Source organism: Pleurodeles waltl, chromosome 2_1 (assembly GCF_031143425.1).
Source record: "Pleurodeles waltl isolate 20211129_DDA chromosome 2_1, aPleWal1.hap1.20221129, whole genome shotgun sequence".
Classification (NCBI taxonomy): domain Eukaryota; kingdom Metazoa; phylum Chordata; class Amphibia; order Caudata; family Salamandridae; genus Pleurodeles; species Pleurodeles waltl.
In genome coordinates this window covers 114,317,922-114,606,279 of record NC_090438.1, presented here as the reverse complement: position 1 = coordinate 114,606,279, position 288,358 = coordinate 114,317,922, and positions in this window count along the sequence as shown.

Here is a 288,358-nt window from a genome sequence, read left to right as displayed (position 1 = left end):
GGGTCAGAGAGTCAGAGAGATTAATACCCTCCACTGACCCATCACCTTCCTTGGCAGAGAAGAGGTTGGGAAGAAGCTTGCTCTCCTCTTCTATGCCCTCATCTGTCACCAGAAGCATGCTGACTTCAGACCTCTCAAAGTGAGGCTTCAGTCTGTTCTGATGGAGCACCCTGAGAGGATTTCTAGGGGTCTTGAGGTCCACTAAGTAAGTGGCCTCCCCCTTATGCTCTTTGACTTCAAATGGGCCAGTCCAGCGGTCCTGGAGCGCTCTAGGCTCTACTGCCTCCATTACCCAAACTTTGTCTCCAGGTGAGAATTCTACCAGGGTGGCCTTCTGGTCATACCATTGCTTCTTCACCTCTTGACTGGCCTCTAGGTTACTCTTGGCCTGTTTCCAGAAGGGTTGCATCTGGTTGCGGATGGCCAGCACGTCACTGACCACATCCTGGGGGTGTTTCCTGGGCGCTTTCTCCCACACCTCTTTCACAATGCTTAGGGGTCTGCTGGCACAGTACCCACAGAGACGTTCAAAGGGGCTGAACCCTACCCCCTTCTGGGGCACCCCTTTATAAGCAAAGAGAAGGAATGGCAAGAGGACGTCCCACTTATGCCTCATGGTCTCAGATAGGCCTGTGATCATGCCTTTTAGGGTCTTGTTGAACCTTTCCACAAGCCAATTAGTTTGAGGATGGTATGGGGTGCTGAACCGGTAGGTCACCCCACACGCATCCAACATAGACTTCATGTATGCAGACATGAAGTTTGTGCCTCTGTCAGACACAATCTCTTTTGGGAATCCCACACGGGTAAATATTCCCATAAGAGCTCAGGTCACCACCAGTGTAGTCACTGTACCTAGAGGGATCCCCTCTGGATAGCAGGTGGCATGGTCCACCAAAACCAGGATAAACCTGTTGCCTAGGGCAGTTTTGAGGTCCAAGGCACCAATGACGTTGATGCCCACCCTTTCAAATGGGGTGCCAACGACGGGAAGTAGGTTCAGGGGTCCTTGAGCCTTTTTCCCTGTCTTCCCACTAGCATGACAGATGGTACAGGACGTACAGAAAGCATTTGAGGCTACCCGCATTCGGGGCCAATAAAAGTGGGTGACAAGCCTGACAAAGGTCTTGTCTTGCTCCAAATGTCCCGCCAGAGGGATGTCATGAGCCAGACCCAGTAGGAAGGCCCGGTAGCACTGGAGGACCACCAGCACACATGCTGCCCCAGCTTCCGGCACCTTAGGCTCACTGTGAAGGAGATCATTCTCCGAATGGATATGGTGATCGCCAGAGGCTTTACCTGCTGCCTGGTCTGCAGCCTGTCCCCTCAAACCCTCAAGAGTAGGGCACTCTTTCTGCGCTTTACAGAACTCCTCCCTGGTCGGCCCACCATCAACTTGCCAGCCAGCAAGCTCAGATAGGTTACCCATGGCAGCGATGTCCTCCCCAGTTGGCTCAGGGGCTTCCTCCTCTGGGACCCCGTCAACCACCGCGGGAACATCTGGGACCGGTTTCCTGCGCCCCTTTCCCTTCCTCTTTGCAGCTGTCTGGGCCATTGCTCTAGGCTCCAGACACCCGTGACTCCCTTTCTAGGCACCCATGGACCTTGTGGTCACGCAGACCCATTTAGGCAAACCTAACATCTCCAGGTGAGACCGGAGCTCTACCTGTTTCCAGGCAGTATGCTTAAGGTCATTGCCTAGCAGACAATCTGCAGGCATGGCAGGACTCACAGCTACTTTTAGAGTCCCAGAGACCCTGTTTTGCTTTCACTAATGACCGAGCTGTCAAAAACCTCTGGAATGCACTTCTCAGTTCAAAGAAGACATTTATTATTACTTCACCACGAGGTTCCTAAAAAGAGATTAGTAGGTTGAAAGCACACATTTAAAAATAGTCACAGCAATGAAAGGAAAATATATCAAAATGATTCTCAACTGCAAGGTAAACAGCAAATATATGTGATTATATTATAGCATAATTGCAAAGCAAAGAATAAAGTAAAAATTCATAACCGTAGGGCCTGCTAAGCTCTTCATCTTTCTCATACCAGCAAGAAGATGACCCCGTTCAACTGCGAAAAAGAGATATCCATCCTCCCGGGGCAAGTGTCAGGCATTTGACGTCTAATCCTGACCGAGGTCTTGGAAATTCCCTCGCTACTGAGCAGGGCCACCTTTTTACACCTTAAAGGTGGCCCTGCTCAGTAGCGAGGGAATTCCCATGAAAGAGAAATATTCAAACATGCTGGCTACTGTAGGTCAGAGTTGGAAGAAAAAACATTTAAAACTGGCCAACATTTCAAGGCTCTCCTCCCAAGGCCAAACCGTTCCCTGCACTGAAAAAACATGTACTTTCTTTTCATGCTGACTGACTAAATGTTTGTGTTCAGTGAGAAAGAATATGAAAAACAAGCACAGTTTACCATGTGGAAAAACACAACTCAACTGCAATGTCTCAACTGCAATGTCTAATGCCACACTAAAGTCAATAGGCAGCTAAACTGAATACAAAATGTAATCTGCAGCTGGTGAACACTGAACAACTAATATGCAAAGTGGTGCAACACAAAGTCAGTGGTCAAACATATATATATTTCCTTCACAGACCCCCCCCCCACTCCAAGGGAACAAGAGCCACCAGTAGGCGACTCTCAGACCTGTCAGCGACTATGACCTGGTGGAATGTATTGGGGATGACCTGCTCTGCTGACACCAGCTGACCCCTAACAGTAGTCATGCTGGCTCCTGTGTCACGCAGAGCCTCCACCCTTTGCCCATTAACTTGGAAGTATTGGCAGGCATGTGGACTTTTGACACCATTTCCTCATCTTCCAGGGACACCAGGGTTACCTCTGTTTGTTCCCCAAAACTAGCTGGGACTCCCTCCTCCCCGGGCGCTACACTAGCCAACCCAGGTGTCTGCCCTCCAGTGGGGGACTATGCCCTCATGGGACACTTGGAGTCGCCCTTGTAGTGACCAAGCTTGTCGCACTCTAAGCATTTGGGTACAAATTTCCCATTCTTCTTATCAAAGAACCCTGGCCTCATTTCAGACTCAGGCTGGGACTGGTTACCAACATACCCATGGGAATTGTTTTGGGGGCCTTTTGAGGACTCCTTATTCTTAGGTTTTGCTCCCCTCTCTTTCTTCTGGTGGGAACCCTGACCACCTTTGTAGGTCTCCCCTCCAAGATACCTTTTTGGACACTCGGGTGCTAGCTCAGAGGTCTGCCTCCTCAGCAAGCTTTCTAGGATCAGTCAGCTTACTGTCAACTAGTTGCTGCCGCAACTCTGTAAAGTGAACACTGAGCATATGCTCCCTTAGGATCAGATTATACAACCCTATGTAATCATTTACTTTGCTGCCCAGCACCCATCCATTTAGTGCCTTACTGGAAAAATCAAAGGGTCTACCCAAGTTTGTGTGGAGAGTTTGGTGCTGTCCATGAACCTCTGACGGTATTTCTCAGGGGTCAGCCCAAACTTGGCAAGTAAGGTGGTTTTCATGGGCGCAAATGTGTTTGATCTCTTGGATCCAATGTAAGGAGTGTGTCCCTCCCCTCAACTGGTACATACCCCCACAAGCCTGTCCCCCATTGCTCTTCAGGTACCCCATGAGCCGTTAGTGCATCTTCATAGGCAGCCAACCACTTATCAATGTCATTTCCCACCACATAATTTGGCACCACATGTTTGGGTATATGAACTTTCTTGTCTCCAGCAGGTCATGTATGTATGCTGCCACCTTCACTGATGGACTCAGACTGTCTAGACTTGAGGTCCAGCTCTTTGAGACTCAGTTCATGAGCCAAAAGAAGTTTCTTTTCAGCCAAGGCTCTCGGCTGCAGCCTCAGCTCTCCTCTCTTCTGGCTCTCTCTGAGCTTTCCTTTCTTCTGCCTCCATGTTTAACTTTGCCATTTCCAATTGAAATTTTCTCTCCTTCCTCCTTTCCTCTGTAGTCAGGCCATGGCTAGAGACACTGCTCCCTGGTTTACCAAGGGGCACAATTCCAGGGGTAACATCCCCCCACGGCTGGTGGCAAATCCTCTGAGGGGCCACTCTCTGGCTCCTCCACATCAACATTCTCTTGTGAATGGGCTTCTGCCCAGGCCCTCAGCACCTTTTGGTACTCCTCCTTCCTGGAGGCACCCCGGGTAGGTATACCCATCCCCTTGCAGAATCCTTTCAGCTGGCTGACAGTGTATGTCTTCAGCTTGGCTAGGTCAAACTCTCCTGCTACTACTTGAGACCCAGGCAGAGATATATTGTATGAGGATTAAGTTGAAATGTCAAGCAGAAAAACAATATTTGCAGAAAAAAGAGAAACATCAAGTTGACCTTTAAATGGTGGGTAGGTAGTGTACACGTAGCTATTGTATGCCACTGCACAAATACAAGTCTTATCCTGACCGCTAATCACCAATGTTAGAAATGGGGTCTTTGGCTGGCAGTCAGGTTACCCCCTGTCCAAGCAAGGACCCTCACTCTAGTCAGGGTAAGTCACACACAATCCAAATTATCCTGTGTCCACCCTCTGGTAGCTTGGCACTGAGCAGTCAGGCTTAACTTAGAAGGCTACGTGTAAAGTATTTGTGCAATAAATCATCCAATACCACAATATCACACCACAAAAATACACCACACAGTGTTTAGAAAAATATATAATATTTATCTGAATAAATGCAGGTCAAAACGATTAAAGATGAAATAAGCAAAGGTAGGGATATCACTGAAAGTGATATCAAGTGTCTTTAGAGTTAAAAGATTACTGTAAAAGCAATAAAAAGTGTCTTAAGATCTCCTAGAAACAAGTGTCTCTTGCAGGGCAAAGTACCTGGTTTGCATTGAAAAATCCTCGCAAGGGACCGCAGAGGAGGAGATGCGTTGAAAACAGTGAGTGTGCGTCGGTTTCGCCCCTTCGCACACGGACTTGCGTTGTTATTTTTCACGCGGGGAAGATGCTGCGTCGATTTTCGGGTGCGAGGACTTTAATCCTCTTCGGGTTTCGGGGTTTTCAGACACCCCAGGGACGATGCGTGGAATCCTGGGCTTGTGGAGCGAAGTCACAGCGACTGCATCGATTCCTCTCAGGAAGTCGGGCGGCATCATTCTGAGTTGGTTTGTGTCGATCCAGTAGGGCTGTGCGTTGAAGTTCCGGTCGTGTCACTGCTGCTGCGTCGATCTTCTGTTTGCGAAGTCGGGCTGCGTCATTCCGGACTCGGCGTGCGGTGAAATTTTCACCGCAAGCAGGCTGTGCGTCGTTCTTTGCAGGCGGTGTGTCGAATTTTCGCCGCACAGGGATTTCAGCTGCAGGAGAGAAGTCTTTTTGGTCCTGAGACTTCAGAGAACAGGAGGCAAGCTCTATCCAAGTCCTTGGAGAGCACTTCTGCAGCAAGGCAAGAGAGCAGCAAGACAGCAGGGCAACAGCAAGGCAGCAGTCCTTTTCAGAAAGCAGTCAGGTGAGTCCTTTAGGCAGCCAGCAGTTCTTCTTGTCAGGGTGCAGGTTCTGGTTCAGGTTTCTTCCCTAGGAAGTGCCTGAGGTGCTAGGGCAGAGGCCCTGTTTTTATACCCAAATGTGCCTTTGAAGTGGGGGAGACTTTAAAGAGTGACTTAGAAGTGCACCAGGTCCCCTTTCAGTTCAATCCTGTCTGCCAGGGTCCCAGTAGGGGGTGTGGCAGTCTTTTGTGTGAGAGCAGGCCCTCCACCCTCCCAGCCCAGGAAGACCCATTCAAAATGGAGATGTATGCAAGTGAGGCTGAGTATCCTGTGTTTGGGGTGTGTCTGAGTGAATGCACAAGGAGCTGTCAACTATACCCAGCCAGACGTGGATTATAAGGCACAGAAAGATTTAAGTGTTGAGAAATGCTCACTTTCTAAAAGTGGCTTTTTAAAATAGCAATATTAAATCCAACTTCACCAGTCAGCAGGATTTTGTATTACCATTCTGATCATACTAAATATGACCTTCCTACTCCTTTCAGATCAGCAGCTACCACTCAAACAATGTATGAGAGCAGCCCCGATGTTAGCCTATGAAGAGAGCAGGCCTCACAGTAGTTTGAGTAATTTAGGAGTTTTGCACTACCAGGACATGAAAACTACACAGGTCATTGTCCTGCCTTTTACCCACACAGTACCCTGCTCTAGAGGTTACCTAGGGCACACTTTAGGGGTGACTTATATGTAGAAAAAGGGGAGCTTTAGGCTTGGCAAGTACTTTTAAATGCCAAGTCGAATTGGCAGTGAACTGCACACACAGGTCTTCCAATGGCAGGCCTGAGACAAGGTTAAGGGGCTAATGAAGTGGGTGGCACAATCAGTGCTGCAGGCCCACTAGTAACTTTTAATCTACAGGCCCTGGGCACATATAGTGCACTCTACTAGGGACTTATAAGTAAATTAAATAGCCCAATTGGGTGTGATCCAATGTTACCATGTTTAAAGGGAGAAAGCAAAGGCACGTTAGCACTGGTTAGCAGTGGTAAAGTGCGCAGAGTCTAAAAACCAGCAAAAACAGTATCTCAAATATGGAGGGAGGCAGGCAAAAAGTTAGGGGTGACCATCCTAAGGTCTAACATGGGGTGTAGCAAAAAAATGCATCCCTATCTCTTAACTCACGTCGAGGGACATAGCACTTGATTAATTAAACAGAGTGCAGCAAGCTCATAAAGAGACGCATCAATCCCTAATAGTTTCCAAGTAATCACAATAAACACAAATAATATTAAAAAGTAGAATGTAGTGTGCACCTCCACAAAAATTCCTGCTGCACTAAGGAACCACAGGGGTGAAAAAAACACCCCAATTGTTAAAGAAGAAAAGATTGGGTGGTGCACCACTTTAAGTTGTAGACATATTCTTTATATACTAATTGTAGAAGAGTCCCAGATAATTAAACAGGTGATGATACACGGTTTCTGTTCTTTTTCTTCCAAAAATTCTTTTTATTTGATCAAGAATACTTTTTATAACAGTAAGTTGATGAAAGCAAGCAGCCAACGCGTTTCGCCCTATACACTTGGGCTTCTTCAGGGCTGCAAGAGTAACATATAACCATAAAAAAGTTGAATGATAGTGGTATTCCTGATATCATTTAATATGTAAGAACAAACAAGAAAAGTTTTTTACATAAATTTTATAGTGCAAGGCACAAAACAATATTTATATACAGTTGTGATTTATGTCCCAATGGAAAGAAACGATTTTTTATATTTGCCATAATTCCGTGTAAAAGTCAAACTCGAGTTATAAGTCTAGAAAAGAACCGGCAAGGACCATAAGAACTGTGGTAAGTAGAATAATTTAGTGAACCCTAAACGAAAAAGTGCCAGCATTACCATACCAGTGTGTTTAGAGAATATCATTGTGCATGCAATAATGAAAAGCCCTAAAAGAGAGCTGAAAAGTAAGATATTTTAAGTGAAACTAAAGTGAGACAGAAGTAGGATAAATGAAAAAATATATAAATTGGTATAACCAACAAACCACCTACCAAATGGTAAGTTCCAAACTGTATTGAAAAGTTGTTTGCAAAATATGACTGAGCACAACCAAGTTTCAGAGTGCTAAAAATAAATAAGAGAAGACAAAAAGAAAAACGATTCATATATCCAAGAAGATGTCACCGATATTGGATAAAAGCGGACTGGGGGGCTTTTGTAAAGGCTCAAGGCGGCATGAAGCCATAACAAAATACATTTAATAAGATAAGGTAAATGATATCCAATTTTAATTAAATACATGGGCCAAGTCGTAATTGCGAGTTAAAGTGCTGTATATCAGCCTTACCTGAAAAGGTATGAATATATGCCGTTTGTCGATAGATAGGTGTAGCAGGCCGGTCATAGCATAGCACTTGGTTTTCGAGTATAGTACCCCTGGACATTCCCTGTAGAATCCTCTGTGCACAATGCACCTAGCCTTAAAATGGATGAAAAGAGGAGCCTTCAGCAGGCCTCCAGATAGCAGCGCTGCTTGCTGATGGACACTCGGAGGTGTGTTTAGATGGAACTCTGGGTGGAGATCTAGCAGGAGGCAGGCACTGCAGCCTGCGTCAGGAACTGGTGAAGGAAGGCGGAGCTCCCACATGCTTCCGGAGCGTAAAACTCCCAAATATGGTAAGAAGGCAGGCAGGGAATGCAAGTTAATACCGCACTTTTAAAATGTGGTCTTTGTACCATTTCGGAAATACTGCGTATGTCAGGCTTTTTCACGTTCATTTCGTAGATGGTTTCTGTTTTTAAAATGGGAAGTTTTCATATGCAAGTCACTTTTTAAATTAAAAAAAAAGGAAAATATCTACCAAATAAATCTGAAAATTGATAGGGATGACAGTCCACAGTAATCTCGATAGATGCTGTCTTGACGGTGTTACTTTTCAGTCTACATACATGTCTGGTTAAAAGATGGCAGAGCAGGCTTCCGGAGTGCCTGGGTACACACAGCCTACAAACAACCCTAAATTGGTTTGGGATTTTTCTTGTTTTGTTTTTTTTACTTCATCCAAGTCTCCAGCATGTCTCCATGAAAAGAAAGAGAGCTGCAGAGTAAGCAGCTGTGGCATATAGGCGTGCGCGTGCTCCTGTAAGGTAACATTTAGGACTGATGGCTTCTCTGGTCATACTTAGTGGGGGGCATTTTACAGCAGCCTTAAAGAGCACAGATGCATCCTGATTTCCTTCGCATTGAAGGGCGCTGCAAGAACAACAAGCAGGCACTGTTGGCAAACTATGTCCGTGTCTTCTCACGAGGTGGAACCCAATGTTGCACAGTCTAAATATAATGAACCATTGGGAATCTTAGGTATGTGGTTACTAAGTGACTCCATCTCACCAAGGACACAGTGCTCCAGGATCTTGGGTCTATGGTCACTAAGTGACTCCATCTCACCAAGGACACAGTGCTCCAGGATCTTGGGTCCGTGGTCATTAAGTGACTCCATCTCACCAAGGACACAGTGCTCCAGGATCTTGGGTCTGTGGTCACCAAGTGACTCCATCTCACCAAGGACACAGTGCTCCAGGATCTCGGGTCTGTGGTCACCAAGGACACACTGTACTAGTGCTGTGGCGCACATTTAAAAAAATCAAAATGTTCAGGTATGTTACTTCAATTGGCACAACTAAAGTAAACCAGGACAAACACTCCCACAATGTAATAGTTTCCAAAAGTAAGCAACCTGGACTGGGGTACTGTGTCACTGGTAACATCTCCATACATGGGATGGCTGCTATGACACCTGAGAATGTCTTTTGCTGCTTCCTTCACTATAATATCGAGTGCCTCGACTAGGGAAATGTGCATAAATGACTCTTTTGGATTCCACACTTATTTCCCCATGAGGCACACACTGGTCACATCCAGAGATGCTGGTTGTTTTTCTGTTGTGTTTAGTGTTCTATGCTTGGGTATGAATCCCTCCTGTAAGATTGTGCTCTCCTGGATGTACTCCGTTCCACTGGACGTTAATCAGATATTTTCCTGTGATCAGGAGTTAAATTTGGAAGGTACCAACTGCCACCATCTATTTACCCTTCTTTCATCTCAGAGGTAAGTTTCAGGAATTGGGAACTGAATTTCACAAAAGTATATACTCTGTATTGTGTTGCTCCAGTTTAAAAAAATGTGCGAGGGATTAAGCCCAGCATGTAATATACTATATCACGTTCAGCTAGCAGGGCATCTTTTTTTTTATTAGCCATAAACTCTGTGAGTGATGCCATGGCTTGTGTTTTTTAACTTGCCACATTATTATGTAATTATAAATAATGGGATAAACAGGTCAGTATGAAGAACACGCACAATGTAGTGGTAAGAACAGCATGTTCCTGGACCTAGTCAGATCAGCGTTTCCCAGCATGCCTGAAGTAGAAAACCTATTCATAGTGACCACGTACATATGTGCAATGTCTATAAATGATGAACCTGACTTTTTGGGGGTCGCCAATCACGAGGCTACCTTTTCACTTTTCTGCAGATTTAGTACAATGTGAGTCCCTTTTTGAGGCGTGTCTACGAAGGTACACGATCGGTGTAAATGCATGCATGCCTTCTAACGTCAGGAAACATTCAGTGTCATTTGGTGAGGTCTTTCCTCCTGGTGCCTTCAGAGTGTGAGGTTTGTGTATGGACTCACATGCAAGCACTCGTCTTCTGAAGCTCATTGCTCTTAGTCTAAGCTTGCCTGCAGGTGCCCCACCTCCCCTCACAGCGGAGGCCTTTGTTATGCCCCTGGTCTCTAGGTTGCATTTCATTGTACTGAGGTTTATTTTTTATCCATTTCTGGGGAAATAAAGTTGTTAAATGTATTTTTTTAAACCGGTTTATATTTTACACATTTGAATTAATTTGGTTATTAGCTTTGGGGATGGTTTCTGTCATATACGTTATGGCACACATTGTGCAGTTATATTCCTAGCTGGCTTTTTTCAAGCATCATTTACGTGTGCTTTATCTTAATGCTAATCATCGCAGAGTGAAATGTGCCTCTGCAGCTCGTGGTGTAATTTTCTGTAATATCATCAAGGCAGAAGGACATACGTTCCTGTGAAGTCATTGATGTCAAAGGTCATGTGAGATCACTTCCTGTGATGTAATTAAGGGCTGTGTGACCTGTGACGTCTCTTCTGCTACTCCTAGCGTTTTGGTGAATTGGTGTTATCAGCGTGGCAGACGTGCAATGGCGTTCTAACCATGTCAGCCCTACTGGTCTGAGAAGCATTATGTAAAGGCCAATGTAAAATGAGCTGAAGTAGCAAGTGCAATAGCGCTTAGAAGAGCTGTGGTGGAGCACAGTTGCCCAGAGGTACTTAGATCAATCTCGCACACCGTGAAGTCAAAGTAATTCTGAATAGCAAAGTCGAGTTCTACAATTAAAAACAGAAAGCGACAACAGTGAGCAGAACCTCGAGGAGAACTTTAGTATGTAGGCCACTAACAACGAATGACACATGGGCTACGGTGATTATTCGCGTACAGTGTTACATGGTTTTCCACTAATCTACTTAGCTAACATTTTCATTTCAAATTCATGTTTCAAATTATTTTGTGGTATTTCTGAAGATAATTCCTTTTGACATCTTTTGTATTTATGCATTCGTTGAAAACTTGTAGCGCCATACAAGCAGACAGATCAGGGTGCAGCGCCTGAGCGTGCCTCTGGGTAACAGCAAAATTCAGCACCGAGGCAGAAAGTTAATTTTTTTCAAAATCAAAGCTGCTCTTAAGTCTTAACTGTATACATAGTACTGAAAATTCACTCCCAAAGTTGTATAAATAGTGTAGCAATATCACTTCTAAATATTGCATTAGTTTTATAACCTATGACCGATGACCTTGAGAGAACCAAAGCGATTATACACTTTGCATGTTCAAATTGTGCTGAAAAGTTGATTCAATTATGTAGTAAAGAAAGGCAATTTGTGTAACATATTATGCAAATAAATACATATTATGTGGCACTTTGTAAGGCATTATGTTGTAATACAGTGTTATTGATAAACATGGACCACAGAGATTTAAAATACCGAGGTGTCTTGAATGAATTAATGAGCGTAAACAGATTTTTAAAGTACAAATTGTGACTCCAAGGGGAAAGCGGGAACTAGTAGCTAAAACAGGTTGATTAAGGATAATGTTGAAGATTTGATCAATCAGGTCTTCGGCTGTTTTAAGAAAAGGTTAAACCGTGGAGACTTCTAGGAGTGTGAGGCAGGCTATTCCACTATTTCGGTGCCAGATAGAACAAGCATTGGCAAAGCCAATATGTTACGCCTCCACGAAATCTCTTGGTTTTGTCAATGTTTTTAGACATGCCAGTGCATGGAGGAGGAAGAGTGATGGAGAGAGGGTAAAACAGCGGGAGGAGGGGAAGGAAAAACTGCATTAATGGGAAGACAGATAACCGGTGGGTAAGTGGGAGGGCATTCACAAAGGGAGAGAAGGAGGATGGAAGGTGAGAAAGGAGGGGAGAGGAAGCGAGGAGATGTAGGAATACATATGTGGGTGCGTGCGATGGAGGGGTGGTGGGCACTAGGCATGTAAGTTCGAGAGGGGAGAGAGAGTGAGGCACTGCAAGAAGGTAGAGATGCAGAGTGAGGAAGAGAGTGAGACTGACAGAAGAGGGTTAGGTGGAAGTGGAAGAGAGATCTACGAAGGAGGGGAGAAGAGGCAGAGGACGGAGTGTGCACGGTGAGAGATCCACTGAGTGAGTGGATTAGTGGGAGTGAAACAGAGAGAGGAGTGAAAAGGAGCTTGGGAGAGAAAACAGAAGAATGAGATGGAGAGGGGACGGATGGGTTGTGGGTGCACGAAAGGTGGATGCATGCAGAGCTCAGTGAGATAGAGAGGGAGGGACAGGGAGAAATGATGAAAGGGAGCGGGGTAAAAGAGCGTGATAGAGAGAGTGGAAGGGGAGATGGGCCAGTGAGTGATAGAGAGCAGAGCTGAGAGAGAGCTGTGGGAGGTGAGTGTCTCAGACACAAAGCGGGTGAGTGAGCAATGCTTCGGCTTAGAGGCCCTGCAGATAGTGAACCGATGACGAGGGCGCGTGTGAAATGGAGGTAAGGATGTGTGGGCTAAAATGGAGGCCCTGCAGTGCAGAAGGCCCAGTTTGGTGGGGCCTTAGCGCTTTGAGAGGGGGACACAGTAACAGGTTCCAGTAGTGAAGGCGGTGCTAAACTCTGGAAAGATGGCCGCAGCATTCTCGTCTTCTTGCATTGGACGTCACCCACTGATCTCAAAATCAGGGTTGTGTAAAATTCGAATTCCAAACACCAGGTTCCACATGAACAGCAAAAAGTCGGTGCTTCAAGAAGGTATGAAGATTTTACTGTTGCAAAAGCTTTGCTTCTATACAAATTTTACGGGGATAAACATTCCAACTGAAATTTTTCCTACAGCTTCTACATACACAAAAATAGTTCCACAAAAGCGGATGGAAACAGTACTTGGTTGACAGGAAACTGATAAGAGCAAACACACGAGGAATAAGCATTGGTAAATGCAGGAAATATGCTACAGTCAATAGGAACTGAGGAAAAGTAAGTGGCAAGCACAGGAACCAATGAAAAGCAAGGAAAGCAACGAGGCGGGATGTAAGCTCCATTTAAGATTTACAGTACATACACTAGATTTCACAAACACAGCGCAAGCACTGTGCAGGTGAAACCTAAAAAGGCTCTACCACCGTGCTTGAACCTAGGAAGGGTCAAGGGGTTGGCTGATACATACCAATGGAAAACAATAGGCTAATGCCTTGAAAAACAGGTCTAGTGGAGGTAGAATTACTACATAGACATCACAGCAACATGGGCAAACACTTTTGAAGATGATTCACTTCAATACTGGGAGCTAATAAATATTTCAAAGAGTTGCTATGAGACACACTGTCGAATGAGGTGGAAATCCATGAGAAATATTCTGAAATAGCAACCTTCGTCCGTGTGTTCGGAAAGCCTAGAGAAGTCATCCAACGAATAAATAGAAATATTCCCACACCATGGAAAGAAGAGCTGTATAACCATTGTGATTACTTCCTTGGAGTGCGAAGACAAGAATGGTGATCTGCTGTTCCTTTCAGGTCACCCTCCGGCTGTTCATAGCCAATCATAGGGATCCTCAAACAGCAATCGGCCTAATTTAAACAAAAATTAGGTGGGTAACTCTGTGACTCCTCTGAAACTGGACATTAAGTGGCATATTTACGAGAGGCTTGTGCCACCCGAGGGTCACTTAATTTGACGCTCTGGTGTTGCAAGCGTCTCAAATATATCTATGAGGCCACGCAAAGCCGCTTTGTGTAGCTTTGAATGGCCTCATAGACACTGAGTAGGACAAAGCAGAGCGAGTCGCTGCATTGCCTTACTCTGACCCAGGGAGGCGGTAGGTTTATCCACACAACACCCATGGATTTCGATGCTGACCCAGATTTTCTTAATCACATAAACCTGGGGCATCGCCAAAACTTTACTCCTCCCCAGAGCAGACGTAACAAGGAGAAATATTTTAATTTCTCCTCGTTTTTTCCTCTTTGTATATGTGCTGCAAGAGGAAAACGCCTCTGTGGAAGGTTTTCCAGTTGAGAGGGAGGTGCCTCACTTGACAAAGAACATTTACGTTTATTCAGAGAGAAGAGCGCATTTTACGTTTTAGCCAATGAATAGAGCATTGCGAGTCTGTCTTCCCGCTGCCCAATTTTACCCACCATCATTCTTTGCTAGGGAATAAGGGTTTCCCACTAAGTTCTGTAAGTTGTGTATCATAGTAGAGGTATTTGCACACGACCTGTGATTTGAGGATAGAGCAACGTTAGGGAACCCCTGATGTGTGATTATAAATACCCAGGAAATGGGCTTTGGGGGATAAAAGATTAAGAAAAATAATACAGTTTTATTGATTAAGAGAGCTGTTAATATTAGGCAAGTAGTATGACAGACATACATTGTCTACATAGCAGTAAGAAAATATATTATCAGCTTTTTACTAATAAGTTTTTCTGTCTTCACTCGCAGGCTATGGAATTCTCTGCTCTTTGAACTTAGCGCTCAATCAGATCTGCTACACTTCAGGAAATTATTAAAGAACTGACTTTTTGCACTGTCTCTCTCATATTTGATCCCGTTATCAAGTCGGTTGCTCACACTAGCACCAAGAAACCTTTGGGCATTTGTGTGCTATATGAGTTCGTCACTCACTAGGGGTGTGCAAAAGTTGCTATTTGCTTTTGCATAATTACACAAAACTTTGGGAAAATTTGGTGAAATTACACTTAGTTCCATAAAATGCAAATCCATCATTTAGTGGTATATTTTTGCGTGAAATGTGACCTTTTATCCGTTTTTAATGCAGATTTCATGCTACAAAATACAAGAAAAACAAAAAACTCAATTGCTGTGAGCAACAGCCACTCATCTTCTGTTGTTCGCATTGTTCTCCGCTATAATTTTGCTTTGACCGGCATAATTATGTAACATGGTGTAATTTTGTAATTTGCAGAATTTAACTTAACAAGCATGAATTTTCAATTTCTTGAATCATACCTTTGAAATAGAGCCACAAACATTGCTGTGTCCAAGAGTGAGATGAAATTAAATAATTTTGTGACCACTGAGTTAGAATAATTATGGATTTCCTGCAGATGTAACACCATTTTCTCTAGATTTTGTAGCTGAAATGGATCACAAATTAGATCCAAAGCAAATGGAATACAATTCAGCTGCTGCAGAGATGAATTGATTATTCTTCACATGTGGAATGGTGTACTCGGGCACTTAAGTCGTAAGAAATTTACTAAATAACAATACAATTCATAAAAAATGGATTGATTAAAGCGTTTGGCTTTGGCAAGAAACAAACGATCTGATATACTCTGTAAGAACATGCATGCAAAACGTCACAGGTGAATGCAGCAACAGATTGAGACATTGAAAAAAACACATCTGGAACTGGTAGGTGCTAACTATGGAGATTAATTGGATTTTGTGGAAGTTCAGCCACCCCAGTTTACATGGCTGCTAGGACGCGAGGCATCATTCTGTATACTGGGTACTGGAATAGAACTGGAAATAGAGTGTGGGAAGCTGGGGAATGCTGGAGGGTGTAGCTCCTTCTCCCACCAAAACCAATGGCTTGTGGCCTCTCTCAGCATTCCTCCCATCTCATTAGCAAGTTAGATCCCCCCTTTTTCAAGTCTGGCTGTTGACAGCATTCGTTTTTGAAAGAACTCATGTTATCCATCCTTCAAAAACATATATTAGGAAGGTCGGAGAGAGTGAACTTCGGCCAATTCCCTCCAGTCATTGGTTTTTGTGTACTTTTTGTGGTTTACCGTTGCGTGGATGGGCTGTACTTCAAGGCCATGACATTTTGTGGATGTTTACATTGCTTCCTTTGTATTTCCATTACATTCTGTTATGGGGCTTCTTGAGTCCTTTTGATGGACTGGAAGCAGCGTGTGTTCTTTGATGTATTTCATTTGCTGGCACAACAACATTTTATTTGCAGGCGCTGCTTGAAAGATTCAGGATGTATCAAAAGTTTTTGCATTGGCAAACGGTGCGAATCGCAAAATTTGGCCGTTTGCGAATGCAAAAACGTGGTCTGCGATGCATGAAAGGCATTCGCAGACCAAAAATAAGAAATCGCAAAAATTACGATTTTTTGCGTTGTAACCTGGTTTTGCGAGTCGCATTTAGCGATTCGGTATTTCCAGTAGGAAATTGCAGGCGCACAATGCGTTCTGCAAAATCCAAGTATCAAATCGATGCATCAGAAAATTGCAAATTGCAATTTTCGCAGAATGGCATTTTGCACAAGCAAAATACCACTAAGTGAAACCAGGTTGTAACCAGGTGCAACCTATATAAAGAGGCCCAGAATGCCTGAGACTCTTTTCCACAATGGCTGCACTCTACGTCATGGCGAGGAGGATGATGATCTTGGCAAGTTTGAGGAGAGGGAGGAAGAGACAGGAGCGCATTTTCAGAGTGCGCATTACACTTTTTAACCAGACAGAGGACGAAATATTTGAGAGGTATAGGTTGAACTCAGCCATGATACTTGATCTGATAGCTGAGCTACAACCCATACTGCAGCGCAGAACACAAAGGACTCACAGCATACCCACCCATGTGCAGGTATTATGCTCCCTCCACCTACTCGCCTCAGGGAGCTATCAACTGGTCATAGCAGCAGCTGGAGGGGTCTCACAGAGTACCCTCTCTAGATTTTTCAATGCATTTATAAACGTCATGCTGAGCAGGATACACCAGTACATCAGATTTCCCCACACCCCACAGGATATACAGCAGACAAAAATTGATTTTTACCAGATAGCACAGTTCCCCCACGTCATAGGTGCCATTGATGGGCACATGTTGTAATCTGTCCACCATCAGCCACAGAGTATGTGTACTGCAACCGTAAATACCAACATTCAATGAATTTACAGGTGATTTGCAATGCCTCATACATCATTACTGATCTCGTGGCCAGACACCCAGGGAGCACACATGATTTGTACATCTTTCGCCATAGCGGCATTCACACAAGACTGCTAGCTGGGGAGTTTGGAGAAGGATATCTACTAGGTACTGTCCCTCTGTACAATGGTGCATTGATGGCGTGCTGATTTCAGATGGCTCACTTACTCAATATACACTCTTTCCCTTCCAGGAGACAGTGCCTACGCAGTGCGCACCTACATGATGACACCCTACCTCAATCCTGCAACACCTGCTGAACGGAGATACAATGCAGCACACAGCACACCCGCAACGTGGTGGAGCGCACCTTTGGACTGCTGAAGAGTCGCTTCCGGTGCCTCCACAAAAGTGGAGGGGCACTACAGTACAGCCCAGAGACCATATGTAGAATAGTGGCTACTTGTGCAATCTTGCACAATATAGCTACCACCAGGGGCATACCTGTAGAAATATGTGATACTGAATCTGATGAGGATGATGATCCCATACCACACCTACAGCCAGCAGACAGGACCAGTGCAGCAGAGGGAAGGCAAAGGCGTGCTGACATCACACACAACCATTTCAGATGTAAGTATGAATAAGACAAATGCACTGACAAATGTACCTGTAGTGAAGTAAATTTATTACCTTAATGTCAGGTAATGTTAGTCCAACGAATAGCAACAAAGGTGTGTTAAAAAATAGAAACAATAGAAGTTCAGAGTAATGCACTATTACTTCATAGTATACTCATTTCCCCTCTGGCCGCTACAGTTACTTCTTGCGGCCACGCACTCCACTCGGGTGCCCAGTTGCCTCACTGGCACCTCGATTGTCTGCCTCAGTGGCAGTGCTGTGCATGCCACTGTGCCATCTGGTGTCCATTGCGGGTACAGCTAGGCTGCTGAGGCTTGAAGTGTCCTCAGTGTCCCACAGTCCAAGCTCACTAGGTGTGGCTGACCTCTGTCCCATGATGTTGTCTATCACTTTTGTGATTTGGACAAGTCCATGAGCCACATCCCTGCTGCTGTGTGCTGCCTCCACCTGTGCAACATAGCTGCTTCCACCCCACCAAAGAAGGAGGTTCCCTTACCTGCCTCATACGCCTGTGCACCGGCATTTGTCGCCATCCTGCGGGGTGCTGTGGTCTGCTGAAAACTAGCCTCCTGCATCTGGGTGCGTCTGCCAGTTGGGGATGGTGCATGTGGCCCTTCCTGCTGCTCATCCGAGTCCTGACTGAGCTCTGGCAGTGGCAGTGCCCTAGGCCTGCATCGGAGTGGTGCAATGGTGAGAGAACCACTCGTGTTTGAGCCTCAGGCTGGATGGGTGTCAGTCTCCCCTAAGCTGGCACATGCTGTGGCTGCTAGGCCTGGCCCACCTGCAGCGACAATATGCAGCATGTCATTTATGTTTGTAACAATTAAGGTCACACAATGGTAGTAAAGGTACAGGTACTTCTCTTCACTGTGTTGTGGGTGTTGTGTTCCTCTGGGTGTCGCTCTACTTAAATACATTGTATGTGCTGCTTTCAGCTATGGGTTGTGGACTGCCACTCCCATAATGCATTGCTGTGCTGCTTCTAAGATGTGGAATGGACTACTTCTCACAATGTTTTACATTACTTGTTAATTCCTAAGGGGCTTTTGTGCATACACATATGGGGTTACAATTCAATATTGCACTTACCTTTGCTGGTACTTGGTGTGCCGGAGGAGTCTATCTCTGTGACCCCACTCACTGCTTCAGGGAGGAGTGTGGACTCCACTAGGTCCTCTAACGGGGTGAATGGTGACTGTGCGGGTGGGCCGCCTCCTGTGCTCCTGGCCTCCTACAGTCTTCTTGCCACCCTCTCCTTCGCACCGGACCGCAGGTCATACCACCTCTTCTTAATTTCGTCGACCGAGTGCTGTGCAACTTCAATAGCGCAGATATTAGTTTGTATGTCTGCCCAGAGTCTCCTTTACTCACTCTCCGGCACATGGAGTGAGCTTTTACCAAAAAGGCGGTCATGGCTCCTGACCACCTCCTCTGTCACCACCTCCAGCTCTTGCTTGCTAAATTTGAGCTTCTGCTTCTTTCTCCCTTCTCCTTTCCTTGGGCTGAAGTGTCCATGGTTGCTCAGGTATGCTGCCTCCTCCAGAGTGTTGCTCATTGTGGCTGGGCTGCTCTCTCTGGATGGTGGTTTGGGTGTGGCACCTGAAACTGCCTGGGATGACTCACTTCCTGCTTGTGATGTCATCAGGCTCCTCCAGGTGTGCTTTCTCGAAATTTCTCGCAATTTGCGATTTTCAATTACCGAATCCCAATTTGCGAAAATGCTAATTGCGATTCGGTAATTGGGCCTCGCAAACCACAAATAGCGCTTTTTAAGAAATCGCTAATTCCGAATAGCAATTATGGTACATGGCCTATTGCGACTCGGAAATAGCGATTTCTTAAAAATCTGGCCCTCAGTCTCTTTTAATGATAGAGTGATATTTACTAATTTACCCTTGAAAATAAATGTAATTTAGTTTCTGTCATGAGAAACATGCTGCATATGCGTTTTTTTTTATTCAAAAAGGCCTATTCACACTGACAACTTTACACAGGTGTAAATCCGCAAATGTATATTTACTCCTACAATTTGCAGCAAATGTACTACTATTGTCTGTTCACCATTTATGTATATCCATTTATTACAAAATATAGACTTACATTTTTCCGCCCCTTGAAAAAAGGAGTGGGACCACATTTACAAGTGTGAACTGAGTACAGCTAAATAAAAGACCTGGAGTAAGTCTGGCACCACACATAGCCATTCACTGCTACTGCAACACCCTCCCATAGAGTATATTGAAGGCAGGGACCTAAAGTACAACCACATAGCAAACAATGATTTATTGTTAAAACAAACAGAAACATAATTTATGCTAAAATATTTTGATATAATTTTTGTTAGAAATTAGGTCTCTAGTTGGGGAAGGTATGTTCCCTGTCCAAGTAGGGACCACAATCCTAGTCAGGGTAAGTCAGATACACAAAAAAAATTAACCTGTGCTCACCCTCTGGTGGCTTGGCACAGAGCAGTCAGGCTTAACTTAAGAGGCAATGTGTAAAGTATTTGTGCAACACTTAAATTATAGTAACACAGTGAACATACCACAAAAAGACTTCATGCTAGTTTAGAAAACTAGAGAATATGTATCTGGTTAAAACAAGACCAACACAACAAAAATCCAATTAAGACCAGTCAAGTTATTAGCTTTTTTCACTGCAGGTAAAACACATTAACTTCTACTAGGTTCCTGGCTCTTACGATAGTGTAGCAAAAACAAAGATGAAGTCTTTGATGACAATGAGACTTTGAGAACAGGGGGCAAGCCACCAAGCCCTTGGATTTACTTGGAATTAAAGGTTGTAGAGAGGAGTTTCAGTCCTTCTCACTTCAAGAGGGAGTGGGCCAACATACCAGAACAAGTTGCAAATTGGCAGTCCCTTATGGCAGCACAGCAATCAGCAGGCAGCAGGCCAACTCAGCAGAGCAGTTACCAAAGTGGTAGTCCATCCCAGCAGCACAGCTCCTTTTCTTGGCAGAATCTCCTTGTGACCTCACATGTTTGTGATCTTTCCTGCCCTGGCTCAACGCACACTCCATGAGGGGGAGGGGGAGCAGGCTATGCAACTCTTTGTGTAGGGACAGGCACATCCATCTTCAGAGGTAAGTGTGATCTTCTCCCTCCTAATCTGCCTCAGGAAGGCCCATCAGCCTGGTGATGGGCCATCAGGATGCAAATGTCACTCCCCTTCTCCCTTTGTGTGACTTTCTAGAGAGAATGCACAAAGCCCAGCTGTCCCCCAACCCAGATGTGTATTCATAGACAGACAGAGGCACAGAATGGTTAAAGTAAGAAACTGTGAACTTTCTAAAAATAGCATTTTCAGACTTACAATTTAAAATCCGACTTTACGATAAATTGTGATTTCGAATTGTGACTCCAGGGGCACAAAACTCCAAAGTTCTTTCTTTTCCCAATTGGAAGTTACCCTTAAAGGCTGCTTCAAGGTAACCCCAGTGTTAACCTATGGGAGACATAGGCCCTCATTACAAACTCGGTGGGAAATCCCGCCGAGTTCGGTGCTGGCGGTCGAAACAACGACCGCCAGCACGTTGAAGACCCCGCCGGCCCAATAAACAACATTCCGCTGGGCCGGCTGGCGGAAACAGTGCTTCCGCTAGCCGGCCCAGCAGAATGCAGGGCCTGTACATTGCCAACGGCTCCACATGGAACCGTCGGCAATGTAGCAGTGTGGTGGGTGCAGCAGCACCCGTCGCGGATATCACTGCCCATAATTCGGGCAGTGACATGCGCGACGGGGCTGTGAACGGGGGCCCCTGCACTGCCCATGCCAAGTGCATGGGCATTGCAGGGGCCCCCGGGGGGGCCCCGGGGCACCCATTCCGCCAGCCTTTCCCAGGCAGCCTAAACCACCAGGGAAATGCTAGGGCAAAACAGATTCATTATCTGGCAGGCAGCGCTGCTTACAGCGCTGCCCTGTTGGATAATGAATTCCGCCATCGCTAGGCTGCCTGGTGGCAGTAGACTGGCAGTTGCAGAGTTCGGCCTGTGGCGGTCTCGCCATGTCCATTATATGGTGGTCTGGACCCCCATCCCGGTGGCGGTAATTTCCATGTTCATAATGAGGGCCATAGTCCTTTCAATAGTGAAAAACAAATTTAATAGTTGTTCACTACCAGGGCATATTGAGCTTAAAAGTACATGTACAACTTTTTAAATACACTGCGCCCTGCCTTTGGGGTTAACCAGGACCTACCTTAAGGATGGCTTACATGTCATAAAAAGGAAGGTTTGGACTTGGCAAGTGTGTGCACTTGCAAAGGCAAAATGGCCGTTTAAAACTGCACACACAAGCTCTGCAAAGGCAGGCCTGAGACATGTTTAAAGGGCTACTGTAGTGGGTGGCACAAACAGTGCTGCAGGCCCACTAGTGGGATTTAATTTAAGGCCCTAGGCACATATAGTGTACTTTACTATGGACCTACAAGTACATTACATATGCCAACTGTGGCTAAACCAGTGTTACCATTTTCTAAGTAGAGAACACATGCGCTTTAGCACTGGTTAGCAGAGGTAATGTGCCCAGAGTCCTAGAGCCAACAAGAATGAGGTCAGAAGGCAAAAAGTCAGGGGAAGTCACACCAAGGATGCCAGGTATAACAATTTATATTTATAAAATAAATGTAAACATAAATTTAATTACAAATTATTTAATCAATTTAAATTAATTGTACAACTAACCTTTTCAAAAATGTAAAACATTAAAAGTAAATGCAAACCTTTTACTTTAGGTGGAATGTTAAATTAATCTTTAAAAATTAATTCAATTTGATATACTTAAATTAATCAAATATAGATTTAATATTATTTCCTATGAGGATCTATTTTAAGTCTGTGCCTCCATTATTTTCTGTGATGCTGTGGTAGGGCCAGTGGTTGGCCAAGGATGGTGCTGGACGTACTCCAGGTCAGAACTGGAGAACTTTACTACTTTTTCAGATTCTTTTAGGTTGTAGTAACTTTAGAAGTGCAGTTTGTGAATAGTAATGGGCTTATTAGTTTGTGGGTCGTTGTCTCTCCCTCCCTAAACCCCTCAATAGCCTTCCCTAAATCCCTTCTTACTCCTCCCTAAATCCTTACCATTTAGTAGTGTATACTCCATTCTACAGCCACTCCTCCTGTTCCCCCACATTTTCTACTAAGTAGTAAACTTAGATGTGTGAGGATCTCTTCATAGAGAAGATAGAAGAGGTGAAGATTTACACTGATAGGTTTGTGAATTGGATTGTGTAGTAACAAAGCAGTATTATTGTTGTGCTACCTTATGTACTGTAAAATAGAGTTTGTGAATTTGGCCCAAGGTCTTTCTTAAAAAGGCAACACAAATACTGTCCTTTTGTCAAAGCACTTCCTTGAAGATATGGCTAGTAATTACAGTGTGTTAAAAAAAAGTGCCCTCATTTGAACTTCCATATTTTTGTGGCCAAAGAAGATCCGTCTTTCTTTCTAGGGCAGCAAATACAAAGTCACCCAACTATTTCCAAACACTTTCACTAACACAAAGCAAAGCTATTCACTTTGCTAGTGCTTGGTAACCATTACATTTTAAAACAACCTAGAAAGTTGAGTTGTAATGTTTAAAATAGGGCTATAAAATTAGGAATGCTGAAGAGATATTCTGTCAAGATGATTCTTTTGGTCTTTTTGTCTTTTAATCTTATGTGGTACAGGATATTATTCCATAGTCTAGGGGCCTTTATAGGAGAGGAATTGTTCACTCTTTATGCAGCTCCTTGGAACAGTGATGGATTAGAATTAAGCTTGTGGGTAGTTTTAGGGCCTGTCTGCCTTGAGGTGTATGTGATGGGTTTGTTTTAGATGTTGAGGAGTGTGGGCCCTGTTGTCATATGTAAATCAGCCATAAGGTATTAATATCTGTGCCTCTCCTGATTGGCTGGTAACAGATGGCACAGACTCAAAGTGTAAGGTGGGCAGTCTTCCTAAGTCTCACAGTAAGTCTAGCTAGAGTTTCTAGAGTTCTTTTATTTTGTATTCAGGGATACAGGTGCACAAATATTGGTGTTGGCCAACAACTACTGCATGTGGCTCTGGTTTGATAAGCAGAATGAACTTCACCAATTGTCCTAGTTGGAGGAGGCCTCTCTTGCATTGTTAAATGAACCTGCAGGTGTGTGAAGTGTTGCCCAAGCTTAAACTGTTGATCTCGACAATAGCAGACAAACCTGGCCACATTCAGTGTTATCCCGTAGAAGATATGGCAAGTTGAATTATTTTGAGCACGTTTTATAGGGGATAGTGTTAAAAGTTTCAAAAAGGTTAAGTAGGACCAGTATCTTTAATGTGTTAGTGGTAGCTTGGCTCGATATATCATCAGTTTTCCCTGCAATGGTAGGAAGCTTGATTGCCTTGAATCTAGTAAATAATGGTTTGCCAGTTTTCATCTGGATCATTACCATTTTCTCAATTATTTTGGAGCGACAACCAAGGCAATGTATAAGGAAGCACTTGCAGTATATGGTGGAGTGAATGAAGGGCTTTCCCAAGAAGGTGGGATGAAGTGTCAGAATAGTAAAGGGCCTTGTTTAGGCAAGAGGATCTAGCTGATATCAGTAATGTCGGTGTCAGATGAGAGCACACAAAAGATGAAAGAAACATATAAAATACAGGAATCTCCTCTGTTACTACAGGAAATCACCCTATAAAAACAAAATAATAAATATGGTCTAGACTCCGCCACAAACGTAGAGTATTCACAATCTCTGGTGTCCTGAGCTGCACCATGTGCCCTCAAGGCCCCACCTCCAGAGTCCTTATCCTACCCCCTTCTTTGCTGAACCTCCCAAAATGGAACACCCCAGAGCATCCAAGAAGCATGGTTCAAATCCTCAGAAATTAGTTTGGGTATAATGCACTGGTGGATCTGTTGGTCATGGTGTTAGGGACTGTTGCATCTCCCTTACAGTGGAATATAGGTAGCCATGTGGCAGAAGCCTCCGCATCTTTGTGTTTGTCTCTTATCCCAGACTGGGTTTGGCAGTCTTCCTTCCTTAGTGATCATTCCCCATCTCTTGCAAGACTAACAGAAGAAGGGGGAATTTGTAGTAGAGTGGCGACTATCTTTGGTTATCTTTGGCAGCCTTTGTTCATTGTTTGACTTCAGAGAATTTCTTGGGAGCAGTTCTTTATAGCCCACACTTTTATCCGATTACCTGATTTTGAGACTGTCGGTCCACAATGTTCCTCTGGTCTTGATTGTGCTTCCTCTTGCTTGCTATCCTGTGTCTCTTTTGTACTCTAGGACTGCTGAAACCTAAATAAGTAAATTAAAATAAGAAAACAATGATTAGTTGCACCCTATGCATGTTTCTTAACCAACATGCATGCTGTAGAGATAGCAACTAGACCAATACAAACCAAGAGCCTGCAACAATTTTCAGGGAATTCTAAAATGAAGAACATAAAAATGTGGACTATGAACAGACATATAAAAGAGCTTTTTCTGTAAAGAAACAAATTAAATGTTACTCAGAAAGGCACGAACAGCTCACTTTTCACAATGAGACAACAGTAAGAAGTTGTAAACATGTTTGGAACATACTGAAGACAAGTTTTTCATCTGTGAATAAAACATCTTAACGGGGTGACAGTTAAGTTTTGAATCAACAACATTCTAAGTTTTATAAAAAATACACAATTTAATATTTTGTGCCATCCTTTATGGTGATAGAACTGTATGCCAATGACAATTGTTAAGGTTAGTTATGCAGTTCTCATCACTGGTTTTTCTACTGTTTATATTCTGTACATATTAACATCCCCAAGACACTAGTGGGCCACGTGCTGAGAGCATCGAAACACGTCAACCAAACTTCCCTGAACGAAAGACATCTTTTCACCCCCCCACATATATGTCCCCCTTTCAGCTGCACTGGCTGACTGCTAATTATTGAAGGAGGAGGTGAGGGGTGGATGTATCTAGAGAGTGCTAAGGCTGGATCCAAGTCACTACTGGAATGTCCGCCCAAACCACAGGTGAATAGTTTTTGGATTATCGGCTCTGACAAAAAGCCAAGCCCAAGACATTAATATTACCTGAGTGCTGCGTTCAAACATTATAAACACCGACTTGGCCAAGGATCTAGTGGCAGGGCAGCGGGGGTTAGTTGGACCTCATCAAGAGAACCAGGCATTTTATCCATAATTTTATAAAACCAGAGCTCAAGGGATCCTTGGGCTTCTGCTCCCAACCATGAATATCACAGCTGTCACTTGTCTAGATGCATCACGTGAGTCTACCCTCCTGAGCAAGATGCAAGATGTTAATCTCAGACATGGACTTTTTTTTATCAAACTGTTTTGTCTTCTCAACCAGTCTCTTTGATCACTCTCCCTGTTGTTTCATTGCCCCCCCCCAGAACATTTAATTGAGATAGCAATAACTTTCTTTTCCTAAATGAGAGTCAGTTGAACTTTCTGTGATATCCTACTTTTTTGCAAATAAAGTCCTCCAGAGTAGGAATTATATTCCCCTATCTAGGTGAAAATGCAAACAACTTCTTAGACCTTTTAGTGGAAAAAATAATTTTGGACTGTGTACTTTAGTAGGGGACAATTAAGACATTATTTGCTAAATGTGAAACAAGGATATCAGAAATTAGCAACTTATTTCATATCTTTTAACCATCTTGTGACAGAGACAAGAAGAAAGAGGCCATGAGGAAAAAGGGCATCTATGTTTAGCACATTCTTTGAAATGAGTTTAAAAACACCCTGGCAGAGACAGTGGGTCCTCCCAGAACATGTATGGAGTAAATTGACCTTGTGGTTAAATTAGATCACCGTCTCAGTGAATATTAAGGTGAACGTGGTATGCCTGATGCTAAGGTCACAACAGTACAAAATGAAAAGAAGAGTGATGTTATACCCTGAAAGGGTAAGAGAATAGAACTAATGAAGATAGAGTGCATATTTGTTCCTCCACTAAAAGATAAAAATAGAAAAGAAAATTACTTAATCAGTAGCTTTAATTCGGAAAAGAAGACGATTTTTATAGGAGTGTCAGCTAAGCCTAAAACTTTAAAGGTTGCACTTGTCTGTTAGTCTATGTTCAGAAGTTCAAGAAAACTTCTATGCTCAGCCATAACGGAGACCAATCAGTGGAGCACAAAACAACCTACAGACGCCTCTAGATTAGCCAAGGTTAACAGTCTTTAATAGTCACATTTTGTCACGCCTGCAGCAATGCATGCATGCCTACTCAATAACTGATATAACTTTTTATATTAATGGATTTAAGCGTAATGCCAAAGTCCTAGATATAACTTTTGCTAAATCTCTTTCTTTCCTCATTAAAATGAAAATGTGTCTTGAAGTGCTGCAGGCTGGAGTTTGTTGAGAGCTCACGCCGGGCATTATAATGTGGTAAATAGGGCCTCTAACTATGGTTTTCCATAATAGTAATAAAGAAACCGTTGTCTTTTATATAATTATTTGATCGGTGTTCTGCAGCTTTGCGCCATTCTGAGCATTCGGGAGTTATTTTCATAATCCCAAATTCGACTTGAGATGTTAAAACCATCACTCTAGCTTCACCTCATCACTTATTACCCTGATTATGTGGAAATCCGAGACCCATGCATCCCTTGTTTGTGAACGATTAAATTAAGAATCAGACATTTAGAGTCTCTGGTCTCCTCTCCTCTCCCTTTTTGTTCCTTTCATAGGAGAGTTGAGAACTTGTATCAACTACCTGGCTACTAACAAAGTGACAGTAAAAAGCATTAGCCTGTGCCTCTGATTTCTGTTTTGTTAGATGATGCAAAAAAACGTGCAAAATTGGATTTGCATAGGGTGTAGCATCTAGTCGGAGTCCCAGAGGGAGATAAACTGAAGACCACACTTCATACACAGTTTGGTGTCTACACGTACTGTTATTCCTTTCTGACTCCAGCTACTTTCCAGTTTTTGTAAAAAAAAAATTATAAACGAGCTCCTGTGGAATTTTCTGAGCATCTTTGTTGCTGTCCATATTGACTACTTATTGTTTTTTTTCCAAGTAAAAAAAGAAGCATATGCCCCATAGGTGAGCTCTGTTGCAATTTCTACGAAAAAATAGTTTTTGTCAACTTTGAAAAATGTTTTTTGCAAACAATCTTGATGAAATTCTTAGGCTTCATCCTCAGCCCATCTTGAAGGCATATGGACTCATGTTCAGTCAATGCAGTTATTATGTGTGGCAATCGCCCTCATGCATTAAGGACTTTCAAAGCTTTTTTGATTTTGCAGATGTTTACTTGTGGTCATTGCCAACTTTTCTCATATTGTACCTTCAATTACACATCTGTTCTATAACAAAAATGTATATTTTCAGTGGACATCAGAGGCCCAATCAGTCTTTCAAAGGCTGGACGATCGATGTATTTCTACCCCTATATTACATCCCCAGAGCCTGATCAACCATTCACTATGGAGGCGCATAATAACAGTTCACCAAGGGAGGTGTTCTGTCTCAATGAACTTCGTAGTCAGTGGAATGCCCTCTCTACAAAACTGGCTCCAGCTGTAATAAATTAAGCTATAGCAAATCAAGGAATACTCTCTATCAAGACTGCCTTTCAGGAATCGATTAAGGAAAAGCAATAACTATGCTTACAAATCACTGGAATATGCATTCCCTATGCTCCCTATGCAGAACCCAAAGAGTCTGCCTCCCCCCGTACATATCCAAAGCCTTCAACATCATCTGCGGCATACCCCAGGGCTCATCCCTCAGCCCGATGCTGTTCAATATCTACATGACCCACTCGCACAAGTGGCCCGTCAGCACAACCTCAACATCATCTCCTATGCTGATGACACCCAACTCATCCTCTCCCTCACCAAGGACCCGCACACCGCCAAAACCAACCTCCACGAGGGACTAAAAGCCATCGCCGACTGGATGAGAGACAGCCGGCTAAAACTGAACTTGGACAAAACAGAGGTCCTCATCCTTGGGTGCACCCCCTTCGCCTGGGACAACTCATGGTGGCCGACCACGCTGGGTCCCCCACCGACACCCACGACAGCGCACGAAACCTCGGCTTCACCCTCGACACCTCACTCTCCATGTCAAAGCAGGTCAGCGCCATCTCCTCCTCCTGTTACAACACCCTCTGCATGCTTTGCAGAGTTTACAGATGGATCCCAACTGAAACAAGAAAAACAGTAACCCAGGCCCTCGTCAGCAGCAGACTCGACTACGGCAACGCCCTCTACACCGGTATCCCATCCAAACTCCTACAACGCCTCCAAAGAATCCAAAACGCCTCCGCCCGACTCATCCTCAACATCCCTCGCCACTGCCACATCACCCCCACCTAAGAGACCTTCACTGGCTCCCCGTCAACAAGAGGACCACCTTCAAGCTACTCACCCACGCACACAAGGCACTCCACAACACCGGACCAACATACCTGAACAACAGACTCAGCTTCTACACCCCCACCCGGGATCTCCGCTCCGCAAACCTCGCCCTCACCTCCATCCCCCGCATCCGGCGCAAATCTTCCGGCGGCAGATCATTCTCGTACCTCGCCGCCAAGACCTGGAACACCCTCCAGTCGGATCTACGACAGACCCAGGACCCTCTTTCCTTCAGAAAACTCCTCAAGACATGGCTCTTCGAGCAGTAGCAGCACCCCCCCAGTGCCTTGAAACCCTCACGGGTATGTAGCGTGCTTTACAAATTGATTGATTGATCTACCAAAGCCATAATGGAAAGACAACTTAATTGGGGATTGTCATTTAATGAGTATGATTTATTATCACATTTAGGCCTGGATCTAGGAAGACCAAACCAGATACATTGTCCCAACTAAGCAATTATGAAATCTCAAAAAGAAAAAACTCAAAAACCCCAAATATTCTCCAAAGGCTGGGTGATAGCTTTTGAGGGTTTGGCTGCTTTTATGTCTAAAATACATTTGGAAACAACCTTATTTATTATTACCACCAGGTAACTAAACCTACAAGGCATCATCAAGGATGTCCTTTTCTAGAAAAGAGGACCTTGTTTGTTCCCATTGCAGACCTTTAGGAATAGGTGATTTGACGTCACCTTGTGTCCTCTTTAACTGGTCCTCCCAAGGAAGGTACTACACTTGAAATGGCAAAATGTGATTTTTTTATATAGGATTCAATGCTTAAGGAGATACATACGTTTGTCCAGACATGTGATATATGTGCCCAATGTAACAGCATGCATACTAGCTCTTTGTATCCTGTCCCTGGCATTCTGTTGCTCTGAATTCCCTTGTGGAGATACCACCCTATCATGGATTTGCTATTGCATTATGTATTACTGATAGGACCATATGGCAAGTATTGCTTATTTCAATCCACTACAAAAGGTGCCAATGTCCTTTGAATTAGCAAACAGTTTTATCCAAACTTTAGTCCATCTTCATGGATTAATTTCTGTGTTTTTGACAAACAGAGGTCCACCATGTATGCCAGCCTTCTGGGGAGAACTGTTTACATCCTTAGGCAATGAGGTTCTTCTCATTCTGCCTGCCACTGAGTAAATCAGTCAATGGAGCAATATCGACATTTTCTGATGCCTACTTTTACTGAAGTTTGGGTACAGGCTTTGTACTTAGCAGAATTTGCGTATAACCATGTAGCAGAAGTTCCTCATAACAATGTTCCTCATTCCACCACAGGAGATTCTCCATTCTTTTGCTTTAATGCACAACAACCCCTTATGTCACATCTATCCAGTGTTCCCTATCATCTGTTGAAATGCTGATTTAAGACATAATCCTATTAAAAAAAGAATGATACAAAAAAGGAGTGGACACTCCTCACGGAACAGAATCTCTCCTACAGGTTGTAAGTTTGCCAACAAAAACATTTAAAAAATAAAGTGACCAGAAAAATATCATCCTCTGACCTGGAATTTACTGGGTGATGCACATATGGAATCTAGTGGGTGCTAGACCAGAACTGTCAACATCTTTTCTATCAATCCATATTTCATTGTTGAACAATGTCTCAAGACTACAAAACTGAACAGTCAACCTCCACTAGCACAGATTGACGGACAAAGGGAATGTGAAGTGAAGGCACTGTTACATTAAAAGAGATTCTAGTGTATTCCGTGCTGTTTGATATATTGGAAGGAGTATGCCCCTCAGGAGGATCGATTGTGGGAACCAGCAGGTAATGCCACACTTCTTGACTAATTTGTTAATACTATATTCTGAAGTCAATTGAGCCTTGCCCAGTGGGACTGCCTTTGAGAGACTCGGCTTTTGTGACCTGCACTATGCGCCCCCAAGCCACTACTTCATGGGCCCCGCCATGCTGTCTGGTGCGCTGCACGCATTAAAGTGGGTGGACCTTTCAAAGGTGGAGTGCATAGCCTTTAAGGCTACACGCTGCACCATGACAACTGCTCATTGTCAGTTTTCCCATCCCCTCCTGTGGTTTGACGTCCATGTGGGGGTCCTTCTCAAGCTCCCTCCGTAATCTCCGAGAGGAGCTCCGTGTCCTTGTGTGGTGGGTCCTTGCTGCCGGGTCGTTGGATCTCCTGCTGCTGCACTCCGTATCTGCTGACAACCTGCAAAAGACAAACGAAAGACATTTTCCAAGCAACAATCTATACATTCTGGTAACATTTAAGAATTGTAGACAAGTCAAAGAAAGAAATACTTATCTAATGGAATCTTGTTGAAAGGACCCGGTGAAGTCGACTATTTTATGTTTGTTTCTATAGAGAGCAACGAAACGCATATATTAATTTCCAGCACTTTTTTTGCTAAATTGTACAAAGACTCATATTAAGGTTCTTATATTATTACATGCACATGACATTGATTATTGAAGAGACATTCTTGGCTAGAGCAGTGAATTAATTATGTGCATTTATGATTTCAGGAGATGAAAGCTAATTTAAGTTTAGGAGCCATTATATGACTATTGATTCACCGTCAAAAGGGACTGATGCTTAGTTATCAATGTAGATTTGTGGAACCTATACACTTAGGTAGGTGTTAGAGCTTAATGTTTGAATATTACCTGTTGGATTAATGGTCTTGAGTTCTGTCTTCTAGATATATAGAATAGCGAATGTCAGTCTACCAGGAACCATCACCTAAAAGGGAGAAGGGACATTAGGTAATCAGAAGTGGGTTACATAAACTGGGAAGGAATCACAATGTACATGTTATAAGTTCCAAAGGTTGTTCTTTATGTTTTTAGAAGCTGAAAAAATTATCGACATGGCATGGTGGAAATCTGTTGTTATTCTTGGTCAAGGTTTGTGCCTTCATACCGGTGGGTCAGGTGTGACTATTCAGGAGTCTGTTTCATTTGCAGGGAAGTTGGGAATTATGTTGTGTTCATTTCACACCTGCGAAAAGGTAACAGGCCTGACGCATGCTTCCTTGTTTGCTCAAACTCTAAAAAGGAGCACCCCAAGGCATCCATAAAGCAGAGCTTAGATATAAGGAAAACCAGCCGGGGCCAGTGTTGTCAAACATATTTTGGGGCCCCAACTTTGAATTTTACCACCCATGTTTGTGCTAGTTATACCAAAAAAGAGTTGAAATATGTATTTTCCAGGATTCCACATATCCTTAAAATGATGCTGGACAAAGAGAGGCAAGGTAGATGTAGGCAGAGAGAAGAGAGGTTCAGATATAGAAATAGAGAGAGATGCGCTAGAAAGAGATAAAATTCACGTTCGCAGGGGGGCCCTTGGAAGTGGAGGCACTGGGCAATTGCCCACTTTGTCTGGTCCCGTTATTATTCAAGACCCAAAACTTGTGGATCTGTTGACCTCTGTTTCAGGGATCCATGCAACATGATGAATTTTTCATTATACTTCTTTATTGTTTGTCCTTACATCTAAATGCCATGCATGAGCTACCAAAACATTGCCCGCTGGATGACTGCAGACACAAACACCACACCAAATGGCATCTTGGTAAACAGAAAAACACCATCCAGTGTTGTAAGTACAGAAGGTCTATGTGACAGGGGATGCTATTCAATGTACAAATAGATTGAGGCTAGGGACAATGTTTAAAGGTAACCCCTTTTTTCTAAATTGCTAACCATTTCTCCCACCTGTGGAAGCTGAAATCCACCAAATGACACAATGCTAGCCAATACTCTAGCACAGAAACAAATCTCAAGTCCATTTCCATGCAAACACTATCGGATGACCCAACGGGTAAATAATTTTCATTGTCTGATGTCCAGGGCATATTATTTGCGATCAAGGACAACTGCCTGTTCTGTAAATGTACAGCAGTCTGATTAGCCCTTTTTCCACTAGCTTTGCTGGGAAAGGTAGAAGAGAGATCGAGTGTTAATTGGACAGCAGGTTGGGGTTCAACGTAAAGCCTTTTCAAAAGGGGGAAAACGCTAGCATGCTTCCACAATCCAGGTACGTCTCCCATGCAATTGACAAACTGCACAGGACAATGAGAGAGAGAACCAGTGCTTCAGATGTTAGTGCAAAACAATCACAAGTAGGGCAGGGATAAAACGTTGAGCCTCAGTTAGTGGTGAGAATGCTTAAGATTTCTTTCTCAGTCAGCAGGGCAAGGACTGTCAGTGAGGCACTATTTGGAGCTTGAGAGTTCTGCTCCCAACATTTTAGAGAGTGTACAGGCTCCTGCTTGTCAAGGTTCTTACAGTTTTTGACAATTTTATTGTAAAAGTACCTCAAAAGATTATTGCAGCATTCTTGTGTAGTTTGAACACTATGTGCAGAGATATAGGGTATGCGGGAGGCATAAGGGAACGACTAATTTCTGACTATCTTAAAATGTACACAGTGTGAAATGCCAAATTCTGCTATTTTTGAGGTAAAATCTAATAGACATTCTCTTTGAATCATTTTTTGATAATCGGTTAGAGCTAGCCTGTAAGTGATCATCTCTTCAGAGAGGTAATCCACTCTCCATTTCTCTCTAAAGATTTGCAGTGAGTTTAAGCCATAAGTAGTTCTTCACAATACTAAGGACTGGAAGGGCAAGCTGACCCATCGAACATTTCCTTAATGGAGCAACTTTATCCGGAGACTTGCTCAACCAGTTGTTAAATGCCAAAGGAGCTGAAGATGTATCCGCATCCAGCTCCAAAGTTATATTAGCGAAAGTTTCACAGATGGACTTCTGAGAGATTTCACGCGAGGAGCAGGAAAAGAGAGTCCAACCTGGCACCTCATATTTTTTGTGTGACCCAAGTCCATGACTGTCCTAAAAGGTTTGTTGAAATGAGCAGGATTGGGTCTGCAAACTTACAGGTGCTAAAATTAATAAAGACGGGGTCAAGCAAGTTCTCCACTTTGTGAGTGGACCGAGATGAAATAAGGCTAAGACACAGAACCCAAGGAGCCAAAGTACTGCAGTTGTTGGTTAGCATATGCCTCTAAGGGGTTTTCTAGGTGATGATTCAAGTCACCAAGAAGTTAAAAATGAGTTAGGTTTCACTGCATAAGGGCTAATAACTCAATCAGTTTGATGCCAAAAGAGACACGGAAGGCAGGAGGATTATATACAAGTGCTTCTGGTCAACATGGTGGCAGAAACATGAAGATGGAAAACAAAGCAGTCTGCCTTTCAAATGCCTCAGTAGCAGGGCACCTGCAACAGAAGTGGTATGCAATTCCCAGCCTGCTCCCATTTGTAGCTGCATGATCATGGTGCACAAATGAATAGATACATACCAGGATTTTAAACATGTTTCCGAGAGCAAGACCACAGCTGGACTGTTGTCATATGTCGAGGGCGTGTTTGGGCAGCATGTGTATGTTAACAGAATACCAGCTTAAGTAACTGAAACCCTAAGGTGCCTCATTAAATATCTTGTCTTCTGCTGCTTGGTATGTAATACCAATTCCTCCTCAGAAGCCCTGTAGATCTGAAAATGGATTTGTGTCACAAACTTTGCAGTGCGTCCTCAATTAGTGTCCTCTAAATGGAAAGTGATTTTCCAAACACCAGCCAATAGAGCCAGAGTTCCAGGCACTGGGCACAGTCCCGATATGGACCGGAGGCTTGTGTTTTGCCGTGCTGCTGCAGTGCCTGCTGCACTGAAGTGCTGCCAGCTTACTTAAATAGCACTGGTGCTACCTAAGGATGTCTGCTCCTCCGGAAACTAGAGCAGGAAAACAACTGATCCCTTCAAAATGGCGGGCACGGCGTTCTAAATGAAAGAACACAGGTGGAAAAACTATTCTAATTCAGGAACAGAGGCTCTAATTATGCTTCTCTTTCTTCACTGTTTATTTTTCAGCAGCCAATGAAACAAAACTTTATTAACACTACATTCCCCATGTGTACCCTATGATCTACATGTCCAACCATAGAGCCCCAGCTCTATAATCCTCCTATTGCAATAACAGCTCCTCTTTCTTTGCTGCTTCGCAGCCAGTTAAGTGCAATCCTTTTATTTCATGGAATAATAATGGTATAATGATATCATATGTGTTAAGTGATGTAGATATGACTTATATGATTATATTGTCATTGCTATGCGCAGGTTTGCCTTCTGCACTGATTTAGCGTCCCATTGTGTCAACCGGGCCTGCTCGAGCCGAGATTCCTATCTTCGACTGGAGTGTGACCAGTATTCCCTGCAGCTAACACAGGTCACTAGGACCTGTGTGTTAATTATTGAGCGACCACTTATTAGGCTGATTTATTGAGTTGCTCCAACTGCGGGCCAAACCCATTTTCAGGGATTTGGACCTGTGGCGGGAGGCAGCGCTGCGTTTGACAGGCACGGTCAGAACATTTGATACGCGGGATCTAGGGAGCGTTCTTTCCTCCCTGCGAGGCAGTGTGCCGCCTTCGCATATCACTTTTTGGAGCAGGAGAAGGGTGCGGGGGCTATGCGGCATTAGTCGTGATGTCCCCTTTTAATTTCACATAAGAGGAATAAGTGCGCATGCGCACACCGCCATTTTGGTCTGCCCGACACTGACACGGGCGATTTCAATGCAGTAGGAGTACATATTTCTCTCTCTTTTAAAGTCCTCATATGGAGCTAGCTCCCAATGACGCCCTGTCTGAATGGAGTTTCTACAGGGGTGTAAGAATTGTGCAGAGGCTTTGCCCAGAATAATTTTCTGGTCAATCTCCCTCTACACTTGAATTGCAAACAACCTGTTGACTTTGTGACCTGCATTGGGGTCCTATTGACAGTTACACCCCCTGTGTACCTCTTTGAGGCCAATATCCCATTATAAGGGTTACCTCTCCATTCTAAGGCAGGGATATCTTGTATTTCATGATGTATGGCAATTATGATGCAAACAAAAGCCCAGGACATGCCACGGTGATTCTCGCAACCAGAGGTTCTGACTTTTGAGACAGGGGATATTATACACCCGAGATCCACTACATGGGTCCTTCCCCAAGAAGTGGCAGACTATGTTCAGACACACATTCACCAAGGTTTCAACAGAGAGGTAAGAGCCCACCTCTGATCTGAATGCCCCACACCTGAGTTGGCTGACAAAGTCACAGACACCCCAGAGGTGGGTCCTACCACTGTGACTTACCTAAAGAAATACTCCAAGGACCCTAAAAAAGGTCTAGGCCACACCTGGCGATCATGCCAGGATAAACTCTTGAATATTTCTGGGCCCTTAACAAAGATCTTGGAGATGGGATATCACTCCAATGAATCAAATATCCCCATTGATGCAGATGTTTTGGTAGGCTGTGCCCAACTAGCATTATGCCAACTGGGCAACACGAATTGCGCTATTTCAAGCGAGCATCGCAGGTCTATTTTGCTCAAGCTTGACCCAAAGCTCACTGACCTAGCCACCTCAGAAGCGAGGCCAGTTGCCCAAGGCCTCCACCCCCTTGTTAAAAGAACTGTCAACATTTGGGGTAACCTATACCAACCTGGACAAAGCCCAAGGTTCTAGAAAAACATTTTTAGACCACTTTTTAACAGGGCCGAACGCTGCAGGGGATGCGCGTGTGCCCATGGATTTCATCAAAGCTCGCAGAGGGAGTGCTATCATAAGGGCAGAGGAGGCTACCAGGAATCCGGCTCCACCTTCTATCCCTCACGTTCCCAGAACGTTTCCGTAGAGGAAGATTTAAGGAGTCACATGGATCCCTCCAAGTCTCTGGCTCCGCAGGTGAGAATTATTCCTATCTCTGAGGTTTGTCTGGGGGGAAGAACAAGCATGTCCTTACACAACCGGCAAAAGGTAACACAGGATCGGTGGGTTGTAGAATCAGTACAAGGTTAGAAACTCGAGTTTTACAACACCCGATCCAAGCATCCCCCACACAAACAATGTATTTTTCCCATCTCAAGCAGTCTTTCACTTCCTCAGAGATACAAGCACTATTGGAGAAGGGGGTAATAGAGATGACCACCGGAGGGATACCTCAGTTGCGTTTTTTTCTGGTGGAAAAATAGGAGGAGGTGCTAGATTGGTGCTAAATCTACGAGAGTTCAATGGTTGGATTCTACACCATCATTTCAAGATGGAAGGAATCCACCTTTTGAGGCATATCCTTCAAAAAGGAGACTGGATGGTACGTTTGGATCTAAAGGATGCCTATCTGACCATTCCTATTTTTCCTCAACATCGGTGCTTCCTCCAGTTCAAAGTCCTGCCCTTCAGACTTGCCTCAGCCCTGTGGTGCTTCACACAAATTATGAAGCCAGTGGTGGAGTTTCTGAGGGTTCGTGGAGTTCGACTAATCATTTACCTGGATGACATTAACATTATGCCCCAGTGTCCCCAAAGAACCAGGTTAAGCCTGGAATGGACAACTGCCCTCCTCCAGGATCTGGGATTCATAATCAACATTCAAAAATCAATTCTGAGCCCACCTCAATCTCTGGAGTTTCTGGGTTTTCAGGTGGACTCTTAAGAGGCCCTTCTGATCCTCCTGCCTCACTAAGTGAAGAACATCAAGAAAGAGTTGAACGCAGAATTGACCAGACAAGTTACACCATTACGATCCATAGCTCGCCTAGTAGGTCTCCTGGCCTCTTCCATTCCGGGACCCCTTCACTATTGAGCCCTTTAACGCCTGAAGATCCAGCATCTCAACAAGGGCCTTTCATACTTGGAACAAGTCCCTCTTTCGGAGGAAGCAAAGACAGAAATATCTTGGTGGTTAGAGCATTTGGAGGCCTGGAATGGCAGAGCCATTTTTTAATCAACCCTGGAGATGACAATAGAATCTGACGCCAGCCGCTGGGGTTGGGGAGCCTGCTGCGGCCAAATATCCATGGGGGGGCGGTGGTCTCCAGCAGAATTGAACCTCCATATCAACTTTTGTGATCCACAGTTTTTGCTCAGGGAAAGCCTGGACAACGTCTCAGCAGTCCGTTATGTGAACAAGCTGGGAGGAACCAAGGGCCATATGTATGAACACATTTTCCCATAGACACAAAATGGGTAAAACCCTTTGATACATGTGGCCCTAAATCTTAACTCCTAATAGAGATAGCCAAGGGTTTTTGTCACCTTTGCCTCCAGAATCAGTTCTCAGTGACTGCAGAGTATCTCCCAGGCCATCGCAATATAATTGTGGATTGGCACCCCTGTCACTTGCGGGATTTCAGCAGCTGAAGATTACACCCGAAGGTCTTCCAGATTGGGTCCGTGCGAGAAAGATTTATTTGCATCTTGCCTAAACCGACAACTTCCAGTTTTCTTCAGCTGGCGTCCGGTCATGTGATAGATGCCTTTCTACAGGATTGGCAACCTTTCAAGAATTACGCCTTAGCTCCATTAATGATGATCCCCAGGGTGCTGGCCCAACTGAGACAGAGGGCAGAGATGATCTTGGTAACTCCTCTATGGAGAGCACAGGCATGGTTCCCAGTATTGCAGGAATTAGCTTGTGCTCTACCAGTCCTACTCCCATGGCCTCAAAACCTGTTAATGGATCCGGTGGGTCTCCCTCATCCATTTATCCAGTCAAGACAAACTTCTTTGATGGCCTGGAAGGTTTCAGGGATAAATGGAACCTTCCAGACCTTTCGTGAGATGCTTAAGACTACATTAGCCAAGCTTGGGCAGCAGGTACACACAAACGATATGCTTGGAACACACCGCATGGAAACTCTGGTGTGCTTGGTGTCGTGCAAGGGGTGCCGATCCCTCTAGAGCCGATTGTAATTTGATCATAATTTTTTGTCTTCATTGGTGGTGTAAAATATTGACAAGCATAATCAGAGCCTCCGGTCCTGACATAGAATTAAAAAATTTCTAGCATTTGCGTCAAGAATTGTCAATTCTAATAAGGACACGCAGGCCAGGATTATCCCACCCAAAGATGTATACGAATGTATATGTATATATATTTGATATGCAAATGTATTTGACATGAAATGTGTTGTGCATATGGAATTATACCCACCCAGAAATGTTTGGTATTATACCTTTAGCAGACGGGTTCAGTATTTATGGCTTTGTTTATCGTCTTTCCAGGAAATGACGACAAATGAAATGAGTGCATAATAGTTGGCTCCAGCATTGTTCACGGAGACCATCTCTAAGATCCTGAGCATAAAGGTTATGCTGATCCCCAAAGGAAGCCCTTTTTTTCATTGCATCTGTTCTTCCAGGGATCAGTTCTGTTGTATTTGTGTTGTTTTTTTAGCAAGAAGGATGGGCCTGTCGTTGAGGCTTGTATCTGTTTTATCTGGAGCAAAGAAAGACGAGCTGTTATCGCAATAGGAGGATTATATAGGGCCTAGGCTCTCTGGTTGGACATGCGACTATGGGGTATTCATTGGAAATGTAATGTTAATAAAGTTTTGTTTCATTGGCTGCTGAAAAATAAACAGTGAAGAAAGAGAAGCATAATCTTCGCCTCCATGTCCTTAATAGAATTGACAATTCTTGACGCAAATGCTAGAATATTTTTTTACTTTGCTCTACTACATATGTTACCCCGCACAACAAATTTCCAGAGTGAAACAGTCAGCAATAGGTAATGAGAGAAAAAACAAAATGTCACTTAGTATCAAATGCAAAGTGCAGCACAGAAAAATCAGTAAAATCACAGTTCATTTAAAATTCAGTTCATGCCATTAGGTTATAACATACACGTTCCCCTCCTTAGATCACGCTACGTGCTCCACCATGCTGCACTGCTGCCCCCTGACCTTCCCAGCCCTCTGTTGGGGCCTGCCAGGGTCTGTGTCTGCTGCTTGGCACCTGCTGCCACTTCCAGTGATTCGCTCCAACATCGGAAGGGGGTGCAGAGCAGCTGTTCACAGAGCTCACGGAGCTGCAAGGCACCAGGGGCCGAAAATCGCCGTTTGCGAGGCGCAAATGCCTCTTTGCTATGCAGAAATGCATATTGCGAGTCGGGACCGACTCGCAATATGCATTTCAGAATCGCAAATAGGAAGGGGTGTTCCCTTCCTATTTGCGATTCGGAGTGGCATGCAATACCATTTGCGACCGCATATGCGGTCGCAAATGGTATCGCAGTTACCATCCACTTCAAGTGGATGGTAACCCACTCGCAAATTGGAAGGGGTCCCCATGGGACCCCTTCCTCTTTGCGAATTGACCCAAAAAATTTTTTCGGGGCAGGTAGTGGTCCAAGGGACCACTACCTGCCCTGAAAAAATACCGAAACTAAAGGTTTCGGTTTTTTTTTTAAGTGCAGCTCGTTTTCCTTTAAGGAAAACGGGCTACACTTAAAAAAAAAAACTGCTTTATTGATAAAGCAGTCACGAACATGGAGGTCTGCTGACGACAGCAGGCCTCCATGTTTGCGAGTGCCTAGACTCGCTATGGGGCCGCAATTTGCGACCCACCTCATGAATATTAATGAGGTGGGTCATTGCGAGTCGCAGACGGTGTCTGAGACACCGTTCTGCATTGGAAATTGTGACTTGCAATTTCCAACTTTGCTACATCTGGCCCCAGGTGCTGCTGCAAGACGTGTACGGCCTTCTGCCTGCCCCTAGCATCTTTAGTTGACTTTCTCCTTCTGCGCTGCTCACCCCGGACAGTGAGAGTGGGGTGAGCAGCTGTCGTAGTTTCCCTGCACCTTCTCTCTGCAAACCTCTCCCCACCAGCTTTGTATACCAGGAGGGGCTGAGCACCACGCTGGGAGCAGTACTTGTGACATGTGCTGCGTGACTAGCCAAACCTTCCATCATAGCCCTTGGGGAGCGGCCTGCGGTGAACAGCAGAGCAGTAGAGGGAGCTGAGGGAGCGGAGGAGGATCAGCCTAAAGGCAAAAGAAGGCAAGAAAGGCAAGAAAAGGCACATCAGTGTAATTGGGCTGCACAGGAGGGGAGCTGCTTCAGTTAACCCATATATCTATATTGCATCACTGCTCACTGCACCACGCTACTACCCCACTGTCCAATGATCCCGGCCTCGTTTGGATTGCCAAGAGGGCAAGAGGAGCCTAAGATTCAACCAAGGGGTCCAGAACCAGGAGCTTTGCCTCGCATTAACCCATGATTGCTCATACTATTATGAAGCACAGCATTAGGCACCTCTGGTCTGAGTTACACTACCTCTCCAGTAGCATTGAGGGTGGAAGGACAAAGAATCGCAGCATTCAGAATCCTGAGCCGGGTTGGAAATCAACTCAATCATAATCAAAAAGTCAGACAGAGTGAGGGGGCAAAGCACCATAAAAATTAGTACAAAATGGGGAGGGGGCAGAACACCAATGCCAAGAGGCCACAGAAGGGTGACGATCCCTTCGTGGTCATCACAAAGGAACAAGATCTGCAACCAATGGTGCAAATAAGAGCAAGCCCATCTGGCTCAGAGAGAAGCATGCACCGGGCTAGCCCGCTGAACACTCAACCAAAGATATACATAAAGTTTCAGTTTTTAAAGGATGCCGGCTCAGCTTCATTTCCCAGCAATGCAGAAATCACAGGACTTTCTTCCCCTCTGTGGCCAGTAGTGACTGGCTTCCCAAACGAGGCCAGTAACCTGCTAGATCCTCCAGGTGGCAATAACCTTCCAGCAGCAGTAGCAGCAGATAGTATAGAAGACAGTGGAATAACAAAGCTCACTACAGCCTCCACTGTGCCTCTCCATGAAACATTTAATGATGAAAACAAGGAGACAGAAGTAGAAGTGTAGGATCGTGAGGACATCAAGGACCCCCCACTCCAAAGCATCACTTTTACAATGTGGTGCATGAGCTGTACTGAAGGAATGAAGGCACCTATCATAGTCTATACTCCGACTCATAAAAACTGAAAAAAGGAAGGACATTTTGGGACTGGAGTGTTTAAAAGGATCCCTGACGACTACATCAACATAGTCACCCACCCCCTAGTCACAAGTAAGCTCGACTACGGCAACACACTCTACGCCGGCACCATGACAAGGAACATCAGGAAACTACAACTCATCCAAAACGCCACTGCCAGACTCGTCCTGAACCTCCCCCGCCAGGAACACATCTCCCAACACCTGAGACTCCTCCATTGGCTCCTTGTGGAGAAGCGAATCAACTTCAGAGTACTCACCCACACCCACAACGGCCTTCACAAGATCGGACCAGCCTACCTGAATCATCGCATCTCTTTCCATAACCCACAAGACCCCTCAGATACTCCCAGAAGGCACTAGCCACCATTCCACGCATCTGGAAAACTACTTTCACCTCCCTCGCAGCCAAGAGCTGGAACAACCTACCCACGCACCTCAGACAAAGCCCTTCACTCGCAATCTTCAGGAAGAACCTCAAGGCATGGCTCTTCAAATGAGGCCCAGACCCACCACCAGCACCTTGAGACCATCACAGGTAAGTAGGTGCGCTTTATAAAAACTGATTGATTGATTGAGTTTCACTGCAGAACAACAAGGCCCCCTCGCCACAACAGCCAGCAACATTACAGAGCGAGCAAGAAACGTTTCTGGCAGTTCTGCTGGCATCCTCTGACCACAGCTTCCTCTGGACATTCTTGCAGGACAGCCCTAAACATCAAGCTATTGTCCGGACTGCCTCTCATTCTGGAGAAACTGTGAATCCACGATTGGCAGATTCTTCCATCCTTTCATTAAGCAACAGTAACTGTATTATTAGCCAATCCAGCTCTTCTGAGCCCAGCCCAGCCTTCCTGAATCGAAACCACCAACAAGCAGAAGAATCTCCAGCTCACACCTTTGACATCCCATGCCTAGCAACCCATGAATGGGAGGAACTAACAGCATCTTATATTCAGAGCATGCCTCGGACACTAGGATTGATTTAGGTCTAGAGAAGGAACAACAAACAGACACTATTTGGTCATCACTCCTAAATACTATGCAGCTGTCAGTGAACGCTCTACAGTACCAGTCCAACAAAATGGACATCCAGTTAACACTTGTGAATTCCTTAGCTGTATTTGTAACAGTATAGATGAAAAACTGGCCAAATTGAACAGCCTGATCAAACGAGCACAAGTCAATACTCAGCTGATACAAGTTGGGTGCGCCTGTGGGCCGGTCGTGGAAAAACTTACCACTTTGCTCACAATGCTGGGTGACTTATTAACAGGCCTCAAGCAATCTACAGGACACGCCCACAGTGTCAACCTACTCGAGCCATGCTCCAATCCAGATCTCTCGCACAAAGCCAGTGAACCGTGCCAGTTAGTAACCAAACAGACAGGGGAAAAGTCTTATTATGCTAAAGATGACCTTGAGCCAACCAGCCGACCGTCACCGTGCAACAACCTGCCCCTGAAGACTTGCAGGCCTCCCCGATGGAACCAGGAAACACAGCTCGAGCACACCATAAGCAAAGGAGAAAAGGTAGAAATACAAAGAATGAGATAATGACGAGTAGATACATCTTCTCATATCCACAAGGGAATATCGAGAGGACATTACAGTGGCATCAGGCGGGGTTACAGCAGAAGCAAAGTCTGCATAACTGCCAGTGGAGATCCAGAGGGGGCAAGGAGACCCTCACAAACTACAAACACTCTAATGGGCATGCAGACTCCCATGGATACTGGTGGAGCACACAGACAACAGGGCGATGCCATCTTGCCAGCCACCACGTCAGTCGATGCTCACTCAAAGGCCACCCAGCTTGAAGATACATACTTCGAAATGCCACCTGGAGATGCATCCACAACTTCAGGGGCTCACCCAAACATGAGGGTACAGAAAACTTTGGAAGACAGATGCGTATATGTAGATATTTAGGCATTAGGTAGGGCCAAAACAGAAACTACCCAGCCGGGCACAGCGATCCATCTTGGGACCCCAGTGGCTGCAGGGATCCTGGGAACTGACAAATGGTGGGTAGGCCAGAAAACGCAACCCACGGGTATACGAATTATGCCTCTTATTTAACACCAGCTCAAAGAGGGACGTAACAGCCACCAAACACTATGCAGAAAGGCTAAATACCCCTATGATATAGACTCAAACGCCCCAAAGTACTTCCTTCTACCGTAAAATTAATGTCAATTTTAGAACAAGTTAGTTGCCAACAATTATATTTAAAAAAGGGTCTAAAATGTCCATAGGTTAACTTGTTTATTTGATGTCTTCAGAGTGGATCTAGACACATACCCATATTATTCCCTTGAGCTTCATACAAGTCATACAGGCAGTTTTCTTGAATTCCACAAGATCACGTAGCCATCACTTGTTTCGTCCTAAAGGCATTAAGCCGTCGACTTTGTCAGGGCTACAATAAATACGTCATATAAAGTTAATTGAAACCAAGTATAAAGTATATGTCCTAATCAAAAAAGCAAAAAGAGTGCCCAATCTCCTATTCAAGCATTGCCAAGGAGATAGTAAAACAAAAGATTCGAGAATAGCAAATAGTCATGCAGGTGAAGACCACACCTAGTCTCATGTGATTAAGGAAGTAGGAGTATATTTTAAAGGAAAATTCATTAACCCTAGTGTAAATAATCCTCATGTTTCATGCATACCAGTGTGACATGCCCCAAGTGACTAAATTAGATCAAGCCAAAACCACAAACTCTTACCAAACCGTATAACTCAGTGATGTATAATCCACGCATCTCACTCCAAAACCATAGGTTCGTAAAAGCCTGAGAGATTTTGACTAAAAGAGAAGTGCACACCTTTTTAATACCACCATGAGATCAACCATGACCTATTTATTGAACAGATAATAAATTAATCGTACCTAAAACACCGTTCCAAATCCAAATTCGGTATGGCATTTCAAGCTCTGGTCAGGACTGTATATATCAAAGTGTACATACAGAACAATATAAGATTGAAAAGATCAGAAACATGTTGCTGCTATATACCAAAATCACAAAACCCCTACGTTAACACCTAAAGAACCCCTCAAAAGGTAATCTCATCAAAATGTCCATGAAATATGAAAAATCAATACTGTAAATATACATACATTCAGTAAAGATCGCACAAGGAGAGTACTCCTTTCTCAAAGCAGTTTGGCGGTGTGTTTAACCTGCACCATATTAAAAACTCTAGATATACCCTACATGTCACAATCACAGGGTCAGACGCACACCAACATAATCAATAAAATGGAAAACAAACTAAAACTATATCAGGTATACCAATGCCGTAAATATGGCGGCCATATTTGTATAACCTCATCGTTTCCACCAAAAACCTCATCCGTGTAAATCATGTACGGTTCAATGACCATTTCATATCATTTATTTTTACAAAACTATGCTGCATCCCGGTTATGTCCTATTAAATTAATATACATATTAGAACAATTCCAGCTCATCCTGAGAACTGCCCAGCCCAGAGGTTAGAATTATAGACACACAAACAAGATTGCTAAAAGCGAAATCTGTGACCAGGATACTCACATCTTCAACCCGAGTCGTCAGGGGGCGCACTATGTAGCTCCTCATCCTCAACCCCCAACAGAAGGGCTGGATACAAACATCTTAAAATTTTCCCCAGAAAATGAATCGCAAGGGCGGCATGACATATTGAATAGAGGGAACATTCTGCGCATCCTTGCAGTTATCAGTGGTCTGGAGTCCCTTAAATCAGCTGATTTGCTCACTATCGAATGTATTCACAATGGGAGGCAATCAGGAAAGGAGGCCACCAAGGCTTCGGGGGCAACAGTAGAGTCGGCGAGGAAGATTTGGAGTAAAAAGGCACTCCATAAGAAACGAGGCATCACACTGACATCATACCACACTCCTGGTTACCCTCTACCCCTGCTAGCCTCAAATCACCACAAGCCTGGACAACAAAATCCTAACAAGCATTTGCAATGCAACGGGTCTCGCGTTTGCTCATGTTAGAGCTGATAGAGTTGTAAACTCCTAACCCGACTTTTCACCTATCGGCAAAAGTGCATTTATGTATGTAACCCGAAAAAGTGCAATTAACTGTGTAAAGCGCTCAACTTCTGCCAAGCGAAATCGCTCTAGTAAATTAGAGAAAAAGTAGTCCACTAGCCGGACAGAAAACAGTGAGCCTCGCATGTTTTCTGTACTTGGTCGATGCGCTCGAGGAGGGCTAGCCACCGGAAAAGGCATGACATATGCAAGCAAGCAGATTTTATTAGGCAAGCCCAGGAACCAATGAAAAACACTGACGTTACGTTGACAGGGCTCCGAGCCCTTTTCTAAACACTAAAGCGTCTCGCTGTGATACGCATGCGCGAGCGCATGCAACGCAGACTCGACCCTAAAAAACCTTCTCAATACTCAAAGGGACAAGAAGTACCTCCCCTGCAACCCAGAACAGGCAAAACCTAAAAAATAAAATGAAATACAAACAAAAGAAGCACAGACCAAGAACTGGGTCTGGATTATAAATACAATACATGGTGCAGCACTCTGAGAAATTGCTAAGGACCCGCGAGCTAACTCAACCACATTACATCTATGCTCGTGGAATATTAATGGCTTAGGGAATAAATTAATTGATGTGCATGTGCTACAGTTTTTACAAATGTTTGACATTATCAAACTTCAGGAAATGTGGCTTGAAGACCCAGTTGACATACAGAGTTTAGCGGGCTAACACGTCCCGGTACGCTAAGGAGCTAGATTTGCCCACCCCCAAGGAGGTATTTCAATTTACATCTCAACAGTAAGCATCGGCATGGTCAAGGAACTGCAGGTGAAATACACGGTTGAAATAGAGGCTAAAGCAGTGAGAATAATGATTCATTGTGAGAGAAAGGATCTGAAAATCATGATAATAAACGTGTATCTGCACCCAAAGGGCAGGAAAAAGGGCTCTGAGACACTGACTATGGAAATTAAAAGACCCCGGGGAGAACAATCCCCCAATTTTATTTTGTCTGGAGATTTGAATCTGCATCTACTTGGCTCACCTGCAGGGGGTGATTTAATAACTGCCCAATCCTAGCACTGAGATATCCCCTTTCAGGGGGGGAATTCAACAGGTAGACAAACTAAAATTGCCAAACACCTGCTAAGACATTGAGAGCACCTTAGTTTCAGAGCTCTAAATTGCCGCTTTGCAGAAGACAGTCTGCCTGCAGCAACGTTCCATGCCTTGACAGCAGCCTCAACACTGGATTACACCTTTGTTCCTCTTTCACACAGTTTTAGCGTACAAATTGACTGACAAAGAATCTAGTAACCACGTCTCACAAGTAATCACGCTGAAAGTAAGCACATCGGTTCCCTGTGTTCTGGCAGCAGCTCTTTGCAAGGCGTATACTATGAATAACAAAAGGATTCAATGTAATGATGCTACTACAGAATTACTTCTTTCAACTGCTAAGGACTTGTTGCAAGAGACACAAGATATCATTATAAATCCTTTAGTTGTATGGGAAGTTTTCACAAAAGAGGTAAGAGATACATGTGAACAGTAACAACGCAGGAAAATTGGACAAGGCAAGGTAGACGACAGCGTCAATTGACAAAGGTACGACTGATGCAAAAAAAAGGAGTACAAGAGGAACATCAACTCTTGCTTAGGATCTCCATTTGAGATCAGGTGATGCCACCCTGCAAAGAGAACTGAGGTTAAATAAAGCAGCACTTGAAAAGCTGAATTGGTTAATAAACAAGGAAGCGGACGATACATTCTGGGCCAAGCTCCTTTGTGATATAAAGAGCACCAATCATGCACAATTCTGGCGCACATTCAGTACAATACAGCGGCCCACTCATTCTGGAATCAGCTCCCACCTCACCAAAGAAATCTGGGCAAAGTTTCTTCACAAGCACTTCAATTGTCTGGAAGGGAGCCAAACTCAATCAGGAGAATCTGTAATATTTTTACTGGATGAGTGCAGCAAAAAAAAACATAAAAGTAGCTGCAATGGGAGGCGGTGCCCATCCCGTGTTCCCGAAGCAGACCTTGGATCCCTTTGCAGGTACCAGTCATGCAATACAGAGACAGGTCTCAAAAGGGAGAAGGGAGGTGGCTCCGGGTCCCGATGGGATTCTGCCTGCATTGGACGCAAGTTACTAGTCAGAGAAACTGAAGCCTTTATTTTGGCAGATTTCAGTAGAAACAACAATTCCAGATTCGTGGAGAGGGTCTATAATATCACAAAATCCCAAGAATGGTGATAAAAGCAGCGCAAGTAACTACAGGTTGGTGGCTCTCATTGACAATCAGGCTAAATATTTTGCTGGAACTATCTTAGAAGAATTAGCACAACAGACTTCAGCCAATCGCATAATCCTCCTAAATCAGACTGGATTCTACAAACATAGGGGGACCACATCAAACATCATGTCACTCTCTCTATTAATAGACGGGGCAGCAGGAGCCAAGACATCTTTATTCTTTTGCTTCATTGAATTTAGGGCTGATTTTGACCACGTTGATCGAGGGAAATTGTTGTCAAAACTTGCTCAAATGAACACCCCGACTGACCTCCTGAAGCTATTGATCCTGCTACATACAGACACTTAGGTCCAAGCGACACTAAGGTTCGAGTCGCATCTTTCAAGAAGAATTCAACCAGCGGCCGACGTAATAAAATGTTAGCCATAGGAAATTTCAAGGGCCTTCGTAAAGGCCTTATGCACTGGAGAATCTAGTAACTGTAAAGACATGAGCACTGTGAACCCAGCAATCCCAGGGGCTACAGCCAGGGGATTGCTGACACAGGACCCCAGCCTCAAAATGAGTGTGGCGTTGGCCTGTTCCCACCAATCCTGGAGCTGCTCTCATGCTGAAAACAGCATGAGAGCAGCACCAGGATTGGTTGGATTTGCGTTCCATTGAGCAAGAAAGAAGTCCTTCCATTCCTGCTCGTGTACACCGGGGGAGCCGCATATATGGTGAGTTCAGCGCCATGGCACCCCCATAATTTAGTCCTGATAGACGCCACTGGGAATGGGGCCTTCCAAGGCCTAGTTAACCTTGGAATCTTGTGAACACCCACAAACTTTGCTGTTTTGAAGCATTCACAAACACCTCACCTTCCCCATTCCCATTGTGAAATGGATCGGCGATTTACTCCAGTCAAGGACTGGTGTAATGCCTATTCCAGTGGGTGAAGGGGAACTGATCACCAGCAGAATTGCTGGGTATGTAGAAGAAGGAGTGTCTCCATGGGGAAACCAAGAACAAATGATTTTTGCGCAGGTGATCCTAATCCTCCTGTACAGCATTCTACGGTACGGAATAGGATCCTATTTTGAATGTCACATGAACTTCCTATGAATACACATGTAAGCTTGCACCTTATGCAGCTTTCCATGGATATTCCTAGAAATGTTTCTGCATCCCAGAAATTTATAAACCTACACTTGGAAGTAGGTATACATTGTGATAGTACATTTATAACTTTATTTGTGGTCTCGGCCCTGGGTGGGTGAGATGTGATCATTTGATAATGCAAAGTGTCACACTTTAAGCACCGAGTCACAATGTAGTGCTTTTTTGACAATGCATTGCTGAGATTCACTTTCTTGAGTTTCCATAAAGATGGCGTTCTTGCTGCAGGTTCTGCTGCATTATTGACTAAAAGCGAGAAATAAATGCCACTGTAACAAACAGATATATTCCTGAAGATATTACATAATTTTAACAGCAGGAAAGAGTTAATTTGAAAGGCTCTTCTCCATAACCAACTAGGGAAAACTAAAATGTGATGGGTGAATTGCTTGAATTAATATTGGCCATTATTTATCAGTTGAGGCCGCAATCCAGTCCATCATTTCTTTGCACACCATGCCTCCTCAGAAAGGAACCAGCCATATGCAAATCAATCTTGGTCATGCACCAGTAGGAACAGTCCAGTCTGACCAGTGGGGTCCCTTCTGAATGGTAACACAAGTAGCCCTTGGCCTATTAGAACTCTCTAGAAGGGTGCAGCTTAAGTTCTATTGCACTTTGAGTACGGGGTCCAGATTTGGGCATACCGTCACACACCGGATAACGATGCATATATGTTGTGTGACAAAAGATTGCAGCTTTTATCCTTTTTGTAACTTCAGTCTAAAGGAAGAAGCTTGACAGACTGAATTGCAGTAATGACTGATAACCCCTTTGACAGAGTTAACTGGTGATAGAGCGGAACGAGGTAACAATTTACCCGTGTTCGGACGCTCTTTAGGCCGATGAATCTTTTGACTTAGTGGGAACTCTCTGTACTCTTAATCGATCAATCACATCAAATCGATAATCAATAACGAACATAGGCAACCCCTTGAACAACATAACACTTAACAATTAATCCAGAATACATTTCGGCGAACCCTGACCTTTCAGTCAGGAATAACCACACCAGTTTATTGCAAAGTTAGTGAATTTATTTCCCTATATTAACAAAGCTAGCACAATATAAATGTGTCTTAACACTAAATGATAAACATAAATGAACATTAATAGCTGTCCATATCGTCGAAACAAGTGCAATCTATGTAGCATTTGAATCACAAGGCATTCGATAATGGCAATGCAAAGCACTAATACGATAATCTGTAATGAACTAATTGCGTACATTTAGTCAGCATAACAAGACCTCAAATTGCATCGTGCGACATATGGAATCCTCATCTAACCTCAAATTAGCATCAGCATGTGGGACTTCATGCAAAAACAATTTAGCAACATCAATTTAGAAAACTCCTAGCTGGGGCTCTTATCAAAATCAGCAGTTGGTTACCTAAAAGAAACACAATGCAATTGTACAATTTCCTTTCATATTTACCAATTACGATCAGCATACAAGGAAGTCTTCGTCTCACAGGTACCGTTTCTCGATCAGCATTGGTACCGTTTCGATCAGCATGGGACGGGACAAAAGGGCAAGGATGAACGGGGCAATTGCCTCACGGCGGCAAGGTAAAACTACTACTTCATGCAAAGGGATCAAAGTTAAAGTCTCTAGGGCAAGAATCATTAAAGTCTCTTTCTCTCGACTAGAGAAAGCACCAAAGCCTCTCAAAATGGCGTCGCAGCAAAGTGGGCCATAATAGCTACGAAGTCTGCAAAATGGCGGGATGTCCGATGATAGAGCGAGATTCCTCTCGTGCACCCGGGTTTTATAGACAACAGTTCGAATCCAGTAGGGTCTCCATTGGAGGGTTCATAGGTTAGCTTCAAATTGTCCAATCAAAAACGACAGTTCTCAAGCTTTTACTTAAGCATACATTATCCTTGGAGATGGGTACGCAAATCGCAACATTGTCTCCCAATTAGCTTACTCTCAGAGCCTCCATTGTCCGCACCTGCAAGTCGACCTTGAATTAAAGAGAAAATATGCCATGCTGGCACGAAACTTTAAGATAAGCATGTGAACAGTTTCTGTGGAAAAGTACAGCTTCAAGCAGAAATACACGTTTAATAGCACATTGGAAAAATACGAACATCTAAACCGTGAGACCAGGCCACTAGGCCAAAGCCTCCGCTAAAGTAATGCTAAGCTAAAGCATTTCAAACAAGCAAATCATAGCATACGTTTATGATTATGTCGGATTAGTGCAATTCTAATACACCACGTTATATAAAGCACGCGTATAAATGTTGGCAAACTACTCTGAGGGCACATTTTGTCCCCGTACAATCTTTATTAGTTCGGTTAATGTCACACATGATTATTTCACACTACGTTTATGCGTTAATAAATCAAAACCTTCATTTTCTGCTTCATCAATCCCTCCTCTGATGACTACTTGTCATCACACAATTTTAGCCCACAAATTTTATTCCATTAAAATTCTGTCAGTTCCCTTTTCCTTTTAGTTCCCCTAGTTTGTGCTTTGTATTCTTCTGCCATTCTTTTCATAATTTTCTCTTCTTTTCTCCTTTTAATTCTTTCCATAATCATTATTATTCCCCTTTTTATTCCCCAAATTCCAAATACACAAATTATCACAATTAATATTCCTTCTATTATTTTCAATAATATTCCATTCCAAATTCCCCCAATCCAATGTCCCACTGAAGCAAGTCCCTTTCCAACCTTCTCCCACACTCCTGGTTCTTTCAGTTCTTTCAAATCTGCACTTTCTTTGGTTAGATTAGCAAGCATAGTTTTAATTTTCACACTATTATCCGGTATATAGGTACAACAGTGACGTGCACCAATCATTTTGCAAACGCCTCCATCCTTTGCTAAAAGAATGTCTAAAGCAAGCCTATTTTGAAGAGTCATAGCTCTTTCCGCTGCAAGCTCAGCATCTATCAGGATTATGGCACCTGAAAACTTCGTCAACATGTTATCCACTATAGTAGACAACTTTCTTATTTTGATGGAATTCAGCACAACTCCCAATGAAGGAATCATGGCTCCAAATATATCACCTACCACAGCAGCTGCGGTCTCTCTTTTCTGGATACGATGGGATCCAGATGTCTTTTGAATCATCGATACGTCATCCAGCTGATAAACCTTTGGGAACACTATACCCAAATAACATCTCCCCCACCATCCCTTTGGAAGACGATAATAGGCATTAAGGCCACAAATGTAATATACACCTGGAATGACAGGGTCAAGTCCGTTCATCATGAATGTCCATTTGGCCTTAAAGATAAACGTATGTTTGCATTCACTCGCTCCTACAAAAATATTGTCATAATAAGATTCTCCTCGATATATACAAAACTTCCCTACATGCCAAGCATCTAAAGCAATTTTCCCTTGCGTCTTTATAGCAGCAAAATCATAATTATCTACTGAAGTCCTCTTATGTAGCTCCTTTTCTAATTTCGCTTTCATTTGAGCCCTTCTATCATCTGTGCGATCTAAAAAGCTTATTTCTACAGCAGAGACGGAGCAAGTAAGGTTCTCCCTATGAGCATGAGCCGTCTCAAAAGGTAGCATTGGCTCGAAAAATTCCCTCATAATTTTAAAATCCCAATCTTTTGCAGTCTGGCTTAGCTGTGCTATTATAGGAACATAAGCAAAGGTAACATCATAATTGGAGTAAAAATACTGTATGTTAGTTTGACCATAAAACCTAGACATTACTATACTACATGTAATCCCATATGTAAGAGGCATGTGGTGATAAGTTACCCCTTCCTTTACTGATGCGGTATCTGGGTACACACATAACAATCTTTCGCATCCATAGTCTCAACATACTCTGTTAATAAGCGATAGAAAACGTTATACGAAAGCTCTTTCTCATCATGTAAGAGCCTCTCATCCAGTGCTAGTCTTTTCAATGGTGTTAGTTCAGTGACAGTAACAGGAGCAATAGTAGAAGCAGCAATAGTCTCATTCTCACCCTTTCCATGCATTCCAAACACCATTGTTATTAGTACACATGTAACTACCAAGCCTATACACACATATTTACAATATTTCTTTCTATTATTTTGCGTCATGATCTGTATAGAATCAGAGAGCTAGAAGCACTTATAAATGAAACTAATCAGCAATTCAGTTACAAAGCTGAACGAGCACAATGTTCACACCGTCTTCTTCAAAAGGCCAGTCACTTATCGGTTAGCAGCATTTGTCTCAATTCGGCAATAACTCAGAACTCCTTTTTTTTTTTTTTTTTTTTTTTTTTTTTTTCAAGGTTGTCTCAAATCGGCAATAACTCAGTCTTTATCAGTTTAGCAAATGTCTCAGCTGGTTGTTTCTTTCACTTTAGATCGTAGCAAGCAATATCATTTATTACCCTTTCAATCAACAGAGTCTATGAAACTTTTCTTTTCTATTGGTATCTCTTCTTCTTCTTCGTTCTCGATGCTTAGAGATACAAACTCATCAGTCCAATCATCATTGACTGCATATGCCCATTCAGGACCGGAATACCTTCTGTTTGGTATCCTTTTCCTTTTCAATTTTGCTTCTCTTTTCGATTCTGCTTCGCTGGTACTCTCCTCTTTTGTCAAGTCTTTTTCTTCACTTGACGATTGTTCCACAGCAGTCACTTCCTTTCTTTTCTCTTTCACTTTTGGTCTTCCTCCCTCGTTCAAACCTTCTTTACCCTTTTCTTTTATCGGTGAGATACTTAGTCTTCTTTTTGCACCGTGTCCGTTTGATGGACCTGCGATCTTTTCTGTAGAGGTTTGAACTCTTTCGTTCTGCTCTTCCTTGTCCCCACCTTCAGGGGAATCGGTCACGTTTTCTTTTTCTTTTTCTGTATCGTCTGTTTCTGGGAAAGCTCCTTTCTGATCAGGCTCTCCTGCTTTTTCACCTTTTTCGAGCCCTTCGTCACCGTTACTTTCTTCTGGCTCTGTATCACTTTCAGCTGCTTCAGGTTCTTTGTCACCTTCAGCTGCTTCAGGCTTTTTGCTACCCTCAGCTGCTTCAGGTTCTTTGTCACCTGCAGCTTCTTCGTCGCTATCTGAACTTTCTCCTTGGCCTTCCCCAAGTGAGTCAGACTCTTCGCCCTCCAATAATATTTCCTTCTCTCCTGCTTCTGCTTGTTCGCTTTCAGTTCGCTTCTGTTCTTTCTCAGCACTCGGCACTGTTTTGTCAGGCACTGGTAGTTTCAGCGCTTCAACTTCCTCATCTGTGGGACACAACACCTTCTTTGTGTGACTGGCGTGAATCCAGTTGGGAACCCCCGCGCACTTCACAGCGGTAGTTGTCGTCAGGATCACTTGAAAAGGGCCTTTCCAACGGGGTTCCAGACACGATTTTCTCACGTGCTTCTTTACCACGACCCAGTCACCTGCTTTCAGTGCGTGTCCTGGACCTTGGATCGGTGGCAAGGTGGTCGCTTCCACCTGGTGAGAGAAAGAGCGAACCACGTCAGCCAGTCCTTTGCAGTAGTCTAACACCATATCATCTGTAATATTCAAAAGCATGTTTGCGGGAACTGCAGGAAGTCTCATAGCCCTGCCCATGAGAATTTCGTGCGGAGACAATCCAGTTTTTCTATCAGGAGTGTTTCTCATTGACATTAGCACTAAGGGCAATGCGTCAGGCCATTTCAAATTTGTCGATGCACATATTTTTGCCATTCTCGATTTCAGCGTACCATTCATCTGCTCCACCAGTCCTGATGCTTCAGGGCGATAGCTACAGTGCAGCTTTTGCTCAATGTTCAGTGCTTCGCAAAGTAACTTCATCACCTCGTTATTGAAGTGACTTCCCCTATCTGATTCTAAAGAGATCGGGAATCCGAAACGTGGTATTAACTCCCTCAATAATAGCTTGGCAACTGTAAGGCTGTCATTTCTACGTGTGGGGTATGCCTCAATCCAGTGACTAAAAATGCACACAATCACCAACACATATTTCAGACCCCCATGCACAGGCATCTCAATGAAATCCATCTGCATTCGACTAAAAGGTCCGCTTGCCCTACCAATGTGACTCGCGTTCACAACTGTTCCCTTTCCTGGGTTCATCTGCTGGCAAGTGACACATCGATGGCAAACTGCTTCTGCAGCTTGACGAAATCTGGGGTTAAACCAATCAATTTTGAACAATCTTATCATGGCATCTCTCCCTAGGTGAGCCTGCCCATGATAGAACCGCGCAAGCAGCGATAAGAGACCATTTGGCAAAACAAATTTTCCCTCATGTGAAACCCATAACTCGTCTTGTCTCTTTATACATTGTGATTTAATCCAGGAATCTCTTTCATCCTCCCTGACATTATTCTGTAGTGCTTTTAGTTCCTCTATTGTATCTACGACCTTCAAGGCAAATGCTTCAGCTGGTTCGAGTTCTGGCTCACTTATTGAGTTCCATTCATCTCTCAGTAATATACAGTTCAAGGCACAAAATCTTGCGACTTGATCCGCATATGCATTTCCCGGAGAAACATAGTCCTGTCCTTTCGTGTGAGCACTGCACTTTACCACTGCAACTTCAGCTGGCACTTGAATGGCATGTAACAATTCCCTTATTCTTTCCCCGTTCTTCACTGGGGATCCTGAAGAAGTCAGGAAACCTCTCTGCGACCATAGTTGTCCAAAGTCATGCACAATCCCAAACCCATATTGGCTATCAGTGTAAATGGTGACTTTCATCAATGCAGACAGTTGACATGCTCTGGTAAGGGCTACAAGTTCTGCTACTTGTGCAGAATAGACTCCTTGAAGCCAACCCGCTTCCAAGACCCCTGTTACAGTACATACAGCATATCCTGCTTTCAAAATTCCCATCCCATCTCTTAGACATGAACTATCAACAAAAAGAATTTGGTCATTTTCATCAAGTTTAGTATCCTTGATGTCCGGTCGGGGTTTTGTGCAAAATTCAGTCACCTGAAGGCAGTCATGCTCGACGTCTTCAGCGTTCTCAATTTCAGCATTTTCTCCAGGAAGCAAGGTTGCTGGATTCAACGTAGTGCACCTTTTCAGCTGCACATTCGGTGAGCCCAGAATAATCGTTTCATACCTTGTGAGTCTTGCTCCAGTCATGTGCTGCGTTCGGGAGCGGGTCAAAAGTATCTCAACTGAGTGAGGGACCATGACTGTTACTGGGTGTCCCATCACTATTCCTTCACTCTGAGTGAGGCTGATACCAACTGCTGCTACGGCGCGCAAACACCCTGGGAGTGCTGCTGCAACCGGATCCAAAGTAGCTGAAAAATACGCTACTGGTCTGTTTACGCCACCATGGGCTTGAGTCAAGACAGACAAAGAACATGCATCACGTTCATGACAAAACAATGTGAAAGGCTTTGTGTAATCAGGCATACCTAAAGCTGGAGCCCTGCACATGCATTCTTTCAATTCAACAAAAGCATCCATCTCATCTTCTTTCAGTTCAATTTGATCCAAGGCGTCCTTCTGGGTCAGTTTCAGTAAAGGCTTCGCTAGAGTGGAGAAGTTGGGAATCCACTGGCGACAATATCCCACCATTCCCAAAAACTTCCTCACCTCCTTCCTTGTCTTAGGTGGACTCATTTGAAGTACACTTGTAACCCTTTCCTTCATTATTCTCCGTGATCCTTTCTCTATCTGGTGACCCAAGTATTTCACTTTCTTCTGACAGAACTGCAATTTGGAAGGAGACACCTTGTGTCCGTTTCTTCCCAAATGGTTCAACAGGGCAATGGTATCGGCTGTGCAGCCACTTTCTGTCTTTGATGCAACCAGTAAGTCGTCAATGTACTGTACTAGGGTTGACTCGAATGGCAACTCTAACTCTTCCAAGTCTTTCTTTAGAACCTGATTGAATATCGACGGTGACTCAGAAAACCCCTGAGGAATTCGACACCAACTGTATACTCTGTCTAGGAATTTGAAACAAAAGAGAAATTGGCTTTCCTCATGAAGAGGCACAGAAAAGAATGCTTATGACAAATCGATAACTGAGAACCATTCGGCATCGCAAGGGATCTGAAACATTATCACAGCTGGATTCGGTACAACAGGGCAGCATTTGACTATGATGTCATTTATTTTCCTCAAGTCCTGCACAAGTTGGACTTTTCCACTTGGCTTTATTAGTCCCATTATTGGTGAATTACATGGACTACTTAACACTTCTTTCAGTACTCCCTGCTTTACAAATTCGTCAATGAGTTGGGCAACTTTCATGAGGGTATCTTGTGGCATGTGGTATTGTGGGGTCTGGGGAAAGATCGCATTGGGCTTTACCATCACTTTTACTGGTTCCACTTCTTTCATCAATCCCACCTCTTTCCCTGTCATGTCCCACACTTCCTTTCCGACTGTTCCCCGTAATTCTGCTGGGATATCTTCTTCAGTTATCATCGGGAAAAGACAAATCAGAGGATACTCTTCATCGACCATTTCCATTTCATCCCCCTCTACACTCTCCTCTTCTTCCCCATCACTGCTCGTCTGTATTGTTATTCCCTCGTTCGAACACATTATCGAACAACCCAATTTGCACAATAACAGCGCTAACGGGCTTGAGTCACATACCACAAACTGATGTACCCCTTGATAATTACCAATGCTGACTGGTACCGGATCTGTTATTGGGTTCGTCAGATGTCTGTTTGCTACTCCCACCACTTGAACTGTCCTCCCTGAGAGTGGCAAATTTGGTACTTCACTGCTCTTAACAGTTGAACGTGTGGCTCCCGTGTCAACCAAGAATGAGACACGATGACCCATTACTCTTCCTTCCACGTACGGACCCCTTTGATCAACTTCTAGGGATGCCGCAAGCACACAATCTCCTTCTCTTCTGAGCTTTCACTCTCCCATACATTGTTTATTCCACTCTCACTGTGTAATGGGAACTGTTGTACTGTGCCATTTGTACTCATTACCTGACCCGTTACCTGTGGAGGAACTATCACTTGCTGCTGACTCATTGGTGCCAAAGGTATTTGCATTTGCTGATTAGGTACCATAGGTAACTGCTGTTGCATCGGCTGCATTTGCGTCATCTGCATACGGGGCATCTGCATCTGCTGCGGCTGCATAGGTTGTAATCCCTGCAATTGATTTATGGTCTGAAAATTTGGATTTGGACCTCTCATTTTCGGTCCTCTCATTGTCTGAAATGCATTGACATCATTGTTTTGCTGACCAACACCTACACCTGCACCTTCCTGCACCACCATCGGGCACTCGCGTTTCCAATGACCTACAATTCCGCACACGTGACACGGCATCACCTTCTTCATTGCCTGCACACCCGTCACAACAGTGTTTAAATCCGGACCATTATTCACAAAACCTCCTCTGCCTCTGCCTCTGGCCTGTGGCTGAAACGCCATGTTTCCCTGCAACTGCAGCTGCTGTTGCGGCACCTGCTGTTGGAACCCTTGCATCCCTTGCAAACCTTGCAGACCTTGCAAACCTGTCTGAGCTGCTTTAAGTTGCATCATCATCACCTTCTCTTTCAGCTTTTTCTGTTTCACCTCAATTTCGTCGCTACAGTATTTCGCATAAGTCAAGACCTCGTCAATCGGTTTAGACTGCCAACAAATCAAATGCGACTTTATCATCTGACTTATCTCTGGTCTCAACCCTTCCACAAATCTAAACACAAAATGAAGCATATCCTTCGCCTCAATTGTTTCCGTGCCACTGTAATTCTTGAACGCCTTCAACAACCTCTCATAGTAACTATGAATCGATTCTTTAGCCTCTTGGGCAGTTCGATCAATCTTCTGCCAATCCACATTTTTCGCGGCAACCTTCGTCTTCAAATGCTCAATCACCATATAGTACAAGCTCATCACCATAGGTGATGGTGCACCCGTCTCTCTGTCTCTCTCTGGTTCACTTGTCGGCCAACCTACAGCTCTTTTGCAATCCTCCCACAAATCTGCCGGAACCACGATCTCGAATAGAGTGTTCAGGTCTTCCCAGAGACACTTTGCAAGCTTCACAAACCTGTCAGTCTGCTGATACCATTCAATCGGCTTCTCTCTCAGTTTGGGAAAATCATTCGTAAAAGACTGAATGTCGCTTCTGTGCCATGGTACATGTACTAATTTTCCCCCTGCTGTCTCCCTCATTGGTAACATGGTTACTGTCTCGCTGCTCTGCGGTCTTTTCTCATTGTGCTCTGTAGCACTGTCCCTCCTCTTATCCTTCCTCTTTACCCATCTGCTTTCCCACTTGTCTAAGCACCTCCACACTTGGGCACTCTGCAACAATTCTCTAAGGTGTGCCTTCATGCCTGCTGATCTCATGTGTTCAAAATCTGTGGTCCCAAAATCTAACCTATAGCTCCTGCTCAAGTGTTTCGTTTTGCCTATGTCAATCCCGTTTCTGTCCGCTACTTCCTGCAAACTTTTATGTACCTTGTTTACTTCTTTCGTGATCTTTGGACATAGATATCTCAGCTCCTCTTCCGTGTAGGACTCTAACCTGTTCACACCCATATTCCCTTCCACCAATTCTTGTGCTTCCATGTTCAGCCTCATCCTATTCAGGTACTCTTCTCCTTTCCCACTGCCTGAACTTTGTGTGGAATTTAGACTGTTGAACCACTGGGTTAGCTGTTGCGCATTTACCCCCATCAGTGTAGCATTCACATCGACTGCCATCGATGGTTGCGGCAACTTTTCAGTGTTCGATGTTAATGGTATTATCAGTGGGGGGCTCGACCTCACCAGTGTTGACTGAGCACATATGGGACTAAACTCCATCAGGGACCCAGACCCAGTTGGCTGAGCCGCTATCGGAGTTATCCCTGGAGTGTTTTCTATGCACCTTCTTTCTGTCCCATTCTGCAGCATTGATCCCTGACTGCTCAGACCCGAATTAGGCTGACTATACAGAGGTACCGCTGGACCTACGGTAATGGGTAAGGATATCGCGTCTGGGTTCTGTCCATTCCCCATGTTCTGTGGCATGTTCATTCCCACACCATGGGTCATCATTGCCGGCATGCCCATCTGGCTCCCCGTCATTTGAGCATATGCGTTTCCTCCCTGCATCTGCTTTTGAGGCATCATAAACTGAGTTGATTCAGCTTGTGCTATTGTTGGGTTGTAACCATTCTGTACGCCCCTTACGGTTGGGTCTATAATCATCCCTCCACTGTTGTCACTGCTGTAGTACCCTGGCATCTGCGGCTGATAATTTTCTGCTGGTTTCATTATGGGCACATCTGGATATATTCTCCTAACCTGCGGTATCTGCGGGGTGAACTGCAGACTCGGGTCCTTAGATCCCGTTGGTGCTCCTGAACTCTGGGTTTCACTGTTCTGTACTAGTGCCGGAGGGGCAGAACTGGTACTTGGACCTTGTCCATTCTCTGCATAAGGTGGTGGACGGTCGTTCAGCAATTGCATTATTAACTCCTCATCCTCTAACTCCTCTTCTCTTCTCAATTTTTCCTCGTCCTCTCTATCCTTGGAACACTTCCTGTCTGTCTTACAGGTAGCTTTCTTACCTGTCTCCTCTTCCTCTTTAGTAATTGCGGGAAACAATTTTATTCCCTGCAATATATCTGACCTCCACACCTTCTGCGCATTATCCCACCTAGCATCCGCTAGTGTCTTTTCTACCTTCCTCATCCTTGTTTCAAACTTGTTCTTCTGTTGCTGTCTAGCCATTAATTCCCAGATTGCTAGAGCCTCAAACTGTGCTGGCCTCTGGGGTACCTTCATGTCGTACATCGTGAATCTCAAATTCTCTAGGATCCTTATATTGAATGTCCCATGTATCGGGAATGCTACGCTCCCATGTTTCTCTGTCAGTTTGTGCCATTGCTTTAGCCAAAGACACGGAGCTACCCCTTTTTCCTCCATTACAATGTAAGCTGGAGTACCTTCGGGCGGCGTCTCCTCTCCTACGCTCGCTTTAATGTAAGTCTCCCCCTTCATCGCACTCCTAAATGCTTTAAGGAATTTCATTTTCACGTCCTTTAATTCACAACGTTTATAGTCAATAGGTCACTTTTATTCCACAAAAGTTTTTAATCAATAGGTGACTTTAATTCCCGGAATACTCTTCACCTGCCTTTCCCCTTCCAATCGAGTCCCACGGACTGCGTCCAATCCGTGCGCGACCCTTCTCTCCAACCAACCTATCCCAGCGCGGCTCCTAGTGACGTCACACTCACACACACTGCGGCTGACAAAGCCTCGCGGCTAGTCCTCCTTCACTCAGTTCCTCCCGTAACAACTTTTTGCATGTATCGCGAGCTACCAAAAACTAAAACAGATCTGTCGGTTTACTACAGGAAGGGTAACACAATCGCTTCAGGACCTTAGGGACCTTTCACTAGCCTCGGGACTTTTCACTAGCCTCTGGCCGCTATTCCGTCTTTCTCAGTCCCCACATTCGCAAGCAAATCTGACCCGCAGACCTACTCTCAACTTGTCAATGATCTGTTCTAGTGCACTTAGAATCTTGTCAGAGCCCGAAGTCGAAGTTTCTTTCACTCCCTAACACACGTACCCGACTCGTTGACCACGCCCGATCAACCTACTAAACCGCCCAGACCACAACATGGATCAACATACTCCGGAGTCTCTTGACCTCGCAGGGCCTGTCTCAACAACAACAACCACGTGGACCTTTTTATGCACAAAGCGCCAGACGCACATGAAGTTCGACGACTTCCCTACTCTCACACCCGGAGCCGCACCTCCGCTATTTCTATGAAGTTCGACGACTTCTCTACTTCTACACTCGGAGTCGCACCTCCGCTATCCTTTAAAAGAAAAAAAATCCTCGCAACCTTTTCACACACCCTGCGGCAATAAGCTGTGCAAGCGCAAAACTCTAACTTCACTCATACCATCACTAGTACCGCCAACGCTGTTTCCACACCTCCGTTCTCTCCATTCGCAAGCTCCGAGATCCCGGGAAAGTCGCGGTGGACCTAGCCCATCATCATTCTGTCAATCAGTTTTATCCAAAAAAATCTAATTCAACTTCTCGAATGGGGTCTCAAAATGCGTAACCGTTAATTCAACACCATGTACTCTAATAGTACAGGGTCCCAAAAGACGTAACCGTCCTCTGCTACCATCTACTGATAGAGCGGAACGAGGTAACAATTTACCCGTGTTCGGACGCTCTTTCGGCCGATGAATCTTTTGACTTAGTGGGAACTCTCTGTACTCTTAATCGATCAATCACATCAAATCGATAATCAATAACGAACATAGGCAACCCCTTGAACAACATAACACTTAACAATTAATCCAGAATACATTTCGGCGAACCCTGACCTTTCAGTCAGGAATAACCACACCAGTTTATTGCAAAGTTAGTGAATTTATTTCCCTATATTAACAAAGCTAGCACAATATAAATGTGTCTTAACACTAAATGATAAACATAAATGAACATTAATAGCTGTCCATATCGTCGAAACAAGTGCAATCTATGTAGCATTTGAATCACAAGGCATTCGATAATGGCAATGCAAAGCACTAATACGATAATCTGTAATGAACTAATTGCGTACATTTAGTCAGCATAACAAGACCTCAAATTGCATCGTGCGACATATGGAATCCTCATCTAACCTCAAATTAGCATCAGCATGTGGGACTTCATGCAAAAACAATTTAGCAACATCAATTTAGAAAACTCCTAGCTGGGTCTCTTATCAAAATCAGCAGTTGGTTACCTAAAAGAAACACAATGCAATTGTACAATTTCCTTTCATATTTACCAATTACGATCAGCATACAAGGAAGTCTTCGTCTCACAGGTACCATTTCTCGATCAGCATTGGTACCGTTTCGATCAGCATGGGACGGGACAAAAGGGCAAGGATGAACGGGGCAATTGCCTCACGGCGGCAAGGTAAAACTACTACTTCATGCAAAGGGATCAAAGTTAAAGTCTCTAGGGCAAGAATCATTAAAGTCTCTTTCTCTCGACTAGAGAAAGCACCAAAGCCTCTCAAAATGGCGTCGCAGCAAAGTGGGCCATAATAGCTACGAAGTCTGCAAAATGGCGGGATGTCCGATGATAGAGCGAGATTCCTCTCGTGCACCCGGGTTTTATAGACAACAGTTCGAATCCAGTAGGGTCTCCATTGGAGGGTTCATAGGTTAGCTTCAAATTGTCCAATCAAAAACGACAGTTCTCAAGCTTTTACTTAAGCATACATTATCCTTGGAGATGGGTACGCAAATCGCAACATTGTCTCCCAATTAGCTTACTCTCAGAGCCTCCATTGTCCGCACCTGCAAGTCGACCTTGAATTAAAGAGAAAATATGCCATGCTGGCACGAAACTTTAAGATAAGCATGTGAACAGTTTCTGTGGAAAAGTACAGCTTCAAGCAGAAATACACGTTTAATAGCACATTGGAAAAATACGAACATCTAAACCGTGAGACCAGGCCACTAGGCCAAAGCCTCCGCTAAAGTAATGCTAAGCTAAAGCATTTCAAACAAGCAAATCATAGCATACGTTTATGATTATGTCGGATTAGTGCAATTCTAATACACCACGTTATATAAAGCACGCGTATAAATGTTGGCAAACTACTCTGAGGGCACATTTTGTCCCCGTACAATCTTTATTAGTTCGGTTAATGTCACACATGATTATTTCACACTACGTTTATGCGTTAATAAATCAAAACCTTCATTTTCTGCTTCATCACTGGTCCTCCTAAAGCATGTTCTCAGATAGTGTTGGCGTGGGACAAGCTTATTATGCTAATACACAATCTATAAACTAACCTTCAAGCTAGGACACAAGCTAAAATGTTTACAAACTGACAATTTTGATATGCTGTTTGGGATAATGAACACAGAGCCTGCACTCCCCGGCTCTCTGTGATCCTTATTCCGAACCACTGGCACAGCATATTATGCACAATAAAGACAACTTTTCTTTCTGCTATAATGGCCCAGTATGATTGTTCTATATGCTGATATTATTATAGAATAGACTTCAAGTCTGGCATAGTGATTTGGGTAACTTAGTGAAACAATTGATCAGTTTGCCCATCTTGCAGGTTATTTTGTAAATGAAGATACATTTGAAACAACTACCCTACCCCTATCAAGCCTACACTCAAATATGTTGATGTATTTTGAGGTGCAAAATAGCTGAGCAGAACCTTCAGCATTTTCCGAATGATATTAAATCAAAATTGGAAAGTTAGATCTCGGTGCCTTTAACCATAAAACGAATAACAACCTTGTTACAGCGTCCATTCCCCTAAAAGTAACTTTCCTTTTCAGAACAATCTCCCTATATTTTGAAAGAGAAAGCTTAAGAAGTTATTTGTTGCTGATGAGGTTTATTTGGGTGCACAAGGGACTAATGGCATGGGAAAAGCTCAGAATATCAGCATTGAAGGAGGGGAGGCTGAGCCTTCCCCTGAGCTACTCGTTTATTGTTGGACTTTCACAATTAAAAAAGTTTGTTACTCTGTTAGGACCCCAAATGGCTGGCAAATGATATCTTTTTTTAGGCAATGATTCTCCCTGGTGAAATATCAGGGTACGTTTGCAAGTATGCTAGCACATCATTCTTAAAAAGATCAAGTTCCATAGACTGGGGACTCATTGAGTCCCCAATTTCCCTGAAGGATTCACCAGACAGGGCCTTGCAGGAAACAGGAAATTAATGTCATTAGGACTTCTTTGGTGGTTGCTTCTGTGGGCTTTGGGAACAGGATGACGTAACAATTGCCACAAAAATTGGTTGTCTTGGTTCATGAAACATATTAGGATAAAAAGTCTTTATTCTTTTGTGTTGATGAGTTGTGTTGTTACTGTTACTTGCCTTAATGTCAGGTGTGTCGTTTTTCGCTTGATTGCAACTATAAACTGTGCCCTTTCTGGGATATTTGCCTGATTATTCCTTGCTTTCAAACTGAGCAATATCTATGTCAGATTGCTATTTGATTGGACCGTTCTTTGCCTTTCATACCAAGCAGTCTCTAAGTCTCTGACTATGTAATTACACAATCCCTGCCTTTCAAAACGAGAAGTCCCTATGTTGGACAGTGATCTCATTTATATTTAGACTCTCCCTTTATGTACGAAGTGAGTAGATTTATGCAATTTCCTTTTTGAGCTATATATCAGTTCAAGCAAATTCTCTTATGTAATTACTTTTCGGATTTGGCTTTCTTATGGTGCATTATGGATGCTGATTTGAATCTGACTGACTGCGTTTTGCCTTCTGTAATGATTGTTACATTTTGAACAAACCTTCATGGTTTTGACTTTGAATTTTGTCCTGTGAATGTTTTCACTTTTGGTCTCACGCGGCCCGATCCTATGCATCGGCCCTTTATATTTATTGGTGAAAAGCACCCATAGTCTCATTACTGCTTTGTGGTGTGTATCAGGGCAAAACAAGAATTATGATTACTAATAATTGTTGTTTTGGACATTGCATTATAGTTTTATGAGCTAACATCCACGGCTGAAGATGAAAAGAAGATCACTTTGGGCCAATAGCCTCAAAGTTACGTAATGTCAAGACCGAATGATTATGGAAACATGCCAAAAGATGTCGAAAGTGCAGGTGGGCCAAAGGACAGTAAAATCATGTTCCCCTAAACCTGTAACCACAAGCGGAAAACAGCACATCTAGATCGATCCCAAAGTGAGCCTCAGTGAAGATGCTGTCTTGGAAAGGGACTGACGTGTGGACATGTTGAGAAGAAAGTCATGTGGCATCAGACAGTACTCTATAGCATCCAACCCTGCACATAGGGCATGAAGAAAGCAATAGTCCAAATAAGGGAACAGAGGCTTACTGTGGAGATGAAGAACTGCCACAATAGGTGGTGCCACATTTGTGAATGAGCATATTAGAGTCCAAGGGGCAAGCATAATGCATGTCTGATGACCGAGTTACTGAGACATGAAAATAGGCACCAAGGAGACCTTGTGAAGCTCTCACCATAAGTGTGGCTGTAAGACTTTCTCACGATGTGAAGTAATTCATTGTGGGGCCTCAGTCTTGAAGAGGATCTACTGAATGTAGATATTGATTCACTGCGAGTCATAAATCACCCAAACATTCTCAGTTTGTTCACCAGGAACACAATAAATATACCCCATTACCATGGAGAGGCGCCACCACCTGCTTTTCCAGCAACAAGATTTTTGAACCATAGGAAACTTCTGGAATGGAAAATGGAAAAAGAGCCATGGAATGGGACTAAATCCAGAGAATGACAGAAGAAATACAATTCATGGTGATAACCCTTCTTCATTCCCTGATGGATACAAGTGTCTGAAGTGCACTGTTCCTATGCAGTGCAACACTGTTATACTTGACCACCAACCAGCCTGTCTGGACCACTTCCAGCATATTCTGGATTACTGAGATTTCCCTTGAGAAAAGAGTTTATCCGTCTGCTAAAATGATCCTGAAATATCTTCCCCTCTCTGCTGCTTGGCTGGCAGTATTGTGGTCTGCTTAAGAACTGATGAAAGGATGTGGCAATTGAAGTATTCGAGGAAGAAAATTGATGGTTGCAAAAAGATGAAGAATGTTTGTATTCTTTAAATAAACCATGTAGGCTATCATCAAGCTCAGGGTCAGATCGTTTTGTGCCCTCAAATGGGAGCTGAGGAGCAGATGATGTCTGGGAAGCAACAGTATTCCAGTCTTTCAAATGCAAATTGTAGCTAGCTGTCATAGACCTACCCTCAGCCAGAGCAACAGCACAGACATCTAAAGAAAAGTCCTACAAAAAGTCAGCTTGCCATTCCACTACTTCCAACAGCCATGAATCTATGCCTCCAACAAGCTTACCACTAGCGAGTCCAGAGGCACCGTATCAGGAAACGATTTTTCCATATCTTTATTAGGATGAAAATGAGATATGAATCTGGGTAAATTGATTCGTTCACGATCGTTCAATTCACAGAGGATAACAATTGAGGATATTTTTGAAACTGGTGAAGACTAGGGTTGAGAACCAGGAGCATCAGTCACAGGAATGCCTTTATTTTCATAAATCTTAAACAGCTCATCTGGTAGCATCTCCTTGGTGATCTACTTCCCCTCAAATCAACCGTGCAGCTTCATCACCCTCTGCCTCAGTGGCTTAGTCCTGTTCAGGTGACAAAGGTCTGTGTGAAGAAGAATCCCTAGAATCCTATGGAGTTTAAGCATGCCACTGCCTCAGCCACTATTGCTTGAATCCTGAAACATAACTCATTATTACTTCTCTCCACAGATTGACTGCCATGTTTAAGACTGGCAAAGAGTGGCAGAGACAACCAAGAAGGAATCCTCAACCCAAGAAGAAATCATCAAAATGTCTTCTCCTGGGGGTGGGGAGAATGTTCCCCATCCTTGTGTTGAAAGTCAGTATCAAAAGGTTAAAAAGAATAAAACAAGTGTTTCTACTGAATACCAGCATTTATCTGTCATGTTGTGTTGCTTTCAATTCGTTTTATGTGAATCTTCTTGCTGGGAAACAATGACAAAAGGCCAAGCCCAATCAGCTCCGGGTTCATAAATAGTCAGTGCAGCAAGCAAAACAGTCTCTGAATGCCACTGTTAATGAAATGATATGCTTTGGGTGCTTTCAGCCATCCAGTGCAACCGCCCTGTTCAAGAATCAGCAAGCAAAGGCCAGGGTATCATGAAAAGTATGGGTGCAGGAAGATTCCTGGCAATGAATGTCAGACAAGTCTTCCTTCATGCTAACGGACAAGAGATCAAGCCAAGCACCTTCAAGATGATTCCTGCAATACACAATGCCACTGCCCTGAGCCAGGTAGGAGGGATCCAGAGTATTGCAACATCAAGAGCCTCAGACCAGAAGGGATCCCAACATTCACTCCCTAATAGCTTTCTCAATCTGAGACAGGAAAGAATCAGGCGGATGTATAATGTCCAGCAAGATGTGGCTTGAATCTCTTTCCTGTCTTGAGATAAACCCAACTCATGGAGTCATGAATGGTATGTAGACAAGGAACACAGGGGTGATAAAAAGTATCTGCCAAATAGCTTTACTGATGTCAACTTTATTATGCACGCTGATACTTACCATGGTAACTGTCTATGTCAGTGGTTCCCAACATGTTGTCCGGGTACCCCTGACCATAAGCGAAGCCTCCTGAAAGGGTCTGTGACTGCTTAGAAAATTTAATAATATTAACAGATTAGGTCCCAAGCTTTCAGTATTGACCCGGGGGGGGGGTTCCCAGATTACATTAATGATTCAGTGGGGGTCCCCGGGTTCCAGTACTGATAAAGTGGGGGTCCACAGGAGTCAAAAGGTTGGGAACCACTGGTCTATGTGAAATAAGTGGTTAAAAAGTGCTGAGTTAACATCTTTATGATGCCACCAAGACAAGTACTTGTCTGAGGCACAACGGTTTACCTCCCACTGGCTGACTGGAGCAGAGACTAACTTGAAAGGGGGACCTGCGCACTTCAGTAGCATTCTTTGTTGGGCCTCCCCCACATCAAAGGCACTTTTCTGTATAAGTAGACAGGACTTGACAGGGGACCCCCCCCCATCGTGGCTTCACTCCTGCTGATGAGGTTACCGGAGTAGCTTCCGAAGAGATCACCCTCAGCCTGGAGGGTACAAGAATACTGCGGCGTTGCATGTTGGCTACCAAGAGACTGCGAGGAACCATCAATGGCCCTACAGCGGCTACCGAAGTAGCCGCTGTGCATCTTCAAGCGCCACGAGACGCAACCACTCCTTCCAATGGGAGTGCCCTTATGGCTCACACTCCTGCTCTATAACGTGGTGTACCTGAACCCGCCTACACCGGGGGAAGCCACTCCTGTCCTCCCCTGTAAGCAGACCCCGCCACAGTGACCCCCTCCCACATTGCCTGTCACTCACCTGGACCGGCGTATCTGGGGAGGAGAACAGGTTTGGCCAAAGGAACCTTTGTCACCGCCTGTCCTCCTCCACCTTCCTCGCAACAGCATTTCTTCTCACTGCCTTGGTGAGGGAGCCGGACTCTGCCACAAGACACTTTTTCTCTGCTGCTCAGGGAAGGAGAGCGCAACCGAGGAATTACCGCATGAACTGGAGGTAAAGCGCCTCAACAGTTATTCTTCTTTTCACAACCCTGAGAGGGTGCCTGGCACTCGACTCAGTAAAGTCTCATTGCGATGCATACCCGAAGCGCTGCTAGTTAAGTCAGTATCACGTTGAATTTTTTGAAGTACTGCCAAATTGAATTATCATTGAATCATATATGCTGAAATCCTAATAAATGGATTATTATTGTTTTTGAATATACTGAAGAATATAAATATTCTGATTATTGTTTTATATAACACCGTGTAGAGTCTGTTTTGTGGTGCTTACATTTGGTCACTGTGGGGGTGAATTGTACAAATACCTTACACATTGCCTTTTTAGTTAAGCCTGCCTGCTCTGTGCCAAGCTACCACAGGGTGACCACAGGTTAATTTAGTTTGTGTTTCTGAATTGCCCTGACTAGGATGGGTGAATTGTTTGGCTGCGGTACCTACTCTAGCCAACCAGAAACACCATTTCTAACACAGACTGTGGGCCTGATTATGAGTTTGGCGGTCCTGTGACCCCCATGTTGGCGTTGGCAGTCCAACCGCCAACAGTATTGCGGAGCGAACCGCCGTATTACGTGTTTGGCGGTCATACAAACAGATGGCTGCCAGCTACAAAGACAACAAAGTGGTTGTTAATGCTAAATGTTCGCACATCTGAATTCAAATAATTATCTGAAGTGCAAGCGAATTCCAGGGGTGCCACACTGGTTCGACACCCAACCACCACGGGTGTCAGGTCACTGATCGAATAAAAAATCAGAGCTGAAACAAAGTCAAGATATACCAGGGCACACCAAAACAGTCCAAAAAGTATATCCAAATTGGAGAAGAAAGTTCAGAGTCCAGACACTGAGAAAGTCCATGTGACGAAACATATGTCGGCTGTTCACGGATGTACCATTGTCTACAAGGAATAAACCTCTATCAACCACTACACAGTGTCTAGACTCTGAACTTTCTTCTCTAGTTTGGATATACTTTTTGAACTGTTTTGGTGTGCTCTGGTATATCTTGACTTTGAGATGGCTGCCAGCTGTTCACCGGCACCGTCAGGCAGCACAGACTGCCACGGTGCAGAGGAAGCATAAACAGGCCGGCGGGGACAGTGTTTCGGCCTGACCCTTTACGAGGTTACACACCACCAATATGACCGTGGCGGTCCAATCACCATGTACAAGCTGGCGGATATGGACAGTATAAAGAGAGAAGCTCACCTGCAGGTAGCTTTACACTTCCAGGGCCGCCATTGAGCCATTCACAAACATCATGTAGCTGCTGCTCGTCAAGAGACCTCGAAATCAGCATCAACATGGACGCGCTCTACCATAAGTACACACACCTACCTGTACCATCAACCTTTAAAATCAACTTGTAGCACCGGCAAACACATCATGGGGGGGTACACCATGGGCAGCAGGCACATGTATCGTACAACACGCACTCACTGACATACATCTTCACGGACAAGTATACACACACTTTGGCCAGCACACTCACACTGCACTGCAACACTACACAAATACACATGGCCACACTGCCCAGGAACAGGGAAAATGAAGACTACACAACATTGTCACACACAGCAGCAACAACAACACACCTACAGCACATATACAATTACAGCTTACACAACCACATTCCACACTGGCCAGGGACTGCCCACACATACAACACAAATACCTATTGACGTGGCATGCAACCCAAACAACACCAACAGTAAACAGCCCTGCAATGGACACACACATTACAGCACAATGGAAACCCAATGGCATGCATAAAACACAAAGACACAAATAAACCAAGAACAACATAACAACTATATCTACACAATTGGGATGGGGCTATCTGGGACACACAGGGAAGGAGACTGCACTGGGACATATAACACTTTGAACAGGACCCTCAAACAACATCTCCACAGGAAATGGCCCTACATGGATCTCAGGGACAAACAATACCAAAACCATTTGCCAGGCACATCCAAAGTGAAAGTCAAAAAGCACACACAACTCCCACTGCATGGGACATACCTCTACAGGAACCATTTGCAAGGGACACACACCTAAATGGACACATGCACCGGCAAATTCAAACAGAGCTAGAACAATTCAGCACACTTGGTGTCTGCGCATACAAAACTCAAGATGACACACATTTCATGACTACATAAGTCTCACGCCACACATGCTCACATTGGACATCAAAATAAGAAATACTTACCATACCAAACAGTGCACAATGCCACTACACCACAATTGCATTCATATACATATACACACAACATATACCCTTCTCCTGGAGGACAAAGCACTGCACACAAACTCATACTACCAACAATAGCAACTAGAGCAGCAAGCAGGCTCAAACACACACAGCTACCGGCACATGACCAAAGTCACTCAGGGACAACAGAAAGCTAGAAAAGGAATTGCCGGACAAAGGTGTACCCAACACAAAACAACTATTGGGTTTATTGATAAGAAATAGTAATATTGTCCAAAGGCCATTGGCCAGTCCATTAATTTTTGCCAATAATCACACACTGTTGTGCCCCAAATTGACCCCTGCCATGTAAACTCCACAGGAAGGAGCATCAAGAGGGCAGGCACCTCAGGGATTATCAGGGGGTGGGGGGATCGAATTTGGGAGGGGGGTTGTGGGTTCGAGGGTATAGTCATCATGGGAGGGGTGGGCTTCTTAGTGTGGAGGGGTGAGCTTTTTTGAGGGGAAATGGCTACTTGTGGGCAGGGGAGGCCTTGGAGGTGGAAGGGATGGGCCAGGAGCTGGGTTGGTTCCTTCTTGTGTGGTTCGGGGGAGTAGAGAACACGGGTAAGGCAGAGGTTACACAGGAACAGTTATTTGGCAGCACGGGGACGGTCATCAGAAGGGTATGGGATTTGGAGGTTGAGAGAATGGTTGTAGGCTGTGTAGGTGTCTTGGGTGCCTGCTTATGTAAGGTATGCTTGTGTGTGGTAGTTGTCTGTTGGGTGGGTGAGTGAAAGCGTTTATGTGTCTTGGGTTTAGGGGGGCAGAGGTGCTGGGGATGCTTTGTGGGTAGGTGGGTGTCTATTGGGGAGGTGACTGCAGGTATGGTGAATGTGGTGGATGTAGGTGTGTCAGTAGTGGTGTCTGTGGGTTGTAGTGCTTGTGGTGGATGTCTGAGGATCTGCTAGGGTGCTGTCTGCGGGTAGGGTGGGTGTGATGGCTGTGTCAGTGAATGTTGCGGTGGTGTCTGTAGGTAGGCTTGATGTTGTGTGTGTGATGCTTGAGGTGGTGGGGGTTATGAGTGTTGCTGTGTCTGTGGGTGGATGTTTGTGTACATGCCTGTTTGTCTTGTGGTGCTTGTGTTTGTGTGCGCTACATTTGTCTTTTGAGGTGGATGCATGAGGATCTGTTTGTATGCTTTGGGTAGGTAGAAATTTGAATTGGGAAAATGAAGGTGGTGGGGGACGGAAGCTGGGGGGTTATTGGCTGCCATCAGTGTGGAGGCCATAGCCCGAAAAGATCTCTGTAGGCCAGACATTGCACCATTAATGCCTTCCAGGAATGTATTAGTCTGTTGTAGCTGACTTGCCAATCCCTGGATGGCATTCACAATAACAGTCTGACTCTCACAGATCGTTCTCAGGACGTCTATAGCCTCCTCACTGAGGGGAGCTGGGGTAACAGGGACTGGGGTGGAGGTGCCTGTGGCAAAGGAAGCGCACCTCTTTGGTGAGCAGGCACGGGCAACTGGGTGGGGAGCAACAAGGAGGGCAGTGATAAAACGGGTGGTGGACAAGGATGGTACTGGGGGGTGGTCCCCGATGAGTCCACCACCACTAGAGAGTGGCCACCAGAGGAGGAATTCGATGATGATGTCAGTCCTGTCTCCCCTGCAGCACTTCCTGCACTCTCCAGGCCACTGGGTCCCTATGTGTCAGTGGTATCTTGACCCAAGGTCCCGTGGCCAGGTGCTTCCCCACTCAGCTGTACCCCATCTCCTTTGCCTGCCTGTGCTGATGCTGCAAAAAGAATGGGAAATAGGGTCATAACATAAACATGATAACACCTCAATCACATTGATTCACAAACAATACCATCATGTCAAGTAGGCTCCATAAAATTATTTAATCAAAGTGGCACTTTCATGTGCCATACATGTGCATGCATCTGGACTTACTAACGTTACCTCCAGGCTAATCAGGCTCCCAGACAACTACAAGTGCATGGTTGAAGTCTTGCAACCACAATGACCATACAACAATTAGGTGACCTCTCCATCCTCACAGCTGTGCCACATGCAGCAGACCTCAGTTCACTTGTAGCGAACAATACAATCCCTTGGTTAAGTAACTTTCCATATTTCACACACAAGTTTATGCACACATCTATTTTGCACATACATGAGGTACCAACAATTTGAGATGATGCCGATTGAATCCAGCTATCGCAGATACAAAAGTGAAACATCTTGGAGTAGTTGACATGGAAATACCCATGTCACAATGGACACATTTCAACAAATAACAGATCAAAAAGCAACACCTTTCCCTATAGAATCAAGGAGGTAGAATCAATGTCACTCTGATAGGCCTCACATGTGTCATTGAAAGGAACAGCATTGTTGTCATGTCCAATATGTCTGTGAGAGATGTCTCCAGAACATACACAGCAATGAGTCATTCAGCCCCAGGGTAGTCACTAATGTTGGACACCCATTACAATTAAATCATCCGATTGTGTCTGTGGTACAATCTGTACCTTATATGTTGGAGAGAGACCAAACTTGCAAAGGAAAAATAGAAGGACTCCAATCTATTGTCCAAAGAGAAGCAACATCACTATCCACATTTAAGACATGCCAACCCTGGTATCTGTCTGTGGATGAATGTCTGAACCCAAACATGTGATGTCAACATCACTGCAAGTCACTCCATGATGCATCATAACAGTCAGGCAACAATCCGCAATCATTAAACATGTGCAGTGCACTTTTCCACAAGATGCCACATCAAAGGCATAGATGAACAAAGAGTGGTTCCGCAATCTTGGCCTAAATTTCATGTCCCTTGTTGCTATTGCAGTCCTACATGACAAATTACATACTGTGATGCACAAAGATATCTGTCAGACAATAAACAAGGCTGACACATTCCTGTCTGTGGCACAAGATGAAAAGGATCAGTATTGTAAATGTGCTATTCCACTAACAATTTTCTATGCACATATATGTAAGGGAATGCAGACATCATCCCATCAACGTGAGTAGAACATGCATGAAATTTCAGAATAAGGATGTTTACTAAAGAGAAAAGGACACATGCTGACATGTAGGCAAAGGAATGTTGGCTACAGTCATGGAACATAATTCCACTCAATAGACGTTCCCCACTTACCAAGGGAAAGTAGTTTGCTACATCTACAAACCATTAACCATGTAGGCCATGTCACATCTATGCTGGGTACTCACACATATCAGACAGCAGTAAGGCACCAGCACACATCATACACTCTAGAAAACCTGCTTTTGGGTGGCAGATGTCTACATACACATATTCCCAAACACATAGCAGAGGACAGTGATCCATAACCCACTTACCTTTTGTCTGTGACTTTCAGGGTAATTGATCTGTGGGTCAGAAATTACACCCACTACAACCCCAAAAAGTACATGAATGATCACTGTACACAGCTATTTGTGGTCACTGCAGAGAAAGTTGTTTGAGGATTCCCCCCCCAGGTTTGTACCAGATCCCAGGTTCAGAAGTCAAGGTAGACCAGTTTGATTCACATGACATGTCAACACAATCTCCCATCTACTGTCTGACACATGGCCCATCCCTAATTGTCAGGGGGAGCAGCCAATACCTCACTCAGGCCCTCATTACAACATTGGCGGTAAAAGCCGCTTACCGCCGTGCAGAAGACCGCCAACACACAGCCGCGGCCGCGGAATTCCACCACAGCTATTACGACCCACATTTCTGAATCTGCCAAAATACAGACAACCACACAAGTCCGCCACACCAAAGGTCAGTGATAAACTGGCGAAAACAAAACCTCCACCGTCACGCCAACAGAAATACACCCACACTATCACGACACACAAATCCACGCGGCGGTCTTTCAACCGCAGTATTCCATTGGCGGTACACACCGCTGCGCTCAAAATACACACACTCTTACAAAACACAGCCACATTGGACGATTCGAAATACACACACCTGATACACATACACACACCACTCCCACACACCCATTACAATATAAAACACACACCCACATCACTCACAAACCCCTACTACCAAAAATTCCGAAAGAAGGCCAGAGAGAGACACAACCAGCAAGAACAACAGCATCCACAGGCACACAACACCATCACCCACAGAACTTCCACGCACCTCACACAACACACCACTACATATCAGCACACTTATCACGACACACTCCACCCCACACATCACCTACACCACCCCATGGCACGGCAAAGACACTCCAGGTTCTCGGAGGAGGAGCTCAGGGTCACAGTGGAGGAAATCGTCCGGGTAGAGCCACAGCTATTCGGATCACAGGTGCAGCACACCTCCATTGCAAGGAAGATGGAGCTATGACGAAGAATAGTGGACAGGGTCAACGCAGTGGGACAGCACCAAAGAAATCGGGAGGCCATCAGGAAGAGGTGGAACGACCTACGGGGGAAGGTGCGTTCCGTTGTCTCAAGACACCACCTGGCGGTTCAGCGGACTGGCGGCGGACCCCCACTTCCTCCCCCACAATTAACAACATGGGAGGAGCAGGTCTTGGCGATTCTGCATCCTGAGGGTCTCACAGGAGTAGCTGGAGGAATGGACTCTGGTAAGATAAATCTTAACTATTACATCCCCGACCCTACCTGCATGCCAGCACATACCCCCACCCTTACCCTCACCCCCAGCACTCCAGCTCCTCACATATGTCCCAACATCACAAACCACCCATCCCAACACCAAGCCCTGCATGCAACAACAAAGCATGGACACCCATCACTAAAGCATGCCCACTGCACATACCCATACAACGCCCTAAACCATCATCACACAAGGTCCCACACAGGAATGCAAGCACTGGGATACACAGTCACCCACCCATTGCACACCATGACACACACAGATGTAATAACCATCCTTTTATACCCCTGTGGGACCCCTACCCAACGTCACCGGACATGAGGGTCCACACATGTCCACACCACCAACAGAAGAGGCCCACAGTGATGACAGCACCTCTGTCCAACTGGATCTAGATGACCAGCCCGGCCCATCGGGGACCTCTAGACAGTCGGTTCCCCTCACCCATTCACAGGCCACCACAGACCTTCCCCCTCTGGAAACACCAGCACAGCACCCACCCAGCGGGCCCAAAACTCCGTCCCCAGGACACGTCAATCAGCAGTGTGTCCACCACTACAGGGAACCCAGGATAACCCACCACCCCAACAACAACAGAGACCTGGGGGCAGTGGTAGTGGGCACACGGTCCAGGGGACGGAGGCCCAGGAACACAGGGGAACTGGGAGGGCTGCTGTGCGACAGGGGTCGGACAGGCCAAGGGAACCCACTCTCCACGAGGCGCTCTCCTCCATCATGGGAGCCTACCACCACTTAAACAACAGTAATATACACACGGTTCCAAAACATCGAAACGGTTCTCTTGTAAAGATGGTATACCAGAAAAAGCAATTTGTTTTAGAGCAAGAGCCCTCACTCACCAGCTGGTGACATGCTTCATCATTGGGCCATGCTCCTCGTCAGGCCGGCACTGCAATGCCTGACGGGCCCCTCAAGGGGGCTCTTTGCCGGAGTTCTTTTAAAGGATGGTATTAGCCGGTCAAAACATGCAAAAAAGGAGGAAGGATTGGTATAAAGAGATGTATAAAAATGTCTAGAGGAAAAAACTGATAATTTATTCAGATGTTAATGCCTTTGACATGGTTAAAAACACTGTATAGGGATATGGCAAAATAATGTTTACAATCCCTCAACAAAGAAGCATATAGTTCGTGAATCTTGTTGAAAAAGTGGTACGAAGTCGGGTAACACAAAGTTCTTGTGTCACTCAATCAAAACTGGAGGTCAACATGTTTCTCGCTATTCATAGTCAAAAATGATCTTGTGCGATTCTTCAGGACCTAATACGTACCTAATCCTTATAAAAATATGCTCTAGGATAAGAGCAATTTGTATTCCCCATTTGGGAAAACAAAGGCCTGGAATACAGAAAGAGAACCATAATCGAAAAAGTATTTATTGTTAAACATAAACAATGAGGCATCATATAATGTATTATCCTCAAGTGATTGCACATTCCCATTATCGTGAGTCCCAACAAAGTGTCAAGTGAAAAGTAAACCATAGTGAGGAATCTGAAACAAAAGCTGCTGTTGGACAATGGATGCTTACCCTCCAAAGTCTAATAATAGGGCCTTATCGGGGTAACATCTGGCTTCTCAAACCACTACAGCCTATAATACATAGAGAGCGGAAGCTTAAGTTACAGATTATCATGTAGTCAGGTAAGGGGTCAGTTGACCAAATCCTAAACAGGTAGATAAAACAGGTAAGTAAAACATAAATTCTCCAAAGAAGGGAATTGTAGTGAAACCGTAGCCAGATGACACGAATCTGAATCATATTCTATATGGTATGAAAAATAAATAGATATAAGGTATGCACAGGTATTTAGGGGGTCATTCTGAGTCTGGCGGGCGGCGGAAAGACCGCTGAGGGTATTTTGGCTTTTGCACTGGGCTGGCGGGCGACCGCCAAAAGGCCGCCCGCCAGCCCAGCGGAGTGGGAAGGTGCGACGGGTGCAGTTGCACCAGCCGGTGACATGCTTCATCATTGGGCCATGTCAAAGGCATTAACATCTGAATAAATTATCAGTTTTTTCCTCTAGACATTTTTATACATCTCTTTCTACCAATCCTTCCTCCTTTTTTGCATGTTTTGACCGGCTAATACCATCCTTTAAAAGATCTCCGGCAAAGAGCCCCCTTGAGGGGCCCGTCAGGCATTGCAGTGCCGGCCTGACGAGGAGCATGGCCCAATGATGAAGCATGTCACCGGCTGGTGAGTGAGGGCTCTTGCTCTAAAACAAATTGCTTTTTCTGGTATACCATCTTTACAAGAGAACCGTTTCGATGTTTTGGAACCGTGTGTATATTACTGTTGTTTGATTGATACTTGGGAGACCTACACACGGGACCAGGAGTGTCTCTCTCTTTCCTCCAAACCTCCCTTATTGGCCCCCCACTGTGATTATTTGAAGCCTACCACCACTCCCAGGAGACGATGGCAACGGTACTGGCCAAGTTTCAGGAGACCCAGCGCCTGCAAGAGGAACAGTATATGGGCTTCAGGGAGGAACTCAGAACCATCAGCTCCACCCTGGGTACCATTTTAGGGGTGCTGAAGGAAGTACTCAACACCAGGAAGAACACTGTGGCACTACAAGGGGCCCCTGACACTAGCATGGACTATGAACTGCCCACCACCTCCACCGGCGCTGGTGGACAGAACGCCCCGCCACAGGACCACCACACCAGCACCCCACTCCTGCAGAGGGAGAACCACCCCGCAAACGGTCCCTGAGATCCAGGAACAAGACAGAGCTTGATGCCAAGACCTCCGCCAAGAAATGAGACCACCCTGATTGTCATCCTACTGTCCCACTTTGTCACCCTGTCCATACTTAAACTTCCCCAGCTCCACTTACTATGCCCATATGGGCAATGCACCTGTGAGACTAATAGACTGGACTCTGCCATGGACATTCCTCCGCAATCACCCCTCACAATTTTACTAACCCCTCCAATATTGAGCACTTAAATAAACACACTTAAAGCACAAAACAATCTGGAGTCCGTCTGTGCTTTCGAAATAGTGTATTAGCAATTACAGTGACAAAATGCTCAATTGTAATGTCAACATACCTATGTCACACAGCTCTAGTCCATGAGGAATCTAAGCATATGTCACACAGTGGGACCCACATCTGTGAAATCGTAAGGGAAAGTGACAACTCAGTGACCATACACTGGGTGAAAATGACAGACAGTAGAGAGGTAGTAGTGTGAAAGTACATGTAGTAGGCAGGTCTGTACTCTTACCTGTGTCTCACTGGAAATATTGCTGGATCACTGACTCCCTGTTGTTCATGTCTTCTTCCTCTGCTTCCTTGTCTTCACTGTCCACAGGCTCCACAGCTGCCACAACACCGCCATCTGGACCATCCTCCTGCAGAAAAGGCACCTGTCGTCGCAAAGCCAAGTTGTGAAGCATACAGCAGGCCACGATGATCTGGCACACTTTCTTTGGTGAGTAGAATAGGGATCCACCTGTCATATGGAGGCACCGGAACCTGGCCTTCAGGAGGCTGAAGGTCCGCTCGATCACTCTCCTAGTTCGCCCATGGGCCTCATTGTAGCGTTCCTCTGCCCTTGTCCTGGGATTCCTCACTGGGGTCAGTAGCCATGACAGGTTGGGGTAACCAGAGTCACCTGCAAATGGCGAGGGACAACTGTTAGACACGCACTATTCTGGAGGGATATCCCCAGACCCAGACAACCATTCCCACTGTCTTGCTTCCAGGTGCTCACCTAATAGCCACACACGGTGCCTCTGGATTTGACCCATCACATAAGGGATGCTGCGATCCTGCAGGATGTAGGCGTCATGCACTGAGCCAGGGAACATGGCATTCACATGGGAGATGTACTGGTCTGCCAAACATACCATCTGTGCATTCATATAATGATAACTCTTCCGGTTTCTGTACACCGGTTCACTCCTGTGGGGGGGTACCAAAGGCACATGGGTCCCATCAATGGCACCTATGATGTTGGGGATATGTCCCAGGGCATAGAAATCACCTTTCACTGTAGGCAAATCCTCCACCTGAGGAAAAACGATGTAGCTCCGCATGTGTTTCAGAAGGGAAGACAACACTCTGGACAATAAGTTGGAAAACATAGGCTGGGACATCCCTGATGCTATGGCCACTGTTGTTTGAAAAGACCCACTTGCAAGGAAATGGAGCACTGACAGCACCTGCACTTGAGGGGGGATTCCTGTGGGATGGCGGATTGCTGACATCAGGTCTGGCTCCAACTGGGTACACAGTTCCTGGATTGTGGCACGGTCAAGCCTGTATGTGATAATCACATGTCGCTCCTCCATTGTCGACAGGGCCACCAACGGTCGGTACACCGGAGGATGCCGCCATCTCCTCACATGTCCCAGCGGACGGTGCCTATGAAGGACAACAGCGAGCACCGAGTTAAACAACTCAGAGGTACGTACCCACAGTTTACACAGAACACCACTCATACACAAAAGGTGGCCTGTATGTGTGTTGAGTCTAGGCCTAGGTATATGTGAAGCAGTTGAAAATGAAGCCATGTGGGCCCCTGAAATGACGGCTGCCTGACCTCTAAAGTGGGACAATGGGATGTGAGGTAACTGCGCTGGCGTTGTACACCGTCGCGATAGGCGGTTGAAGACCGCGGCACAATTCTGCATTGGTTAACATAGGACCCTATGGGTCCCAGGAGCCAATGACGATGTATGCCGACGGTGACGGTACGTACCGCCGCGGACGTGACCGCCATTTTCCATCTGTTCAATCACTCGATACCTGATCTTCGACAGGAGAGGACCTACACTGCAAGTGCTGCTGTGACCTCGGTCTGGAAGAGACAATGGCTCGAGTGTCTGGGGAAAGGGCCCCTCCCTTCACATCGGAGGAGTTGGAGAAACTTGTGGATGGGGTCCTCCCCCAGTACATGCTACTCTACGGTCTTCCAGACTAACAGGTAAGTACACAGGGAGCATGTTGTATGGGCTATGCCTGTGTGGAGAGGGCTGGATGTAAGAAGGAAGGGGGGAGAGTGCTACGTGCATGAAAGACGGTGAATGCATGTGCCACATGGCAAGGGTAGGGATGGGGGCCAATCAGTTTGACGGTGCAGTTGGTAATAACTTCTCTTTTTCCCTTGTACATTTCATGTAGGTCAGCGCCCACCAGAAAAAAGATATTTGGCGTGCCATCGCCAAGGACGTCCGGACCCTGGGGGTCTACCAGAGACGGAGCACCCACTGCCGGAAAAGATGGGAGGACATTCGCCGCTGGAGCAAGAAGACGGCGGAGGCTCAGCTGGGGATGGCCTCCCAACTTGGGAGGGGTGCCTGTCGCACCATGACCCCCCTGATGTTCAGGATCCTGGCGGTGGCCTACCCGGAGTTGGATGGGTGCTTGAGGGCATCACAGCAGGCACAAGGGGGTGAGTGCACTCTCAATCTGCTGACTTTGCGCGCAGTGGAGGTGTCTGGGTGGGGGAGGTGGGCTGTGGGTTTCCCTAGAACAGGGCGAGTTCCGTAGGCAAGGCCCCTCCATAAGGAAGGCCATGTGGCACCCCACCCCACCTCTGTAGAGTGACAACTACACCTAGTTATGCCCCTGTGTCATCTATGTGTGCAGATGTCGTCCATAGCCTTGTAGGCCATTTCCCAGGAATTGAACAGTGGAGGCCAAGAACGCGCTGTAGTGCAGGGGGCTTCTGTGTCTGTCATGTCCGCCAACGGTAGCGATAATGCATGCACTCAACATGTCTTTCTTCTGTCGTCCCCCCCCTTTTTGTGGTCTCCCTGTTCTTGTGTGCATTAGCATCATCAGGCGGAGGAGCAGTTGCACCGGAGCACCAGGGGGCTGCATCCCACATGGCCATGGAGGGCCACACTACTGAATCGGACTTCACCAGTGGGACGGAGGGCGAGGGGAGCTCCACGGCGAGGACAGGAGCTGAGACCAGTGACACGGACTCGTCCTCTGATGGGAGCTCCCTCGTGGTGGCGGCAACATCTGTGCCACCCCCATCTACAGGTACAGCCGCCACCACCCCCTTCCAGCACTGCCCTCCCAGCAGCCCCTCAGCCTTCGCCCTGTGCCCGCTCACCTGGGAGGGTGGGCATCACCTTCGCCCCAGGTACCTCAGGCCCTGCCCCAGTCACCTCTGCTGCCCTCAGTGTGGAGGCCATTGACCTCCTCAGGTCCCTCACTGTTGGGCAGTCCACCATTTTGAATGCCATCCAGGGTGTAGAAAGGCAGTTGCAACAAACAAATGCATTCCTGGAGGGCATTTATTCTGGTCAGGCGGCCCTTCAGCGAGCTTTTCAGACTCTGGCCTCAGCACTGATGGCAGCCATTGTCCCTGTGTCTAGCCTCCCCTCTCCAACTTCCTCCACCCCGACCCAATCCCCTGTACCTCAGCCTATCCCAAGCACACCTACAGACCGGCATGCACACACGTCAACACACCAGGGAAGCTCAGGCAAACATAAGCACCACACATCCCACAGGCACTCACGCAAGCATCACACACATGCAGACACACCAACATCCACTGCGTCCACTGTGTCCCCCTCCTCCTCGTCTCCCTCCTCCCTCCCAGGCTCATCTACACTCACACCTGACTGCACTACCTCTACAGCCACTACATCCCTCTCCAGAACACCCACCACCACACCCCGCTCACGTGCAGTCACCACCCCCACTACCATTCACACGTCCCCTGTGTCCTCTCCCAGTGTGTCTGTGATGCCCCCTCCCAAGATACACAAACGTAGGCACACACCCACCCAACAGCCATCCACCTCACGCCAGCCTCCAGCACATGCACCTTCACCCAAAGTCACCAAACGTACACCTCCTACAACCACCACCTCTTCCTCCACTCCCAAACCCCCTCCAGCTACCCATCCCATTGTGTCCCAAAAACTTTTCCTGTCCAACGATGACCTCTTTCCCACACCTCCCCCCCCCATCCGGGAACAGTGGTGTCTGTGGTCATCCGGAATATGGAGTGCACCAGCCACCAGGGCAGCCAGTGTGGCACGGAGCCGCAGCACAGACAGTCCCCTACCTGTGAAGCATCAGAAGTTGGCCTGTGCCCGGCAGGAGAGGGGGAAGACTCCAGCCACCAAAGCCGCTCCCAGGGGTCCCGGTGGGAGTGTGGAGTCAGCTGTGACACCTTCCAAGGTGGGGAAGGGCCACAAGAAAGCCGGCAAGTCTGGGAAGAGCAGCACGGCGGAGAAGACCGCCATCATCCCCGCTGCCCAGGAGGCCACCTCCAGCACAAGCCCAGCTGCCCAGGACAGGCCTACCAGCACAAACCCAGCTGCCCAGGACAGTACCGCCAGCACAAGCCCAGCTGCCCAGGACAGGCCCACAAGCACAAGCCCAGCTGCCCAGGACAGGCCCGCCAGCACAAGCCCAGCTGCCCAGGACAGGCCCGCCAGCACAAGCCCAGCTGCCCAGGACAGGACCGCCAGCACAAGCCCAGCTGCCCAGGACAGGCCCGCCAGCACAAGCCCAGCTGCCCAGGACAGGACCGCCAGCACAAGCCCAGCTGCCCAGGACAGGCCCGCCAGCACAAGCCCAGCTGCCCAGGACAGGACCGCCAGCACAAGCCCAGCTGCCCAGGACAGGCCTGCCAGCACAAGCCCAGCTGCCAGGACAGGACCACCAGCACAAGCCCAGCTGCCCAGGACAGGACCGCCAGCACAAGCCCAGCTGCCCAGGAGGCCACCGCCAGCACAAGCCCAGCTGCCCAGGACAGGACCGCCAGCACAAGCCCAGCTACCCAGGAGGCCAACGCCAGCCAAAGCCCCGCTGGGCCATGAAGGACCGCCAGCAGCTGAGTCCCTGCAATGGAGACCGCCGTCTCAAGCACCGCTGAACAGGGCACCGCCATCTCAAGCACCGCTGCACAGGGCACCGCCATCTCAAGCACCGCTGAACAGGGCACCGCCATCTCAAGCACTGCTGAACAGGGCACCGCCATCTCAAGCACCGCTGAACAGGGCACCGCCGTCTCAAGCACCGCTGAACAGGGCACCGCCATCTCAAGCACCACTGCACAGGGCACCGCCGTCTCAAGCACCGTTGATCAGGGCACCGCTATCTCAAACACCGCTGAACAGTGCACCGCTGTCTTAAGCAACGCTGGCCCATGAGCGCCAAGGGCACTGACGCTACTGAGTCCGTCACGGGCAGAATGAAGCACTCTGGGCACCATGCCCCCTCCAGAACCAGTGGAGACTGTCATCCACTACCTCTGTCCTTAGTAGGATGAAGCACTCTGGGCACCTTGCCCCCTCCAGAACCAGTGGAGACTGTTATCCACTTGAGAGACTGTGGCTGTGCACTCCCCAGGATATGGCATTGGGCAAACCACCCACTGTAGAGACTTGAGAGACTGTGGCTTTGCACTCCCCAGGATATGGCATTGGGCAACCCACTCACTGTAGAGACTTGAGAGACTGTAGCTTTGCACTCCCCAGGATGGAACAGTGGGCACACCACCCATTATAGAGACTTGTGAGACTGTGGCTTTGCACTCCCCAGGATATGGCAGTGGGCAACCCACCCACTGTAGAGACTTGAGAGACTGTGGCTTTGCACTCCCCAGGATTGAACAGTGGGCATGTGGCCCCCTCGTGGATTTGGCGTTGTGCAATCAAGCGGCTGAGGTGCCCCCCCTTTCCCTCCCCCTGAGGTGCCTGTTTAGTTGCTGTCTGATGCCCCTGCAGTTTTCTCTCCGCCATGGTCGGGGATCTTGTGTGGGCCTCGCCCATACCGTGTGGTCCCAGTGTTCCACGGACTTTCTTAGAGCACTACCTGGACTACTATGCTTGGTCTATATTTTGTACATGGTGTATATAAATATTTCTGCCTACTTGCTTTTAATATATTACAATGGTTACACTCATTTTCTATTGTCTTTGCATTCTTCCGGGGGTTTGGGGGTTGTAACTGTGATGTATTGATTTGCATTAGTGTGTGTGTTGTAGTGGGTGAGGGTGGGGGTGTTGCGTGTGTATGTCCCTGTTTTTTCCCTCCCCCTCCCCTGTGTCGTAGGTGCAGTACTCACCATAGTCTTCGCCGCCGGCATTCGTGCTCCTGGTAGAGGAGCAGGAAGACTATTGCAGGGAGAATTTGGAGTTCCGGATCCATGGGGTCCTCGTTCCTCGTGGGGTGTGTAGAGGTGAGCGTTTTCACTTCGAAATCCTGTTTCCGCCGTGTTTTTATCCGCGGTGAATCCGCCCTGGAAAAGTTGGCGGATTGGCCTGTCATAATAGTGTGGGCGGTACATTGTCTCCTGCCTGTCTGTTGGCGGTGACCACCGCGCTGTTTGTTTGTACCGCCGTGGCAGTTGGAGTGTTAAAGTGGCTTTCTTTGTTGGCAGTTTCCGCCACGGTCGTAATTCCAATTTGTTTACCGCCGGCCTGTTGGCGGTCTTACTGCCGCTTTAATACCGACCGCCAGTGTTGTAATGACCACCTCAATCACCTGACAAAGGGACAGGCAGACATTTGCTGTCTGTTCACTCCCTTGTGGTTGCTGTGCTGCCCTCCAACAATTATCCGGCTCTGGGTGGCCACTGCCAAAATGCAGGCCATGGGGGGGGGGGTCATTGTCTGATGGACACCCCTTCCACTTTGGGAGGACAGTCCCAGCTGGACCTCTGCGATCTTCTAGGCCCAGCGCCCCAGGTCCTCCCACCTCTTTCTGCAGTGGGTGCTCTGCCCACTGTGAACCCCCAGGGTCCACACTTTCTTGGCGCAATGACTCTCCAAATGCGTTACCCTGCATGGATGCAAAAGAAAAGACAAGAAAATAAGTCCCATCCAAAATGGCTGAGTCACATACATGTCAGCACACAAAGCTATTAACATTCTTTTTTGACCAAACTGCCCAAGTGTGTCACATATCAGCCACTGAGTACAGACACATGACTACAAACACTTCCCAATCTGCAGACTTATCTATCACCCTGCTCAGACCCTCCACTGACTAAGTAGGCCAACTGACATATTGTGGTACATGCTCTAATAATCTGACTAAGGGGTGACAAACCTTGGGACACATCACACCCCTGTGGCTTCTCAATGGTACACTCCTTTGGCATGAAGGCATTGATACACTCACACTCTGGGAGAATGATTCCCTGCATACAGTTCCTACACGCTACTGCTAGACTACAAACTCAAACATTATACATGAATAATGATGAAGGGACTGGCATGGTGTGTATAGAAAATGTCCAACCTGTCTGTGTGTGGACATGTGGACTGACAAATGCATACTCATGCCACCTCAGGGGGTGGGGTTCTCTATCATGTACATGTGCCACCAAACATGATTCTGTACATATGTGTCCCTCCTACAGAGATGGCATCCAACAAACAAAGGCATGCCTTGTCCATTATCTGCTATGTGACCAAGCCAATGAGTCACATATCATGGGTTCCCAGGAGTCATCACACTGTCTGCACTGTGGGACTATCATTTATGCAATAAGCTTACACAGGGCAAATATGTCTAGTGTGATGCTGTCAACAGGGCTGTGGGAGTAAGGGACCTGTCAGGGGTCAGTAACACACATTGGCAGTGGTGCCAAGTGCACACTAAAACCATGTACATACCCATCAGGGAAAGAACCTCAATAAGCTGCATTTATTAACAGAGCCTAGACTGGTTCACATGACACCCCATACTTGGATACAGGGAGTGGGCACAGTGTACCAATTGCATAGTCAAAAAGACTCAACACCAGCCTAGACTTGGACCCATACTGGGAGATACATTTGACAGGCCCTGGTCTCTGCATACTGAACAGACAGAACCTACATGGTGCTCCATTCCCTTCACCACCATGCATGACAGTACATCATGTAGTCAACAACATATTGGCATGTGGTGACCTGAAGGGCAGAGTGAGTTAGGATATTGTTAGAAATGGGGTCTCTGGTTGACAGACAGGTTACCCCCTGTTCAAGCAAGGACCCTCACTCTAGTTAGGATAAAAGAGAATCACCCTCAGCTAACCCCTGCTTACCCCCTTGGTAGCTTGGCAGAGCAGTAGGCTTAACCTCAGAGTGCTGGGCGTAAAGTATTTGTACCAACACACACAGTAACTTAATGAAAACACTACAAAATGACACAACACCAGTTTAGAAAAATAGGAAATATTTATCTAGACAAAACAAGACCAAAACGACAAAAATCCAACATACACAAGTCAAGTTATGATTTTTTTAAAGGTTTAAAATAAAAAGAGTCTTTAGGTAGTTGTAACACCACACTAGCGCTGCTAGCGTGACAATGTACCTGGTTTGCGTCAAAAATAACCCCGCACGGGCGGTGTGCGTCGAAAGTAACCCTGCACGGCTGTGTGCGTCGAAAACAACTCGGCACGGCGGTGCGCGTTGAAAAAGCCAGCCACACGACGATCCGAAAGTCCCGCGGCGCAGGGTGCGATCTCTCAGCCTCCGTCAGCGATGCTGCGCGTCGTTTCTCCTGCTCCGGGCGTCGGTTTTTCGGTCGCGTTTCCTGCGGCGTCGTTTCTCAGCTGCGGAACCGGCGTCGCGTCGTTTTCTCAGCCGCGATCGGATTCGCGTCGATCTTTTCTCCGCACGGTGCTCGGTGCGTGTATTTTTGTCCTTAGGCTGCCAGCCTCTCCTTTCAGGGTCCCAGGAACTGGAAGGGCACCACAGAGCAGAGTAGGGGTCTCTCCAGAGACTCCAGGCGCTGGCAGGAAGAAGTCTTTGCTATCCCTGAGACTTCAACAACAGGAGGCAAGCTCTACATCAAGCCCTTGGAGATTTCTTCTTCAAGATGGAAGGCACACAAAGTCCAGTCTTTGCCCTCTTACTCTGGCAGAAGCAGCACTGCAGGAAAGCTCCACAAAGCACAGTCACAGGCAGGGCAGCACTTGTTCCTCAGCGATCAGCTCTTCTCCAGGCAGAGGTTCCTCTTGATTCCAGAAGTGTTTCTGAAGTTTGTAAGTTTGGGTGCCCTTCTTATACCCATTTTAGTCTTTGAAGTCACCTTTCTTCAAAGGGGACTCACACCTTCTTGTGAAATCCTGCCTTGCCCAGGCAAGGCCTCAGACACACACCAGGGGGCTGGAGACAGCATTGTCAGAGGCAGGCACAGTCCTTTCAGATGAGAGTGACCACTCCACCCCTCCCTCCTAGCAGAGATGGCTAATCAGGAAATGCAGATCACACCCCAGCTCCCTTTGTGTCACTGTCTGGTGGGAGGTGAAAAACAACCCAACTGTCAAACTGACCCAGACAGGGAATCCACAAACCAGGTAGAGTCACAGAATGGTTTAAGCAAGAAAATGCTCACTTTCTAAAAGTGGCATTTCCAAACGCACAATCTTAAAATCAACTTTACTAAAAGATGTATTTTTAAATTGTGAGTTCAGGGATCCCAAACTCCACATGTCCATCTACTCTCTAGGGGAATCTACACTTTAATCATATTTAAAGGTAGCCCCCATATTATCCTATGAGAGAGAGACAGACCTTGCAACAGTGAAAACGAAATTGGCAGTATTTCACTGTCAGGACATATAAACCACATTACTATATGTCCTACCTTATCCATACACTGCACCCTGCCCTTGGGGCTACCTAGGGCCTACCTTAGGGGTGCCTTACATGTAAGGAAAGGGAAGGTTTAGGCCTGGCAAGTGGGTACACTTGCCAAGTCGAATTTACAGTGTAAAAATACACATACAGACACTGCAGGGGCAGGTCTTGAGACATGATTACAGAGCTACTTGTGTGGGTGGCACAACCAGTGCTGCAGGCCCACTAGTAGCATTTGATTTACAGGCCCTGGCACCTCTAGTGCACATTACTAGGGACTTACTAGTAATTCAAATATGCCAATCATGGATGAACCACTTACATACAATTTAAACAGGAGCACTTGCACTTTAGCACTGGTTAGCAGTGGTAAAGTGCCCAGAGTAACAAAAACAGCAAAATCAGAGTCCAGCACTCATCAACAACCTGGGGAACAGAGGCAAAAAGTTAAGGGAGACCACGCCAAGGATGAAAAGTCTAACACGTGTCCCCCCCAGCTAAAAGTGGGGAGCAACTACCCAACCTCATGGGAGTTCTCATCACTAAGGCGGAAGAACCTGGACAGACCATCAGCATTGGCGTGCTCTGTACCGGGTCGATGTTCCACCGTAAAGTCCATCCCCTGTAGGGAAATGGACCACCTCAACAGTTTTGGGTTCTCACCCCTCATCTGCATTAACCATCTGAGGGGTCTGTGGTCGGTCTGAACTCGGAAGTGAGTCCCAAACAAGTAGGGTCGTAGCTTCTTCAGTGCCCAGACCACAGCAAACGCTTCACGTTCTATGGCACTCCACCTACGTTCCCTGGGTAGTAACCTCCTGCTAATGAAGGCTACGGGTTGATCTAGGCCCTCTTCATTCAGCTGTGAGAGTACTGCTCCAATACCATGCTCTCAGGCGTCTGTCTGTACAACAAACTCCGTGGAGTAGTCAGGTGCCTTCAGCACAGGTGCTGTGCACATGGCAGCCTTCAGGGCATCAAAAGCGTTCTGGCAAGCCTCTGTCCAGATCACTTTCTTGGGTTGCTTCTTAGAAGTCAACTCAGTTAAGGGGGTAACAATGGTACCATATCCCTTAACGAACCTCCGATAGTATCCTGTGAGACCTAAAAAGGCTCTCACTTCAGTCTGGGTCTTGGGAGGCTCCCAAGCCAGAATCGTGTCAATCTTAGGCTGTAGGGGTGCCACCTGGCCACTCCCCACTTGGTGTCCTAAGTACACAACAGAACCCTGCCCTATTTGGCACTTGCTCGCCTTAATAGTGAGGCCTGCCTTCTGCAGGGCCTCTAACACTCTCCAGAGGTGTTGCAGGTGTTCCTCCCATGTGGAACTAAACACAGCAATGTCATCCAGGTAGGCGGCACTGAACTCATCCAGTCCTGCCAACACCTGGTTGACCAACCTCTGAAAGGTGGCAGGGGCATTCTTCATCCCAAAGGGCATCACATTGAAGTGGAAGTGCCCATCGGGGGTAGAGAATGCTGACCTCTCCTTTGCCCCTTCAGTTAAGGCAATCTGCCAGTACCCAGATGTTAAATCAAACGTACTGAGGTACTTGGCAGCTCCTAACCGATCAATGAGCTCATCAGCTCGGGGGATGGGGTGTGCGTCAGTCTTGCTGACCGCATTGAGACCCCGGTAGTCCACACAGAACCTAAGTTCTGGAGTGGCACCAGGAGCAGTAGCCTTTGGGACCAAGACCACTGGGCTGGCCCAAGGACTGCTGGAGTGCTCAATAACCCTTAGGGCTAACATTTTGGAGACTTCCTCCTTAATGCAAGCCCTCACCCTGTCAGTCACCCTGTAAACCTTATGTTTAACAGGTGTACTGTCCCCAGTGTCCACATCATGTGTGCACAGGTGTGTGACTCCTGGGAGCAGGGAAAACAGTGAGGCGAACTGTCCCAGCACGTGGCGACAGTCCCTCTGCTGTTCCTCAGTCAGGGAGGGGGAGAGGATCACTCCCTCCACAGACCCATCTTTCTCTCCTGCAGACAGGAGGTCAGGAAGAGGCTCACTCTCTTCCTCCACCCCGTCATCTGTCGCTAGGAGCAGGGATAGCTCAGTTCGCTCAAAGTGTGGTTTGAGGCGGTTGACATGTAGGACCCTCAAGGGGTTCCTGGGGGATTGCAAGTCTACCAGATAGGTGACCTCGCTCTTTCTTTCCACCACCTCAAAAGGCCCAGTCCACTTATCTTGGAGAGCCCTAGGCTCCACTGGTGCCATGACCCACACTTTTTGTCCAGGCTGAAACTCAACCAGAGTGGCATTCTGGTCGTACCACCGTTTCATGTCCTCCTGGCTTGCTTCCAGGTTCTCCTGAGCGAGACTCCTGAAGCGGGCAGTCTGGTTTCTTAGTGCCAGCATGTAGCTAAATACATCCTGGGGTGGTTTACTAGGAGCTTTCTCCAAAGCCTCCTTCACCAGACTGAGCGGTCCCCTCACAGGGTGGCCATAGATGAGCTCAAAGGGGCTAAAGCCAAGTCCCTTTTGAGGCACCTCCCTGTAAGCGAACAGAAGGCATGGCAAGAGGACGTCCCACTTACGCCTCAAGGGCTCTGACAGGCCCTGAATCATGCCTTTCAAGGTGCGGTTGAATCTCTCAACCAGACCATTACTTTGGGGGTGGTAAGGGGTGGTGAACTTGTAGGTTACCCCACACACCTTCCACAGAGACTTCATATAAGTGGATATGAAGTTTGTACCCCTATCAGATACTACCTCCTTGGGGAACCCCATGCGGGTAAAAACCCCCATCAAGGCACGTCCCACCACGGGGGCGGTGACCGTCCTTAGAGGAATAGCTTCTGGGTACCGTGTGGCATGGTCCACCAAGACCAGGATGAACCTGTTGCCCATGGCTGTCTTGGGATCCAGAGGCCCCACAATGTCAATTCCTACCCTTTCAAAGGGAGTACTGACTACCGGTAAAGGTTGGAGGGGAGCTTTGCATTTCCCCCCACTCTTGCCACTTGCCTGACAAGTCTGACAAGATCTACAATAAGCAGCTGACTGCTTGTTCATCAAGGGCCAGTAAAAGTGGGAGACAAGCCTCTTATAGGTCTTGTCCTGCCCTAGATGTCCTGCCAAAGGCACATCATGAGCCAAACCCAGTAGGAAGGTCCTGAAGCCCTGGGGTACCACCAGCATACGAGCTGACCCCGGCTCAGGAACCTTAGGCTCACTATACAGGAGGCCATCCTCCCAATAAATCAGGTGAGTACCTGGCGCCCCGCCAGCCGCCTGGGCTGCAGCCTGCTGCCGCAGTCCCTCAAGAGTAGGGCACTCCTTCTGCGCTGTGCAGAATACTTCCCTGGTGGGTCCCCCTTCCTGCTGCCACTGCGACAGCTCAGGGACCTCCCCCAGTTCAGCCACCTGTTCCCCTGTAGGTTCCGGGGCATCACCCTCAGGCTCTGCCTCCTCCCGGACCGTGGGAACTTCTGGGGCGGGTTTCCCGCGCCTCCTGCCTTTCCTCTTCTTGGCGGTCCCCTGGGCCACTGTTTCAGGCTCCAGGGGCTCTTGACTACCCTGATTGGCTGCCATAGACCGGGTGGATACGCATACCCACCCAGGCAGACCCAACATCTCCAAGTGAGACCTGTGTTCCACCTCCTTCCAAGGGGAATCTTCCAGGTCGTTGCCTAGCAAACAATCAACAGGCATGGTTGGACTCACAGCTACTTTCCAGGAACCTGAGACCCCCCCCCCATTCAAAGGGAACCTGCGCCACTCTGCAGAGGCGCTCAGAGTTATCTACTGCAACTACTTGGTGAAGTACCCGGGGATCAATCTGCTCTTCAGACACCAGGTGACTCCTCACTGTAGTCACACTGGCTCCTGTGTCTCTTAGAGCCTCCACCCTCTGTCCATTGATGGTCACCCATTGCCTGTACTTCTTAGTGTTATCAGGCACTAGGTTTCTCTGGACCATCTCACTGTCCCCTAGTGAGACAAGGGTCATTTCTGCTGGTTCCCACCCACCTGAAACCAACTCCTCCCCAAGCGCTACACTGGCCAAACCCTGGGACGGTGCACCAGTGGGTGCCGGTGTACTTTTGGGGCATTTGGGGTCCCCCCTCACATGACCCACCTGGTCACATGAATAGCACTTACGTAGGGGACCACCTGCCATTGGCTTCCCTTTGGAGAACCATGGCTTCTTTTCACTGGGGGGTTGGGAATCCTTACCCTGGGAATCAGTTTGGGGCCCTTTAGAGAACTCATCCTGTTTGCCCTTACCCCCCCTTTCTTCTGAGAGGGACCCTGCCCACCCTTGGCGTGGTCACCCCCATACCTCTTTTGGACCCTGGTGCTCTCCCAGCGGTCCGCTTCCTGTGCAAGCTTCCTGGGGTCAGTCAGCTTGCTGTCAATGAGGTGCTGGCGCAGCTCTGGAAAACATAAACTGTACAAGTGCTCCCAAGCAATTAAATTGTAAAGCCCCTCATACGTGTTTACCTTACTGCCCTTCACCCAACCATCCAGTGACCTGCAACAAGAATCAACACATTCCAACCATGTTTGGGATTCCTTTCTCTTGTAGGATCTAAACTTCTCCTTGTACTGCTCAGGGGTGAGACCATACCTGGTAAGTAAGGCCTCCTTCATGGCAGGGTAGGTGAGACTCTGAGCATCCCCTAAGGCCGTCAGTGTGTCCCTCCCCTCTGCCTCAAAATGCTTCCACAGGGCTGCCCCCCAATGAGCTTCAGGGACCAGGTTCATGTGGAGAGCTGACTCATAACCCTTGAACCACAAGTAGATATCATCCTCCCTCTTATAATCCCTCACAAGGTCTTTTGGGATGTGTACCCTTCTCTCAGGCTGCACTGTAGAATTGCTGCCACCATCCCTACTGGACTGACTCCTCTGATCAATCTCTTTTAAACTGAGCTCATGAGCCATGTTTATCTTCCTTTCCTCAAGGGCCAGCTTCCTCTGTTCCATCTCTAGACTGAGCTTTTTCAGCTCCAACTGGTACTCCCTCTCTGCCTGTCTGTCCTGTAACTCTCCAGGTGTCAGACTCTTGGAGGACACACTGCTACCTGCCCTGGAGATTCTCCCCTGAGACATAGCAGGCCCACCCACTACATCAGTGTGAGTGACTTGCAACTCCTCTTCCCCCTCTGGCTCCTCATCTGTGTGCCCCTCAGCTGCTTTGGCTGTCACCCAGGCCCTCAGCGCCTTTTGCAGCTCATCCTTCTTGGATGAGCTCTTAATGGGACAGCCAACATTACTACAAAACTGCTTCAACTGAGCCACTTTGTAGCTCTCCAATTTCTCCAAGTCAAAAGCAGCTTCAGCTAGGGCATCTCCAGACTGAGACATGATGAGAGGTTAAAAAAATATGCACAGTTCCAAAAACAGAAAAGCAAGTTCTCAAATGAAGTTCCAGAAAAGTCAATCACGGGATCAGCGAAAAAAAAAGAAACTGAATGCAGAGAAAAACAGTCCAAGTAAAAAAACAAAAATCACAAGACTAGTAGTATGTGGTCACGTAGTGGTCTGAGATCAAAACAGTAGTGTACAGTTAATTACTGTATGTCAAGTACAAATACAAGTCCAAATCCCGACCGCTGGTCACCAATGTTAGAAATGGGGTCTCTGGTTGACAGACAGGTTACCCCCTGTTCAAGCAAGGACCCTCACTCTAGTTAGGATAAAAGAGAATCACCCTCAGCTAACCCCTGCTTACCCCCTTGGTAGCTTGGCAGAGCAGTAGGCTTAACCTCAGAGTGCTGGGCGTAAAGTATTTGTACCAACACACACAGTAACTTAATGAAAACACTACAAAATGACACAACACCAGTTTAGAAAAATAGGAAATATTTATCTAGACAAAACAAGACCAAAACGACAAAAATCCAACATACACAAGTCAAGTTATGATTTTTTTAAAGGTTTAAAATAAAAAGAGTCTTTAGGTAGTTGTAACACCACACTAGCGCTGCTAGCGTGAAAATGTACCTGGTTTGCGTCAAAAATAACCCCGCACGGGCGGTGTGCGTCGAAAGTAACCCTGCACGGCTGTGTGCGTCGAAAACAACTCGGCACGGCGGTGCGCGTTGAAAAAGCCAGCCACACGACGATCCGAAAGTCCCGCGGCGCAGGGTGCGATCTCTCAGCCTCCGTCAGCGATGCTGCGCGTCGTTTCTCCTGCTCCGGGCGTCGGTTTTTCGGTCGCGTTTCCTGCGGCGTCGTTTCTCAGCTGCGGAACCGGCGTCGCGTCGTTTTCTCAGCCGCGATCGGATTCGCGTCGATCTTTTCTCCGCACGGTGCTCGGTGCGTGTATTTTTGTCCTTAGGCTGCCAGCCTCTCCTTTCAGGGTCCCAGGAACTGGAAGGGCACCACAGAGCAGAGTAGGGGTCTCTCCAGAGACTCCAGGTGCTGGCAGGAAGAAGTCTTTGCTATCCCTGAGACTTCAACAACAGGAGGCAAGCTCTACATCAAGCCCTTGGAGATTTCTTCTTCAAGATGGAAGGCACACAAAGTCCAGTCTTTGCCCTCTTACTCTGGCAGAAGCAGCACTGCAGGAAAGCTCCACAAAGCACAGTCACAGGCAGGGCAGCACTTGTTCCTCAGCGATCAGCTCTTCTCCAGGCAGAGGTTCCTCTTGATTCCAGAAGTGTTTCTGAAGTTTGTAAGTTTGGGTGCCCTTCTTATACCCATTTTAGTCTTTGAAGTCACCTTTCTTCAAAGGGGACTCACACCTTCTTGTGAAATCCTGCCTTGCCCAGGCAAGGCCTCAGACACACACCAGGGGGCTGGAGACAGCATTGTCAGAGGCAGGCACAGTCCTTTCAGATGAGAGTGACCACTCCACCCCTCCCTCCTAGCAGAGATGGCTAATCAGGAAATGCAGATCACACCCCAGCTCCCTTTGTGTCACTGTCTGGTGGGAGGTGAAAAACAACCCAACTGTCAAACTGACCCAGACAGGGAATCCACAAACCAGGCAGAGTCACAGAATGGTTTAAGCAAGAAAATGCTCACTTTCTAAAAGTGGCATTTCCAAACGCACAATCTTAAAATCAACTTTACTAAAAGATGTATTTTTAAATTGTGAGTTCAGGGATCCCAAACTCCACATGTCCATCTACTCTCTAGGGGAATCTACACTTTAATCATATTTAAAGGTAGCCCCCATATTATCCTATGAGAGAGAGACAGACCTTGCAACAGTGAAAACGAAATTGGCAGTATTTCACTGTCAGGACATATAAACCACATTACTATATGTCCTACCTTATCCATACACTGCACCCTGCCCTTGGGGCTACCTAGGGCCTACCTTAGGGGTGCCTTACATGTAAGGAAAGGGAAGGTTTAGGCCTGGCAAGTGGGTACACTTGCCAAGTCGAATTTACAGTGTAAAAATACACATACAGACACTGCAGGGGCAGGTCTTGAGACATGATTACAGAGCTACTTGTGTGGGTGGCACAACCAGTGCTGCAGGCCCACTAGTAGCATTTGATTTACAGGCCCTGGCACCTCTAGTGCACATTACTAGGGACTTACTAGTAATTCAAATATGCCAATCATGGATGAACCACTTACATACAATTTAAACAGGAGCACTTGCACTTTAGCACTGGTTAGCAGTGGTAAAGTGCCCAGAGTAACAAAAACAGCAAAATCAGAGTCCAGCACTCATCAACAACCTGGGGAACAGAGGCAAAAAGTTAAGGGAGACCACGCCAAGGATGAAAAGTCTAACAGATATGCTTTCAGAATAACAGTTTAGTAAGACCAGATGTGGTTTGAAATCTCACAGGCAACATATACATAGCTCACTTGACATACACCTGACACATACACCATGCATACACAGCTCGTGCTGTCATGCAAATACACGTGGTCTCACATTGACAGTATATATGTGTCAAGTGATGTATGGGTATGGCTGTGATGTCACCTTACCAAGTTTTGTGCATCCAACATAAGGTATAACCAGGTATACTCAAAACAGACACACACAGCAAAGTCTAAGGACTCAACATCTGGTACTGAACACAGTTACATGAACATTGACTTTCCCATTGGTGCCACACGTACTCAACCTCCATGGCCTTGACTTTCCATCCTGGGCATTAACTAGCCTGTGAGAAGGGAAAATATGGTGAAGTACAGTGAAAACAAGTGTACATGAGGTACTTACCTGCTCTTCTGGTGCACCATAGAGCTGTCCATACAGAGTTCGGACCTCCTCCACTAGCTTCTCCAGCTCCTCTGAGGAGAAGGCAGGGGCCCTATCACTTGTTGGACGTGGCATGATTGCTCCCAGAGGCCGTACACAACACCTCAGATTGTGGGGGTCTTGCTAGCAGCTGTGTCAAGAGTCAAATGAGGGATATTTCAGAACATGGCGGTCAAGTCCTCGACATACGCAGCCATCAACACTGGCTGACACTGTGGTAGCAACTGCCTACCGGCATGACAACTTCTGCCAGTGGTCACGGGCGGTGCATAATGTCCAATGGACTAGGTCAGGCACCAATTTATAGGCATAAATGAGTTATATGGTTAATGAAAATGCGTCACAACTCTGAAAATGTTATTAATGCCAATGATAAGTCCTTGTTTTGTCCTGTCCTGTAATGGGGGTCCTCAAGTTGGACACCATTTTTGTACATTGCTTGACACATGTGGCAACTTGCTTTGTGGCACAGCACCCCTGACCCAGTAATTACGTTTTGGGACATCAAGTGACTGTCCGAGTGGCATGTATTATGCACAAATTCTTGCCGTCCAGATAGATGATGTGCACAGATTTGTGGCAAAGCAAGGGAAAAACATGTTGATTCTGTGTCATTGACAGTGAATATGTGTACTGTGTATTATGTCCTCACCTTATGACATGCCTTGTCACAGTTTGTCATTGACATGCCTCATGTATGTTGCAAGGGACAAATAGAGTGATGGCTAAACTCATTACTTGTCCTACATAGGTACCCGGGAAGGGCAAGGATCAGACATCCTCCTGTCTACCGTCCACTGCCAGACCTTCAGGCCATGAAAGAAAGACACATTATCCAGATATACCACTTGAATCGGCAAACAATTGTGGATCTCTGCTGTCAGTTGGAGCCAGATGTGATGCCTACTATTAGTCATCGAAATAGCATACCACCCATTACATAAGTCATGGCAGTGTGGCACGTCCTGGCCACAGGGTTCTTCAAAAATACAGTGGCCCTATCTGCCAGGATGTCCCAGCCTATGTTCAGTCTTTAACTGAAGGATGTACTCTCAGCAATGTTAAAACATCTAGACAGCTACATCCGGTTTCCTCAGTGTGAGGATTTCATCCATGTGAAGGCTGAGTTCTATGGTTTGGCACACAACCCACATGTTGTGGGTGACATTGATGGTATACATGTTGCCTTGGTTCCACTGCATGGTACTGAACAAGTGTATCGTAACAAGAAGAACTTCCTTTCCATCAATGTCTAAGATGTGTGTCTGGCGGACCTCTACATATCACAGGCCTGTGTTATCCAGGTTCAGTCCATGATGCCTTAATCATGTGGAACAGCGCAATTCCACAGCTGATGTCGCAACTGTACCCAGAGAGGGCCTGGCTGGTTGGTAAGTCACATATGTCATGTTTGTTTGTATCCAATGTCTGCAGCAAACATTTGAATGAGAGAAACTCATAGTTGCACATATGTCCTATTCCATTACAGGGGACTTTGCGTACCCAAACTGTCCATGGTTGTTGACACAGGTGAGGAACTCAATTACGCCAAGGGAAGTCAGCTTCAACAATGCCCTTGGAAGAACACAGCATGTCGTGGAGTGCGTTTTTGGGCTCCTGAAAGCCAGATTTAGGTCTATGGACAAGACAGGTTGAGCCCTCCTCTACTCACCCAAAAAAGTATGTAAGATCATTGTGGCCTGCTGCTTCTCCACAACATTGCCCTGAGGAGAGATATCTCATATATCCCAGATGAGGGGGAGCTAGCAGTACCACCGGATGAGAATTCATTTATGTCAAGTGAGGATGACTGTGATGAAAAGGAAGGTTAAGACTTGTTCACAGATCTCATCAATCACTGCTTCACTTGAGTGTAAGTATATAATCTTGTGGGATTACTGTGACTATATGGGGAACTGTTTGGGTCAGAATGTGTTGAGTAGGGTATTTGTTTTCTATCGACAGGGGATATGAAGCTATGCAGTATACAGCCAAGGCTTGCTTGCTAAGTCAGGCTTGGAAATGTTGCTACCTTGATGATCTGCTTTCTTTGTGTCAGTCTCATTACCATGTGAATAGATCTACTAAAGCTTAATATGAGGGTAATGTGTATGATTTTTCATGCCTAAACTCCTTGGTTTGTGTTTTATCTGGGTCTCTTCACCATGTCATCCTTATGTGGGCATTTCAGAGTTGTGACATTGGCAGGTAGCTGTTGCTTTTGTGACATATGAAGTGGACATAGATTGATCCAGGTAATGTTGGCCACAGATATGGGGTTGATGAGTCCTGTGCCAAAGCAGCTTGGACAGTGGAAGGATGGAATTCTGAAGAGCACAAAACACGTATTTGATGTGGTGAGTTGGTCCAGTTGTCTCGTGTGTGATCATATGTCTTTGAAACATGTCATCCAGTGCAATCCATGCATTCTCCCTTCACATTGTGTTGACAATGATCCTGTATTAACTTTGTGGAGCTGTTGATGTGCTTCCTCATTGCAGACGACTGTGCCTGTGCCACTCACATAGGTTTGTGTCATGCCATGAGATGCTTGCTCATTGTGATGGGATGGACCTATGATCAGGGACTGTTGTACTGCCCTCTGTCTGTGACCAGGTGTATGTTACATTGGCAGACATGGTTTTGGTTTGTGTCAAAGCTCTAGCTAGTGACAAGATACACTAATTTCTTAGCCTATTCTATGGGACAAGGTCTGACAAAGCCCTTTCTTCTGTGGTCTGGGGGGACGGTACCTTTGTGATATCTAGTTTGACTCAAGATGGTTCTGTCATTCCTGGCTATGACAGTCCAGACATTTTAACGGCTGATGTTCTGTACTGTGCAATAAAATGTTTGATCTTACTAGACACTTGTGTCATTGTGCTGCTAATTCTCCTCAGCATGACATTACCTGAGACATGCCACTCCTTCCAAAACCATCTTATGTCTTCCTCATGTGCATCACATGGGTCTACAATTAAACCTTTCAAAATATTGAAATAAAGGGTAGTAGGCAGTGTTTTTGTGATAGGTGTGTTTATTTACATATGTACAGGACACAATTGTGAGACCCAACAAAAAAGTAAAGTGAAGGGATCGGTCGTGATGGATGAAATCATATTAGTAGATGCCACAACATTTGAAGCCCAAAAACCAGTGTCCTACTTCCATTGAAAATGGAAAGTTGTTAAAGAACAGCCAACAGAGTGAATCTGTGACACACAAAGGAGTTCCTTCAAGAAGAGGTCACATGCTAGCAGTGGTTGATGTCTTGCCATCCGTACCTCCTGGAATCTTTGGTGTCCGTCCCCGTTTGCAGGAGGATCTGCTGCTACAGAGGCAGGGTTGTCTGAGGCGGGACCTTCAGCTGAAAAGGCCTTCCTTCCAGTGGCTGCCACAGATGTTGAGGGGCTGGTTTGCTTGGCCAAAGGAAGGGGTATGGTATTGCTCATGGTCCCTGATCAGGGTACTACCGATCTCTCTGAACACCCCTGTTAGGGAGGCCAGGATGGTGTTGGTGGCCTCCCACTTTTCCATAGACTCACAATGGAATTCCCGCTGAAGCTGCTTCATTTCCCAGAGTTCGACAATTACCTGACCCATCATGCCTTGGAATTGGTGGTAGGCTCCCAAGACTTGGCTGATGGTATCCTGGCCAGGACCATCACCAGCAGCCTCGTGCCACAGTCTCACACCATCCCTCTTACGCAGCTTACCCCCATGTGCCTGCACCCTTGGCACACCTTGTCCCCTACCACTGGTTCCAGGACCATCATTGTCAGAGGTGTTTTGCTGTGACTCAGGATCCTGGACTGGGGGCACAAGATGGTTCTCACAACCTTTGGGACACATGTTTGGGGGTGACTGGCTGCCTGAGATATTGATACAATGGGGCTGGGAGGAGTCGATGTGGTGTAGTGATATTTGTGTCTTGACCACTGACTCCATGTCGTGCTACTTAGCACTTGGCTTAGCTGTCCACCGTCACATTAGCAGTCACAAGTTACAGACTCCATTTTGTATTCAGCTTAGCCTTAGCTTCACCGCCACGCTAAAGGTGCAAGTATTTTTCCGTACAAAACATGTTATGCAACGTGTTTTCTATTCTACATGTCTGCGTGTTCTTTCTCACCAAAGAGCTAGGACATAATGTGGAGGAGTCAGTCAGCAAGATAAGGATGTACTAGAATGATGTTTATGGTACAGCAGGGAACGGTTTAGTTTTGGGAGAGACACCCATGTGCCTGCGCCCTTGGCACACCTTGCCCCCTGCCACTGGTTCCAGGACCATAATTGTCAGAGGTGTTTTGCTGTGACTCAGGACCCTCGACTGGGGGCACAAGATAGTTGTTACAACCCTCGGGACACATGTTTGGGGGTGACTGGCTGCCTGAGATATTGATGCAATGGGGCTGGGAGGAGTCGATGTGGTGTAGTTATATTTGTGTCTTGACCACTGACTCCATGTCGTGCCACTTTGCACTTGGCTTAGCTGTCCACTGTCACATTAGAAGTCACAAGTTACAGACTCCATTTTGTATTCAGCTTAGCCTTAGCTTCACCGCCACGTTAAAGGTGCGAGTATTTTGCTGTACAAAACATGTTGTGCAAAGTGTTTTCTATTCTACATGTCTGCATGTTCTTTCTCACCAAAGGGCTAGGACATAATGTGGAGGAGTCAGTCAGCAAGATAAGGATATACTAGAATGATGTTTATGGTACAGCAGGGAATGGTTTCGTTTTGGGAGAGACACCTTGGGAAACTGGCCAGTTCCAACCTGTTTCTTTCAAAACTGACCTAAAGTAGCCAGCATTTTTGAATACTTCTTGTGGAGTGGGAGGGGTTTCCAGAAATCTCCTTCCTCCCTTGTTTAAGGTATATAAGAGACCCAGGTCGACAGTGGGAGATTCAGAGACCTCAATCAGGATTGAGACGTTGAATGCCTGATATATTTCCCATGAGGGTAGATCTCTCTCTTTCTCGTTGCAGTCGCACCAGGGTCAACGACTTGCTGGCAGGGGAAAGATGAAGCACCCGATAGGCCCCACGGTGATGAATTTGTACTAATTATTTGCTTTGCATTGTGTATGAATGTATATGTCAATATTGGTATTTGTATCTTTGCATGTATATATTTGCTGTTTATAGATTGAAGATTCTTTGTACATGCTCTCACTTTATCGTTGCACATTTTGAAGGTACACTTGCAGTTATACTGACCTTCCTTCACAAGCCTTGCAAAGTGATATGTCTTCTTTAGACTAAGAACTGCATTCCAGAGATTCTTTTTGACTCCTTTCAGTGTGTGTATTTTGGCTCGGTCCATAGTAAAGCAAAACATGTGGTCATGGTGAGGGTCACTGGTGTCATCTGACCAGGTTGCCCAGATGGGCCAGAACCATTCTCAAAATCCAGATGTCCAGGAGTGGTGTCCACACAGAGGGCTTCATCCATGGGGGTAGCAGCAGTCTCTTCAGTGAGCCCAGTATTCACAGTGGCAGTTAGACCTGTTGATGTGAGAGATACAATGTTAAAGGTTGTATTGTGGCATGTACCTCCAATAGTAAACAATGACATTTGGCTAAGGCCATGTGCACATTATATTTGCACATTTCCCCTATGTGACAGGTACACATGTTATCAGCTCTACTGACCTGGTATTTGGGTAACATACCAATTCCATTTCAGTCCACCAGCTTCGGAATGAGTTTATTAGCACTTGGAAGGATGCCCGTAGACTCATGTCTTGCCAGCAGTGCAGGCTAAACTGTGGTTGGGCAGGCTGTGCTGTAGGTCATTTTAATATCTAGTTGACTGTTATAGAGGTAGACCCAGAACATTGTTGTATATGTGATAGTTGTCATCATGTGAATGTGAATGTGTCTGCTGCCAATACAATCCATATGATGCATCTTGGGGCCTTTGATGTGTCTCAATATTTTTTGGGCACACAGGTTGAACTGTCCCTCCTGTCCACAATATTTTTGCCTTGGCAGAGCTGTTCAAGATGGATCTAGGTGTTGAGCCACATCAGAGTGTACCTTGATCTGTATCTTGGTCCCCCCAGGTGGTTACACTTCATTTGTGAGCTCACAGACAGATGCACAATGTCACATGGACACTGGCCTGCTTATTGGAGTTACATGGACTGGCCCTCCTGGGATCTACAGTCATGTTACTCCAAGTACTACACATAGTATACAGATGTCATCCTCTCAGGTGAGTACAGTTGAAAGGCTGAGTAGAGGAAGAAGGGTCATTAGAACAGAGAACACTATGGTTGCTCAGTGGAGTGAGAGTAGCAGTGCCTCCTGGCCATCAGCATTCCTGTCAGTGCCTGTCCTACCCACACAGTATACAGCTGGCATTCTCTGAGGTGTGTACATTCCAGTGTGGAGGTGACAATCAAGGTTGTTTCAAGTAGGATACACTGTTCAGGTTTTTGTAATTGTGAGACAGTGCCTTCTGGGAATTTTAGTGCTGTCAATCCTTGTACTAAACATACTATACAGAGTTGTTGTTGCCCTAGGTGAGTCTAGTTCACATGTTGGAGGCCGGACAGGGGTCTATGGACAGATCTGGCGGTGCTGAATTCCACATTTGAATTCCGCTCTGCCTGACTAGTGATCGGAGCCTAGTTGGAGTCTCCATATTTTTTCATCTAAAAAAGTTGTTATTGTAGCTTTCTCTGTCTTTAAACCTTCTAGACTCTGATGCAAGTTAATGGGAGGGTGAAATTCCTCCATTTTATGTTTTACATTTTTCTTTTTGCTGTTCTTCAATGACAATAGATATTTTTATGACAGAATATCGTGTACAAAACTATTAAGAGACACAGATAATGTATAAACAATACTGATTACCACAATATTGTGTCCTTCTACTTGTTGTAAAGGGAAGTATAATGCTTCAAAAACATCATGGAATAATATATCACCCAAAGCAAGGTACAAAACTCACTATTTTAAAATAAAAACGGTGTAGTAATATATATACATATATATATATGTATATATATATGTATATATATATATATATATAAAAGAATTCTATTTTATTTGTTTCTATTCTTGGCACTTCTAGAGTGGATGTCTACCCAACGGGTTTCCCGGTCATACCCGGTTTTGGAGATCGGTGTCACTAAAGGAGGGCCAACGCAGTTCAGTCCAACATGAGGGGTTATTACCAACTATAAGCACTTCAGTTTTATCCCGTTTAATTTCTGTCTGCTGGAGGACATCCATTCTGTTACTTAAGCAAGCATTTAGTTGATTGGAAACTGCAGCCAAGTCAGGAGTTAATGAGATCATTATGTGCAGGTTATCTGTATATGACACCATTGAAAAACCATGACTGCATGTAATCTCTACAATGAACCTTGCAGGACCCCATGCTTAAAGCAATGTGAATCTGAGCAGAAAGACTCCTCACAGACTTGAACGCTTCTATTATGGAAGAAGGCAAACCATTTGAGAGCTACTCTGGTACTACCAGCCTTTTCCAATATCTGGATTAAGATTGGGTGGGATACAATGTCAAAAGTGGCTCTCAGATCCAATAGTATAACCGCAGCTGATCCGCCTTGATCAAGGATTCTTTTTCAGTTCTTCAGTACCAGCTAACAGGGCTGTTTCCATATTACTAGAACGGAAGCTTGTTTGAGTTGGATGTAAAATTCATAATTCCCCAGATATAGGGAGAGATGTTTATTAACAAATTTATCTAAAATTTAGCTGACACCGAGGAGTAAGAAGATTGGCCTGTAGTTTTCCACTCGTGTAGGATCTAAGGATGATTTCTTTAGCAGAAGTCTCAATATAGTGAAATGTATTACAATGTAAAATAAATTATTTTAATCAATTAATTCTCTATATATACATACATTTGTTCTAACAAACACATTTTCAAATGTATTTAATTTAAAATATTGAAAATAAAGTAAACTTAAAATAAAAATATATGCAACCAATAAAAATACAACTTATTTAAATATAAACATACACATATAAAAATTGTTTTACTTAACACTAAATTAAATATACAAAATAAACATAGATATGTAATAGAATATTATCAAAATATTAACAATAAAAAAAATACAAAATATTAACTGTAAACAAACTACAAAAATATATCATTAAAGGAATAAAGTAAATATAAAATAAATGAAATCAAGGACTAATTTTGCTAAAAAATAATATAAATAATCCAAAATACAAATTATTAAAGATACAAACAATACATATTAAAAAAATACAAAACAATAATTAATGTAAATGCAGTTTACCCACTATTAGGGAAAGTATTGGACTTGCATGGGGTTAATTTCCCATTCCCGCTGTAGTCCATAGACCAGTAGGGAGAATGTTGGACTTCGAAGGGGTTATATTTACTATTTCCACTCCAGTCTTTGCAACAGTAGAGAAAGTGTTGGACTTTGGAGGGGATAGATTTGCTATTCCAGCCTAAGCACTAATACAGTAAGTGCTGGACTTCGGAAGGGTTAGCTATGCTATTCCCACTCCAGTCTATGCAACAGTAGGGAAAGTGTTGGACTGCGGAGGGGTTACATTTACTATTCGAACTCCAGTCTATGCAACATTAGGGACATGTTGGACTTCAGAGGGATGGAATTAATTATTCCCTCTCCAGTCTACTTAGGAGCAGAAACAGTGGTGGCGTTTGCAGGTATTAGATTTACTAATCCCACTCCAGTCTAAGCAATGATAGGTAAAGTGTTGTATTCCAGAGGGATTAGATTTACTTTTCCCAATCTAGTCTAACCAACAGTAGGAAAAAGTGTTTTACTCCAGACAGTTAGATTTACTCTGTCCATTGAAGTCTGATCAACGGAACCTAAAGTGTTGTACTTCTTAGGTAATATATTTACTATTCCACTCCAGTTGACACAATACTAGGAAATATATTGTACTTAGAAGGGATTAGATTGATTAATTTCACTTCACTCTAAGCAACAGTAGGGGAAGTATTGTGCTCTGGAGGGGTTAGTTTTACTATTCCTACTCCAGGCTAATCAACAGAGGGAAAGCGATGGACTCTGAAAGGGTTAGATTTACCATTTGCACTTCAGTTTAGGCAACAGTAAGGAAAGTGCTGGACTTAAGAAGGGTTCTCCAGTCCAGTTTAAGCAATAGGAGGAAAAGTGTCAGACTATGGATGGATTACATAAAACATTAAAAATCCTAATCATTTAAAAAAAAAATGCATATTAACATGGAATTATGAATTCACATATTGCACATAAAATACATATGATATACATTTTATAAAAAACAAAAAATATAAGTTAAATAAAATAAATATGCCTCGCTTACCTACCTACAAGTGAAAAAAGACCCCGACCCATATGGAATGCAGCAATATCTTTTATTTACACAAAACCAATAGAACTTTTAAAAAAAAGAAATACAAAATACATTTTATAAACATTAATAATAAAAACACTAAGCAATAATATAGATTTCACATAAAACAAATAATTTACATAAGTGAACCATTTAAAAGATATATAATTATCAATCAATTAAAAGCAATAAAATATGTAATTACAGAATATTAAAACTTAAATAACTTCCCAAACTATTCACCTAGAAAACCAAAAATCCCTAAAATATAAATTACTATTACAAATATAGAAATTAAAACATATATTACAATTTGAACAATTATAAGAAACTAAACAGTAATTAAAACATTTTACCTAAATAGTCAACTAAATAATACATTTAAAATTAAAAATTAACATCAATGTACAATTAACTGTAATTTAATTTCCCACCATTTTTCCCTAGAATCTTAATTACCCACTACTAAAATAAAAATAATTAACAAAAATTTGAAAATGTCAATACAGACTAAAAGTAACAACTTAACATTAATTACACCAAATAGCAAATAAACAAATAATTTATGTACAAAATTATATGAATAATGCATTGTTAAATTACAATAAATAACTTATAATAAAATAAATGCATTTAAATAACTGCTCACCCTTTTCCCCTACAAAACTAACAGCCCACTACTAAAATATAATTTACTAACAAAAATTAAAATTAAAATATGCATGAAATTAACAAATAACACTTAGGGCCTCATTATGAGTTTGGCGGTCCCACTGTGGGACCGCCAAACTCATGGGCTGGATGCCTCTGCATGGCGGTGACATTTCCCGTGCATATTACAATGTTCCTGACTGGTGGGAACAATGCTACAATATTGTCCTTGGCTCCTTTAAGGGCGTCGGGCCAATATCATAGCATAGCATATCATAGCAGACAGTGCGCATTCCGAGGGTGCCGGTAAATGGGGCCCCCAGCACACCTTTACTGCCAGCCTTTCCATGGTGGGGTGACCGCCTTGAAAAGGCTGGCAGCAATTTGAGTTGTAATCATTCAGGCAGCGTTGACTTCAGCGCTGCCCTGGCTGAGTACAACTCAGACCACCGTCAACCGGTGGGAACATTGGTCTCCTGATGGGTCCACCCGCCAGGGTTGTAATGTGGCCATTACATTAGATACTGTAGCTAAAAACCAAATAATTAAATAATTTACATACTTAATAATCATTATAGTATTTAATTTATAATAAAAAAGGATCAAATTAAATTAATTTTCCATCCTGTCTCCCTACAAACCCAACAACCCACTACTATATTTTAGATTGAACTATTGTGCAGTTAGTTTTACTGGAGATTACATAATTGAAACAATCATTCAATATGTACCATACATTTTACCCTTACAAGAGAAACAGGACTTAACTTAATCACAAAAATAATTATGAGATAATCATCAAGCCCGCAGACGATGGAGGAAGAATTGTAATTATAGATCAGACTGACTATGACTCTGAAATAATTCACCAACTATCCTTCGCGGACCATTATCGTCCCCTTCCTGGTAACCCATTAACACAAATCCAGGAGCAGATTGAAAAGACCACCAAAACAGCTTTCGACTTTGGTATTATTTGTAAAAAGGAATACCTATTCCTCAAGAACAATCCACACACACCTGTGCTTTACACATTCCCTAAATTTCACAAAAATAGCAGTGACCCTATGGGGCATCCTATTGTGTCTGGCTGTGGGTCAATTCTGGAATCCCTGCACCAATACATCAATGCCTTCATTAAGGATTTTGTAACTTTAACAAATACTTACATTGGAGACAGTATGGATCTTGTAGACGTGGTCTTTCATACTAAACTTGACTTTTTGGCAGGTGTAGATATGGAAACTCTATATACTAATATACCACAACAAGAAGGCATAACTATCATTGAGAATTTGCTGAATACCGGGCCTTTAGCTACCAAGGATCCCAATGACTTTCTAATCGAACGTCCTGAAATAGCACTCAAACAAAACTATTTTTTGTACAAAGACACCTGTTACCTACAAAAGAAGGGAGTCTAAATGGGAGTATGCTTCGCCGCAAATTTTGCCATCCTTTACGTGGATCATTTTGAAAATTCAGTGGTGCTTACATCCAACAACCTTTTTTTGCCAACATCCCTTTGTGGAGTTGGTATATTCATAATATTTTGGTAATTTTGGAGAGGTAAAAAATCTTTCTACCGTTATGAATTTGCTAAGCAATGAACACCCACATCTCACATTTACTTTGAGTTCTAAAATTAATTACTTACCTTTTCTTGATCTTTCTACCGTTATGAATTGGCTAAGCAATGAACACCCACACCTCACATTTACTTTGAGTTCTAAAATTAATTACTTACCTTTTCTTGATCTTACCATTCATGCAGAAGAAGGTAAATAGATACATCATTATACCATAAGTCCACCGAGAGGAATGCACTGCTACAATATTCAAGCAACCACCCCAGGGGCCTACGTCATGGGTTGCCCTTTGGACAATTCCTACAGATTCGTAGGGATTGTAAGTGGTACAATGATGATTTTCAAGAAGGGGAGTTCCGTGCCAAAAAACATCTTGATGGGCGTACATTAAGGGCATCATTACAACCCTGGCGGTCTTGAGACTGCCAGGGTCGTGGTTACAGTCGGACCGCCGCCAATGTAGCAGTCTGGCAGTCACATTACGACCGTGGCAGTTGCTCCATGGTCTGACCGCTGCACCACCAGATCACGACTTTTCGTCGGTCTGGTGGTGTTGGCTGTCCTAATCTGCCAGGGCATCACTGCAAGCGATTCCCTTCTCTGCTGACAATTACATGGCAGTAGTCCGGCTATGTAAAGGCTGGCGGAGACGGGGTGCAGGGTGCCCCAGGAGGGAACCCTGCACTGCCCATGCACTTGGCATGAACAGTGTAGAGGCCCTCCTGGCCTGCTTTGCAGACAGTGAAAATCACAACGGGTGCTGGTGCACCCTACGCACTACAGCATTTCCGCCAGCTCAATTATGAGCCGGTGTCAATGTTGTAGGCCGTTTCCCACTGGGCCAACAGGCGGAAACTCTGTTTCCACCCACTGACTCAGCAGGAAACTCTTAAGGGGGCCCGCGGGAAGGGAACTGCACTGGCAGTAACCTGACCACAGGAGTTTGGCAGACGGCCTTTTCCATCCGCCAAACTCTTAATGATCCCCTAAGTGCCATATATAGCAGTCCTTAAAGGCCTTTCATTGCCCCAGAGATGTTTTATTGACCCCCAAGCATAGAGGCCAACAACCACATTTTTGTTTCAACTTTTTGTCCATCCAGTAACAAAATTAGCAAGGGTATAAAAAATATAAAAAAATGGACGTTGCTTTGTTTTCAGCAACTATTTTTTTGATCTCCCCACCATTTTCTATCAAAAGGGGAGGTCACCTGAAAAATCATTTAGTCAATGCATGGTCTCCCACTGAAAAATCCAACAGCCACACCATTACTTCCAGTTGGGGTTTACCGCAGATCATCGGACATTACAAATGCCAGAACTGTTCAGTATGTGCTCATACATTCAACACAAATGAATGAGCATGGCAATATTTCCTATCATTTACAACAATTCACTAATTGGAGATGTATCAATGTGATTTACTCTATTTGGTGCCCTTATAGCCTCCTATATGCAAAATAGACAGTACCCCCCATTGCTCATTTTATTTCACATAATCACACAGAAAATTACCTTATGTGGCAAAAGTGGCGGGGATATCTAGATGTGTCTCTGTCAACACAGGTTTAAATTCCTTGGATGAATGGAATAATTTGATCTCAACTTTACATCACTCTGGTATGTAACATACCCAAAGGAAATTTGACATGTGTTTACAATTCTTCATTTGCAGATTTGTTTTTGCTTTTGATTGACTAACTCCTTTAAATTCAAAGCCCATTATGTCCTAACAACCATGGGGATAGATTTAAGTTATTTGTAAATTATTGTGAAATTGTTTTTTTTGTTTCTTGTATTTGGTTTATTATGGTCATTTTCCAATGTTACTTTATATATTTTTATAAATGGCCCTCTATAGTTTGTACTGTTTCCTCTTAAATAACATGCTTTGCCATAGGTGACACCCTGCACTGATTCAATTTATTTTTTTCTTAATTCTTAATTTTCATAAATATTTTTTTCCCAGTTAATTAGAATGAGGCTAATTCTCCAGGGATGTATGTTTAACACACCAATGTAATTGGGTGTGTAGAGCTTTTGCCCCCTTTTTTCTGTTCTGAACTGTACATTTTTACTCCCTCTCTGCGTTCTGGCACCTTTGCGTGCTCTAGTCTTTTTTAGGCCCACATGCAGGACACATGTTCATGCCTGAGGGTTAACTCTCCATTCTCCTCAAGCATTTATACCTTTACATGTCTTCTTCAACACGGGCCTTCCTTCCACCTCACTAGTGCACTTGGCATCTACATGTCTCGGTGCGATCTAATCCTTTGGAGCCCCCGACGTCAGACACATGCTTATTTGTGCCTCCTTCTGTGCCATTATGCCTGGCGTGTCTATGACCTCAGACGTTCTAGTCTTGACAAAAACAATTTACTTCAATGACCGTCCCCGTCCCCTTTTTAGTGTCAGAGCAAATTCTTAATTGTGTTTGAGAGACTAAGGCCTTCTTCTTGATCATTGCCATTTAATTATTTTTTTAATGACCTAATGTTTGCTATTGATTTATTTTTCAGTTTTTATTACATTGAGCCACTTCTGGGCCTCTTTCAATCAGCAGATTTGTAGAGCGCAACTAGTCACCCACTAGGGTCTCAAGGCGCTGGAGGGGGGGAGGAAGGGAACAGTCGTCAAGAATCATTTGGGGATCAGTCAAAGAGCCATGTTTTGAGGTCTTTCCTGAATTGCGATAGGGTGGGAGATCTTCTGAGGTGGATGAGGAGGGAGTTCCAGGTCTTGGCAGCGAGGTGTGGAAATGATCTTCCTCCGGCTGTGGTCTTCTGGATGCATGGGATGGCGGCAAGGGTGGTGGGGCGGAGCTGTCTGGTGGGCGTGTAGAAGTGGAGTCTCCGGTTGAGGTATTCTGGTCTGACGTCGTGAAGGGCTTTGTAGGCGTGCGTGAGAAGCTTAAATGTTATTCTCTGTCTATTGGGAGCCAGTGTAGGTCTCTCAGTAGGGCAGAGGTGTGGCTGTGTCTCGGGCATTCTTGATGAGATGGGCGGAGGCGTTCTGAATGCATTCCAGTCTTTCCCGTACCTTGGCGGTGGTTCCGACGTAGACTGCGTTGCCGTAGTCAATGCGGCTGCTGATGAGGGCCTGGGTGACTGTTCTTTTGGATTCTGTTGGGGTAAATTTGAAGATTTTCCGAAGCATGCGCATGGTGTGGAAGCAGGCGGAGGAGACTGCGCTGACTTAACAGTTCATTGAGAGTGCTGAGTCCAGGATGAAGCCGAGGTTGAGGGTGTGGTTGGTAGGGGCCAGAGTGTTTACGAGGTCAGTGGGCCACCATGAGTCATCCCAGGCGGGGGGGGGTTATTGCCAATGACGAGGACTTCTGTTCTGTAGGGATTTAGCTTGAGACAGCTATCCTTCATCCAAACGGCGACTGCCTTCATTCCTTTGTGGAGGTTGGCTTTGCGGGTCATTGGTGAGGGAGAGGATTAACTGTGTGTCATCAGTGTATGAGAGGATGTTGACCATGTGGTGTCTGGCGATGGCTGCTAGTGGGGCTATGTAGAGGTTGAAGAGAGTGGGTCTCAGAGAGGAGCCTTGCGGTACGCCGCAGTTGATCTTGGTGGCCTCTGAGTAGAAGGAGGGGCATCGGTCCTTTTGGGTCCTGTTGATGAGGAAGGAGGTGATCAATTCTAGTGCCCTGTTGCGGATGCCGGCGTCATGGAGATGAGTCCGTAGAGTGTGGTGGGAGATGGTGTTGAAGGAGGTGGACAGGTCGAGGAGGATGAGAGCCACGGTTTCACCCCTGTCTAGGAGGATGTGAATGTCATCTTTGACGGCGAGGAAGACGGTCACTGTGCTGTGGTTAATCCGTAAGCCTGACTGTGAAAGGTCCAGGGTGTTGTTGTCTTCGATGTGTTTGGTGAGTTGTCTCTTGACAGCTTTTTAGATGACTTTCGCTGGGAAGGGGAGCAGAGAGATGGGCCTGAAGTTCTTGACATCATCTGGGTCTGCGGTGGGCTTCTTCAGTAAGTGATTGATTTCCGGTGTGTTTCCAGATTTCTGGGAAGGTGGCGGTTTCAAAGGAGCGGCTGATGATGTGCCGGAGTTTGGGAGCGATGGTTGAAGATGTGGTGGGGGCAGGGGTCAGAGGGTAAGCCGGAGTGGATGGAGTTCATGATGTTGAGGGTTTCTTGGTCTGAGATGTTGGACCAACAGAGTAGATGGCGGGGGTTCGGAGAGGCTTTGGCGGTGGGTATGATGGTGGCGGGCGTAGGGTGGTCCTGAGCCGGGAAGCTGTCATAGATGTCTGAGATCTTGCAGTGGAAGTAGGTGAAGAGGTTGTTGCAGAGTTCTTGGGAGGGGGATGCCCGTGGAGTTCGCTATGGGGTTGGTCAGTTCGCTGATGGTCGCAAAGAGCTTTTTGCTGTTGTGTGCATTGTTGTTGATGCGTTCCTGGAAGGCGTTCCTCTTGGTGGTCCTGATGAGTTGGTGGTGGGTGTTTATGGCTTTTTTGAAGGCTTCGTGGCTGGTGGTGGTCCTGTCGGTGCACCATTTTCTTTTGATGTATCTGCAGTTTTGTTTGGATTCCTTGAGGGTGGGGGGGGAACCAATTGGCTTTCATTGCTGTGCGTCTGTTGGAGGGTTTGTTGATGGGCTCTAAGGTGTTGGCGCACTCAGAGATCCAGTTGTTGAGGTCTAGGGCAGCTGTGTTTGCATCAAGGTCGTCTGGGGGGTAAGTTCTTGAGGCTGGAGGCTAGCTGGTCCTTCGTGATCTTGCTCCAGCTCCTGCGGGGTGGGGGATCGGTGAACGAGGTGTCAATCGGGTGGTTTGCTGAAGGTGAAGTGGATGCAACGGTTGTCGGTCCATTGGGGTTCGGTGGTGTGGCTGACGGAAATGTGGTTGCTGGTGGTGAAGATGGGGCCGAGTGTGTGTCCAGCGGAGTGGGTGGGTGAAGTGATGAGTTGCTTGAGTCCAAGGTTGGCGAGGTTTTCGAGCAGCGTCGTGGAGTTGTTGCCGTTGGGGTTCTCCAGGTGGAAGTTGAGGTCCCCGAGGAGGATGTAGTCCTTGGAAGCGAGCACGTGGGTGGTGGCGAGGTCGGTGATGGTGTCGCAGAATGGGGAGCGGGACAAGGCGGCCTATAGATAAGGGTGCCTCGCAGTGTGGTGTTTGGGTTAGTTCCAATATCGAAGTGGAGGAAATCCATGTTGGTTGTGGTGTCTTCGGTGTTGGTGGAGAGGCGCAGGGACTCTTTGTGGACGATGGCGATGCCTCCGCCAGGTCGGTTCGTGTGGTCTTTGCGGATTATCTTGTAGCCGTCATAGATGGCGATGGTGATGTCCGGTGTCAAGGAGGGGTTTAGCCAGGTTTCCGTGAGGAAGGTGACGCCTGGGGATGTTGTATTGATGATGTTTCAGAGCTCAATGGCGTGTCTGTGGATGGAGCGCATGTTGATCAGGATGCAGCTGAGGTTGTGTTCTGCTTCGTGGGTCCTCTTTGGTGGATTAGAGTTGCGGAGGCTGGTGAATCTGCAGTGGCGACGGGTCCCTTGGTATCTCTTGGTGATGCATGGTGGCAGGCGGGGATCGTCCGATGATGAGTGCGTGGAGGGTGTTGGGGTTGTAGCGGTAGATGGTGCGGGGGCCAGGGTTCCTGGTGCTGGGAGCAGTCCAGGCACGGATGGGCACAGACAGGCATGCCTTTGCCGTGGCCATGCAGCGTGCTCTATTTAAGGACTGGGAAGGGGGCGGGGCAGAGGGCAGCGGCAGGCGAAATGGCGGGAAGGGCCTCGCTGGCTGGCAAGGTCCTGAGTGGCTTCTGTGCAGCGCTGGTGCTGCTCTGGCTGGTCCTGGTGCTGCTGTGAGATGCTGTTACTAGCAGCAGGTAGCAGGGAACTTCTACTATAGATAGTACTCTGTGCTACCATTTCAATCAGTAAGTCCTCTTTATTTTATTCTTATCACAGGCACGGGCTTTTTCGAGTAGCATCTCTTCTCCCAGCTTGTACCATACTGATTAGTGGTCACCTTTGTTTTTTCTTTATAGATGTCCAAGTACCTACTTTGCAGGTACTTCTCATTTGACCTTCATTTGTGGTTTTTAAATTACTCTTGATAATGTTTTGTGAAATATCTCACTTATGGTTCTTATTGTTATAATTCTTCCAATGCAGCAATCCCTCTTCTTTTGGGGTGTTCCCTTATCCCTTTGTCCTGATGATGACCTGTTGGATCATAAAAGGTTGAAACGCCATCAACTCTCTACAGTGTGAAAAAGACTTGGACTATTACTATTACACTTATATAAAAAATGGAACATTGTTGAAATTTTAATTGCTTGTTCCCGTTTCGTCCTCTGTTTTCTTGTGAAACATTTTGCACAGCCTGCACAATTGTGAGCACGTTTTTGCACATTACACTTAGGACACTTATTCGGTGCTGCTTGAAGCTTAAAAGCAATTAAATATTAATATCTTTTCCTACATCTCTGGGTCCTCCTTCTCTGTCTTTTCATTATATAAATAATTTCTCCAATAGAGTATTGAGTATATTATTGTTTGGTCGAATGACACCGATAGAACATTGTTTTGTGTTACATAGAAAGCTGCCATTTTTTTGTCGTAACTATTTGTGCCTTCAGCCAGTATCATGGGTCCCATGACTGTAAATGGCTCTGCTGTTGGAGTTTGTGTATTCCTTCTAGACAGTGACACAAAGGGAGCTTTTTGTGTGGACCGAATGGGCTATCCTGGAAAGGTACTGGGATGGGGGCTCAATCAGCCCTACTTACACTTCAAAGGGCTTTGCCTCATGCACATATAAAGGAACCTGACACCAGGTCTGACGAGCCTTTTGTCACCTCTAAACATTTTGGAGCCATGACAGAAGATGAGAACGAACTTTCCAGAACCAGGTGTGGGGTTAGGACAGGGAATCCCACCCACACAAAGACTGGTACCAGGGGTAAATATTGTACTCCAGCGTATTCTTCATCAAAACACTCCTTGCCTTTGTAAGTTACAGAAGAAGGACTTCCCTGCTGCCAGAGGACTTCTCTGCTTCTTGAAGGACTGCCTTGCTGTCTGAGAAAGAAGACTGCATCTGCTTCCCTTCATCCCAGGCAATCAGAGTGACTCCAAGGGTCAATCGGCTGACCTGATGTGTGAGCTGCAGGGACCCAACAAATTTCAGAGGCCCCCCTGCAACTGCCTAGCTAACTTGCTGCAACTGGACCAGCCTGGGCCTGCCTGAGGCCTGCCGGCCTCTGCTGGAGTGAGTCCATGATCCAATAGAAATGCCTACCCAAGCCCTGGACCCTTGGAAGGCATCAGAGTGTACTTCTTCTGGATTTAAAGTGAAAATCCTGAAGCTTGGGCTCTTCCAAACAGGTCCATTCGTACAAAGACTCCTGTGACAACATCCAGCGTGAAGCTGTGGCGAAACCTGCTGTTCACATTGACAGCAACCACTAGCGACTACCGGCAATGCAAGACCCACTCTTCGCTGTACAGCAAAGACACCCTGCGACGGCTGCCAATGTGAAGCTACAGCCACACTTTATCTGCTCTTCACACTACAGCAACGGCTGTCGGGCATTCCAGACCTGCTCTTCGCTCCACAGCGACAACCATCCTCGAAGCTCGGCCTCCTCTAATGGTAATGGAAATCTTCAGACTTTTAAGGTAACTTTTCAACAGGACTAACCAGCTTCCTTCATCTGGCCTGCGCTCCATCATGGTCGCCCTGAACTTCAGACTATGCCATAGTGTAGCACAGCCAGATAACTGCGAGTGGCGCTTTGGGCTTTTAGGCACTTTTTTCACAAAAACCTTTAAAAATGAATAACTCCAGTTCCACTGAACTGATTTTTGTCTTTCTAGTATCATACTATTTATTAAAATTTCTTAAATGGCTTGGGAGTATTTTGTGTTGTTTTCACTTTATTACTGTTTGTGTGCTGCATAAATATTTTATGCTTTTCTTCTAAGTGAAGCCTGACTGCTTTTATTCCAAGCTACCAGAGAGTTAAACACAGGCTAATTTAGTGACTTTTGTGGTTAACCCTGAGAAGAATTGTGGTTATTGCCTGAATGGGGCTTTGACCCCCCCCCCAACCAATAACCCAATTTCTTACAACATGTTTCATCTTCATAACCAGAAATAACACATTATGAATGCAAGCTGTAGTGTTATAAAGAGTAATGACTAGCTGAAAAATATTTAGGGCCTCTTTACGAGGCTGGTGTTGATGGACGGGCTGCCACAAGTGTGGCGGTCTGACCACCACATTGCAACCCTGGCGGTCGGCCCGCCATCCCTGCTGGGAACATGGTTCCCGACGGTCCGACGGAGGTCTAAGTTGTACTCAGCCAGGGCGGTGCTGAGTTGAGCACCACCTGACTGATTACAACTCTCCTTACAGCCAGCCTTTCTATGTCGGGCCGCCGGTCAGCGCAGTGGAAACCTTGTAATTGGGCTGGTGTGGAGACCGCCAACTCTGCAGCGGTTTCCTCATCGCGAGTCTGGCGGTTGGCTTGTCTGACCAGCAGACTCGTAATGAGGCCCTTAGTAATGAAAGAAAATAGTATTTGAATTTTTGTTGGTTTGCCAGGGTCCGTGTTGCCACGGGTCATAACATGTTTTCTGCTTTATAGAACCCAATAAATGGCATCAAATTCCAATAAATGGCTGAAAAAAGAAGTTTCCATTCTGAGTGGGGAGCTGTCCAGCAGCAAGACATTGTTTTGCCTTTAGCATCAAACATCTTTGCACTGCTCCTGGTAAGATAAACTGACCTGCAGTTCATAATATGATATCTCTTATTCAAGACATTCCTGACTCAAAATATGATACCTCACCATTTCAATTTGGGATGCTTCTTTGCCCGTTCACAACTGTCCCTGTGTTCTTGCAGCCAAAATAACCAGGTGTGGCAACACTGTGCCTGATTTTACTGGCTGAAAAACCCAGCTGGTAAAATAGCAGGAGGTTTAGGCATGGACTGCAAGCACATGTGCAGCCCAGCACCCACCCAAACTGTTACTACAGCATAGGGGAGCATGGATTTCTCCCCTGTGCCTCCTACTGGCCTCTGCTGACCATTTACATATTTCTCCACTTGCACTGTCACCTCCGTCCCCTTCCTCACCGCTCACCTCAATGAGTAACAATAAGGAAGAGTATGTGTGAGAATTAATGTGAGTGAGTGAAGAAGAATGATAGTGAGTGGTACTGAGTATTACTGTGCGTGAGTCACACTAAGGGCCTCATTATGAGTTTGGCGAATGGGAAAGCCTCGGTTTCTGCCCGCAGACCTAGTGGGAGACAGGCTACAGAATTGTCTCCGGCTCGTAATCAAGCCAGCGGCAATGCTGTAGCCCGCAGGATGCACCAGCACCCTTGCAATGTTCACTGTCCGCACGGCAGACAGTGAACATTGCGATGGTGCTGGGCAGGGGGACCCCTGCACTGCCCATGCCAAGTGCATGGGCCCCCCTGTGGCCTCCTGCACCTGTTCTCCACCAGCCTTTTCATGGCGGTGAAATGAGGCGGAGAACAAGGTCATAATTGGCAGGGCAGAGCTGCATGCAGCGCTGCCCTAGTGGATTATGATCTCCGCCACTGCCACACCATTGAGATCATGGATCCTGGCGGTGCTGGCGGAACCCTGGTGGTCTGACCACCAGTGCCTTTAATCGGTGGCCGGACAGCCACAGCAGTGGCGGTGCTGACCGACACTGTGAGGCTGCTCGTTATGAGGCCCTAAGTGGGTAATTCAGAATGAGTGAGAATGAGTTGAATTGAGTGAGACAGAGCGGGTTAGCGTAGAATGAGTGAGCATGCGTGAATTAGTGAGACTGAGTGAGTCAAAGTGAGACAATAAACTTAGTACAAGAAAGTGTAAGAGAACCCTTCAAGAAAAAGATCTTTGGAATTCGAGCCAAAGATTACACCCCACCACTTTTAAAGGTGTTAGCGCGTCAGAGCCTTAATAAGTAAACTTACAAGGAGATGCGTTCAGGTCGACAAACCTTTGGACCGCGTTTGGAGACTTCCCATTACGAAGTATTTACTTTGGTAATCATCAATCAACAAATCAATAGACAATTCAATAATAACAATCACTAATCAATAAACAATCATTAAGAATCAATAATTGAACACACCATGACCTTTCAGTCATGAATAATCACACCAGTTTAATTAAGTATTAGGATATTTATTTCCCTATTAGTAACAATCTAATATCATTTATGATAATCTCAATAGCAATAACACATTAAAACACTATTAGTTTACAATCAGAACGGAACTTAATCAATGCATGGATTATACTCATTCCATAATTTGACACATCATTAATATGAATCAATTTAGCAGAGTCTCATTAGTACATGATTCAACAAAGCAAGAACTCAGTCATTTGTCTATTTGCATCACATATTAGTGAACACCTTAACTAACCTCAAATTAGCATTAGCATGTTGGGCTTCATGCAAAACATTTTAGTGAACACAAATTTAGAAAACATCTAAATTAGGCCTCTATCAAAATAGCAGTTGGTACCTAGAAAGAAAAGGCAAACAGACAATCACAAGTTGCATCTGATAGTTACCAATCCAACAGATCAGCAAACAGCGTCAGTCTTTGTCCTCAGGACATCAGTTCATCAGTATCAGGCAAAGTAGGACAGGGCAAAGTCTCAAGATAGCATAGCTAAGGAACATTACTTCCCTCAGATGGAGGAGAAGATAATATCAAGCAATGGTGGGTAGAGGATGGTTTTCAGGCGACAGGATAACTAAACTAAAGTATGGCAACTGGCAAAGTCTCTGAAGAATGACAAAATGGCAAATGCCTGATATGGCGAGAATGTCTCAGAACAAAAGGAATGGCAAAATGGACTGGTTTCTTCTTGGGTCATGCGGTTAAGTCAAAACTGTCTAACTATTCCCTAATTCCTCATTGGATAAAGTTTGGTGCATCCGTATCTCTGTCCAATAATTTGCAAACACCTTACTGGAATTTTCCACAGTTCACAGTTCCCATGTCACGGATTGGTCCATGTTATTGACGTCTACAACGGTTGGAATGTCAGGTAGAAAATGTTACACTTCGCACTCCAGTCAGTGTCTTCATTGTCTTCTCCTAGTACGGTTAACCTTGCACCTGTTACAAATTACACTGTTGCACCTAGCAAGAACATCGCCTTGAGCAAGCCAGTTCTCATGAGAAAGAATTTACTACAGCTACACACATATAACTCCTGGAAAAGTACAGCTTCGTGTCCTTCAGGAAAACAGCACACCACATGTTAGAAAATGCAATTCAAATATGAGGCCAGGCAGCTAGGCCCAAGCCCTCACTAAATTAAAGCCCTTGTACCTAATAAAGCAAAACTTTTAGCACACACCTCTAATTATGATATACTAATACAAATTCAAAACATTATTGCATTATAATTCCGAATTAATAAGCCTTTTCATTAGTCTTCGTATACATTGGTAGCCACTCCCATGGGCACATTTCAAACGCGTGCATTAGTTCCTACGTTAACATATTTTCTATGCGGCTTTATCACACATTACATTTCAAGCTTTTCATATTAATATTGCTTTTAAAAGACACACTCCAACAAGGTCACCAGCTGCCACTGCTAAAGAAAGAAGACAAATAGTAATGTGAGCGCTCACATTTTTTGTAAACTGTTCCCAGGGTGATTTGTGATAGGTAGTTGCTTGACTCTGTTCATCTGCATCGTTATCATCATAAAGCAACAAACAAGGTGCATGAACATCAAAATGTTTGACTGTCAAGACCAAAAACACTACCAAAACGTCAGTGCTATTTTCATACGTATGTTATCCCTCCAGCCTGTTCTGTTCTGGTGCCAACAGCAGGTGCGTATCTAATGTGTTTTAGGGAACAATAGGTCGTAAAATCTGTGCCAATTATTTTGAGATTTAAAAATCATGGAATGCACTAACAAAGCTCCATTTGCCTTTCAAAACTCATTTGAATAGCTTTGGTCTTCAGAAGAAGCTTAAGATGTCGCAGTGGCTGATTTAATTATGGAGTATTTAAATTATTGCATTCCAGTGGGAAAATAAATCAACTTTTATTTAGGACTTTTCAAAAAGGCACAGAATTGACGCTTGCGTGATGCGAGGCATGTTTGCTCTTGCAACATCTATCTATTTAGGCCAATATTTATGAAGCCTTTGCGCTGTCCTTGCGAGGGCCGTACAAGGGCTTCAGTCATGTTTACAAAGCCACGCAAATCCTGATTTGCGTGGTCTTGCGTGGCTTTGTAAAGAATTTAAAGCAAAGCAGCTGCTTGCGCTGCGAGATTTCAACTTGGGCGACGTTCCGTGGGTGGAGCATGGGTATTCCCGTGCATCCACCCATGGATTATGGCACATTCTTAGATTACAAAGAATTGTAATCCTTGGAATATGTCAAAATGCTACTTTCCTAAGGCAGCATTCTAAGGAGAAATACCTTTAATTTTCCTTGACTGTGATATTTGACTGGCACCTGCGAATTGAATAAAAATGTTGCAGCCGCCATTTTAGGACTTCCTGAAATATTTTTCAAAAGCATATGGAAGGAGGCAGGGTAGGGATACCCCAACACCCTCGCCTTTGTGTGGGGTCCCATGTGTAGCCCTCCTCCTGGGGACAACATTTAAAAATAAAACTATGCACAAAAGTACATGTCCTACATTTTAAATACACTCAAATAATGGAAACACTACCAAGACAAAGCAGCATTCTTTATCCGACTAATACCACTGACAAATTAAACTCTGCTGTCACAAATTTGTTTTTATGATACAACCTCTGACCTGTTATTAGAAGCAATACATATGATTTGCTTTTATAAACCCTTACATACCACACATCCTTCTCTACAAGCACTGTAAATAAGAGATGTTACCATTTCCCAATTTATTTTATTCAATTTGTCCACCTCAATAGGATGGAAGTATCAGGTAGTCTTGCCATAATTCAGACTCCGGACCCCAAGAACACATTCAGCTCACTGAGCCATCCATTTGGCTTCAAATAGATTTCTTTAAAATATCACCAAGTAAAATCCTTATATATTTATGGTAGCTCGCGATAAATCCTGATAGAAATTCTGCAATCTGTTCTGTACTTCCTTTCCTCCCAACTTTACAGATTCTAGCTAAAAACAAAATGAAGGCCACATTTCTCTCTGAAAAGATGTCCCATATTGACATTCAAGCCACCATTGCTCCTGCGTATTCTAAAGGACTACTACTAGCTGTGGAAGCGGTTCCAATAGAACTCCACGCAAGCTAATACAGTGGGCAGGGCATTCCAAACCCCTATACACCCAAACCATCAACATTTTAGGACTTGACCTCAGTATCACTAAAATCGAATAATATTACAAGCACTTATACAACGTTAATAAATTTGCAAACTTTCAGTTGAAGATGATCCTTCAGAAGTCTTTCGGAAGGCCTATAAATCATTAATTCTGATCTCTGGTTTTATATTTACCTGATTTTTGTTAAGATACCTCACAAAGATAGCAATAGACTCAAAGTCACAGAGTTTAAACAATGCTGTGAGCACAAGCCCAGTTAGTAAAATATTCCAAGCTGGTAGTATTTTGGAAGGAAGTCTTCACAGCTTTGCAAGATGTTGACCAGGATATGTATTTCTGTGTGTCTCTCGCATAGGACACAAGAAGTAGTATCTTTCATTGAGATCGTTCCATTGATAATGTGGCTCAAAACAAAAGAGTTGGATATGATTATGGCCTGATTATAAGTTCAGAGGACGGTTTTACCCATCCGCCGAACTTCCGATGGGGAGGTTGCTGCCATAGTGGCTACCTCACCGCCGGGCCCATTACGAGTTTCCCACTGGGTCGGTGGGCGGAAGCCTGAGTTTCCACCTGCCGGCCTAGTGGGAAACACCCTACAGCATTACCTCCGGCTCGTAATCGAGCCAGCGACAATGCTGTAGGATGCAGGGTGAACCAGGAGGTATGATCCTTTAAGATCCGTGTATCTTGAGGGGTGTTGTAATTTTTTCAATCATCAAATCCAAAAACCTGATTTTGTAAACAAATTGCTCAGTGTCTGTGCATGGGTGGAAGATGGTCTTCTGAAAGGCTCAAGTAAGTGACTGGTGAGGTGCTCCTTGAAATTAATGTTTTTTTTCTCCTAGACAATGAATTGCCAAGAGGCCACATGGATGAACACAAGTTAATGGCGCTATGTAATTTCTACCACTTATCATGCCTGAATATTAAATAGGGGCCCCAAAATTTGCTAGCACTCGCAGCCCCCCAAATTCCAAATACTGACACAGATTGCCATTGAGTTTACCTGAGGCGGTTGCTTCTCATCAGGGGCTTCAGGGCGCAGCCATACCTCCTGTGAAATACCATTTATTGCCCCTTGCCACAACTGCTAAATATGGACTGTACATTGTTTATGAAAATACAACTTTTTTTTTATGAACACTGGTCCACCTTCTCGGCCTCATCTCCAGGCTTTTGATGACAGGCTGAGGGGGCTGAGGCATGATCCAGCTACTGAGTTTAAAAAAGCACTCCCTTGTATGTAGGTGTCTGGATTGTGCCTGACTAAGTAGCATAGTTGAACAATGAACCCCTCACACAGGCACAATACATTTTGTTTAGCAGACATATTATGGTATGTAAGGCAGCACAGTGTAGCTAAAATATGTCTGTCAGGGCACACATCAGTGCACCCCTGTTACCAATAAGAAGCCACACAGAGCAGCAGGGGCACAATTCACAGCACTGGCCCAGCTTCTCATAGGGATGTGCTTCCAGTCCTATCAAGAAAGTAGAAAAAGTACTGAAGTGGATCTTCCCGCTTTCAAACCCGGCCTTGCTGCCTCTCTGTCCCAGTGCTGGGAATCATTTTTAGTACTAATATCCAGTGCCAGATTCCTGCTCTGCCATAGAACCTCAGTGTTGCCAGTAAAGGAAGCAAGGTAGGTGATTATTTTTTTGTTTCTGTGTGTATGTTTGTCAATGTGAATAACTGAGAGTGACTGATATTGAGTCGGATGTGTTTGGTGGGAGTGGTTTTGAGAGTGTGAATGTGAGTGAGAGTTTTAGTTTGAGAGAGCGAGTAGGATGGAGTGAGTGAAGGAATGTGAGTGCATTAGAAGAAGAGAGTGACTGGAGATTGTGAGAGGGGGTGGAAGTGAGACCCATTAATGGTGAACATGTGCAGTTGCGCGAGGGTCCAAAGTCTGTGAGTGTGAAACAATGACAGTGTGTAAATTTATTTGTAAAATAGAGTGAAAATCAGTGAGCATGAGAATATTTCTAAGTGAGTAACCCAGAGCAAGAGTGAGTGACAATGAGCAAGTGAAAGAGTGTGAGTAAGAGTGAGTGAGGTGGAACAAAGTGAACGCGAGAGGAAGTGAGAATAAGTGAAAGTGAGAGTGCGTGTGAGTAGGAGTGTGTTTCGTACAATGTTTTATGATAGTGAGTCTGCCGCTGGACATGGTATACTCAAAGTTATTCTGGGTTTATGGCACCACCTAAGGTAGCATGCTGCCTCTGCAGTTTTGGAGATAATTCTTAGCATAAGCAAGAAAAAAAATACCGGACTTACCAGAAATCATTTTTGGCATGTAGGCACCTGTGGAAAAAGATTCTTGGCATGGGGAAACATGGCAAAAATTCTACCAGGGACACTGGAAGGTAATTCTTGACATTAAGGAGGGCACAAAGGGCTCAAAGGAGACCCTGAAATACTGGACGTAATATTTGACATAAGGGGACACCTATGGCAAAACACTGGTGCTGGCATGCTGGAGGTAATTCTTTGCCCCAGAGAGGGCAGCCATGGGTTTACTGGGAATTAGAGGGCAGGTTATACGAAGCAAACCATGATAAAAAGCTGGCTCTGAATTTGACATGGGGGCCACTCATGATATCTTGGAAGTATCAATGGCAAAATTCTGCTCCTATAAAACTGTATGTAATATTGTATGTAATTCTTGGCATAAGGAGGTGGCATAAGGAGGTGCTCATAATAAGATGCTGTTATTAGCAGAATGAAGGTAATTCTTAACATAGTGAGAACCTTCAAGGCATTTAAAAAAAAAAAAATAGGCGAACTCCTGCGAGCATTACACACCACCACTTTCAAAGATCACCAGCCACCGCTTGAGATTACATATATGAGAATAATATATTGATTTGGATGAGTACATGGCTCACTGATGTCTGTCTTGTTTATTCATTTTCCACTTCCCAGCTTTGTTTTTAGTAACAAAACTAAAATGCTTCCATTTTATGAACATCTTCTAAGGGATTATGGTAAATCCATAAACATATGAAAATCTAAGATAATCATAGCTGCAACTGTGTGATGCCTAGATGTGTTTTTTTCATATATATTACTTTATTATTACTGTGCTATAAAAAATAAACATTTTGAGAAAAAAATATTTATACGTTCGCACAAGGTTTTGCAGAAGCATGCTTCCTAAATCATTTTGATACTTCATGTCTGAATTTGTACTTTTGTGAAATTAAGTAGTGTTGTATCCTTCCCAATAACCTATGCTCAATTGGATAGGATTGGTAGACAGAGCTGTCAGAAAGCTCTCATTTGAATAGGATTTTGCAGAACTTGGCCGTAACACAAAATTATTACGCCAAAAGCACAGGCATTTTACATGAAACATTATTTAGTATATAGTTTTCTTCAAATCTTTTAGAAGAATATAAAATTTTACATGAGTGAAAACAATGATCATTAAATTGAATACCAAGCAAATTTCATGAGATTTTTCCAGCCAGTTTTTCCAGCCTGAAAAATCTTGTTTGTTTTTTATACCCAGTGAATCTTAGTGCTAAAAACACCTAATTACTAATAAACTGGCAGGGAGGAAGGAACATTCTGCCTGACTTGTATTAAGACTTTTAGGGGCTCATTCCGAGTGTGGTGGTCTATAGACCTCCCCACTGGTGATGGCGGTCGGACTGCCATTTTACAACCCTGGAGGTGGGCCCGCCAGGGAACCGCAAGCTCTGCCAGCATCTTGGATTCCGGCGGTCTGGCAGTGGCAGAGGTCCTCATCCACAAGGGCAGCACTGGAAGCAGTGCTGTCCTGGGGATTACGACCTCGTTCTCCGCCAGCAGTTTCATGGCGGTAGGACCGCCATGAAAAAGCTGGCAGAGATCAGGTGCAGAGGCCACAGGGGGGCCGTGCACTGCCCATGCACTTGCTGGTGCACCCTGTTGGCTTCAGCATTGCCGCCGGCTCGATTATGAGCCGGAGATAATGCTGTACCTGTTTCCCGCTAAGCCAGTAGGCGGAAACTTTAGCAGGAAACACATATTAGCTCTGGCAGGGAGGTCCCCATGTAGGCGGTGGCCACCCTGTCGAGAGTTTGGCAGACTGAGTTTTCCATCCGCCAAATTCGGGACCAATCCCTTAGTGTTGAGGCGGCACATCACCATTTGTATACACAAGGACGCCTCTATGATTATATCAATAGTTAAGGTTTTCCCTCCAGTTGCTTGTTCAGAGTAGGGTACACCGATGATGAAAAGCCCTTTAGCGTCTCCTAGACCCTTGTTCTGTTAGTCTTGTGAGGTGTCTCTTGTTTTCTACCATTGTTTTGAGGGTTAAACAGGTCTTGCCCCACACACGCAAATGCATCTATTCATAATATGTATGCACTGTAGTGAGACAACCATTATGGAACTCATGGTAATTTATTTTCCTGGTGGTTTATACATATGGGTATGAGGCTAACATCAGTGTAATCACTGGATCCTTTTTATAGTGTGATTCCCCAGGGTTTTTCTTTTGTTGTTTGGTGTATGTGGGGAAATCCTGGGTTGTCTCCCTTTCTCTTTTCTGTATATGAAGGACTTGTGGTACTTCAGCTTTGTGAGAGACTTTACAGGCAGTTGCTTCTCATTCACAAGGGACATCTAGTAATGTCTTGCAGTACTGCAACTTTGTGAAAGGCTTTTCAAGCGGTTTATTCTGACTGGAGAGGGACATCTAGTAGCAGTTTGTGTACTTAAGTTTTGAGGTGGACTTTTCAATATAGGGTGGGTGGAATTTTGACTATTCTGTGTTACTCTTGTAACCCGGAGCTCCAGCAACATTCTGCTAATTGCTGTGTGGTGCAATTGTTTCTCTTGTGCTGCTCCAGAAGGGTAAGTTGGCAAGATTTGACATCGCCTAGCACAATGTCTGGCCACTAGAAGGACATCTGGTGATATTTTCTTAATGAGCAGTTGTGGGTTGTCGTGACTATTCGTGGTCAGAACGCTGCCCCTCGAGTAGAAAATCTACTTAAGCAACAGCAAAATCAGCTCAAGTAGCTGCACCCTCTGCCACACGGCATGGTCCCATTTGTGTTGATTTTTCAGCACAGATCACGCTAATAGCGCTAAATCACAGCATGAGCAGCGCAACAAACCTATTTATGACCATTGGCAAAATACGCATGCGGATGGAACTTTTCACGTGTGGAAAACAGCTCCTTCAGATTTTCTATAGTGCCAATGACTGGTTCAAAAAGCCATTTACATATGTAAGTTCAACAACTGGATTATTACATACAATATCCTAAGAACAGAATTTTGCCATTGGTACTACCCAGATATCATAGGTGGCCAGCATGTAAAAAATCTCCAGTATATCGGAGCCAGCATTCCTCAACAACTGGTCGTGGTTATTAGTGTAAATCCAGGTTTGTGACTGACAGGATGTGGTTTCCCCCCTTGAAAATAATCCTCAAGAAGGCCCTGCAAATTTAACTTTCCAGGTCAGAAAGCCCCACAAACATGCTTTTTTTGGGCATTCACAAACTTTTCCATGGTCCATTCCCATACTGAAAACGACCACAGACAGTGAATGCTAGAAGTAAATTTATTTCTAAGGTAGGAATGAGAAGAGAACCACTCAAAACAGAAGGTTTTAAAACAGGGAAAATACTTTCTCCATGGAGGAAAGTAAGGTTATAAAGTGTAACCACATCCATGTCCGACATTTTGCATGTGTAAATATAGACTGTGTATTTCGAAATGCGGAAATGACCTGGTATTGTGTAAATGGGAAGAATTTAGATACCAAAGCGTTTCCTATTTACCTCAGCTACCAGGGAGGGTTACATTCCAGGTAATTGTACTCCATTCCTTATTACACAAGTAGTAAGAAATAAAATATTATTTGCTCTTGGTGTAAAAGAATTGACAGAAAACAAGGAAACTAGAGTCCCAAACAAGGGTGAGCTGCCCCTTTGTTCCTGACACTGATTTGCCACGTCTGAGGTCAAGGGTCGCAAAGGCAGTGCCAGGGGTTGCAAGATGTAAGCCAGGGATCGCATCTGGGACGACTGGTGACCCCTAAAGGACGTCCATGAATCTCCAGGAGTATGTTTCCCATTTTTTGTTAATCAGTCTCTATGTTTAGAGACAGTGGTGCGAACATAAGGATGGACAAGAAGCTGATTATTAGAACACTTGAAGTAATTCACAAAACAATAGCACATTCACATTCAGTCCCAATGGCTTTTACTCTAAATTACACACAAAAGCCTCCTCCAAAAAAGACTGAAGTAATTGTGTACATTGGGGACATTGTTATCCTTTTCTTTTCAAGCACTATGGCCCAGATTTAAGAAAAGTGGTGCTTCATTACATGAAGCGCCAATTTTCTTGCACCCTATTGCGCCCCCTTAATGCCACCATTTGAGCACCGTATTAATGAAACGCCGCACCATGGCGCACGTTATGATCAGTAGCGTCACAGCTTTTGATGCTATTGTGGTGCTTTGCATGATTAGCGCCAAAACTGTTGAAGCTAATCCTGCAAAGTGCATAGAGGCCCATTATAAACAATGATGTGCCTCAATTTAACGCCTGCACTGAGCAGACATTAAAAATGATGAGAAAAATGGAGCAGTGGAATCGCATCAATTCCACTGCACCATTTTTCTGGGCCTCCTAACAGAGGAACGCCCCCACTTGCATGCATTATGCCTCGCGCAGGCATATTGTGGCGCAAGGTTTTCAAAGTGGCACAATGCGTGCATTGCACCACTTTGTAAATTAGTCGCAGCGTTTTTGCCAACCTAACGCCACATCAGTGCCAAACAAATTGTGCTAATGTGGCGCTAGGCCCTTCTTAAATTTGGGCCTATATAGGAAAGGCTTCATTACATGAAAAATGTTTCCCCATGAAGGAAAAAGGTTTTCTTGTGCAGTGCGGGTTTCTGCAGCGCATGCAAATGTTCAGTACTGCATTAATTAATGCAAACAGAGCTCAGCTAATCGTTGCTTCCCTGTCTAGTGAGCTTTCTGACTTGGGAATCGGAAAAAGCCTTAGGATTATTGTATTGATTAAATCCAAGCTGCTTTCATAACAAGCTATAAATAGATGATTAATGTGATCCAAAAGGGCTGAATAATGAGCCACTCAAGAAAGAGACTGTGCATCGAAGAACAGCCTTTGGGGTCTGGTTTTCACACCAACAAATGGAATTTGCAGTCCCTTTGGCAGAACAAAGGAAAGAAAATCTGCCTGCTGTGGAATGTGTATGTGCGCTGAGAAATACAAAGATGACTTAGTACATGAGAACACATAGCCACCGAGTGGCCGCCTGTCAAGGTCAACACCAGCAGCAGTCCTTGCTCTTTACCTAACAGCGCTGTGCGTTCTGGGGCTTTTAGCTTTCCACTATGAGTGTTTATAATAACAGCATGCAAAGTGTAATTGTCTTAAATGAACACAACGTGTCTCAAAGGCCAGGGGAGGCTAGTGTTGAATACCACATGAGCTGAGCTGCTTTGAAGTTACCAGTTGATATACAATCTCTGGCTAGAGGAGGGTAAAAATAAAAGTGCAGCAATCAACTGAGTACCATCTTTGCCAAGGAAAAAAAAACTTTCTACTGGCTATCAATCAATGTGGCTTCTGACTCAAAGGCAGCATTGCAAGACCCACCATGGATTACATATTGAATGAATAAGACTCCTCCTTACTGCTTCCTCTGGGCGTGTTGATAGCCTCAGACACATTTGATCATGACGGGCATATTTGTAGTCTAAAGCAGTCTATGGGCTTTCATGCAATGCCTTGCAGTGATTCAGCTGGTATCTCTCCAACTGACATCAAGTAATAAAGGTGCATATTTACTAAAGCTTTGCACTGGTGCAAAGTGTCACAAAGTGATGCAAAACCTTGCAAGGGTATTTCCTTTCTAGCACAAAAGCTGCTTTGCTTTGGGAAGGTGCCCTGTTCACAGTGCAGAAACACCTTGGCACTGCTTTGCATTGCTTTGAATCAAGGTTTTTTACTGATGCAGTAATGGGGCAGATCATTGCAAATACCCATAATACGCAAAGCCCAGTGTTTTAAAATAGCTAGACCGGGCTTTGCACCAAACATCAACGCCTCCTTGAAGCAGGCCTTAACAAGGGGAAATATGTTTATTTTTCAATTAAAAAAACATGCATTGTATGTATCCTGCAGTGCACATCACACATCCATGGTGCTAAAATTCTGACTTTGTGTAGGCACAGGACGTTGTTCTGAAAGGGTTGGCAGCGTACACTTACCTTTCCACCGTATTGGGAAACTATGAGTTGTGCTAGGTGACAGTTGTGTGCCAGAGGAGAGGTTGAAACCAGAAACAGGCCAATCATACTGGGTACCGCCGACACTGCTTTTTCCCCTTTGTGCAATGCAACCCATCACATTTGGATGTTTCACAGCATTGCATGGAGCATTTGTAAATCTGGGCCAAAGAGTTGCATCTAGGGAAATCTGCAAAGGCCTGTGGTGTTCCTCATGTTTATATGCTAGCCTCTGCACTGTTGAACTTGTACGTAGTACCAGTGACCTGAACTGCTAAAGAATCCGAGGAGTAGATATAAGAACTCATGCACTGCAGCACAGTAACCGAAGTGCTGCACTGCAGTGCAAGGGGGAGTGAGCAGGACAGCTCCATATCTACTTTGATATGGCACTTTCCTGATCTCTCCAGCACTCTATCAGGTTTCTCCAGCACTCAAACAGGTTGTCTAATGCCACACAGTCACCTTTGCAACATACCTTAAGCATGTCTGTCTCATCTCTGGCATAGGTTTTGGTCTAAAGCATTACCCTTGCAGTACAAAATACTATGCCTAGAAAAACCTTAAACTTTTCCCACTTTGGATGTGTCCTGTTCAGTATAGCACACATGGAAAGTCAGAAATGTTTGGAGGAATATAAACATTTCTCCTGTTTTAATGTCTGCCTCAAAGATGCAATACGTTTTCAGCATAAAACCCTGTCTACTATTATTAGTAGATAGGGCTTTGCATAAAAATACAACTGTGGTTGCATGAGAACACCTATGTACCTCATATGGATCAACACCCGGACGCAAATAATGCAATGCAGCGGAAAGCACTGCTTTGTGTTGCTCTCAGGCAACTTTCCAGCACAATACAAATTTTGAGCTAAAAAGTAAATAAAAATTTTAAGCAAGTTTGCATCACTTTTGTAGGGCAGTCCTGGCACAAAATGTTAGTAAATATGCCCCAAATTGTCTCCATTCAGCAATAAATGGATGGCATGGTTGCACAGAACAACATCTGCACCTGGGGGAATGTACTTGTTCTTCCAGAAGGACATTTGAAAGTGGTGGGCCGTAAAAGTTGGGTATGACTGTTATGTAGCAATTAAAGAAAGCTTTAAGAACGTCGCAAGGGAAGAAAAGCACTGATTGCCTCTTCGATCAATTTCACAGGGAAGCTAATACACCAGCTTCTCTTCTAAAGGGACCAGTGACCTGAAAACAGGGCCTGGGGTGTCACAGTGGACGAGGTTAGCATGACCATTGGTCTCAGCACAATATACATAACACAAGATTAACATCTTAACACTTACCATTTCCAAGAACAATGCACCAAATCACACATGCTTGCATCCAGTCCCAGAGTGTAATGAATGGGAAAGGGTATGACCTATGCCTATGAATGCTGGACATCTTGCCTCACTTCGGGATGAAGATTCTGATGCCTGCAACCATAAGGCTGACAGCATCACTGGCTTGCAGTGGATACCATCGTAGGCTACAAATTGTCAGTGAAGGGCTTTCGAGAGGTAAGCCCTGTGTTGTGCATCACATTGCAGAAAGTTGATTTGGTGCCTGGCTTCCGTCTCCTGCTTAAGAGCGAGGCAAAGCCGGCAGCCTGGGGGAGACTGCCCAGACTTAAATACAATTTAGAGATACAATTGTATCTATTTAATATGTTTTAAGGTAAATGTGCAGGAATGTCAGAGGAGTACAGACCCAGAGTCCTAATAGAGAACCACCCCCACATTCATCATTTCTTCTTCCCTTGAAAAGTTGCCCTCAATGATGCCTGAAAACCTCTTGAGGCTCAATTCATGAAAAAACAAACTCCTGCATCCCTTCCAAAATTAGTCATGGACATCAATTCAGCAAAATGCTAGGGGTAGTGGAAGTGACATCACATGACCTTTGACCCTAAGGACATCACTGGTAGGGATATCCTATGACCTTTGACACTAAAGTTTCCCCAGAGGTCCCATGACCTCAACCTTGATGACATTACAGTGACAGCGCTGAAGTACCATGTTTAATATAACACATCAACACAAACGTCTATTTCAGCTACCACCTATATTAGGGTGCTGATGTGATCTTTGAAAGTTCTGTGGCATAGTACTAGCACTGGATTGTAGCACGTGAGTAAAGCAAGTGACCTAGACTTCTTCTTAGAGCGTTTGGGATTCGTGCCCTGAGAAAATGTAGAAAAAATAGGTTGACATGCATTTTAAAGCACAAATTTCATCCACATGTGTTTGAAAAGTCATAATCTCTGAAAGGCCACTCCTTAAATAATCAAGTCATGTCATGGTGTGCCAAGCCAACAACATCAGCGACTCCTCAGGAGTTGGCCTAATTGTGCTGTGATGCCCCCATGTGCCAAAAATGACCTCCATTTTGCCAGGACATGTATTTTGTCATGAGAGTCCTCTTAGGCCAAAAGTTATATAGTGTACTGCAATCCGAAGTTTGCCAAATATGCCATCCATATAGTCTTTTACCATTATCCAAAGTTCTACCTCCAGTACTAATTAACTCTCGATTACCAATACCAGTATTGTACCGTTATGCCAAGAATTACCTCTAGATTGCTAGTATTTTGCCTATTATGCTAAAGATTGCCAGCATCAGTATTTTGCCATGGTGCCTCCGTAAGCCAAGAATTACTTTCACTATGCCAGGGCAAATGACAGACTCACAAGCATAACACCACATTCTTACTCACGTTCACTTAAATTCAGTCACTCGTAATCATTCTCACTTACTCACTCTCACTGATTCATTGTTACTACTTTGCACTCATTTATTCATTGTCACTCGCTCTTTTATACGTACTCTTACTTCACTCACTGTCACATATAATCACTCACGGACTCACATATGCTCAAACTCACTCCAATTCACTCTTGCTCTGACTCATCATTTCTCACTCACTGTCATTCTCACTCATTCTCACTCAGTGATTCCCATACTCCGTAACACTCCCTTACACTTATTCATACTCACCATTTGCAGATGCTCTTAGCAGCCTCACTCACCCTGTCTCACTCATACTCACTTACTGGTGTTCAGTATCACACATTATCATTTACTATTTGTCACTAACTCTCACTTACTTTCACTCACATACACATGCTTACACATACACATTCATACCAACATATGTCCTCTTTCACTTAAATACACTCTTACCAGAAAGCACACACACAACATACATTTAAAATCATTCTTGTCAACTTCAGTCCTTCTTCAGGATCAGCACAAAGATCTTTATGGCCACCTCCTGACACCTTCAGCTCTGAATGGTATTATAGCACATACTATTGTAAGAGTCAGGTAAGGAAATATTTGTTTGGGTACGAATAGCAGGGAGGGAGATCTGAAAGGAAAAAGCATATTCAAACATATACAGGTTGCTGCTGTGCTTGTAGGAGTTGGCTTCACTCCTATAAAGTAGAGAGAACAGGATTTATATATGTAATCATGGATCATGAGGAAAGCTGAGTAGGCACGTTTGTTCTCGAATCATTAGTTTGCAAATACTCTGGAATATTACAGATGCTCTTTTTGTTATGTAGAATAATGTACATTTATGTTCACATTAGTTTCTGCCCAGGATGGAACACGGTTAAATCAAGGTTCTGTGTTTCATCACCCTGAATAATAAATGAAACAATATGAGCCAAACTAGTACCTAAATCACAGAACAATCCTATTTCAACATAGGAAGAAAATGTGGGAACCAAAATAAATTAATAATGCACTTAAGAATGTGATTATTGTTGGAAATAGCCTTTTCTGTATGGTTATCCCCAAACATTTTGCCCTTTTCCTCCTAATTGTCTGCCCCTCTATTTGTTGGTTGTAGAACTCTGAGCACCTTTCCACTACCAATCAATGATAAAGTGAATGTACACCTGTTTGGCTATTTAATTTACCTGTAAATCCCTTGTAAAGTGGTATCCCACATACCCAGGGCCTGTAAGTTAAATGCTACTAGTGGGCCAGCAGCGCTGATTGCACCATCCACTGAAGTAGCTTTTCAAACCTGTCTCAGGCCTGCCACTGCAGGGCTTGCATGCACATTAACTTGGCAAGCCAAACTACTTGCCAAGGTCTAAACTCCCTTTTTACTACACTTAAGTTACCCCTAAGGTAGGCCCGAGATAGCCCTATGGGCAGGGTGCTGTGTATGTAAAAGGTAGGACATTTACTTATGTTTTACACATCCTAGTAGTGACAACCTATTTAGTTTCTCATTACTATGAGGGCTAGCATTGGGAATTCCCTTATATATGTCTAAGTGGTAATTTCTAATCTGTGAGGAGTAGCGTGGGCATGTTTGGTATGTTTGGAATGGTAGTGAGAAATTCTCTTACTGGTGTAGTTCGATTTTTCATTACTATTTTAGAAATGCCACTTTCAGAAAGTGGGCATTTCTCTGTGCTTATAACTCTGAGTGTTTTGCAGCCTGACTCCAATCCACGTCGGGGGCAGAGTGACAGCTTCATAAGGTGCATACTTTACAGACAGCCACAACACAGGAGGGGCTGGGTGTGACAGAAGAGGCTTCTTCATACTGATAGTCATCCAGGGCTGGGGAGAGGGAGAGTCATTCACATCTTACATGTCAATAGGCTATGTCCTGCCCTCACACAATTTGCTGATTACCCCCTACAGATGTTTCACTTGAAAGGGTTCCTATGAAGTCACCCTCTCTTTAAAGACTTTTTTTGAGTATAAGTACAGAGGCTCTGACCCATGATTTTAGAGTACTTTTGGAACTGGGACTGAACCTCTGTCAGGAGGACTGCTGCGCTGCTCCCAAAGACTCAACTAGACTTTTCTTCTGCTGTTACCCTGCTGCCTGTTGGGTGGGATAAAGGACTCACTTGATTGCTTTTCTGCACATTGCCCTGCTGCCAACTGCTACCTGACTCTGGACTGCCCAGGTACTGCTGGACTATCAGAAGGAACTGCCATTCTTGACCTTGATGTGTGTTCTCCCATGGGCCCAGCGCGTGGTGAGGGTTGTTTGCTGCCCCTGACATTATAGCCCATGGTGAGCACTTCCTATTGGTGCTTTACCGGTGCTTTACCAGTGCAGTTGTAGTTTGAGCTTTTCATTCTCAATCAGGAACTGCAGCCAGCTAGCGTGCGCTGAGTGCTGCACACTCCCCTGCACTTCAGTGGGTGGGGAGCGCTCTGTCCCCTCAAGTGCATGTGGAGCACTCTACTAGGATACCCTGTGGCATAGACAAATAAGAAAAGAAAGATTCCACCCCTCAAAGCACGTGGATGGTGCGTCTGACTTGGTGTCTGTTCTCCTCGACTCACTCTGAGCCGCATCCTGACTCCTGACACAGCACCCAAATGGAATTAGAGGGAAGATTCTACCACTGAGAATGCATGGAGAGCATGTCTGACTTGGTGTCTGTTCTCCTTGACTCGTACTGTGCATGCCGATCTGCATCCTGACTTCTGACAACAGCAGCAGCACATGTTCACGGGCAGTAGCATCCTGGTACTTTCTTCTCCCATGATGGTGGGGATCGAGCAAGACCCCTAGACTGCAGTTGACTCCTCAGTGCTCACCCCCAGTGGCAGTCCGAGCAGGCCTGGTGGGCTCAGGCATGCTGCTCCGACAACACTGTGGCAGAAAACAGCATTTGTCAGCAGCGGCTCCACATGCTTGTGGGTCACTGCTCCCTCAAGGATCCTACACATAGGGAGGGACACCCTTTTTCTCTTTATCGGTGGACTTGATCCGTAAGGGTATAACTTGTGGGAAAAGCAACTCCGTGGCGGGCATGAAGTGAGAGGCAGAGGGGAAGTCGCTTCCACAGAGCTCATAACAGTGCCGGAATATCTGTAGTGGGCATGCAGGAGCACCTGCAGCCTCCGTGTCTTGTTTAGTAGATGTATAAGGGTTACTAGGAGCCTTGGTACTCCAGGCCCTATGTTTTCATGGTAGTGCTGGTGTTATGCCCTAAATGCCATTACAACAGTAATCCCCAGGTGATAATGTATATGCTTGCTGTTATAGGTCCATGCCTTGCATTTCCAGAATACTGGTTTAGATTATAAGATAGACAATCTATGTGCAACACTTATGCCCTATGATGCTTCTGGACTGAGCTGTATATATTCACAATAGAAGCCATATTTTTGTATAATTCTGTGTGGAGTCTCTTTTGTGGTGTATTTATTGTACTTATTGTATGCGCTTTACACAGGACCTCTGAGGATAAGCCTGACTGCTCTGTGCCACGCTACCAGGAGAAGAGCACAGAGTATCTTTGGCGTATAACTTACTTGTCCTGACTAGAGTGGTGGGTTGTGCCTGGCTTAGATGCATACCCTAGCCAACCAGAACCCCATTTCTAACAATCATACTGCAATAGAGGGGAGAATTTCAATATCCACGAGCAAGGACAAAGAATGAACACAATTTTTCCAACATGGTCCTTACCAGAAAGACCTGACTGGTCTTACAACTGAGTTCTTAAAGCATCCTCTTTGATGCAGGGATCCAGCAGAACTCAGTCGATAACCACTCGGGCCCCCAAGGAGTCCTCAACAAGAGCAGAATGACCACAAGGAACCACTTCTGAGCTGATCCCGAGAAAAGTATGCATGTATCCTAAGATGGGCTAGATTTATACCCAAACCTCATGCAAGATGGCTATCCGCTGGGGCTCTTGGGATATGTAGTCCTGGCAACACGATGCCAATGGAGAAAGAAAAGAGAGACAGTTTAGTGAATATTACAGCCTGTAGTGCTGCCACCAGCACGAGGACCACCTAGGGAGCCAAAGAGCCTTCCCATAACGGACTACACCATACCATACAAGATGCACAGGATGGCTGAAAATGGCACACTTAAGGATGTTGGGGTGGGTCCTAGAGCACGCACTGCTGCAATGTTAACTATTTTTTAGTTTACCTCAGCTCCCAGTAAAGGTACTATTCTAGCTATTTGTACTAATAGTCAATAAAATATTATATATTATTTACTATTAGTGTAAGACAAAATTGGCAGAAAACAAAGAGAGTAAAGCCCCAACCAACACCCTAGCTGTCCCTGTATTCCTGCCACTCATTTTGGCACCTCTTACACCAAGGGTCACACAGGCAGTGCCACGGTCGCATGAGGCAGGAAAAGGGTCGCAGCTGCAACCCATGGCGACCCCAATATGACATCCATGAAATCAATATATAACTTGATGTCTCTTTCTCCTAAATGTTTTGATAACAGAACATTTCTCATCATCATCGCAGCCGCTCTCTGTAAAATCTTTGGATTTATCTTCGGGTCTGCTTTCGCCCTCATCCTCATATCCCTCATCAATCAAGTTGCCAAATCTGCAAACAACTACCATTACTCACTAAAAAAGAAGTCAAGCACCGTTTCTACTGGGACTCGTGCAAACTGCTGATCAGGGTTTAGTTATCTCAAGGCTGGACTTTAGAAATGCTATTTCAGTAGCTGCCACAAAAGTCTTGCTCTCTTCCCACTGAAGTGGCAGACTGCAGTGTAACTGAAAGAAAAGAAATTGACCACCATGCCAATTCTATGAGACCTACCGTGGCTTCCAATTCAAGCAAATGTGTTCCCATCACACTGATTATGAGATCTAAGGAGCTGAAAGTGCAGCTGGAAATTGCTCACTCCAGAACACTCCTTTACTGGTGCAGCAAGTTCTTCTTGGGACCCTCTAACCTTTGATATTAAACCAACCTTTCAAGCCTCACACTCATGAAACTTCTAAATACTCACCTTTTCCAACGCTACCTAAAGCAGGACCATTCTCTTGTAACCCTCTTTCCCTACAATCCTCACGCATTGGTTACCCGTTTACAACACTGAGGTCAATATATTCGAATTACAGCATCCGAATGCACCACATAGTGCAGGTTCAATATATATAATGGTTTTATTGCCTGGTTTCTGGTATGGCATTTGTGACACTCTGATAACATGGTCTCTATTCTACCTTTCATGGATGTGAGCCTTAAACAAGTAAGTCATCCTCAGAGCAGGGCCAGAGGAAAATGGCTAATATGTCTGAAGGGTCCTTAGCCAGAATCAGAACCTTTGTTAATGTATGCAAATAAATCCAATATCAAATATATATCAACAACTTTCAAATATTACCATACATTTTAAAATACAAACATTCATTCAATCTTTCGTGAAATTTAAAAAAAAAGCATGTATTATGTGCCCATGAAAGGAACACACATATCTCATGTACAGTGTAGTTCATCTTTAGGCTTTTCTTCTCAGAATATTTTGTTTTGCACTTTTAAAGCCAGCACAGATAATGTCGAACATAGGATCATTTTTCATCCTGTAGCAAGTATATGAATCTCGCAAACCCTAACGATGTGAATTACTAAGGTTCTCGTGCACCACAATGTACAAACAAATGCATGCACGTTGTTTGTGATTTGCTACGCCCGAAGTTCTAAGACACCTTTTCCAAAATGGTCACAATTTGTACCCTGGCTCTTTGCAAATGGGCTGTGATTTTGAAAAGAAACCTATGCACTAATATATTGTGCAGTACAGCACACTAGCATCCCTGTGCTTGCATTCCCAAATGGAAAGCCTTTGTTTTCAAGCACCACATATTTCTTAAAGGAACCAGTGCTGATTTAAAAAACATATACGTTTTCCGCTTGAGAAAACATTAGGGGCACTGCCTTCTCATTACAAGCTTACCTGCCCCTTCAAAGTGCCCAAATGGACACCTTCGCAATTGGGAGTCACTTACCAGCTCCTTTGAAGGACTGGTAACAGCTCAATAGCTTTCAACCCGAACCGCAGGTCCAAACCATTGATCAATTTTAAACTGAATCACTGTTCTGACTTAAAACAAGTGGTTTACACTTGCAAACCCAGTATTTATGTGACTCACAGGGATTGCAATAGTAAAACCTTTCTTAACTCTGGCCCTAATATCAACGTCGTTATTTTACATAATCAGGGCAGGGTGTATTTTAAAAGTACAGGGCTGGATGGTTTTTGCAAATTCCTATTATCAATGTACAAAAGTGATATCTTGCCCATTAGTGATTTGTAGTGGGTCAATAATAGACCTCTCTCATGAATATTAATGAGACAGATCGCTATTTGTGACCCACTAGGGTTCTCTGTCATCACAGGGATGGTGGCCTGCTGGGGTCAGTAGACCACCATGTCTGTGACTGCTTTTAAATAAAGCAATCATTTTCTTTTTAATGCAGCCCATTCTACTTAAAGGAAAATGGGATGCATTTGAAAATAAAAAATGAAAAGTTTAATTTTTACTTTTAATATTAGGCAGTGGTCTCTGAGACGACTGTGGGACCACTGCCTGCCCTTACAAAATATTTATTCAACCATTCTCAAAGGGAAAGGGGTCTTCCCGTTTGTGAATGGGTTGCAACCAACTTTGAGTTAGCAATAAAGTGTGATTGCTTTGCGACCACATTTCGGTCGCATAACATTCATACATACCAATGCGAATCAGTATTTGGAAGGGACGCCCCAAACACGCCCCTTCCGAAAACCAATTGTTAGAAATGGGGTCTTTTGTTGGCAGTCAGGTTACCCCCTGTCCAAGCAAGGACCCTCACTCTAGTCAGGGTTAAAGAGAATCACCCTCAGCTAACCCCTGCTCACCCCCCTTGGTAGCTTGGCACGAGCAGTAGGCTTAACTTCAGAGTACTAAGTGTAAAGTATTTGTACCAACACACACAGTAACTTAATGAAAACACTACAAAATGACACAACACAGGTTTAGAAAAATAGAAAATATTTATCTAAGCAAAACAAGACCAAAACAACAAAAATCCACAATACACAAGTCAAGTTATCACTAACAATGCGAAAAGAGTCTTCATGTAATTTTAAACACAACGCTAACGCTGGTAGCATGAAAATGTACCTTGGCTACATCAAAAATAACACTGCACGGGCTTTCACGAGTGAGACCTTGCGTCAGCGTGCTTAATTTCTTCTCTCCGCAGGAGAGCGATGCGTCGATCTGGTCAGCACTTTCGGGTCCGGACAGGCCTTGCGTCGTTTTTACACGCCCAGCGGTGTTTGCATCAGAAATTCAGCAGCACGATGGTCCAAAAACCACACAGCACGGGTTGCGATCTCACCAGCCTCCGTCAGCAATGCTGCTCATCGTTTCTTCAGCCACGGGTGTTGATTTTCCGGTCGCGTTGCAGGCGAGCGTCGATTTACAGCCGCGAAGCCGGCGGCGCATCAATTTTTCAGCCGCAGATCGGAGTCGCATCTATCTTGTCCCTGCGTGGATTTCTCACTCTTGGGCTGCCAGCTTCTCTTCTCAGGGCCCCAGGAACTGGATGGGCACCACTTGGCAGAGTAGGAGACTCTCCTGAGGCTCCAGGTGTTAGCAGAGAGAAGTCTTTGCTGTCCCTGAGACTTCAAACAACAAGAGGCAAGCTCTAAATCAAGCCCTTGGAGATCTTCACAAGAAGGAAGGCAACACAAAGTCCAGTCTTTGTCCTCTAGCACAGGCAGAAGCAGCAACTGCAGGATAGCTCCACAAAGCACAGTCACAGGCAGGGCAGCTCTTCTTCCTCAGCTCTTCTCCAGGCAGAGGTTCCTCTTGGTTTCCATAAGTGTTCTAAAGTCTGTGGTTTTGGGTGCCCTTCTTATACCCATTTTGCCCTTTGAAGTAGGCTTACTTCAAAGAAAAGTCTCTCTTGTTTGTGAAATCCTGCCTTGCCCAGGCCAGGCCCCAGACACACACCAGGGGGTTGGAGACTGCATTGTGGGGGGCAGGCAAAGCCCTTTCAGGTGTGAGTGACCACTCCTCCCCTCCCTCCTAGCACAGATGGCTCATCAGGATATGCAGGCTACACCCCAGCTCCCTTTGTGTCACTGTCTAGAGAGAGGTGCAACTAGCCCAACTGTCAAAATGACCCAGACAGAGAATCAACAAACAGGCAGAGTCACAGAAATGGGTTAAGCAAGAAAATGCCCACTTTCTAAAAGTGGCATTTTCAAACACACAATCTTAAAATGAACTTTACTAAAAGATGTATTCTGAAATTGTGAGCTCAGAGACCCCATTCTCCACATGTCTATCTGCTCCCAAAGGGAATCTACACTTTAATCATATTTAAAGGTAGCCCCCATGTTAACCTATGAGAGGGATAGGCCGTGTGACAGTAAAAAATGAATTTAGCAATATTTCACTGTCAGGACATGTAAAACACATTACTATATGTCCTAGCTTAACCATACAGTGCACCCTGCCATTGGGGCTACCTAGGGCCTCCATCAGGGGTGCCTTACATGTAAGTAAAGGGAAGGTTTAGGCCTGGCAAGTGGGTACACTTGCCAAGTCGAATTTACAGTTAAAAATTGCCCACACAGACACTGCAGTGGCAGGTCTGAGACATGATTACAGAGCTACTTAGATGGGTGGTACAACCAGTGCTGCAGGCCCACTAGTAGCATTTGGTTTACAGGCCCTGGGCACCTCTAGTGCACTTTACTAGGGACTTACTAGTAAATCAAATATGCCAATCATGGATAAACCAATTACATACACATTTTGTATAGGAGCACTTGCACTTTAGCACTGGTTAGCAGTGGTAAATTGCCCAGAGTAGCAAAAAAAGCAAACACAGAGTCCAACACACATCAAAAACCTGGGAAACAGAGGCAAAAAGTTAAGGGAGCCCACGCCAAGGATGAAAAGTCTAACACATTTCTCCCCACCCAGCTGAAAGTGGGGAGCAACTGCCCAACCTCATGGGAGTTCTCATCACTAAGGCGGAAGAACCTGGACAGACCATTAGCATTGGCGTGTTCTGTACCAGGACGATGTTCCACCGTAAAGTCCATTCCCTGTAGGGAAATGGACACCTCAACAGTTTTGGATTCTCACCCCTCATCTCCATTAACCATCTGATGGGCCTGTGGTCGGTCTGAACCTGGAAGTGGGTCCCAAACAAGTAGGGTCTTAGCTTCTTCAGTGCCCAGACCACAGCTAATGCTTCTCAATAGCACTCCACCTCTGTTCCTGTGGTAATACCCTTCTGGTAATAAAGGCTACTGGTTGGTCTGAGCCCTCTTCATTTAGCTGTGCTAGAACAGCCCCTATGCCATGCTCTGTAGCGTCTGTCTGCACAATAAATTCCTGGGAGTAGTCAGGGGCCTTGAGCACGGGGGCCGTGCACATGGCTTCCTTTAGAGAATCAAAGGCTTTCTGACAAGCCTCGGTCCAATTCACAAACCTAAGTTGTTTCTTGGAAGTGAGTTCTGTCAAGGGTGACACAATGGTACCATAGCCCTTGACGAATCTGCGGTAGTATCCAGTGAGGCCTAAAAAGGTTCTCACTTCAATCTGTGTTCTAGGTGGTTGCCAGGCCTTGATAGTTTCAATCTTGGCCTGTAGTGGCTGCACTTTGCCACCACCTACTAGGTGTCCCAAGTACACCACGGAACCCTGCCCAATCTGGCACTTGCTAGCCTTGATGGTCAGGCCTGCCTGTTGCAGAGCCTGAAGCACCTCCTTGAGGTGGAGCAGGTGTTCCTCCCAGCTGGAACTGTAGACAGCTATGTCGTCCAGGTAGGCTGCACAGTAGGCATCCTTGCCAGCTAGGGCCCCGTTAACCAACTGTTGGAAGGTAGCGGGGACATTTTTCTACCCAAATGGCATCACCCGGAACTGATAATGGCCATCAGGTGTGGAAAATGCTGATCTCTCTTTAGCCCCCTCAGTCAGGGCGATCTGCCAGTACCTGAAGTAAGATCAAACGTACTCAGGAACTTGGTAGCGCCTAGTCTGTCAACGAGCTCATCAGCTCGGGAGATGGGGTGAGCATCAGTCCGTGTGACTGAGTTGAGACCCCGGTAGTCCACACAGAACCTGAGTTCTGGCTTCGCACCGGAGGCAGCAGCTTTAGGGACCAGCACCACAAGGCTGGCCCAGGGACTTCTGAATTTCTCAATAACCCCTAAAGTCAACATCTTGGAGACCTCCTCCTTGATGCTGGCCTTCACCTTATCCGATAACCTGTATATTTTGTTCTTTACAGGGGGACTGTCACCTGTGTCAATGTCATGAACACATAAGTGGGTCAGTCCAGGAGTAAGGGAGAACAGAGAAGAGAACTGCTCTTACAGCTCATAGCAGTCTCCTCTCTGATTCATAGTCAGGGAGTCAGAGAGAATGACACCCTCCACTGACCCATCACCTTCTTTGGCAGAGAAGAGGTCGGGGAGAGGTTCACTCTCCTCTTCCATGCCCTCATCTGTGACCCGGAGCATACTGATCTCAGACCTCTCAAAGTGACGTTTGAGCCGGTTGTGATGGAGGACCCTTAGGGGGTGCCTAGGGGTCTTGAGGTCCACTAGGTAAGTGGCCTCCCCTTTACGCTCCTTGATCTCAAAGGGGCCAGTCCAGCGGTCCTGGAGAGCCCTGGGCTCTACTGGCTCCATCACCCAAACCTTGTCTCCAGGTGAGAACTCAACCAGAGTGGTCTTCCGGTGATACCACTCCTTTATCACCTCTTGACTGGCCTCGAGGTTACTCTTGGCCTGCTTCCAGAAGCGTTGGGTTTGGTTGCGGAGGGCCAGCATGTAGCTGACCACATCCTGGGGAGGTGTCTTGGGAGCTCTCTCCCAGCCCTCCTTAACAATGCTTAGAGGTCCCCTGACAGGGTGACCATAGAGAATTTCAAAGGGGCTGAACCCCAGCCCTTTCTGGGGCACCTCCCTGTAAGCAAACAACAGGCATGGTAAGAGGACGTCCCACTTACGCCTCATGGCTTCAGTCAGGCCATTAATTTGAGGATGATAAGGGGTGGTAAACCAGTAGGTCACCTCACACTCATCCCACATGGACTTCATGTACGCAGACATGAAGTTTGTGCCCCTGTCAGACACAACTTCCTTAGGGAATCCCACACGGGAAAGTATTCCCAACAGGGCTCTGGTCACCACCGGTGCAGTCACTGTTCTCAGAGGGATTCCCTCTGGATAGCGGGTGGCATGGTCCACCAAAACCAGGATAAACCTGCTGCCTAAGGCAGTTTTGGGGTCCAAGGGGCCAACAATGTTGATGCCCACCCTTTCAAAGGGGGTGCCAATGACGGGGAGTGGAAGCAGGGGAGCCTTAAACTTTTTCCCTGTCTTCCCACTAGCCTGGCAGGTGGGGCAAGCTCTGCAGAAATTATCTGAGGCTAACCTCATTCTGGGCCAATGAAAGTGGGTAACAAGCCTGTCAAAGGTCTTGTCTTGGCCCAGATGTCCTGCCAGGGGAATGTCGTGAGCCAGACCCAGTAGGAAGGCCCGGTAACAATGGGGGACCACCAGCACACGTGCTGCCCCAGGACCTGGAACCTTAGGCTCACTGTAAAGGAGATCATTCTCCCAGTAAATATGGTGAGTGCCAGAGGTGTCACCTGCTGCTTGGGCTGTGGCCTGTCGCCTCAGACCCTCAAGGGTTGGGTATTCCTTCTGCGCCTTGCAGAATTCTGCCCTGGTTGGCCCACCCTCTACTTGCCAGCCAGCAAGTTCAGGTAGGTTACCCAGGTCAGCTATGTCCTCCCCAGTTGGCTCAGGGGCCTCCTCCTCCTCAGGGGCCCCGTCCACCACTGTGGGAACATTTGAGGTGGGTTTCCCGCGCCTCTTGCCCTTCCTCTTTGCAGCTGTCTGGGCCATTGTTCCAGGCTCCAGACGCCCTTGACTCCCTTCCCGGGCAGCCATGGACCGTGTGGTCATGCGGACCCACTCAGGCAAACCTAACATCTCCAGGTGAGATCTGAGATCTACCTCTTTCCAGGCAGTATGCTCAAGATCATTGCCTAACAGACAATCTACAGGCAGGGCAGGACTCACAGCTACTTTCAGAGTACCAGAGACCCCCCCCCCACTCAAAGGGAACCAGAGCCACCGGTAGGTGACTCTAGCGATTGTCAGCGACTATGACCTGGTGGAATGTATTTGGGACTATCTGCTCTGATGACACCAGCTGACTCTTGATAGTAGTCATACTGGCTCCTGTGTCACGCAGAGCCTCCACCCTTTGCCCATCAATGGTAACCCACTGCCTGTACTTTGAAGTATTTTCTGGCATGTAGGCTTTAGGCACCATCTCTCTTTCTCCCAGGGACACTAGGGAAACCTCAGCCTGCCCCCCAGAGCTAACTGGGACTGTCTCCCCCCGAGCGCTACACTAGCCAACCCAGGTGTCTGTCCAGTGGTGGACTGTGCCCTCTTGAGGCACTGGGAGTCGCCCTTATAGTGTCCATGCTGGTAGCACTCCAAGCATTTGGGGATGAATTTCCCTAATGTTTTATCAAAATACCCTGGCTTCTTTGCAATCCTAGAAGAGGAATGGTATCCACCCCCTCTCTGGGAATTCTTTTGGCGGCCTTTTGAGAACTCCTTTTCTTTAAGTTTTTCTCCCCCCTCTTTCTTCTGTTGGGAACCCTTATCACCTTTGTGGGAGTCCCCCCCAGATGCCTTTTTGGACACTCTGGTGCTAACCCAGAGGTCCGCCTCCTCAGCAAGCTTCCTGGGGTCAGTCAGCTTACTATCTACAAAGTGCTGGCGCAACTCTGTAAAATAAATATTGAGTATATGCTCTCTCAGAATCAAGTCATATAACCCTTTATAATCATCTACTTTGCTGCCCGCACCCATCCATTCAGTGCCTTACTGGAAAAGTCAAAGAAATCTACCCATGCTTGTGTGGACTGTTTGGTGCTGTCCCTAAACCTCTGACGGTATTTCTCTGGGGTCAGCCCAAACTTGGCAAGTAAAATGGTTTTCTGAAGTGTGTGTGTTTTGGTCCTTTGGATCCAGTGTGAGAAGTGTGTCCCTCCCCAGTGCAGGCACATAATTCCACATAGCTGTACCCCATTGCCCTTCAGGAACTTCATGAGCCCTTAATGCAACTTCATAAGCAGCTAGCCATTTATCTATGTCATCTCCCACCACAAAACTGGGCACCACATTTTTGGGTATGCAAACCTTCTTTTCTCCAGCAGGTCCTGCCTGTATGCTGCCACCATTACTGCTGGACTCAGACTGTCTCGCCTTGATCTCCAGCTCCTTGAGACTCAGTTCATGAGCCAACAATAGTTTCTTCTCAGCCAAGGCTCTCTCAGCCGCAGCTTCAGCTCTCTCAGCTTCAATCTGTTTGGCTGCTCTTTCAGCCTCAGCTTGCTTGGCTTCTCTCTCTGCCCTCCTTTCCTCCTGTTGAGCCTCAATTTTTAGCCTTGCCATTTGCAACTGAAATTCTCTCTCCTCTCTCCTTTCCTCTGTGGGGGAGACTTCAAAGAGTGGCTTAGAAGTGCACCAGGTCCCCTTTCAGTTCAATCCTGTCTGACAGGGTCCCAGTAGGGGGTGTGGCAGTCCTTTGTGTGAGAGCAGGCCCTCCACCCTCCCAGCCCAGGAAGACCCATTCAAAATGCAGATGTATGCAAGTGAGGCTGAATATCCTGTGTTTGGGGGGTGTCTGAGTGAATGCACAAGGAGCTGTTAACTAAACCTAGCCAGACGTGGATTGTAAGGCACAGAAAGATTTAAGTGCAGAGAAATGCTCACTTTTTAAAAGTGGCATTTCTAAAATAGTAATATTAAATCCAACTTCACCAGTCAGCAGGATTTTGTATTACCATTCTGGCCATGCTAAATATGACCTTCCTACTCCTTTCAGATCAGCAGCTACCACTCCAACAATGTATGAGGGCAGCCCCAATGTTAGCCTATGAAGGGAGCAGGCCTCACAGTAGTGTAAAAACGAATTTAGGAGTTTTACATTACCAGGACATGTAAACTACACAGGTACATGTCCTGCCTTTTACCCACACAGCACCCTGCCCTAGGGGTTACCTAGGGCACACCTTAGGGGTGACTTATATGTAGAAAAAGGGGAGTTTTAGGCTTGGCAAGTACTTTTAAATGCCAAGTCGAATTGGCATTCAAACTGCACACACAGGCCTTGCAATGATAGGCCTGAGACGAGGTTAAGGGGCTACTTAAGTGGGTGGCACAATCAGTGCTGCAGGCCCACTAGTAGTATTTAATCTACAAGCCCTGGGCACATATAGTACATTCTACTAGGGACTTATAAGTAAATTAAATAGTCCAATTGGGTATGATCCAATGTTACCATGTTTAAAGGGAGAGAGCATATGCACTTTAGCAGTGGTTAGCAGTGGTAAAGTGTGCAGGGTCTAAAAAACAGCAAAAACAGTGTCCAAAAAGTGGAGGGAGGCAGGCAAAAAGTTAGGGGTGACCACCCTGAGGTTGTCAGGTCTAACACAAAGGTTTAGCACAGGCTTTACCAGCTGATCAGGATGCTCCATCTTTATTAGATTTAACTAGGGCCCTGGCGGGATTACAGAAGGAAGTTATTTCCTTAAAGCAAGAGAACCTGGAGTTGCACACTGAACTACAGCGGTATAAACCAGAAGACACCCCCTGGGGAGGAGTCAAACTAAAACAAAGATCTCCAGTACTACCAACCCCTGTGCCCTTAGCTCCTCCAGAAAGTTTTTTGGGGAGATAGTGCCAAGTTCAAAAAATTTCTTAACCAGTGCCAGCTTCAGTTTTTGTGTTGGGCAGCTGCATTCCCCAATGATGCTGCAAAGGTAGCTTTTATTATCTCTTATTTGGGAGGCAATGCAGCTAATTGGTCTATTCCGCTGCTGAAGCGCAATGACCCTGTACTGTATGATTTCAACCGGTTCAAGGAAACCTTGCGGAAATTGTTCGCCAAACACCTCTTCATGCAAGCCAGTGACAATGAGTTTCTGAATTTGCACCAGGGAAACAAGGATCTACCGTCCTATATCACCTCTTTCAATCGGTTGGTGGCAGAGACTGAGTGGCCCGAGGAGAAGAGGACCTCCCTCTTCTATCGTGACCTTCGGGACGATCTCAAGGATGTTCTAGCCCAAATTGTGGAACCTCCTACGGAGTGTTCCGAGTTCAATGACCAGGTGGTACGATTGGATCAATGCTTGAGTGAACGTAAAGGAGAAAAATTCCGGGGTGACACACGCTTAGTGGTGCTCAAAACTGAGAAAAAGGAGTCCACCATTCCCACTCATGATACACCTGAGCCCATGCAAATTGGCAGGGTACGGGCCCACTATCTACGGAAGAGAAAGAACGTAGGAAAAAGTTGAAACTGTGTTTATACTGCGGTAAGGCAGGGCATTTTGCTCGGGAATGTCCTAACAAGCCCACTGCTCAAAGAAAGCCATCGGAGCGGTAACAGGGCCTGAATTCTCTCTTCCTGACCAGGCGAAAACTAACTGGCTCGATAACTTCTGAGACCATTTTATTGAGCGCTTCTTTCAATATGGTCTCACATCTTCTGGCTAATACCACCAGTCCAGTACCTCAACATCTAACTCTTATTGTGACGTTAGTGTTGTCCCCTCAGGTTTGTAAGGTAATTCCCATATTGCTTGACTCTGGGGCTACCGGAAACCTTTTAGACCTGGGTTTGGCTATAACCCTAAATATTACAACTGTCAGAAAAGACATTCCTGAACCAGTCAGAGCCGTGGATGGCTCAGAATTGTCCTCCGGGCTAATCGTTTATCAAACAACACCCTTGTCCATGCTTTGTGCAAACAACGATACAGAACAAATTCAGTATGACCTCAGAGATACCCCAGTATTTGGAGCCATTTTGGGGATACCCTGGCTTCAGTTACATAATCCCAAAATTGACCTGGCATCAAGGACAGTGACATTAGACTCTAAACAGTGCTGGCACTCCTTTTACCAAGACAAACCATTACTAGTGACACCCTTGCATTGTGGGTCCACACATAGTACGGCTATCAAGCCGGACGACACACTGGCCATTCCTGCACCGTATAAAGACTTCCATGATGTCTTTAGTGAACAGAAGGCCACCCAGCTGCCGCCACATAGGTCATACGATTGTCGTATAGACTTGATTCCAGGGGTAACGATACTATGTAGTATGGTGTATGCTCTTTCTGAGCCTGAGAATCGATACCTGAGAGACTACATGGATGATCTATTGGCTAAGGGTTTAATTCATCATTCAACGTCACCAGTATCGTCGTCTTTGTCCTTCGTGCCCAAGAAGAATCACGAGCTGCGTGCCTGTATAGATTATCGCGCAGTGAACAAAGTGGCCATAAAAAAATCGGTGTCCTCTTCCGTTGATCCCGGTACTTTTAAATCAGGTACGTCAGTCGACCATTTATACTAAACTCGACCTCCGGGGCGCCTACCAGTTGATCCTTGTGATGAAGGGGGATGAGTGGAAGACAGCGTTCCGAACTAAATTCGAACTCTTCGAGTAGACAGTGATGCCCTTCTGGTTGTGTAACGCTCCTGCAGCATTTCAATTTTTCATCAATGAAGTGCTGCAGGAGTTTCTGGATATCTGTGTAGTTGTATCCATAGACAAAATTTTGATCTATTTGTCTTCCAGTGAGGAACATATAGGGCATGTAAGAGCGGTTTTACAACGGCTTCATGAGCATCATCTCTTCGCCAAGCTGGAAAAATGTGTTTTTGACGCTACAACTGTAGATTTCCTGGGATATGTGATCACTCCCAATAGAATTTCCATGGATAGGTCCAAGGTACATGCCATCCTGGATTGGGTAGCCCCAAGATCCATCAAGGAAGTGCAACAGTTTTTGGGCTTCGCAAATTTGTATCGGATATTTATACCCCACTTTTCTACCGTGGTATTTCCCATAACTCGTCTCCTACGAAAGGGGGTTAAGTTCCTCTGGGATGCAGAAGCTGAGAAAGCCTTCCAACATCTTAAAAACACATTCACTGAAGCACCAATTTCTCCATCATCCCGACCCGGCTCAGCCATTTTTCGTGGAAGTAGACGCTTCCCAAATGGCAGTCGGTGGTGTCTGGTCCCAACGAGATCCTGAGTCTGGGCATTTCCATCCAGTAGATTACTTCTCAAAGAAATTGAAACCCGCAGAGCAAAATTACACAGTGGCGGAGCGGGAACTTCTGGCCATCAAGCTTGCCTTCCAGGAATGGCGTCACCACCTACTAGCAGCTAGATACACCGTAACCATTTACACAGATCACCGTAAAGAACAGTTTTTTCAAGCGACCAAGGCCCTGACATCTCGTCAATTACGCTGGCTTCTATTCTTTAACGAGTTTGACTTCGTAATCACCTAGAGGCCCGGTACTACACAACAAAAGGCAGACACGTTGTCTAGGATGGGTTTCTCCTCTGATGTTGTGCTAGAACAGGTCAGAAGCATTATATCCCCAGAAAAAATCATGGCTGTGTGCACTTCCCAAGAGTTCCTTGAGAAAATACGGGTAGCCCAACACAAGGTTCCCTGTTCAACTGATGTGTATGAAAAAGAGGGTTTACTGTACCATGCTGATCAGTTGTACGTCCCTACCAAAGAATTACGGTATACAGTGTTAAATTGGGAACATGATTCTGTCCTCGCAGGTCACCCGGGTGAGAAAAAGATGTTAGATCTCTGTCAAAGATGGCTTTGGTGGCCCACACTTGTGCAGGATGTCAGAAGCTACATCCAGACTTGTTCTATCTGTGTTCGGGCTAAAACCCCACATACTCCAGCCCAGGATTGTTACTTCCCATGCCAATTCCGGTGGCCCCATGGCATACCATAAGTATGGATTTTATTTCTGATCTCCCAGCTTCCAATGGACACACTGTCATATGGGTGGTTGTAGATTACCTAACTAAAATGGCTCATTTTGTTCCATTAAAATGCCTCCCTACGGCTTCCAAGCTCTCTGATTTGTTTGTCCAACACATTGTACTGCTTCATGGGTTGCCCACCACAATTGTTTCCGATCGTGGCCCCCAATTTATATCACGGTTTGGGCGTAGCTTCTGTTCCTCTGTCGGTATGAACGTCCGCTTATCCTCTGCATATCATCCACAAACGGATGGGCAGACGGAACGTGCCAACCAATCGCTGGAGCAAATCCTGAGATGTTACATTGACACATGGTCTACTGAGTGGGATAAGGCTTCACCTCTTGTTGAATTGTTGAATTTGTATATAACAACAGTGTCCACATGGCTACAGGAGTATCCCCATTTTACTGTTTGTTTGGTCTGCACCCAAGAATGCTACCTATAACTGGGTCCCAAACATGCACAAGAGTCCCATCAGTACAGACACACCATAAAGAGTTACAGGAGATTCAAAAACAAGTACAACACCATTTAAAACTCTACCAAGCTCAAGTAAAAAAACAAGCAGACAAAAGAAGGAGACCTGCTCCCTCTTATCAGATAGGAGATCAGGTGTGGCTCTCATCAAAAAATCTCCATCTTGCAGGATACAGAAAATTAAACCCCCGATTTCTAGGCCCCTTTCCTATTGCCAAAATCATCAATCCTGTGGTAGTAGAACTGACATTGCCAGATGATTTCAATGTACACCCCGTGCTTCATGTGTCGTTACTCCGTCCCTATTCCCCTGATACCCGCGATGCCCCACCACCTCCACCGGTAAAAGTACACGGGCAATGAGAATTTGAAGTGGCCAAAATTCTTGACTCCAGGCGTGTCTGTGGTGTTCTACACTATTTATTGGCTTGGAAAGGCTATGAGCCTGAGGACAATTCCTAGGACCCCGCGTCCACAGTTCATGCTCCACGTCTTATTAAAAAATTCCATCTCCTGCGCCCTTCCAAGCTCCGCCCTTTGAGAGGGTCCTGGTGGGGAGGACTGTCAGGCATCCCCAAGGTGCCTCCTGTGTTATCTGTCAGCATCTCCAGAGATTAGGATTAAATCATATCTCTGTTCTTGGTTCAACCTTCATGTTTCTAAGTAAACATAATGTGCTGTGTTACACAATTGGTTTTAGCAATGCTTGGTTTACCAATGCTTGTTTGCTAATGTGAGCAGGTGTAGACATGTGCTTCTAATTGGGTGTGGTATAGACTTGTGCTTCTAATTGGGTGTGGTGACTCATCCACATGTGGAAACTCAACTGCTTTCCTGATGGCTATAAATAGCAGAGTGAAGCATGCCTCCCTGCTTGGCTTTGTTTTGCTTCCTGATCTCAGCATCTGATTTGGCAGTCCAGTCCCTGCTGTCATCCTCGTATTCAGGACTTTTGAGGCAATTTCTTTCATCAGCTGACACCAGGCATTCCTCCAGCACTCTGGAAAAGACTGCAGCTAAGTGACTAGTATTCTCCAGGGAGATTGTTCTTTGAATGCCGCGCTTTTCTAGAACAGCTGGTTTATTTCAGACCTCGTATTTTGGCAGAGTGCTTATCTTGAAGAGACAAATGCATTTCTGAACATTCTATATTATTATTGTAGTTACTTGCCTAAATGTGCTTCAGGAAATCTGTTTGAGCTCAAGTACTACAAAAAGTGACAGTGCAATTTTAAAAGAGAATTTACGTGACTTTTCTTTCTCTAATAGCATAACTCTTGGATTTCAATTGTGTCATTCATGCCTGTGTTTCAGGTTTGAGGAATTTGCTTTTTGAAGGGTTTTTCACACACAGAGTGAAACCAAACCAAACTGTGCCACCCTAACTGTTTGAACCCAGAGTGGACATTTGTATTTCTTGGATTGTTTTTGTTCCTTTTAATTTAACTCTATGCATGCAGGAAAGGTATATGTAATATAATTAATGCCCTTGTTTGTCTTTCTTGTGCATGATAAGTACAACCACAGTTCTAATTGTAGTGTGCAACAGTGAATCGCTGTAAAGCCAGCACTAGTGTTGCAGTACTTATTGTTATGATGCTCAGTTTGGATTTTTGGTAATGCATTGTTAGTTATTGTGCCAACAGATATTATTATCCAAGAAAAGTTCTGGAGCATCCTGGTGTTCTCCTACCGCTCCCATGCCCATATCAGAAAGAGATTCAGTTTCAACGAAGTTGAGTGCACTAACTCCACTCTCACTCTGTCAACAACTACCTGCCCCCGAAGATACAGGGTGCCTGGCTGGACTGGCAGTGTTTTGTCTCTTTCTCCTCCACTCCCCCTTTCCTTTTGGGACACCTGCCAGGGTTTCTGTGTCCACCAGGAAGTTCTGAGAGGTGTTCCAGGAGGTCGGGGCATACCATCGCCCGTGCAGACATCCTGCTTTTCAGGTGAGTGGCTCTGTCTCAGCAGGGGGTGGCAAGGGGTGGTGAACTTATACATTACCCCACACTCCTTCCACAGAGACTTCATATACGTGGATATGAAGTTGGTACCCCTATCAGATACCACTTCCTTGGGGAACCCCATGCGGGTAAAAACCCCCATCAAAGCACAACCCACCATAGGGGAAGTGGTTGACCTCAGAGGAATGGCTTCTGGGTACCAGGTGGCATGGTCCACCAAGACAAGGATGAACCTGTTGCCCATGGCTGTCTTGGGATCCAGAGGCCCCACAATGTCAATACCTACCCTCTCAAAGGGAGTACTAACAACTGGTAAAGGCTGGAGGGGAGCCTCACATTTCCCCCCACTCCTGCCACTTGTCTGACAAGTTTGGCAAGACCTGCAATGTGCATCTGAGTGCCTGCGCATTAGGGGCAAGTAAAAGTGGGTGACAAGCCTCTCAAAGGTCTTGTCCTGCCCCAAATGTCAAGCTAAAGGCACATCATGAGCCAACCCCAGTAGGAAGGTCCTGAAGCACTGGGGTACCACCAGCACACGGGCTGACCCAGGCTCAGGAACCTTAGGCTCACTATACAGGAGGTCATCCTCCCAATAGATCAGGTGTGATCCTGGCTCCTTGCCAGCCGCCTGGTCTGCAGCCTGCTGCCGCAAACCCTCCAGAGTAGGGCATGTCCTCTGTGCTGCACAGAATACATCCCTGGTGGGCCCCCATTCCTGCTGCCACTGCGACAGCTCAGGGACCTCACCCAGTTCAGCCACCTTTTCCCCTGTAGGCTCCGGGGCATCACCCTCAGGCGCCGCCTCCTCCCAGACCTTGGAAACTTCTGGGATCAGTTTCCCGCGCCCCCTGCCCTTCCTCTTCTTGGCGGTCCTCTGGGCCACTGTTTCAGGCTCCAGGGACTCTTGACTACCCAGACGGGCTGCCATTGACCGGGGTGAATACGCATACCCACCCAGCCAGACCCAACATCTCCAATTGAGACCTGTGTTCCACCTCCTTCCAAGGGGAATCCTCCAAGTCATTGCCTAGCAAACAATCAACAGGCATGGTTGGACTCTCAGCTACCTTTCAGGAACCTGAGACCTCCCCCCATTCAAAGGGAACCTGCGCCACTCTGCACAGGCGCTCTGAGTTGTCCACTGCAACTACTTGGTGAAGTACCCGGGGATCAATCTGCTCTTCAGACACCAGTTGACTCCTCACGGTAGTCACACTGGCTCCTGTGTCTCTCAGAGCCTCCACCCCCTGTCCATTGATGGTCACCCACTGCCTGTACTTCTTAGTGTTCTCAGGCACGAGGGTTCTCTGGTCCATCTCACTGTCCCCTAGTGAGGCAAGGGTCATCTCAGCTGGCTCCCACCCACCTGGAACCAACTCCTCCCCAAGCGCTACACTAGCCAAACCCTGGGATGGCGCACTAGTGGGTGCTGGTGTACTCTTGGGACATTTGGGGTCCCCCCCTCACATGACCTACCTGGTCACATACATAGCACTTACCTGGGGGACCACCTGCCACTGGCTTCCCTTTGGAGAACCATGGGTTCTTCTCACTGGGGCTTGGGAATCCTTACCCTGGGAATCAGTTTGAGGCCCTTTACAGAACTCCCCCTGTTTACCCTTACCCCCCCTTTCTTCTGAGAGGGACCCTGCCCACCCATGCCGTGGTCTCCTCCATATATCCTTTTGGACCGTGGTGCTCTCCCAGCTGTCCGCTTCCTGCACAAGCTTCCTGGGATCAGTCAGCTTGCTGTCAATCAGGTGCTGGCGGAGCTCTGGAAAACATAAACTGTACAAGTGCTCCCAAGCAATCAGATTGTAAAGCCCCTCCTACGTAGTTACCTTACTGCCCTTCACCCAACAATCCAGTGACCTGCAATAAGAATCAACACATTCCAACCATGTTTGGGATTCATTCTTCTTATAGGACCTAAACTTATCCTTATACTGCTCAGGGGTGAGACCATACCTTGTGAGTAGGGCATCCTTCATGCTAGAGTAGGTGAGATTCTGAACATCCCCTAAGGCTGACAGTGTATCCCACCACTCTACCTCAAATTTCTTCCACAGACCCGCCCCCAATGAGCTTGAGGGACCAGATTCATGTGGAGACCAGACTCATACCCCTTAAACCACAAGTATATGTCGTCCTCCCTTTTGTAATCCTTCACAAAATCTTTAGGAATGTACACCCTCCTCTCAGGCTGCACTGTGATGTGGCTGCCACTATCCCTACTAGACTGGCTCCTCTGATCCAGCTCCCTCAACCTGAACTCATGAGCCAACAACATTTGTTTTCTCCTCTATGGCCATCCTCATTTTCTCCAACTCCCTCTGGTGCTCCCTCTCTGCCTGTCTGTCCTTCAACTCTTCAGTGGTCAGACCTTTAGATGAGACACTGCTACCTGCCCTGGAGACCCTTTCCTTGGACATAACAGGCCCACCCACAATACCATTGTGTATGGAATGCTCTTCCTCCTCCTCATCCTCCTCATCCTCTGTGTACCCTTCAGTGCTCTTGGCCGTCACCCAGGCCCTCAGTGCCTTTTGCAGCTCCTCCTTCTTGGATGAGCTCTTAATGGGACAGTCAAAACGTTTACAACTGAGCCTTTGTATAGCTCTCTAATTTCTCTAGATCAAAAACAGCTCCGACTGATGCATCTCCAGATTGGGACAGGATGAAAAGTCAACAAAAGTGCAAAGTTCCAAAAGGCAGAAAACAAGTTCCCAATGAAGTTCAGAAGTCAATCAAATATTACCACAAAAATGGATGCAGGGAAAATTCCAAGAAAAAGAGAAAAAGCAAAAATCACAAGACGAGCAGTATGTGGTCACTTAGTGGTCTGCACTCAAAACAATAATGTACACCTAATCACTGTATGTCAAGTACAAATACAAGTCCAATCCCAACCGCTGATCACCAATGATAGAAATTGGGTCTTTGATTGGCAATCAGGTTACCCCCTGTCCAAGGAAGGATCCTCACTGTAGTCAGAGTAAAAGAGAATCACCCTCAGCTAACCCCTGCTTACCCTCTTGGTAGCTTGGCAGAGCAGTAGGCTTAACTTCAGAGTGTTAGATGTAAAGTATTTTTACCAACACACACAGTAACTTAATGAAAACACTACAAAATGACACAACACAGGTTTAGAAAAATAGAAAATATTTATCTAAACAAAACAAGACCAAAACGACAAAGATCCACAATACACAAGTCAAGTTATCAAAAAAAATGCAAAAAGAGTCTTCATGTAATTTTAAACACAACGCTAACGCTGTTAGTGTGAAAATGCACATTGGGTGTGTTAAAAATAACCTGTGTGTGGATTTCTCTCTCTTGGGCTGCCAGCTTCTCTTCTCAGGGCCCTAGGAACTGGATGGGCACCACTTGGCAGAGTAGGAGTCTCTCCAGAGGCTCCAGGTGTTGGCAGAGAGAAGTCTTTGCTGTCCCTGAGACTTCAAACAACAGTTGGCAAGCTCTAAATCAAGCCCTTGGAGATCTTCACAAGGCAACACAAAGTCCAGTCTTTGTCCTCTAGCACAGGCAGAAGCAGCAACTGCAGGATAGCTCCACAAAGCACAGTCACAGGCAGGGCAGCTCTTCCTCCTTAGCTCTTCAGCTCTTCTCCAGGCAGAGGTTCCTCTTGGTTCCCAGAAGTGTTCTAAAGTCTGTGGTTTTTGGTGCCCTTCTTATACCCATTTTGCCCTTTGAAGTAGGCTTACTTCAAAGAAAAGTCTGTCTTGTTTGTGAAATAGTGCCTTGCCCAGGCCCCAGACACACACCAGGGGGTTGGAGAATGCATTGTGTGAGGGCAGGCAAAGCCCTTTCAGGTGTGAGTGACCACTCCTCCCCTCCCTCCTAGCACAGATGGCTCATCAGGATATGCAGGCTACACCCCAGCTCCCTTTGTGTCACTGTCTAGAGAGAGGTGCAACTAGCCCAACTGTCAAACTGACCCAGACAGGGAATCCACAAACAGGCAGAGTCACAGAAATGGCTTAAGCAAGAAAATGCCCACTTTCTGAAAGTGGCATTTTCAAACACACAATCTTAAAATCAACTTTACTAATAGATATATTTTTAAATTGTGAGCTCAGAGAACCCAAACTCCACATGTCTATCTGCTCCCAAAGGGAATCTACACTTTAATCATATTTAAAGGTAGCCTCCATGTTAGAGGGACAGGCCTTGCAATAGTGAAAAACAAATTTAGCAATATTTCACTGTTAGGGCATATAAAACACATTACTATGGCCCTCATTACAACCCGCCGCCCGCCAAGGTTGGGCCGCCTATGCGGCCGCAATCCCGCCGGCCGCATTACAACATCCCCTTTGGGCCGGTGGGCGGAAACAAGAGTTTCCGCCAGCGGGGATGTCGGCCGTAACATTGGAGCCGGCTCCTAATGGATCTGGCGGTGTTGCGGCCGTGCGACGGGTGCAGCTGCACCCGTCGCGCTTTTCACTGTCTGCTGTGCAGACAGTGAAAAGCAGGGTGGGGCTGTGTCTGGGGGCCCCTGCACTTCCCATGCCAGTGCATTGTCAGTGCAGGGGCCCCCAGGGGCCTGCGACTCCCCTTCCCGCCAGCCTTTCCATGGCGGTCTCTACCGCCATGGACAGGCTGGCGGGAAGGGGAGTCATAATCCCCAGGGCAGCTCTGCCCTGGCGGATTATAACCACTGGGACAACAATGGGCGTAAACCGCCGGTCCCGGCGGTGCGACCGCGGTGCTACCGCCGCGGTCATAATATGGCAAATTGTACCACCAACCTATTGGCGGTACAATCGCCAAAACAACCCTGCCGGTCTTTGACCGCCAGGGTTGTAATGAGGGCCAATATGTCCTACCTTAACCATACACTGCACCCTGCCCTTGGGGCTACCAAGGGCCTACCTTAGGGGTGCCTTAAATGTAAGAACAGGGAAGGTTTAGGCCTGGCAAGTGGGTACACTTGCCAAGTCGAATTTACAGTTAAAAACTGCCCACACAGACACTGCAATGGCAGCTCTGAGACATGATTACAGAGCTACTTAGGTGGGTGGCACAACCAGTGCTGCAGGCCCACTAGTAGCATTTGGCTTACAGGCCCTAGGCACCTCTAGTGCACTTTACTAGGGACTTACTAGTAAATCAAAAATGGAAATCATGGATAAACCAATTGCATACACATTTTGTATAGGATCACTTGCACTTTAGCACTGGTTAGCAGTGGTAAAGTGCCCAGAGTAGCAAAAACAGCAAGAACAGAGTCCAGCACACATCAACAACCTGTGAAACAGAGGCAAAACGTTAAGGAAGACCACGCCAAGGGTGAAAAGTCTAACACCAATTTGCAAACCCAAATTGTGATTCAGTAACAGGTTATCGAATCACTATTTGTGCTCAGTAGATAAGAAAAGGCATTTTTGCAAATCAGGACATTTGCAAACGCAAAAATGTTTTGTACATCTATCCCAGGGTTCTGCAAAGTCGGTCCTGGAGAAAAAAAATTAGATTTCTGAAACATCTTTTTTCTAAATGTATATGCTAAAAACCTGGCATGGACCCGGCTCTCCAGGACCGACTTTGCAGAACCCTGATCTAGCCCATTGAGTGCTCTTAAGCTTGTGAAAATGCTCCCACTAAATCTGGCTTAAGGTTGAGAGTCCGAAAAGGAAAATGTCAGTTAAGGGGTCTTGAAAAAATGCATTGAACACACAGAAGCTCAAATGCTGGTGGTATTCACAAACATTTTGCCCTGGTTCACGCCCACAACCCGGATGTAAAGTCATTGCTAAAATGCTTAAAATAATATTCACTGGTGGGAAGAGAAGGGGAACATAACCAGATGGTACCCAGGTATAGAGCATGAAATATCTCCAGAGGGCAACGAATTTTCCTGTGAACAAAATGTAAATACATAATGCTAACACGAAAATGGTCCATTTCTGCCTGACTTGCAGATACAGAGATCCAGCCTTGAGAAAAATCTATTAGGGTAAATGTTGAACATTAAGGGCCTCCGTCTAAAACATAAGTACATTCTTGACGAAATGCACTTGGGTGTAATAAAGGAATATAGCAAGCATCGACAAAGCCAATAGCTCTCGCCTATGCAAACTATTGGCTTTGTCAATGCCTTTAGCCACATTGCAAAGCAGCAGGACTGCTTTTGTGCAGCATTGCTGAATGCTCTTTAAAAAGCTCATGCCGCGTCATAGCATTTTTATTACTTGTCGGAGTGAGGGTGTTCAACATGGAGGGTGTAGAAACTTACACCCACTCTACCGCCAGCAATAAAAAAATCCAGCAAATCCATAATTGTACAGAAAATGCAGCGGCTGCAAAATCGCATAATTCTAGTGGCCCTGATCTTATTACAGACTCATCTTTTGCTGTATTGTCCCACATCACATGTTTTCTGTACTTGGTCGCTGCGCTCGAGGAGGGCTAGCCACCGGAAAAGGCATGACGTGTGCGTGCCTTCGACTAATGAAAGCAAGCAGATTTTATTAGGCAAGCCCACGAACCAATAAAAAACACTGACGTGAAGTTGACAGGGCTCCGAGCCCTTTTCTATATACTAAAGCGTCTCGCTGCGATACGCATGCGCGAGCGCATGCAACGCAGGCTCGACCCTAAAAAAGATGCTTTAACGCAATGTAAAGGAAGCATGTGTGCAGCACAAATAAACTAAATGAAAACATACCTTCTGCCTGAAGAGGTGAAACTGCAAGTGTAAGAATGCAACGTCCCATTGCCTAAAGCAGCAGTACTGGGTGAAAGGGACACAAGACAATGAGCAATTAGCCGCTAGGACTTTACCATCTGAGGAGGCGCTGTACAAGATATGGACGCCCGTCAGTCAAATACAAGTGCCAGAACCTAAAGTTAAAAGAAAAAAAAAACAAGACTAGATGAATCACTCTTGGACTAGACAACCAAGCTTCATATCTATCATCATGGCTGTCCCACTCAGGCACCCCAACAATGACACTGCTGGCCCCACAGTGGGTGTCCAGATCACGCTCACAGACAGCAGAACAATGACTGAAAATTCATTACTCTAATTAAATCAGAGAAAAACTACAACTCCTGGAATGATTTGGTAAATGACCGGACTGGAACCATGGTGTCTGACAGTCATTGATTTATGTAGAAGTCCTACGTTTGTAAATGTCCGAGCACATTCAGGTTGGTTCAGAAAATTTGATGGTTACATTAAAAAATATATTTTCCACAGCAGCAGGAGGCGCAGCAGTTTATGTGCCAATAAAAGCAGCAGCCGGCTCGGATACAGCTACAAAAAAGCATGAAAAAAAAGTGTATTTTTTAGGTTCAGTTTTTCTTTTCCACATTAACCAGTTACCCTGTGGCTCTTAGTGTTAATTTTCTGCACCCGCCTGTTCTCACGAGACTCAAATAAACATTTGTTTAGAGAGATTAAAATCTTTTCAGTGACAGTTCATGCATATAATCCCTTTGCTTGTTACTGACCAAGCAGTAGTCTGAGTGAGCGTAGAGGCCAACAGAACATATAACAAGAAAAAAGTGGAAGCGCTGTGGAGGTAGCAGAAGGAGTGGGAGTGGGGATGAAATAGTGCCTCAATCACTTTGGGAACAGCAGACGGGCACAGATTATCTTGAAGCAGTCTGTGCTTGGTCCCTGCTCCACAACAATGATCGTAAATCATGTTTTGCCTGCACTAGCCATTTAAGGAGGCTCTAAAGAAGAATGACGTGAAACCAACAAACGGAAAAGCAATAGTAGGGCTCCAAGCCCTTTTTGTACACAACAGTGTCTCACAAGTAAGATGCATGCCCTACCACATGCACTTGCAGGCTCAGCCCTAAAAATGATAAGCAAGGAATCTGCAATTGGTGTTTTCCCACAGGTTTAAGTTTACCCATTGCAGGAATTCACCAGCACTACTCCAGATTACACCTGAGTGAACAATGTTCAGGCACAGGCCAAGAAATGTTGCAAGTTCATTTTTTGTACCTAAAGCTATACATCTTGTTTTCCTAACCTCCCTACCTGTAACAAGGTGGAAGATTGATCTTTTTCCCTGAGAAGTGATTTACTCCTAATAATAATAATAATAATACTCTCTCTCCAAATATTTCCAAGGTTAGACATATTGATAAATGCTTTGTGAATAACCAAAATTCACATTTTCTGTACTGTATTTGAAAAGTGGTTTGGCACTTGTAAATTTGTAAATGTCCGGCTGGAGTACAAGCCTAAACAGCTTTCAGATTGGGTCCTTTTCTTCAAGAACCGCTGTGGGAAACATCCAGAACAATGAATCCCAAACAACACTTATGTTTCCAATGCAAGCGGAACTACGCTTGCCGGAACAACGCATGTTTTTTTCTCTGCCTTAACCACACATGTGCTGAACACACATATGTGTGGTTAAGGCAGAGAAAAAGGGAGAGTGCATTAGGAGAGGATGTGGTCAGGTAAGTGGGGCTGGGGTAGGGTTGGGGGTGCATTAAGGTTTGGGGTGTGGGTGTTGGTATTTTTTTTTTTTAGGGGCGGTGGTTCGGGGTAATTTTGTCATTAGGGCGGGTGGGGGCTCATGGTAGTTATGTTTTTAGGGGTGGAGTGGGGGGTCAAGGTAGTTGTGTTTTTAGGGGAGGGGGTCGGGGTAGTTGTGTTTTTAGGGCGAGTGGGGGTGGGGGGTGTTTGGGATTTTTTTTTTTTAGGGTAGGATTTAGAGTGGGGGTGTATTAAGGGTTGGGGTGGGGGGGTTTAAACTTTTTTTTTAGGGGTGGGGTCTGGGTTCGGGGTCATTTTGTTTTTAGTGTGGGTGGGGGGTCGGTATAGTTCTCTTTTTATGGGTGGGGGTCAGGTAAGTGGGGCTGGGGATTTGGGATAGTTTTGTTTTTAGGGTGAGTGGGGGGTCATGGTAGTTTTGTTTTAATGGGTGGGGGGTCAGTGTAGTTTTGTTTTTAGGGCGGGTGGAGGGGTCGGGGTAGTTTTGTTTTTAGGGGCAGAGGTGGGGGGGTCGCAGTAGTTTTATTTTTAAAGGCGGGGTGGTGGGTCGGGGTACTTTTGTTTTTAGCGTGGAGGGTAGAGGTAGTTGTTTTTTAGAGTGGGTTAGGGGTTGGGGTAGTTGTGTTTTTAGGGCAGGTGGGGTGGGTTAGGGTAGTTGTGTTTTTATTGCAGGTGGTGGGGGGTTGGGGTAGTTGTGTTTTTATGGCGGATGGAGGGTGGCATACTAGAACCACGCATGCCGTTCCCACACATGCCTTTACTAGGCATGCTTTTACAATGAAAAATCATTGTAAAGGTATGCGTGGAAACAACGCAGTCGTTGTTCCGACAGCGTTGTTCAGGCATGCGTGGTTCTCACATCTGATGTTCCATCATACAACCACTGCTGGAAATATGCAATGTTAAAAAACGCCCAGGAATATTTCTGGGGTTGGCCGAAAATCTCAAAAAGTCAGTCATATACTTGTAACAAAGGAGGAAAGGTACAAGAACTCATTTTCCCTTTTTTGTAGCAAAGACTTGTCCAATGTCTTTAAAAGTAAGTTCAGTTTTATGTTACACAATTTATCAGAGACATTGCAAAATAATTTGAAGTGTTACTTTGTTTTCATAGCTGCGGTATCACAAGCACAGATGCTATCAACTATATCTGTCTCACAAAATGTAGAGTTATTAGATTAAAAAGGCAACTGCAATGACCAATAAATATGCTTAATTTCCAATGAAAGTTGCTACGGGGAAAATCTGATCTTTTCAAAGGTTTTCTCAGTTTGTTAGTTTCCCTCAAAGCCATGCTAAATTCATGAAGTTCTTACAGAGCCATGTATCTGCTGCATTTTACAGTACCAATATACAACATCCCCACGTGCCCAGTGCTTCATTAAGGAAAGTGCCTTATGGTGCCACTACAAATAGCACAAAATGATACCAGGTTTCAACAAACACTTTTAAACAATGAAGTACTTAAAAGGCAAATGCAATTCACTTTAAACCCTTCTATACGTTTTATTATATGAATTTCCCTCATAGAGAACCTCTATCATTCATTCAGTTTCTGAATCTCATAACCCACTGCTATGACAGAGCAACAGTTGATAACAAAACTGGGTACCCACTGTTGTGATGTCCAGGCCAGGCTGATAGTCCTCCCTGAGAGCCTGGCAGTGCAGCTCTGCTTGCCTGCTTTGACTGAAAGCAGGAAAGCACAACTGCAGGAGGTGGGAGGAAGGCAGGAAAGGTGGTAGGGTTTTCATCAAGGTTGGCAGGTAAGGTTTTTTTTTTTTATCCTTTGGGACATGGATAGATAACAAAGGCTAAGTTATGGATGGCTCTCCCATTACCCCTCTGCTATTGTGTACCTGTTGAAAGCAGGAACACATGACTTTGGGGGCCATAGATAACATAAAATTGCAGATGGGTAAAAAGTGAATTAAGCAAATGTTTATCACCTTGGTTTTTTAAGTACCATAGATAACTCGATCCTTGCTCTTTATGTCAATTTCATGTCACTCAGAATCCCAGGTGAAAAACATCCCCATAATTCACTGTTACTCAACTATAATACTATACATTTACAAGATATTCGAGTGTTAATTGAGACTGAATGTGGGAGGCTTTTTGATATTGTTTTCTTTGTGGTAGAGGACTTTTATTCCCATGGCTGTTATTTAATGACTTGATTTGGGTTATTCTGCCATCTATTTTGATAGGCATTAACCACTTAGATTTCTATTAACACTATGGCACTATGAGGATGAGCCTGTAAGATTGCAGTAACATGTCTGCTATCTGAAATCGAAGCATACAACTGCTGTATGAGCCTGAAGCACCTGCACAGGACTTGATATTGAGACATCTTTGTAACTTTAGATTTACCATGCTGCCCTTTGTATGTAGATTTTCAGTCATGAAATATCTACATGAAATATGCAGGATGAAAACATTAAAATAAATGTAATGTAGAGTTCAAGACAAATTCTGCATACAATGAATCAAATACTTTATTCGGTTTAAAAATGTCAACCATAAAAACAGATAAATATATATCACATAACAATCACAACAGATTAAAAATCACAAAAGTTTAAGAACTTTAAAATACATTCAAGATTTCATTTCCCAGACAAAATTTCAATAGAAATAAAAACTTATAAATAAAATGTAAAGGGATTTACACTATTCAACCAGGTTATGGCTCCCTTTAAAAAGGACCCTATCCCTGACACACCAACACATCAGAGACCATGCGCAGCCACAAAAAGGCTGGGCGATACTGCACAAAGCCCGTTTCCCTCAACAAGGAGAGTTAAAAACGACACCTAAAAGGTGCATGAAAATCACAAAACAAAGTAAAAGAATCAAGGTCTGTAGAGACACACCATCACACGGACAGATTTGTATGGAATTTGGGTCAAACTGTTCCAGCGGGAAGCACGAATTGCTTCTAATTACTCCTAGCCGAAAATGCGAAATGAGAGTCCTTTCCCATACGTTCCTGATCTCCAAAAGGTACGCCTTTGGTCCCACCACCATTTTTAACATTATAAAATCCCTCACCAATTTCTTCTTTAATTCCTCCTCCTCCCTCTTTGCTCCTAAGATTTTGAGAAGATTCTCCTTTGCCCAGCATTTATCAGAACTTGTTGAGCCCTCTGGTGCATTAAACATATCTGGACGACCAAGGGAAATGGCTACTTCTCTTATGTATGCCAGCCAGGGAATATCCCTCGCGTGAGCACATAACATACAGTCACGCAGGATTTCCCTATTTAGGGATGCAGGCTCATTTGTCCAGATGGAGATCCATAACAAAAAAGGAGCAATCTTAGTAGCATCCTCTAGAACATCCAAAATCCAATTCAACATGCAAGCAAAAGCCAAAGGTGTTTTGTCCTACTCCTAACAGCCTTCTACAGTAACAATGTTCCTCTATCATAGGGGCCCTACTTTCTGAGTAACCCCAGAGTGCTGTCCTATACATTAAAACTGGAAGACATTTACGCCTGCATATTTGAGGCAGGGGCTTAATAGGTTTATTTCCCACCCTTGTGGAAAACTCAAAGGTACCACCTACTGTGGCATTAAAACGCACCCCTCTCCTGGAGATACAGGATTTCCAGGTTCCCTTTTCATCAAAGTTTACCCCTAAATAGGGGAATTCCTGTACCTGGCTAATTACTTGATCGTAGATCTTCAGCCCCCCCACCATACACCATAAAGTGTGATTTACTACTATTGATCTCTAGGTCTAAAGCAGACGTAAAGTTACCATATGCTTTAACCACCTCATGGAGGCCATTCATAGTGCAGGCCTTGAGAACCGCATCATCTGCTTAGATCAATACCAAGCCACTCATACCATTAATTATGGGAACATCCTTACATCTTCCCACTACAAAATCATACAGCCCATTTTATATAAAAGAAAGAGAGTAGGAGCCAAAACACACCCCTGTCTTACATCACTATTAAGCCCAAATGATTCTGTGCATTCCCCATTCGACCCACACCTCACACTTGCATTTGTTTCTAGGTGGAGATAACGAAGCAGCTCCACAATTTGGGGATCCAAACCCATCAGGGTTAGCTTTTCCCATAGCTTGCTTTGATTCACCTTATGAAAGGCACAGCTGAGATCCATAAAAGCAAGATACAGTGCACCCTTCTTTGCTTGCATATATTTGCCAATCAGCATGAGCAGATTTAGACATTGCTCTTGAGTTCCAAGCCCTTCCCTAAAACCATACTGCAGACATCCAATCCTCAATACGCCTTAACACAATTAGTCCCAAAATTGTCACTGAGGAATGAAGGAGTGAGATTGGGCAATAAGATTTTGGGTCACTACGATTTCCCTTTTTATAAATTTGAACAATGCATGCCAATTTCCAAGAGGTGGAAATCCCTGCACTTATTGCCCAGAGCTGAGGGCAGTATTTATATAAATCCATAAGAATGGTGTCAGGGCCCGGGGCTTTATGGCTAGCACTACCATGCAAAGCCTCTATCACCTCTTCAAGTGTAAACCTAATAGCTAAATTAGGGGGAAGATCATAGGGTTCGCCCATTACCTCCCCACGAGGGCCCCCCAAAAAGATCCTACAGAAATGGCTCACAAAAACCTCTGGGGCAATATTGCAGCCCAACCCTTCCGATGTTTCTGTCTCGAAGGTGCCCCTATATACAATCTTCCAGAACAGGCCTGGGTTCTTGTTGCGTGACGCATGTTCCAAGTCCTCCCAGGCCAGCTCCTTAAGCTGCTGCTTCCTAACCCTCAAAACAGATTTATAGTGAGCCCGCGCTCCACTCACATGGGCCCTATCTCTTGGCTGTGCCTTTAATGCCTTCTTCAGGGATTTCATCGTCTCATAACATGGCTCACTGAACCACCCCCGATAATTAGAAAAAGGCTTAACAGCTGTAGTCATACAGTCTTTAATAGCTCCTATTACATTAAACATGGCATTCATAACTGCCTCCAGTGTGGGGGATTCGTCCAAGAGGGTCCCTACTATCAAGTTTAAATTTTGGCCCACCATCCTCTCTACTACTTGCTGGATGTTCACCTGTCTCCATCCAAGTCTCCTTCCCTGATCTTTAATTCTCAAAGAAACCTCCCCTCCAAATCCTCACTAGATTGCTGCTCTACCACTTCACTATACATAACCAGGTTTTTTCAGAGATGGGGACACAAAGATGTAATCAATTGTCGTCCCAGCCCCTCTACTGACAGAATTTGGGACCTGATGTTTGCCTGCCACTTCCAAATCACATATATTCAGGAGACTCAGGCTCCCTAAGCCCTTAATCAGGGTGATACCTCTCGCATCCTGTATTCCCTCAGCTGTAAGTATCTTGTGGTCCTGCTCAAAGGGGTTCCCCACAGTACTGTGTCCCCCTATCTTTGCATTAAAATCCCCTGATACAACAGGACAGAATTCCAAATAAAACACCTCCAATCTACACTTTAATGTCTGCAAAACTGAAAAGAGGACCCCAATTTGGCATCCAGAGTCCCATACAGCGTTGTAAAGATTTACCAGCAAGACATTGAACTTATTTGGAAAGACTACCCATATAATTAGGAGACCCCGATGATTACAGTTTATTTAGTATGCTCTAGCTATTTTGGAAGGCCAAATCAGGGTAACTAAACCTCCTTTAGGGTGACCTCCATGAGGCCGCTCAGCAATACTGCAAACCTTTGATAACATCCCACACTGCAAGCCCATCAGACCAGGTTTCCTGGAGTAAAAGAAAATCCAAATATACCATAAACTTTACCCATTGACCATCTAAAAGCTTAGTATCATACCCTGCCACATTCCAAGAAATTGTCACGACTCACGTGCTGCTTGCGCCTGGAATCTGCAGATCTAGTGGTGTGGATCTTGAGCGTTCGGCTTTGGCCCAAAAAGGGGCGACTCTTTCTGGTAGCCACGGTGCTGTAGGCAATGACAACGCCAAGAACAGACCGTGACCTTCAGAAAATAGTGCCAGAGGGAAAAAACCCCTACCAAAGGGGAAAAAACCTCCAACAGGAAGATTCCTGAAAACAAGAACAGAAGAACAGGAATCAAAAAGAACTGAAGTCGAATAACACAGAATTGGCGAATTCCAGAACCAAAAGGCTAGGAAATCAGGAGCGAGGACACCATCTGAACAGAGAGTGTTGCAGCGCAAGGAAAGGAAGAAAACCCCACCCTTATATACCAAAAAACAGGAAGTGCCCCAAAGGAAGAAAAAGGACGCCATCTTAGGTAGGGAAAGGTAGATAGAATAGAATGGAGTAGAAACCATAGAGAATAGGGAATGAGGAATGCTGGGAAGAGAAAGGTAACCTGGGAAGGGGAAAAAGACATAAAGGAAAGTGCAATAACAGATCCAAGAAAAAAGAAAGAAGAAAGAAGAAGAGCAAGGACAGGTAAGAGGGGTCAGGAGACCCCATCAAATGCAGAGAGGAAGAGCAGAGCGAGGCCCCATGTAAGATCTGGGGCCTCGTAGGGTGCAGGAAAGGCTCGGGGCGCGCCGCGTCTTAAGGACGCGAAGCGCGGCCCGAGCCGAACGCTCGGCTCGCGCCTCGCGGTGCGGCGCGACAGTAGGTCCCCCTCCCGAAGGCCCCGGTTTGAAAGGAAATAAACGGTGAAAGCGCTGAATCAGAAGAGGTGCGTGAACAGAAGATGCATCCTCCCAAGAACATTCACTGAGAGGATAACCCTTCCAATGAATCAGGTACTGCAGACGTTTGTGAAAAAGACGAGAGTCACAAATTTCCTGAACCTCATATTCAGGAACATCATCCACTAAGACAGGAGGAGGACACGAAAACTGACGAGAGTAATGGTCCGGCACATAAGGTTTGAGCTGAGAGACATGAAAGACAGGATGAATCTTCCACGTGTGAGGCAAGTGAAGACGGACAGTGACAGGATTAATCAACTGGAGAATACGGAAAGGCCCGTAGTAGCGAGGTGTGAACTTGTTCTGAGAAAGACGTGAGGGTAAGAATGTAGAAGAAAGCCAAACTTTATCTTGTAGATGGTAGTCCGGAGCGGTCCTACGTTTCTTGTCTGCTACTTTCTTCATATATCTCTTGGTGCGTAATAGATTGGATCGAATTAGTCTATGGATTTGTAAAAGGCGTTTGGAGAAACAAGTGATAGCGGGCAGGGGAGAGGAAGATCGAGAAGAAGTAGGGAAAGAGGTTGGATGAAAGCCATAGGAACAGAAAAAAGGAGTAACCTTGGAGGCACTATGGACAGAATTATTGTATGAGAATTCCGCAAGAGAGAGATAAGTGTTCCAGTTGCTTTGGGTGGAATTGCAAAAACAGCGAAGGTATTGCTCTAATCCTTGATTCAGACGTTCGGTCTGTCCATTGGTCTGAGGATGGAAACCCGATGACAGGGCTCTATCGATATTAAGTGTTTTACAAAAATATCTCCAAAACCTGGAAATGTACTGGGGTCCTCTATCAGATATGATGGTATGTGGAAGTCCATGAAGACGGAAGATATGGTCGATGAATATCTGACTTAGTTCTTGGGATGTAGGTAGTTTCTTCAGGGCAGTGAAGTGAGCCATCTTAGAAAAGGAATCCACAGTGACCATGATTACCCGGTTTCCTGCTGAAGGTGGTAGCGAACACATAAAATCAGTAGAAATGGTGTGCCATGGAGTTGGCGGAACTGGCAAGGGCTGGAGTAATCCTGCAGGTCTGGTACGGGGAATTTTGACTTGAGCGCATGTGGGACAAGCCTGAACGTATCTTTCAATATCCAGTTTCCAGGTAGGCCACCAGAAAAATCGTGAAAGAAGTTCTTGTGTGGCCTTGATGCCTCTATGACCAGCAACCGGTGAATCATGACACATTTGTAATGCCTTTTCTCTAACTCTGTTAGTAGGGAGGAATAACAGGTCTTGATAATAATAGTATCCTTGTCTCTTATGTAATAGGGGCCTTAATTTCTCTACTTCGTCATCAGATAGATTGGAGTATTCCAGTTGTACCTCCTCCAGAAAAGACTGAGCTACCCCAATGATCTTGTTAGGTTCCAGTAGATGTTGAGATGGGGCAGGAGTACAATCTGGATAACGACGAGACAGAGCATCAGCCAGAATGCTTTGGGAGCCAGGAATATAAGTAATGTAGAAATCATACTGACTGAGGAAGAAGGCCCAACGAGCTTGACGACTATTCAGGCATACGAAATTCCGTAAACATTGTAAGTTACGGTGGTCTGTTCTCACTTCAAAAGGCTCCTTGGAACCCATCAGAAACTGTCTCCATTCTATGCAAGCTGTCTTCAGAGCCAATAATTCTCTTTCCAGTACTGAGTAATGTTGTTCTGCAGTAGAGAGCATATGAGACAAATAGAAAACAGGATGTTCTAGACCATCATCCCCTTGTTGTTGAAGTAGGACGTCTCCAATGGCTTTTTCTGAAGCATCGGTACCGACAATAAATTGTTTGTTGGTATCTGGATGTCTTAAGATAGGAGCTTGAGTGAATGCCTTCTTTAATTCTTGAAAGGCTGTTTCAGCCGCTTTAGTCCAGACAAACCCTTTAGTTAAATTCTCCTTCTTTAAAGTGTGAGTTATATGGCTAGTTTGTTTTGCAAAGTCTAAGATGAATTGCCGATAGAAGTTCGCTAGTCCTAGAAAACATTGTGTTTCCTTAATAGAGGATGGAGAAGGCCAATCTAGAATAGCTTGTACCTTTTCTTGATCCATAGCTACGCCGGTGGGACTTAAATGATAACCCAAATATTTGACTTCCGTCTTGTCAAACTCACACTTTTCTGGTTTGCAAAATAGTTGATGAGCCCGGAGTCTTTGAAGGACTTGTTTCACATGGGAAGAATGGAGTTCGGGATTTCTAGAATAAATAAGAATATCATCTAGGTAGATTACAACTGTCTGGTTCAGAAGATCAGAAAACACTGAGTCCATAAATCTCTGGAAGATTGCGGGGGCATTAGTGAGACCAAAAGGCATTACCTTGTTTTCAAAGTGACCAAATGGAGTCCTAAAGTCTGTTTTCCACTCATCTCCTTCTTTAATGCGTAAAAGGTGGTAGGCTCCCCGTAGATCCAGTTTGGTAAACCGTTGAGCTCCTCTGACTGCCTCTAGAATATCCCTGATGAGAGGCAAAGGATAACGATCTTTAATGGTGATCTTATTCAGGCCTCGAAAATCTAGGCAAGGGCGAAGATCCTTTGTCTTCTTGGGCACGAAAAAGAGAGGTGCCCCGGCCGGAGAAGACGATGGAACAATAAGACCACTTTGTATATTTTCTTCCAAATACTCCTTTAGTACTTTCTTTTCAGGTTCCGTAAGGGAATACATCCTTCCAAAAGGAACTATAGTGCCAGGTTCCAAGGGAATAGCACAATCGTAATCTCGATGTGGAGGTAATACAGGTCTGGAGGGTTTTTGGAATACATCTTGAAACTCCAAATAGTGTTCAGGGACTCCTTGAACTGTATTAATGGTAGAACCGGTAGTACCTTCCGTGATTATTGATCTCTTAGGTGACCAATACTTGTCAGAAGCATAACAGTGCTCGTGGCAAAACTGTGAAGACAAGGAGACCGTCCGGGTTGCCCAGTTTACATATGGATTATGTCTGATGAACCACGGAATTCCAAGAATAATGGTATGGTTGGGGGATGTTATGAGATCAAAGGAGATGTGTTCTTGATGGTTATCGATCTGTAAACTCAGCATCAGGGTAGTTGTATCAACCGGACCCGAGGATATCAAGGATCCGTCCACTGTGTGTACTTGTTCGGGAATTTCCTTAGGTTGTGTAGGAACTTGTTGTGTAGTGGCCCACTTCTTATCCATATAAATACCACTAGCTCCACAATCTAGTAGTGCCATAGTCTTTTCTTGACGGCCGTCAGGAAATTGTAACATGACTGGTACTAAAAACAAGGATGTGGTATTGTCATTAAAGGAACTAATGGAAGGTATAGCCGCTAATCCCGTCCCCTCCCTTCTTACAGAGGACGGGAAGTGGCGTTTCCCGATGGCCTTGATGGACGTACTGGACAGGTACGAAGCATGTGGCCGGCAGAACCGCTATACAGACACAACCCTTTCTTTCGTCTGTCTTCCCGCTCGCTAGCGGAGAGAGGGCCTCGAGTAGTATCCACCTGCATGGGTTCTCCTTCGATGTCTCTAGCAGGGAGGCGAGATTCCTCAGAACGATGCGGATAAACTCGTGAAGTGCTTGGTTGGAAAGACCCTCTACTCCTTCTCTTCTCCGATCTCCGTTCCTGAAGGCGATACTCGATGGAAAGGGCTTGATCCATCAGGCCACGAAGATCTTCCACTCTGGTGGAATGTACTAATTCATCTTTTATTTCTTCTTTGAGTCCTCTACGAAACAAAGTCACCAAAGTACGTTCCACCCAATTGGTCTCTGCCGCTAGCTGACGAAAGCGTGTTATGTATTGAAGGACATCTTGTGAGCCTTGTTGGATGTCGCATAAGGCTTCTTCCGCTGAGGCCTCCAATCCCGGACGACTAAACATTTGCTTGAAGCGGTTCACGAAGGCGGGATAGTCCGACAATACCGGGTCGTTGGATGATACCATCGGGGTGGCCCAGGCCAAGGCAGGACCGGACAAGGCACTGATGAGATAACCCACTTTTGTTCTGTCATGGGAGAATTGGGTGGGTCGAAAGGCGAAGTACACTGTTAATGAATCAAGGAACTCACGCAGTTTGGTTGGTTCACCAGAAAATCGATGGGTAGAGGCAGAGAGCGTCGGAACATCACCACTGCGGAAAGCCAAAGCCTGTCGTAACGCAGCATTCTCACTGCGTAGTTGCTGTAATTCTTGAGCTTGTTGCTGAATCGTAGTCAGGAGAGATTGATCCGGATCTGCAGCAGCCACCACTGTGTCATCCATGGTGTTAGAAGACGTCGGGATGGTTTGGCGCTGCAATCTGTCACAACTCACGTGCTGCTTGCGCCTGGAATCTGCAGATCTAGTGGCGTGGATCTTGAGCGTTCAGCTTTGGCCCAAAAAGGGGCGACTCTTTCTGGTAGCCACGGTGCTGTAGGCAATGACAACGCCAAGAACAGACCGTGACCTTCAGAAAATAGCGCCAGAGGGAAAAAAACCCTACCAAAGGGGAAAAAACCTCCAACAGGAAGATTCCTGAAAACAAGAACAGAAGAACAGGAATCAAAAAGAACTGAAGTCGAATAACACAGAATTGGCGAATTCCAGAACCAAAAGGCTAGGAAATCAGGAGCGAGGACACCATCTGAACAGACAGTGTTGCAGCGCAAGGAAAGGAAGAAAACCCCACCCTTATATACCAAAAAACAGGAAGTGCCCCAAAGGAAGAAAAAGGACGCCATCTTAGGTAGGGAAAGGTAGATAGAATAGAATGGAGTAGAAACCATAGAGAATAGGGAATGAGGAATGCTGGGAAGAGAAAGGTAACCTGGGAAGGGGAAAAAGACATAAAGGAAAGTGCAATAACAGATCCAAGAAAAAAGAAAGAAGAAAGAAGAAAGAAGAAGAGCAAGGACAGGTAAGAGGGGTCAGGAGACCCCATCAAATGCAGAGAGGAAGAGCAGAGCGAGGCCCCATGTAAGATCTGGGGCCTCGTAGGGTGCAGGAAAGGCTCGGGGCGCGCCGCGTCTTAAGGACGCGAAGCGTGGCCCGAGCCGAACGCCCGGCTTGTGCCGAACGCTCGGCTCGCGCCGCGCGGTGCGGCGCAACAGAAATAAGACGAAACGTAGAAGTCTTTCCACCCGACCTTCCAAACCCATGGTCACATTTAATGGTCTCAATGGGGCGACAAAGCCCCTATCTTCTGAACCCACTGAAGGCCATCATACATAGGGCCGGTCGACCTCCTCCAAATCCAAATGTCAAGTCGATCTATTTTCCAAACTAGTTGACTGTGTTTCCACCTGCACATATCCAGGACTCCCAGCTCGGAACCCACCCATCAGCCGGATATGATTATAAAAGAAGCACAGAGGGACCATGTCAATCTTTCCCTTCACTTGTGGTGCCAAACGTTGTGTCGAGAGAAACCGTTGGGCCAGACCTAGGTATCTACAATTCATAACAATACAATCCCCTTTACCTTCCTCATCCCGAGGCCCAACCCACCCAATCCTTCTAAAAAACAAAATATCCCTAAAAGTCTCAGACACAAAATCGCAGTTCTTGCCCAACCAGTGGCAAGTCTTAATTTTTAGTTGGTCCGTAGATTTACTTGTTCCCGGCGCTAGAGAAGGAACATTTAGAGGGAGCTCTAAACGGGCTAATGGAGGGCCCTTACCCAAATGCAATTTTTGATCCTTACTCACATCTTGAGGCACCTCCACATTCTCCATGGACCTGCTTGCAAGTGTCTTTTCAGCTCCAAACCTACCACTGTCCCTTACAGCTCCAAACGAGTCAACAGAAGCTGACTCTATACAATTGCCAGGGACTCCTGAATTGGAATTGCATAAGGATTGATGCATAACTCTTTCCTGGACTCTCGACTTTCCCCCCTGTAGAAACACCCCCTCATGTATTGGGCTTTGATGCCCAGAATCCAAAGTGGCACAATTTGCTGGAGCTGTAATGGGCCTCCCCTTTCCGCCCAACATGGAGACTGCAGCTTCCAATGCCTGCAGTTTTTCTCTAACCAGGGCCAGGCTTGCCTCAATCATTTCCTTAAACTTCATCAATAGATTCTCTACACCAAGTCCTGGGCACTGGCTAATGTTGGTGCCTTCCGGAGTATCCAATTAGCTCAGATTTACAGGCAGGGTCAGTTTGGATTTTTTCCCAGGCTTCTTCAAAGACTTTTTCCTTTTAAGAGGGGGGCTAATACTACCGGGAGGGGAGACTGTCAGGACCCTCTTGCTCTTTCTTGATAAAACCTCTAAGCCATTTGCCCCTACTACTACTGGCAGTGAGGTTTTGGGCAAATCCCCCTGCCCTGTTGGTAGATGCCCATCATCATTGCCAGAAAGCTCCAGGGCCTCATCATCTGGTGAGACTCGTTGCCAGTCACTCATCTCCAGCGAGAGTTTCCACTCTGCCAAGTCAATCTCCCTTGTAACTACCCCAACTGCTCATGCAAGAAAGGAGTTTAGCGTTGAGTTGGTTGGCCCCTTCCCTCCTCCCCATGGGTCACCAATCTGCAGGGCCCTTCTCCTGCACATCCTATCGGATGTCCAACAATCCTCTCAATTGTAACTCGAATAAGCCTCAGCTTCTGATTAAATATTGCTCATGGAACGGAGAGACCACCTCATCATCATTAAATTAGAGTGAGAGTCAATAAAAGTTAATAGCTTTGGCACTCACCCTGCTTTGCCACGTCGCAGTGGGGTGACCCAGCCCAGCCTCTTCCGGTCACTGATGGGCAAGGACGGGCCCGCCCTTGGCCCCTGGGCTCTCCCGGGCGCATCCTGCACAGCGTACCCCTCTCAGCGCGTAAGAACACTCTTCACAGTGAGATGCTCCGCCCCTGCCCAGATGCCTGCTGGGACCTCGAGTCCCCGTTCTCCACCTTCCTCCTTGTTCCGGCGTATCCTCTGTATACATTTGAAAAATTAAAGGCCATAGGAAATTCTGTACCCAGAGTTTTTAACTTCCAGTAATACTTACTGCTTTTTAGCCACTTTGTTTGGAAATTGTGCTCGTTTTAGTTTTAATGCTTTCATGTGAAGAGTTGGTCCTCAACACCCATTGGTCTGCTCTGCTTCGCAAACTATGAAAATATGTGAATATTTCAGAAGAGTTTTAGAATGTATGGCTTTTTAAATACAATGGTGCACTGTTATGCACTTTTTTCACTATTCGTCTGCACCCCTTTTATTGTTCTTATTTGATGCTTTATCTTGATCTCTTATTTTTCTTTCTTTCTAAACCTATTCTGCCTTACCTCGTTATGTTCTTCTCTATTTATAACTAGTTTTGACTCACTAATTCTTTGTTGACTCCACTGTATTAGAGCTGCCATTCTCCTCTGAGATCACAGGTTGTCACTGCACTACCAGCACTTTGCTTTGACTAACCATTCATCACCTGTACATTCTGGTAGGTTTCATGCCCTTACTGCAAGTCACATCCCTCTTGCACAAAAAAAGAGCTGACACTTTTATGGGCACCTTCGCCACTCAACTCTCTAAAAATACTACCTCTCTACTTATAGCAGAACTCCCACTGCTAAGTCTGGCACCATTGCTTCTAATACAATAATATTACTACTTAGCACAAGTCAAAGGTAGTTACTAAGTTGTCATTCTGAAATCATAATGTCCGATGTAAGATAAAAATATTATAACTTATGAAGTGCCACATAATGGTATTTATACCCCACTCGTCAGTCTCAATATCTCCATAATAAATATTATTCTGACAGCTGTGGAGTACATCACACAAAAGAACGTAATTACTTAAAACAAGAGAGTCATTAATAGTTAGAGAAGGGGGAACATCACCATGAAATCATGGTGGTGCCACCCCACCCCTTCAAACCTGCTGTGGTAAGAAGCCAATCAGTGCTTTATTTGATCTGGTGGTTTCCAGTGCTCGGCACCAGTAATTAATTGTCGGCGCTGGCGTTTATAACCGTCCACCAGGTGGTAGCACTGTGTGCCTAGTTTAGGTATTGGCACAACAAAAGCTGTTTATTAATTCAATACACATTAAAAATGACTAATACCTGCCACCCAAGCCATTCCCATCGCTCTAGGTGCCTGGAATAGTATGAATTGACACACTGGTAGGAGCGTGATGGTTAGTAGTTATTTTGCCATTAGCTTTCTTGGCATCGGCAATGGATGGTAGAAGCTGCAGTGTCCTCCTGACAAGAAACCTGTCTTTTTTTTGTTTTAACAAATTAAGCACTGATGCCATATAGAGGTCTTTGTCTGCTGGCAGAAGCCCTTGACTTGAGAACCCGACCATCACTGGGACTGAAAGTCACAGTGGCTGTCTCTTCACCTTATTTAGGGTGGGGTGAATGTCATGTGTCGTACAATATTCAACATTCCTGACATGCAACAAGCTTTCCCCTTAGTTGTCAGAGTCGTTTTGCTTCACAGCAAAAATCCCGCCTTACAGGTTTGTTGCTGCAAAGCAAAAGGGGATGTCAAATGGGCCAGAATTTGTGAACTTGAAAATGTTTATTTTATGTTGAGAGTGCAGCATAACCCTAGTAAAAATAGTGGATGATGACAACAACAAATTAATTTTGCCTATTGCACAACTCAAGATTTTTTTATGACATCTCAAAGCGAATTCCAGAAGAACAGGCCTTCAACACTATTGCCCTCATCAAATAATGTGGATTAGATTGGTGTAAACATCATTATCCTAGGGGGAAGTATGGAGGTGGTGTGGTAAATATCTCATATTCTGAGTTGCAGAACCATTGAACACACTGAATTCTGCATGCTTTGCCTATTTTCCATGCCTTTTCCGTCATCACATTTTGACCTGTCATCACCTAGTCGGGAGAAACTGTGGGGGTTTGCTAATTATCACACAACACATAATTCCAATATCTGTCCAAATTCAGGGCACAAAGATCAGAAATTAACCCTCAACTAAGTTCCTGTTTAAAAAAAAAAAGATTTACTTAACAATTAAGTCTAAATCCAGTAGAACAGAAAAATGGCCAACATATGGCAGTGTAATTCTTCATCATTGGGCCCCTCTTCACTTTTAAACCCTGTGATTTGTGATTGTTATGGGCTCTACCCAGAGCTCTTTAAGAGGCTGTTTTTATTTTATTTTATGTATTTTATGTTACCTTCCAAGCTGAAAGGTGATTTGGGGCCCTCCTTCTATATTAAAAATGCATTCAGAGAACCTGTTTAGTTTCATTGGTATTAACCAGTTGCATCAATAACATTAGGATACACAACGCTCTTGCATTATGCCGATCTTTGGTATGTTATATTGTCAACATGTTTCTGCTCTTATTTGTTGACCCATATGGGGCCCAGGCCTTCATCAGGATGGGGGTCCTTTCTAATAGATCACCGACTGATTCTGTATAAATTCCTAAAATACCTTACAGGTCATAGGTCACAGTCAGAGAAAAGAATATAAACATTATCTTGCACTAGGTTTTCACACATTGGAAGAATACCGAAGGAAAAATCACAGTATGCCAGTGTCAAATTCCATAGCCATAATGCCTTGGGAAACATACCAATGTCAGTAAAAAGGCATTATCAAACTTAGGTGGTTTGTAAGCACTGCAAATGCCAACATGTGTCCCATGGAACGGAGCAGACAGCACATTGTATTAGGCCCAGATGATTAATAAAGAACGAGTCAGTCTGTAAAAGCGATCAAGGCTCAGGTCACCTAAACTAAAATGTCACAGAGCCACCTGACTCCATAGGGTCACAAATTGGGCACCTAATGCATGGACTGTTAGAGAGTGTAGGTTAGTGAAATGAAGTCCTATTCATGAAAGATCTTAGAATACAGGGGGGAGCTGCATCATACAATTGTGTGGGCCGCTGCAAGGGAAAGATGATGGTTTAGCACAACTGAAGAGCATTAATCATTCTTTGCTGAAAATAGTTGATGTCTCAGAATATCTGTACTGATCAGGTAGCATTGTGTCAGAGAGACCCCATCATCTGGTTCGGTGCTGCACTGCTTCAGAAGCATATTTCTCTGCTTTTATCAGGGCAGCTTTAAACTAGATACAATCTCAGAATTCATCAGTGGCCAGGGATCAAACTGCCCCACAGTGTTTCAACTTCATACAGTCAAACTCACCCTGTCAGTGTTTAAAAAGCCTTCCCTTTCATCATTCAGTCACTCATTCCTGCAACCAGTGGGAGCAAAGCAGTTTTAACTAAAATACTCTTACAGATCTATATAGAGCAGGTAAAAAGTGCTGCACATCCACTACTACTTCCATCCGCCTCTCTCTCAACATGTCCTGCATCTCCTGGGTCTGGCAGGATGTGAGTGCAAACAGCATAGAATCCACACCGCAGGCCACATTGCCATTCCAAAGGAATGATATATGTGTTTACGTTTTGGGGCTAGACTGATCTTTCTGGGTGGAGGAGATGGTGAATATATGAATTTTTCAGGCTTAGGTTTGTCCCTCATGTTTGAAATAAAGTATTGCACCTGTCCAGTGACTAGCTAGCAAATTCAAGCTAAATGGATGTAAGAGGTTGTTATGGTCCACAAAGTTTAAAGTTGCTTTATGGTCCAGGGCTAGGACAGGAGGCCTACCCTGGTCTCCAGATCCCACACTTTCCCTGTAATGTCCAGTGTAAATGTTTTCCTACTCCAGCAGAAATGGAAACCTCCCTGGGATTTTAAGAGCAGATAATTGGAATTGACATAGCCTTGTAGGTGAGGCGTGGCCTCCATAGCTATGTTTTGGCTGTGAATGGCTGAGTGAAAATGGTTCCCAAATTCATGTGAAATGCCATCACATTTACAGAACTAGAAAAACGAGTTCAATAGTCTGAATAGTGTATCTGTAGATACACAGAGAACCACCTGATGGGCATTCAGGCCATGGATTGCTATTAGTTTGTCCAAAGAAAGAAAACAAAGACCTGAGCTTATCTCTGGTTATGACTAGCATGCTACAACCACGTCATCATTTTATGTATTGATATATTTTCCAGGGTGCCTATCATTTGCCTAGCTCCTTTTCAGTTTTGTTACATCCTGTCCTGAACTAACCGTTCTATCAAGAGTGTATTGGTTGTATGCATTTTTTAGTTCGGCATTTGCCTGCTTTTGCTCTTCAAGTATAAACATCTGTGAGAATTTTATGAGACTTATCCCATGGGTGAAGCAGGTGAAGTGCACACCCGCACCTGTTTACCCCCAATACATTCATCCTCACCGTGCAACCCCAGGTACCATTCATACTGCAGATCACTCCCCACTAATGGGGCCTTTAACTTCAAACTTGACGTAAGTCACTTGTGGCAGCAGGTGGATGGGTTTTGTCCCTTCAAAGCCTAATCTTCAGATGGTTTGTTGTTCGTGGCCATTACCACTAGTTTCATGTGGTGTCTGCGGCATTTCACGAAGCTTACATTTCTTCCAGCTTCTGGCGTGTAGTTGGAGTTTTGAAATGGATGGTGTCTTATCACCCGCAATATTGTCAGGGTATTTTCACCGGTGTCCAAGATCCTTTTGTTGTCATCCAGAAGACTTATGCACAACAAAATCTACTGGTTTTAATCAATGCACTTTTGAGGGCACAATGCGATTATAGGAATTTCTCTACCTATAATTTTGGGAACTTTTAAATGTGAGTTCCATATTCACTAACTTTGAGGGTTATGGCAGCAATCCCAATATATAAGAGCTCTGATACTAGGTTTTCTGATGATGCCAGGACTCATAATATAGTAGAATCAGAATACTAGCAATTCCTTTAGGGGCATATTTATGAAAAAAATACACAGCATAGCAAATCCCCTTGCTGTGCTGTGTTATAGGGGAAAGGGCAGGAATGCACTGTATTAAAACTGTATGGTGCATTCCTGTCTTTTCCCTGCACTGGTGAATAATGTGGTGCGTAGCACCAATGCAGACAACCTTGCACCATGGTGCAAGGTTTCCTGCATTGTAAGCAGGATTGTTTTTGTGCAGGAAGGGGCACCTTCCTGCAAAACACAGAACAATCTTTAGAGGCATATTCCTCTTTCTACAAAAGATATTTCTCCTAGTTACTTCTTCCCTGGGGAAGTGTATGATTATGGCACATTCCCAGGTTTGCAAGTAATGATAAATTTGGGAATCGGCCGAGATCCACCAATGCAACGCCCTCCAATGGCACAGTAATGCAGTGCAGCGACCCTAGATTTATGAGGCAAGGCCACGCAAGGTCAATCTAACTTAAGAGTTGCGTAGCTCCTGCACCCCATTGCGTGACGCAAGGCTGACGCAACTCTTTTTTAAATATGCCCCTTATTTTGCCACCTTTCTGCAGATCTTCATACTGGGGTTGGAAGGAGTGGTAGGCAATAGTTCTAGGGTTGGAATGCCCTTTTGATTCTGTGCATACCTAATAACTTGCATGTTTTAGGTGTTTTCACCAGTTCTTCTCTAATCTTTTCCCATACTGAGAAAGATTGGAAACGTACTTCAGAAAATTGCAGAAGTAAAACCTCTTCCAAGATTTTGGGGGGTGGGGGGGTGAAGGTGAGGGAGGGAATGGTTTGTGGGAAAGTGAACTTGTAACCGCTCCACAGATTTTAGCATGAGCAAATCTTTGCACGCATATTTGCAGTTCACAAATATTTTCTAGGAGTATGATTTTTGGCACTTGACCTGACGTCAGAGTACCATCAGATTATGTTGCACCCTTTGTCTCAGGTTCTCACAACGTTTATTACACCGTTTGGTACATTCAAATTTCTCAGGTTGCCTTTTGGTTTAATATCTGCTGCCTCTGTATTTCAGAGAGCAACGGAAAAGGTATTGAAAGGTATAACATGAGTGAAAGTGTATCAAGATGATCATCTGGTGTTTGAGTCTGATTGGCAAGAACATGATCAAAGACTAATGGAGGTGTTGGTGACATTGCAAGAAAATGGATGGCATTGAAATTGGAAAAATGAAAAATTAATGTAGGTGATATTGAGTACTTGGGCCATAAGATCTCAGAAAGGGGCATTCGACCTAGAGCTGAGTTAGTGAACACCATTAAAAATCTTCAGGTGCCTCAGAATAAAGATGAGCTGATGACATTTCTAGGAATGGAGGAGTTCTACAATAAGTTTGTTCCTAGGTTTGCTGAAAGAACGGGAATAATTAAAAGTTTACTGTGCAAAGGGAAATCATTTAATTGGTGTGTGAACTGTGAGTATACATTTTGTGACTTCAAAGAGAGCCTGGAGAAAACATCAGAATTAGGAAGTTATAATTCGAAAGATGAAACTACAATAATGACTGATGCAAGTTTTAAAGGTTTAGGTGCAGTTTTAATACAAAGGTCGAATGGACAAAGTAGGACTATATTGTTCATTTGAAGGGGGCTGAGAGGAGCGGAATGCAATTATTCAGTTGTAGAGAAAGAGGTGTATACTCGGCTGTGAGAAAATTAAAGAAGTTTCTGTGGGGGCATAAGTTGAAAATAGTAACTGATCACAAGCCTCTCAAGGAAGTATTTATGAAGGGAATTGATATGGTTTCACATTGGATCCGGAAGTGTGTGGTTGCCCTACAAGAGTTTGAATTTCAGGTATCTAACATGCCTAGTGTATTAAATGTGAAGGCGGATTGTCTCTCAAGATTATGTGGAGAACATGAGAGAGAGGATATAGAAGATGGCGATTACTTTGCTGGTGAACACTGTGATGAGGAAATAAAACTATGTTTTGTAACAAATGAGGTGATCCATGAGTTGGAATGGAGAAAGGAGCTTATTGCTGATGAAACCTTACAAAAGTTGATGAGGTTAACACCAAAGACGCAAGCGATTACGTAGTCCTGGTTGAGGTGTTTCTTCGTGTTTCTTCGAGCACGTCTCAAAACGAATTGATCCCACGTCGTCGCCAGTGAAAGATTCGTCAGTACACGGATCTTTCTTAAGGTAAAGTACGTTTATTTTAGAAGATATTCGTAATACAGAAACACCACAGCCCACAGACAGTTTCTCTCCCTGTTCTCTTTCTCCTTCTCTAGTCCACCAACTGTCGTTGTCTCCTGGGAGACCTTCACATTCTAAACCCCATTCTAACCTAGAATACCACAACAAGGTGAGTGGTGTACAAAACAAGAGTGTGGCAGCAATTATTTAGGTTATTGGCAGGTGAGAAATGAATTGGCTGTTGTAGATGGTGTCTTGGTAAGAGGCAGCAAGCTGATTCCTCCATTTGCTTTGAGAAATAAGTTAGTGAGTCACACCCATGTTAGTCGTATGGGAATTTCCAAAACAAAGGAGAAGGTAATTACTGGTGGCCTGCAATGGATGTGATGGTGGAGCGGGAGGCCAGAAACTGCCATGAATGTGCATGGTCTGATAAGGTATCAAAATGTAGGACTCAACCAATAGTCATAAGGGAAGAAGACGCAGTCCTGTGGGTGGAAACAGCCTTGGACATACCTGGTCCAGTTAGAATGAAGCATTATGATCAGTATGTCATTGTCTGCATTGACAAGTATTCAAAGTGGCCCGAGATTAAAGTGGTGAATTCTGTGGAATCTAAAGATGTTATTCATTTCTTGGAAGAGTTGATTGAGAGGAAGAGATTTTCTTCCTCTATCCTCACTGACAATGGAGCCCAACTAACCACAGAGTCAGTGGAGGTGTTTTTGAGAGACAGAGGTATCAAACACAAAAAGGCAGCTTCGTACCATTCTGAATCAAATGATGTTTGTTGAGCGTTTAATCAAAGTTCTCAAGAACTGTTTACAGTTGCCTCAAATGTATGGAATGAGATGGGAAGATGGAATGAAGAAAAAAGGTTTGTGAATATCATTTGACACCGGATTCTAGCACTTTTCACCCTTTCAGCTGTTCAGGGGTAGATTACCTAATTGTGAAATTGCCCCATATATGGGGCCAGGAGAAAAGAAAAGGTATAAATGATCATGTGGATGACATAGTGGGTTGGAGTGAAAAGGATAGAGAACAGAAAGAGAAAAGGAAGGCAAATTATGATGTATGTAAAGCAGTGAAAAATACTTCAATGGAGGTGGGTGACTGGATTAAAATCAAGTCTCCCTGAAATGAGGGACCGTTGTCAAAATACAAAGAGCCTCATAAGATTATAAAGCTACTTAGAAATGCAGTAAAATGAATGATCACAACATTTGGAACCTTAATAGAGTAGCAAAATGTAACTCTGTTGTACCAAAGGAAGAGCGTCATTCAGAAGTAAAAGTTGGCCACAATGCCAATTTGAGACCTAAACGAAAGGTAATGGAGCCAGCTTGTCTGCAAGACTATGTGTAAGATATGTTCTCAGAACATCTACAAGACTAAGTATAATTTGGAGTGATTAAAATTAATGTTGAAACCACTTAAGTGTTAGTCAAATTATAGTTTCATTTTCCTTCAAATATTGTTTAGTTTCATAGTATAGTTTCTTCTCAGAAATGTAATGATGCTTTTATGTTGAGTGAGGGAGGTGATGTGGTAACTGAAGGATATGTTAATCATTTTTAAGGTTCTGTTTCTATGGTGCATAGTTTCTAGGTGATGATGTGTTAATAGAACACTGATACATCATCACTGGAATGTACAGTTGGTCAGTTAGATAGAGCTGACATTGCTGGATGAAAAAGTGTTAAGCTGCTGCCTGGTATAGACTTTGGGGCATATTTATACTCTGTTTGCGCCGGAATTGCGTCGTTTTTTTTACGCAAATCCGACGCAAAACTAACTCCATATTTATACTTTGGCGTTAGACCCGTCTAGCGCCAAAGATCTTGGAGTTTGTGTCATTTTTTAGCGTAGACACCTTCCTTGCGTTAATGATATGCAAGGTAGGCGTTCCCGTCTAAAAAATGACTCCGAGGCACGTGCGCCGTATTTATACTCCCGGGAAAAAATTACGCCCGGGAGTGGGCGGGTCAAAAAAAATGACGTCCAGCCGCTTTAGCGTCATTTTTTAGCGCCTGGTCAGGGCAGGCGTTAAGGGACCTGTGGGCTCGGAAGGAGCCCAGAGGTGCCCTCCCATGCCCCCAGGGACACCCCCTGCCACCCTTGCCCACCCCAGGAGGACGCCCAAGGATGGAGGGACCCATCCCAGGGAACTTAAGGTAAGTTCAGGTAAGTTTTTTTTTTTTTGTGGCATAGGGGGGCCTGATTTGTGCCCCCCTACATGCCACTATGCCCAATGACCATGCCCAGGGGACAGAAGTCCCCTGGGCATGGCCATTGGGCAAGGGGGCATGACTCCTGTCTTTGCTAAGACAGGAGTCATGTCAATGGAGGGTGGGAGTAAAAAAAAAATGGCGCAAATCGGGTTGAGGCAGATTTTTTGCCTCAGACCGACTTGCCCCATTCTTTGACGCCCAAGCTCCATTTTCCCCTACGCCGGCGCTGCCAGGTGTGGGTCATTTTTTTTGACGCACACCAGTCAGCTCCGCCGGCTAACGTCATTCCTTAAATAAGGCGCCCGCATGGCGCTTTGGAATGGCGTTAAATTTTTTGACGCCAACTGCGTTGGCGCAGTTGTGCGCCAAAAAGTATAAATACGGCCCTTTGTATCTTCGACTTCACTTGGATAAAAGCATACGGATTGAATCATCTATGTGAGAGCGAATCTTTTCAGCCACCATCCCTGGTTCTAGCTAATTACAGGGGGTCGCAAATAGCGACCTGCCTAACTAGTATTTCTTAGACAAGTCATTCTGGGAACACCACCCACCCCCCAGCAAACTGGAGATTTTGTGATGTGACCTGTTAGTACACATCACAAAATAAGAAATAGGTACCAAAAATGAGTGGTCACTTTGCAAAATCAGAAGCAGGTCGCAAAAAATGAGTGCACATTTTTTGCAACTGTCTCTTACACACCAGGCTCAAAATGTTTATTAAACCTCATAAATAAAGGTCACACATTTTCTGCAGATGTGCATGCTCTATGTTGTATGGAGCTAAAATGGCTGCATGTTCTAATAGAAAGATTAGGCAAATGAGAGCCTCTTAACTAGCTCTTGAATTATTACCACAAAGGGGAACAAAGGTCCACCGAAGAACCAGGAGGGTAGGAGTGATAAGTGATAATGTCATGGAAACAAAGCAGAGAAACAATTAGAATGTGAGATGAGAGCCTGAGCTCCTGGCCAGGGGAAGAGGCTGGCAAAGCTGAGATCAATAAGCAATTTGTTCTATAAAAGACTAGTCGAATAGACGCCTTTCATTTGGGGCAGAAATGCTCAATATTACCACAGTACAAGTACATTGCTGGACACATGTCCTTCCTCTCATGCTGTCTGCAGCTCTAGAATCAATGCAGAAGTAAATCTTTAGCCAGGGATTAATATGACGCGTTTTGAACGCTAGAACCCATAGGGATGCAGGTAAAGTGGCGAATGCTACAAAGACATTCTGAAATTCACAAGCATTTTTTTTTAAAGTTAGCACATCACTGCAAGATAAAATGCATATTTGATCTTGCTTTGTTGTTTATTCATCAGCCTGGATGGAGAATGTACTGGTCGTGGCAGGTAAACAAATGTAACGAGATTTCCTTTATTCAGCAACATGTTTTCATTTCAGCCATATCTGAGCATTCTAAAAATAATTCGTGGCGTTCCTCAAAAAAACACAATAAACTTTCAGGATTACAAAAGAATAGAAGCCAGTTCTTGTTTGAAATGGAGAACTCATTAAATGCTGTAGAGAGTAGTTGTCACTCAGCATCATTACAAGAGAGCTGCCCTCTGAGTACTCAGAGCTGAGTGGTATTTTGGAAGGTAATACTGCACTGTAAATAATTGTTACCGGTGAGGTATTTACCAGTCTGTATTATGCCCGCATTCCGAGCTCCGCACCTGTGCATGAGAGAGAATGCGGTATTGCGAGAAAATCATCCCTGTAGCATGTTCACCCCAATTTTCTCTGACTGACAATGATGGTAACTGACCCCGAATGTGCCCTGGGCTCTGCTAACCAGGCCTAGGGCCAGTGCTCTGAATAAAGGGTATGTGGTAAAGTGGTACAATTACAATTGACAATGACAGACCTCTGTAAGTCCCTCGTATATAATAGGGGAAGAACTCTCTTCTGGTTCAGGTCAGGCAGCCAGGAACTAGACATGTGCTAAATGCGCAGGCTCCTGGCTGCCTGACCTGAACTTTGCCGGGCTGAAGAAGTCGCAGCTCCTGTGTGTGTGTCCTCTTCAGCCTGGCAAAGATGCCTTTCGAAGCCTTCCACCTTGTGATGAGGGGTAGCGTCACCGATTGCCTACAACCTATGCGCTTCAGTTTTAAGCACTGAAGTGCCCAGGGCTGATTGTCAATCAGTGACATCTTGTCCCAGAGTGGAGTGGGGTCAGCAGTCTCACTGACTCCATGCCACTCTGTGACATGATTGGGACCTCCAAGGCTTCCCTGTCAGAACTGCTGCTATTGAGGCAAGTTTTATGGGTTTTTTTTGTGTTTGGTGCGTGCATGCTTGTATGAATGTATATGTATTTGTTAGTGAATGTTGTGAATGAATGGGTGTGAGTCAGGTGTATGTGTGAGTTTGTGTCCCCCAGTTCCCCTTTCCCTCCCTCATACAATTAGTGGCTGACTCTAGGTTACTCCACAAATTTGTGTGGGCATAAGTGCAGTGTAACGGAGCCGCTTCGGCTCCGCTGCAAACGGAACCCCCTTGGACATGATAAACAGACTACTGGGGCACGTTCCTGTGGCCGGAAGACGCGTCATCTGACACCGACCCGGATGTCAGATGAAACGCGTCTGAATCGAGAAATGCGTGCCCAACGCCAGAGGGAGAGACGGAACGCGGAAGAAGGGAGGAGAAGACCGAGACGCCAGAGAACCAAGGACCAAGAAGGACTTCGGAACAGGAAATGGAACATGGAGCGGAGGAGGCCAAAACAGCAACAGCCACGACAACTCCCAAAGAAGAGCCGCCGCAGGAGCAGTTCATATGCCACAGTGCCAGCCACGTCCCTGGAGGGACGTGGCTTTCACAGGTACGTGCCTACATGCTCAACCCTTCGGTGTATTATTGGTAAAGGGGCTTTGCATCTCCTTACCACTTACACTGCTCTGTCTTTGTTTATTTATTTTTCTTTCTCTTTCTCCTTTCAAAATCCTTAATTAAATACTTGATAAAACCTATCTACAGAGACACATCTATTGGGTTTTGTCCCATGGTGTAAATATTCCCCCACCCCTTGTCCCAAAAAGAAGAAGGTCTGAAGGACAAGACCCTTACATTTATTTTCCTCTTTTTTTTTCTTTCTTCTCTCCAGGGAAAACGCCGTCAACGCCACTCTGCTCGGGAAAGCCAAAACCGTACCTGAGAAATAAGAAAAGAAAAGGAGTAAGGAAGAGACTCAGGTAAAACAAAGAAATACTCAAGAAGAGCAGAAACTGACAACAGAGAAAAGTAAACATAAAAAAATTAAGAAGACACACTTAAATAAAGAAGTCAAACAAACTCTTTTTCTTTTTTTTAAAGCGTCATCCATCTTTATGGTACAAAGAACCCACTACAATGGTGTCAGAAGAGGGATTTTAAAGAGAGGATCCAGGAGAATAACTGTGGCTATAAAATGGAAACAAGGCCAACTCTTGAGGATCTGATACAGAGACTGGCCGAAGGACAGCGCCAACTCCAGGTAGTATGGGAGGAGCAAAAAAGAGAAGCAAAAACTGACAGAGAGACACTTCAAAACACGCTGAAAAGCCAGGCCACGATAATAGCCAACAACCAACTGGTACATGAGACTGTGTTGCAGATATTGACGGATACAGTTGCTGCGACACGAGTACACCCCAATGTGCCCAGTTCAGTCCTGCAAAAAATTCCAAGATGGTGAAGATCCTGACGCGTTCTTCACAAATTTTGAACTGGTTGCCACTTCTGCTACATGGCCAGAAGACAGATGGGGCCAAGACGTAGCCCCTCTCCTGACTGGTACCTTGCAGGCAGCTTACCAAGCTATAAATCCTGGTGGAACTACTCCATATCCCGACATAAAAAAGGGAATCCTGGAAAGACTTGGACATGATACAGAGTGTTATTGGATTAGATTCCATAAAAACAAGTGGACCCCGATGGAGAACCCCTGTGTCCTCTATTTCCGAATCCAAGATCTGGGTCTAAAATGGCTAACACCTAACAGCCCAGATAGAGAAGAAATAATGAGGCTAATTCTGTTAGAACAATTCCTAGAGGCTTTACCGCCGTCTACTCGCAATTGGATCAAACAGCGTCCCAAAATCGATACCACCACCACAATAGAACTTGCCTGCGCCTACCACAGAGCGCCAGAATTTAAGGCAGGAGTTTCAAAGGCAAACAGTAATACCCCGTTCGTGAATTGTCGGATACCGGCCGAAACTCGGTAAACCTTCTGAAGATTTTTCCCCGCCCAAAAGCTTAGAGTAAAAACCCCAACCAATTGCCACAATGTTACAACTGTGCTGAATGGGGCCATATTACGCAGAATTGTCCCCATAAAACCGATCACCCAGAACCCATGGAGATCGGAATCACAAGAGGTAGAGTATTTTATACTGGGAAAGTGACACCCCGATATGTCAAGGAACTGTGCATCAATGGACGAACCACTCAAGCTCTAATTGATTCAGGTTGTAGCCAATCAGTCATCGGAGCCAACTTGGTAGATAACCCCTTATCCCAGATAAAGAATCATGTGTCTATCTGTTGCATTCACGGAGACCAATAACTGTATCCATTAGTCCCTGTGCCAATTGATTGGAATGGACAAAAAGAGACTATATTAATGGGAGTCATTCCCCATCTAGTAGAGGAAGTCATTGTTGGAACAGATGTTTACCCGTTCCCCGAATTTCTGGATAGCATTCAAGAAGAAAAAGAAAGAGAATCATGGTGTGGAGAGGCCCCTTTTTCCCAGGCAGACATTTCTCTGGGAAAAACCAAAAATAAAATGAGCAGAAGCAAAAAAAGAGAAGGACGAAAACAATACGGCAAACAAGAACGAACCCATACAACCAACTGTGTGGGAAAAACGGTATTAGCTACCACTTCCTTCTTCCGGATAAGTCAACGAGAGGATCCAACGTTAGTACATGCCTGGGAGACTACCTTAAAAGAAAAAAACAGACAAGTGAGCCCTTACTTTCTCATACAAAAAGGTCTATTATACTGCGTAACTAAGCACGATAACCAAGACCGGACACAGTTAGTAGTTCCCCAACCTTTCCAAATACATGCATTGCACATGGCCCATAGCCTAATGGGAGGGGGTGGTCATTTCAGAAGATAAAAAACAGAAGAGTACCTTTTGCGCCGATTTTACTGTCCAGGGGTCTTTTCAGACCATACACCGCTTCTGCAAACAGTGCACTCATTGCCAACTTGTAAACCCCGGGCCACCAAAGAAAGCACCCCTCTTCCCACTACCGATTATTGATATTCCATCTCTAGGGTTGGAATGGATCTGGTAGGACCCCTTATTCCCTCTCCACGGGGTTATACGTATATCAGTGAATCCGGAGAAATGTACTATGGCAAACTATAAAATAGCGTACCTCAGATATTATATAGGAAATTGGCAAATTACACCTCAAATGAACAAGGAAGAAGCCATCTTAGGGATACCCAACCCAAGCTCAAAAAAGGAGATACGATCTTTTGTGGGACTTGTGGGATATTATAGACGTTTTATCCCACACTATTCTACATTAGCTGCCCCATTAACAGACCTCCTTAAAAAGGGCAATCCATCCAAGATAACAAAACGGACCCACTCACAACAGCAGAGCTATGAGATTCTCAAACGATGTCTAACTCACAAACTGGTATTACATTGTCCTACATTTGAGAAACAGTTCCTAATACAAACCCATGCCTCTGACGTAGGATTAGCGGTCTTGTATTAAAAAGATGACCATGACAATAATCACCCTATTGTTTTCATCAGTAGGAAGTTATTTCCCTGCGAGCAGCATTATCCCATTATAGAGAGGGAATGCCTAGCCATCAAGTGGGCAATTGAAACACTTCAATACTACCTTCTGGGTCATCCCTTCATCCTAGAGACGAATCATGCACCCCTTACTTGGTTGTCGCGCATAAAGACGCTAATCCTAGAATTCTACAGTGGTTTATGGAGTTACACTCCTCCAGGTTCAACATCTTCCCGGACATCAGTTAGTTACAGCGGACTACCTTTCCCGACATCCCATTGGTGAAAGTCTCGATCAGCCTTTTCCAAGGGGAGGTATGTGTAACGGAGCCGCTTCAGCTCCGTTGCAAACGGAACCCCGGGACATGATAAACAGTCCCCCGGGGGCACGTTCCTGTGGCCGGAAGACACGTCATCTGACACCAACCCGTATGTCACATTAAACGCATCTGAATCAAGAAATGCGCGCCCAGCGGAGCGAGAGACGTCTGGTTTTGGTTCTGCGTTTGAACCATTAAGTAAATATTTTGCTTGTTTTCTTTAACCTTTTGGGCCAAATTCCAGATCACATGTCCGACATAGTACTTGCTTGAGTAATAAAACTGTGGACCAGGTTTTTTTTATCTGAGGAAGAACTACTGGTCATTCTTTACCTACACGGAAACACTTTTGAGTACTGAAATAATTTTCAATTCCAGACCTACCCTTCAGGAGGTCCCTGCATTGTTCATCAAGGAACGCACTCATATTGCACTTACTGAAAACTACTTTGTGTTTAAAACAACGTTTGACTTGCCGATGAAGGGGATCACAATGGGAGCAGTTTTTGCTCCTTGATCAAAGATTTATCTATGACAACCACAATCCTTTCACCTATAAAATACTATGATGACACTGTTACAGTGCTGATGTGTTAATGATTTGTAAAGGAACGTTGGATGAACAGGGTAAATTTATTGAAAGCCTCAACTAGTGGAACCCCTCACCTAATAGCAGCAATAAGATTAGCTACCTTGATCTAGAAATTAAAAACAATGGTCAATTTATTTGCACCAATCTCTTTAAAAAAAGCCACCAAAGAAATTTAGTATTCGAAAATAGCAATTTCAAATCTCGGTCACTAAGCCATAATTTATCTCATGGGCAGATTCTCAGATTTATAAGGAATTGTAAATTAAAGAAAGATTATTTCTGTGAATTACTTGATCCAATGTGGATACCCAAAATGGTGAGTCAGGCAGGTGGCTAGGTGAGCATGGTTTTGACTTGGAGAACAGCTAGTGTCACCAAAAGTGAATAATAAAACCAACAAACTAATCTGTGTGCCCACTTTCAATCCTCTGAGTAATACTACTAAAACAAATCATATAAAAAAATTGCCATGCTCTTTCCACCATGGGGATATTATATGGGAGGTCTAGGATTAATGTTAAAATAATAAGGATATTATGGCCCATATTTAAACTTTTTTACGCAAAACTGCGCTAACGCAGTTTTGCGTCCAAAAAATTAGCGCTGGCTAACGCCATTCTGAAGCGCCATGCGGGCGCCGTATTTAATCAATGACATTAGGCGGCGTTAGCCGCCGGCGCTGCCTGGTGTGCATGGAAAAAAACGACGTACACCAGGCAGCGCCGGCGTAGGGGGAAATGGAGTTTGGGCGTGAAAAAATGGGGCAAGTCAGACTGAGGCACATTTTTCGCCTCAACCCGATTTGCGTCATTTTTTTTCACTCCCAACCCCCATTGAAATGACTCCTGTCTTAGCAAAGACAGGAGTCATGCCCCCTTGCCCAATGGCCATGCCCAGGGGACTTATGTCCCCTGGGCATGGTCATTGGGCATAGTGGCATGTAGGGGGGCACAAATCAGGCCCCCCATGCCACCCAAAAAAAAAACAAAAAAAAACTACCTGAACTTACCTTAAGTTTCCAGGGATGGGTCCCTCCATCCTTGGGTGTCCTCCTGGGGTGGGCAAGGGTGACAGGGGGTGTCCCTGGGGGCATGGGAGGGCACCTCTGGGCTCCTTCTGAGCCCACAGGTCCCTTAACGCCTGCCCTGAGCAGGCGTTAAAAAATGACGCTAACGAGGGTAGACGTCATTTTTTTTTACCCGCCCACTCCCGGGCGTCATTTTTGCCCGGGAGTATAAATACCACGCACATGCCTCGGAGTAATTTTTTAGTAGGGAACGCCTCCCTTGCATATCATTAACGCAAGGAAGGTGTCCACGCTAAAAAATGACGCAAACTCCATGAACTTTGACGCTCGACGCGTCTAACGCCAACGTATAAATATGGAGTTCGTTTTGCGTCGGATTTGCGTAAAAAAAACAACACAAATCCGGCGCAAACAGAATATAAATATGCCCCTATGTGATTATGTTGCACATTCACAGTTCACACATAGACTCACACATGGCCAGTGCTATTGTTGGAAGATGAAGACTCTCGCCTGTGACTGGCATTATAAATGTGGGAGTTGTTCGGTTTGTGCAGACGTGTAATACTAATGTTTCCGTTATGGCGATGGCACACGTAAATTTTATCTTTCACTATTTGTAACCAGAGTGTTATGATCTATGCTATCATTGCCCATTTAATTTTCTGTATGCAGGTCAACCTATGTAGAAAGTGAAACAACTGATTTGCAAACATAAAAGTAGAATGAAATATTGGGTGGGAAATTTTCCCGGTTCAGCACCTCATTAAAAATCGCTCGGTAACTAATTTGAAATGGGCAATCAAAAAATTATGAAGCATTAAAGGACGGCGGCGCAAAGTTGATCCTTGACATGGCAGGGGTCTGTACAGTCGAATCTCTGGCCACAACCCAAGGTGGCGGACCTGTATCGTGATCGGACCTCCGGCCCCTGTCAATGAGAGGCTGTAGTAAACAGGTACCCTTAGGTTGTTTCTTCTTTTTTTTAATTGCAGGAACATGTCTTGTTACAGCGGTAACCTTCAGCTAATCAACAATTCCAATAGGTTATCACAGAACATTCCTTGCCACCCCATTCTAATCTGCATCATCAATGCCTACTCAGTTTTCCACCCTCAAGGACATCTCCACACATCGCCCCCTTTTCGCATTTCCAACTCAACAAAATAGTTTACGAAAGATCACCAACATCTCAACATTAAAATCATTTGATGTAATTTCCTATTAGAACAGGCAATTCTAAGAATGCATGAAGTAACAACATATAACAAAGTCTATTAATCTTGTGATAGAGTATTACTGAATTCGAATAAGAAGACTAGGGTGCATGAAAATATATAATTTCAAATTGAACTGAATGAATTCCAGAAAGGAATACAATACTCATTCTCCAATGTCTGGGGTTTTAACCGTGCACAGATTTCCTTTACTCCATTCTCTACCATCATCCAATCTGACAAAAAACTTCATCACTTTGATTGCCTTCTGTGACTGGAAAAATTTGCTCTCTCCTTTCTTTACATGACCTGTTTTTCTCACCACTCCCCAGGCATCACACTTTATGCAGAAGCACTTCACTCCTTTCCTATTATCGTAATTCATTTTATTCTGCTTCTTTAAATTTGTCACTCTTGCCTTCATGCATTCACTATCTACCCATACCTGATCCTTCCCCTGTAAACTGATGGGAGAATATTTTGTTACTGGTTTCCTGCCTTTGAGAGCAATACATGGGGGGACATATGCCATTGAATGAGGTGTCACTCTATGAGCCCAAATCATCCTATTGAACTCATCTTTCCACACCAGTCCATTTGCCAAAAACAATTGAATATTGTCAATAATGATGCAATTCACTCTCTCCACCAATCCATTGGCCTGTGGCTGAAACAATGCTGCTCTAAAATGTATGATTCTTATTATAGAAAGAAAAACTTTCATGGCTGTGGACACAAATTTCACACTGTAAGCCGTAACTAATACCTTTGGCATTCCTTCCTCCAAAAATACCTCTCTTAAAAATTCCTTAACATTCTTAGTCATAATTTGGTCCATGGACCTTACTACAAATCATATACTGCGAAAATCCACCAGGACTACAAAAAAATTATCTCTTCTACTTAGTCTCTCCACAGGACCTAAAAGGTCCACAGACAATTTTTTTCCCTTGGTGAAGTTGGAAACTCAATGCACCCTGCCATCTCCACTTCTTTGTCCATCCCTGGACACCAAAAAGACTGTCTCAATCGCCTCTCCGTCAAGTTTGTCCCCCTGATGTCCATCATGTACAATTCTCACTAGTCTTGCCCTCAACACCTTAGGTGGAACAATTTGATTGTGTCTCAACATTTTCTCTTTTTGTATACTTAAATCATCGTTTACTTCCAAATACTGCCTCAAACTTTCATTTAAGGCAGCTGTCTGCTGCCAACCACTGCTTATAAGCTCTTTCAATTCCTCATATTCCTTTTCTCTTACTATTGTGTCTTTCAACTCTTCTTGCCCCAGATCCAACTCTCCCGCAATAGAGAGTGTCTGAGACTCAATCTCATATGTATTTGAGACATCCTCCTCTTTCTTAACAGGCATGCATGATAAACAGTCAGCAACCACATTGTTCTTCCCCATTACATATTCTATCACAAAGTTAAAATTCATCATAGTCATCAACCAAATAGAAATCCAATGTGTCATGCTACTTTCCAAGCCCCTACCACATTTGAAAATATGCAGTAAAGGTTCATGGTCAGGCTTAAGCACAAAAGACAATCCCCACAAGTAGTATCTGAAATGGTTCACTCCCCAACAACAAGCTAATTCCTCTTTCTCAATAGCAAAGTATGATTGCTTTGCCCCTTGGAACCGTCAAAATGCAAAAACATTTGTTTTTCTTTTCCTCATCATCCACCTTCTGGACCAGCACCGCACCAAGACCCATGCTACTGACTTCTGTTGTCACAATGGTTTTTCCACTAACATTACAGTGACCTAATGTTGGAGCATGAAACCATTTGCTGTTGTCAAATGCAGCCTTGCATTCTGCTCCCCACTCAAACATTGCACCTTTTTTCAATAAAACACACAGCAAAATTGGATATAAATTTGGAACAATTTTCCTCAGGACCCAGTAATGACTTCAATTGATCTTGGTTACCCTGTTGTGGAGAGTCCTTAACTGCCTTTACAATGCTCTTCTTTGGTATTATTCCTCTTGCAGATATTTCATTTTCCATATAGTTCACTTGCTTTTTCCTCAACTGTCATTTCTCTTTCTTTATGGTCAAACCAGGATCTCCAGGCCACCGCAGTACTTCTTTCACAACTCATCATGCTCTACCAAAGACTTTCTGACCACCATAATGTCATCTTGGAAGCATAGTACTTTAGGCATTCCCTGGAAAATATTTAGCATGATCTGTTGAAAAACTGCAGAGGCTGATGCCAAACCAAATGGCATCCTGCAGTAACAATACACCCCCACGGATGTGACGAACGAGGTCAAAGGTTAGGATTCTGGGTGTAAGTTAATTTGGTGGTATGCCGCCGACATATCCAACACACTAAACACTTTGCCACCCCCATCATCCTCAACATTTCAGTGATGTTGGGCAAAGGTTTCCTGTCCACCCATATATTTCTATTGAGATCTCACAGGGTCTTAACATTGCAGCTGGCTCCTAATCGAGCTGGCGGCAATGTGGTGGTGCAGCAGGTGCAGCAGCACCTGTCGCGCAATCGGGCAGTGGAATGCGCGATGTGGCTGTGCATGGGGGGCCCCTGCACTGCCCGTGCTGAGCGCATGGGCAGTGCAGGGGCCTGAGTCCCTCATTCCGGCAGCCTTTCCATGGCGGTGTTTACCGCCATGGACAGGCTGGCGGATGGGGACTCATTATCCCCAGCGCTGCCCTGGTGGATTACAACCACCGGGATGCCGGGACCGCCAGGCTGCAGGCTGGCGGCAGCCTGGCGGTGTCGGTGATTTGACCATGGTGGCCCCGCCACGGTCATAATGTCCCAGCAGGACCTCCACTTTGGCAGCGGTCCGACCGCAACCTTAACTCTGGCAGTCTAGTGACCGCCAAGTACATAATGGCCCCCTATGTCTTTATAATGCCCTTGTACACAGCAAAAAAAATTGTGTCTCTCAAAAACTATACTATCTTTGGGCATGAAATGGTTTTCCAACATTTGCAGTGACATTGCATATAGATTTATGGGCTGCCTATTTCCCATACCCAAGAAAACGGGTGAAGATGGTGTAATAAAATAGCTTGTTTCCTGACAGAACAATACTTGTCTCCACCTATGGCCAATACATATGTGAAAAAAAATTTTTTCCACCTTTTCCACGGAATAGTGAGCTCCCCATGGCTCTGGTAAAAACTTAGGTGGTGCTGCCATGCTCTGTTCTGTCATACCTGTGAGGAAATCAAATATAACTACCAAAATACTAAAACAGCAGATTAATATAGAAAATTTGAATAACAAACTAAAATAATTATTCAAAATCATAACATGGATCAGAGAGTCCTAGTCTTCCATCAGCAGCACCTTTAAAATGTCTTTCCTTTAACACCTTCACACACTTATTTGCTGCTTATTGTAACATACTATTTTTCCATTAGCTTGTGCATAAAGTAAGTCTTTCTATTTATTATAGCAGGTTTGGAAATAGTGGCATGTGAAATGGCACAAGAATCACGGCGAGGCTTAATGCGGGGTGATAGAACGGAGAAATGCAGGTATGGTAACACTGCGGACAGGTTAGCTGAGTGAAATTGGAGAGTGCAGTCGCGAGTGATAAGGCCACACGCAGGCTGTACGACAGTCACCACCAAACGCAGGATGAAAGACTACTATGGCTGGGTTTCACTACCATGTGCAGTCTGTTAAGCAAGTATGAGGAAAATTACCTCAAATTGCCACCTTCTGATTCTCTGCTTCCCTTCACAAAATCCTTCATTTACACTATTGCACTTCCCTCGACACTCAATAGTTCCCGTTAAAGATGAAAAATCTTCCGACAGTTGAAACTCTGGTTCAGTTAATTTAATAAAATTGCTCAATGTACGTAGGTTAAGATCCACGCTGGCTTTTCTTCGAATTGTAAAGTCTCCTGATACCAGCCAGAAAGCATACAGGCAAAATAATATAACTTACAATTTTTGTAGGACACAAACACGGTTCATTTAGCACTGTTCCACACCAAGTAAATTTTGCTTCTCCATGGGTGGAGTTACTTCCTTGATCTCTGACCCCTGCACAGAGTTACTTGTATCCAGAATCTGTAGTAAACATGTACTCTTAGGGTTGTTACGTCTTTTTCTTTAATTGCAGGAACACATCTTGTTACAGCGATAACCTCTAGCTAATCAACAATCCCAACAGTTTATCACAGAACATTCCTTGCCACCCCATTCTAATCCGCATCATCAATGCCGACTCAGCATTCCATCTTCAAGTACATCTTCGCACAGGCATTTTGCTATTCACCCCACAGTCTGTTTATGCCAACTACTAATAGTGCCAGTGTCTGCTGCCACTTGCGATAAAGGCTCCTACACACCCACCCTAGCTGAAACCCGACACAAATTTTACAATAGCGGTGCAGGTGGATGGAGCCCCTCTCCTGGTGGGCACTAGGGGTGCATGGGTGGGGCCACCCACTCTTGGCACAATGGCTCCGGTTTTCATGCTCCACTTTTCCGCTTAGCCGGATGACTGGGGAGCCCACAAGATCTCCTGGTTCGAGTGATCTGCTGTCCACCAGCCGCCCCTCAAGCCACAGTAGGTGCACTGCCATTGACCGTTCCTATACATGAGGCCTCCAGACCCGCTCTCGGTCCTCGACCTGCCTGGGTGAATCTGGGGCCTAGGTGGCTGCCTTGCTCGTGTGGTGCCTGGCCCTTTGGTTGCCACTTTGGGAAGCAGCAGCCCGCCCTACATTTGCTTGCTTTACCCCGACTTGAGTGACCTGCCGCCACCTCTAGCTCCCGGATTGTGGAGCTCTGTCGGTGTCTCTCGGTGGGGGAACTGGTGGCACCCTGGGGTGGACCCCAGGGCAGCGTTGCATGACGGCAAACATTTGGAGGTGAGGAGCATGGCCGTGGGTGGGGAGACAGACTTTGGTTCCCGGCCCAACTCCCAAGGTGCCTGCATACCCGCCCAGATTGTGGCGATCTGCTACACTGCTGGGGCCTGGCACCAGAAGAAGGAAGCACTAATGGCCTGACTTTTATGTATCCTATCCCGCTCACTCCCCACTCGACAAGGTCCCACTTTAGACACTACAGTGCCACAACTGGGGTGCCCAGAGGCCACATGGGCCTTCCCTCTTGTTCCATTACTGGGGGTGTTCTGCAGCACTTGGGACTTTGGGTACTATCTTCTTTTTCTCCCCCCACTTGTGCATCGCTCTCCGTTGCTCACTTCTGGTGCTTGAAACTTAGGCGGCTCTGGGTCGGAGACCAGCCACTGTAACTACGTCTTTGTTGTTCTCACAACACAACGTTAATGGTTCTCTGGACAACAAGTGTGTGAACTGGCTTGGTTGAGATGGAGGAATGACATGAGGCATATGCACCAGGGATTTTGTGACCCCCGCCTCACCTGATTCCACAACCGGGGATCGCCTGACATTGACCCAGTCCTTCTGCAATGCAGTAATGCAGATTCATTGTTAGATGTTCCTCCGGCCTCTCCGCTCTCTACACCTACAGGCAGTGACCCACCTAGTGCCTGCATGCTTGTGCTGCTAGAGGCCGTGGCAAGGGGGCTGGGCTCCAGAAACAACTGCTTTACTCACTCAGTGACAAGTATGGGGAGAGATAAGGCTGTGAAACCTTATCCCTCCCAAGCATGCATCGACAATTTCACCACTTTGGCTGAAGCATCAGGGGGCTACACCTTAGACAAAAATATACCTGAAGAAGGGGATCTTGCTAACATTTTTCCATCCATCTATGCCTCACAGGCTGTGGTTGAGATGAAAATCACAGAGGAACAAGTGGACGTGGTACTCCTCCTCCTGGACCTTTGGAATGCTACTAGCCATATAACAGAAGCAGAAGGGCAGCTCTCCATTGCTGAAGATGAGGTCTCTGACCTCAAATCCAAGGTTGCTTGCCTCCTCACTCCTATGAATGCACTCAACCACCATGCGGAAGTTGCAGAAAATCACTCAAGGCACTACAATCTGCACTTCGTGGGCTTCCTGGAGGATGCGGAGCGCACCCAAGCCTGTTGAATTCTTGGAGGAGTGGCTCAAATCTAGGGTGCCGGCTGATAAACTGTCCCCCTGGTTTGCCGTTAGATGAGCTCACAGAGCACTCACTCCTAAACCTCCTCCAGTTGCTTCATCTCGGCATATGATAGCGCAGTTCTTTAACTTCAAAGACGGAGACTGTATTTTGCAAGAAACTCGGGCACACCCAAACCTCCGATACTAGAAATTGAAATTTTAATTTTTCACGATTACACTTGTGAGGTCCAGGTCAGGCGCCGGTCCTATGAATCTGTCAATCAGAAACTCTGCATCCCTCAGCTGTCATATATGCTGTAGTTCCCGGCAGGCCTCAAGGTGATACATGCAGATAAGACTCACTTCTTTGAAGCCCCTGAGTCAGCATGGGAATGGCTTACAAAAGTAAAACAGCTACACTGGCTGGCCTGCTCAACATTCCTGCCGACTGCACAGTCATCTAGGGTCAGGGCAGACACAGGAAGACACCAGAAACAAGTCTGTGCTCAGTCTTCAAGGAACGGTGGGGGCCCCTTCGCCTCACCTCCAGCTGATGAACAACTGATTCAGACACCCACTCCCATATAGTGATAGCATGTGAAGCCCTTCTGGGTCATGGGCCTGGGTTTGACACAGCAATCAACTAATTGAGCAGCTCACAATGGCTTGGGCAGAGGCAGGCACCAAACAGTATAAACCCTATATCCTGGAGGGGTCTACCCTCCACACCTGTCTATGACAAGTTGATTCTACATTGAGAAACATGTTTTAACATGTTTTAGGGTGACAGATGCTTCTTGGGGGAAGTGTGGGATGGTGGGGGGAGCAGTTATTTTTTTTTAGTCCTTTGGGTAATGCCCTACCATGGGCATAGCCCCAAATAGTTAACCTCCACCAACAAGGTAAGCGAAGAGAAGGGCAAGACCAATCCCCTTACCCCTACCTCCTCCTTGTTGGGCCTTATTTCTTAATCATTGGACCGGCATATACTCAATTATCAGGTCAGATCAAATTAGTTATCTTCCGGCTAAGAACAGGGAACTTAATTGAATAAAAAGACAGAAAAGGGTCCAATATTCTAAGGTATTTCTGTGCACCGTTGATACAATTTAGCAGTTATTATGACCAGTCCATTTAGGTAGGGGGAGACTTAGATAACCACTTAATACAGATCTTCCTGCACGCTAATATAACCAAGTAAAAAATAAGATGTGCCTGGAGCTTCTCTGCCTCATTCCCTGTCCACATCCCAGCCCCCTCTTGCAGACCAAAAATAACCATTGGTAGGTTTACATCTATATTTCTTTTCATTATTGTTAAAGCGACCTTACCCACTTCTCGACAAAAGTTCTAGATTTCGGGACACAGCCACCAGAGATGGATATCATCTGCACCTTCCAACGCACACTTCAAGCAAGCACTCTTCCTCAAACCTCCCAGTTTTGCCAGTTTTCTTGGTGTCCAATATGCCCTGGACATGATAAACAAATGATTCTTTCTCAATGGTGCAGACTTCACAATCAACCAGAGAGTGTGCATTGATACTTGCCAAAGCTGCGAGAGGTTAAAGGCTGGCTGGTCCGAATTCCAAACGTCTTGAGGTGATGGGAGCAAGGCATCTTCTGCTTGAACTAGTGACCAGTACCATCTTGATACCTCCTTCTTTAACACCTGTGTATCTATTATTTCATTTTCCCACTCTGTACTGAGCCCAGCCTCAGATTCTCCTTGTAACCAACTTCCCATTTGTAAGTACTTAAATCTAGATATTCTTGTACTTGTCCATTTCAATAGAGAGTCCCAGGGGATCACAAACCCCCAATGACTAATTGGCCCAATCGTTTAACACCCGCATCCATTAGTGGAATTGCCAAGGCAACCTGCAGGCAAGCCGGGTACCTGGGGAATTCTAAATCAGAGCCATCTCACTATAGTAAGGAATTCCTAATTTCCCCTCACCTGGAACAATAGTTCGGACTTTCAATGTAACTGTTTTGTGGTATCTTGGGTGGCCAAATTTAAAGAGACAGTATGAACCCTGTTCCCGGAAGTCATCTGTTAATGCGTGCAGTCGGGCAGATGAGTAGTCCTTAGATACAAATGATCTATTATTCTTCAGCTCAAAGCCTCAGTAATATAGCTGAAAATCAGGAAGTGCAATTCCCCCATCTAGTTTCTTTTTGCTCAGTTTTTTCCAAGCAATTCTTGGGGTTTTGAGTGACCAAATAAAGCTAAATATTTCCCATGAGGCTTTTGAAACCAGCCAGCCTTAAAGTAAAGGGGCAAGGTGCTACATATAAAAGTGAATTTGGGCAGTTTCATCATTTTTATTAAATTATTTCTCCCAAGAATACTGAGTGGGAGATGCGACCATTGATGAACCAGCCTCTTTGTTTCCTTTATGAGGCTTGTAAAGTTACCTGCGCCATATCTGCCAAGTTTTTTGTCACCTTAACTCCTAAGTATCGGATTTCCCCCTTTTTTAAGGGATTATCCGGTGGTCCATTCCAGGTCATCAGGTCTGACTTATCTGCATTGAGCAAATAAGCAGAAACTTTCCCAAAGTAATTTATAATTTCTATAATTGCTGGAGAGGACCTTTGAAAATCTTGCGTGCAAATCAGTGTATCATCCGCGTAGAGGGCTTCCTTCTTAACTCATCCTCGATGCTGAAAAGGTAGTATCCTCTGGTCTTGTCTGATCCTCCTAGCAAGTGGTTTAATATATAAGTTAAACAGGAGAGGGGAGAGTGGACATCCCTGTCAAGTACCTCTTCCTATCTGAAAATGCGGTGAAAGGTTACCATTAATGAGAATTCTTGCCATGGGAAGCTATAAATTGTCTTAATAGCTGTAAGAAAATTATCTCATAAATTAATCTGCTTAATTACTGCTTGTAAAAAAGGCCAACTGACTCTGTCAAAGGCCTTGGCGGCATCAACAGTGATTATAGACAAAGGAGACATAGTAGTTGTTGCAAAATCTATTACAGAGACCATGTCATGAATCAGTTCTCCCAGATGTCTACCTTTCATAAAGGTCTGACTATCATGGACCAGACTACCAGTCACTTTGTCCAGCCTCTTGGCCAGTAGTTGTGCGAAGAGTTTATAATCATTATTAAGCAGTGAGAGAGGTCTGTATGATTCACATCTCCTTGGGTGTTTCTGTGGTTTTAAAATTAAAGTTACGAAACAGGGAATTCGTCAGATGAGTTAGGACTGGAGCAAGTTCCTCTCTCAGAACCTTATACAGCTCAGCTGGTATGCCATCTGTTCCCGGTGCCTTCCACTTCTTTAAGCCAGCAATGATCTTATCCAATTCAGCTAACTTAATCTGCTGATTGAGGGTTACATTCATATCATGGTCTAGCATAGGGAGCATATCTTCCCACAATCAGCTCTCGATTTCCTCCTCAGAAACACATATATCATCCATATAAAGGTCCTGAAAGAAACTAGTAAAAGCCCTCTCTGTCTGAGTCTTCTGTACAGAGCTCACTATTCTCCTTAACTATTCCCTTGATCACATTTCTAGCACTCTCTTCCCTAACCTTCCATGCTAAAAATCTCCCACAACCTTCACCATATTCATAGTGCGCCAGTTTACTGGCTTCCTATTTTTTCCTCACAATCTCCTCTAAAGATTCTTAGAGCAAGCTTTGGCCTTCCGGATCTGTTCCTGCAGGACCACTTGCTCCCTAGGGTCCCTACATACATCAAAAAGGCCTTGTAATTCACCAATCCTTCCCTCCACCTTCTCCATTCTAGTTGTACATCTCTTCCTTCTAAATGAAACAAAGCTGATCAATCGCCCATGGATAAAAGCCTTATACGCATTACAGATGATAGTTATTGGGGACGAGCCCTTATTTAGCTCAAAGGATTTGTTGCTGTCATTTTTTAGAAGCCTTATGACTTCCTGCTCTCCCAGAAGGGTCCTATCAAGAGTCCATCTGGTACATACAGACAAAGCCGCCAAAAGCAGTTCTGCTTGTACTGCCGAATGATCTGAAAGATGGCTTGGTTGGTGAGTAACCTTTACAAACCTGTTTTAAAGCCCAACATCTACTATAAAACAGTCAACCCTAGAGGCATGCCCACATTTATTATTTTGCAAAGTAAACTCTCTACCTTGCCCTGCTTTAGTACGCCAGGGGCCTATGAAGGCCAAGGTCTTCATTATATTATGCAGGCAGGCTCTCATTTATGGCGTACTGTCCATATGTCTAGAGGTAGATCTATCTACGGTAGGATTTAACAGGACATTAAAGCTCCCTCCTATTATTATCGGATTCCTGGTCACTGCCAGTTGATTATAAAGTTCTGTAAGCGGGGCTGGATCATCTGTATTTGGATGATCCAGCCGTATACTCTAACGTATACTCAATGCTATATAGCCTAATATTTGCACTCAGCCACCTACCCCTGGAGTCTAGTGTTATATCCTCCAAGTGGCCCTAGGCTGATTTCTTTACTATAATTGCCACACCATTCACGTTTCCTTTCATTCCTCCTGTCTTAAGTGTGTTTCTTGTAATAGAATGATCTGGTTATCTGAAAGTCTCAAAAATTCTAAAATTTTCCTTCTCCTACTGCCTACCCTAAGACCATTCACATTCCAAGAAGGTATTTTTAGTCTATGATCGGTTTCGGACCCCTTTATTCTGCAGCAGTTCCTGGTGGTAACTTCCTGCCCAAGGAATCACCATGATAATCAAGTTTGAGGACTCTTTTTTTTCTTAATCTTTCCCCTTATGCTCTCCACCCTGTTCAAACTTAATCTATTTAACCTACTCATCCTAAAAAGTGAATCTCCCTCCCCCGGTCGCCTCCACAACCCTCCAGGAGGAACCCTCCCTTTAACCAAACTGGGTAGTCCATTCTACCTTAGAGCCCCCCCCCTCTCTGGGGCCATTATCTTGGTCCCTTAATCTGTTCTAATAGACTTATGACCTCTTGGGGATCCCTCATGTTGTGCATTTTGTTTCTCCACATCACTCTCAAGGTGGCGTGGATCTTCAGCTGTGGGGTAGCACCTGATGATTTGATTTCCTAGATAAACTTCCCAAGTTCCCACTGATAGTTTTGCGTTGCCCTGGAGATGTCTGATCGTATTTGAAAAGACCAACCCTCATGTTTAAAGCCTTTGGCCTTGAGAGATTATGTAAGGATCAGCTGTTTTACTAAGCATGACCCAAAGTTAACAAGTATTTTCCTGGTTCTGTCTCTATTAGGATTTTTCCTAAAGGGATCACAATGGACTCTCTGAATCCCCAGATCCAGATTGATATGGGCCACAGATGAATATGCTCTTCAATTAAGGTTTATAACAAACTCCTTAAGTTTGTTATAAACCTTAATTGAGCTTGTGCTGACTCTGCCTGCGTTTACTCGAAGCCTTAATTGAGCTTGTGCTGTCTCTGCCTGCATTTACTCGAAGCCTAACCTGGCCGTGGCGTCCCTTCCACAATGGAACGGTCGAGCCGCCTGAAGCCACGGCAGCGGGAGCGCCGAGGTTTCCGCCGAGGACGACTCTGCCAAATCCAGGATCCATCCATCCATCCATGCAGCGACAGGCCATCACCACCGATGTCTGGAGGCTCCCCACCAGAAAGTCAAGGTGTCAGGGTCCCCCTGTCATGTATTGGCCCAGAGAGGTAAAAAGGCTTGCTGCCGGCGAGCTTAGCTGGCCGCCATGTTCCTCCGCACCTCAAAGGTCTTGATCGAATTTGGAAGCTGTTTTTTTGCCATAACATTACTGTGGTTTGGTTTGGTTGCATGTCTCTTGGTTCTTTTTCTTTCTAGATTGTCACAAAGTCCTAGCAACGCCCAACCAATCACTGCTTCAATGTACCCAGCCACGTCTTGCACCAGATTTAGCACCCAGCCCCTCTCATGCAGTTGGTGCACCCTTAGCCTTCGTGTGACTTATGTGCCTAGCCTCCCAATGGCCCCTCATAGTGGTATGTGCTGGAATGTAAACGGTCTCTTAGACCGGATCAAGTGTTCTGCAGTGTTGCGTTATCCCCAACGCTTTTTTCTTTCCATCTTAATGCTACAGGAGACACACCTGATGGGTACGAAATGTCCATTTCTAGCACAACAGAGTTTGATATAGTCTGCCACGTTGGGTTTACACAGGGGGTCCACGATGTGCCAGTCCTGGTGCGCTGCACCTTCCCCTTGGTGGCTGCCCAGACCTGGGCAGATCCTTAGGGTAGTTACCTCACCTTAACAGGTACGACGTAGGGCTGCCCCTTGAACATTCTGTGCCTCTATGCTCCCCCTACAGCTCTAGGCTCCTTCCTAGCCACACTCTTTGGTGCTCTAGCCCAATTGCCTCTGGGTCTCACTGTCATAGTGGACGACTTTAACGCTGCCCTTGACCCCACGGTGGACTCCACTGGTTCCCCATCAGATGTTCGGTGCCAAAGAGCTAATTCTCTCCAGAAATGGGTGACCACCCTAGATCTATGCGATGTGTAGAGAATTTGGAATCCTAGGCAGAAGCAGTACAGGCACACCTCTGCTGGTCATCATACACCTGCATGCATAGATATGCTTTTTATGCTGACTACCTATATTTTGTTGGTTGTATAGGTGCAGATACTCTCGCATGGGATTCTGCCCATGCCTCATTGCCCCTATGTATTGGTATACCGGCCACTACCTGATCTCCCATGTGGCGACTCAACACTTGGTATCTTCTAGGTGCGGTTTACACCCAGACGTGTAGTCTGAAGTTGTGGGGTATTTCCATACAAATACAGGGTTGGTCCAGTCAATGGGTCCTCTCTGGGCAGCATGCAAGGTTACTATTCAGGGGTACAGCAAAACTCTCCTAAGGCAAAAAGAAAAAGCACAGTATGATCGAGTTACCCAGCTTGAAGCTTGCACCCTTCACTCGGAGAAGCAGCTCTCCAACGCCACTTGCAGTGCCATTACCAGGGAATTGACCCTGATTCAAGAGGAGATTAGGGCCCACTTGCTAGAAGTAGGAAAGCAAGTTTGGCATGCCTCTACCACATGGGTAAGTGGGTGGGGGGACAAAAATAGTAAGTTATTAAACTGGCTGGCTTCCCAACCCCTGGCCGGATGGATCATACCTGAGATAGCAGACTTCCAGGGACGCATACATCACTCCTCCCTAGACATTGCCTGATAATTCGCTGATTATTCTGCAACGTTATACATGGCCGTCCCACTTCCTGATTCCAAAAGGTCCACCCCCACATTGATGAGATACCCCTGCCCACCCTTTCTAGTTTTGAACGACGACAGTTGGATCAGCTTATTAAACTCAAGGAGACTGGAGATGAAGTCTTAATGATGGCATCAGGCAAAACACCTGGCTCAGATGGCTACCCCATAGAATTTTAGGATAAACATAGAGACATCCTTGTGCCTAATTTATAAAACCTTTATAGGGAGGTGGCGTGGGTGGACTCTTTCCCTCAAGACCTCAATCAAGCCACCACTGTGATTATACCAAAGACTCACCCACCATGCATCTCCTACGTCGATTACCGACCCATTTCTCTTATCAACAGGGAACTTAATATGTTCAGCAACTGTGCTGGCCAACCACCTATGACAAGTTCTCTCGTCTTTAATCCAATGTGGCTTCATGCCTGCCAGGAGTAGAAGGCACTGTTTGAGGCACTTGCATGTGGCACTGGCCCGCCGTCACTTGCTCTCAACTCCACTGACTTTACTTCTGATAGACTAGGAGAAAGCCTTTGACACAGTTGACTGGAGCTACCTGGTCTGTGTGCTGGAGAGTGCGGGATTTGGGCCCCACTTCTGTGGCCTTGTGCGAGTCCTATACTCCAATCGGACAGCCTGTGTGCAACATAATGGGTAGGTATCGATGACTTTCCCATCTGCAGAGGGACCCAGCGGGGCTGCCCTCTGTCCCCACTCCTTCTTGCATTGGCAATCGAGCCCCGAACACTTCCTTGTTTTGTTTATATTTTACTCCAGCTTGAATGTCCAGAACAGCATGAAGTGTGAGTCCTACATTAGATGTAATTTTTTGCTGGTGTCTGTCGAGAAGCTCTGGAATTTAGACAGGGAATGAGTCTCCTCCTGCATAAAATCCACCAGTGATTTCGACATTGATGAATTGCCATTTATAGTGTATGTTTAATCTGTATGCAAAGAGGCGTCATATCAAGAAATTAGACACTCTTAATATCTGAATTCATGGTTAAAGCTTTAAACATTAGAGGTCTAAATGCTACCCATGAAAGACTGGAAGACTTGGAAGCACTTAGGGTCAGTTTTAAGAGCCCCTTGTGCCATCTAATGACACACTAGCGTAATTGTTTTAGATGGTGTTAGATGGTAAAAAACATCACACCAGATTTACAAAGTGGCGCAATGGTTGCATTGCGCCACTTTGTAACCCTTTTTTCTACACCATGCATGTGCCATGCATCATCTATGCAAACAGGGCGTTCCCCCATTTGGGGAAGGGTGGCGAAAAAATGGTGCAAAGAAATATAAGAGATTTATTTTCATCATTTTTCCTGGCACTTTTAACAACTGCTCAGAGCAGGCGTTAAAAGGAAGCACACCATTGTTTACAATGGGCCTCAATGGGCTTTGCAGGATTAGCGTAAACAATGTTGACGCTAATCCTGCAAAGCTCCGAATTAGCATAAAAGATTTTGACACTAGTTTTCTAACTACCGCACACATGGTGGCGTTAGGGAGGCATTAAGGGGTGCAAGAACAGTGGCACTGCACTTTGTGCAGCACCACTTTTCTTAAATCTGGCCCATCGTTGTTTAGAAATGACCGGGGAGCCTTTGCTTGGCCTTCTCCCCTTAATGTTTGGGCACCTGACACAGGAGTGGTACTATGAAGGAGGCTTGGTGGCATCCCATTGGGTAGCTGTGACCCATTTCTCTCATCAACGGGGAACTTAATATCTCCAGCAACTGTGCTGGCCAACCACCTATGGCAAGTTCTCTCGTCTTTAATCCAATGTGGCTTCATGCCTGCCAGGTTGTAGAAGGCACTGTGTGAGGCGCTTGCATGTGGCACTGCTCTCAACTCCACTGACTTTACTTCTGATAGACTAGGAGAAAGCCTTGTACACAGTTGACTGGAGCTACCTGGTCCGTGTGCTGGAGAGGGCGGGATTTTGGCCCCTCTTCTGTGGCCTTGTGTGAGTCCTATACTCCAACCTGCTGGCCTGTGTGCAACATAATGGGTAGATATCCAATGACTTTCCCATCTGCAGAGGGACCCAGCGGGGCTGCCCTCTGTCCCCCCTCCTTCTTGCATTGGCAATCGAGCCCCTTGCTCGTCTGATATGGTGTGATGCACAGATTAGGGGATAAGAATGGGACATGAAGACCGCAATGCGATCTACGTGGATGATGTTTTGCTGTATCTTTTGAATCCAGTGGAGAGTGGCCCTGGATGCCTCTGACTCCTGCAACTCTTTGTGGAGGCTTCGGGATTGACCATCAACCTGGCTAAATGGATCCTTGATCATCCAAGTGGCTCTTAACTCAGCCCTAATTTGGTCTCTTAACATCACCCCTCTAACCCTCAAGGTCAAAGCCGACCTTAAGCAGTGGCAGACACTACCATTGAATGTCATGTGAAGAATAGCTCTATATGAAATTATGGTATTCCCCCGATTGTTGTATCTTTTCCAAAATTTTAGCCACAGCATTTCTCGCCACTGGTTCAGGGAGATGGGTTCATTGGCCGTCTCCTTTCTATGCATTTTACAATGGGGGCTTGAGTATGGTCATTGTTAGACCTGACAGCCTTAGGGTAGTCACCCCTAACTTTTTGCCTGCCTCCCTCCTCGTTTTGGATACTGTTTTGCTGGTTTTTAGACTCTGCGCACTTTACCACTGCTAACCAGTGATAAAGTGTATATGCTCTCTCTCTGTAAACATGGTAACTTTGGATCATACCTGATTGAACTGTTTAATCTACTTATAAGTCCCCAGTCATGGGCACTCCAGGTGCCTAGGGCATATAGATTAAATGCTACTAGTGGACCTGCAGCACGGATTGTGCCACCCACTTAAGTAGCCCCTTTTCCTTGTCTCAGGCCTACCATTGCTAGGCCTGGGTGTGCAGTTTCACTGCCACCTCGACTTGGCATTTAAAAGTACTTGCCAAGCCTAGAACTCCCCTTTTTCTGCATATAAGTCACCCTTAATGTGTGCCCTGGGTACCCCCTAGAGCAGGGTGCTGTGTAGGTAAAAGGCAGGACATGTACCTGTGTAGTTATATGTCCTGGTAGTGTAAAACTCCTAAATTCGTTTTTGCACTACTGGGAGACCTGCTCCCTTCATAGGCTAACATTGGGGCTGCCCTCATACACTGTTGAAGTGGCAGCTGCTGATCTGAAAGGAGCAGGGAGGTCATATTTAGTATGGCCAGAATGGTAATACAAAATCCTACTGACTGGTGAAGTCGGATTTAATATTACTATTCTAGAAATGCCACTTTTAGAAAGTGAGCATTTCTTTGCACTTAAATCCTTCTGTGCCTTACAATCCACGTCTGGCTAGGTTTAGTTGACAGCTCCTTGTGCATTCACTCAGACACACCCCAAACACAGGGTACTCAGCCTCACTTGCATACATCTGCATTTTGAATGGGTCTTCCTGGGCTGGGAGGGTGGAGGGCCTGCCCTCACACAAAGGACTGCCACACCCCCTACTGGGACCCTGGCAGACAGGATTGAACTGAAAGGGGACCTGGTGCACTTCTTAGCCTCTCTTTGAAGTCTCCCCCACTTCAAAGGCACATTTGGGTATAAAACAGGGCCTCTGCCCTACCTCATCAGACACTTGCTGGAGAAGAAACCGGAACCAGAAACTACATCCTGCCAAGAAGAACTGCCTGGCTGCTCAAAGGACTCACCTGTCTGCTTTCTACAAAGGACTGCTGTCTTGCTGTTGCCCTGCTGCCTTGCTGAACTCTTGTCTGGCTGTGAAAGTGCTCTCCAAGGGCTTGGATAGAGCTTGCCTCCTGTTCCTTGAAGTCTCAGGACCAAAAAGACTTCTTCCTTTCACTTGGACGCTCCATGCACCGAAAATTTCGACGCACAGCTTGTTTCGCGGCGAGAAAAACGCCGCACACCGACGCTGATCGACGCGACGCCCTCGGGACGATCGAGACTTCGACGCACAACCTCGCAAGGACAAAGCCGCTCGACTTTCCAGGAGAAATCGACGCGACGCCCACCGTGAGTGCGAAACTTTGACGCACGGCCTCGCAAGGACAACGCCGCCCGACTTCCAAGGAGAAATCGACGCGACGCCTGCCGTGAGACCAAACTTTCGACGCACGGCCTCGCAAGGACAACGCCGCCCGACTTCCAAGGAGAAATCGACGCGACGCCTACCGTGAGATCGAAACTTCGACGCGCAGCCCCGCAGAACGACGCGCAGCCGGAAAACAAGCAGGAGAATCCACGCACAGACCCGGGACATCTGGTAATCCCCGCGATCCACAAAAAGAGACTGTCTGCGCGCCGGAAAACGACGCCCGACTTCCCCGCGTGGAAAAGACCGACGCAAGTCTGTGTGTGCTGAGGAGAAATCGACGCACACACCCCTTTTTCCACGCATCTCTTCTCCTGTGGCCCTCTGAGGAGATTTTCCACCAGAAACCAGGTACTTTGTGCTTGAAAGACACTGTATTGCATTCTAAAGACTTAAGACACTTTATATCACTTCCCTGTGATATTTCTACAATTTTCCATTGCAACTTTATTCTTTTTGACCTACAATTATCCTGATAAATATTATATATTTTTCTAAACACTGTGTGGTGTAGTTTTGTGGTGCTATATGGTGGTATTGTATGATTTATTGCACAAATACTTTACACATTGCCTTCTAAGTTAAGCCTGACTGCTCGTGCCAAGCTACCAGAGGGTGGGCACAGGATAATCTTGGATAGTGTGTGACTTACCCTGACTAGAGTGAGGGCTTTTGCTTGGACAGGAGGTAACCTGACTGCCAACCAAAAACCCCATTTCTAACATTGGTGATCAGCGGTGAGGATAGGACTTGTATTTGTGCAGTGACATACAGTAGCTAAGTATCTCACTACCTACCCACAGTTGAAGGTCAACTTGGTTCTTATCTCTTTTTGAAAATCCGTTTTTTCCTGACAATTTTCAAAAACTAAATCCTCACTCAACATGTCTCTGACTGGGTCTCAGACAGGGGACTTTGACCTAGTCCAGTTGGATACATACACGGTCAAACAACTAAGAGGATTCTGCAGGGCATTGAGGGTACCCACCCAAGGGGCCTCCAGAAAGGAGGACTTTCAAGTGGCGCTGAGGGCCTGGGCAGAAGCCCATTTAGAGGATGATGAGGAAGGGGAGCCAGAAAATGGCCCCTCAGAAGGATTTTCACTATCTATGGATGGTGTTACCACTGCAATTGTGCACCCTTCCAGACCAGGGAGCAGTGTCTCCATGCAAAGCCTGACCGCAGAGGAAAGGAGAGAGGAAAGGGAGTTCCAATTGCAAATGGCAAAACTGAAAATTGAGGCGCAACAGGAGGAGAGGAGGGCAGAAAGAGAAGCCAAACAAGCTGAGGCTGAAAGAGCAGCCAAACAGATTGAAGCTGAAAGGACAGCCAAACAGATTCAAGCAGAAGCTGAAAGGGCAGCCAAACAAGCAGAAGCTGAAAGAGCAGCCAAACAAGTGGAAGCTGAAAGAGCTTTGGCTGAAAAGAAACTATTGTTGGCTCATGAACTGAGTCTCAAGGAGCTGGAGATCAAGGCAAGACAGTCTGAATCCAGCAATAATGGTGGCAGCATACAGACAGGACCTGCTGGAGAAAAGAAGGTTCGTATACCCAAAAATGTGGTGCCCAGTTTTGTGGTGGGAGATGACATAGATAAATGGTTAGCTGCTTATGAAGTTGCACTAAGGGCTCATGAGGTTCCTGAAGGGCAATGGGGGGTAGCTATGTGGGGTTATGTGCCGCCATTGGGGAGGGACACACTTCTCACATTGGATCCACCGGATCAAAACACATACCCACTTCAGAAAGCCACTTTACTTGCCAAGTTTGGGCTGACCCCTGAGGGATACCGTCAGAGGTTCAGGGACAGCACCAAACAAACCACACAAACATGGGTAGATTTCTTTGATTTCTCTAGTAAGGCACTGAATGGATGGGTGCGGGGCAACAAAGTAGCAGATTATAAAAGTTTATATGATTTGATCCTGAGAGAGCATATGCTTAATGTTACTTATACAGATTTGCGCCAGCACCTAGTGGATAGTAAGCTGACTGATCCCAGGAAGCTTGCTGAGGAGGCGGACCTCTGGGTTAGCACCAGAGTGTCCAAAAAGGTACCTGGGGGGGACTCCCACAAAGGTGGTCAGGGTTCCCAACAGAAGAAAGAGGGGGGAGATAAACTTACAGATAAGGAACTCTCTAAAGGCCCCCAAAAGAATTCCCAGGGAGGGGGTGGCAACCCTTCCTTTTCCAAATTTGGGAGAAAGCCAGGGACATTTGACAAGTCAGGAAAATCTAGCCCCAAATGCATGGAATGTTACCAATATGGTCACTACAAAGGCGATCCTCAGTGCCCCAAGAGGGCACCGTCCACTACCGGACAGGCACCTGGGTTGACTAGTGTAGCACTCGGGGGGGAGATGGACCCAACTAGCTTTGGGGAACAGGTAGAGATTTCCCTAGTGTCCCTGGGAGAAGGAGAAATGGTGCCCAAGGCCCACATGCCTAGAAATACTTCCAAGTACCGGCAGTGGGTCACCATTGATGGGCAGAGGGTGGAGGCTCTGCGTGACACAGGAGCCAGTATGACTACTATCAAGAGTCAGCTGGTGTCAGCAGAGCAGATAATGCCTAATACATTCCACCAGTTCAGAGTAGCTGACAATCGCGAGAGTCACCTACCGGTGGCTCTGGTTCCCTTTGAGTGGGGGGGGGGTCTCTGGTACTCTGAAAGTAGCTGTGAGTCCTGCCATGCCTGTAGATTGTCTGTTAGGCAATGACCTTGAGCACACTGCTTGGAAAGAAGTGGAGCTCAGGTCTCACCTGGAGATGTTAGGGTTACCTGAGTGGGTCTGCATGACCACACGGTCCATGGCTGACCGAGAGGGAAGTCAAGGGCATCTGGAGCCTGGAACGATGGCCCAGAGAGCTGCCAGGAGGAGGGACCAGGGGTGCGGGAAACCGGCCCCCGCTGTTCCCACAGTGGCTGACGGGGCTCCTGAGGAGGAGGCTTCCGAGCCAACTGGGGAAGACATCGCCGCCCTAGGTGACTTACCTGAGCTTGCTGGTTGGCAAGTTGAGGGTGGACCCACCAGGGAGGACTTCTGCAAGGCGCAGAAAGAATGTCCCACTCTAGAAGGTTTGAGGAAACAAGCCTCAAACCAGGCAGCCGGCGACGCCTCTGGCGATCACCACCTATATTGGGAGAATGATCTCCTTTACAGTGAGCCTAAGGTTCCGGGCTTTGGGGCAGCACGTGTGCTGGTGGTCCCCCAATGTTACCGAACCTTCCTACTGGGTCTGGCTCACGACATTCCCCTGGCAGGACATTTGGGGCAGGGCAAGACCTTTAACAGGCTTGTCACCCACTTTTATTGGCCCAAAATGAGGACACACTCAGACAAGTTCTGCAGATCCTGTCCTACCTGCCAGGCCAGTGGTAAAGCAGGAAAAAGGGTTAAAACCCCCCTGATTCCACTTCCTGTCGTTGGCACCCCCTTTGAAAGGGTGGGCATCGACATTGTTGGCCCCTTGGACCCCAAAACTGCCTTAGGCAACAGGTTCATCCTGGTTTTGGTGGACCATGCCACCCGTTACCCAGAGGCAATCCCTCTAAGGACAGTAACTGCACCGGTGGTGGCCAGAACCCTGATGGGGATATTTACCCGGGTGGGGTTCCCCAAGGAAATAGTGTCTGACAGAGGCACTAACTTCATGTCCGCATACATGAAGTCGCTGTGGGATGCGTGTGGTGTAACTTACAAGTTCACCACACCCTATCACCCCCAGACGAACGGTCTTGTGGAGAGATTCAACAAGACCCTGAAAGGCATGATTGGTGGCCTTCCTGAGGCCATGAGGCGTAAGTGGGACGTCCTCTTACCATGCCTTCTCTTTGCTTACAGAGAGGTCCCCCAGAGAGGGGTAGGGTTCAGTCCCTTTGAACTTCTCTATGGGTACCCTGTCAGGGGACCCTTAAGCATTGTCCAGGAGGGATTGGAGAAAGCTCCAAAGGCACCCCCTCAGGATGTGGTCAGCTATATGTTGGCCCTCCGCAACCAGATGACCCGCTTCTGGAAAGAAGCCCAAGATAACCTTGAGGCCAGTCAAGAGGTGATGAAACAATGGTATGACCAGAAGGCCACCCTGGTAGAGTTTCAACCTGGAGACAAAGTGTGGGTAATGGAGCCAGTAGAGCCCAGAGCTCTCCAGGACCGCTGGTCTGGCCCATTTGAAATAAAGGAGCGGAAAGGGGAGGCCACTTACCTAGTGGACCTCAAAACCCCTAGGAATCCCCTAAGGGTGCTCCATGTGAACCGACTAAAAGCTCATTGTGAGAGGTCGGAGATCAACATGCTTCTGGTCACAGATGAAGGAACGGAAGAGGAGAGTGAACCTCTCCCCGACCTCCTCTCTGCCCAAGAAGGTGATGGGTCAGTAAGCGGGGTCATTCTGTCTGGCACCCTGACTCTAAATCAGAAAGGAGACTGTTATGAGCTGTTGGAGCAGTTCTCCCCCCTGTTCTCCCTTACTCCTGGGCTGACCCACCTCTGTGTTCATGATATTGACACCGGTGACAGTCTCCCTGTGAAAAACAAAATTTACAGGTTGTCGGATAAGGTGAAGGCCAGCATCAAGGAGGAGGTCTCCAAGATGTTGACTCTAGGGGTCATTGAGAAATCCAGTAGTCCCTGGGCCAGCCCAGTGGTATTGGTCCCTAAGGCTACTGCCCCAGGTGCGAAGCCAGAGCTCCGGTTCTGTGTGGACTACCGGGGTCTCAACTCAGTCACCCGGACTGATGCTCACCCCATCCCCCGAGCTGATGAGCTCGTGGACAGGCTAGGCGCTGCCAAGTTCCTGAGTACGTTTGATCTTACTTCAGGGTACTGGCAGATCGCCCTGACTGAGGGGGCTAAGGAAAGGTCCGCCTTTTCCACCCCTGACGGCCATTACCAGTTCCGAGTGATGCCGTTTGGATTAAAAAATGCCCCGCTACCTTCCAACGGTTGGTTAACGGGGTCCTGGCTGGCAAGGATGCCTTCTGTGCAGCCTACCTGGATGACATAGCTGTTTACAGTTCCAGCTGGGAGGAACACCTGCTCCACCTCAAGGAGGTGCTTCAGGCCCTGCAACAGGCAGGCCTGACCATCAAGGCTAGTAAGTGCCAGATTGGGCAGGGTTCCGTGGTGTACTTGGGACACCTAGTAGGTGGTGGCAAGGTGCAGCCACTCCAGGCCAAGATCGAAACTATCAAGGCCTGGCAACCACCTCGAACCCAGACTGAGGTGAGAGCATTTTTAGGCCTCACCGGATACTACCGCAGGTTTGTCAAGGGCTATGGTACCATTGTGTCCCCCTTGACAGAACTCACGTCCAAGAAGCAACCTAGGTTGGTGAACTGGACCGAGGCTTGTCAGAAAGCCTTTGACGCCCTAAAGGAAGCCATGTGCACGGCCCCCGTGCTCAAGGCCCCTGACTACTCCCAGGAATTTATCGTGCAGACAGACGCTTCAGAGCATGGCATAGGGGCAGTCCTAGCACAGCTAAATGAGGAGGGCCAAGATCAACCGGTAGTCTTTATTAGCAGAAGGCTATTACCACGGGAACAGAGGTGGAGTGCTATTGAGAGAGAAGCTTTTGCTGTGGTCTGGGCCCTGAAGAAGCTGAGGCCCTACCTGTTTGGGACTCACTTCCTAGTTCAGACAGACCACAGACCCCTCAGATGGCTCATGCAAATGAGGGGTGAGAATCCAAAACTTCTGAGGTGGTCCATTTCCCTACAGGGGATGGACTTTACGGTGGAACATCGCCCAGGGGTTGACCACGCCAATGCTGATGGTCTCTCCAGGTACTTCCGCCTTAGCGATGAGAGCTCCCAGGAGGTCGGGTAGCTCTCCCCACTTTCAGCTGGGGGGGACACATGTTAGACCTGACAGCCTTAGGGTAGTCACCCCTAACTTTTTGCCTGCCTCCCTCCTCGTTTTGGATACTGTTTTGCTGGTTTTTAGACTCTGCGCACTTTACCACTGCTAACCAGTGATAAAGTGTATATGCTCTCTCTCTGTAAACATGGTAACTTTGGATCATACCTGATTGAACTGTTTAATCTACTTATAAGTCCCCAGTCATGGGCACTCCAGGTGCCTAGGGCATATAGATTAAATGCTACTAGTGGACCTGCAGCACGGATTGTGCCACCCACTTAAGTAGCCCCTTTTCCTTGTCTCAGGCCTACCATTGCTAGGCCTGGGTGTGCAGTTTCACTGCCACCTCGACTTGGCATTTAAAAGTACTTGCCAAGCCTAGAACTCCCCTTTTTCTGCATATAAGTCACCCTTAATGTGTGCCCTGGGTACCCCCTAGAGCAGGGTGCTGTGTAGGTAAAAGGCAGGACATGTACCTGTGTAGTTATATGTCCTGGTAGTGTAAAACTCCTAAATTCGTTTTTGCACTACTGGGAGACCTGCTCCCTTCATAGGCTAACATTGGGGCTGCCCTCATACACTGTTGAAGTGGCAGCTGCTGATCTGAAAGGAGCAGGGAGGTCATATTTAGTATGGCCAGAATGGTAATACAAAATCCTACTGACTGGTGAAGTCGGATTTAATATTACTATTCTAGAAATGCCACTTTTAGAAAGTGAGCATTTCTTTGCACTTAAATCCTTCTGTGCCTTACAATCCACGTCTGGCTAGGTTTAGTTGACAGCTCCTTGTGCATTCACTCAGACACACCCCAAACACAGGGTACTCAGCCTCACTTGCATACATCTGCATTTTGAATGGGTCTTCCTGGGCTGGGAGGGTGGAGGGCCTGCCCTCACACAAAGGACTGCCACACCCCCTACTGGGACCCTGGCAGACAGGATTGAACTGAAAGGGGACCTGGTGCACTTCTTAGCCTCTCTTTGAAGTCTCCCCCACTTCAAAGGCACATTTGGGTATAAAACAGGGCCTCTGCCCTACCTCATCAGACACTTGCTGGAGAAGAAACCGGAACCAGAAACTACATCCTGCCAAGAAGAACTGCCTGGCTGCTCAAAGGACTCACCTGTCTGCTTTCTACAAAGGACTGCTGTCTTGCTGTTGCCCTGCTGCCTTGCTGAACTCTTGTCTGGCTGTGAAAGTGCTCTCCAAGGGCTTGGATAGAGCTTGCCTCCTGTTCCTTGAAGTCTCAGGACCAAAAAGACTTCTTCCTTTCACTTGGACGCTCCATGCACCGAAAATTTCGACGCACAGCTTGTTTCGCGGCGAGAAAAACGCCGCACACCGACGCTGATCGACGCGACGCCCTCGGGACGATCGAGACTTCGACGCACAACCTCGCAAGGACAAAGCCGCTCGACTTTCCAGGAGAAATCGACGCGACGCCCACCGTGAGTGCGAAACTTTGACGCACAGCCTCGCAAGGACAACGCCGCCCGACTTCCAAGGAGAAATCGACGCGACGCCTGCCGTGAGACCAAACTTTCGACGCACGGCCTCGCAAGGACAACGCCGCCCGACTTCCAAGGAGAAATCGACGCGACGCCTACCGTGAGATCGAAACTTCGACGCGCAGCCCCGCAGAACGACGCACAGCCGGAAAACAAGCAGGAGAATCCACGCACAGACCCGGGACATCTGGTAATCCCCGCGATCCACAAAAAGAGACTGTCTGCGCGCCGGAAAACGACGCCCGACTTCCCCGCGTGGAAAAGACCGACGCAAGTCTGTGTGTGCTGAGGAGAAATCGACGCACACACCCCTTTTTCCACGCATCTCTTCTCCTGTGGCCCTCTGAGGAGATTTTCCACCAGAAACCAGGTACTTTGTGCTTGAAAGACACTGTATTGCATTCTAAAGACTTAAGACACTTTATATCACTTCCCTGTGATATTTCTACAATTTTCCATTGCAACTTTATTCTTTTTGACCTACAATTATCCTGATAAATATTATATATTTTTCTAAACACTGTGTGGTGTAGTTTTGTGGTGCTATATGGTGGTATTGTATGATTTATTGCACAAATACTTTACACATTGCCTTCTAAGTTAAGCCTGACTGCTCGTGCCAAGCTACCAGAGGGTGGGCACAGGATAATCTTGGATAGTGTGTGACTTACCCTGACTAGAGTGAGGGCTTTTGCTTGGACAGGAGGTAACCTGACTGCCAACCAAAAACCCCATTTCTAACAGTCATCTTGTAATTTATACTACCTAGCATCCCACCTCTTAGTCATCAATGACTGGCTCAGTGGTGGGTAAATGGACCAAGCCTACAAGCAGGAATTTGCCATACTGGGATTCCCACATATTATAGAGTTGCTCTATTGCTCTATGTTTGTGCCATTACAAAGGCACTTCCAGAAGTGACTTGGCTGGTGTTCTGTGGGTGGAGGTCTGCGCAATAGCATACAGGGTGGTGGAATAAAATCATTCAGCACACACCCTTGTGACATTGCACGTGATTGAAGGTGGTGGCAGCGTTGGATGGGTTCGCTCAATGGGACGCCATCAGTATCACACTCTTGGGTGACGTCTGGGCAGGCACGCATATGGCCTCCTTCAAGGAACTCCAGCGGACATACACACTATCCAAAATGCACTTCCATGAATTCCTGCAGCTGTGCCATGCATTGCAAGTACATATCCCCCTAGATACATCCATCCCAGAATTTAGCCCCATGCAGGCTAGAGCAAGGTTGGGGGCTCTGGGTAAGGACGGTGTCTCCCGGATTTATTGCACCCTGATTCTTCGAGACATTAGATACCCTTAGAGCCTGCTGGGAGAACAGTCTTGGACCTTTTGATGATGAGGATTGACAAGATGCATTAATGGCCCCCGGAGTCCTTACAATTTCCTCAAGGTTCCGCTTGGTGCAAACATACTATTTATACTGTGCATGTAGGCCAGGTTGTTTCGAGCAGGACTTTTAGCCAGGACCCCCAGCAGATTTCTTTCATATGGTATGGTCTTGCCCTATAATAATATGCTATTGGGAGGCAGAGTTGGCTGAGATTTCGACTGTGTTAGACCTGTCATTGGAATTTTCTCCTCTCTTGATCCCATTGGGGATGGACGACGGAGTGGGGAGCTCCCAGACCAGTAAGGTGCTGCTGGAAACTGCCCTTGTGGTAGCTAAAAGACATTACAGCCCACTGGAAGGCCCCTAGGCCTTTGGCACTGTTGATGTGGAGACGATGAGTTGACTGGTGTGCTCAACAGGAGAGGCCGGTGTTTGAGGCAAGGGGATGTCCCACTAAACATGCAAAGATTTGGAGTAAATGGTTTGGAGCTACGGGTGTGAATGCTGAGTTGTTGTAAACATATTGCAATGATCTTTATTCCCTTTTGTAATGTGTTAACTATCATAATGGTTCTGATTGTCAGTGATGCTGACAGGGGCTTTTTGGGGAAAGCCAATGTGACTTCTTGTTCTGCTAATAAAACAATAAAAATATGTTTATCAAAAACCAAAATCACTGTTGGTGTGGGGTGTAGTGTCATCAGCATAAATATTATGAGTCCAGTTCACAAAGGTAAATTTACATGTGTACACCTACTCAAGTGCATATCTACTCCTACAACTGGGTGTAACTGTCAACTCTTTTGGTATTGGCTATTTACAAGTGGAGATGTGCACCTTAGCGTTGCCCAGAGCTCTTCACATATTTTTGCTTCTGATTGCCCCTAAGCAAAATGTTTTGAAGTCGGGCCCCCATCCAAATGTTTATGGCAAGAATAGGGGGAGTGGGATATGCAGGGCTGAGGGCGGTGCTTTGAGAACATTTTAGGGTTGCTTTTCCTGCTGCTGTAGCTCATAATCCATGCTAAATATAAGACTTGTGAAACAGCAGATATATCAAACAAAAACAGAAATTGACCAAAAAACATTGCACCTCATAATTAGGTTGTTGTGAGCCCCTCAGACTCTTGGGTACCAATGAAAATTCACCTACTGCACTAACTACAGCTGTGTCCCAGCGCAGCAGTCTGTCTCCTCTGCCTCTTTCTCACTTTCACCACCATGAATGGCCATTATTCCAATCTTGAAACAGGCTTTCTTGTTTCTTTCAGAAAAAAATTATCTCTCAAGTGTTGCCCCTTCTTTGCAGCATGGGTGCCCTTGGCCACAACACAAGCAAAGAAAAGGAGTCCCCATTCCACTTTTGTAAAGGCAGACAGAAATAATTGTGATGCAGTAGGCCCCTCACAGTCCTGTGCCCCAGTGCCACTGCACCTGCTTTATTGATGATAGCTACTGCTTTGCAAAGTGGACACTCTCCTCTGCCCTTTGTTAAAAACATAGGCTCCACTCTTGCCCCATCCCACCTCTCTACCATCTCTCTGAGGCGCAGCTAATGTGTCTTCTCTGCTTCAATTTTCCACTCACTTGAGCCATTGGCTAGGGGTTCAAAACAACAGTATCAGACCAATGGCGTCCAGGGCCCAAATGAAAGCAAGGAAAGCTAGTAAAACAGCCATAATTGGGTTTAATCAGTCCTTCACATCCGTGGGCCCCAGTGCCACAGCACCTGCAGAACAAATGAGATCACCAGCCCTGACTCCTCTGCCCACTCCACTGGGCCATACCTCCTACACCTGAGGCCCAAAGCAGTCTGCCTGTCCCTCTTTGGAAACAAAGCAGGAAAGAGACCCATCGTTTGCTCCCTATTGTTTGGGCCCTATTCCCAAGGATACACAGCTCCAGTCCTCTCCTTTCAGTTATTAAGATAGCCAATAGAGGGGTGCAGTCGCCCTCACAACAATGCTGCCACTGCTACCGCACCTGATGCAGAAATGGCCTTTTAAAAACATGAGTCACCCTATCTCCCCACCTTCCTCAGCGCATCCATTTGAGGATGCTGTCTCTATTTGTAAAAAAACATTAGCCCCAACATAACGCTCGTTCCACTGAGCCATGTTTGTGAAGCTGTCCATGGATATAGCTACTGTCCTCGTTCTCCTGGGTCATTGCGTTGAGGTCCCAGGTGTCCAAACAATCAGGGCTCGAGCTCTGAATGAGGCCCTACTGGCCTCCTTTCTGTCGCCCCTTAACTCGAATACCAACATACCCATGTTTTTTTAATTTTACATAAACCATTTCTATTATTTTTTGTTTATAAAACAACCATCTCTGATTAGTTAATGTGGACCTTGAAATGCCTCTGGGGGAAAGTGAAAGGAGGGTGGTGCCTTCGGATGGTGCAGGGATTGTCTTGTGCCTCGGGAAAGACAGAGGACTAAGGAAGAAACAGACCTCCCCAGGGGGCCTGCTACCTGACAGAAATGTAAATGTGCCAATTGGTTAATCACCCAATGTTAGGCGTTCTTGCGAGGCAATATAGACCTTAGTTTGATGGAGTCACTTGAAGCATCGTGATGACAAACATTTATTCTTTTTGAGAGGTGAAGTAAGGATTTTATCAGCTTAGTTCTGGAACGTGTACTTTTCATGGACACTCATAAAAACGTTTACACTAGGTACAGTCTGATTACCTATTACTATTACTAAAATATATACTTGAGGCAGCCTATCTTATATTGTGTAATGCAATTTTTGAAATAATGATTTGCATATTTGCAGTGCTTTCAGTTACAAGCTTTGACCTTGTAGCAGTACAAATACACAAGACCCTACTCGCCACTTTGTCAACCAGGATTCAGTTCTGTGATATTCTGATCACACACAAACATCTGCAGTGATCCTATTAACCAAGTGAAATGTCATAACCTAAAAGGGTGCATTTCCAACCCATTAGCTTTTTACCTCAGGTGTGTGAATTATTTTGCTTGCAGTTACCTGAAGGTGAAAAAACAAAAAGACATCCACAGAATATTTTGTGCTTTTTAGCCACGTTTTTGATTTTGCCACCATGTGTGAACTAAACACATTTGCGCCTTCAGGCCCTCTTCAGTTAAAGTTACTTGTTGAGGCATTTGCGCATCCCCCAGGAATACAATCACAGACCCCCATGGGATGTCACTCTACTGTTTGAAGACTGGTGGTGTAGACTTATATGACTCCACCCACTAAAATGAGACTATGCACAATCCTATAAATAAAAATGAGTCAAAGTTACTATAAGTAACTTTTCATCTTTTGGGAGAGATCTCTTCCATGGAGATGGAGATCTCCCTATGAAAGTTTTTAGGGAAATTTAGTGATTTTTTTTTTTCAAAATGATTTTATTGTAAAATACTTACTAAATCATGTAAAATAATTTTAATTCACCAGGAACTAATGACATAACGTTTTAGCACATTAACTCCTCAAATTAATGCATATTAACTAATAAAATAATTAAAATATATTAATTCAACTTATAGATACTAATTGTTAAAGAATATATTTAAAAATACCCACTCAGTAAAAATTTTTTATTTAATGTGTAGCAAACTGGGTTACATACTGCAGTTTATGAGTATAATAACTTTCTAGGCTATGAAATTTGCCAATTAGGAATATTAGACACGACCTTTCTTATGGAGAACCCCATCTTCTGCAGTGGCTTCTGTATAGATTCTTGCCTTAGAATTTCAGGACTGTGAAGACTATCATGACTTGAGAGGCCTAAGGTTTGCAAAATCCAAAGCTTCCATGCTTCTGACATTTTTGTAGCGGTAGTAGTCACTTATTAATTGTGCTTTCTGCCTCAACAAATAGAAAAAGATCCACCTATGGATTGGTTCCTAGACCGAAAAACATTTGACATAAAAAAGACCTCTAGAGTTGGAAATGAAGAAGCTTTGCAAAAGTAAATATGTGCACCTATAGGGCTTTATGTCTCATTCTCAGCACATGCTAGTGCTTTGAAGAGCAATTGACTTTGACGTTCTAAGAGGATAGTGAGTTCATAGCTCTGAGCTGACATGGAGGGAGGCATTAATGAAGAGCCATTAAAGACATTGTAAGTGGAGGAAATGAGTACTGGTTGAATTTGTTGAATATTTATCTAGAAAGAAACACCACTTCCTTGTTTTGTTTATATTTTACTCCAGCATGAATGTCCAGAACAGCATGAAGTGTGAGACCTACATTAGATGTCATTTTTTGCTGGTGTCTGTTGAGAAGCTTTGGAATTTAGGCAGGGAATGAGTCTCCTCCTGCATAAAATCCACCAGTGATTTCGACATTGATGAATTGCCATTTAAAGTGTATGTTTAATCTGTATGCATAGAGGCGTCATATCAAGAAATGAGACACTCTTAATATCTGAATTCATGGTTAAAGCTTTAAACAATAGAGGTCTAAATGCTACCCCTGAAAGACTGGAAGACTTGGAAGCACTTAGGGGCAGTTTTAAAAGCCCCTTGTGCCATCTAATGACACATTTGCGTAATTTTTTTACGCTAATGTGGTGTTAGATGGTAAAAAACATCACACCAGATTTACAAAGTGGTGCAATGGTTGCATAGCATCACTTTGTAACCCTTTGTTCTACACCATGCACGTGCCATGCATCATGTATGCAAAGGGGGCGTTCCCCCATTGGGGGGGGGGGGGCGAAAAAATGGTGCAAAGAAATATAAGAGATTTATTTTCATAATTTTTCCTGGCACTTTTAACAACTGCTCAGAGCAGGCGTTAAAAGGAAGCACACATTGTTTACAATGGGCCTAAATGGGCTTTGCAGGATTAGCGTAAAAAATGTTGACGCTAATCCTGCAAAGCTCCGAATTAGCATCAAAGATTTTGACACTAGTTTTCTAACTACCGCACACATGGTGGCGTTAGGGAGGCATTAAGGGGTGCAAGAAAAGTGGCGCTGCACTTTGTGCAGCACCACTTTTCTTAAATCTGGCCCATCGTTGTTTAGAAATGACCGTGGAGCCTTTGCTTGGCCTTTTTCCCTTTATGTTTTGTCACCCGACACAGGAGTGGTACTATGAAGGAGGCTTGGTGGCATCCCATTGGGTAGCTGCTTCCCACGGAGAAACAAACACAAGCAATGTTCACAGAAAGGATTTAATTTAAAATAGATTTCCTTGTCTAATACTCCTGAGAATTGTATTATTCAAGAGTAGAGGGGTCAACTGTGATTTAAAACAAGGGAAGGGAAGGACCAGAAACAACCAGAGACAGAGCCATGAATGTGAGATAGTTTAAGACAGGTTAAATATAAAATTGATGTTCATGTCAACAAGTGCTATTTCGTGGATTAGGCAGTATTGCCTAGGTCTGAGGATGACATGGAGGGGATTGCCATGTGTTTGGCTTTATTGTGTCAAAAAGAGTATCATCCTTTAAATCTAAATTATAAAGAGGTGCATGTGGGGGCAAAGTAGCATCTATTACACTTTTTACTTGAAACTGTTGTATGACTTATTAGTGATGTAAATTGAGGTGGAATTATTTATAGGTGAAATTTGACAATAGTAATACCACTTCCTTATAGTGTTAACAAATAACAGAAGTTCAGTATAAAGAGCTATATGCTAAAACACATTATTATTGCCATAATTATATTTAATATTAATGCCACGGCATGACCGCCAATGCAATTTAAGACTTGTAATAGGTTCAGTGGTGGTTGTTGGTGCAGGTGGTCGGGCCCCCATATTTCCAGCCCTCCAACGTCCTGGCGGGGTTTTTGTTTTGGCTGGCTTTTGTCAGTCCTGCCTGTGTAACTCGTCATATTTGGGTATGTATGATCAATTCCAATATGCCCATTTGCATTGTAATAAGGAACCACTCATCTAAATGTAATTGTATTTTATCCCTGTACTCAAAAACCTTCCTGTATTAAAATGCTGATGTTCCATCAATGGCACTTCCAGAGTCCGTTTTGACCCATATATTTACAAATATGTATCCCTTGATTAGATTTCACAATTATTCAAATATAAATGAGGAAACAACCTCCAAAATAAATGCAAAAGTATGAAAGAATTTTAAACCAGTTCAGCTTGGAAAACAAGAGGCACTTTTGTATTTTTTAAATTTATTTTCACCATTAAAGAATTGTACATAAAATAATAATTCAATTTATAAAGCGCATACCTACCTCATGCAAGGTGTCCCAGTGCTGGAAGCAGGCCTCTGCACCCTTGTACCACTTTCAAACTCTGTAGCTTCCTGATCCAAAATACAAGTTTTAAGTTTCTTCCTAAAAATATATTTTGATTGCAACCAGCAAAACGATAGGGGCACACTATTTGACAGCATTGGCACCAGGTAACTGAAAGAGCTCCTACCAGAGCACACTTTCTTCACCTTGGGAACAATTGCTAGGAACTCCCCTAATGTCTTAAATTCCTCGGATGTACATTCACTAAAGACTGAAGGTTGCCCGGACCTTTCTTAGTAAAAGCTTTGTGACAATAACACAGATCTTTAAAAGATGATCTCTGCTTTACTGGCAGCCAGTGTGGTCTCCTAATCACGTCCATGATTGACGCATGCCTAGGTAAATACAGAAGTAGGAGTGCAGCAGAGTTTTGCACTCTCTGGAGACTTTTGATCCATCCCTGGGTGATTCCAAGATAGAAAACATTGCAGTAATCTAGTCTTGATATCATCACGGCCTGGATAACCATTTTTTTGGTGACTTTGAAAACAGTCATAAGATTTTACTCAGTATCTTGAGTAATCCAAAACATTTTCCTGGCACTGTGGTGACTTGACTATCAAAAGACATTTATCATCAAGCCAAACAACAAGGTTCTTAACCTCGGGTTTGGGGACAGGCACTGGACCCAACTCTTGAGTCCACCATGCAGTGGACCAAATATTTGCATGACTGCCCAAGGTCAGAACCTCAGTCTTCCCAGCATTGAGCTCAAGGCAATGTAGGTGTATTCATCTAGCAACTAGCAACCTGAGCAAGGCAGAAGCACAGGGTAGAGGCCACATGGGCCGAATTCCATAACAGTGTGATGATAAGCTGTGTGTTACCATTCACTGACAAAAAATTGAAGCACTAAATAATGTGGTTCAAAAATATTGTAACAAAAATATTGAGCACAAAAATATCGTCATCCTATACTTATAAGGGAAAATACAAAGATATTGAAAAATATCGTTTTACACTAATATAGAAAAATGTTTTCTAAGATATATATATAGTTAAAAATAGTAAAACGTGAAATATATGACCATGTAACAGTAAAATAATGTAAATTAAATATAGTTAAATAATAAAAAAATATGTAAATATATACTTATTTAAACAAACACACATATACATATGTGTTTGTTTATTTATACATAAATAAAATAAAGAAATAATGTCAATTATTAATAAAATTATAATTTATATTATAATTTACTATTTTTTAATTTAATATATCTATATGTATATATGAACACAAAAAGGTCCTGTCTCAGCGTGCTCGACAGCTGGTGCTCCCGTCAGACATGGACCATTTCTCTGTAGTATAGTTTTTCACAATTGACAAGTAAGTCAGGAATGCAGCACTCCCAGGGTATAAATCAACTTATTGTTTATTGCATGAGATACTGCAAACACCTGACACCCCAACGTGTTTCGACCACCAAGGTCTTGATCACGGATAGTGAGTCAGACATGTTTTCTGCTTTTTAACCCTTTCCCCATCTATTACCATTATGTGTCATTCTGGGATATGTAGTTAAAACAGAAAATTGCCCAAAATTAAACATACACACATTTTTAAATTAAAAGGACAGTACTTGTTGCACACATACCAACATCAGCAACTTTAGTTAGCAACTTGTTTATATATATCTAGTTCATCATCATATTATCTGAATAGGAATTGCAAGGGGAATTCTATACTATTCTCCAAAATAATATGTCTTCCACATTTCCACATTTTTATATAGCACCTTTTGTATACCACATTTTTTTAGAGCCTACTATATCATATTGGGTCTAGTACCCCTTGCTACTTTCTGACCTGTACCTTTTACCAACTTATTTATTTAAAAAAACCAAAATTCTTCTTAAAAAACTTATTTTGCTGATTTCTCTTTTGCTCACACTTATTCTTGCATTACAGATGACACTACAAATCTTCACCCCCATTAATCCCATAGTTTGTGACACTTGAAAAGTACACCCTTGCAACAATGAAGCGATCCAGCTCAATGCTTTGTGGCCCACACCACAGTTCCAGAGTGTCTCAGTCAGGAAGGAACTGGTTCTGTGCCAAAATGGGCAGCGCCACGCAGTGTCAGTTCTGAAATGCAGGGATGCACCATATTTACAAAAATACGGTGCACCCGTGTTTCCCCTAGCACAGGTGCTAAAATTAGCTGCCAGCGCTAACGCAGACATTCCTGCGCCATAATGCAATCTACAATGGCGATTTGGCATTTCTATGTGCGGTCCCGAAAGCACCACACATAGAAGTAGCAAATCGGCATTAATGAAAGATTGTTTATGTGTAGGAAGGGAATTCTTGTAAATCTGGGGCAGCGTCAAAATGCAATGGGTGTTGCAGTGGAATTCCCACAGCAACACCCATTGCAAGCCCTTCTGCCACAGAAAACTGCGATGGGGGCATATTTACAAGGAGGCGTTAAGCCACGGAAAAGTGGCTTAGCGCCGCCATGTAAATACATCGCAGTGCACAGCGCCACCGGAGTGTAATGAAAAGTGACTAGGGGGCTTGTAAATATGCCCCTAAGTGTGAAAAGCTTCTATTACAGATGTTACATCAAGCATTTGAACCTCATTGCACACTGCCTTGTGGATGATAAACGGCTAAATTGGTTCCATTAAATTTTGACTTGTGAGTAAGACATTGCACAATGTAGAGAAATAAATCTCTGGAAAGTTGACCAAAGTTCACAAGAGTGCATGAAGAACTATTGTGCAAGGTGGCAGAATAAAGTAGGACTCTGAAACACGCATGCTAAACAAATGGCGTACCAAAGTTATTGTACTACTATCCAACCACACCCAACGCCCCCTCTTCAAACCATTCCATGGATTGCATTTGTCAGTTTTGTACGAGGAATGAAATATAAGGTTTTGAAAACTATTTTATAAAAATTAGCACTAGCACTAGGATCATTGGACCATCAAATAGTAAAATCTAGTTGGGCTTTCAGAAGGACCAGACCAATTCATAGGCAAATAGTAGTCATTGAGATTTACTATATGTACATCTGCCTCATACATCTTCCTTTTGGATATACTCTGACAATGTTTCACTATTTAGTGAACTCATGATGCAGGAGTTTGTGTGCATATCATATAATGTTAACTTCAACCTGGAGGTGGTTTTACATAATCGTGCTTTTCTACATTGAAGCAGTGGCTGGCTACTTATTAATATACTGTCAGCTTATAGGTTAGGTGGTTCCTGAAGTGTAGCCTGCATTGCAGAACTTCAAGTGTACAATGTCTCCTGTCTGAGTACCGCCGCCCCGCCTGCAGCAGTGGTAGGATTTTGTAGACCATAGCCTATTGGAATCTCATGATCATTATTACTGTTTTCATTGAGGGTTGAGTAACAAGGGAAAACTATTTGATTGACGTCAGTGGCAATCAATGCCAAAATCCCTGGCTTAGTGGCATTAAAGAGAAAGTATATGTTCTTAGGGACTCAGTTAGATCCATCAACCTTAGAGTGGTCTTCCCTCAAACTTTTTGCCTTCCTTCTCCAAATTTGCTGAACTCTTTTTTCTGGCCTTAGAACTCTGCACACTTAACCACTGGTGACCAGTGCTATAGGGCATGTGCTTACTCCATAACACATGGTATCTTTGGCTTATCCTCAATCGGCGTATTTAGTTTACTTGTATCTCACTGTTATAGTGGTACTACGTGTACCCAGGGCCTGTAAATAAAAAGTTACTAGTAGGCCTGCAACACTGATTGCAACACCTACTTACTCAGTCCTTCAAACTTGTCCAGGCCTGCCATTGAAGTGTGTGTGCAATTTTAAACTGCCATTTCGACCTGGCACAATAAACCTTTTACCAGGCCCATATCTTTTAATACATATACAACCCCCCTAGGTTAGGCCCTGAACAGTCCACAAGGCAGGGTGCAGCATATTTTAAAAGTTGGACATGCACTTTTAAGTTTTACATGCCTTTTAGTAAAATAAACACTTGTTTTTCACTACTGCAAGACCTAACTCTCCCATAGATAACAAGTTACCTTTTTACATTTAATAATCTGTATTTTCAAATGGGAACGGGTAATGAGTTCAAGATTGGTGTCTTTGGAATTGTAATGAAAAATCATCTCTTATGGTAAAGTCGAATTTTAAATTACAGTTTTGAAAACACCACTTTTAGAAAGTTGGTGTTTTCCTACCTTAGCCATTTTTTGCCTGTAGCCAGTCCCTTGGTCACATGACGGGATGTAGCTGACATTTGGGCTTTGAATAATCCTCCTAGACAGCCAGAGAGAGCTTAGGTGTTCCTAGATGGGCCATCACTGGCAAGAAGGGACAGCAAAGCAGTGCACAACCCTATTTACACTTCAATAGACTGTGCCCTGCTTCCGCACAAAGGACTGTGTACACCCCGACTTCAAAGGGAAACCTAGACGCTTCACCTACTTCAAAGGCAGAACTGAGTATAAAAATTGGTCCTCATAAACCAGCTCTTCTGGTCCTGTGGATACTCAGCCAGGACGAAGGACTGCTGTGCTGCTGAAAGTACTGCCACTCTGATGGACTGCAGCCCTGCTGGTCTACTGCCTTGCAGGACTGCTGCCTTCATGTGCCTGCTGCCCTCTTTCCTGGGTGAGAAGGACTGGACCTGCACCTGTTGAACCCAGGACTAAATGACTCCAAGTGATAGTTGGCTGGCCTCCTGATGAGAGCCTCAGGGACAGAAGGTTTCAACAACCTGGAATCTGCGACATCTGAGACATACCCTTCCAAGTGGTGCCCCCCACCAGTCCTGGACCCTTGGAAGTGGACCTAAAGGTGCTCTGCCAGCCAATCTGTGGATCAATGAGACACATAGAAAATTGTGGTAAATGAGCTAAAAATTACTAAGCAAAAGAATGACAGACATGATGTCAATTGTATTGTGGGAGCTTCTTGCATACAGTTTGAATCCAGTATAACATCCATGCGAGGGTTAAATGAGTGTATATTCATTTGTTAACATTCTGCCTTTAGTGATGGCTATTTGTTCACTATGGTCAGTGTTGGACTTGGCCCTTATTCAGGATCTCCCCCAGATTTGTTTTTCACACCTCCTCCTTTGCTGACTTTGTTTTTGTTGGCTTTAAAACTCTGTGCACTTTAGTACTGTGATTGTACTCTCTCCCTTTAACATGGTACCACATACTAGGGACTACTTATTCATACTTATAAGTCCCCCCTAAAGTAAGCCCTAAAGGTTCACAGCGCAGGGTGCAATGTATGAAAAAAGCTGGATATGTGCGTTTACGTTTTATACATCCAGGTATAGAAAAACTCCTAAAGTAGTCTTTCACTTCTGTAAAGGCCTATCTCTCCCATTGGCTAACACTAAGTTACATTATTATTATATTATATAGGTGCTAACTTTGAATTGGGAGTATATACACTGTTTGGACTCAAATGAATCATAATTTAAAATCCTCTTCAATGCTAAGGCCGTTCTTTAAGTCACAATTCTGAAAATGCTGCTTTAAGAAAGTTGGCTGTTTCTTGTCCTAACTGTTTGTGCCTCCTGCCAGTGTCCAAGGTCACATGACTGTAAATGGCTCTGCTGTTAGGGTTTATGAATTCCTCCTAGACAGTAACATAAAAGGGGGATAGGTGTGGGCAGGTGGCCCATCCTGCCAGGGTGGCTGGGGTGGAGCTGTGCCCTGCTCCACTTGTACTTCAACAGGCTTGCCTTCAGCTCATACAAAGGAACTTGACATCAGCCCTTTGTTACCATAGACAGTTTGAAGCATCGTCTGGAGAAGGACATAACTTTCCATAATCAGGTCTGGGAGTAGGACAGGGTGGCCCCTAATGTCAAAAGCAGAGACCAGGTATAAATATTGGAACCCCAGAACCACTCTCCATTACACTCCTGGACCTGTAGAAGATTAAGAAGATGGATTGCCCAGCTGCTAAAAGGACTGCTCTGATGCTGGAAGGACTACCTAGTTTCCCCACTGCCTGAAGAATGAGGATTGGACTTGCTCCTGGAATCTAGGACCACCAGAATGACTCCAACTTCTAGTTGGCTGGCCTCTTATGTGAGCTACGATGACATGCCAAGCTCCAGAGGTTTTGAACCCTGCTTCTGGCCTTTGTTGGAGTGAGTCCTAACCCCTTAGTGGTGCCCCACAGGTTTTGGACTGGTGCTGGAGTGGCTTCCTCCAACCACAATCCTACATTTGAGACTTATAACATCTTTTACCAAAAACTGCTCTGAGAACCATCAGGAGACCCAGACCTACCTGCAAGGTGATGCATCAAAGGCAGGTGTTGGCTAATGTGTAGGTTAGTGGTCTCTGTTCTGCAACATAATTTGAAGCCAGATTGGTGGTTGTGCAAGAGATGTTTACCATTGATGTGATCTTGGAGTTGAGAGCAGGCTGCTTTTTCAATAACCTTTCCATTAAAGTGTAGGTGAGCAATGGGTAGTTGTTGGTGAGGTCATCAGGGTCTTGATTAGGTTTTTTTAAGGGTGGCAGGATCAGACCTGGTTGAGAGCTTCTAGGAAGATGCCTTGAGACAAGGGTCAAGACTCATTTGCATAGGGTCCAAACTGGAATGGTATGATGAGAAAAAAGACTGGATTTAGGTCCAGATCTGTGACTGGGGATGAATGTTTGATGTTGTACAGCATTCTGTCCATCATCTGTTCATTTTGCTTCTGTGGTATGGTAAAGACATGATACAGGCAAATATTGTGCTAACCTTCAAGAAGGCATATGCCCAGTCTTTACCAATGTTGTACAGAGGAGATGTCCAATGTGTTCCTCTGAGGTCAGTTCTATGTAATCTGAAATGACTCTGCTCATAATAAGACTAGAATTTTTCATGCAATTGTTTTCTTCAGTCCACAGCCGCACCACTGCGGTTTAAGTAACATGTTTTCTAAACCTGCCAAATGACTCTACTCTTGTTATTTCTGGCTACATCTGAATGTAATTTAGTGTTTTTGTTCACACTTGAAATTATAGTTCCTAATTCAGTGTTCAGTTAAACACTGGTACTGAGAGCGTAGCCCATGGGCCACTTGTAGCCTGGCTGGTCATTTCATGCGGCCTCTTGATAAATAGCAGCACTATACTCAGTCATCAAATCACACTGTTTTCTCCATGGGACCACATTCTAAATACAACTGAAGAGGCATTACAAGCCTCTAGAGGATCAGAAGAACATACACATTGGAGGAAGTGCTGTGCATGGACATTGCCTTTAGACTTCTCATTGAACTCATGTCAATAGCAGGAACAAAATTCCCTTTAAATGTAAGCTACTGTGCTGTATAGTCTCATTTTATATAGTACCTCACCTTGTCACTAACAGTGTCCTGACAACTCCAGGAGGATCAGCACCCCAGGGATATAAGGATTTCATCCTCCTGGAAGGCGCTGGCTCTATGAGTGTTTTTAAAGGGGAGTTGTTCACAAAAACGGGAGGCATGCAGGCAGTTTCTTAGATCATACAGGCAGGTAGAGCTCTGCAAGTAAGCAGCAATGTTCTCTAACCACTCCAGATGAGTTGTCTGCACCCTCCACAGCTGCAAAGGGGGAGGAGATTGTTGGATCCATCTGAGATAACATCTGAAAAATACCTCAATCCTGGCCAGGTGTCACTCATTGGGAACTTCAATAGATTGCAAGTCCGCTGTCAGCAGCTACAAAACCATGGATACTTGTTCTGGCCATGCAGCCTCAATCCAGCCCTCAACCTAAAGGCTGCCCCCTCCTACACCCACCAACACAGGTGCCACACTAGTCGTTTGAGGGAGAAAAACAACCTGGTAAGGAGGACACTTATCCACTTGAGCAATCATCCTCCCACCACCTCCTAGATCTCAACCTCGTTCTTAAAAATTAAAAAAGACAACTTGCTGGTATTGAGGGCATTGGGTTGTCATTGACAAATTCTGGATGATCATTTTTACAGGAACAATCTTCTGTGAGGTGGATGTTTGTCAAATAGGAGAGACCCAACATTAAAAGCCACCAGTAAGAAATCACTGATCAATGTCTTCAAGGTATGGTAAAATTACACCAGAAAACTGCCCTGTGAACAGGTTGAGAGAGGAGTATGCAAATGATACATACCATATCTCACAGGTGTCTGTGTCAAGCTAAAGGGCAAAGTTAAGCGCCTCACTCAACTGGGCAACAACAATCTGCAAGATCCACTCTACCTATAAACCATACCAATAACCTGCCTACTTCTCCCACAGACCCATCTGCTCCTAAAAAAACAACCACACCTTCAACCTGACCGGAGACCTGTGTTGCCTATAGGCCACTGGGCTGCACAACAACCACCACTCCTTTGAGCAATTTATCTACCACTTATTGACGCAACACAATACAACATACTGCAGCATTTGAGATCTCCCATCCCAATGTTTTAAGTGTAAAGGAAACACATTACTGTTCAATGAAAGACAATGCTACATGTGCCATGACTTTAACCTGCACTGTGTCACTTCATTTCAGTTTTTAAAACTAACCCATTTCGATCACAAATAATTCACCTGGTGAATTTAACTGGCACATGTAAAGATGAACAGCCAGCAGGAGAGCTGTCACTATCTCACCGTACAGTGCACAGTTCACACAAAAATAACCTCAGTTTGAAGTGTTCACATCCTTTCAAAATGCAAAGGTATTTTTGTTTGAAATTTGGCATCGGCGAAGCATAATTCTTACTCTTTTAATGGTGTATATGATAATTCTTTCATACTACCCTAAATTAGAACAACAAGTGAAAATACGTTTCAATCCACACTTTCAAACCAGCAGAATTTTAAACGCAGTGCATGGACAGTAAATCATTTTTGTTGCTTCTAGCAAGCGTTGCATTTCAGCTCAAAGTGAAAAAGGTACATTTAGGGGGTGATTCTGACCCCGGCGGTCTTAGACCGCCGGGGCCAGGGTCGGCGGGAGCACCGCCGACAAGCCGGCGGTGCCCCGCAGGGCATTCTGACCGCGGCGGTAAAGCCGCGGTCAGACCGGCAACACTGGCGGTCTCCCGCCAGTGTACCGCCGCCCTATTGAATCCTCCAAGGCGCGCGGGGAACCGGATGGCGGTAGGGGGGGTCGCGGGGCCCCTGGGGGCCCCTGCAGTGCCCATGCCACTGGGGGCATGGGCCCCTACAAGTATTTCACTGTCTGCTGTCAGCACCCGTCGCACCTTCCCACTCCGCCGGCTCGATTACGAGCCGGCATCCTTGTGGGAAGTGAGTTTTTCCCTGGGCTGGCGGGCGGTCTTTTGGCGACCTCCCGCCAGCCCAGGGAAAAACTTAGAATACCCTCCGCGGTCTTTCGACCGCGGAGCGGTATTTCGGAGGGGGAAGTCTGGCGGGCGGCCTCCGCCGCCCGCCAGACTTAGAATGACCCCCTTAGTGTTTCATGTAATTTTTGTTATGCCTTTTTTAATATTTACATTTTGCTAGGAAGAAGATCCTGCGAACTCCAGGCCAGCAGGCCCACTTAGCCCAGTATTTAGAGACCCAGAGACAGTCTCTCTCTTCTCTGTGCAGGGCCTCTTTGAACTCTAACTCCACCTGACTGACTGCTTTGCAGACAGTGAGTATTCTGAGGGTGTTGTGTGCTACCGTTTTGGGCTCGGCTCCCTTAAGGGAACTGTGGCAAATAGCATAGGGAACAGCATACTACAATGTTCCCGCCAGTCAGCCCGGCGGGAAGATTGTAGTACGCTCAGGGGGGGGGGCCTCCTCAGCGCAAGTTTGGCCGTTGGCTGGTCCAAACTCCAGACTCCTAATGAGGGCCTTAGTGTATTCTTCTAGCTCACTCTAACTCCCATTCTCACTTACTAATTCCCACTTATTCCTACTCACTTTTACTCACACACAAACATACACATACTCATGGGTTCTCATTCTTACAAACACACTAACACTCACTCACCTTTTAACATCACTGAGTCTGGGCCCTGGTGCGACTGCACCTGCTGTCCCATTGATAGCTGCATTCCTAACTCACTTATATTTCCTCTCACAATCCCCAGTCACTCCAGTCACTAAAATCCGGATTTCATGAACACTGCTAAATGAAATGGTGCAGGGTGTTGGGACTCATAGAGGCAAAGTGCAGAACATGGGTCCTCAAGGTAGGCAGGGGAGCTGACCCTGCATGCTTATGCATGCTACGTTTAGGAGGTGGCATTTTATTTTTTATTTTTTTGTGGCCAGTGCATCAAATAAAAAAATTAAAAAAAATTAAACCAGTTTGTGAAGGCCGGCCCTAATGGCTTTGTTAACATTTACTAAATATGGAGTGGCACATAGTTAATTAATATTTGTAGAACAACTCCAGTTTAGAAGCTACATTGAGTGATATAGCAATAAACTGGCTGATTACACCACAAAGTTATTATACCCACAAAAGCCAACGTTGCATCAGTATCATGAGGGGGGTGATCAACCCTCGCATCCCAGACAACAGTAATACAATGTAAACCATAAAATTACCTCTTCAGAAAAAGGTGGCCCATTCCCATCTTCCACATTTTGTCAAAAAAACCTTCAAAGTCAATTCCAACGACCCTCCCTGGCTTACCCATTGATTCACCACTTCATACATGTTGCCAACAACTAATATCCATATTAGAGCTCCCAACGTCCTCAACTATTTCCACTTGGATCCCTTCACCACCTTCTTTTTGTGTTCCCTCTTCTCATCTCACCAGTAGAGCCTCAAAGATCCCTTGCGCAGCATAAACACCTTACAAACATATTTATTACATTTCCACCCTTGATTTCCCCCCCTTTTTTTGGCAGCCTCCCCAATCACCTCACTTCTGGAATTCCGAAGGGCCCTCAAGACGAGGCTGTTCGAATGAGCCTCCTAGTCCGGCAAGTTTGCGGATACCCTGTCGGGTGATTAGCTGCGCTCTACAAATCCTGATTGATTGATTGATTGAGCATTCAGGCAGGCACCTTTATCTCAATTTATCCCACTAATTCTTCCCTGTAGTGGCAGACATCAGGTGGCATGCACACATATGCACAACACTCACTACACTAACACGCTCACTTCCCTGCTCTCATGCTTGATGACAAATGGCAGAAAATAATCCATCAGTCTTTCCACTGCCTGTCCTTTGCCCTTACACCTGTTCTGTATGGAAGTAAAATGCGTGGCACGTAGATGAGGGGGAGGGCTCCAAAACACAGAGCAGCAACGCAAGGAAACACAAATTGGGGTTATTGGGTGTTGAGAACACCAAATAGATTATTACAATGACGTCTGGATCATGGCGGAATCTAATTATTTTGTAGTAATTTGATTGCTGGTGAATGGTTATCTTAAGAACAGCAACAGTTCTCCTCTGTGCAGGTCGATTTTGTTGCTTAGTAACCGCAGGAAATTTGATTTGACTCGGGCAATTGGCACAGATGCACTAGTGTCAGGTGGGGCGTTAATCAAGCTTTTGGTAGATGTAATCCAACCCTGTCAAATGCAGGATTTTGACATGCATGCATTTGACAGAGCAAATAATGCCATATATATTAGAGTGAGATATGTGTGCAATAAACTAATCTATATGTAATGCATCAAACGCATACTTGCTATTCTAACCGGGTGGTGTTTCTTTAGCACATAAGAGTCACTAATCCCAACTAGATTAAATTGCCCTGTCTGCAGCCTCAATTAACATATGAACTTTGCAAATATGATTTCTCACAAACAAATAACTAGCTCTATTAGAAATTGGAGGATTCCTAGAAAGTATGAATATGAACATTAGACCTCCCCTCTTCGAGGTTAATATATTGTAAATTGTAGTAGGATTACTTCTAAACTAGTGTACCTAAAATATAACGAGTACAGCATAGTGGAACGTTTTGTTTGAGTTTCTAGATTTTAGTACCGTGCCAACCCTAAACTAAGCATTAGCAGCCTAATGAAGCAATATCTTTCTCTCTCACACGCACACACACACATACGCGCACACACATACACACAAAAGCACACACAATTGCGCTCTCTCTCCTCTTTGAAACTGAGTTATGGTTCTGGCTCAAAAGGGTTCCCATACTGGACCATTTCTTACAGTGATTTTTTATGTTAAACTGTGTTCTTTTAACTTGTTTTCCTTTTTTGGCTAAACTTTTTTTTTTTTAAACTACTTTCTTAAACAGTTTTTTAACTCTTCTTCAAACTTTTGAAGAAGTACTTGTTGTACTCTTACAAGCACAGGCCCATTGCTTGCAGGACTACATTTTTGATTATTTCCCCCGAACAAATGAACTTTTTGCATTGATTGCAGTACACAGAGACCCTCTGCCATCTGCATTGTTCCTCCTCTTCTGCTGCTTTGAGGACGTCTGGTGGGAGTGTCTTGCCTTCCACCTGTCACTGCCTCTGCTTATCCACCAGGAGACCTTGTTTGGGTGCATGGTTCGGAGATGTTTCTTCATGCCACTCTCCCCGAACACACCAGAATGTTCACCTGCAGCACATGTTAGCACAAAATGCACATGACATTTCAGGAGTTCACTTTCCTTTGTGGTGTGTTAAACACGTCCACACCGTAGATCCTTTTCACAAATATTCAGTACCACTAGCCCTTGAATTCTTGTCACCTCCACAGCATCGTCGTGCTGTGCCTCAGCAGAGGACTGGCTTTGAGCTGCAGATTTCTGGCTTTCTGAGTCTACTGGCTGCCTTACTGATCACAGCAGAAGCTTCAGTCTCCCGCTCTCAAGGTTACAAAGTGAAAACTGTGTTCCTCAAAGGATAGTGTAGAGTATTAAATCAATCAATGCCCCCTTTCTGTTTTTTTGGTGATACCATATGTGGGGATCCTTCATAGCTCCAATAGAAGCAATTCTATTGTGCCACAACTATATTTTCTGGTTTGCAGTTCAGAAAAGGGAAATTTTCTTATTGACTGTTAAATTCCTTGGAAATTAGTACCATGGATTCCATGCATTTTTTATAAAGTTGCACTTGGTTAGAAAACCATTTTGATCTGATTGTTTGATGGTAGGGGATTCCTAATGTAACTTTAATCTCTCACCTGTAAAAGTCCATGTTTTAGGCTTTTTAGGTTTTACAGCATTAGGAGTTCTTGTCGCGATTCCAGGATGTGCCACTGAAACGTCCATGGATAAATGACTCCTTGTAGATTTTGGTGAGGTTCCAAAGAATGTGTAACTTTGTGTTCTCTGAGAGTGCGAGTGGCCTGAGAATATAAAGTTCCACATTCAAATAGTCCTTGTCCTTTTTACACACATGATTATATTCCTTGCTGTAGGACATTCACAGTAAAGAAGACTATTTAGTTTCTTTTCTGTTCTTTCATTTTTAGGGGATTGAAAACTTTCTGCTCTTTAGCAGTGTCATCTGGATAAGAACAGGACAGGGGAAGTCCAGAGGTCCATGCTTGGTCGAAAAAATGAAGAACAGAAAGATATCCACACCAAGGGGTCAAGATCAACACTTGAGTCCATTGTGTGGACATGTTTACTATCCTTGAAGGTGATTAAAACTCTTCTTTAACTATGTGATGTGCACATGGTGACAAACGAAAATTAGTTGGATGAGCTGAGGCAACTACAGCTTTGGGACCTCTTCATTGCAAAATCATATTAAAGCTTGATATGTATAGAAGTTCAATTGGGTGAAGAAGAAGAGGGGCGAAGAAGAGGGATGAAGAAGAGATGACTGCATCTACCTCAGCACTGTAGCATGCTATCCCACCAGGTGAGAAATTGCCACAAGGTATCCTTCAGAGGAGCAAGACAACATTAATCACGTCTTTGCTGCAGCACGGGAAAATCAAGTGCTTCTTATCTCAGTGTTTTTTTTGGTTTTGTTTTCTCCAGAAAAAAAATTAAACAAGTTTTGAAGAAAACAAAAAAATAAGTTTCTTTTGGAACCAACTTTAATGGTTTAAACAAATATATTAAATTATTTTTTTGCATGTGAGTGAGTGAAAATGACACATAGTGCTAGTGATGTACACAGGGAGCGATAGGTGATTGAAATAGTGAATGACAAAGTCAGTGAAAGTGCATTAGAGTAAGCAAGTGTTTAGTGAGGGTTGCTCACTGGGTATGGCCTTTGGGCTAGTGCTATACATCTACTCCATTGGCAATGAGGAGTGGGTGTTGCTGCAAAGCTTAGCACAGGGCTTGGCCTCTCATCAACCCCTGCTTCTACCCTGCAGTCAGAAGTCAACTCCTGCTGTGTACAGATTTTGGCCATGCACAGCCCTGTGCCCAGCCCACTGTGATTAGACAAGCCCTGCTGCACACAGCCTTGCACTCATCCTGCTATGATCAGACAATCCCCGCTGACCACAGGACCTGCATACAACCCACTATGGGTGGACAGCTCCCCTGCACAGAGCCTGTGGCTAAATAAGGTGACAGGTCCTGGGCCCACTGTGCGATTGGCAACCTACCCCTGCTACACTCAGTCTTACGCTGAATCTAGTAGTGGTTGTCCACATGGGCTGGCCTCTGGTCAGGCCCTCACCCAGCAGAGCATTGGGAACCTACTCCTGCTGAACACAACCATTGGCCAAATGCAGTTGGGGTTGCCTCTCACCAGGCTGTGGACCCAACCTGCCATGGCCAGACAACCACCCATTGTCCATAGCCATCAGCTTTGCGCTGCTGGCCTCTTACCTGACCCCTTACATAGCATTTTTAATTTTGTGTGGGGACTTGAGGACCTTAGCAACACAAAAGAATGATGGACGGAGTGCTGAACAATGCAAACACTCACCCCCAGTCACAGATCTGGGTTTAATCCATCGTTCTTTTACTCACCATGCCACCCCAGTTTGGACCCAGCCATATGCAAATCAGTCTTGAACCTGTTCCTCATGGGAACAGTCCAGCCCGAACTGCCAAGCCAGGTCCTCCCTGGACCGGAAACAAGCATCCTGGGACCGGTTTCAGGGTTTCACCCTTCATCAGCCAGGCTAGCTTAAATCCAGTGGCACAGTGAGCAAGGGACCCACGTCTGGGCATACCCTTCCCACTTAGGGCAATTTTAGCAACACAAAAGGATGATGGACGGAGTGCTGAACAATGCAAACACTCACCCCTGGCCTAGCAGTTCGGGCTGGACTGTTCCCCTGGGGAACAGGGTCAAGACTGATTTGCATATGGCTGGGCCTGAACTGGGGTGACATGGTGAGCAAAATAATGATGGATTAAACCCAGATCTGTGACTGGGGGTGAGTGTTTGAAAACTTTCAACACTCCGTCCATCGTTTTATTTTGTTTTGTGATGTTGCTTTGTGCGCCCTAAGTGGCAGAAGTATGCCCAGACGTGGGTCCCTTGCTCGCTGTGCCACTGGATTCAAGCTAGCCTGGCTGATGAAGAGTGATACCCTGAAACCGGTCCCAGGATGCTTATTTCCTGCCCAGGGAGGACCTGGCCTAGCAGTTTGGGCTGGACTTGTCACAGTTTCGAACGGGTCTGATCAGGACTCTGGTTGGGACACCCCTTGAGGTCACTGAATATCCTAAAGCGGTAGTATACTGGGGAAGAAGAGCAGCTAAAGGCATACACGGAAAGGACAGCTATGAACAGGCACAGGAAAGTAAAAGCAGAGCAACCCTTGTGTGAACAAACAGGAAACAGATTACTAATGGACAAACACGCTGGGGTTGTACACAGAGTAAGGCGCAGAACCTCCCACAGTGACAGGGAATGTCAATGCCTCTGTGCAGTTTGCTCTTACAGATAGTCACCCTGCCAGCCCCATAGAAAGGAGGCAGCAGAAGTGATTCTGTCTCTTGACCCTAGAGCACAGACAAGAAAAGTCCTTACATACACAAGACACACTCTTGTGGGTCCAGCTGGAAACACAGTGGTGATTCCTGAGAAAACAGCAATAGCACACTGTCACTGTTAGGCACGAAAGACAAAGTATAACACTGGACAAGGATGGGGGCTGGAGTTGCCTCCTGGAAACCAGGAACCAACCCCAGAACAAAGGAGGACACTTATACACTGGTGAAGACTGATAGAACACTTACCAGACACAAATAACCAAGAAGAAACAAAAACAGAAGGGAACAAACTAAGAGGCAGAGGCAAGAACTAGGAACAGGCTCAGGCTGAAGCAAAGGCGGGACTAGGACTTGAAAACAGGGCGCAAACTTCTGGCTGGGACAAACAGAGACAGGACTGGGAAACTGAGAGCAGGCTCTGGCTGGAACAGGCAAGGACAGGGCTGGAATACAGGGAGTAGGAATGAGTAGTAAACAGGACTGGGAAACAGAGAGCAGGTTCAGGCTGAAACAAGGCAGGAGCAGGGCAGAGAAACAGGGAGCAGGCTCTGGAAGAAACAAACAGGTACAAGGCTAAGAGATAGGGGCAGACTCTGGCTGGAACAGTCAGGAGCAGGGCAGAGAAACAGGAAACAGGATCAAGCTGGAACAGCACAGGAACAAAACTGGAACACCATCTGACAAGGGGTCTGTAACACTAAGGAATCGAACTCCAATGCACGACGGGGATCTTGAGGAAATGGCTGCTTATAAGCAGTTCCAAGCTGGGCTGCACAGGAGAGGTTTCAGGTGTGTGTAGTTTCAGACACTTGCAAGTCCTGGAGGATAGGAGCCGGTGAAAAGGGGCAACTGGACTTCTCCCATAGAAAACAATAGGAAACAGAATCCGGGCTTTCCTGACTACCAGGCTGTGCATTATGGGATTTGCAGTCCCAGGAAGCAAATGTAGTACTATACAAGTGTACCATGGAGAAAAGAGAAACAAACAGGAGTTAGCAAGGGACTCTAGATAAGTGTTGAAGGTGATTCCCAGGCTTCCGACAGTCCCCTTACAGCACCCCCTAGAAATGGGACGACAGAGTCGTAACAGGACTGTTCCCCTGGGGAACAGGGTCAAGACTGATTTGCATATGGCTGGGCCCGAACTGGGGTGACGTGGCGAGCAAAATAACGATGGATTAAACCCAGATCTGTGACTGGGGGTGAGTGTTTGAAAAGTTTCAACACTCTGTCCATCATTTTATTTTGTTTTGTGATGTTGACTTGAGGACCTTGAAATAAGCATCCTTAAACAAACTCAGCACAATAAATTTTTCTCTTGCAGCTGCCAATCAAATTGCTTGTCAGTAACAATAAGAGAAAAGGCTCCATTGTCCAAATAGATTCCTTTTTTTCAGCTTTTTGCTTTGCGAAAGATAAACAAATGGCCAAAACGTACAATAGTGTTAGCCCTTTAAAGCTTGCTTAGTAAACATTTTCAAGGCTTATATTTCAAAAAATGCTGAAAAGATCTACACCAAACCAAGAAAAGCCCTTTCTGAGTGAAGTTCTACTTTCATGTCAAGTTTGGTGTAAATTCTATTCAGTGATTCGATATGTATGTGCAAGCGAAATTTCCTACGGGATTAAAAATGGGAAAATACTTCTTTTTTCACTGACCCCGATCTTTACTTTTTTACTCCTGCATGGATCTGTACAAGAGTGACATGCTGGACTTCAGCTGATTATGCCAAATAGTTGCCAAATTTGGCATATATCCACCCTTTGGGATCAAAAGGCAAATCAAAAAATGCCTTTTCAGTGGGCAGCGTGACTAAAAGATCACTACACCTTGATGACTGCCACTATGTCATCTAAACAACTAGCAGTAGACGGCCTCTGAGTGCTGTTGCAAATGTGCAGTCCTCTGAATACCTCTGGATCTTTAACAGTGGCCACCCACTGGTGAGATCACATTTATAACAACCCGCTGCATATTCAATTATATGAGCTTGCCTCTGGGCAATTTCTTGTAATGTGAAATGTTTCCGCAGCCAAGGGAGGTCCTCATTTTAACATTTCTTGAACAAACATTTGAATTATTCTTGAAGTTCAAAGAGTTATCTCTCAGCAGACCAGGGGCATTTGGGCAGGTTTGCACAAATCTGCAATGACGTATATTCTTCCTATGTCAGCGACCAGTCTGATGGCATTTCTGGTGATGTCATAACCCTTCAATGAGTGTGCCAACAGTGGAGATTGTGCCATAGAATTCGATTCATATGTCACTGATGACACCTAAGTATGTTAAAACCAGTCTGTGGTTGCCTGTGGACTGGAAGGTGTCTGACCTGGCAGTCTGGGCTGGACTGTTCCCATTGGAGCAGGACTAGGACTGATTTGAATAAGGCCGATCTTTGTCGAGAATGGCACAGTGGGCAAACAATGGATTGGGATGTGGCCTCAAGCATCTACCTGTGGCTGAGATTAATTCAAGCATTACTTCCACCTCCTTGTCGTTTTGGCAGATTGTGGAGACAGAGGCAACCCTGATTTTAGGTAGTCCTTTTGGAGTGGGGACACATAAATGGGCAGAGGTGACAGAAGAGGTGGGCAGAGTTTTTACCACCCACCTCTAAATCAGACCCACAGTCTTAATTCTTTGTTCTGTTGTTCCAAATAATATTTCCTTTAGAAGTCAAGAAGGGAATGTTGAATTAAATTTATTGTTACACAAAAGGCAAGCTCCTTGTTAACAATTAAATAATGAGTTTACAGAATGACTGTCATTGAAGCACTGAATCCGATAAACACATCACTGAATCCATGATTTGGTAAATTCCTTGCTACAAGAAATTGGGTTATTGGTTAAGGGAGGTGAAAGCCCCACTCTCACAAGAACCACACTCCTTATCTGGGTCAACTACAGAAGTCACTAAATTAACCAGTGCCTAACCCTCTGGTACCTTGGCACAAAAGCAGTCAGGCTTAACTTAGAGGCAATGTGTAAAGTAATAATGCAGGATACAAACAGTAATAAAGTAAAAACTCCTCATGAGAAAAATCCCAAACCGATATAGAAAAATAGGGTAAATCTTAATTATTAAAATTACACCAAAACAAATTAAAGCCAATCAATTAAACCAAAGTTATGAATTTTAACATTTTTTGTGTGAAATCTAGCACCGAAAGGATCAAAGAGCAAATCTGGTCATTTGGTTGCATGAGTCCGGTGAAGAGTCAAAACCTAAGGCTGACCGCAATGGAGTACCAAGTCAGATTCAAGGGGTGGATTGGACCCGGTCTCGGCTGACCTTCGGACTTAGAAGAAATGTCAAGAATTTGTTCTGAAGAAGGTAGAGTCTCAGCAGGACAAGGCAGCAGGCTGTAGCCGAGAGGAGGCTGTCAACAACAGAGAGCTGCTGGACGAAGTCTCGATTAATCAGTCGACAATGAGGGGAAAGTTTCAGGCGGGAAAAGTTGGATTTTCAGGCAAAGGAGGTCGTCTCTTTGAAGGGGTGCACCCATCAACGAGGTTTAGGACCAGCTCCAGGAGACGTCAGCAGTGTGGTTCAATGCCTTTGGTAGCAAGGCAGGAGGACAGCCCTTCTGAATCTTCCATAGATCCAGGAGTGTACTGGAGAGTGGATCTGGGGGTCTACTATTTATACCTGTGCCAGTCTGTATGTGTTGGGGACATCCTGCCTATTCCTACATCTAGTCATGGAAAGTTCTTCCCTTCCCCTGACATATAATGTTTTTGATAGTATAGTTCTCATCCTGCTAGGAAGGTACTGCCTCCTACACATTGTTTTTCAGTTTTCTGATCTGCTTTGTACATTTTCTACTGCCAGAGGTGACATTTCAAGCTGGTTGGAGGTGCTCCACAGCTAATGCCCCATCAGCAGAGCATTAGACCACACCACAGGAATTCCCCCTGCAATATCTTGCACCCGTTGTGGAAACGTGCTACTGTCACTTCTTCATGTTTTGGGCTGATTGGAAGTAATATCTTCTAGTGCAGTGGCACAGGCTTTTTTTTAACTTGTAACATAGAAAGAGGGTCCACTCGATCCCTCTGAGAAGTTCTTCTCTTATACAACAAGAGAATACATTAAGAGTTGGAGGGTGCGGTATAAATCCTGTACCCACTTCTGACTTCCTTTTGTATGCCTAACTCTTAAATTCCAGGAGTAAGCCAAGAGTTTCAATAGCTTACACTTGGAATTCAGCAGTAAGCCAGGAGTACTCCTGGAGTGAAGCAAAGCAAATTCTTTGTGAAACTGGCCCGCTGTGTTTGTGTATTAAATATCACGGTGTGATATGTGAATCATGTCCTCTGTGTGAATACGGTGATTGCAGTTTCAAAAGGGAGCTTCTCCTTCCTACTGTATTTGTGTGTTTCACAAACATGAATACACCTCCCACTGTGAAGGCCCTGAAGCTCATCAGTGTGTTTTGGAGTATTCCACATTCAGGAAGCAGCTCTGCTCCTAACTGCCCCAAAGTGGCCTGGCTGCCTGGAAGCTCAAATCCCATTCCTGCCAAGATTATGTTGAATTGGCTAAGGCGCTTCCCTGCACAAATGCACTTCCCAGTGGCCATCTGTAGCCTTCCATTTTGTGACTCTTCAATACACATTTCCTGTGGACCCATCCTCCAATGAGTAAGATGTGCATGTCACTGAACTTACTGCAAATATTCACTCTTAAACCTAGTGGTGTCCATGTTTGCCACAGGCTTCTCAACACTAGCCCCTGAACTAAATAATAATACCCCCTCACAACCAGTTCCTTGTACTTGTCTGGAAATCTGAAGAAGGTCTACAAAGATTGTATTGGGGCATATGAAATCCAGACCTGTTGATAAGCCTGCACAACACATTTACCTTCACATCCCCTGATCAATACAAGGGCTAAGTGCTGATACTCTCTACTTACAATTATAAAAATAACTTTTTGTTGCTTGAATAGAATTGGCCTTTAGTCAAAACCAATCTCATTATCTGTATATTAGATGAGAACATTGGAATGTTGGGTATGCTGTTGAAGATAATGGAATGGTTCAGGGCTTGGTATAGGCACTCCAGGGTCAAGGAGAAGGCAATAGCTCTTGGTTGGATCCAGAATTCACTTTAAGACCTTGCCTCCTGTTAATAGAGCTTATTGCCAACTAATGTTCCATTTCAGTCATCACTTGGTGAATCATTCTCTTCTGCCAGACACTAAATTGCTGTTTACTCTCTCTTGAACATTGAAGGCCTATTAGATGATATTTTATTTTGCTCAATGGGGCTAGAAGTTTTGTTTTTAGAATTGTAGGTCTGGGTTATCTGGGTTAGACAAGGAGGTAATTAAAACTGTTGTCAGTACAAACAGGCCTGGTTGGAGGCGTTGCTTGACATGTTTTATATGCTTGTAAACGTTTAGCAGCATGGTAAACTTTACAAAAAGGGTTGTCAGCCATCCTGTTTCATTTGTAAGACCTGTCATGCAAAAGGGCTTTCCAAGGTGGCCACCCTAACCCAGGCTATGGATATTTTGTAATGTTGCATTGCACTGCTGTGACTGGAATATATTCTTACATTAAAGGAAATCTATGCATTTGTTTCTACACTAGCCTGCTCAGGTACCGATGAATGTCCAGGACCGCCTAATCCAGATAGTGCTTGTCTTTAGGTATAGTACTTGTGATACATTTCTATAGTTCTGGTATCAAATTTATGAATATGCTTAGTATCAGATAATCATGAACAACTGGATGATTTGTTTACTGATACTAAGCATATTCCAATATCTGGTAGCACAACGTTGGAAAGAAGGTGATTACATTTATCCTGAGTACTATAATTGAGTCAACAAACCTGTGTCCTACTAGGTGCTTGCCAGACTCCTGCTGGAATGTGAACCAGGATACGGGAAACCCACTGTTAGTCCGTAGTGCCAGCTATTGAGCATTATTCGGCGTTAGGCTCGCTTGAGGTCCAAAAACCAGTCTCTCTCAAAATTGCTTGTACTTACAGAGTCAGGGTTCAAATCTAAACATGAAGTAATGATTAGTGAGCGATGCGGAAAACGTGTTAACACGGTGTATGGTTACTAAGTGACGGTGCACATCTGAATGTACAATAAGGATTATATAGTGATGATGTACTCGAAGCCAGGCCGCCAGATCTGAACATGCATTCAAGATTAATGTGATGGTGCAAATTTATACATGTAGCTCGCATTAAACAGTGATGGGGCAAGTCTAAGCATGCATAATAGCAACAATTGCTGTCGTTTTCTAGACATTCTTGTCACAATTGTGCCTACTCGGGGGTAATACTCCCACTGCTCTACTGGTGCTAATTACAAACCTATTACAGCTATTCGTGGCAGAACAGTGGCCACACACGGTGTGGTGCTTGCAATGGGATAATAATGTTAAATCTTCATATATGGTGGGCATTCTTGACACGATGGTGCCTTGCATTAGTCTAATATATACATATTGGCAAATCTTGCGATTATTATAACATTATCACTACTGCTTTTAGAGTTGTCAGTATGTAAAGTAGGGGTACCCTGGGCGCATTCATCTATTCAGTCACTGATTCATCCATTCATGCACTCATCCATTCACACAGCCATCCATCCTTGCAGTCAGCCATTGAACTCATTTCAATCACTCAATTCATCAGTGTCTGATTTATTCAACCATTTACCCTTTCTCACAATCAGCAATCACGTATTCGCACAACTACACACATAGACTAACTACTCCATGAAGATGTATTTTGGTTATGAAATATAGCAGACCTGTTGGCTTTCCAATGCTTGCTTCTCGGGGAAAGACCTTTCAGGCACCACCCTATGGTATCCAGGCAAAAGGATTGCACATAAATTACCCACAGCATATACACTTTGACGGTTCTGCATTTGGTGCAGAATCCGTTTTACAGTGGGGGAGGAGGCGGGGGGGGGGGCAGAGGTGTGTTTGAATTATTTTCCAAAGTTACATCACAAGGTCTCCTGGAGATCTCAATACAATTATGATAGTACTCCTGGAGCACAGAAACATATCTACCTTTCTTTTTCTCAGGAGAGGTTTCTAGTAGTTGGGTCCAGCTACCGCAAGCTCTGCCATCTTAAGTGGCAGAGCTTAAGTGAACCACTTGTGGTTCAATATGCTCGCACCACAGAACACTGAATGGCTCCAGGCGTCCAAGATATGCCCAAGCAATTACCATCCGGGAGATGGGGTTGTGCCTCTACATCAGTGGGTTGTTTAGTGCTGTCACTGGAAGTAAATATACATGTAGTTGTCCTGTTTTCTTACTATCACAACGTTAGGGATATGGTCATTATCATTAAGGCAGGAGTAAATCAGCCTTGTCTAAACAAAAGCATTTGCTAGTGATATGCAAATTCATTTCTTACAAGTAGATCACACGTATATCTCTTCCTCGTTCCAAGGCATGAGCAATTTTGTAGAAGTACTCAGATGTGCTTGGCTTCACCATCAGCACAGAAATGCTTCGTTCTTATCCTTCATGATATTGCACCAATGTATTCCAGTATATTTGTGTCCCTAGCCAGAGGCCGGTAGATTGCTGTACAGTTTCCACACATATCAAAATTGATTGAGATCTTGTCCACATGTAGATGAGCTGGGTTGAGGAGTCGTCCACTCCCAGGCCATGTGGTCTAGAAGTTGATATGATCCACACTGGTTTATGACCAAGTTCTCTTTAGAGAGGTGGGTTGTTAGGTTCTTTCTCAACTGGAAGAGGGACGACGCAAGCCCTTGACCTGTTGTTATGCATATTTTCAATTATATTTTCTGCAGTAAGTTTGGGATTCCAGTTCTGCAGCTGCCAGTCCCTGGTGTGATCCCTTGTGAAGTGGGCCACGCCTGCTCTTCTCCAGTGCCCTCAGACCGATCAATCTTACAAAACGTTTACTGATGCTGCAGGGCTCTTCCAAGCTCTGTCAGAAACGTAGATGACAATTGCTAAAACTAGTCATTTGTTAAGCGAAGCTAGTTTTTAGTTAAAATAATAGAAATAAATTGTGTAGTGATCTTGAAAGTTCGAAAGCTATTATTGTCCAGCACTTGCTTTAGTATGAAAACCACTAGAAAAACATCGAGAACACAAAGAATAATCTAATTGCACTTTGAAGAACATACCTCAGCACACAAAAAAGGTTTGATGCTACTTTCAGGGAGAGTGCTTGGTTCATTGGCATTTTCTGGTACATTTAACTCATTGCCTTTTTTCTTTATGGAGTTTTAGGTAAGGATCGTTGTGTATGGTAACCTAATGTGAGGTGTAGCTTTTAATATTTTGCGATTATCCCAGTTCTGACTTGTAATAACGTGCTGGAAGCAGGTAAGTTTCGAAGTATTTATTTAGTAGTATAGTAAGCCCCGCACACCACGAAACGTCTCATCCCCGTACTTCAACTGCCAATCTCGTGCTCCAATTGGAACCTTCCACAATACGTTCCAATCCAACCCGTCACTACACACCTTCCCCCTGAACATATATATATATATATATATATATATAGATATATATTTTTTTTATATTATACAAACACAGTTAATCTACTAGTGGTAAAACATTTTCGAAATAAAACATTGCAACGAAAATTACACATTCACTTTATATGGCATAACTAATGTACATAATCTCTTAATTTCATTGCTGTTCTGATATTCCTTCCGAACCTACACATCCTACCTCCTGAATTGGCATCCAAATATCCATTCTCAATTCTTGCTTCATTCTCATCTCTTCTCGATTTCCCACTTCACCTCCAATACTAATCCCATCACACTCATCATCCATCCAGTCATAGGCCCTCATTCCGACCCTGGCGGTTTGAAACCGCCAGGGTGGAGGGCAACGGAAGCACCGCCAACAGGCTGGCGGTGCTTCCAGGGCTATTCTGACCGCGGCGGTAAAGCCGCGGTCAGAAAAGGGGAACCGGCGGTTTCCCGCCGGTTTTCCCCTGGCCCAGGGAATCCAGCAGCGCCGCCATGGGGATTCCGACCCCCTTCCCGCCAGCCTGTTCCTGGCGGTAAAACCCGCCAGGAACAGGATGGCGGGAACGGGTGTCATGGGGCCCCTGGGGGCCCCTGCACTGCCCATGCCACTGGCATGGGCAGTGCAGGGGCCCCCTAACAGAGCCCCACCATGATTTTCACTGTCTGCGATGCAGACAGTGAAAATCGCGACGGGTGCTACTGCACCCGTCGCACCCCTGCAACTCCGCCGGCTCCATTCGTAGCCGGCTTCCTCGTTGCAGGGGCTTTCCCGCTGGGCCGGCGGGCGATCTTCTGGAGATCGCCCGCCGGCCCAGCAGGAAAGTCAAATTGACCCCCGCGGTCATTTGACCGCGGTGCGGTCTTTGGGCGGTTTCCGCCCGGCGGGCGGCGCCCGCCGCCCGCCGGACTCGGAATGAGCCCCATAATTCCTTACAACGCCCTTATCACACACATTTTTACATTTAGTCATGCAACTTAGATGCCACACCTTCCCATCACTCAATCGCACCGAATTACAAAGTAACTTTCAAAGGTTCACTAAACTTACTTTCATCCTTACGCACTTTACCACTTTTTTTAACTCTTACCCAGTCTCCCACTATCACGGGTACCATTTTCACATTCTGTTTCCGATCATAATTTAACTTGTGCATTTTTTTTGCCTCTAATAGTTTTTTTTTTTTACATTTTCCAATGACCATTCAGAAATGTTTCCTTCCCGAATCCATGCACACTCCTTACTTACTGGTTCCCTGCCTCTCATAATAACAAACTGACTTTTACCTGTGCTACCATTGGGTGTTATTCTGTAAGCCCAAATCATTTTGAATACTTCCTTTTCCCAATTCAGACCGCTACTAGCTGCCAATTGCAATGTACTCTTAATTACTCGGTTAAACAGCTCAACTAAACCATTGCCTTCTGGATGGTATACAGAAGTTAATTTGTGAAAGATTCCATTCCTTTGCAGGAATTTTTTGAAAGTGTCAGCAATACATTGAGGGCCGTTATCAGAAATTACACATCTTGGTAGCCCCTCCTTAATAAATAACTTATCCAGAAACCTCCCGACATCCTCACTCTGCACGTTATCAGTGATTTTCACCTCCGGCCATTTAGAAAAGTGATCCATTACTACAATAATTAATTTCTTTTCACCCTGATTATTTTCCACTGGTCCCATGATATCTATACCAATTTTGTCCAATGGCATATTTGGGCAAGGAACGGGAAACAACAGTGGGTTGAAAGTCTTCTGTGTTTTGTCTGCATTCTCACATGAGACACACTCTCTTACTAATCTCTCCACCTCAACATCCAAACCAGGCCACCAGTACATGTTCTTCACTCTCGCCTTGGTCTTGGAAATACCTAAATGCCCTTCATGACACACTCCCAACATTTTTGTGCGTAGCGACTTTGGTGGGACAAACCTACCGCACCTTAAGAGGATATTTTGCTCTTCCCTCAGCTCATTACGAACTTCCAAAAACTACGTTCTGTTTCACAGATAATTTTTTTGTTTGGCCACCCAAGACGCACATACGTCAATACTTTCTGTAAATCTTTATCAGTCTCCATGCCCATTTTACATTCATCTATGTTGACTCCATCCTGACCTTCATCAAATAACAAAGCAACCTGTTCATCCTCGACAAACTCCTCATCTGAATCCTTCCTAGAATCAAACGGTAATGGTAGCCGACTTAAAAAATGTGCAACCCTATTCTTTGTACCAGGTATGTATTGTACTTCGTAATTGAAATCCAATAGTTTCACAGACATTCTAGCTAGTCGAGGAGAAGCGTTCTGTAACCCCTTACTGGTGACAACTTTCGTCAAAGGCTTGTGATCAGTTCTTACAATCACTTTAAGTCCCCATATATATTGCCTGAAATAAAGCCCAAGAACACGCTAACATCTCCTTTTCTATCACTAAGTATTTAATCTCCGCATCCGATAATGATCTTGAAGCAAAACCTGCAATCCATTCCTCATTTTCATCATTCTTTTGTGATAAAACAGTCCCTAAACCTTTTGCACTGGCACTGGCATCTGTGGTGACAAATATTTTACTTAAAGGATCAAAACCTTTCAAGAAAGGAGCCTTACTAATTTCAACTTTCAGTTTGTCAAATTCCTCCTGACAATTCCTGGACCATACAAATGTAACTCTGGTTTTCAATAGTTGTCTTATGGCGAAAGTTTTTTCAGAAAAATTCTTTATGAATTTCGAAATAAACTCCACCAGACCCAAAAAGGCTCGAACTTCGTCCTTATTGTGAGGAACAGGTGCCATCATGACCGCTCTCACCAATTCTTCCTTGGGTTTTATGCCGTCCTCACTGACCAAGATATTTAACACTCCTGCTAGCAATTTTGCACTTTCCAAACTCCAGTCAAACCTTTCATTTCAAACACATCCAATACCCGAAGTAATGTCTCATCATGTTCTTTCTTAGTCTTACCCATTATTAAAACATCGTCTTGAAAGAACATAACAACATTAATACCTAATAGTAAGTCACTCATGATTCTCTGGAACATCGCAGCGGCCGAAGCTAGCCCGAATGGTACCCTCGTGAACTGGTAGCAACCAAATGGTGTTATGAATGTTGTTAATTTCTTGCTACCCGAATCAAGCTTAATTTGGTGATATGCTGATTTTAAATCAAGAGTAGAAAACCAACTCATACCTTTTGTGAATGCAAACATCTCATTTATCTTCAGTAGCGGGTACTGATCAATCATTATACTCTCATTCAGACTTCTCAAGTCGACACACAATCTGATCTTATCATTCGTACGTTTAACTACAACCAGGGGAGAAATCCACTCTTCTGATTCCACTCGCTCTATTATGCCCTCATTTGTGAGTCTTTTAAGTTCACATAAAACTTTGTCTCTGACCGAGAAGGGTTCATATCGAACTTTGTGAACAACTGGTTTGACACCACTTCTCAACACTATCTTATGACTAAAATCGTTCAAACAACCCACTATCCCTGAAAACACCTTGGGATATTTGTGAACAATTTCATTGTTATCAACACTACTATCAGTTGATAGTACTGGCTCAAAACTATTGGGGTTAAGAATTATACCTAGTTTCCCTTGATCTACCCACCTCAAAACTGAAGGTCCTTTTTCTGATATATACAATTTGCACATAGCCTTTTTCCCTTTAAATTCTAATTCCATATTTTTGTACCCTACAAAATTAATTCTCTCCCCTCTATAACTTTTTGCTTTCACATCTGTTCTATCAAGTATGTCTCCATATGTTGCTTTGAATTTTTCTGGCCAATTTTTTTTTTCAATTATGGAGAAAGGTGAACCCGAATCAACTGTTACATCGACAGTGTACCACCCATGCTCAGCACGCAGACAGGCTTTCTATTCAGTCCTTGTTCAATTTCCAGTAAATCATATTCAATGCAAAAAACACCATTCTCATCATCCTGATTCTCCTGACAATCCGAATCATTCTCTTCTTCAATAAACTTAATATTTCCTTTTTTTTGTACTTTTGCAAACTCTAGCGAAATGCCCAATGCGACCACATAATGAACATTTCTGATTTTTAGCAGGACACTTCTTATTATCAGCAAAATAGTCAGCACTTCCACACCTATAACATTTTTTAATATTGTGCTGATCTCGTTGTTGATTATGTTGATCTCACTGATCCTTCTGTTTGTAGAGCATACTCTTCGTGTCGTTTTTGCAACTAGATTTTTCTCTAGTAATCAAAACTTGTTTAATATCTTTCGTATCCTCTTCCATGGCTTTGACGCATCTACCAGTAAGTTCCGCTTTTTTAACTAGCGCAATAACTTCCTTCAACGGTGCTTCTCCATTTACCCACAATTTATCTTAAATGTTAGGATTAGTGGTATGCATTACAATTTGATCACGGATTAATTCTTCTTGTAATCCTCCAAATCTGCATGTTTTAGCTAAGTTCCTAAGAGCTGACACATACTCTTCTACAGATTCAGATTTAGACTGTTTTCTTTGAAAAACTTTAAAACTGTCCACTGCTACGCAAACCGTCGGAGAGAAATGAGCGCCTAAATCCTCTAACGCTTGTGGAAAAACGTCCCCACTATCAGAATCGCTCCTAGTTTTTTTTTCCATCTCATTGTACAGTTTCAAACCTCCAGGACCTATGCAATGCAATAGAATTTTCTTTTTCTTTTCCGCAGAAAATTCTTCTTCTTCAAAAGTTTCAATGTAATTGCAGAAATGTTCTTTCCATTCTTGCCACTGTATGACAGGTTCCCCTTTTGCTAAAAGAAATGGTTGGGGTGCATGTAAATTCAAAGTAGACATTGTCTCATAAAAAGATGAATAACCGTAAATTGTGTATTAAACGTGTATATCCAGTTTTTTATATATATATTTTTTTAATACAACTGCTCCCCTATACAGATGCAACAATTGTCTAATCACTGAAATACAAAGAAAAACATCAAACAGCCTTTCTTCTAATCCTTTGACATAAGTTTAGTGTTTAAGGTTCTTTCCTCTGGATTTCAGGAAAAGAGTGTAGCCTGTAGCCTCAACACGCACAATCCTATGCGTGCTGACAGTTTACTTCCAGGGCGCGGTCTCCATCGCACGCCCTGAGATCGCTGCCTCAGACTTGACTGCTGCGCAACAATTTACTTCCTGGGCGCGGTCTTCCTTCACACGCCCTGAGATCGCTGCCCCATACTTGACTGCTGCCACAGCGCGTGGAGCCTTTGTGCGCGCAGCCCGTGCGCGATCTCATGCCAGGATATCGCACGAGACACGCCCAACAGTTTTGGAAGCAGCCACAGCGCGTGACTCCAAAAGCGCAACTCTTTTACAAATTGTGGACGGCACAGGCTAGCAGGAACCGATAACGGAAGGAGGCTCCCCCCAAAAAAAGTTATAGCCGGCGTCCTGGACTTCAAAAGGCGCGAAGAAGGAGCAGGTGCTGACGAGCTAGACCGAAAGACGTGAAGAAGGAGCAGGTCCTGTCGAAGAAGACCGGTGTGGGGTCTGTCCTTTTCACTCGTCGCCAATCCCTGTAATAACGTGCTGGAAGCAGGTAAGTTTTGAAGTATTTATTTAGTAGTATAGTAAGCCCCGCACACCACGAAACGTCTCATCCCCGCACAGACTTCAACTGCCAATCTCGTGTTCCAATTGGAACCTTCCACAATATGTTCCAATTCAACCCGTCACTACATGACTGGCATGCTGGGAATTAATGGCAGTGCCATTGAATGTGTGAGTTTCTTGTCATCTCCAAGGAGCCAGTGATTTGAGTTTGAGAGGAGTAGATGCCTTTATTCCTGTTGTGGGCATGTTTAGTGAGCCACGCTTACTCTCCACCTCTGGACGTATGCACTATCACTGCTATTTCAGAATAAAGTAGTTTATTCAGTGCGACATCTACACTGTCTCTAGGCAGACCAACTAATCCAATGAGGTAAAGTCATTTTCTTTTACAACCAAAACTTGTTATGGAGTTTGGAGCTGTGGCGTAGACAGTGTGTCATGGGCCCTAGTGCAAGGAAGGAAATAACCCCTCAGCCCCCTCACCACTGCTGTTTAAATGATAAAATACAGCAATAATCAGGGTTGAGTAAGCACCTCATGCCTCTGGGCCCCGGTGTGCTGCACCTGCTTTACCTATGGATGCTATGCCTTTGGTTTGGAGGTCACAGCTTAAAGTAGTCACAGGTTGGTAATACAGTAATATCACAAGCTCATAACATGCACAATTTCATATGGTGCCTAATGAAAGTTTTTACCATCATTCCTGCTGCGATTCTCCCTCAAGCACCCCTGTTTCCTCCACTGTTGTCAAGACACTTACAATAAAGTACTTGAAAAGGCGAAACACCATCTTTTGATTGTCTATATTTCCCCCTCTGGATTGCACATACCCAGGATTTTACAGCTCAGCGCATAATGCATCGCCCCACTTCCCTCAGTGCCTTGGTCAACTTAGAACACCCCCTCTACAACAAATTGATCATAGCAGATGCAATGTCTAGGGAATACCTTTGTTAAAAATTGTAAAAATGGATCCAATATTAATTCAAAGTCTGTTCAAGACTGCCATATTGCATGTCAATTTTTCCATAGCCATAATATTTCAAACATTGCCCACCAATGAGCAATATCTAAGGGTGCTGTCTTCTGCCAGAACAATGTGGCAGTGTTTTTTGCCACTCCTAGGCAATTCCTTATCAACATTTTACCCCCCCCCGAACTGATAGAGCATATCATTTATCTGAGACCCTGTAACCAAAAATAGAAAGCTCTCTGGGAGTGGATGGCCCAGCATTGTTCTCATACCTGCAAAACCCTCTCCCCAGAAAAGTTTAGTTTTAGGGCAGTCCAACCAAATATGAGTCATTTCACCCATTAACCCACAATTCATTCATTCATTAATTACTTTATTCGGTACAAAAAGACCATAAAAGACATCCAATAAATACAACATATAAATTTCTCAATCATAAAATTACTAAAAACGTTGTTAATACATTTTCCGAATACCATGAGCAGCATATATAAAATTTAACACACCCTGAATTATGTCCATGTTTCCCAAATTATGTAAATGTGAATAAGCAAGCTGACTAGTTCTAATACTTTTAGATATAAATAATGGACGTAAAAACCTTTTTCTCGGAACAACATATAAAGTGCAAAAGAGCATAAAGTGCAATGTACTCTGAGATGTCTTTCCATCACAGCGACAAGGAGGAAGGTTCTTAAACCAGGTTCCGCATACTGGAAATGCTACCAGGTAGTGTAAGGTATTTAAACGTAGCCTTGTAAGTAAAAACCTTTGTCGCTCGTGATTAATAATAGTCAAATATAGCTTTGGTTGGAGTTGTTGTGTCTCATGCCTCGTCCATGATCTAATTGCACCCGAGGCTGGCTCCATGACCTGGTTTTTCTGCCAGTATGTGTCTTTAACCTTTTTAATGTCCTGTCTCGTTAAAGTATCCGGTTTAAAGAAAAATTCTCCTAATCCTAATGAGAGGAGGGAGAGATAGACATATCTAAGCCAGGGTATATCCAAAGATTGTGATAAGAGGAGACAATCCTGTATCACCTTTCTGCATAAAAACGCTTCTGGCTTAGTCCAGATTTTTAACCACAATAATACAGGTTGAAGATGTATATAGCTAGATATATATCTCAAGCCTACTTCTTTATGACAAAACATTACTGGTGTAGATTGGGGGACTGCTAATAACCTTCTTAAAAATGTATTTTCTACAATCTGGAGTCCTGAACATTCTGCATACCCCAGACCCCAGCTCCAAATGTCGCAATAGAGAGATACTTGGAGGAGAAAACAGTCAGCATTTCTTTGACCGGTTTATGAAGGAGTCTTTTGGCAAACCTAAAAACTGCTTCTATGGCCTTTTGGAATTGTATTGAGCGTATGTTAGCTAAAAATTTCCAATTACAATCTACATCAATGGGGACCCCCAGATACGTGAAATGTGGGACCTTAAGTATCTCATGCCCGTCTAGAGCAAAAATTTTCGTTTTTGCTAATTTGGGTCCGGTTTTCATCACAAATGACTTAGTTCTGTTAATTTTAAGACCAAGGTTCCCCATAAAAGTATTAAAAGCATTTAATAAAATCTGGAGGCCATTTGCTGTCCTTGAAATGAGTACAGCATCGTCCGCATACAAGAGTACAGGAATTGGGGAATTATTGATGACTGTGGAATCCTTCCCCAATTCACAAAGAAATTTCTCTAGCCCATTTATATACAAAAGAAAAAGAAATAGGGCCAGGACACAGCCCTGTCTGACCCCCTTTAGTGAGGGAAATTTCTCTGTCAAACCTCCCTCCTGGGAGTAACGGACCCGAGCCTCTGTACAGGCGTGAAGTTTACTAAGTAAGATGACTATATCTTTATCCACGCCCATGTCCAGCATTACCATCCACAGTTTCTCCCTGTTAACTGTATCAAAGGCACAGGACAGATCCATAAATGCTAAATGTATACACCCCCTTTTAACTTTGGTATATTTCTGGACTATGAGGGTCAAGTTAAGAGTTTGTTCTACTGTGCCCACACCTGGCCGAAAGCCAAATTGTATTTCTGAAAGGGAGTGAGATTCAGTCGCACAATTTTCTAACTTATTTAGGATCACTCGACCTAGAATTTTAACTGAGCTGTCCAATAAAGAAATTGGGCGATAGCACAAAGGATCTGCCCTGTCTCCCTTCTTGAAAATCGGGACGGTGATCGCCTCTTTCCAGGTATCTACTCAAGGGCCTGTCACAGCCGATCTCAGGACATTGGTAAGCAGTGGCCCCCAGAAATCTGGAAGAGCTTTATATAAATCAGCAGGGATTCTGTCTGGGCCAGGAGCTTTCTCAGAAGGGCAGTCTTGAATGGCTTGTTTAACATCGTCCATGCTTATAATATTGCTAAAGGCCAGACTTGACTGGTCGTTTCCTATGAACTTCGAACAGTTTGACTTTTCTAATTGAACATTTGTCTCTATAGCAAAAGTTTTTTTGAAATAATCCACCCAAGTTTTGGCTGGAATGACAGTATCCATGGACATCTCATATTTATCATTCAGCAGTGAAGAGTTAACCACACGCCAAAATGCAATTGTATCTTTAGTTTTACTTGCTTCCATCAGTTCCTCCCATGCAGACTCACTTAGTTTGGCTTTCCTCTTGGCAAGTGCTTCCTTATAATTTTTCCTAGCAATTTTAATTGCTTGTCGATCTTGGGGAGATGCACTAATTATTTTCTTTAGCTTGCTTACGGATGTGGTACATATGTGTTTAAACCATCTTGAGCCATAAACTTTATTAGTACCAGAGGGCTGTAATTTCTCCGCCATATACTTTGTCAAAGAGGAAAATGCTCTGACAATTTCATGGGGGGCCCTATCTTCATCCACGGATGTCATAACGTCTGACCGTTTATTCAACAATAGGTCTTTAAAAAAACTGTTGCTGTCTATCTTTCCCAATTTAATTGTGAGTCCTTTTTGGGTTGAGAACTTCATAACAGGGTGTTGCTTCCCTCTTCTTGAGTCGCTCGTCAAATCCAAATTAATCACAATAGATAAGGGGTTATGGTCACTAATACAGGTCGGGGTCACCCTAAATTGCCCTGCAATAGAGGATAAATCTCTAGAGTAGATAATATAATCAATTGTAGTATGAGTGTCTCCCCTTATAAATGTTGGTACCCCTCTAATAGCTGGTATGGGGAAAAGTAGAGAATTAGCTGTTATCAGAGAGTTAAGAGCATTCCCATATGGAGAATGTTTAAAATGTTCAATGGGGTTATCATTTTCATCCAAGAGTCCACAGCAGTCCAAGTACTCTGGCTCACACAAGTGGACATTAAAATCGCCGACCCAGATTATTCTTAGGTCCTTTCTACTAATGGTTGTTGCCTTATGTATTAACATCTCCAAGCTACCAACCACACTTGTGTCAGAATTGTCAAAGGTGTTATTATAATAGTTAATCAGTAGTATCTCAAATGGCTCTGCTAACTTCAGAAATAAAGCCAAAAAAAAGGGAGATGTTCCCACAACACGTGCTTCCATCCCTCCGGCCTTTACAGATAGAAAAGTAGCCAGGCCACCCTTAGCTCTACCTGCGGAGGCCTTAGTTGCAGGGACACTATGGTGGTCATTCTGACCCTGGCGGTCAAGGAGCACCGCCGACAGGCCGGCGGTGCTCCAATGGGGATTCCGACCGCGGCGGTAAAGCCGCGGTCGGACCGGCACCACTGGCGGGGTCCCGCCAGTGTACCGCGGCCCCATTGAATCCTCCGCGGCGGCGCAGCTTGCTGCACCGCCGCGGGGATTCCGACCCCCCCTACCGCCATCCAGATCCCGGCGGTCGGACCGCCGAGATCCGGATGGCGGTAGGGGGGGTCGCGGGGCCCCTGGGGGCCCCTGCAGTGCCCATGCCACTGGCATGGGCATTGCAGGGGCCCCCGTAAGAGGGCCCCTACATGTATTTCACTGTCTGCTGCGCAGACAGTGAAATACGCAACGGGTGCAACTGCACCCGTCGCACAGCTTACACTCCGCCGGCTCAATTCCGAGCCGGCTTCATCGTGGAAGCCTCTTTCCCGCTGGGCTGGCTGGCGGTCTGAAGGCGACCGCCCGCCAGCCCAGCGGGAAAGTCAGAATTACCGCCGCGGTCTTTCGACCGCGGAACGGTAACCTGACGGCGGGACTTTGGCGGGCGGCCTCCGCCGCCCGCCAAGGTCAGAATGAGGGCCTATATGTAGTGTAGCCATTAATATGCGGGGATTCTATGAGCCAGGTCTCCTGGCAACAGATAAAAAGATTTTCCGTCACTAATTTTATCCAGTCAGGGTTTCCAATTTTTGATTTTAAACCTGCAACATTCCAGGAAATAATCCCTAGGCTGTCGTACCCTGTGTGTCATGTATATTGGAAGCTCCCTTAGACTGCGAGAGGGACTGTGGCAATATATTTGTCTCCAAAGGGTCTTGCAGTAAAGGCCCAGTGTCTCACTTTTCTTTATCGGATGAACTATAGTGTTTTTGCACCCAATGTTGGTCTGCGTGTAGTGATATCTCTCGCTCTTATTTAAACTGAAGACTTTTTTTGCAGTCATTAAAGGATTTAATGGTGCCCTACCTGAACATATCACTCAGCATGAGACAACCCCCTCCCCTCCAGAGAGCAAATGGGCCCATCTGCAACACCGTAGCGAAATTCCAATTGAAATTTATGGGGATAGGGGTATGTAGCTAGCTTTAATTATTTGTTTGCTTCGTCCCATGCCATCAACATTGTCTGTGTGAGCATGTTAAGGCAAACTTTGGGTGGTCTGTCTGGATGGGGTTTCCTCACCTGACCCCACAAAGAGGGACCCACAGCTGCCAGATCTATATGTAGCCACATTTTCTTAGATTCTTGTGAGCTAGAATCTGCAAGAACCCTCACTAGTGCTGCTCCATCGAAGGTATGAACATCTGGGAGGGCAAGTCCCTCTCATTCTCTGGGTCTGCAGAAGACTTTATACACCACTGAGGCTGCTTTCATCGCAACATTTATTTCAAAACTATAGTTTTGAGATTAGTGAAAAAGTCAATGGCACCAGTAACAGGAGAGCTTGAAACAGGTAAAGCAGCCAGAGTGAAATGGTCGTTTTAATGGTTATGCCTCTCCCCAACCAAGACACCTTTAAGTCTGTCCAGTTTTGTAAGTCCCCGTGAAAGGTAGCATGTTAAGTTTATATAGGTCGGCAATCTCTGGTGAGAATTGTACCCCCAAATAAGTCATTCCGCCCATGGCTTACCAGAAATCAAAGTGTTTCTTAATTTCATCTATTATTTTTTGGGGAAGAGTGAAGTTTAAAATATCTGACTTAGCTGCATTATTTTAAATCCAGGTTTTTTCTCAAAGAGCTGGAGGTGGTTCTTTTCTGGGGAGTCATCTAACTGGTCTGCTAGGGTCAAAACCATGTTGTCTGCAAAGAACATGATTTTGTGTTTATCCTGGCCTCTCTCTTCTGTATTACTTTTTATATGGGTAGCTAAGGGTTTGATACTGAGGTTGAACAGTAATGGGGAAAGTGGACAACCCTGACAAGTCTCCCTTTTCAATTTGAAGAGCTTAAAGATACCCCTGTCCAATGTCACTCTTGATATGAGTGTTCCAAGTCCCATCTTGATCATCTCTTTAAACTTTGGGCCCATCCCTGCTGCTTCTAACGTCTTTCTCAAGATTTGCCTGTCAACTCAGTGAAAAGCCTTTTCAGCATCTAATGCTACTACTATTGCTGTGCCTTTTTCTTTTCTTCATTTTCAAGAAGTTGAATAAGCTGTCTAATGTTGGTTCCTTGATGAAGCCTGATTGATCCTTGTGTATAAGAAAAGAGGGAATGTTTTATAGTCATTGAGCTAAAAACTTAGTGAAAGAGTTAAGGGGGGAATAGGTCGATAGGAGGAACACTTCCCAGGATCCTTGCCTTGTTGGTGTATTAAGGAAATAGTGGCTTAAATCACTGTGGGAGCAACACCCTCTGAAGTGGAAAATTATATAATTGTGTCCATATAGGTATTAATGTGTTTGCAAATGCTTTAAAAATGTTAATGAGAAGCCATTGGGCCAGGTGTTTTGTTACTTTCTCTTCACAAATCAGGGATTCTAAATCTAAAGCCTGAGACCTCATTACTTGGATTTCTTTAGGGTTTTCTTTTTTCTTTGTTATTTTGTCCCCATTCCCGAGTAAATCTCCAAAGATCTTACAAAGCCCTATTTAATCTGGATTTGCTTAGCTAAGTAGGTTCCTATCGTAATGCCCTGTGAATAGTAAAGATGTTTTCAGTGCAATAATGATAGTTCTGCCCTAATGGTATAAAAAGTACGTAGTCCACCTTTCAGTGAATTAACCTCCTTTAGCCATTAGAGTGAAAGCATATTTCTATATTTTGACTCTACTATTTTAATTTTAACTTTCCAAGTTTTCCCTATATTGATGTCACAACTTTTTTCAAGATAGGAGTTGGCTTTAAGTGCATCGCATACAACTGCTAGTGAATTCTACTGGGTGTCATTAGTGTTGAGTACGTCTTCATTCTGTGTGCATAGCTTCCCTCATGGTACTTGGTCTCTGAGTAAACAGAGGCAAAACATCTATCTACCACTCTGTCATGGGCGCTCCACTCAGGATGGAAGAGCCACTGTATAAGGCTATTATTCCTATTTCTGAGTCAGGTATAATATATAGCAATGAGGCATTAATCATGAGATAGTCAATCCTGAAGTATGTCTGATGGACAAAATAGAAGAAGGTGAAATCTCACTGGGTATCATGTTGATCTCACCAGAAATTCTAAAGTCCTAATGCTCTTAGCTCTTTATAAGCATTTTAGAGAATCCCCCTTTATGTGTGTTTATCCTTGTTCTATTGAGAACAGAGTTCGAAAATGTGTTAAAGTCTCTATCAAAAGGATGCCCATTTCTGCACATTCCAATAGGATATCTAGTACAATATGCAGGTACGCATCCCAACAAGTGTTTGGGGCATATACCATTGCTATAGTAAGCCCCCCCCCCCCAATAACCTTCTCGCCATGAGGGATCTACCCTCCTTATCCCTCTTAGTGTCTGATGTAGCAAAGGGAATATATCTATGCAATAGAATAGCCACCCCATTGTGTCTCGTGGGGCCCGATGCGTAGGAGATAGGAGAAGTGTTTGTGTTTCAGTTTGGTCTCCTCTTGTTTCTTTATTTGGGTTTCCTTTAAATCAACTATATTAAATTTCTCCCCTCTTTTGTATTGCAAAGATGTTGTGTGTTTACTTGAGAAGTTCAGCTCCTCTAACGTTCATTGTTAGAACCGTAACTATTTAGAGTGATGAACCCATATGTGTGTTGATTGTGAATATGATGGACTTTAACAAAACCCAAAAGTAACCGGCCCAAACTGTAAACAAAGCATAAAAGGAATCTCATAGAACAAATGTCAATAGGTGCTGTAGAAGCCCCTCCACTAAGGTGGGGACCCCTCATCCAGCACTGGTCATTGTGAGCACCATTGGTATGTGGTAACCCATGGAATCCAGTGATCCCTGGGGTCTCCCACAGGCTATTTTGCTGTTACTTATCTAGCCTTATGGGTCAACAGGTCCTCCTTTAATCCAATTGTTATAGCTCAGGATCACCCCTTGTATTTTTGTTGTTGCATCCTTACAGAATCATGGCCCCCAATGGCATTACCTTAATTCGTATGCGGTCTCCTACTGTAGTGCTTCTGGTGATTTTTGTTTCCCTTTGATGCTTGAGGGCATGACATATGCCAGTCAAAGGCTGGGGAGGCCCCTCTCCTTAGGTTTGTAGTGAAGGGTCTTGCACTGACTTGTCCCTCATCCATCAGTTGAGTGCCAAGAATTCTATCCACAGCTTATTTATTCAGTGTTTGATACAGCTTCTTGTTAAATTTGAAAGCTATGCAAAAAGGGAAGAACCATTTGTAGCGTATTGTGTTGTCTTTAAGAAAGCTGGTGGCTGAATGAAACTGCTGCCATCTAGCCAGTGTGGTGTGCGAGATGTCTTGGAAAGAGTGCAGTCAAAGCCCTCAGATCTGAGTTAATTTTGATTTCTTACTGTTCTCAGCACTCATTTGAAAGTTATAGAATTTCGCTAGTATGTGTCTGGGTCAGCATGCGTCAGTGGAGGGTCTTGTATGTACCCTATGGACTCATGATGTGTTCTGGCTCTGTTGTTAACAACACAGCAAAGAGTTCCTTCATGAAGGCCTCTATACTTGTTCATTCTGCCTGTTCTCTAAGACCCTGTATACGGTTGTTGTGTCACCCGGTTTGATTTTCAAAGTCCTCCAGTTTCCGAGCAGTCTCCTTGGTTTGAGCTGTCAGGACGACACACCTTTCTTCCAAGCTGGAACTCCTCTCCGTGACTGAGTCAATCTGATTCTCATTCTAGATCCAGCCAAATCAATATCATATCTCAGATGGCAGTCTTCTGCCTCAGATCTTCCCTCAAGGCAGTAGTTCTGCAGTGATATCTTTATTAAGTTCCTCCCGGAGTTCAGTTTTGAAAGATTGTAAGTTGACCAGTAGCACCATCTTGGTTAGGGCCATGTTGAAAGGCATGTCTTTACTTCCTGTAATCATCACAATAATAGCCTCAACAAGGATCTTCCTTCACTGTCTGAATGGCTCAAAATATCCTGTCTCTTTGCATTGAGTGTGTCTCTTGGCGGGCATGGGCTTGCTCAGCAAACTTGACTGCAGTCTAAAGTTGACATTTTCCCCCTTTTGCTATTGGTTGTATTATCTCCTGGCCTCCATAAATAGGCCTCCATAAATGGGTAGGGACCTCCAGGCAAGCTCACCCACAGTCTCTCTTGATAAATGGATTTGTGTGTGCCTCCAAGGGGTGTGTGTAAGCTATCGCTCTTGTGCTCTGATCATACTGCTTGATTGATCTCGACTTTGCTAAAGCAGGTGTTCTAATAAAATAATGAATGAATATTCATGCATTCTTAGTAATGGATTTGCATTGCAAATGTATTAATATAGAGAAAAATAATGCACGCATTTGAAAATGTGTCCACGTGAGTGGCCACCAATGTTCACGAAATGTACTTATTAATGACTTATTATTATGAAATATGGGGCTTATGTTTGATTAATGTAGTAATATGTCATATTAAGGGTTATGAAATATGTATTACTTTATTAATCGTAGGCCTTAACTTAGCAGAGGTCTTGGCCTAGTTGCACAGCCTCATGTTAAGCTGTATTTCTGAACTGATTAATAAAATGTTTGCTTAGAGAATTAAATTGTGATATTCCACTGTGCTGACCAAATGTGCATGCAGCTAAAAGTCTTTCTCATGAAAACGGCATGCTAGAAGATGTTCTTGTAAAATGTAACATAAGTGTAATGTGTGTAAGACTGACTTTCTCAGGAGGAGAACAATAACTGCACTGACTGGAGTACAAGCTGCAACAATATTGTTTCCTGACGAGCTGGATGATGAGGACAATACAAGAGAAGCCAATCAGCGACATGTGAACCAAGTACTAGTAGAAATTATAGATTTGGTATTTTAGTTTTATTGGACAAAGTGTGAACATGCAATCCCTTGACAAATAGGGACTTGGGAAGTAATTTTAGGACATCCAACTTAGCCGGACTGCACCAAGAGGAGATGTGCCATTCTCCCCACTCTTCTCAAAGGATTACCTCTATTTTTTCGAATTGCTTAAGGACTTTTCCTGATGCCTTGCTGACCAAACTGATGACGAAGACTATCTTATCTTGCCGATCCAATTGAGGAGAGGTATACTGTTACGCATGTGTTTCGTTATGCCTATTTGCTATTTCTTTCTAGGTACCAACCGCACTATTTTGATAGAGCCATAGTTAGATGTTTTCTAAATTTGTGTTGACTAAATTGTTTTGCATGAAGCCCAACATGTTAATGCTAATCTGGTGTTAGATAAGGATCCTCACTAATGAAAGTCTGTTATCGGGAGAACAGTCGATTTCTTTCCTTTGCTGAATATAAATGTATGTAATATTGTTTGTGCAATTGTTCTTGTTATTACTTTGCACCGTAACCTGAGAATGTGTAATTATTTAAGCCTGATTAATTAAATTTTGTTCACCGCTTTGGGCAGCCAGTGATGTTTCTGTATGTTTATCATTTGATTTTGAGATTATTTTATGTGACATTAGCATTGTTAATATAGGGAAATAAATATTCTAAATTTTACTATAAACGGTGTGGTTATTCATGACTGAAAGGTCATGGTGTGTGATTATTATTGACTCCTATTGATTGTTGATGTTATTGAATAATGATTGATCTGCATGTACTGAATCTATGGTGGGAACATCTTAAATGCGAGTCAAAAGGTTCATCGACTTTTTTGCGTCCCATTCTAAGTTTACTTATTAAAGTTTGACGCGCCAACAACTTCAAGCCATACAGACCAACACCTCCATGTCAGGTGATCATGGCACACTAACGTTTTGGTGACTTAGCTGTGCTATTTATGCTACCATGCAATTTGTTGATAATGATTCATTCATATATTTTGATTGTGATGATGACTTAATGATGATAATTACGATGATTTTGAAACAGGAGGCCTATCTGGACCTTTGAAGAAACACTGGTAGGGACCAGACAAAGCAAAAATAACTTTTTAGAAATACCTTTTTTCTGCTTTTGGCTCCAGTATTTCAACCAGTTGTAAGGGCCATTCCAAAATCAGCCTTGGTGATCCCCGACGGCACAGCTGCGATCTTTAGCATTAGGCCATGCAGCTGGTATCCTAGTAGTCTTTTACCCAGTTGTGCTGGCTTAGTTTTGTTCCTCACATAACTTGCCCAATATTCACAAGAACCTCAGGATTCCAGGGTGCTGTAGAGGGTGCACGTGAAAATTGTGACTTTCATAAGGATTCTTGGTGTCGCATCCACGTTTACCATCTATTCACGAGGATAAATGATGGCACACTCATTTCCCTTGCGACTGTCCAGTTTTTGAAAGCCCCACCTTGATCATTACTGGTACGAGAGATTCCACAGCTGCTGTGAGACATTTCTTCTAGAGTCAACCCTACTTCAAGAAGAAGCTATGCAGTCAGCGATGGCTAGAGGTTGGCGAACACTTAAGGCTCTTGGCAGACGCCTGCTTCTGGCTCAGCTCGCCTTCCTCGTGCACCTCGAGCCCTAAACGAGCCGAGTCTTAATGTGGCTTCTGCCTGCCACCCATGCTCTGTTATCCTGCGGAAAGAATTACAAATAATACATAAACCTTTGTGTTAAAAAGGAGAGAAAGAAGTAGCCATCCATCGGGTAAATTGCATAACCTGAAACAGAAACACTGGTACCAATCCTGGCTTCCCCCTCATGACCAAACTGTGTGATCCTAGGCAAATCTTGAATTGTGTAGGCCTAGGTTTTTTCCTTGCAGTATATGAGTTCATGGTGTACGCTGTACAAAAATAATTTGATGTATTAAGGTCAAACGCTTCTGGGTAATACAGAAATAACTTTTTTTTTTTATTTCTAAAGAGGCTAAAATTTTTACATGATGTTTGTTGCATTTAATAATTATTGTCTTTTTTTCGATAATACCTGTTCTGTTCCTTTCTCTTCTGCTCCTTCTTTGCTGGGGCTTGCGTGTGAATTGTACTTTTTTAATCAGCAGATCTGGTTCCCAGCGTGGACGCTGAATTTGTTCTTGACATGACCTTGATTTTGTCTTCTTTTGCAGCGGCCGTGCTCCTGCGCGGGTCTTGCATGATGAATTAGGCTCCGACAGACACCTTTCTGTCCTTGCAGAAGCAGCACCGCTGCCTGTGAAGAGGGCACCTCTCTGCTAACGGTGAACTCTTCGCCCAGTTACTATTGAGAACTTGACACGTCTTATTAGCAGGAGGATTGGATATTGATCTGCTGACCCCATATTTTTTTGAAACCTATTAAGTACCCATTTTCATAGGGAAGGGAAATAACATCCTTGGTGTTTGCAAAGTTTGGCGTTTTTTGATCTGTGATTTATTTCAGCTTGGTCTGTATCACCATATCATTGCTTGTGACTGTTCTCCTTTCTGATCTGATCTATGTTTCTCTGCAGCTGCTCATTATTTGGGATGTCTCTATTCAGAAAGTCAGGGCATTGACCTTAGAAATGCTTTACATTCTAAGCTATTGGTGGAGCCACAATGTTTTTTATCACGTCACCAATCTGCATCACAAAAACTGTGCTTGAGAAGCATTAAATATCTTATTATCCTTAGAAAATTTGTACACGTGGAACTTTGCAACATAAAAGGACCGCAAAGGTGTAAGTACAAAAAGAACAGGAAATATTCACATTATTTTAGAGAGGGGAACATATAATCGAATCATGAAAGAAGCCCTATAAGGCAATCGTATCGAATGAAAATCAAAAGAAGGGCCCACTTCACATAACTTGTTTCCAGGGTTTAATCCTGGACATTCAGGAGTGGGGACGACCCTTCGCCGGGTGTCAGGCGCATCTGCTCAAGATACGCTTTCTGCATTCAGGAATAATTCACACCTAAGGTATGAGTAAGAATCCACAACACACACTATGAAGGTTTTGTCTGTCTTAACAGTCTCATCCGGGATGCATACTGTTTTTAAGATTCTTTTATTCCAGAGACTCTCCTTATTTAATCAAGTACTTTAGTCTGATTTACTTAAGTGTTCCTCTGGTTTGAGACAGTCTTTCTTATGTAGGGAAGATGGAACAGGAAAGAGGGAACACAGGATTCTGTAACTGAGCTCTAAGTTAGGGCCTGACTTATAGTTTGGCGAAGGGGTTAAAGACGGATATCCCGTCCACCAAAATTTACACCACATTCTAATCTATGGGATTTAGATTTTGCAGACAGGGTATCCGCCCCAGTTGTGACAGAGTATCCCCTCTGCCAAACTCTAAATCAGACCTCTAGTCTTACAAATTCCATCCTGGTATGACTATATGACCCTTCGTCTTCCTAGTAAAGATTGATTGTGATTTACTTTCTTATATTAATGTTCCATCAAGTTTTATTATTCTTTTCTGCATGTTATAAATAGTCTTTATATACCAGATACCTTAGTGCCATAATTTGTTTACTTGTTCTCATATGTCATTGGGTACTTAGATTGTGCTGCATTAGGACAGTACACCTTCACAGATTTAGCAATATCTTTGTAAATTTGCAATGGAATGCCGAGCTCCCTATTAGTAACAATGAAATGTGTCAGAATACTATTTATTTGTATAGACTGTATAAGACTATTCCCATTTTATTCCAATTTACATGTTCTGAGGCCAGTTCAGAAAGTCATTTAAGAGTGCAACATTTAAAATCTTTTCTAATAAACCAGGAAAATAACATCTCTATTTCTGCAATTTAAGACTTTCCAAGTTAGCACTGCCTTTCGATTGTTCTTACTTTGAATTGATATTAGCCTTAGACTACTTAATAGCCTGGAGGCCCATACAAGACATCGGTTTACAGAACAGTCACAGCCCAACACTCTAAGCTCGAATATAAATATATTTTGCCTAACGACGCCAACTAGGAAGATGCAAAATGATCATTTGCCCAAAGAATTATGAGGTTTGCGGGTACAAAATGCCCCAAAAGTCAATTAACTTCAATATTTCTCTCATGCTATATATCTCACAAATCAGATTTGTATGCAAAATATAAAATCCAAATGTGCGTCCGGATGGCGGGAGTTCAAGATGCGAGGTTCCATGAGTGGAAACTGCCTGAATTTGGAGAAAACTTAGGGCTGTTAAGATGTTCATAATTAGAAAGGCAGCGTGTTAAATGGATTTGAGTTTTCAGGAAATAAGTGGCAGGAGAATCTTGAATGGTAGAGGATGTCACTGACAGAGTCTGCATGGATAAAGACGAGAAAGTGGCAAGGACTACAGTGTCGTGTGCAAGCCGGTAATCCTATCTCTCAAATGTTGTAGTCTTGGCTCATTATAGCGCTTCTGCATCAAGCTATATCAGATGTTAAAAGCCCTCTTTCTTATTATATATCTTGGGGAGAGTGCATCTAACAATCATTATAGCCTTCTGTAGCAGTGTTATTTTTACTATTTCAATTCGCATTAACTGAACATGGACACAAATATTCAACATGTTATACATTCATTAAATATGTTTAAACTGCTCTTCATCTCTATTCAGTGTGAACTGTGACTTTGTATCCATGTGAACGATTCACGTTGATTTATTTTGTCTTAACACTGTTATTGATCACTTATGGAATGATTCACCATGGTATCCATACCAGTAAACTTGAGGGAGTCATTGTTAGTACCAGGACATTTTTCACACCATTTGTCTCCAAACACCTTTATTGTGCGGGAAATAAGGGCAGCACATGCAGTCCATTGGCCTGATGGCCTTTGTCAAGACTTTGCAGTTTTACCAGAGGTGCAGAGTACCATCTATAACCATCTTCTTTTGTAAGTCCCTTTTCTACTGTGTTTTTGTGCGTCACTTTTATAACATCTTTCAAGACTAGTGTTTAATTAAAAAATGATTGACATTAATTTTTTCACTTGTGATTTTTGCCCATTAGATTTTAATGAAACTCTATTTCATGTCTCCATTTGCTGATACTCTGCCCCAACTAGGTTTGTCTGAGAGCCTTCCACATTATTTCTGCTGAAGAGCTTCAGTTGTTAGTATTTTGTGTAGTTGTGAATAGCTATACACCTTCCTTTTTAATTGTGAGTACTTTGCATCAATATTTCTAAACACATGTATCCTACTTTAACTAGAATCTCATCCCTTTCATGGCAAGCCACATTTCTGAGTATTAGACACTGGCACTGACTTACCAGGATTGGTACAATCGAGTGTTAGGTGGGAATCTGCAGGGTTGTGTTGCACAAATAGCAAAATATAGTGCAGACTGTACTCAGCATGCATCAAATGCTCATGATGTAATTGGTCGTGCTTACACAAAAAACACACTCTTTCCATAAAGGTAAAGGTAATTTATCAATGTCTTAATGTGCAGTTGTGAGAAAAAGGTGTTTCATGTGAAATCTGTACTTGAGGTACACCCTCCATAAAATATCTCTATGAGCAGAAAATTACTCAAGTGTTGCCTAAATAACCTGTAACCTTGCAGAAGTCAGATTTAATAAGCATAATGATATCAAGCGATTTTTTCTTCTGCCCATTGTTTGCACCTGTTTTTATGACACTAGTATTCTGTGGAAATCCAAGTACAGTTGTTTTGTGTGATTGTAGTTGTTCTAGCTTTTGAGCTCTTCCAGCTTTGCATAAAGTATCAGAGGAGAAGTAGAGAGGAGATATTGCTTGTTAATAGGCCTCTATTGCATTACACAATGTTGGATGTCTGTTGTTGGTGTGTCTGTTGCACACTGGGGTCTGCCTACCTGCCTGGGATCCTGCTCCCTCTCCGCGACGCATTACACCATTAACATGGGTAAGCTAAATATTATAACTTGGAATTTCCATAGTATGACCACATTAAAAAAACAGCACTGGTTAAACCAATATATAAAATGGAGGGGGGCCCGCATAGCCTTTTTACAGGAAGCATATCTTGCCAAGGGGGAGGACTCTCAGCTTCAGAGACATTGGCTTGACAGGTCTTTGGGAAGAGGCTATGCAAGAGGGGCTCTTATTTGGATCCATTTGTCTATCCCTTTTTGACCTATGACCATAAAATCGGATCCTGAAGGACGATATGTACTGGTGGAGAGAGTGCTGGATGGCTTACTGGTATTGTTGTGGTGCATGTACACTAGGCCTGGATGGAACTCATGGAGTTTCATTCTATGGAATTCCACTGACTTACATAAAAACTCTGTGAGATTCTGCGGAGTTCCGATAGCAGGCGGAATTCGGGCACGTCAAGCTGCTCGCCCTGATTTTTAGTGCCGAAATGTTCCATGAAGTAAAATCAGTGTGAATAGTACCAAGTAGCGCACCAGAGGATGCTACTTCTTTCTGACACTAAAGTAGATTTTCTACTTAAGCTGCAGGTTTCTTTCTGTAGGTTGTCGCGACGGTTTGCCGGAGGGTGTTCTAACATTCTAACACCCAAATATTACACTGGGGGATGCAACCTCTCACTCGCCAACTTAACATTAGCGCACCGCACATGAGATAAAACTCAGTGGTTTTGTGGAGTTTTGCTGGAACTCTGTGCTCCAAGTGGAACGCAGAGTGGGCAAAACTCCACAACTATGCCGGAGGAGCTGAACTTTTCACCTACCACTAGTGTACGCACCACATGTTAAGCAATCTATTTTTCTTGCCACCCTTTCTTCCCAATTAATACAACTGTATTCTTGACCCTGTACTAGACTGATCATACCCACCTCTTCAAGACTCCCCCGCTGCCCATACTGCTCCTCTCTTCCCCACTGAGCCACATAAAGGTCCCTAATTGATTGTTGGAGAACCCTTCATCCTATCACCAGAAGGTATTCCTTCTATTCCCACCGGCATGACTTGCACATTTGGTTGGATTGGTTTTTCTGCCCCGACCATTCAATTGTCTCTAACAAATGCCGAGTACCTGAGTAGGATGCAGTTGAATGATAACCCCCTTATGTTGGGACTTACATGGGGAGTTATAGACCTCCTGTCCCCACATGGAAGTTGCAACCTGCATCACCCACTATTTTACAGAGAATGCTAACACGTGGCTCCTTAATGGGGATGCAATGAAAACGGCAGTATGAGGACATTGTATACATCCTGTCATAGACGGTCAGACCACAGACGCTTGAGAAGTGGACCAAGTTGAGTGTCCTTTGACCGATCTCGAGTATGCTGCTTGGGAGACTGAAGAGGGTTGACGTATGCTACTCAAAGCACGGGGCAGTCATGCCTCTCTCCTTGATTTCCTTCATTGCCTGGATTACAAAGCATACTAGGCCAGAACCCATGTGTACGAGGACAAGCCGGTCCACCTACTGGCATGGCTTCTGAAGCACAAAGTTGTTGCCACGCCAGTGACCGCAGTACGCAATGGCCCCACATCGGTTGTCTGCTCACAGGAAGATATCCATAGAGTATTCTCTTAATACTATCAAGCATTATATGATTCAAACCAGACTTCATGCCCCACTTTGATAGACTAATCTCTTTGCACGGTTACAATCCAGCAAGTCACAGCAGAACACAATCATGTGCTTCTGTCAGAGAATAAGAAATTCAATCTGCTATACAGGACCCTGCCATATGTAAGACCCTGGGTCTGGATGGGCTTCCCAACGAGTTGTACAAGATGTTGTCCAATCTGTTGATCCCCAAACCTGTGGAAATATACACTGCAGCATTCATTCACAACTGGCATTCTCCCTTGTTCCATGGGGGAGGCACTGCTGGTATCAGTGCATAAGCTGGGCCAGGCCTCACTATGGTGGGCTCATATCAACCCTTGGCCTCGATGGAATCTGTCTATCGGGTGATCAGTAAATATTGCCCATGCACTTACTGGCCAAGTATTCCAAGCTTATTCCATGCGGATCGAAATGGGTTTATACCAGGAAGATCTACATCCCTCAATTTGAGGCGGCTCCATAGTCTTCTTGAGGATGCCTAACACTTCATCCCCACCCTGCTTGTCTGGTTTTGGATCTTAAAAAAGCGATCAATATGCTCAATTGGGAATATATGTTAATTGTCCTGAAAAAGAAGGGAATGGGAAACAACTGATTCAGTGGGTCAAGTTACTATATACAGAGCCAAGGCCAGAGTCAAAACTGGACTGGTGATCTCTGCTCTATTCAAGGTCTGGGGTGGTATGCAACACTGTTTCTGCTGTTTTTTGTGCTGCAGATGGAGCCATAGCGCAGAAATTGTGCCAGTTGGAGCAGGAATGGCGCTTGACGCTCCGTGGGGAGTTAGACAGCAGTTTCACTATACTCAGACACTGTTCTAGTCTACATGAAAGATAAACAAGATGATGTAGATTCAATACTGAGAGATCTGACTGCATTCAAAGTGGTATCAAGACTGGGATTGATCTGGGCAAAGACATGTTTATTTCCTTTGCATCCAGACTGTCCCCAGGAAACAGTGGTCGTGAACCCCCACCACATAAAGCAGGAAGCTCGCACATAACAAATATCTGGGCACCAATATATTTCACTTCCCAGGGGACTCATTAGAAGGCAACCTCATGAGAGCGGTGGCTTCCTTTTGTCCTCAAATTACGTTTTGGTGCTCACTCCCTCTCATGGTGCGGGTTAGGGTCACCTTGTCCAAAATGGTGATGCTACCAAGACTTCTTTATTATTTTATGTACCTACCTATACTTGTTCCTCATGGGACCTTCTACATGTTAGATGGTATGTAATGGGACTTAATCTGGAATAAAGGCAGATGTAGAGTTGCTCTGGCTAAGCTTCACATGCCTGCAACTACAGGGGGACTCGGGCCTCAAACATTGAACATTATTATCAAGTGGCACAACTCCAATGGCCAGCTTGCTGGCCATTGGATCTTAACCTGGCAGACATATCACCCACCTTTGGCTGGGAGGTCCATTACAGGGTGCAGGAAGTGTTCCTTCAACAGTCTTCACTGCCCGCACACTCTAATAGCCTCCTCTCAATAGCCTAAGACTGCTATCTCCGGGCCTTGAGGAATTCACCAGGCATGCTGCGAATGCACCTGAAATTCCATTGAGTGTGATAATTGGCTTTCGCCCAGCTGTGGACAGGGAGGGGCTGGAGTCTTGGGAGTCCCTGGGAATAAGCACCCTGTGAGACCACACTTTCGTCCCCTTTGATGTATTGTCAGCGCAGACTACATTCCCGTTAGGTCAGTTACTACTGCACTAGCAGCTAACTGTCAAACGGAAATGCCTTTAGGGTGCAGTGGCCCCTGAGCCACTCATACAGTCCATGACCCAGGATTAGTTTACCATGGGAACCGGGCGACATCTGGTCTCTTGGATCATAAGGGCCACTCCTGACCTAATGGCAGACCTACTGGCCAGGGTGGAGGGTCAGCGGGAACATGACTTGTGCCGACCTCTGACTTCTAAGGAGTGGCAATGAGTACTCCAATAATGCAAAGTCTCATGGAACGCTCGCTTCCAATACATTCAATCTAATAACTTGCACTGAGCTTATCTGACCCCCCCAACTAAACTACATAGGATTTATCCAATGACATCCTCAGAGTGCCCCAGATGTAGACACACTAAAGTGGATATATTACACATGCTTTGGAGTGTCTTATAGCACACGTTGTCTGGAAAGAGATCTGTGCAATACTTCACAGAATCACAGGTCGTTTGGTGATATGTGGGCCTGATCTATGCCTTCCTGGACTCTGCCATCGTCAGAGGGCACAGAGACCAATCATGTGCTTTATTAAATTTGGTGCTCGTACTGACCATATGTACAATTACAATGTAATGCAGGTCACGTTACCCCCTGTGCCGTCACTGTTGCAGGCGGCAGTGCTGCATTGGGCTACAGTGGAATCAGCAACACTGCACAGAGAGGCAGAGAGGAGCTGCAGGCCGCCACTGACCTCCGTAGGCATAGACTGGAATGACAATGCACGCTTTTCGGAGTGACTCCAAATCCGACTCTCAGCCACCTCCAGAACGCACACCCGCTCATATTCATCCCTAGGGCAAGACTGCGATAATCCTGGTGGGGCAGTACAAGGCAATACACACACCAATGTTACTGTGCATGTAAACCCAGTCACAACTTGCGCTGCATGGAAGGGTTGGGGTGGGGTGGCATGGCCGGGGGCTTCGGGTAAAAGTTAAATAAATAAAAATATTTAAAAAAAACAATTACCTCGCTCCGTACCCTCCTCTCTCCCTCATTGCTCCAGGCAGGCACAGGCTCCCAGCCTGCCCTGCGCCAATCCTGACACTGCTCAGAGCAGCGTCAGGATTGGCTAGGAGGGCTCTGGTTGGGTGCTCCCAGGCAGACTAGGAGCCTGTGCAAGCTCTCTGCTAGGCTGGAGAGACCTCAGTGCGTATGTGTGTCTGGACAGCCTGAGCCAGCCGGCCAAAGACACATGCACTCTGAGGTGGAGTGCAGTGCACCTCACCCCGTGGCCCCACCCCTTTCAAAGAAAAGGTTAATAAACATAGTTTATTATCCTTTTTTTGAAAGGTTTTGTTGACGGGGTGACGCTCCTCCGCCCAAATGGAGGAGCTGCCCTTGTGTAAATCAATAATAGGCCTTACACTGTTCATTTGTTTTCTGTTTATTCTTGAAATCCCAGATTGACTGAAATGTCTTGCCATGGATTCAGTGCCTTTAACCAGGGCTTTAGTGGGATGAGAAAACTGGGGGGGGTCTCTCAGAGGGGTGTGGTCAATGTAATTAAGGGCGTGGCTTAAAAACAGTAAGCTAAAAATCTGTGCTTAGCATAGCGTGCCGATAGACTGGTATTTTGGTGCTTCTTTCTGTCACTGCATCTAAATATATAATAACGCAACTAGTAGGATTATACTTACAACATGTCAGGACTATTGGCTTTGTCAGTGTTTGTTAGTTGCACAGATAGATACGTGACAACAATGGCTTCTTTGTCTAAAATAATTAAACTGCTTCAGTTCTGAAATGATGAGACTGTGTAAGAACTGTGACGAGTCACTTTGAAGTTACATCAAAGGCAGTGAAGAGTGGCACTGCTGCAGAGTTAAGATTTTGTTTTCACCCTGAGGATGAGGTAAAGAATAGAGAGCCTGAGAGAAACCCGTCTCAGCACATACTTTTTAGAACTGTTGGTGCTCTGCACCGTCAGGACCCGGCCCACTTAAAGCCCTGCCTTTAACTTATTCCAGTTGACATTTGAAATGCGTGAAAGATAACATCTTCATTTCTGTCTTATGGAATGGTATATTGTATCCTAAAAAATCTAATAAATATATGTGAAAACAATAGAGAGGGGATGTTGTTTAGTGGCTAGATCTCCCAAGCTTTGAGTTTGGGGATCTCATCCTTGGGGCTTGACTCAACATTGTGTTATTGGCAAATCATTTAATCTCCCTTTGCCTAAATCTGTGAAATGTATTCCTTTGATGTAAACGATATTGTAGATTATCTCCCAACTGGCCTGGTAATTAAAAGCATTCTGCTTCCTAGCTATATACGTGCTATATAACTATACTTACACATTTCATACTATTTCATGCAAAGTTATTCATCTGTGGCTTGCATTAAATTTCAAAGTAAAAATATATTTGCTCTCAAAAGTTGACCAACTTTAGCATTTGCATCACTTTGCAACACATATCTCTACTTAGCCTCTCAGAGCGGCCATGCCAAAGGACAGTTAATCTTGGTCTGTGACCGATATTCATTAACATTTAAAAGCTTCAACTTTTTTGCATCTTCTTTAAAAGTCGGTTAAGTTATAACAAATAATTAGTTTTTTGTTTGGTTAAAGAAATTTTGCTCTATTAACCATAGTACCAATCATTTTAAAGTTTAAAGCGAAATATGACTCAGAATGCATTTAAACTTAACTGATCTCCCATCTCTTATGGACCACTTTCCAAGTTCAGAAGGGACCACCAAGTGACCTTGCAGTTCAGAAACTAGGAGCTTGATATGCCCCTCCTTTACGAGTGCCTATTGTCCATAAACAATTTCAGGCGAAAACCTGAAGTGACAAAAGGTCACTGTTGTCAGCAGACCTAGGGATTGGATGTATAGATCAGTAAGTTTGTGGCATTTATAAGGAGCACTTTTAAGTGAATTTGTAAGTTGTTTAATTAAGCAACACATCCGACATTTAAGAAGTTGGGTTATTACTTGTGAAAATCTGCAGGAGCTGAACAGGAGGAGTGAGTGTCCCTAAGCCTTACTCCCTGTGGAGCTGTCATATGGTGGGCCACCAAAGGAACAACAGCAAAGCGGCAATAGTGCTGTCCTCTTGCTCTCTCACCAAAAGACAGAAGGCAAGAGCAGGTAGGGAAAGCTGGCTGAGTTGGCTTCACTGCCCAACACAAGGAAGTGGGCATTATGCAGCTGAAAATGCAGCTGGAATCCCTGGAATACTCTTTTTTTTCAAATTCTTTTTAGATTAGCATATGTTTGGACTATTGTGATTATGTACCTACATTTTGGAATTTTGTTTAGATTTTTTAATTTTTTTACTTAACATTTTAATTTGTTTCCAATTTATAAATATTTCAGTGTAGCCTTCAACCCCTAAGAATCCCTTAATCCTAACTCTGAACCCTAAAAACACCATACATACGCTATGGTAAGTGCTGTGTAGGTTCATAACAACAAGAGGTAAATTTCATCTGTTTTACGCATTTCAGCCATGTTTGACCTGTCAGCCTAGGGTAGTCTTCCCCCAAAGTAATTCCTAAGGTAGGCACTACACCTCCCTCAGGCTAGGGTGCAGGGTATTGAAAAAGTTGGACATATACTTTTAAACTTTACATGTTGTAGTAGTAAAAAACTCCCAAAACTTTTTTTTTACTACTGTGAGACCTACCTCTACCACAGGAAAACTTTGGGTTACCTTATTACATTAAATAAGTGCTTTTGGAAAAAGACAGAAATATCATGTTTGGTTTTCAAAGAATTGTAATTTAAAATCGCCTTAAGTAATAAAGTTGAATTTTAAGTGATAATCCCAAAAAATCCACTGTTAGAAAGTTGGTATTTTCCTTTCCTAACCATTTGGTACCTGAATCCTGTATCCTGGGTCACATGACTGTTCCTAGAGTGGCTGTTGGCCTCTGTGTATTCCTCTCAGACACTGAGACAAAGGGGGACTTGATGTTGTCAGGATGTGCCATCCAGACAGGTTGGCAGGGGTGAAACTGCTTCTTGCCTCACTTACATTTCAAAGGAGCTGCCTCAACACACTCACAAAGAACTTCACACTTTTGTCACCCCAGACCTTCTTGGAGCCTTGGCAGGGAGGAAGGAAATGTCAGAACCATCTCTGGGTGGAATACTATAGAGGGTTTTTCCACTTCAAAGCTGGCACCAGTGCTTGCCATCCGAGAAGCTCTCCTCTGGGCCTCCTCCACTACAAACTGGACCCTTTGCACTGGACTTTGCAAAGGTAACTTTTTTAGCTGGACGTACCGGGCCTGCGCACCATCGTGGGTGACCTAAACATGTGACTTTTCCCTGGTCTACTATGACCAAAACACTGCAAGTGGAGTTTTGTGCTTTCAGTGCTATACTTACATAAAATTTTTAAATTGGATTACTCCGGTTCTACTGATTGTGTTTTTGTTGTTTTGGTCTCATTTTATTTATTAAACTTAACTCAATTTTTCTAAATGTGTGCATGATTTTTCTTGTCTTGTGTTTTCATTTATTACTGCTTGTGTGCTCCACATGTACTTTACATTTTGCCTCCAAGTTTTTGTGCCAGGCTACCAGAGGGTAATTTGGCACAGTTTGTCACAAAGTATGGTTGTTGCTTGAGAAGTGTCTTTGCATCCTCAATCAAAAACCCAATTTCTAAATAGCCAGATCCATAAATCAGATTTTGCCTGTGATTCAGTGAATTTCATACCTTTTTTAATGATGGGCTTTATTTGCAACCCCAGCTGCTTATGGCCTTTGTGAAATTATAGCCAATCAAACTTTGTAAAAATGCAATTGACATGATATGTGAGTGAGAACTTGGAGGTTAATGCAGCAGAGGTATTCAAAATGGTTAACTCTTTATATCTTGCTTGGCAGCACTTTAAAATACTAAGATCTAAAAAACGAATGAACAGATGGACACAAACCAAAAAGGTATGTGTTTTGAGCCAAGCTTTACTTTCATACAATATGATTGTAACATAAATGTTTTTGCTGCTATAAGCATTTAGCGGTATTGCTGTTGTGAACGTTATGGCCTGCTGGCGCACAGATGGCTTTACGGTACATGAAATATAATGAAAACGAAAGATTTAGGGGGTTAGTGGCAATTTTTTTAACACACATGATTTTCACCCTGATTATTTAAATAAGTCCCTTTGAGCATGGATTGTAAATTGTAATTCCACTTTAAATCTTTAAAACATTTGTACTTTTGTGAAACTCTCTGAGGCAGTACTGGGCTGTTCTTATTTGCTACAATAAGGTTCAAGGAAAAAGGCACTTGGTGTCTATTTACAGGTCCACAAAATGAAGCCCTCAGTACACTATGAGTGAAACATCTCCAATGACACAACAGATGCTCATGGGCAAAACATTCACCCATAAAGTACTTCATAGGTGGACTGATCTGGGGGGGGAGGTATGTCTTTGTGAAAATGAAAAGAACAGATCAGACTCTAACTTTACGCTTGACTGATGCCTCTAACAACAAGTACAGTTGCATTTATAGCACATGTATCCAGATTAATTATTGACTTTGGAAAAACACGAGTTATTATAGGAGGGGACTGAAAAGTTGCTTTAGACCCTTTCTTAGATAACAATGGGGCTTTAGATAAATGCAGCACACCAGACAGGGTGATACTTCGTGATGTCATGCCCGATCATGTACTGTTAAATGTGTGGCCACTCGCACATCCATCCAATAAAGACTATACCCATTATTTGCAAGTGCCTGGCATATCATCTTCATTAGATTTTTTTTATGGTGCAGGGATGCCTGCTCCAATCCTTGTTTCAGGCAGACATTCTGTCAGGTGGTCTGTGATACCACTGCCCAATTCGATTTTGCATCTATCTGGTTCAAAACCCACACCCAACTTCAAATTAGAGGATGAACGCGTCCAAATATAAAGTACCAGAAGAGGCATGTTGCCTACATTTACATATATGGGTATACTGGGCAGAAACCGAAAATTCACTGACTTCACTATAGCTGCTTAGGCCACCAGGCAACTCACCATGGAGGGATGGCTTAATGAGGGATTCTGCTGTGAATAGAAACAAATGTTAGCCAAAAGCACAAAACTTGGAAGTGAAGTCTCCAAACTGATTGCAGAATACACTGCAAAACCCACATCCCAAATTAGAGGCAGTTTAAAGTCTGTGAAGTGGGTACTCAATACACATTGAAGTTCAGCAACCGAAATGGACCTGGTGAAAATAAAGCAAAGAACACCTGGAGTGATGGGAGAAAGCAGGAAGGATACTCCCTTTCCAATTGAGAAAGAGGGGCACACATGACAATCCCAGTTGCTGGGACCCCAAGAGCACATTCTTACACAGCTTGAGGATATTTCTGAGTATTTTGCCTTCCCTTCCATTATGCGTCCCTTTATGCATCATCAAGAGTGGAGACCAATGATAGCAAGGTTAATTCCTGAATATCCTCTCCATTCCCTCTTTTACAGAGAAGGGATTTGCTATGCATTATTGGAGGGTGATATCGCCTTAGAGGAAAGTAATGACATCATAGCTTGTCTACCAACTTGGATATCCTGTTGGGAAGAAGGCTTCCCTGGTGAATTTTACAACACATGTAAATGTCAATTGGCTCCAATATTGTATGAAGCATTCAGGGAAGCACAGAGTTAGGGGTCATTAGGTGCAGTATCTAACAAGCCATTGTAACATTGCTACCAAAGGAGGGCTATGACTTTTGGACTTTGGGAGTTACAGACCCACCTACTTTATAACTATTGATATCAAAATACTAGCTGAAATCTTGGTGACCAGGTTACATAGGGTTATGTCGTCGCTAATCTACTTATCCTAGGTAGGATGTATACCTAGATGATCCTCCAGAACCCACCTGAGGAGGTTAGTGCACCTTCTGTGGGCTTCTAAAAATGCAAAGAAAGAGACTCTGGCCATTTCGCTCTCTAAAGAGAAAGCCTTTTATCAAGTGAATGGTATTACTTACTTAAGCTGCTTGACAGCTTTGATCTAGGTCAGAAATTAATTGACAAGGTTAGGTGGTTATATTCAGCACCAGTGCCTCAACTAAACTATAGTGGTTTTCAGTCTTGTACGATTGAAAGATATTGGGCAAGGATGCCCTCTTTCTCCAATATTGTTCCTCCTGGTTTTAAAATCCCTGTCTCCTGTTAGTATACTAAGGCACTCCCCTTAAAATTCTTTTAAATGTGGATGATGTTCTGATGACAATAGCAAATCCAGATGTGTCTGTTCCCACACTCATCTTTCTGCTACATTCCTTCTCCCAATTTTCTGGAAATAAGGTTAACTGGCAAAGTGTGAGGTAATGGCCATATCTGGAATTACTACTGGATTCCAAAGGGTATGAAGTACTTAGGAATCCTCCGCAATATAGAGCTTCACAGGTACGGTGGAGGAGAATCTGTCACCTCTGATTGCCAAAACAAAGTAACATTTGAAAAGGTAACTATGATTAGAGCAGTATAATTTTGCCTCCACCCTTACACATCACAAATACGCAATACATATTTGAGCAGCTACCTCTACTTATTTTGTGTGTTTCAAGGTTATTAATGTAAAGTGTTGAACTTGAACCCAGTACTAAAGTGCATTCACTGTATAACTAGAAATTCATATACTCTGTGTGCCTTAACCTTATTAAATGAAATGTAGTATTTGAGGATTGGATAAGATCATCCTCACACTATTGAAGTGTATTTGCTTCACAAACAAGAAGGATTTATGTTAACATGCTCACTAATGCTTTCATACTTGAATGTATAATGCAGTTCTTAGTCACACTTATACTCATGTTCCTATATTTGCATTGCAATTACCTAAAGCTGCAACATGAATTTATTTTGAATTTATGCACTGACATTCTCATCTATTGGTAGATATATGTGCACCATTGAATTATACACTTAAATGACTAGGCTTTTATTTCTTTCAGCATGCAATATTGTTTTCCATTTTTGCCTGCATGTCTTTTTTCTTTGCAGGTACATTCACATGGATTGATAGCTTGAGAATAGATATAACACTGTATTAGCAATAGAGAGCCTGAGAAAAGGACCTTGATAAGGAACATGGAGAGACAGAGCGTTAACTGGCAGTCCCCATTCATTCAGTAATGTATTGAGAAGTTGCAGGTACACAAGGTCGATATCATTCTCACGACTCGTCTGGGAGAATCCACAAATTTTGCAGCTCACAGCATGAGAATGAAAAGGACAATAGAACCCCTGATGTCATGATCAAGGGGTGCTGCTGAGAGGATTCGTGTGGTATTAACTAGCATTCTTACAGGCTGATGGGAGCCACTCTCCCATTCCTTTGGACTTTGAGAGGTGCCAACCTCTGTTTTCCCCTTCTTTCCCTTTGCTGATTGTGGTTTAGGATAACACTTATGTTTCTAGAAGACTCTTGACCAAGCTTGTGAAACGCTGACATCTTCCCATTATATGCATGCGCATATATATTTCTCTTTTTCTGCATTTCCCCTACTTTTGGAGATTTTTTTAGATTGAATTACTTTTAAATAATGTAGAACCTACGTTAGATGACTTTAGACATTACTCATGTAAATTTTCTGTATTGCTGTGACTGAACTTCTGGTTTGTCATATGCTGATTCAACTAAACATCTTCAGGAAGTTTGGTTATCCAGTTGTTATCTTGTAGCTTTACAGCATGTTTTGAGATTGATTTATATGAACCTCACTGTTAACTTGTAATGAAACTCCTTAACTTTATTTCTGATTCCTACTTCTCATTGTGTGGCCAGCAGGTTACACTGTTAATTAGAAATACTTGACTAATGCTAGCTCCCTTCACCTCTCATGTTGACAAAGAAAAGATCCATCCAGTAACTGATTGTAGGAGGTTGGCCCAGTGCTTGACCAACTGGTAGTGTTGCGTAGGCTCTCATTATTCTAATGAGACTATTGGATTCAGAGTGGCAGAATCGCCTGAGGTGTGGGGGGACTGAGTTTAACCCACTACAGGTGATGCCTGTCGCTCCAATCTGGGTTTTGCTCCGGCGAACTAGCAGTGCCTCATCTCTACCCAAGGGCAGGGATGATTGGGCAGCCAAGCACATGACATAACTGGTTTCTCAGGGAAGCCATGGTCACTCAGGTCTCATCCGTTTCTCTCAGTTCAAAAATCAGTTTAATAAAGCGACTGCATCTTAGATAGCAAAGCGTGGACTTCAATAACCAGGACAATACAGCATGACAAGATTAAAATTGTGACGAGGAGAGTAAAACATAAACATAATGCTACCATATTGTCACAAGAGTCAACAGACTAATTCCTACCTAAGCTATGATAGGGCACAGTGTGTTAAGCTCTAATTCTGCCCTTCAGGTTCCCCTGGGAAGACATCATCCCCCATACCTGAGCAAATGCCTGAAGTCTGCAAAACAGCTGCAGCGAAGTATTCGGCAATCAGCATACAGTAGTGGTTCTCTGGGTGGAATTTCCCTCTAACGTGTAAGGGACAGGGACGTTTTTTTATAATAAAACAGCTGATGTTCTGAGAAAATGTCCCTACATAGGGATGTGTGTTTTCCTACGAATGTCGGAGACTAAACTTATACCACGTTCACCGGCAACCTATCTTGCTGCAGCCTTGGAATAAGCACAGAGTGAGCAAGAATGTCTTGTTGAGAACAGAGTGCTGGCCTAGGCAAAACAGTGAGATGGATAGAAAATAAAACAAGACCATAAAAGCGGCTATTATAACAATAATAAAGCAGAGCCAAATAAAATATATCTAGTTTAAAGTGCACAGTGGCAGGCCTAGTGTGTTAAAATAACGTGCATGGAGCTATAACTAAAATGGCTACACAACAGTAGCATTGTTTGATGAACTGATGAAGTGAGGGAGATGGGGTGGGTCATTCAGAAAATTGCTCAAATTAAGCTCAAGCCTCTAAAGCCCATAGTTCATTCAGAGGATTATTGGAGTTCCAGCATTTCTGGAGCAGGTGGTAAGCATTAATAGGGTTGGGAGTTGCAATTGGTTATGCTTTGCTTACACTGTTTTGCAGTGCTTGTGCGGTGTTTTTACAGAGAAATTTTAAATTGTTGTATGAATGTGGCACTTAATGCAGAGACGTTGAAGTGATTATCGGGTCCATCGTGGCCTAAGATCCCGGGATGGTATTAAAAAGTGTAAAATATACTATATTGTAGCTGCCTGCTAAGTTGTGGTGCTAGTTGTGAGACTTCGTTGACAGCCCTATTGAGATAGGGATCTTCTCTTTGAGTGATTCTGAGGTGGTTGGTATAGTAAATCTCAGTGCACAGGGAGGAACTGTATCAATTCAAATGAGACCCTGCTGGTTGAGGTTTCGTTGGAGTGGGTGTCAGGGTAGGTCAGAAATCGTTACTCCGGACCGTTTCTTGTGTGTTTGAAGATCTTAGCTTCATTAGAGGAGCTGACAAAGTAAGTAGTTGAAGTGGCTTGCATTTGCTTTTGCACATAGATTGTTGAGAGAGAGTGTGTTTGTGAAAAATGTATGTCACAGAGTGCTGCACTGGTATTGGTTGGTTGGTGAAAAGCCATGCCGGTATTGGTTCAATACATAATAGTCATGCTGGTATCAGTTGTGGATGCCGAACAGAGAATTGTGGGTGAGGAATCATTTCCTGGTTTAAACAAAAAGGTGTTTGTGAAATCTGCATATTTTCACTGAAATATGAAATTCTTTAAACCACTATGAAGTCTAATAAAGGGAGATGTGACTACACATGTTAGAAAGGGAGAAGAAGCACCTTCTGAAGGTACACTAGGTCACTATATGGCGATAAATGTGGATTTTCATACATGTATTTGGCTTGAACAATGGCATAAGATCACTGAGAAAGAGGGTGCACTGTGATTTCCAAGCTATGGCACACATAATTTGAGAATCTTTAAACATTTAATTAGGATGTTGTATAACGTGAAACCACCTTCTAGACCTGCACAATACGAAGCACTTAATGCTTGGGAGCACATAGCTCATCAGAAACACAAGGAAAGATAGGACGGAATGTCAAGAAGGCAATACGCACTTGTGTGGATGCTTGGTGGGATGCAGAACAGAAGACACAGAGAACTGATATGATCAAGAAAGCTAGACTATATCCTGCATTGACAAGTGAGGGAGAAGGGAGAGATGGAAGGGGAAGAAAAAGAAGAAAGAGATAGATGACACTGAAAATGGAGGTGAGAACAGGGATTACATTCTCTCATTTATTGTGATAGTAATATAATACCAATGATCCCTCTAATTCTGCACTTAAGGATAGAGTAGCTCTATCTATGACATGATTGTTTCTGTCCTTAAGGTTCAGATACACCATTTAATCCTCATGTTTCACATACAGGTTGAGCGGTTTATTGGTCTGGAAAAGCCTTGTCAACTAATACCGATAACACACGTTTTCTGTGCCAATATCAACATGTAATCATGATTATTTGCATATTATGTATAACTGGATGATTTACAGGCATAATTTCTGAAGCTATAATATTCAACAAATGTTTGTAGTTTATAGATTAGTGGCTCGAAAGATTATCTCTTTGAATTACTTTTGGACTGTATAAATCGGATGTGGCTAGTTTGTTTACTTTTTACGTTGTATTTCCCCTGGTATTGCGAGCCCCATTTTCTTTTTTGCAGGGGCCCTCTTCTGTTGTCTTCGTATTTGGCCCCACATGTTGCTGTGAGGGTTTCGACCTTGTGTTTTGTACAGTAATTGTGTTGACTTTAAACCTATTTTCTCAATACGTATTGTCTCATGAATGGTGGTGTAGTTATTTTGGGCAGCTATATGGAATCTCTTTCAATTCATTCTATTTTGTAACTTTCCACTATCTTTGGCGACATCTGGAGCCTGTGTGAGCCCAGAATATTTCTCTTTTGGGTCCCTTATAGCTTGGCCCGATTTACCTCAGTCTGTCCTTTGGGCGTGAGTGTGCTATGTGATCATGTGGGGTCTCACATGGATAGTATCAAAACCTTTGGATTTAATGATGATGATCTGTCTAAATTGTTAGGACAGACCAGGTTAGGGGAAAGACCCATCACGGTACCGAAAGGGCTGAATGATGGGAGGAATAAACTTCTGGAACTAAAAAAGAAAGCCAAGTGCACAGAATTACATGCAGATTTTATGCTTGAGTATCTAAGAGCAGGCACCATTCCGGCAGGTTCAAGAGTAAGGAATATACTGAGATTAATTATTGAAATTAGAACATTCTTAGAGACATGGCCACTAATAGCTAACTTTTGTTTTTGTGACTGGAAGAGCCTCATCATTGAGACAGTTAGGGAGGTTGCTGAGATTCTGACAAAAGAGACTGAGACCGTAGAGGACAGCCTAAGGAAAAATAATGTGCTAGAGGAAGCGAAAAAACAAATTGAGGAAGTAAATGCAGAACTGGACTATTTTAGTTATTATCTACTGAAAAGGCAGACTGACAAATTGAACAAAGATATACGTTTGATCTCACAAGAACGTACTTACCCATATTTGTCTGAAAATTATTACCAACCATCCACAGAGGGTCATCTGGGTCAGGATAATCAATACTGGACGAGTAAGAAAATACTTACCTTCTCTGGCACGTCAGAGGGAGAAGGGAGCTCAAAACATTTGACCTGTATGGTAACAGACAAGGGCACCTTGAAGATCCCAGTCATAGCAACCGTTTTTTACCCAGAAGAGGCCAGTACAGGACAAGTGTCAGAAACCAACCCAGGGGGAGATATCAGAATACAAGCGAGTCACCCCATGTTCTGCAAATGAGACATCAACAATGCTGGAGAAATTGTATCCCATCCCCATTTTCAATCTTAGTTCTATTGATATTGACCACAGAATCTTTTAACAAAAGGGCTCTT